General features: G+C 45.6%; 3 protein-coding genes across 6 annotated transcripts; 2 read left to right on the top strand and 1 right to left on the bottom strand.

The window, feature by feature from the left end:
• The first annotated feature begins 25,529 nt into the window (after positions 1 to 25,529).
• On the top strand, positions 25,530 to 38,084 carry LOC119178605 (zinc finger CCCH domain-containing protein 10). 3 transcript variants are annotated; one of them, XM_075887579.1, is made up of 5 exons: positions 25,530 to 25,824; positions 26,406 to 26,647; positions 27,318 to 27,470; positions 31,485 to 31,730; positions 35,080 to 38,084. In XM_075887579.1, the coding sequence occupies exons 2-5, from the start codon at positions 26,504 to 26,506 to the stop codon at positions 35,449 to 35,451; spliced, it is 915 nt and encodes a 304-aa protein (XP_075743694.1). In that variant the 5' UTR covers positions 25,530 to 25,824; positions 26,406 to 26,503; the 3' UTR covers positions 35,452 to 38,084. The 3 variants fall into 3 exon arrangements, with proteins under 3 accessions (XP_075743694.1, XP_037285714.2, XP_037285715.2); XM_037429817.2 differs by having other exon boundaries at positions 25,530 to 25,928; XM_037429818.2 differs by lacking the exon at positions 25,530 to 25,824 and adding an exon at positions 26,074 to 26,235.
• A 7,928-nt stretch (positions 38,085 to 46,012) lies between these two features.
• Positions 46,013 to 174,181, bottom strand: LOC119184975 (uncharacterized). Of its 2 annotated transcripts, none has more exons than XM_075887577.1 (22): positions 173,966 to 174,181; positions 169,465 to 169,556; positions 168,867 to 168,956; positions 164,774 to 164,892; positions 163,634 to 163,750; positions 162,566 to 162,650; positions 162,314 to 162,381; positions 157,743 to 157,799; positions 154,499 to 154,638; positions 152,241 to 152,370; positions 150,504 to 150,620; positions 147,846 to 147,962; positions 144,373 to 144,553; positions 142,919 to 143,007; positions 127,614 to 127,642; positions 113,133 to 113,223; positions 78,838 to 81,129; positions 76,768 to 76,835; positions 75,549 to 75,682; positions 56,471 to 56,777; positions 51,792 to 51,892; positions 46,013 to 46,837 (listed from the first exon to the last, which is right to left on the bottom strand). In XM_075887577.1, exons 1-22 carry the CDS (start codon positions 174,010 to 174,012, stop codon positions 46,758 to 46,760), a joined length of 4,551 nt encoding a protein of 1,516 aa, XP_075743692.1. In that variant the 5' UTR covers positions 174,013 to 174,181; the 3' UTR covers positions 46,013 to 46,757. The 2 variants fall into 2 exon arrangements, with proteins under 2 accessions (XP_075743692.1, XP_075743693.1); XM_075887578.1 differs by having other exon boundaries at positions 144,415 to 144,553.
• Positions 132,314 to 134,430, top strand: LOC142771070 (uncharacterized). The gene has a single exon (XM_075872707.1). The coding sequence runs from the start codon at positions 132,652 to 132,654 to the stop codon at positions 134,428 to 134,430; it is 1,779 nt and encodes a 592-aa protein (XP_075728822.1). The 5' UTR covers positions 132,314 to 132,651.
• Positions 174,182 to 204,635: the final 30,454 nt, after the last annotated feature.

Genomic DNA, 204,635 nt, shown 5'->3' with positions numbered 1-204,635 from the left:
CGTCAGATATCAAAACCATGGGGGGGGGGGGGGGTCGGAGCTTGTCAAACAGCTCGACAGCTTTTTCTCCCTGCCTACCCTTGGGGTTACGTCGTCAAAGATGCGAAACGGCACAAGTTGCACAACCTAATGGCCACAGAAGGGCACACGCTACTCACAGATATCCCACGCGGATCGGCAACATCGTATCGCGAGACACATGTTCAGACCTTACGGTGGCTCCAAAGTTCCGCAACCAAAATGGCTGAACTCTCAGGAAGCGCTGGGTAGCGACCATTATCTCATCCATACCACCATAACATAAGGCCGCCATAAAGCACGCGATACATCAGTCCAACTGGTAGATTGGCACGCTTTCCGCAACACGAAAAACTTTCCATTTCACCAGCCGCCCGATTCCTATGACGAATGCTCACGAACACTCACTCAGCTGAGGAAGGAAGTGACCAGAGAAATCGAAACCGACCGGGAAACACCAGCAGTAGATCAGCACCTTCTGCACCTCTGGTATGCAAGACGTCAGCTGACCAGACGATGGAAGCGCCAGAAACTCGACTGCAAGCTCAAACTTCGCATAGCGGAAGTTACAGCACAAGCAGAGAAACACCACCAAACTTGCAAAAGATAATTGGTTCGCGAAGTGTGACGCACTCATGGGTACATTACACAATATATCAGCTTAGCACTTACTCCGGTATCTTATAGACCCAGAACAACCACGTGGAGCCATCCATCGAAACCTTCGGCGGGCTATCCATGCTAGTGCAGGAGACACTGCTAAAATATTTCGAGATCTAGAGGACAAATACATGAATACCTCCGTGAGCGCTCACCACGTTCCCGATTACAGCAAAATCGCAAATCCTGAAAAGAATCGAGATTTCACGGCGTCCAAGATAGAGCGGCAACTGACATGATGCGTCGTGGAACGGCTCCAGGTCCTGACCAAATTACTACCCCTTTGATGGTCAACTTAAGTGACGACATGTTCAATATATTTACAAATCTGATTAATAAGAATTGGGTCGATGGTCTACTTCCTCAGGAATGGAAATCGGCCGAACTTACCTTTATTCTATATCACGGAAAGCCGATAAATAAGACAACCTTCGTCCCGTTTCCTTAGCCTTCTGTGCGCGCCAGCAAGGTAATGGAGAAAACACTGTACATTCGGCTCACTAAATACATGGAGGATAAAAACCTTTTCCCAAGTACCATGTTTGGTTTTAGAGCACAATCGTTGGCACATGATGTTCTATTTTACTTAAAGCACGACATAATCAATCATCCCAGTGGAGCCGCACGCAACAGAAGCGAGCCATTCTGGCGATAGACTTTGAAAAAGCCTTTGATAATGTCCGGCACTCGGCTATCCTGGCTAACTTGGCTAAAATAGGAAGTGGTCAACGCACCTACAATTACGTGTACAAGAACCATTAACTGACCATATCAAGTAGGCGACGCTAAATCAGCCCCCATCACAATGGGAGAATCCGGAACACCACAAGGGGCCGTAATCTCGCCAATGTTATTCAATATCGCATTGCTGGATCTCCCTAGGGCACTCAGCGAGATACCCGGAATCAAGCACGCAATATACACTGACGACGTTACCATTTAGACGAGCATCGGCAGCATGGGACAGATGGAAAAATCGCTTCAACGGGCTGCGGATACTGCGGAATGCACCGGTCGAACATGTGGACTTCACTGCTCCCCCACTAAATCAGAATTGCTGGTATTCAGGCGACGTGGCAATTACATTCCTTTGAATGTCCAACTTGATCCATCCTCAGTCAAGGAAGTGGAAACCATACGCGTCCTCGGAGGGCACATTAATAATCAGGGCAACAACAAGGTAGCGATCGAAAAGTTACATCATACCTGTACAAGTATCTCACGAATGAAATCTAGAATTGCCAATCGACACCGAAGCATGAAGGAAGCGGACATATTGCGTCTTGTACAAGCCTTTGTGATCAGTCGCGTCACTTACAGCATTCCGTACCTGCATCCTGAAAAAAGATCAAAACAAATTAGACCGTCTACTTCGACCTTCATATCGGAAAGCCCTCAATCTACCCCCGTGGGCCATGAATGACAGATTACTTGCGATGGGCATATATAATACAGCGTCAAAGCTCTTCGAAGCTCACCACACAAACCAAGTGATCCGGATCGCACGTACCAAGGCAGGTCGCGCCACGCTAGATGCTCTCGGCATAAATCCACCAATGCAGGTCGCTGGTAAACTATCACTGCTACAAGAATGGCAAAAGGAAGTCCACATTCAACCTTGGCCACGCAATATGCACACCGCCCATCACAAAAACAGACGAGCTGCCAGAGCTAAAATATTATATGACAAATATTCAGATTTTGAAGACGCCTTTTTTGTGGATGCCGCCTGACTCCTGCACAACCACGCCCCGGCAGCCGTGGCAAACAGGAGACAGGTAGTGGACTACATTTCAGCTAGCGGGGTAGACATCACATCTATGGAAGAAGCCTGTATAGCCTTGCGTAACCCAAAAGCCATCTTTGTCCTCATAGATTCCCAGGTGGCGTACCGCGATTTCGCCAGAGGTCAAGTCGGCCGGTTAGCACAATCAATTTCGCAACAGGCTGCGGCCCGTCGACAAGAGGGTCAGTGGATACAACTGCTATGGGTACCAGAGCACACAGGAGTTAGAGGCAATGAACACGCTCATGCCTCCGCCCACGATCTCTTACACGGGGCCTTCGTTGCTTCATCCAAGCGCACTTTCTTGCTGACCAGGATGATCCCCAGCCCCTCCTTTCGTATGCTGACATCCTGCAGCACATCAGGCTGAGTAGACGCACTCTACATCCACCGGACCCTAAATTAGATAACGCATCGCAAGTCGCGTGGGGACGACTACAATCATCAGCATTTCAAAAAAATTATGTATTGTCCAGGATAGACCCTTTGATGTACAGTCCGCGGTGCAAATTTTGTGCCGAAATAATCCCAGTATATCAGACAATCATATTCTTACATTAGTCAAGTGCGAGGCGACCCTGTTCAGCCCTGATTCAGCGCAGCAACAAGCCCTGGTCGACCGAGCCCGGATGGCGCCAAGAGCCGATGGTCTTTCGTACTAGGAGATCCAACCACTACAGCGGCTTATTACCAATAAATGTTTTATTCTCTCTCTCCCTGCCTCTCTCATTCTATGCTTGATGAAAATTAAAGAACATATTATTATTATTATTATTATTATTATTATTATTATTATTATTATTATTATTATTATTATTATTATTATTATTATTATTATTATTATTATTATTATTATGTTGACGTCGGTTGCGTTGCAACCAGCGTCAACGGGGCAACGACGCTGGTTGCAACGCAACCGACGCCGGCGTTCGGCGGCGCGTTCGCATCGGCGTTTCAGTCCCAGCAGCATTACTGTGCTTCGACGCTGGACTTGTGTACCGGAGTCTTCACGAGCTAGCGGGCATCCCATGCCAAGTTTGCTTTTGTAAGCAGCGCGAGAAAAAAGAATGTTGCAACGTTCTCTGTGCACGTTGTGCTCTTCGCAGTTGTGATATGTGCTGCTAAATTGTGTTTGTGCTCGTGTTTGTCGGTGAGTGACCAGACTGCGAGCAGCTGTGATGACAAGGAAGTGTTGTGCCCACATTTCTGTGGAAATCACGAAACTGGGCCGCTAATGTATGTAGTTAAATCTCCGACTAACCGAGGTTCGCGTAAGGCAAGGACGATGATCTCCGCAGAAAGAGGGAGCGCTAACTGCGGAAGGCGGGTCAGAACTCTGCCCAGAACTCTGTCCGAGATGGCCAACCACGCAACCGAAGCTCGCGTGAAAAGTTATCATGACGCATGGAAAATCCAGTCATGATACCTTTTGTGAACAGCTAGAGTGTTTCGCGGTGCTCAGCTCCGGGAAGCGGCGGTTGTGACCGAAGTGGCGGCGCACAGAAAACTACGCTAAATCGGTCGAAGCTGGTACAGTGTACCGTATTTGCTCGCATAATTTGCGCGAACCCTTTCGCGATTCTGGGAATCCGAACAGGGGGTGCGCATATTAAGCGGGAATTTCGCGAATGCATACGAAATAATGAGTACTTGTCCTAACGCACGTATATACATTAAAGAAAATAAAATAAATTGAAGCACCAACCAAGTGAGTACTTGTTTATTGAACAGAATTAGCACGTTGCTTAACGAGTCAGACACGGTCACGTGCGGTACGTCTAGTCGGAATCGCTGATCCAGAGGTCCGATTGTCGCGGCCCCTGCCGCCGCCCTCCCAAAGCGCATCGCCCTCGGTTCTGTCCAGCGCGTTCGAATGCCCCATTTTCTCAAAGCTCTTCTCGACAATGCGGGAGAAACTAGGTCCCCCAACACGGCGATACCGGAAGACTTAAGCATTCGCGCATAATTGAAAAGTCTTCTTCAAAGGCAAAAAACTTGTTTCAGCAAGCGCACTCTCTCTTCAATTCAGACCGATCACAGTGATCGTCACAAGTTGGAAAAATTCACGCTGAAGTGCTTCGCGGTGGTACGATTCCCGGTTTCTTCAGCAAACTTGACAGCAGCGAGCTTGAATTTTGCCTTATATAAAAATTCTGTTGCCGATCACAAAAGAACAGTGAAAACGCTAAGGACAGATGGCGAAACCTAAACTTCTTAAATCAACCAAATATGCGTTGCAGTGCGAACGCAGATAACGAGAGGAACAGTTGGCGCGACAGGCCGTCGCACGCCTGCAGTGCCGAAAGTTGTCTTTGTTGTGACGCGAGCTTGGATTCACACAGTGGTAGAAATGGGGAGATGTAGGGGGACCAATGATCGAGCAGTTCCTGTGACCCGTCAACAGGTTTGAGTGTTCGTGCATGGTATTCTAGGGACCCTATAAACAGAGACACACATCATGTGCATGAAACGTTGCAGAAGCTAGCCAGACTTCTTGCAGTCGATGTGTTAGCAATGAAAAGTAGTTCGATGTTCTTACCACCAATATTTTTTTTTCGTTATTGCGGCGAGAATTAACTGATTATGTGTCTTATAAACAAAAACGACCTTGAACGTCTGATATTATGCGGTTGTAAAGTTTAGCTTTCCCGTGACGTCACATGCAGGCTCTCTACTCTGGATACGTCACGATGGCGGCCACCTGGACTTTCAGTGTCGGTTCAGGATAGGACACCACAGGGTCGTTCGGTACCCGCGTTCTTTTGTGCTCACCCCGCTTTCTTCTTTTCGCCAGTCGCGTCAAATGGGAGCACAAATAAACGCGTGGCTGCACCGGCTCTAATCAGATGTCACGCGAGCGATCACGAAACGCGAGGAGTTATACGTTTTGCTGGCCGAACTTTTTGCATAGCTTCCATTGCATTTCACCTGATGTATCAAATGAAGTATAGTTCACAGGAAGTCTTCGGAAGAAGTGACTTCGCACTTGTAGTCCGGCTCACTGTGCTCGCCTGATCGGCAGGGCACACCCCCGGCGCGCCCATCTAAAGAATCCGAAAGTCCAGAATAGAAATAGAGTTACTCTATAGAGTAACTACAGTCCAAAGCATCTTCGTGCGCGCCCTAGCGAGCTGGGTTAGCTGGGTCAGGGAGCGCAAATTGTGCGAGTCAATATTTTTTTTTCATAACGCTGACAAAGTATTAGGGGTGCGCAAATTATGCGAGCCAGTACGGTATATACTAGAATATGCTTTCAGTACACTATAAAACTGGTAACAGCGTACCCCTTAGGTTTTGGCTGAGTCAGTGGCTGAGTTTCTTGAAAGCACTTTTTTAAGACATGTGTCACAAACGAGCACCCAAAAAAAGCGCGCCGCCGAATTCTGGCGACCAAGCGCCAGAGAGACGTCTCAAAGCGTAGTTTAACCAACCAACTTCCTCACATCGGCCGCCGAGCAAGCCCTGGAAAGATCTCGAAGGAAAAGGGCGTTGTGATGCAGAGTTGCATCACATGTCGCAGACGGCTCGCGAAACGTCTCGCTCTTTCCCCAGCCTTGGCTGCGCATCGCACCGACGAAACGATCAGAATTTTCTGGAATCTAGAGCAAAAAATATTTAAGCGAGCAGCGGAGAAAGGAAAGCAGAAGAAAAAGACAGTTTACGCCAGGGAGCGTAGGCCGGAGATGAAGACAGTTTACGCCCTTGTACGTAGGCAGGAGATGAAGAAAGTTTTGAGCAAGTGTGCGTAGGGTCATTTTGCCATGTCGGCGAAGGCTTCTGTCCTCAGTGACAAAGCAGGTGATGAAGACAGTTTCCACCTAAGAAGTGGAGACTTGTGCTACAAGAAGAAGAGTGGTCTACCACCAGCGAGCAAATACGCGTTGCAGCAGCTGCGCGTGGGAAGCCGACGTGTTACCGGCGAGGAAGTTTGGTGCTTGGAGAGTGGCCAATTGAAGACGCGAGGTTTCCTGGAAGAAAAATTTCGGGGGCAGCGGATCGACAACAGCGCTGGACTTTGAGTGAGTGATTCTTGGAAGAATATCATTCAGACATTGTTCCAAGGACTTTGGACTGAATAAGTTTTCGAACTCTAGTCTTTAAGTGCCTTGGTTGATCGATGCATGTGATTGCATTGTAGCGCAAAATGTTGTTTGTGTCCACTGTTTCGAGTGTAACTGATTGTAATCTGGCTTCCGCGACAGGACCTTTTTGGGTCACAGTGTGTCCAGAAATAGCCCCGAGTTATTGATAGTGCTATCGGAACGATTGCTGTGTGTTGCTCAATGTTCTGGTTAACGAGTGTGCATAGCGTGTTTCGATAGACTGAGTTAGGTAGATATCTTGTGCACGCGGCTAGAATTTTATTTGTGAGACACCATAGATCTCGAGAGTTAGTAGCTCTTGGTGAGAAGATGGGTCTTTCTGGCGCCGAACTACGATAGTGGCTGAGCCGGAAGGAGAAAGAGGCGGTGGAGAGAGAGAGGTTGGCAGCTGAGAGGGCCAAGAAAAAAAGCAGCTGAGTTGGAGAGAGAAAGGCTGGCAGCTGAGAGGGTGAAAGAAGAAAGAGAGGCAAAGGAGCGACAGCTGAAAGAAGAAAGAGAGGAGGAGATGGCTGAAAGGGAACGGCAGCGGCAGCACGAGATGGGACTCGAGCGGCTCCGGCTTGCAACAGCGAAGCGAAACTCCCGTCCAAGCTAGAGTCGAAAGTAGCGAACGGGAAGATCATGGCTTCCGCTTGAACCCAAGAAAGTTGCTCGTAGCGTTTGATAAAATGAAGGATGACCTTGACGCATACCTTCACAGATTTGAGATGATTGCAAGGAGCCAGAATTGGCCGGAACATCAATGGGCAACTGCTTTGAGTACTTGCTTGAGTGGCGAATTGCTTAGTGTGTACGGTAGGCTGACGCCAACCGATGCAGACAACTATACAAGGGTGAAGGCTGCTTTACTGAAGCGATTTATATTTACTGTGGAAGGTTTCTGGGAAAGATTTCGGACAGAAAAACCAGCTGATGGTGAGACAGCTACGCAGTACGCCACCCGATTAAGCCATTATTTTGACAGATGGATATAACTTTCAGGCAACGCACAGGAGTATGATGAGCTTAGAGAGCTCCTTATTAGAGAGCAATTTCTTACCAGTTGCCACCCAAGCCTGTCGCTGTACTTGAAAGAGAGTAGAGCTCAGTCACTTGAAGACATGCTTGAATTGGCCGACCAATGCTTTGAAGCGCAAGGTGGCACAAATCTGGCCAGGGTTAGGAAGGAGTGTACCAAAGAGTTGAAGAAATTGGCGCCCGAAGAAAAGAAGCATGCACCAGAGAGTGCTCCGCGATGTTTTATGTGTAACCGAGTTGGGCATAGCACCAACAAATGTCGAACTAACTCAACAAGCCATACGGTTGTAAAATATTTCAAATGTGGTCAGACCGGGCACAAGGCAGACGCATGTCGTAACGGAGCGAGTCAAACTCACCAAGTAGCCTGTGTGCAGGCGGCACCAAAAGCCGATGATGACGACGTCACCGATGGATTCGTAGAGTTGAAAAATGGTAAGAAACTTCCTATTGCGGGTGCTGTAATGAAAAAACGGCCAACCGGTGTTACGAAGGGAATGCCAACGCTGCCTGGAAAAGTCGCGGGCAAGAAGGTTACGGTGTTAAAAGATACCGGTAACTCCACTGTTATCGTGCGGAGAAATTCGGTACGGGAAAGCGAGTTAACAGGCAAAACAAAATCGGTTTGCCTAATTGACAGTATGGTTCGGATGGTTCCTGAAGCTGAGATTGAGGTTAAAACTCCTTACTTCAGTGGAAGGGTTACTGCCCTGTGCATGACGACCCCCCCTGTACGACCTCATCATCGGAAATATTGACGAAGCGCGAGGGCCGAACGATCCAGAACGTTTGGGGGAAGACCCCAAGATGGAGCCCTCGCCGACGCAGGGACCGTGGGATACAGTGGAGGAGCATCGCGCGACGGATTTCACCCGTGCTCAAGGTGAAGCCCGGGTACAAAGGACAGTGAATCGGGAGATGATTGTGTTGAACGAGAGAACGTGCCGTACAGCTAGACTTGTGGCGGAACGACCTCAACTGGCCAACAGTGAAAAGGTGACGGAGTCGGCCAGCCAGGCCCAATGTAGTGACGTGAACAAGCTGGTGAATAAGCTTACAAGATCGGCTGGACGTTATGACCCGTTAATGGTGTCAAAAGTGTCAGCGAGGGCTGAGACGATGCCTCAGATACCGTCGATTTGAAGCGCTCGCCGGAACAGAACGAGGAAAAGTAAGAAGAGATCGAGCAAGCACCGCAAGAAAGGGCGAAAGCGCAGCTCGAAGTACACAGGATAGGTGCTGAGGTTGAATCGGCATGTGCTTGGTAGTGTTGAGCCTAAATGTGTTGTGTTGTTGTTATCCTGTGTCACAAGTGTACGTCGAGCGAGACAAAATGTTTGTTGCGGAGAAGTGATGCGATCGACAAGATTGTACCTGTGTTGTAAAGGCAGAGACCCTTGTACGTTTGTATTGTTTGAAATGTGTGATGGAGTGTTGTACTCATGTACCTGTGGTTATATTTTGTGTATTGTGAGATTGAATTGTGATGTGCACTTGTATTGAGTCTTCTATTGTGAAGGTGACGCGCCACGAGTGACGGACTATGTTACAGTCTTTGTGTGTGGTGACTGTTCGCACTCGTTTGTGTGGTTTTGAATATTATGAGATAATATTCCTAAAGGGGGGGGGGGGCAGTGCCATAAACAAGCTCTCAAAAAAGACCAAGCGCCAGAAAGACGCCTCAAGGTCAACAATAAAGAAGAAAACAAGAATCCAAAGACTCCCCAGGCACGCCGTCTCTCCCCCTCGGAAGCGTAGTTTCACCAACCAACCTCCTCACGTCGGGCGCCAAGCAAGCCCTGGAAAGATCTCGAAGGAAATGGGCGTGGTGATGGAGAGTTGCGTCACGTGTTGCAGACGGGTCTCGAAACGTCTTGCTCTTTCCCCAACCTTGGCTGCGCATCGCACCGACGAAACGATTAGAATTTTCTGTAATCTAGCGCGAAAGGTATTTAAGCGAGCAGCGGAGAAGGGAAAGCGGAAGAAGACAGTTTACGCCAGGGAGCGTAGGCCAGAGATGAAGACAGTTTACGCCCGTGTGCGTATTCAGGAGATGAAGAAAGTTTTGCCAAAGTATGCTTAGGGTCATTTTGCCGTGTCGGCGAAGGCTTCTGTCCTCAGTGACAAGGGTGATGAAGAGAGTTTCCACTTGAGGGGTGAAGACTTGTGCTACAAGAAGAAGAGTGTGTCTACTGCCAGCGAGCGAAGACGCGTTGCAGCAGCTGCGCGTGGGAAGCCGACGTGTTACCGGCGAAGAAGTTTGGTGCTTGGAGAGCGGCCAATTGAAGACGCGAGGTTTTCTGGAAGAGAAAATTCGGGGGCAGCGGATCGACAACAGTGCTGGACTTTTACTGAGTGATTCTTGAAAGATTATCATTCAGACTTTGTTCCAAGGACATTGGACTGAATAAGTTTTCGAACTCTTTAGTCTTTAAGTGCCTTGGTTGTTCGATGCGTGTGATTGCATTGTACACTGTAAGCAAAAACTATCCGAGTTTGGGGTTTTTCCGGCTCATGACCTCTGAAAACTCTCTCGCGTTTAAAATTACTACCTCGCGTAGGAGTAAAAGATGGTACATGACATAGTTTTACCACCACCTCTCAGGCAAGTAGTAAAAGGATGTCAAAATCCAGTTTTACCACTTAGGGAGTTTTCTATCACGTGATTTTTAACCTGCGTTTCAGAGTTTATTGCCACGTGACTGCAAGGTGCAGCTGCTTCGGCGGCTTTTGCCCCATACCTCCCTTGTGACGCTCTCAGTGAATACTGAAGGTACGCGAAGCCCACAGATGTTTTGTTTTTGTTCTTGTTTTTTTTTGCATCGCCGTGCCTCTGGACTGACTTCGTGTCAGCGCACTTTTACTGGAACTGGGGGCAGCATAAGCACAACAAGCGAGAACAGCAATCTTTGAACGAAAAAAAAAGAAAAAGACGGAGGGGGGGGCTCTTAAAAGAGAAAAAAAAAGAAAGAAACCCTGCTGTGGAAAGTCGTCCTGCATATTTTCGCAAATTGTTGCTTTTGCTCGGCGGTGGCTTTGGAGACAGACAGTGAAAGAAGCTAGGTATCTGTGTGTCTGGTTGGGCTGATGGATCTCACGTGTTTCCTACATCATCGAGTGACCGTGCTTTTCCGAGTGCCTCCGAACCTGCACGTCGCGGATATCTCCAGTTCGCGGATATCTCCAGATCTGCCAGTGGTAACAAAATCAATCTGGTGTCATCGTCCGTGCTTACCTGCTGGAGAAGCAATAAGCAGAATGCTTCACTCTGTCGTCGGCACCGAGCCGCGGCCACCAGTGACCAGTGGGAGTGTGTCGCCGGGGCAGGTGAAAGAAGCATCGCATATATTTTGTTCCACAGTAGGCGATGTCTGCACGAGTAAAGTGCTGCCCGAATTGCCCACCTCATGCACCAACTGTTCTCAAACATGTAGCACGAAGCCGATAAGAGGCAGACGGAACCAACAAGCGGCACCCGGTGAGCACGAAGAAAACCCGGACCTGCCCGGATGGTGGTCTTTCGTTGGAAGTATGCATACACCGCCCTGTCTCCGCAAGATAGCGGTCACGTGTTCATTTGTGTCTGAAATGACGACGAAATTCGCACAGGATATGTGTTTTGTGATCGCCAGCTGTGTTTCATCGGATAGCCGTGCTCCTCGAAAAGGCCTAGAACACCATCGGTTAGAAGCTTGTGTGCAGGCGTGCACCACTCCTCTACGCCCGTTGTGATGAATACGTGCTGCTACTGTGTTTGTGCACCGTCGCTCAATTAAAATCATTGAGCTACCATGGTTTGTGTGTACTTAGGTATATTTTATGGACTTGTGCATCAGCAGTGCTAACACGCGTGGGGCAAAGAGCCCGGTGTGCCAAGCAATTATTGGATAATCAAAAAGGTGAGATCGTGTAGATTTATAATAAAAGGTCGGTGTGACATTTAGTGCTCTGCAGCCCACCTGAAGCTTAAACTTGCACCTTCAAGCGTTGTTGTTAATCGATGGAAAAAAAGAGCTCTCCTACCGGTACTACTTGGCCGGTCAAAAAGTCGTGCCTATATATATACCGGATTGTCGAAGTGTAGTCGAGCAACGCGTGCAGTCTGTTCTAGTGGTGTATTATTCTGCATTTGTTGTGTGTGCTTGGTTGTCTGTATGTGAATCTATGTGTCACCAATTCTGCCGTTCAATAAATTGAATCAGTTCTGCTATTCAATAAATTTGTCGTCTCTGGGCGAATGCACCCGTCAATGTTTATTTTTTACCGCCAGAAATAACTCCCAGTAATCACCTCAAAAACCTTGTGAAGGTAGTAAAAATTTACTCTCTCTATACTCGCTGATAACCTCACTGGGGTGAATATTTACTCCTCACCCTACGTTCAAAAACTCAGTTAGCACGAGAGTAAATTTTTACCTCGGTAGTAGGTGGTAAAAAAAAACCAGGAAAGGTAGTGCGCTAGAGCACAAATGGTTTACCCAGTTTTTTGAGGTTATTTCAGGTCATTTTCGTTTAGTGTGTAGCGCGTATTGTTGTTTGTGTCTGTTGTTTCCAGTGTAACTGATTGTACTGTGTAGTACGTTGTTTGATTGGTGACATATCATAGTCAACTATTGTCGAGTGTGCATTTTTGTGTATCGCTTGATTTGCCAGACTTGAGAATATAACTTTGTTTTGTTTATCAACTCTCGGCTCTGACTTGTTCTTTGGGCCACAGCCGGCGTCCGCTGGCGCGCCAAAAAGGACCACTTCTAAATTGTCCACGCTTTCGTGGTGCGGTTCGGGGGGCCGATACTTCGGCCCTTGGAATCAGCCCAGCGATCGCCTCCCTAATTAATGGAACCTGTGACAACATGTGCCCACCTTAAAATGAATATATCCTATTACATCTGTATATGGCCCCTGGGCAGTAACTCTGGATCTACCAAACAAAGAACTCTCCGTGAATGAGTACGTGCTCCTTGTAGGCAGCGCACACTGACCGAAGGAAGCACACAGACACACACACACACACACACACACACACACACACACACACACACACACACACACACACACACACACAAAAGAGACAGATATATGAATAAAGTACCAAAAAATACAAAAAACCAGGGATATATTCATTACTAATGATCGTAATGGCACTCATAGCGCTAAATAACTTCAGAGAATGCAAGGTGATAGAAAAAAAATCGGCAGATCCCCGTACAGCAGCAATTGATGATATGCGAAGAACGAATGCAAAATGTTGATATGCAACTTTAAAATCAGTGCAACGTTACGAGGTGGAGGTAAATGATGCCAGACATGACTTCCATGTCATGATTATTATGTTTGGATGTGTCATTTACTTTCGTCATCTATTCACGTCACGTAATACCAAATTTAGTATTTGTGGAGCTAGCAAAAGGGCCGCGAGCCCGCTATGAGCATGGTATGTTCTCATGTTCTTACATGTCACGCGTGTGAGGATTATCATGTTTGCACCAGTCATATACTTCGTCATCCATTGATGCAACGTAGCACCAAATTCGGTATATGTGCAGCTTGCAAAACGGCCTTGAGCGCATCGTGAAGGGCCCAATATACTCCAATGTAGCGTTGACGCGCGCGCACGCCGGGCACAGCTACGCTACGTTAGCAAAACGTGAGCACTCTATAGTCCGACGCTAGGTGCAACCGGCGCGGCCAGCGTACGTCGGCGCAGCCCGACGGCAACCGGCGCGAAATGCGACATGCTGCATTTCGCGCCGATGCGTTACCCAGACGACACTGCGTCTCCTTTTTTTGTGATGGAGGGACGCCGGACGTGCTGAAACGCGCATACGTCAAAGCAACGCAGCGCGTGCCTGCGAGTTTAGACGGGTTCTCTCTGGTGGGCTTGGTCTGTGTCATTTGTGGTTTATGCTTTCCGAAATAATCGAGACCCATTCATACGTACTGTTATGCAGCTTAAGCTTGGAAGACGGTTGCCAGAATTTGTGGTAGCATCTGGTCACATGAAAGCAAGCATTAGAGGTTTCCTAAAAGAAGTTGTTGATTCATGTCTCTTTTTATAAACGCGTTTTTCATTGGAATACCGCAGCACGGTTTCGCGTAAAAAGTTATACAAAAATCTATTAGAAACAGTTATTCCTGTTCCCCTATATAGAACATTATACCGTGTAGGCCCAGGTCAGAATGTCTTAAGCCGTGTAAAAAAATGGAGGTATCACCTGGAACGAAATACTTTTGCTTTAAATTGCACACTGGGACCTTGCCCGCAAAAACATTGATGCAAAAAAAAGGCTTATTCGTTCCTTGGGGTGTTGATTGCCTTCTCTGCGAAAAGCCGGAAACAATCGAACATGTTTTCCTGGACTGCTGGGATGCAGTCTTTGGGATGTTCTCCAAAGGACTTTAAAGAAGGATCTGCCTCTCGATGCCTATGGCATCAGATTTCTACCAATGTCAAATGAAGAAGGAATACCTTTCGACCTAGTTATGTTACTGGGCCTACACCGTATGTGGCAATCTAGAATGGCGGTGCGCCATGCTGATGTTAATGCGCGTCTGGTTAGGCAATACTTCTTTCAATCGGTCTGTTCATTCGTGGAATCACAAAAGGTTCAACAAGAGGTGCCCGAATGGCCGCATCAAGTAGAAAGCCTTCTACAGATGAAGTAATTTTTGAAAGCCTGTTAAGTTTGACGCTTTTTACCTCTTTTCTTTGTTTCATGTTTGTCCTTTGTTTGATGTACATTTGTTTGTGAATGTTATATGTACACAGGCAATAAAGAAAGAAAAAATGCCACGGAGTGAATGATGGATAGTGGGGCGAAGCATCCGTCCGTCCATTCGTTCTTGCTTCCGCCATCCATGCCTGCGTCTGTGTGGCCACCCGTGCGTCCATCTGCACGTCCGTGCGTACGTCTGTTCGTGCGTCCGCACGTTCATCTTTGCGTCCGTCCCTGCTTTCGTCCATGTATCCGCTCCTGCGTCCGTCCATGCATCCATCCATCCATCCGTGCAGCCATCCGTGCGTCCGTCCATGCATCTGTCTGTGTGTCCGTTCGTCCACATATTCAACACTCAGAGTACCACCATCTCGCATCTTTTCATCATATATTTCTCATATAGAAGCACCACCATCCAGCGAATATTCCAACAACTGAACGAGAGGAGGCACACGCGCATTTTCTTACGGCTTGCGCATCGTGTCTACTTCCCACCTTTAACCAACTTGAGTTCATGGTATATACTAGTTCACTATATGAATGGCACTGCGGCCCAACGCTCGTTAAACCTTTTTAAAACCTAGGAGGTTACGCCCAGCAAGTATAACGTAGCAACCCTTTCTTGTCATCTGTGCGTTGTTGAACAATAAAAAATTCGCAGCGTGCACGTTAACTAAAAGCCAAATTCTCCTGTCTCTCATTCCCCATTAGCATCCATTGGCATGTACATTGAGCACTATCTTTTATTGTTCAACAACGCACAGAAGAAATCTCTCACCGGCACCACCTTGTAGGTCAAAATGTTATACTTGTTACACACTACTACAAGGGCTACGAGGGACGAACGGGTGCCGCTATAAGGAGCTTCGGCGTTCCAGTCTTCAACGCGGTCAGCGTTCCGGCGGCGTTGCCACCTTTTTTTTATTTCTCTATGGCGTTGCTGCCGGGTGTCCACTCACGACTTTGCCAGCCAGTTTTTTTGAGGCCTGATCCCATCGTCGTCGGCCCCTGCCGGGACCAGCGAGGATGGCGTCAAGGCCTGCGGCGCTCCCCCTCAAGGAGCACTGCTTTAACTTCACCGTCCCGGAGTGAATGGCATCCGTCGAGGAGATCATCGATGGCCTCGAAGACGTCATGGGGAGGTAAGGGGGGCTGTTCCTGCAACACCTCGGAGCTTCGAAGTTCCTGCTTGCGGCTCGGTTGGCTGCACAAGCAACCAAGTTGATGGTAAACGAAGGATTCAAGGTACAAGGTCACAAGGTACAAGTTGAAACAGTCGGGGCACCAAGTGTACAAGTCAGTGTCTTCCGCTACCCGCCGTACGTGTCAGATGACGCAGTTCTTTCAGCTCATGAGCCATACAGAAAAGTGCAGGGTATCACATTTGTTACCTTGCAAAGGTATCAATCAACGTACACTGGTACCCGCATCATCCGAATTGAGATGGCGAAGCCCGCCCCCAACTTTCTATCAATTCAAGGTCACCACGTGATGCTCGAGTATCGTGGTATGCGCAGAGTATGCGCACGCTGCAGCAGAGAAGGTCATGTTGCGGCTACTCTCACAACACCCTTCTGTCAACGATGTGGTACCTTCGGCCATACATCTGAGGATTGTGTGTCCAAGTGTAAGCGCTGTAATGGGGACCACGCGACGGAAGATTGCTTCCGTCCCAAGTCATACGCAGACGCAGCGCAGAGCACCTCACAGTCACCGAAAGAATTGCCAGAACTTGGAGAGAGTGCTTCGAAGAGAACAACCCAAACCGGAACCTCCAGGCACATGGAGGTTTTGCAACGCAAAACCAAGCCACGGCCACAGAAGATTCCAGATTATTGAGATAAAGACACTGCAACCAACACAGAATTTTATGACGCCAAGACAGAAGACGCCAGCGGCGTTAATGCCCCGTCGCCATGCACAACGAGTGACAGTGACATTTCTGCACTGACTGGGGACACCGCAGCGTTGTCATCTCCCACAACGTCGTCACAGGATCCCAGCAACGCTGTGGAGACGCCGAGTGCGTCCGCTACGTCTTCATCAGAGGAACTCAAGGCCACAGAAAACGAACAATCCTCGAACGCATCACCGCTGGAGGAAGCGTCCCAAGCATCTCGGAGCGCTGGCCAACCGGGAAAATCGCTCCGACCTTCTGAGGCAACATGTGCAAGTGACGAGCTCCATGAACGGCCACCTGTGGGCCTGGAAGTTAGCATGAAGACGACGCCCACGAAAGAAGTAAACACCATGTCTTCAAGGAAACCTACCACGCCTTGCACACATACTGTACAGGCCCAAGAGGAAGTGTCCGACAAGACATCCAGACATCGTAGGAGCCGGTCACCAACACGAAAATTATGGAGTGACAGATTTTCGCAAGCCTCACGATCGGTATCTTTGTCTCCTGAAAATACGTGTTCTCCCGACAAGTTGTCTAGAGCCACAAACTCTCAGCGCCGCACGAAGCCTGGTAGTTCAAGCAGTGGAAGTGATGTCACCACCTCCGGAACATCCAAAAAGCCCCGAGTGGATTCGTCAAACCGAGATCCATCACCTGAAGCGGGTGAGGACTCAATGTTTTTTTTTTATTTGTGCTGCCCACATCCATTCTTTCCGCTTCCTGTTGTCTTTACCTTTGCAATGCTTGCTTCCCAGCCGTACAACCACTATGCATTTGGTTTCTCTGATGCATGCAAACTGTTTAGTATTCTATATGTTACTGTCATTCACGATGGAACCTTCATGTGCCAATTTGTGAGCTCTATGCTGTGGTGGCTATGCCCTGTTATAGTAATTGTATCATGTAAGTTACGGTGCATGCTGAGTGTACTATTTCTGTTATTGTTGGTGTTGCTTACTGGATCCGTTCTATCTGTGCGCGTGAGTAAATCTCAGCGCCAGTCCTTCGAGTATCACCACGTTGACTTCATCCACTGCCGCTTGACACAGGAGAGGCCGTGCTATCCCCTTACGCATCGCTGTTATAAAAAAGAGAAGAAAAAACGATTGTTTCGTTTTCCCCCAAATTTATTTTAAATGGATAGGCTATCTTTTATGACTTTCCATGTTCGTGGTTTCAGAGATCTTGTAAAACAACAGGAAGGTGATTCCACGAGAGATCGACACGGGTCCAAAAGTTGATATTTTATATTTCATTGAGTATATTATATTTCGTGCACCTCTCACCAGGTGGCCCGAAAGTCAACTTTGTTTTATGATTAACGGCATAGCTTACGAGAAAAAAAAATTATCAAACTTCACCAACACGGAGGCACCAATTTCGTCACCTGTCATTTTCGAAAATTGCAGATGCTATAAAAAGACAAATAGTTTTGTTTCAAGGAAGATATTTTTTACCTGAAATGTATGTCTCATGAAGAATGAATTCATACGGTTTCAAGTTTGCAGACCTTAAGAAAATAGCTTTTAAAAATGTCTAATTTTGCGATAGTTTAAAATAATTTATGTATTCCCCATTTTTTTCTCCAAAAGTAATGCAAGCAGCGTTTTCAAACTTGACACGTTTTAAGGATATAGTGTGTTCCTTAGGTACATAAATTATTGCTGCCGTAGGGCAAATGTAAATTTTTATATATTGCCTCAAAATTCTCATATTGGGAAAAGTGTACTGCACTGAAATTTGAATAATAAAAAAAAACCCATCTTCGATTTTTTTTAAAATCTCGTAGACAACCGCAGGCCATCATGCAGTAATATAGAAAAAAACATGTTGCAATATTTTGTTTTTAGCGGCAATATTCATGGTACAAATCGGAGCTTTTCGAGAATGTGCTAAGTTGAGAAATCTAGGAATCGGAACGGAAAAGCGGCAATGAGCTTCAAACGCGAGTAAACGTGACTGAGTTTGGGGAAGAAAGGCTGTTTTAGCCGATAGGAGTAACTATTTTGAACACGGTATTCTACAGTATCTGAATTCAGTCTTATACGTAGAGCACTGAGACTTCTAATATGTGGTGCCTCTCCATTACTAACACACAGATGGAGCTGCTGTGACGGCCATGTGTTTGCAACACGTTGGGTAAGAAAATTGAATGTTGAATGAGTTCATAAACGATTCATAACAAATTTTTATCATTTGGGGCACGAAGACTGCCGCATTAGACTGAAGAACATGCTTTAGGGCAAGTTGTCATCCGTCGTCTGCTCTACAAATGAATTGCTGCGCGCCGCATCTCGGAGGCAATGCTTTAGATCACATGGTTCAAAGTAGAAACAAAGATTACGCCTCCCGTAATTTTATCGACAAAAACATTGTGAAATTCACTTTAACGTACTATACTTCAGTTTTGTATTCGCACTGTGGATACTTGCGCACAGGTATTGTTGCGTGATGGCCATAAATATATTTTGTCCATGAAGATATTTTGTTGCGTGATGGCCATAAACCGCAGTCCTTCAGCGAAGAAAGGGTGATTATATTACTGAAAGAGAGTATGGAGCCATCAGATCCTAAATCGTGGAGGCCCATTACCCTTCTAAACACAGACTATAAGTTAGTAGCCACGTACGCTGCTATCACGGCGTCTGTGGCCTTTCTTGGAAAAGATTGCGTCCCCCTTGCAGTCATGTGCAGTACCAGGACGTTCCGTCTTCATACCTCTTACAATCATCAGAGACCTCTTCGCATATGCCAAAGAAAAACAAATCGCAGGAGTATATATTTCTCTTGATCAGGCCAAAGCATTTGATAGAGTGTAACACGGGTATCTTTTCGCTATTTTGCGCATATTTGGCCTCCCAGAGCAGTATGTGCGACTGGTATCGAAATACTTTTTCAGGACCTGTCAAGTTCTCTTTATTTCAACAAAGAAGTGACCAGAAGCTTTGCAATTCAAAAGGGGGTGAGGCAAGGCTGCCCGTTGTCTCCGGTATTATTCATTTTGTCTCTATAGCCTTTGATTAGAAATGTTGCAAACTGCGAGCGCACAGAGGGTTTCCCGATGCCAGGCAAGGAAACCTTCAAAATTGTCGCATACGCCGACGATATTTCGGTATTTTTTCGTAACTTGTCTAGCTATATAGTACATTCCTTGACATTTTTGCTGAGTATTCTTATCTGTCTGGTGCTCTTTTCATCATCATCAGCCTGTCTACGTCCACTGCAGGACAAAGGCCTCTCCCATGTTCCGCCAGTTAACCCGGTCCTGTGCTTGCTGTTGCCAATTTATACCCGCAAACTTCTTAATCTCATCTGCCCACCTAACCTACTGTCTCCCCCTACCCCGCTTCCCTTCTCTGGGAATCCAGTTGGTGACCCTTAATGACCAGCGGTTATCCTGTCTACGTGCTACACGCCCGGCCCATGTCCATTTCCTCTTCTTTATTGCAGCTATGATATCCTTAACTCCCGTTTGTCCCCTAATCCACTCTGCTCTTTTCTTGTCTCTTAAGGTTACACCTACCATTTTTCTTTCCATTGCTCGCTGCGTCGTCCTCAATTTAAGTTGAACCCTCTTTGTGAGTCTCCAGGTTTCTGCTCCGTAGATAAGTACCGGCAAGATACAGCTGTTATATACCTTCCTCTTGAGGGACAGTGGCAATCTACTTGTCATAATTTGAGAGTGCCTGCCGAATGTGCTCCACCCCATTCTTATTCTTCTAGTTACTTCAATCTCGTGGTTAGGCTCTGCGGTTATTACCTGCTCTAAATAGACATAGTCTTTTACAACTTCAAGTGCACTATTACCTATCGCAAAGCGCTGCTCCTTTCCGAGGTTGTTGTACATTACTTTCGTTTTCTGCAGATTAATTTTAAGACCCACCTTTCTGCTCTCCTTGTCTAACTCCGTAATCATGAGTTGCAATTCGTCCCCTGAGTTACTCAGCAATGCAATGTCATCGGCGAAGCGCAGGTTACTGAGGTACTCTCCATTAACTCTTATCTCTAACTGTTCCCATTCTAGGCTTCTAAAAACGTCCTGTAAGCACGCAGTGAATAGCATTGGGGAGATTGTGTCCCCCTGCCTTACACCCTTCTTTATTGGTATTCTGTTGCTTTTTTTATGAAGCACTATGGTAGCAGCTGATCCCCTGTAGATTTCTTCCAGAATGTTTATATATATTTCATCTACGCCCTGATTCCGCAGTGTCTGCATGACGGCTGATATTTCTACTGAATAACTCATCATCGGTGCGTACCGGCTTAAAGCCGGTACGCACCGATGATCTCACCAGAGAAGGATTGGCCACCCTGGTGCAGTATCTGGCCACCCCCTCCCGTAGGCATTCGTCCATTAACTCACGGCCCTCAGTCCCCACCAGCTGCGGAGCAACTGACCACGGCGGCGGTCAGATCTGCAAAGCAGCAGAGGGTGCTAGGAATCTCTGGATACGGACAGGCCACCACTGGAACTTGAACTTAGCAACGTTTAACATTAGAACGTTATCTAGTGAGGGAAGTCTAGCTGTATTATTCGAGGAGCTAGAAGGCATTAAATGGGATATAATAGGGCTGAGTGAGGTTAGGAGGACAGATGAGGCCTATACTGTGCTACAGAATGGGCACGTCATTTGCTATCGGGGCTTGGCAGACAGAAGAGAACTGGGAGTAGGGTTCCTAATTCACAGAAACATAGCTGGCAACATAGAGGATTACTATAGCATTAATGAAAGGTGGTAGGCATTGTAATCAAACTGAATAAAAGATACAAAATGAAGGTAGTACAGGCTTACGCGCCTACATCCAGCAATGATGACGCTTCAGTTGAAAGCTTCTATGAAGACGTGGAATCGGCAATGAGTAAGGTGAAAACACAGTATACTATAGTAATGGGCGACTTTAATGCAAAGGTAGGGAAGAAGCAGGCTGGAGACCAGGCAGTAGGAGATTATGGCATCGGCACTAGAAACGCCAGAGGAGAGCTACTAGTAGAATTCGCAGAACGCAATAATCTGCGTATTTTGAATACCTTCTACCGAAAACGAGAAAACCGCAAGTGGACATGGAAGAGCCCTAATGGCGTAAATAAGAACGAAATAGACTTTATAATGACTGCACACCCAGGAGTCGTGCAGGATGTGGAAGTGGTTGGCAAGGTAAGATGCAGTGACCATAGAATGGTACGGGCTCGAATCCGCCTAGACTTGAAGAAGGAACGACAGAAACTGATACGCAAGAAGCAAATCAATGAGCTAGCACTGAGAGGGAAAGTACAGGAATTCAGAGTGTCACTGCAGAACAGGTACTCTGCTCTTAGCGAGGAAACCAACCTTAGCGTAGATACAATGAATGATAATCTGACGAGTATCATCACGGAGTGTGCAGTGGAAGTTGGAGGCAGGGTAGCTAGACAGGACACCGGCAAGCTTTCCCAGGAAACGAAGAACCTAATTAAGAAGCGTCAAATCATGAAAGTGTCAAGTACAACAGACAAAATAGAACTGGCAGAGCTTTCGAAGCTGATTAATAGACGTAAAGTATGCGATGTAAGAAGGTATAACATGGAGAGAATTGAGCACGCTCTGAAAAACGGAGGAAGCGTCAAAGCAGTGAAGAGGAAACTTGGGATAGGCAAAAGGCGGATGTATGCACTAAGGGACAAAGAAGGCAAATTAACTACCAATATGGATAGGATAGTTAAAATAGCGGAGGAGTTTTACAGAGATCTGTACAGTAGCCGAGACAACCACGACCTTAATACTATAAGAACTAGCAGTAACCCAGACGACACCCCACCGGTAATGATAGAAGAAGTCAGAAAAGCTTTGGAGAGCATGCACAGAGGCAAAGCTGCTGGTGAGGATCAAGTAACATCAGATCTGCTGAAAGATGGAGGACAGATTGTGTTAGAAAAACTAGCCACTCTATTTACGAGGTGTCTCCTGACGGGAAAAGTACCAGAGTCTTGGAAAAACGCTAACATCATCTTAATACATAAGAAAGGAGATGACAAGGACTTGAAGAATTACAGGCCGATCAGCTTGCTCTCTGTAGTATACAAGCTATTTACAAAGGTAATTGCTAGCAGAGTAAAGAAAACATTAGAATTCAATCAACCAAAGGAACAAGCAGGATTTAGAACAGGCTACTCAACAATTGACCACATTCATACTATCAATCAGGGTGCTCTTTTAAACACCACCAAATGGAAGGCATTGCGCTTTGGAGGCTTCAGAGAACTATTGCCAGGAGACTTGGAATACGTTCAAGCTGTTAAGGTGTTAGGCGTTTACTTTTAGGAAGGTGATGTATCAAAAAAGACCTTGGATGACGTGCTTAGGAGATCTACCGATGCCATAGCAACAGCCACTCATTTTAACCTGTCACTAACGGCAAAAGCAACAGTCATCAAGACAGAGGCATGCGCTTTTGCGTTTTACGTAGCACACATCGCCCTGCTACCTCGCCGGGTTACATGAGGCCTCGCTTCTATGGCGGGGACCTTCCTCTGGGGAGGAAAAGCAGCAAAGGTACAGACGAAATTTTTGCAGCTTCCCACAAACCATGGAGGCTTGAGCTTCCCATATATACCAACGTTCACGAGAGCGCTGGCTGCAAAAACAACACAGAAGCTGTTCGATGACAGCAACTACCCCGGGTGCAGGCTCATGATGCACTGGAGCAGTACACTGAAAGGTACTTTCACGGCCAATCCGTACATCGGACCACGAGCAGAAATTCCACTTAAGTTTTACAGAGCTGCCAGTGGCTTATAACGGACAGTGGAATCAATAGGTTTCTGCAATCTGGAAGATGTTTCATCGCAAGAAATAAGCGAAATGGTGACAAGTAGCACACTGAGCAAAGAGGAAAAACCAGCATCCTGCACGAGAAAATGAAAACAATGGCGTTGCAATCGCGTACCTAATCAGGTGCGCGAATTTGATTGGTTGAGAAGATTAAGGGCATTGCTTACGCGTGACCGGTTAGAAGATTGGGGAGTCACTCCAAATGACCGCTGCCCAAATTGCGCAAAAGAGAGACGGCCCAACATGCTCTGTTTCAGTGCTCGGTGGCGAGGGGCGTCTGGCACATGGTACAACGCCTCTTTGGCTTTCGCACGGCGCACATGGGAACAGAACGTGGGCTGTTTGCAAGATTGGTCTTTACATTAACCTTGTACGTACTGTGGCGGCGACGCTGTTTAGCGGAAGTACGGCACAAGCCGCATAGAGGCGCCTATCCCGCACTACAGAAAATTCGGCTCATTGTGTGGAATTACCTAGATCAGCAGCTGGAAACGCACAGCGAAGAGGCCTTCCTTCGACGATGGCACACACGTTTCTTCAAAGTAAGAGAGGGACAGCTGAAGTTTCCAGTTGTCCCGTACTAGCCATGCGCCCACCCTAGTACGCACGCATAAGTATTATCCTGTAAAATGTGATTAACTTGATCCTTTTCATTTTCCTTTCACTTGCAACATTTGGATACCCAGTGATCAATTAGATTTTGGTGCTAATTTGTAAGATGTATATATACACTGTCTTTACTAGCTTTCGATGTTTCGTTTGTGTACGTACAGGTTAAGTGTACAATAAACTTCCCTTTTTGCCCCTAAAAGAGTATATGGGAGGACCGGCGCCTGGCATGGCAACGCCGGCGTGACGCGACGAAATGAACGCGGGCGAGCACGCGCACCTCGCCGAATGACTGTGGCATGTAGTCATGTTTTCACATGACACACATCTCACGATTATCATGTTTGCACTAGTCACATGCCTTCGCCATCCATTGATGCCACGTAATACTAAATTTGGCAAGAGTGAAGCTAGCGAAACGGCCGCGAGCGCATCATGAGCGTAGTATGTAGTGATGTTGTTACATGACACGTATGTCATTATTATCATGTTTGGATGTGTCATTTACCAATGTCGTCCATTCGCGTCACGTAATACCGAGTTTGGTACATGTAAAGCTAGCGAAACGGCAGCGAGCGCATCATGAGCGTAGCATGTAGTCATGTTGTTACATGACACGCATCTCATTTATTATCATGTTTTCACCAAAATCATACATTCGTCATCCATTCACGTCCTATAATACCAAATTTGGCATAAGTGAAGCGAGTGAAACTACCGCCAGCGCATCATGAGCATGTCATTGTCATGTTGTTACATGACACGCATCTCATGATAATCATGTTTGCACCAGTCACATACCTTCGTCATCCATTCACGTACTGTAATACCAAATTTGGTATATGCGACGCTAGCTAAACGACCGCGAGCGCATCAGCGTGGCATGTAGTCATGTTATTACATGACACGCGTGTTATGATTTTCATGTTAGGGTCTGTCGCTTGTGTTCGCCATGCAATCATGCCATACCATAGCAGTTTTGCAAAATGCCATGTGAACGAAACCACCACAAGAGCTGCAGGACCATGAAATGTAAATCATGACATTCATGACATGCATATTATGATTTTCGCATTATGACTAGTAGAATATGTTCTTTATACAGCAATGTTATGTCATACCAAGTTTGGTATCGATACCATTATCTAAACGGCCAGGAGAGCTCATAATAGACGGATAGATAGATAGATAGATAGATAGATAGATAGATAGATAGATAGATGGATGCGCTCAATGTCGCCGAAGTACGCCAAGAAATGCTTGGCATTTAAAAGGCTGTTGCTTATGTGCATTGTAACAATTCGTATCATAGTTATTACAATCGTACGTGGTTCACTCAAATGGGCATAATCGGCCGTTAACAAGAGGAACCAGTCTAATATATTTCGTTTCACTGTCGGGTTTGCAAAGTGACCTCCAAGTCTTGCTGACAATATAATTTTTCTCACACATAAATGGGAAGGAGCGCTAACGTTGGGTCTAGCATCTTGGAATGTTCGGAACACAATGGCGCCTGCAGAAAGCTAACGTGGAGTGAAATCAGATATGCCAAACTATTACTCGTGTTTTAAGAAGCATTTATGCTTTAGGCAGTAATGAAGAACCTCTAGTCAAGATATTAAACCTTGAAGCCAATTAGTTAACATTTTTTAAGAAAGGAACACGAACAGCAGAACCGAAACCAGAACTAGCGTTTCGTCACTTGAGATGCCCAAGTATCAATCTTTTAAATACTAGACATTCTAAAGTGAAATGCCCGTAGCGTGAGCGCAACGCTATTTATAGTACAGATTGCGGGACTCTGTGTATATTTGATTACTTATTTGCTGCACACGGCTATCAATGCACGGCGTAACGTGCGCAGCCCAGAGCCTCAGGCACGGAGGAAGCCTCAGGGCACCAGCGCGGCCTCCTCCTCCTTTACAAGGTGCCGGGTGCATGCGCAATAGAAAATAGTTCGACACTCAGTCCTCGCTGGTCATATACCGCAAAGCTTAACACATTTTGGGAGGCTATATTTACGTACAACTAGGATCATTTTGCGGGCTACGCACGTGTCAGTTTTCTTAATTCCTGTGTACACCTGGAGTCGGCTAAGAAAGCAGCGCCTGTACATGGCAAGTCAACAACCCGAGCACGCAGGCGTCGTGTTCCATTCGGGAGACGTTACGTGCGCCTGTGTGCGTGTTTTCGTGCGTTTTCTCGTGAGCGCAAGCGATCAAATCCGCGACTTTCGAGTGCGATTACTTTTGTAACCAGCGTTACACGACGCTGGCACTACGACAGATGCGGCCGGGCACATCGTAAGGTAGAATTTCTGTTCCCTGTATATATATATATATTTTTACTTTAGAGTGTTCTCCCAATGGCGATTCTGAAATGCGGTGTGACAATAAAAGCAACTTCGACTACTCTTCTAGCGTTAGATTCATCACTGCACCAATGCGGCGTTACTGCAGCTTGTGCATGCGCATTTTGCTTACTGATCATCATCAGATGGCGAAAGCTGCCTCGCACGCGCTCTTCGTGTCGAACGCCGCTCCTGTCTTCAGCACCTGCGCGTCGTTTGTGCGCCGACTGCCGTAAATCATCGCAGTTTAGGCTCGCCGTAGCACGTAAGCAGTCTAGCTGCTTTTGCAGAATTTGCGAGCGAGGGCAAAGCGCTGCGATCTGACGAGCATTCGTGCTTTGGTTTCTGTATTCAAGATAGCGGCTTTTTGGCGTAGTGTTCCATGGCTGTAGCGTGTAGTGACCGGCGGTCAAATGCTGCTGTTGTTTTGCACAGGCGCTGCCGCGGCGAAGTCTCATGCTTTTGCGGTCCGCTGCTGCTGCTACTGCTGCTGATAGCGTCGTTTGACGGTGCTCTTTGCCATCATCGGCTTGATGAGCGACAATCAGGATCTGAGCTTTGCCGTCGGCGCTGTGAACGCTGTGGGCGCCGTGAGACCAGCCGATTCCCTGATGGCGGTGTCGGGTACGAACGGTGGACTGGATGCGCCGAACGTGTGCCGAGACTTCCTACGCAAGGTGACTGCTTTATTTGTTCGTTAGGGGGAAGCAGCACGGCGTTTCGTGAGATGTGCACTTAATGAAACGGCGATCGTACCTGCGTGCGTCGCAGCATGTTAACGCGTAGCGATAACGCACGCGCACATGGGAATCGATCGATCGACGCCAGCCGAGATGCTAATTTAATGCTGTAGTTTTAGTTTCCCCCGTTTTTGTCTGCGATCGTACTGAGGAATTTTTAGGCGCCCTTCGTTAGTTTCGTCTTGTTACATTGCACAGGGAAACTTAAAGCAAAAAGGACTGTGCTCACATCCTTTCGAAACACGATGGGCCTGCCTACCATTAAACCAAACATACTCAGGACTTTGCAACGGTTCACTGTATCGGGTGCGAACCCTTCTCAATATCCAAAGATTTCTTTAGTGCCACCTGTTACTTTATCCTAGTACTTTTGTAGTCAGAGTTAACCCCTTGCTTCAACTAATTAGCAATCGTGGGCTAAGGGAGGAAGATTCTGTAAAGTGCTTAATCAAAACAAAGCTAAGGTCGTGTGCGTGTGAGACGCATATATTTTTTAGGAGACGATTCCTCGATATTTAGCAAGAAAAAAAGAAATGCTCTCCGCTGTAAGTGGCCTCTGTTATCCACGGCACTGCAATTGCTTGCGCGCATTCTCTTGAGCCTTCAGGTGTGTCACCGAGGCAGCCGCTGCAAGTTTGTGCATCCTGAGGGAATAGACAATGATGACATCCGTGGCACCATGGAGCCAGTGTTCTGCCACGATTTCCAGAACTCCGAGTGTCTGCGACCAAACTGCAAATTTCTTCACTGCACTCGTCAGGTGAGTTGGAAGTGCCCCATATTGGAAGGAAATGTACACACGTTGCTAGGGTTCAGGTTGAAGGAGGATGTACTAGCTGGCAAAGGTATACAGTGTAGTGCGCCATGCCTTTAGTGTGTATCCATGTCTTCTTCGTTCTGTTTTTTTGAGATTGCTTGATTTACAGTACTGTACAGTGAAAAAAAAAATGCAGACATTACACATGGTTGACAAGTATGCAAGGCAAAGCTGGCATGCAGTGCTCAAGTAAATGCTGCACAAGTGTTCACCTTCTGTGTGGAACTAAACAGCACAAAAAGTGTGTACCTGCCTGGCAGGATGACAACAAATTACAATACAACTACAATACAACTACTTTCTAGTTTCAGGCATTGCCCCAAATTACTGTAACAATTGATAGTATTGGGGCGCTGTGCTATGGCATGTCTACAGCATTGGCGAGCATGGTACCTTTGTCGCACTGTCAATTCAATGTTATTGACGCAAAATTATGTTCATTTGTAGTTTTATTCATTTGGTGCCAGCTCCGAGAAGTAATGAAAGCACGTTCAACCAAATGAACTTGTTCACATGTGAATTGTGACCGAATGTGTAGGCAGTAGTATTAGAGAGACTGAACATAATTACTGAACATTTTTGCATCTTGTAAATAAAAGTCCTTCAGCCCACTCCACTAATTTGCTGGTTTGTTGGCATAAAAGTGCACCAGAATTTTTTTGCCAGTAAATACTCTAAGTATCAGTGGTGATCGTGTTTTGTTTAAGCAGTGCTGTTGTGGTTGTTTTCTGCTGTGGTTCGGTCTATTTTCATATGCATAAGAGACATGGTATGCAAATCAAGTCAAATGGCCTAGCTTATGTACTTCAATCAAACTGTCGTTATTAATTCTTTGAGGGCTCAATATTTCTGTCAAATACTTGCCATAAGGGTTGATTGCTTTATTGCAGATTTAAAATGCTAAAACCATGTTATTTTGAAAAAAATTTCCCAAATTTTTCTGGCTACAGAAAGTGAGCAAAAAATATTTGACTTAAGTATAGAGGGGCTGCTTATTCATAAACAATATAAGTGAGAAAGAAGCCTATATTTATAACTGGCTACGTATGCTCATTGGAACAAACATGTCTCACGAAAAAAAATATATATATATATGGAAACCAGGTTACTGTCATTTTTACATCAATCAGTCTCATCATATATACATCCACTCCTTGGATAAGTACTCCTCTGTCAGATTCCAGTTTCGAATTAGCGATTGGTGTCTCAGTGGCTGAGATTTAATAAATTTGAGTCCTGTTTGGCTTTGGGGAAGTAGCCATAATAGAAAGAATCGTTGCATGACTCGCCTGCAGAAGGAAAACGTGCATGCATGCCCACGTCATTGTCTATGTGTATTTCAGTGCATGTATGAAAACAATATGGCACTGTGCCCTTCACAGAATCCTTGCGTTTAGGCATGGATTGTGCTTAAATCAATGCCTAAATATTAAATCCATCCTTAGGTTTTGCTGAAATTTCTGTATTAAAAAAAAAAAACTGTGAAATGTTAGGTTTTCAACAAGCATTTGGATTTGAAACTTGTTTATGTGCTATACTTGTGCAGAAATTGTATTCATTGTGCCTGGTGCTCAAAGGGTTGTACTGCAGTAGCAATGTTTGTTTCTCAAAGTCCAGTACGTGCAGTCATGGTTCACACACGTCCAGCCCTATGTGCAGTCTCATCAGCGCTAAAGACGAGTTGCGGTTGGCTGTGTCTTTAGTTTTTGTTCGCAGAAGGCAACAGGCATCTGGAAAAATGTAATTTTGCTCATTTGTTGCGTCAAAGCGTGACAACGGTGATATAAATAACAAAATTCTGTTTGCCCAAGTAGGAACCATTAAGGCTCACTAGGATTTAGTAGAGCTAGTGTTTGACTTAGGTTTTTCTCAAGTTTCTTGAGATGCTAAGTTTTTGTCAGGAGTACCAACTATTTTTAGGCTGCACTATGCTTCTCTGGTTTCGGTCAGTTCTCCGACACTTTGCACGTGTCACATGGTTTTGGTAAGAGCATGTCATGTGACTAGCTGTTTACAGTTCTTGGTCGGAATATGCCACATCACCAGTTTTGTGATTGTAGTCGTATAACTAAAGGTCAAGTGATGATAAGTAATTTTTGGTCCCGTGACTAGTTGCACGATATTAGTCGTGCCAATAGATGCCATGTGATGTTGCAGTATTTTAGTCACGTGACTAGCTGTTACATGGTTTTGGTGGGAAGATGTCGCGTGACTAAGTGTTTGTGTTCTTTAGTTGCGTGACCAGCTGCTATGTGGTTTATGGCAGGAACATTTCACGTGACTAGCTGTTACGTTAATAGCTATTATGTAATTTGATGTGATGTGACTATGGTTACTCGAATTTAGGACGAAATGTTACGGGATGTCTGGTCACGTGAGTAGTGGTTACGTGATGTTTCGTGATTTTAATCATGTGAATTTTAATTTAATGTTGTGTGACTAGTTAATATGTAATGCTATGTGATTTAGTTAAAGTGAATAGATGTGATTTTTGGTCACATTGCTAGTTCATAAGTGATGTTACACAATTTTAGTACTGTGACTTGTTACTTGATCTTTGGTCAACATATTTGCCCATCGCAGTTGCTGCATTCCGCAGCTGGAAAAATAAGCACACGTGTTGTGGGATTGAAGCAAAAGGTGACGACCAAGCGAGTGTGCACTGCTTCATTTCTGTTTTCGTTAGTCAGCGCAACAAAAAGCTTTAACAGTTCTACTGTTCAAGCTTTTCACAATTTTTCACAATGGTGTGGGCAAAGACATTTACAGAAGGGGAGCTGTTTGTGTAATTTCTATAGCAGCGCAGTGGAAGACTGTAAATGAGCTAAAGATTCCAAAGACGGTTAGGCTCATGTTATACCGATGGGATCACTTAGATATTTTTGATCATGTGATCAAGGCCGATTCATATTAGGGTCTAGCTGTGCTAGGTTCTACTGCATGGTCACATTTAATTGTGGTCAGTGGGATCAATACGATTCCAATCTGTGCATCATGACCTGACTCCGTGATTGCGATTTGGCTCAGGTCAGTGCCAAACTCAACCAGGATAAGGCTGTACCATGCAGCAATGATTACCTTGTTATCACGATCTTGAAGCCCAATTCAGATAGGCCCCAATTGTGATAGAGTGCCCATGAATCACTGGTTTTAAAGAACCCTAGTGTAATCTGTAGCCCCCCTCTGCAGTTTTTTTCATAATCACCACATCGTGTTTTGGGATGTAAAACCCCAACCATTGTTATCAGTGGACAGTTTCATACAGCGTCCAGTGTATTCTGGAGCCCCCCCCTCCCCTCTGCAGTTTCTCTCATAATCACATCGTTGTTTTGGGATGTAAAACACCAGCAGTTCTTATCACTCAGCAGTTTCATATAGCGTATCAGTCCAGTCAAGTGTACCACATTTTAGTACACTGTATTAGAGAATGCTCCATTTAGAAGCAGTTTTATGTACACTCAAACCTCGATATAAGGAACCCAGATATAACGAATTATTGGTTATAACAAAATAAATGGAACATAACTCTGTCATAGCTGCAGTGCTACAACTATATCTTTATAACGAATTTTCAGACATAATGTATTTTCGTGCAGGTAGGACTTCGTTGTAATGAGGTTTGAGTGTATTCATTTGTTAATTAGGACTGTGTTGGAACCTGTTTGAGAGACATGCACGGGGAGCTAGTCTTGTCCCTGACATGAGCCTTACGTGAGGTGTCTTTTATAAGCAGGGTGCTAGTTTCCCATTTCCTGATCAATTCCTATTTTAAATTCGTTTTTAGATCGGTGTCATCACAAAGTGGTTCAACTGTTATTAACCAAAGAAAATTATTTGCAGAAAGCCAATGATATAGAAATTATTGTGTCAGAAGCAAAATATTTGAAAAACATTGGAAACATAGAAAAATAATTCGGTGTTGAAGGGCTTGCGCCTGCTTGTGTATGCCCTGCACAGGAGGAAGAACTATTCCGCACAACAGGGCGCTTGCCACCATCGGCTGGGGGCGTGTCAGAGCCGCCACAGGTGGTCGGCTTGATCCCGCCCGTTTGCAAGGATTTCCTGAAAGGAGACTGCCGTCGTGCAGGCCGCTGCAAGTTCCGGCACCTAGGTGAGGAGGAGCCCGAAGCCAAGCGACGGGCCTTGGACGATGAGATGGGCTATCGGGTGCTGCAGCAAGAGAATGCCATCCTACGCCGCAAGGTCGGCCGTCCTACTCCCTATTCCCGATTTTTGCAGCATTAAAGGCCTTTTCACTGCCCGCCGGGCACTCACCGTCCCCCCACTCGTGGCTCTCTCTCTTACCTGGGCTGGGGGCGCGAGCGCGGGGTGCAGTGCGGCAAAGAGCGCAGTTAGGGCCTGAATGCGATGAAAAAAGCGGCATATGCATACGCTAAGAGCATATTGTGACGGGCAATGCATTAGAATGCAAGGCAGAAATGTACGCGAAATGGCGATGCGAAAGTGCACGCGAACGCTACTTTAGAAGCACGATGTAAGAGCGTGTAGCTATGGTAAACTGTTGATGCTAGGCGAAACCGCAGGCGGAGGTGCGGCAAAAGTGCATTGTCGTTTTGTGTGGAGTACGCACGAGCAAGGGCAGTGCACAAGTGCGCATACACGCATCTTTAGTAGCGCGTTGCAAGGGCGCGTGGCAATGGCAAACTGTGTCGCAAAGTTGCAAGCGGACGTATGGCGGAAGGGCAGCGCAGTGCTGCGTGGCGAATGCGTGGGCGAGAGCGTTGCAGCGTGGCGAAGTGTGCAAGTTTTAGGCAAAAGCGTGCTTGAAACTGCGAGCGGCACTGCAAAAAGCGCGGCGCAAAAGAGTGTGAAGGCTGCGAAATTTGACAGGTCCCGGATTCTGAATGGTGGACGAACAGCTGCAGCAACGTGTGTATTCGGGAAACCCGGAGAGCAGCATAAAGGCACATTTTAGTTGTCGTGAAGTGAGCTTGACGCACGGCAGATGACTTGGGAAGTTTCAGCATGTCGCCACGAAACATAACCTGTAAGTTGTGCTTATACTGCTGAACATTACTGAAGAAAGCTTAAGAGTGGGGGAGAGAGAGAGAGAATGCAATGGACGGTGCAGTTGTGCTAGTTGTTTGCCAACTTACCTCTGTAACATGTTTTATTACAAATTTCGTTATTTGGTCCTGTGTCAGATTACATTGGTATGACAATGCGATTGAGCTTTAGTCTCTATCATAAACATGCTTTTCTTACATGTCTCAATATTTAGGTGTTTTTTTCTCGCCAATAAAAGGTCAATCTCAAAATGAAAAAGTAGTGGCCATCTTTGGAACTTGCTCAATAGTTTAGCTTTTCTGAGTAGTATGTATACCCAGGAGTTGCACGTATAGTGATCATACAGATCATGTAACAGAAAAACATATTGACATCTTGGCAGCCTGTTAGGTTTTCAGTGCCTCCAGGGCTACAGCTCAATGCAGTGGCATTGCAGGTGACAAAGCGTGTTTAAGCAAGCACCAAAATGTTGGCAATGCTCTTTTTTGACATGATTGCCTTATCTGAAATGAACAGCTTGTTGGCAGAAAAGATGGCTTACAAATATGTCCGAGCTTTGGGGATGCTTCATATGGTGCCGAAAAATTTAAAATTAAGAATGGAAGTATGTCGGTACACCTTTCAGTATTATCATGAAGCAACGGCATTGGCAAGTCTGACTTTTGTCAAACATTTTGTTTTGCTTGAGACAATCCTGTTATGAGCCAGTACAAGCTTTAAAGTTTAGCTTTTCTTTTTTTTTATCCTCTTACATTGCTACAAATCTATTATCTAAATGAGAGACAAGATGTTTGTCATACAGCAGTTGTAGATACATGTGAAAGAAAATGGAGCAGTGGCAAGCTCGCATAAGCCTCTATATACTTAGATTGGTTTTACATGCGGAGCTTCATTTACCTTTCTTTTTTTAGTTGTACTCTGATTTTGTGAATGAATGCAAGCTGACAGAAAGCTTAGCATGCAGATTAAATTAGTTAATTGCGTCCTAAGAAATGTGAAGTTCAATGATGACCTATTCTGTACTATTCCCCATCCTGAAATAGGGTAGTAACAACCTATGGAAACTCCTTGGAACATTCCATATGTCTTTTTTTTTTTAATTTGCAAGTAGCAATCTTAATACTTAAGTACTAATAAGTAATGCCATCTTAATACTTTGGACATGTACGTCTGAAATTCTTGCACTTGTCTTCCCATCTTGTAACTAGCAGGGGTGAATCACACTTCGACAGCACTACTAGCCTATTTATCGAGATGACACGTGGTTGGATTTCACCGACTATTCCCTTGTGCAGTTTTGGTTTCACTCAAAACTGAGGCTTGGTGTGTGATACATTTCGATAATGCAAAAAGTCAGAGTTTTTACTCTGACTTTTTATTTAACATACTACCTCTATATAAAAATGCAGATTCCCTACTTCCTGAATGACTACATGTGAATAGGTATGTACTCAATATAAATGCCAGGTAGTGAACTACCAGGCCCTTGAGCAGTCTTGGTCAGTGTTACCAGTATAGGGAGAAGTCTCATTAAATAAAGCAATCAATAGAGCTGACTAGGTAAAAGCTTTTTTTTTTGCACTTCCTCATTGAAGCATTTGCACTGCCCTACCACATGCCCTTCAAAGAGTCGCTTTCTTATTTTGTGTCTAAATAGGTAAAAAGATAAGTAGGAAATAAACTAGTGAAATATGGGCTAACAATTTGAAAATCCTAATATGTAAGAGGCATGTAGGAAGCCATTGAAATGGAGAAATGAACTATGGACAAATAGACTAACAATCTGAATTTTAATATGTAAAAAATAATAAAATAATAAAATTCAGATTGTTAGTCGATTTGAACCTGTGCACAGCTCCTATTCCAACAACTTTGTGAAAGTTATTTGAACAGTGTTCCAACAGCTTTTGCAAAGCTGGTAGAACAGAAGGTGCGCACAGGTTTGGATGATTTGTTTCATAATTTTGCAGAGTTGTTTTGTCAGTGCGCTAGTTGACCACTCCTCAGACCGTTGAGTGTGAACAGGCATGTCTTGCTGTTGCCTTTAGGGCTTTTAGTTGTGCTCACACAGGCCTACAGCATAGTCACTACTAAGACATCCTGGTAGCTCCATGCGCACGAGTGATGCATTAAAGCATGAACACTTTCATGAACTGGCCTTTCGTGTACTCACTAAATCATGAACTCGCAAGGCTGGCTAGAAAAAAAAATTAGAACTGTGGCTTAGTTCCACAGAGCAGATCGATTACCTCGTATACTTGTTACCATGTTTCAAAACAAATATGTTTTAGCAGTCTAGCCTTTGCATGCAATGTTAAACACTGCTTTTAAAGCCGTTAACTCTAATCCACGGCACGGCCATGCTGTAGTCACAAGTTTATATTTCAATGGTCTGATAGCTTTTAACACAAAAAATGTTACTAATAGAAGTGTGTCATCTTTTTAATCCTACGTGCACAAAGCAAGCAAAATTCCTTCCTAGATAAGTAAAAAATTGTGTATGCCTATATCGCCCGTCTCACAGGTGGATGACTTGAAGAAGCAAGTGGCTGACCTGATGGCCACCAACGAGTTCCTGCTGGATCAGAACGCAGCATTGCGGCTGAGCAAGCAGTCGCCCGCTGGCACTCAGCCACTTGGCGTGATTCCCACGGCGGCTGCGTTAGGGCCCGTGACACCGTTGGGTGGCACAGCCGACCTGACTTCCACACCGCAGAGCATGACACCCATGATGCCTGTGGTGCCAGTGTCGATATCGTCCAGCCTGCCAGCTTCTCTTTCACAGAGCCTCGCGCAAACCATAATCACCATGAGCAGCCCGTCTGCACCCCTGGTTTCATACCCTGTCATGACTCAAAGCCTGCGCCCAGTCATTGCTCACCGCATGACTCATTAGGCCCGCCCCAAGTGAAGGCCCATGTTCCCGATCTCTTTTGCACAGTCTGGATTGTGTGACGGGCGCATCTCTTGGTCAAGGCAAGGGCCGAGTGTTCTTGCCAAACGCCTCTGCCTAATTCCGAGGCGTTGTCTTGTTGGTATGGACGTATTCTGCTGCCACATGGCAGGTGTATTTGATGCTAGTAGTCTTACTGCTGTGTTGGCCCCGACACAAAAATCCGGACGGGTGATACAGAGGTCATTTCTCTACTCCACCTACATTCAGTTTCCCCTCTCCGAGTTTCTGTGGATACAAGCCATTCCTTTCCAGATTTTGCGGTGCGAACTCGAATTTCGACTCACCAGCTCTCCTGCTGCCGTTGTTGTGTCTGATGCCAAGGGGGAAGCTGTATCATGAATAATTTGAGACCTGGTGCAAATGTTGTGAGCTGGTGGCTTGGAAGGAAACCAGATGCAGTCTTGTATTCCTGGCTGGGGAAAAAAAATGTTTGCCAGCATTCTTAATTTTTGGGCGATTGTCAGAGCCAAACTGTTTATTTTACAAATGGATTTTTTTTTTGTCGTTAGGCATAATGTATTCTTGGCTTTTGGTCTGGTACAACATATATTAAGTGGGCGTATTGAGTTTTGTCATGTCATGTTGGCTGTTGCGAATCGTGGTACAATCACTAACACGCATTAATTCAGCTGGTTTCATCATGCATGCTACTCTTCATTCTTTCATACTTTTTTTTTTGTCATGCTTCATACTGGCCACAACAAACTACTGGAGCAACCATCTCTACAGGGGTGCACCTTCATTAAGTTGTTTGATATATTATACCTTTTTGTACATTCACAAATGAAATAGAATTGTGCTTTCTTTGGTGCTGTAGTGTCCCATCGCATTTCTTTTGCTTTAATCTTTTTCCAGTCATGCATTATGTAGTCTCTTGAACCACCTTGCTTACGTGTTTTGGTATTCTTGCCCACGCAATGCCTTATCGCAGTCGTTACACAGTTTATTGATGTGAGGGGAGCACTGTTTGAAAAAGAAAAGTTTGCAGACCGCATATCGGTGGACCGAATTGCATTTAGCTTCTCAGTGGCTTCCTATTTTCAGGTGTGGTGCGGTGTGTTCAATTTGCACTTTGACATTTAGGCAGGGGTGCCCACCTGGCGACTTTTTTTCCCCCTGAAGATAACAGCAAAAGTGCGAATTTTGCCTGTTTTAATATGAAGCAAAATTGCAAATCTTGTTTATCAAGCAGTGGGCACTATAAAAGCTTACAAATGTTTTGGCCTTGTTGGTTTTTTATGTGCAGTGTGCATATTCACACAGCGTGCAACACAGGCTTCGTGTGAAGGCACAGAGTGGACACAATGCAGTAGGTAGTTTTCAAATCAGTGTACCGTGTGGCTACAGTTGGATCAACGCTCAAAATCATTCACTACTTCCATCGGTGGAAGCTGTGAACCTGTTACAATGCCGTAATTTCTTTTTTTTTTTCTTTACAAAAGTAGGGGTGTCGTAGTTAAAGTGCTGCGAAATGGTGCTTTGGCAAGCAGTACTTACCGTAGTGGATTGTGTTGGCAACCTGTAATTCAGGCAGCTGGTTGCCTTTGCTATCTCGGCGATTGCTTGCATGTTTAGCGAATCTTTCACGTTGTGTCCTGCGAATTTCTGTGCTTCTGTGCTTCCGGAGTCTGCTTCGCCACTATACGTAACAGGTTGTACTACGTACAGCATGCGTGAGCAAATTGTGATTGAAGCCTACTGTTTAGTATGGCTCACTTGCCCCTGAATTGTTTTGGAATTGGGTAATGCAGGTGCCAAACGTTGCTACATCTGACACCACTTTCAACAGTGATTACTTGTAGTTTTAGCTCTGTATAGATGCTAGATCACCGCTTGAAGATGATTGTGTTGACTGCTGGCTGGTAAGACTTTGACTCCTTGACTTGGTGGGCAGTGTCGTTGCTGTGCAGTGAAAGTACTGTAGAACAGTCATTATATTTTCAGGCTTTATTTTCCCCTTTCAGTCTCTCTGAATATTGAAAAATACCCCCTGTAGACTTGCACTATAGCTGCACCCTCACCTTAGAACAAAGAATTTTCGCCAGCAAGCATGTTTAGGTTTGATTAATTTCTGAGCTGCACTTGAAAATTTTAGACAAGGCTCGGTCTTTTTGTAAATAACATGCAGCATGTCTAACTTGGCTGCATCAAGCCATAGACGCAGCAGTGTGCGAGTATGTTTCACGTTTGCCCGTGTCGAAATTTCGTACAAACTCACCTGAAAGAATATGGTACTGTGATTTGTCTGGCATCCTTCAAAGTAGTAAATGCTACAGCCTTTGAATTGGAATTTGTTGGCTTGTGTATTGACTTGAGAATTGCTTTCTTCAGAATAATTGGTCCTGAATATAGTATATTGCTTTGCTCGCTGCATTGTTAAAAAAAAAGTGCTTTTTATAGGTTTCAATGTACATTTCTATGCACTTCGTCTTTCTGATGCAGCTGCAGTGTGAATGAGAGCAACTAGGCTTGTGCGAATATTCAAATGAATACTAATGGATTCAAATTATTTTCAATTCGAATTTAAATTATCGGATATTTCAAGGTGTTCAAAATAAACAAAAAAAATGCAATTTATTGCAACTTTCTGTAAAGGTGGTTTCGCTGCAATGGAGGGGTGCCATACTGTAAATACACTTTTCCAGGAAAAAATCTGCACTGCCACGAAGCCCTATTTTAAGGTTGAACGAACATATCCCTCTCATCAATTCTTTCCATTTTTAACTTTAAGGCTTGTTAATGCTGGCTCATACGCGTTAAGCATAACAAACCTTAAGATGTACCATTTTACTGGTTGTTGCTAGCATTAAGACAAATGCTGCTACTTAAAGTTCTACCACTTCCTCTGAATCAAAAATGACATTTATGCATGCGTTGTTTCAATTAAAAAAGTATTGTGCAGGTTAGTGTGGTCGCGACATATATGCTCGTTTTTGTTGCTAGTATGTGATATATACTTTCCAAATTCGATTTCAATTTATTAGAACTAAATCATAATTCGCTACGAACCTAAAGTTTACTCTACACTAGCATGGTAGCAACCCCTCGTTCTCGAGCCGACAAACATTTATTTCACAGCTTGAAAGTCCTGACCTGGCTGAGATTTATTATGTCTGCAAAAGTCATGGAAAATATAAATGCGGTTGAGCCTTAGTGCAGTTGATACTCTATTTAACAAAGTGATGCCACGGATTTAGTTAAATCGAGAAGTTTGTGAAGCCTGGAAATAATTTTTTGTGTCCTTGGAAATGTAAAATTGTAACATAGCGACACCTGAAAGCTACCGCAGAATTGTACTTGCCCCTGACCCACTCCTGCGTCTGAAAAAAGTCGGCAAAGGCGGCCAGCAAAAGCAAGCATTCACGCCCCATCGATGGAGGCCACATCATGTGAAGCTTGTCAAAGGCATTGACAATGGCATTCACAGCATTTCCTATTAGGCGAGGGGGGGGGGGGTGAGGGTCTCATGCGCACGCCTATGGGAATATGCAAAGATAGGCAGAACGAAAGCAGTGGTTGTGCACGAACGTGCCAAGCAAAAAAATTGAGGCGACAATCGGTGCGACCTGTCGCATAAGTAATGGAATAACAAAAGCGACTGCTCTGGTGTTCCTGCCGGAGCATTTAAACGGACAACAAACCACTGCTGCTCCGAGCGCTGCCTGGTACTTAGCGTTATTGGCTGCCGGGTCCAGTGTTCTTTGCATGGGGGCATGCAGCCACATCAAAATAAAAATTTAAATTGAAGTTGTGACTTGAGCAACTAACTATATGTGATACCGCGATAGTGTTGGAGTGCATGCTCGAAGAAAAACAAGTGGTTAAAATTAGGTAAAAATCCCCAATATTTACTAATTTGTTTCATGAAAAGTTTTATAAAGTCTGGTTTGGTGCCAGGTTAGCTTCGTGAACTTCGGTCGATGAGAACACTGAATGCTATCAGTACATGCCGGAGAATGGGAATCTGAAATTTCCTCGACTGGGAACCTCATAAAGTAGTTTAATTGTGTATTGAACTTTCATGACCACTCGGCTTTCCTGGTACATTGGGCACTGTGTGATTTGAACCATATGTGTAAGAAGATCAGATATGAATAAGTGCTGTTTCTCATGTTTAATTTTTGATATATGAAGGGAGCCTTGCAACACTTGTTCAGCAGGGTCGGGAAATGCTGCTGTTTGGTAATCAATGCTCCTGAGAACATGCGAGCCAAACGTTATAGCGCAGCACGCGGCTTGCAATTCACAAGTTCTCCAAGTCGACTGAAAATCGCTCGCGCATCTCTCTACGAATGATGCCATCTACTCAGATGACTGCGCCATATACCCATACTCGCGGCCATTGGGTGAATTGAAGGTTACTGCGGCCATTATGCGTCCGCGATTACCCAGGAAATAAGCCGCACATTCTTATAATAAACAAACGTGATGCAACTTATTAGTGTGCACGTTATGCAACTTATTTTCCTTTATGCTATCCCTTTCTACTTGTCTTTCTGTGTGTTCGTGAGGGAAAGAGGAAAGAAAGCAATTGCACTGTGCATCGAATTTCTGTTAGACTGAAAATTGTGGCAGTCAATTCGTGAGGCAATAAGCTCCTTTAATGATGCCATTTGACGATAACTTGGAAAAGTGTTGCAGGGTACCTTTAAGAAGAGATTCTTAATGTTGCTTATACAGAAGGATTTGAAGTTTGTGGGTTTGTTGTACGTATATTTGCGTTTTGCCGAGTATTCTGCCAGTTGAACAGTCAGAAAGGGGCAGCAGGTAAGTTGTCGAATTTGTATTGTGCTGCAAGCCATCAGCTGAACAGGCTTAGTTGATAGCCTGCATAATTTGACAAAGAGAACATGTTGTCCGAGTTTGCCATGCCTAGCCGTTGGCTGTTTTCAAGTGTCCCTGAAGTATGCGAGAAACTTAATAAGCTGAAGAATAGAAGAGCCCCCGTGCTCGCCCTGTAGTTGTACCAATACGGCTGCTGCACTTTGCAGTGCACGTAGACACCTCACACAGGCTTCCTTGGTTTAAGTAATTAAAGAAAAAGCGGTGACGGTGTCAAATCTTACATGCCAACCACATTCACTGACCATCTTCACTTTCACACATGCCACCAGAACAAAATGTCACCTTTGCAGTTCTATAGCTTTTTTTGGGGCTGCATGTAACATCTGTCCTCAATAATGAAAAAAATGTAGTCAAGATATGCTTTGAGTTAACTTCATGTGACGCGTGCACGGAAATGGAGAAAAATGACGCGCCTAGGATACCTTGTTGGATCTTTTAGAAGCATATTTGGTGAATTGATGCTATTTTTTGACAAAAAGTATTACAATTTATGATATTATGTCACATTAAAACTACTACGTAGCATAAATTAAATGAAACATAGTAAGCTGACATACATAAATCGATGTACAGTAAAACCCCGTCAATTCGAAGGCACTGGGGCCGCAAGAAAGCTTAGAATTAAGCGTATTCTCGAATTAACAGAACATAGAAAAAGTGGGATGCAAGGAACAACTATTCAAACTAATCAGCGCTCGTCGTTTGCTGTGCTGGCTAGCTTGCGGCTCCAAAGGTCATGTTTTTCAGCGATACCTTGGCTTTATTTTGCCGCGACATAGAGGAACGGTGGGCCTTGCTGCTGCCACCGGAAAAGAAAAAAAAAAAAAAAACGCTGTCGTGATCGACTGAAATGTGCACCTGCAGAAAACAAGACATCTTCACTGCAACACAGTAGTGACACGCGGGCAGCATGTCGCCGCCTCGCTGCATCAGCACGTCATGATGCGACCATCCGCACATTATTTCTATTATAATAATAAATTTAATAATGGCCAGTATGACAAAGCTCACAATGTGTTTTGGTTGGAAAGAAATGATCTTTGAAACTTTCAAATTTCGTTTTCGAAGCAAGTGTTGCTGGCAAGAACTCCGCCAGCAGGGCAAAGACGCGAATTGCTGTAGCAATCGGCAATCGGAAGTTCGCATACATCGCGATTTCCACTAAACTGTTATTCATTAATTTATTTACAATCGCAGAAAAAATAGGTAAACCATGACCCGCTGACGCTGCGAGAAACACGCAATAAGCTGCCCGCGTGTCACTGCTGTGTTGCAGTGAAGCACAACTCGTTTTCCGCACGTGCACGCTTTGGCTGATCACGAGACTCGTTTTTTTTTTCTTTTTTTTTGCGATAGAAGCAGCGAGACTGGGGTGCTTCAGCAGCCACTCATTGGTATCGATACGTTACATTGCCTTGTGGTAATTAATGGCCGTCGTTTTCGCGGCGAAATCGGGATATGGAAATGGCACATGGTATCCAAAGTTTACTGGTACCGGCCGCCGCTTCAAATTATCCATAACTTTCATTGGAAAATACGGGACCGCAGAAATCCTACGAATAAAGCGGGATTTCTAAATAACAGAGTTCGAATTAACGAAGTTTTACTGCAAATGAGTTGTTAGCAAAGCATATGACTACAATTCTATTTTACTGTGCCACTTTATCAGTCGGAAATGGAAGAAAACCACCATGCATGCCTGTGTGGAACACACAGCTCAGTCGCTGCGAAAGATGGAGTGCCCTTTCTCGAGCCTGTCGCAAACTCTTTAGCAGCGACTACTAAAAGAACAGGTACAAGGTATACCCACTATACGATTCCTTCCGGGAAAAAAAAATGAGAAAAAGCTACCTGCTTAACATTACAAGGCGTTTGTGGGCTTTGTTGATGCTGTTGCTGATAATGGAGAACGGCCGAGACTTGCAATGGGTGGAATGCTTTAAACCAATAACAGCTCGATCCAGAGTTCAGTTTGACCACGCTTACAACACATGCACGCCCCTCTCCCTCTCTCCTCGCAACACCGATGCAGGCAGAGTCTGCTGGCCCACGTTATCTCCCCCAGCTCTCCTACAGGCATCCCTCCCAGCCGCGTTTTCACACCCATCACGCATCCACGTCCCCTCCCCCCTCTCCTTTTCTGCGCTCCACCCTTTCTCGCCTCGCGATGCCAACGCAGGCAGCGTCTGCTAGAGAGTTTGGTTGAAAAAACGAACTGCTCGAGCACAACTGTTCACTGGTCACCCCTTATATATATAGGCACTTCATATTTACCTCCAAGGTAGTGCTGGTGGGATATTTCTCCTGTGCGTTGTAGAACAATAAAAATTTGCAGTGTGCGCGTCGACTAAAAGCGGACTACGGGCCTCTGTGTCCACTCTGAGTCTTCTGTCTCTCACGAGTCATTACCCATTAGCAGCGATTGGCATGTTTTAGTAAGAAACACCGGCCTATCACTGCGTGTTTTGCGCCTCCCCAGGTTTCTCTCCTGCGCAACGCTGCGATGAGCGCCAGCGTCAACGTCGCCGCCAGTGTAAGCATTAGCCCACGTTGCTTCGCATTTACACATGGTTCCTTTTAACGGGAGAAGGGCAATTTTTTGTAACGGAGTTTCAAGCACCAGCATCACTCTCCTGTAGAATACTCAGGTGCCAAGACAAATCCTGGGTTCCATCCTGTTTGATCCTGAATATTTTTTGGAGGGTAGCTCGTGCCTTAGTGCAATTGCTAAAAATTATACTTTAGTGTAATTGCCAAATGCTTTGGCATTGCTATTGGTGCTTCACCTTTCTGGCAGCAGCATGAATATTTTTGTGCAGCACTCTGAACTCGATAGCAATGACCAATCAAATGGGTACCAACAAAACTTCATGCCCAAGATAGCCTGCAAAATTGATTTCCGTGAACATGCATATATCATCTGCAAAATACCAGCAGTGAATATAACTTGGTATTTTACATTAATTTTGAAGTGTGAAGGTATTGACACCACGTGGTGATCTCCTTACTTTCCTCATGTCGCTACGCTGAAGTCAATAAAACAAGTTACGATGATGTCATAGGCCATTTTTTTTACCGCATTTTTTCCAGCAGTCTAGACTTCTCAGCGGATACTCCCGAGTCCACGGCCATGGTGCACACATCAGAAGTTTCGTGTTTCATGACACTGCTTGTTGAGTTTTCTATTCGAAAGGACATCCAAATGCAGACAATGCAAAAGTGCATCACAGTTTTGTGTGCTGACGTGGTTGAGCGCTGCATGCGCTAGGTGGTGATAGTTGCACCCGGTGGCTTGTTGTGCTTGGAGCTGTCTCTAATCAAAACTGGTCGGCAATGAAGAGCCTGTAATTAATTATCTATTGCATGCTGCAGCAAATGATGTGCCGAATTATGAGCAGTAGGTCCTCGGCAACACATGGCAGCATGTGAGGCCAGAATTTTTGTGCCAGTACTTTTTTATTAGCTAAGGCATAAACCAAATTTCCTCTCATTAAGCTGTAATACATTGTTTAAAACAAGTGTATTGCTCCACATGTTAATTAGATGAAGCTCAAGAAGCAGTTGGCTGGCACTGATCATAATCACCGATTCTCAAGCTCAGTTCGATCATCAACCAGCGTGCTGAATGAGCTCTCTTAATACATACATGCAAATGTTTTTCAATCTCGCATGTATTTTTTGTATGTACATACACATGCACAAACAAATGTTGGTTGAAGGCTTGCAAGAGGCTCTGATGATGAGGTCAGCACCACATTTTAGAGGAATCCTTGTCTGAAATCGTGCAACTGGATAGCACCTCAATGTTCTTGCAGTGTCTTTGTATATAAAATTGGGCAGCACTGCAAGCATTATTTCAACAGCAACGAGGGAACATGGGAATCCCAACACTGAAGCTATGACAGACCCTATATGCACCAGTCAGACTACATAAGGCACGAAGAACTGTCCCATTTCACTAGCGAGGCAAAAGATCAGACAGAGACGAAGTTTCATGAATCGCAGCTGCCTATACTCCAAACAAGTGTGGTTATCACAGTGGAAATATGAGGCCCTACGTAAAAAAAACCAGAGAGTACTGTTGACGGGAAGAGGTCTTGCGAAAATGGGAACAGGAAAACGGGAAGATGTCTTGTGTGAGTGTGTTAGCTAGTGTGCTGCTATTTGCAATAGTAAACAGGGTAAGTACTTTACAAGCTTATCTATAACTTTTGATAATCTTGACTCAGCTCCTACAGAGGAAAGCAATTAAAATTTGCTATTCTCTATTTCAGAAGTTCCTTTCAGCACTTTGGAACCTACAGGGCCCCTCAGCCAATAGAAAGGGCGATTAGCCCTTCCACATGTATTCATCCACGCCTTGTCGTCTGCTCTTCATCTTCACGGCATCTGCTCACCAAATTGTCTATACACACTCATTGCAGATATGGCTGTTTCATCAACTTAAAACTACAGTGAAACTGAAACAAGCAACCACACTAGGAACTAGGAAGCGTGGACGTGTTGCTCTGCTAAATATCGGTAGACGTTCATGCTGGCGGATCACTTCACTTTGTGGCCGTTTCTCTCAGACGCTGTTCATGGCTTTCGTATGACTGCTTCTCCGTCGACGCGTTCATTCGTGTCTCCTGCTGCAATGCTTTTTTTTTTGGTTTTTGTTTCCACTGAAAGAGGATCTGACACGCCCGAAACGCTGTGCCAGGTTGCATGTCAGTTGGAGATGCAGCTTTCCTAGTCTTGTGACAAAGCCCAAGCACTGCCTCAGCACGTTAGGCTTAGCGGATGCGACTAAGCAAGCAGCATATTTCACTTATGACAAAACGTACCTGATGCTTTATCATTAGAGTAAAATGAAACAAATTGATGGCTGCTTTCACCATTTATTGCTGTCAGCGCAGTGAGCAAGCAGCAAGAGCAAGATCGGACCAAAGCGATCGGTCGCTTCTGCATAGGTGCTGCTATGCTGATTTCTAAACCATGTTGATTACTGCCATGTTGATTTCTACTTGTGCCAGTTAGCAGCGGTAACCGACACAAATAATTTAATCTGTATGAAATAAATGCAAAGAATAAACATAGAACGGATTGAAGTGGCATAACACACACCAAACGAACGCCAATTTCAGTCAACCTTGTCAATTTTAAGGCACTTACTATATGTGGGACTAGGTTTTGCCGTGCAAGCGTGAGACTTTTTTGCACACCATAGCTTTGGTAGTGCTGAACCACAGTGGTGAAACAGTGCATAGAAAGGATACCCCTCTCAAACCAAGATAAGTATGTTAACTAATGGAAGTCTGTAGGTACAGGCTGGGTAGCATGCTAAGAGCCCTAGAAAGCTTTCTGGCACAAGACAGCCTGAAAACAGCTCTGCAAGAGTCGACTCCTTTGCAAGTGATTAAATAAAGATCGTCATATAGGACAAAATATTTATTAATTTCTCAATCTCCACTAGCAAACAGCACAAACTCTATCTCCTGTACAACCATCTTGAAGATATACACGAGACTATCCGGGTAAGAGCACGAACAGGTAGAAGCATGTTAGTGCAAAAACCCAATATAATGTAGATGCACAGTATAATGCACAATAAAGAAATCCTACCACATTAAACATAGTCCTCTAATTAAAAGAGAAAAAAAAGCCCTTCAAATGGTTCGTTTTCAAACAAGTTTATTAAGAAATTGAAACAGTTCCAACAAAGTGACTGAATTCTTTTTACCTTTGTGCAAGAAATGATGGCCTGGTTTCTTCTATAGTAACCATGCATCAGCGAGCCAAGTAATAAAAGACTTCATTATATCTACTCGCATTTCTTATTTACAAATGCACAAGGCAACAAGTGTTCCTTAAAATCCGACTTAGAATTCTTCTTGTCATCTTGAAACATTTGACTGTGGTTGTGGTACATGGAGATAAAACTGGTCAAGTTGCAGACTGTGGCATGCATCCACTTGGGTTGTCTTAGAGCGCACGTATAGGTTACGCCGCAAGGCCACTCTGGTGGTTGAAAACACCTTGCAATGGGCTTTGTGCTGCAGCATGGTTTTACCATAAAGATTAGAAAGCGAGGGGATCCCTCACACTACCACAACATGTTGGAAATAAATAAAAAAAGCCTTCACACGAATCTCCAGCACGCACTTCGTCAGCAACTTCGTGGCAGTTGACACAGCTTGCACCTTTCATGCTTCAAAAGGTTTGTCGCCAATCATGCCAGTGTTAACACCTTGAAGCCAGATGACTTGGTGGCAGCTGCAGGTGTGTGCAGTCGTCTAAAGCATTTGATAAAATGCTGAATTTAATTGAGGTTGTTGGAGTTTAAATGCTAAAACCAATTAAAATGATGCATGCTAAAGCAGGGTGAGCGATACTGCACCCTTTGTTAAGGACAACAAGAATTACAGTGGTGAGCCGAGGTTCTCCAGGTCATCGAGGATGAACTTCATCGGTGGAATGTACTCCATGTCATCCAGCGTATCTGTAGGTATGGGCAAAAAGAAGTGGCACCTTGTAACAACAAGAGTATATACAGTATAGACCACTTATAATGTAACCGCTTATAGTGCAGGGCCGGTTACAATGCAGTCTTTTTTTACTCTTGTTTACTTTGGCATGAAACCCCATGTATACACATACTGCTTATTGTACAGTCCTCCAAGATGAAAGACCGGCTATAATGCAATTGCCAGAAAATCTTGGTGAAACATGCGGTAGCAAGTGCACGTTTGAAAGGAGGTGCGGTGCGCCGGGTGCGTCGCTGGAGAGTGAGCGGAGATGTCATTACAAAGAAGGGGACGCAGAGTGAATGAACGAAGGGTGGAGTAAAAAAAGAAAACAAGAAATTACAGACCATCTCTCCCAAGAGAACCCTGATGGGATGCGAAGCAGCAGCGATGCCCACGTCGTTGACCCGGTTGAAACGGGTGTGGATGCAAGTGCTAGAAGAACGGTTTGAAGCGAAGCTCTGTGTAGCGTTTACTCAAAGAAATGTTTGTTTGAAACGCAAAGACATGGGAGGCGGGTTCGGTTTCATGTAACTTTCAATAAGTGTTTGACAAGACTTCGTAGTCGTTTGAGTCAAGACACGAGTGTATTACCGCAGCAGGCGTGCGTTTCGCCTTGACTACCACGGGTTTGTGATCGGAGAAGTGTACGCTGAAAGGTTCTTGCGGACACGCAACCTCAAAGTGGCGGCTGCGGGCGCTGCGGCGAGCGTGCTGCTGGTGAAGGAGAGAGTTACGTCAGCGCACACGTGCGAGGGAAGCGTGCAAGTATAGCATGACATCAACACGCAGCTGCAGTGTGACCTACTTAACACCACTCCACCTGTGGCAATGAGAACGTGTAGTGGCGCGTTCATACAGACGCATGTACGTAGGGCATCACGCACATAAGTAAAAGAGCAGCTTCGCATCTATAAAGAAAAGACCGTGGCACTCTGCGCGCTAGCTGAGTAGAAGGAGGGCGGTTGTTAGGCGACAGAAAAATCCTTAGCACCGGCACCGACGCGGGTACAGTGTACTAGCTTTGCTGGTGTGGCTCCGGCTGTGCGCGGCTTAACATGGCACATGCGATCTCGTCCTTATCAATCGGGGAAAAGCGTTGTAAATATTGAGCATGCTAAAGATATCGCATTAACTCACTTATTCGTAAATTGAAAAACCTTTACAGCTTTATGACAGGAGCTTTCACCTTTGCTACCAAATCACTATGGGCTTGGTGGGTTTTCGTCGATCTCCCATCCGCGAACGCAAACTCCATATCATGCATCCCGCAAGCTGTTCTTGGTTCAGTGCTAGAGCGCGATCTTTTTGACGCCCGATCTTCATGTCTTGGCCAAACTTGCCACCACAACATACTGAATAAAAGGCTAGACCTAATTAACATTGGTTGCTTTTCGATAGCGGTCGCGTGCTATATAAGTTACGGTTTGGTGCAGAATGAACGAAACTTTTCGAGGTGGCTGTACTTGAAGAGAAGGGAATATCATTAATGAAAACGAGGGCTACACGCCCAGCGCTCGAATGGTGGTTTGCAATTAGATTGAAATGTCTTGACATCGGGTGCGCGTCGTTGAAATCAAGCGATCAATGTCTTTCAGCACCAAAACGTTTGGACATGATTCCACAGTTACTGTGTAATGCGCATAATCGGGGCAGTTTGAGAAGTAGTCAAATTTTCACGGTAGTGCTTTCTTGTGTTAGACCCCTATCTCCCCTTTTTGTGTTCACTTCGTTGGCAAAGTGGTTGTTTGGACGTTAAATTTTTTTTTCAACATTCGGAAATTTAAATGGCTGTAAGCACCATGCATTGCATGCTTCGATTCTCGGACACATGCACTGCATGCTCCACACGGTTCACGCAAGTGCGGCTCTTGAAAGTGTTTTGATTATAGTGCGATACTGCTTATATTTCGGATATTCGGGACTCCATAGATGTTTGCAGACGCAGGAGAAATACATATAGTATATGTATAGACTTACACTAAGTGGTCTATACATATACTATAAGAGTTTCAAACAGAACAAGCGCAATCTACCACAGTAAACGCGAAAATGTTCAGCCTCTGCCACCTCAAAAGGATGCTCACATGTTTTCCTAAATAATATTTTTAAACATTAATTGTAGGTCCATCTGCTCAAAACAACTGAAAGGATACCCCACCCCCGGCACACTGTAAGTGACTCTATATAACAGCTTTGTTATAGCCAGCGTAAATTTCATTTCCGTAAATAATTCTGTGTTTTGCCTAGAGGCCTGATTCATAGGCACTAAACAACTGGGTTTTAGGCACTAAAGACAGGCAGGCAAAATGCTGCTCTAGGCCCACAAAATCGTAAATATATGCACAATAAACTTGAGCAAAATTCAAATTTTGGAAGAAATACGTGTGGTATCTGTGTCTACGACAAGAAAGCAAACAGAAATGTTTTAGCTTATAATGGTACAAAGGCGCCAATAATTTAGCATAGCCATGCAGTTTTTTTTCGGTGGCATTTGCAGAATACAGTGTCTCCTTTCTAGTCCAGCATGGCGAGTCAAGTGTCCGTTGTCGAATAAGCACACTCATGTGCCTCTTTTTGCCAATGCTGAGAAGGGCAACACTGGAGCGAATAGCCAGACCCCTAATAAGCCAGAAAGGTCTTTTTGCCTCTTTTTAACTTGGTATAACAGCACAGGGCCAATTTCTCCTGCGTCTGCAAACATCTTAAAGGGCCCTTCACCCGGTTTGAGAATTTCGAGGAGGCAAAAAGAAATGCATGCACTGGGCGGTTACGATCTCATCTGCCAAAATTTGCAATGGTACGCCCCACAAAAGAAGTGAAATAGCAGACTGAACCCCACTTGACCTTTATCTCATGGGCGTGCGTACTAGCATGGTGGAGGTGACGTATACAACAAGAAATGGTCCTGTGTATGTCGAAGTAGTACACGACACTGCGACAAATATTCGAGGCGATGTGTGTGATTTGTGCAATCTATTGCCTGAATAGAGTATGAAGGTTGACTGAAATATTAAAACATGCAAACAGAATCCATGCGCATTATTTTTTTAACTTTGTATAGAGCGACATGGGAGACTAGGCTGCCTCCTTTTTGTTTGTGTTGGTTTTCTCGTTGTTTCCGCATCATGTCGCAGGCAGCACTCACAACGCTTAGCTTGTTTTTAGTGCATAGTCCCTTCGAGCTGTTTCAGCAGCGCGACGTGATGCATCGTGGTAAAGATAGATGATCTATGCTAGCCTCTCCAAACATGCGCACATAGGAGGATCCATCCCACAGAAACGGGCAGTGCAAGACAGAGAACGGTGAAACGACACATAAGCTCTTGCATACACGACCTGGCATGGGCATGTCATGCGATCGCAACCTTGCCTTCACATGACTTGTTGATGCGTCTGCGTAGTGTGATTTTCTGGCTCCGGTTTGCTCGGATACCAAAGAGGGAAGGAAAAGAATTTGGCTAACGAAGTCTACACTGGGCAAGTGGCAAAGGTGTCAAGCTCACCTCTTTGCATCATGCTTTTACGACTTGTCATAGACCAATTAAAAGTTTAGTGGTACAAAGCTTTTCATTGGGCATGCGGCAACTTCCAGTGTCTAAGTATAATTTCTCATGTGACCTAGTGAAGCGCAGTTGAAGTAAATGACAAACAAAACAAAACCCACGTGGACATTTTTAAAAAAATCTTCACTCTACTTTCCCATGATGACACTCCACAGTGTCACATTCCTTTTTCATTATCCCACAGCTGCAAAGAAGCATCTCCTGTTGCCTATGCATGCGAGCAGTCGCTTGGGAGATGCTGAGCAGACAACGCAACGCAGATGAATACATGTGTAGACGCTAATTGGCCTTCCTATTGGCTAAAAGGCCTTATAGCCTTGCAATACTGAAAGGAACTTATGAGATGGAGTAAAGGTTGCACCCTGTAGAGTTCCTAAAGCTTAATTTTGTCCGGTGACATAAATACTAATCTCCAACTGTACTTGAAAGCAAAATTTGAGGTTAAGTAACGTTTACATAGGCACCGATTTTGAAATATGGCATTTATAGGCACTCATAAGAATTTAGGCACGAACGTCCAAATTAGGTATTTATAGGCACTATAAAAACACTAAAAGCTCTTTTTAACCTCTAATTTATGTGCGTATGTCAAAGTAGCACGATAGGAATGCACGGAACAAAATAGGCATTTGCCTATAATCCAGTCTAGTTATGATGCCGTGACCCGGACTGTAGGCACATGGGAGCAAAACAATGAGATGTATCGATGCTCAGTCATTTGCTGCATAGATACATTGGTCTCTACAAGCAGCGACATAGGTAGTGAGCGAGAAAGCTGAAGGAATTGCCAAAACACTGCAATGTCCTGAGCTGGCAAGTGTGTTTTATAATTTTTTTATGCCACCAGATATGTGCGAAGCCATCACAGGTTTACTATAAAACGCACAGCGGCATATAACTGCTGTTGTCACTGGCTGTTATGTATATACAGACAGCATTGAGCTATTGGCACAGCAAAAAGTCTTTTTAGTGAATACATCAATTATGTACCTTGTGAACGAAGGCTCCTTGGGTGCCGCTATGAACTCCACTCAGCTGTCAATACGTGCGACTCCCCGAAAATGCACTGCCGAGGCTGCGACTTCAGTTTTTGTACTCAATACAACCGTCCAGAAAGAGGGGGAACGCAATGACAAATACTGTTTTCGTACCATATCTTTACAGGCAATGGATGGGGAACCAAAAGTTTTTCATTATTGAAGAAATTTTGTTCCAGCAAGATGCTATTGCAATGCACGTTACATGCCAATTAGACATTCTTCAATGATCATTGCATTCTTTAACAGTCATAACTGAATATAAAGCTATTAGTGGCCATTAGAAGCAGGTTCCCGACCTGCCACACAAGCCAAAATATACGTACCATCTTTGGGAGTCTTTGGAGTCCTTGGGGACCTTGTCTGTGGAACCTCCTGGTTCGCTTCCCTTAGTGGACTGCGTGGTTCAACACCTGCTGGGTGTGAGCTAAAAAAAAAAAAAAAAGTGCACACAGTGCCTCACGCCACTATACTTTTGCCGTCAGACTTGACTTGAATGATGAAGACAGATCTAGCAGAGTTTAAAAATGAGAATGTAACGGAGAAGCATTCCATCAACGAATTGGACTAGTTGTTACAGAGTATTACTGAAGTGGTGAAAATTAAGGGTGTAAAAATATTCAAAAAATATTTGCAATATCGAATATTTTTTAATGTTTGCTATTCGATTCGATTCACACCATAATTTTACGATACGAACAACCCGAACTTCCCCATGACAAATACAATCAACATTCAATTGACAGTGGCCCATTCCGATTTTCAGTATGCTTCACCCCGTCCCACTCTCGTATTGCGGCACAGCTGCCTTTCAGGCTCTGCTACAGTGGCAAATGCATTGACTCAAGAAAATGCCGGTTCCAACATGAAGATGATAGACGTGGCAGAGGTGGAACTCAATTAATGCTGTTTTGGACCGGGAATTCGGGCAGAAAGTACGAAAAATCAGACGGCGAAGATTGTTTGAATCCGAACTTTCAGATATTCTTAATTCTGACATCTATGAAGCAGATTTGAAACTCCGGTCTAGAAGGAAGCACACCATTGACCGCCACGTCAGTCGGGCTTCCAGAGAAGTTGAAAGGGGAGGAGAGGTTGAGAAAATAGCATCTCTGCCTTTCACGTGTACGGTGTTGTTGGTGACACTTTGGATGCACCCAAATCACGTACATAAATACAATTTTACCTCTGCATTGCTACGTTCTTGATAAAACACTTATGAAACAGCACCCCACCAATGCTTCTTCAACCTAACCAAAAGAAAGACTTTCATGGTACTATCTTATAAGGACATGCTTAAATATCCTCGCCAACTTTTTCTCCTCAATTTCACTTCCAAAAATTAGAAAAATATTCAAGAAACATTAGAAAAATATTTGATTTGATTCGCACACTCACTTCAGTGTTTGAATTTGTTTCGCACCTTAAATTTCACAACACGCTATTAAAAATAGCATGAAATGTACAAGATGCCGACAAAGAAGGAAAGTGCTCTGCCTTGTGCACTTGGGCACTTGTGCTCTGCCAGTGCCTCCTCTATTTTTTTCAGTGCCCGGGAGAATGCTTCCTTCAGGCCGTCGAGTGCGCGCTCCGCCTCCGCTCGCCGCTGCCGCATGATGGCGCTGCGCAAATAGGCTACGAGATGCTGGCGCTGAACGGCAGCAGATTAAGAAGCTCGCGAATTCGTTTTTTCATAAAAGTTCATTTGCCGTCATGCTTCTTGAGGACTTTCACGGATGCAGGGAGGATGAAAAGTAACACGGACATTGCGGCACGCTGTTTTCAGCTGGCTCTGTCAGGCTGTGCTACCGGTTGGATATATGCGATCGAGTTTTAAAAGCATTCGCATTTTATTTTTTTTCTTTCAAGCTATCACAACCTCATTATTTGCATGTGTCAGTATATAATACTGCTGTGTATCACTCTGAATATGTGACAGAAAAAATCAGACGGTCTTTTTTTTTTCCTTTTCTCATTAGTTGCCATAAAAAAAAAAACACTCGGCGGTCACCTCACGGATTCACCTGAGACGACTGAAAGGCAAAAACTATGCCCATTTTCTTCCGATTTAATGCACGGAATGTTTTCTACTTCCTTCCGGGATATTTCTGCGCCCAACATGACTTTCTTACTGCCTCAAGAAGTGAAGACAAAGCTAGCTTTCTGCTCCTCAGCTGGTTATGCAGTGCCCTCGTGATCGGCCCATTTCAACTAATCGAAGATGTTATACGACGCTGTCAAGTTAAGTGACCTTCCAATACGTCACAAGCATTTATGATATGTGACGTCATATGATAACGTTTTCATGCAATGATGATTTCTTGCATCACTTGTGTCCACGCAGCTGAAGCAAGAAGATGCTGGATGCCGCCGGCCATCACTTTTTCGCTTTTTATGAGACATTTAAAGCTATCGCCTTTATGCACTGTACAGCTGTAGCTCCATGAAATTGCAGCTTCCGCTGGTGTTTGGGGGGAACGTGCTTGCAGTAAACAATCAGGACAATTGGTCTCCTAACAAATCTTCGTACCACATTCTAATATGTAGCCGTCATTTACAACCTGAATATTTTATAGATTTTAAGTAGTGGTGACTGAAGACTACTCGTCTCGTTTGGCAACAAGGCAATTGGTATCACTAAACCGGAGTGCGCTGCATCCGAACCGTCAACAAAGGAGTCTGTCAGTATTAACGCTGCCTTGCGATCACTGGCGTGCAATGCTAACATAACGCCTCGAATCTGAATGGGAGCCCATGGGCACCACACAGCCATTCGGCTCTACTCTGCTCGCTAGCGAATTAAGAGGCCAGAGCGAAGAAGAAAAAAACAGAGCTGAGCAGCCGGATATTATGGCTACGACAATCCATCCACGAATACACAGTAAGGCTCAAGCAACTGACCACAGGCCCCATTTTTTACGCCTGTCACCTTGGCTCAAGTTGAGAGTCGGCATTAGACTTCAGACTTTAACAGCGCCCGTTCATAGGCCATAATCGCCGAAATCGCACCGCATATGAAGCTGCTCTTGTTTTACTTCATGGTGATTTCATTGTTTAAGCTCTCAAATGGTGAATAACATGTCATAGTTAATCATTTTGTGACACTTGCTTTTTCTCGGTAGCAACACATGTAATGCTTTGCGAAGGGAACGGATCATGACCTATATCCCTGGAAGCAGTCTAGTGGCATTTTGCTCTATTTAGTGCATGAACTCTAGGCTTGCGCGTAATGTGCAACGCCACTAGGCACTCAAGCTTTTAATAGTAGCTCTCAAGCCCGACTTTCAGTTAGTCAAAAAAGCAACTCTCAGGCAAGCGAACGCCACGGTGACAAAACGATGTGCTGCTACACCATATGTTAAAATGACAAAACAATCTTCTGCGGATTACTGGCATCAGCTATCTGGTATCGGCCTAGCAGAAGACGCACGAGCGCCTCGATCAAGTAGTCGCAAACAACACATGCCTTTGAAATGAGCCGAGTGTCCAGAACTACAAATGCTTCACAATTCTCATTTTCAAGTTTTCATTACATTTTAAACAACGCGAACACAGCCGAAAACTGAGCCGTATAGCAGCTTCGCATGCAACCACGGCATTTGTTTGCACGAGAAACAAACGTGGCTGCATCTCTACTCCAGTTGCAGTGCCTGGCGGCGAAACGCCACACTAGCACCGACGGCCGCTTTCCATTGAAATCCGCTCCTTTGCCCGGGCACTGAAAAAATTGAGAAGGGGCTGGCTGTGCTTGAATTGTCTATGTCAACGTAAGCATCCTTCTTAGCCCCTTTCTTTTAGAAGCATAGATTGTTTAGGAAAAGGGCCACTAGGGGGATACAAAAGAGCACAACTGATAACCAAATAAACATATGAGCAAGTAAATTCAGCTGTATTAGTAAATTCGTACTTGTAGTAACAGGGGCAAAAACCATTGCTTCCACTGACAGGAGGCTTCATAATTAAATTGTCTGCACCAGCTTGCCACGAAGGCCGCTGAGCATTTAAAACAAAGCTTTCTTAGGCCACTTCCATCCGCCTCGACATCCATTACATAAAGTGAACGGCCTGGTGCAAGCACAGCATACAAGGACCATGTGAAGTAAAAATTCCAGGGACTGTTGCACACAGTTTTTGAAAAAGTGGGCTTTCTTGTGAAGAAACTACGCTGAAATTTCCATTGTCTCATTTGTACCGAAGAAAACAGGTGAAAGCAAAAAGCAATCATTAAATCTTGCCTCACACAACTAAGCTCGTTCTAATGCCTTCCAAGTTTTCCCTATTTCATCAGTCCAACTAGTCCTTTCACTTTCTTAAATGTGCCCTAGTTCTTTTGGCAACATGTCATGGCTAACAAATATCGCCTATCTGTTCGGCACATTGCATTGTTGGTACACCAAATTTTTAAGTGTACATTTATTTCTGCGCACATTCTAAGAAAATCAGAAAGAGCCTAAAGGCCGTTATGCCTTGCCATTAGAAAAAAAAATAAATGCATTGCTGTCGAAAAAAAAAGGGGGGGGGACATGGCAAAACAATTCGTCAAACAGAACAGTCCAGAGCTGAGCTAGTTGGTGCATATTCACGTTAAGAGACTGGATGTGCAAACACAGACACAAAAGGGAAGCCGAGGCACCACAAACAGTTGTTAGCGTTTGTGACGTTGAGCTCTCTTGTGTCCATGTTTGCATGCACTTTCAATAAACAAATCGGCAACTGTGTCGTGACATCTACAAGACCAATGAGAGATGCGGAAAATGTACGAACACATACGAAAAATTCCAATGTGAAGATGAGTAACGCAGGACACTTTTTGCAACATGCACCCACAAAACTAAATTGTCTTGAATATTCGATATGGTGAGGCCATATTCGATATCGGTGTATACATATAGATTTCATGCGACTGGACAAAAACTACTTGGCTACTCTTTTTTGCTCGCTAACGCATGCTGCTCTCTTTGCGCCTATGATGTATTCTTCATTCGCAAGCGATTGAAGCACCCACCTTAGCTCGGCCCACGCCTGTTGCCTCCTTTGTGCAGATGCCAGCTGCTGGGTCTTGAAGGAGAGGGAGGCCCTGCGTTGTGCAATCTGCACCTCCTCTTCAAGGGCCTGTTCCCTGCGGCTCTGGACAAAGTGGATGAGCCGGGCCCCCTCACGTGAAAGCGGGGTCATTGCCTTCAGTCGCTGAGCCAGGGATGCGGCAGACTCAGTGGTGCCCAGTGGTTTTGCGGCAGCGCACACAGGTGGCTGCTGAGCTTCGCGCACTGACGAGGTTGCCACTGCCGTTGAGCTTGCACAGGGAGTTGTAACTGCAGGTCAAAATATAAACACTGTATTTAGACGTTCAGTTATAAAATTAAGACAAAACCTTTTACTTAATACATGGGTGGATGTTATTTGTTTATTGTTGCATTGAAAGCTTGGAAACTTTCTAACAATACTCTATACACAGTTTTTCGCATAGTTTGAACATTGTTTTCTTTTATTTGCTATTATCCCATGAACTTATTTTTGCTAATTTTCATTTCCAATATCTATTCTGTATTCAATTTTCATTTTTGTCCGTTTGCACTCTTGATTATCTACCAGATTGCTTGCTTTGGGTACTGTATGACCTCATTGCATAATTTTGTACAGCAAACACTGGAATCCTTTTAAGAAATCTGAAGGCACCAAAGAAATAGACTATGTCTCATGCAACACCCAAAAAGTGGTCTATGTAACAACTTACTGTATCTCAGGACGACAACAGTGTCTTAAATGAATGACTGCTAGGAAGGTTTGTAAACTTTAGCTGTCGTATCGGTACTCCTGATTATACAGTGCACGCACATGTGAGTAATGAAGGGACAAAATATGCGTGACACGAGTGTACAGTGTCGAAAATGACTTGAGTGTTCTGCATGAAATTCACTCATTTTAGCACGGATGTCTGATAATTTTGTTTTGAGGATGGCTGCAGTGCCATTTTTAAAAAAAATTCATGGCCATACTCGTACAGTTGGGAGGAGAGCTCAAAATCTGGAAAAACTTCCTTGTCTTCACGGCTCTTCCACCCTGTTTATGTAATTATGACAACCAACTGGCCCGGTCACACACCTTGTTCCCGGGGAAAATCAGGATAGTTGGTAGGTGTGCTCACAGCTGTGCAGCTGTTTTTGACAGCTTGTGATAGCCAAAGTGAGTGACGTGATGTGAGCGATCACATCTACGCAGTTAGCTACAATGACTACTTACAATGAAATTCACACTGAAGGACACTTAAAATTTGTAGGTAGTGCGAAAAATCTTGCATACCGTTTGTTTTACTGCATTACCCAATCCCCCTCAAGTCAATCTTTAATTACACTTTTCCCTGCACTACAGTGAAACAAATTATAATAGAGTGTAGTAGCCATAAAGCAAGCAGCTGTAGCAACATTACATTAGCCCCCATGGTAGAAATTAAACGAAACTTAAACGAAATTGCTGCTTAAATGGAACAACTGCCCCTAATATGTTTGGTTTTGTACTTGTATATTATACTCCTATTTATCTCTCAGTAAATGAAACTTCTCTTAAAAGAAACTCATTTTCCTGGTCCTTTCAGGTTTCGTTTAAAAAGAGATGACTGTACGAGGCACTAGTAACAATTGCTAGGGTTTTGGTTTCTGGTGCCAAAAACAACAATACGATTACAAAATGTGTTGTACTGTATGGCTCTGGAAATTTGACCACCTGGGAGTCTCTAACGTGCACCTAAATGTAAATACATGGGCTTCTACATTTGACCTCCATCACAATGAAACCGCCAAAGCCTGGGATTGAATTCGTGTCTTTCAAGTCAGCAGCAAAGCACGGAATGCAGATCACTGTCACTCTAATTCACAAAATGTGTGCTTCCCAAGCAATGCGATAGATTTAATTAACAAAGCTTTCGGAGAATAAGACTTCATTGCATATTTATTCCAACATGACACAACAGAAAACCTAATGAAAAAAAAAAAAAGTCCACCACAGTGCCATAGCGGTTATGGTGCTCGGCTGCTGAGCCAAAGGTTGAGGGTTCAATAAGGCGAAATGCTAGAGGCCAGTGATGTGATGCCAGCGCACTGTAATGATCATCAAGTGATCAAAATTTTCAAAGCCCTCCATTACGGCACACCTCAAAGCCATACAGTGGTTTTGGTACATTAAGCCACGGACATTATTGCTGTTACTCTTACACAAGAGAGACACAAAGGCAAAGAGCCTAGTACGCCTTGTAACATATATTGTGGCTACAGCTTGTTTAAAAATTTTCTTGGGGACACTTAAGTAACACCATATTTATATCAGAGAGTATACTCTGCTTCATACATCAGATGCAACACTATGGAAGTGATGCAAGAAGTTGGGTAAGCAAAATGTGCGAGTCCGCACATTTCACGTTAGGCTTTACTGATCATAAATGCTTGTGAGGCATCGCAACAGGCTGCAAACATACACACAAAAACTAAAAAAACAAAGACACTAGGTGGTCCAGGACAATGTGGTATTAAGGACCGTGCAACAGGGCTTGTTCATTTCTGGGCCACAAAGCATCTTCATTTAGTACTCAGTCTTCCCCCTCCTACTTCCCTCCAGAAAAAAATCACACAATGGGTGGTAAAATCACTGAAATATTTCTTGGTGCGAGTGCACATACTGTAAGAAGTCTCACTATCCTCCACAGCGTTGTACCTGATGTATGAAAGAAAGTATAGTGTGAAGTTCAAAGCATGCTGTTATGACCGCCATCAGTAGGCGCCATGCTGTCGCTGAGAAGCGTAGCCAGGCAGCGTTCCCACGCCTGGAACCCCAGTTTTCTTGGAACCAGCGTCGAGAGCTGACGGGGGAGCGGCACTCTTTTAATCCTCAAACAAGTAGCCGACTGACCGGCTGCCTATGCCCGCCAGGTATTGTCCCTGCTAGCCGGAGGATGAGACGTCGTGTCGCCACGACACCGTAAGCCGTTTCAGAGAGGACAACAAAGACAGCGTCTTCCTTGGAAGAAACCGCGGCCGCGGCCACAAATCGCCCTGCTAATTGAGTGGACAAATCGGCGGACCGTTTGATGTCTGCTGTCAGGAGCGTGGGACCCCTCGACCAGAGGCAGACACACGACGAGGAAGAGCCCTGTTGGCGCCACCACAGTGCAGTGTTCCCGTGGACCTTGCACGCTCAACCCCCCCCTTGCCTGTGTGTGCTGTTGCGAAGCGGACCGATCCCGCCGCTTCCACCACTGTTGCGTAGCGTATGTTTATCAGCTCGCGACTGCTTCTGCGCAGAGCCGATAAGACGAGCGGACGAGACGACGGTGAGTTAAACAAGGTTTATGTACAGCATATATACAGAGACGTTACAATTTCGGCACTGGGGCCGACAGAGACTCGAAGAGCCGAACTCTCCTCTCTAACACATAGGTCAGCCTTTCGCCTAAGACCGCTGATCGCGACACGCCGCAGGGCTTCTTTTATTTGCACCGGGTCCAACCAAAAAGTCCAATCAGAAGCGCCGCTGGTCGTCCGGGCAGATTCCGCCAATGGGGGCCGCCGCGCCATGCGTCAGACCACCAGGCACGCGGCCGCCGGCTCGCTGTCACGTGCGCCGCTGACTCACTGCACCTGGGCCAGAAGGGCGCCGCGCGTGTTCACGCCGTTGAGATGTTCGCGTCGGGCGGGCTGCGGGCTGGCCTTGACCCAGATTGCCTTTTTCCGAGGCACGGACGTTTGACGAGGACTCGCTGGCATAACAGCACCCCCGCCGCCAGACAATGCACCGGAAAGACGAGCTGCTTCTACGGGGCTCGGATGTCAGGTGCGCTCGTCCGCCAAGTCCCTCCAGGTTCGCCTCCAGGGCCATGGGGAGAATACAGCTCCAGACTGTTCCGGGAACACATCCCATTTTTGACGACGGATCCCAGCTCCACTGGCTTGTCGCCACAACTTGCTGACCAGCTTCACTCGTCTCTTCTGACCATCTTCGGTTTCAGCACTTGTCGATGGTTCTGCAACTTGCTAAGAACGGTTCGACAACAGACAACACACGACACAAGCAAGTGCCCTCGGTCACCCGACAGAACACCAGACAAAGTATAGTACAACATATACCTATCTACGTGTTTATCGGAATTTTGTTCCCTCTACATCAAGAGGCACATGTGGGACACAAGACTCTTAAAATGACAACTCAATTTTTTTTTTCCGTACAACAACGTAACGAATTAGAATACCACAAAGTTGGCCCCTTGAGATCACTCTGAACAAGAGCGCTCAGCTAAGGTCGTGATGAGGTCAAAATTTTGCCCCGAATCGCCAACGAGAAACCGAAAGGTTGAGAAGTTACTAGCTGGAACGCACTGCTCAATGCACCTGCATTAGCGTTTACCTTTCCTTTATTTTTATTTTTTTTTGATAGCGAACGTCAAAGTTGCGCTGTGGAGCAACATGCTCCACTTCAGTAACCGGCCACTTTTAGGCGACGATACCTATGCGGCACCAAGAGCGGCTCACACTTCCGACGTTGCACAGGGGAACAACGATACGGCTTGCTACGGATTGACTCCTCACCGCTTAGCTCGATATCGTGTTCGATCACCCTCGTGTTTCCGGGGCGGTCCGAAAACACGTCTTCAAACTCGGAACCAATCTTTCTCAGGTCCTCTTTCTCAGGTCCTCCTTCACTTAAGCTAGGCTCTAGGTTTATCTGCTCCCGGATTACTTTCGATCCCTCTTCAGTTACCTCACTAGAACTCAAAATTTCTGCTTCCTCTTCCTCTGAAGCATTCAACAGCAGATTTACGACCGCTTGACGTTGAACGTATGGTTTCATCAAGTTACTGTGGTAAATTTTGTTCGGCCGCCTTCCTAATTTCACTTCATAATTGGTATCAGAAAGCTTCGATATTACTTTGGCAGGCCCTTCCCAATGAACCTCAAGCTTGTTCTTTTTGGACGGCCGCAGCAGCATTACTTGACTACCAACTTCAAATGTGCGCTTCTTTGCCGATTTCTCGCAGTGCTCCTTCGACAGCACTTGTGCCGCGTTTTTCTGGCTTTCCACGAGCGCTTCAATCGAGAGATCCTCACGCTGCCCTCGAATGAGCGTCTCTCGATCAACTCTCGGCAGCTCGCTCCAACTTTCCGCTACAGGCGAGAGCGTTGCAACCCTCTCGCTCTGACTCAATGGCGCCACGTCGTCTCCCCCAGCGCATACCGCTCCGGCCGCTCCCGCGACGGGCCGCTCGCGTGACTGCTCCCATGACTCATGCGGAAAATTTCCTTTCTGGGGTTCCGTCGACCCGCCGACAAGGTCACTTGAGAGTTCACCGCATGGAACCAAGTCAAGCTTCCGCGAAAGCTTTCGCGCTTGCGATCGCGTGAGAGCCATGCACGCTAAGTTGGGGAAGAACGATTTGCCCTGCTCTTTGAGAAGCTGCTCTGAGTTGTTGGAGAATAGATAAGGAAAACGATCATTTAGCGCGGCAGACACAGCTGCTTCGGTGCGAAGCTTACCGAACGGGCCTTCAATGACAACCGTGGCGATTGGTAAGTGAACACTCTGCACCTCGGCGACTTGCCTAATCCACGCGCATTCTCCTGTGAAGTCATCCGGAGACACCAATGAAGGATGGACAACGTCCATGGTTGCCGCTGAGTCTCTAAGTGCTCGGCACGTTTTCTCATTGACCCTAATTTCTTGGAGATACGGCTCCAACAACCGAATGTTTTTTTCTGATTCTCGGATCGTTGCGAAGGCAAACTTTTCCTGACAGTTTCTCGCGATGTGCCCTTCCTTTTTACAGTTGTAGCAGATTAGCGGCTTCCGTTTGTTTTCCGATTCAGATGCCTGTGTGGAAGAAACCTCCCTCGATTTCTCCGCTTCTGTTTGCCCTTCCCCTACACTGTCCTTCGTAAGAGACGGGTCCTTTTTGAAATTACGGTGCGGAACGGGTTTCCGTTGATCAGGTTTCCTCGAAAAGCCCTCTTTCTTTTCATCCTTTTCAACGCGCGCTGCCCTGCTATGCAACTTTCGGCGAGTATAATACTCCTCAGCTAACTCAGCTGCCTTGTTTAACTGTACGTCTCCAAGTCTGTCCTGCAGCCAAAGTTTGACATCCTCCTCGATGCAGCGGTAGAATTGCTCCAATGCAACGCATTCCACCACTTTATCGCGGTCGTCATAAACACCTTCGCCCTTGAGCCATTCAATCAAATCGGCTTTAAGACGAAACTCGAAGTCAACGTGCGACTCATTCCCCTTTTCAGCATACCGGAACCTTTGCCTGAAAGCCTCGGGTGACAACTTATAACGTCTCAAGAGCACTTCCTTAACCTCGTCATAGCTCTCGAACGCTTCCCTCGACAAGCAAGTTATCGCGTCGGACACTTCGCCGGGAAGAAGAGCTAGCAGGTTCCGCGCCCAAAGAGACTGCTCCAAAGCATTTCGCTCACAGACGTGTTCAAACTTGACGAGATACTTCGCCATGTCCTCGCCTACTACGAACGGTGGCAGTTGGTCCCGAATTCTGAAACCGCTGACCTGAATCGTCGGAGAAGCTACGCTAGGCGCCTGCGAACACTGTAGGATTGCCAATTCTAGTCGTTTCAACTCTAGGCGCTCTTGTCTCTCGGCCTCCTCGCGCTCGCGAGCTTCTCGCCTTTCTTCACGTTCGCGAGCTTCGCGCCTTTCTTCACGTTCGCGAGCTTCGCGCCTTTCAGCCTCCTCACGTTCGCGAGCTTCTACTTCTCGCCTTTCAGCCTCCTCACGGCGTGCTTTGATATCCACCCAGGCCTCATCGACTTCCTCAGCCGACACTCCCTCATCCTTCATGATCTCAAGGATCGCTTGCTTTCGTTTCGCACGGCCCAAAGTAATGCCGAGTTCCTCACAAATTTCGATGAGTTCCTTCACTTTAAGGTTCTCCATCGTTCACACTAGCCTCTTGCTGTTTCCCCTGTTAAGAATCTACTTGCCGTACCCACTATAAGCCTACTAGCAAGACGCGCAAGCAATTTTTCACACTCCCGTGTTTACCCCCTCCGCATTAACTTTGGTTTCAAAGCGCTTCGACTTGGCTTGAAACGATCAAAGCTCACTTCAATGCTTCACACAGCCCTTCTCTAAACTACTACAACCTGAGCTAGAGTAGTCTGGTGAACTGAGGGGAAAACATCAGGCACTCACCGCATCGATGTCGCTGACGCCGGCCGATCCCGCAGCTGCCAACCACTGTTGCGAAGCGGACCGATCCCGCCGCTTCCACCACTGTTGCGTAGCGTATGTTTATCAGCTCGCGACTGCTTCTGCGCAGAGCCGATAAGACGAGCGGACGAGACGACGGTGAGTTAAACAAGGTTTATGTACAGCATATATACAGAGACGTTACAATTTCGGCACTGGGGCCGACAGAGACTCGAAGAGCCGAACTCTCCTCTCTAACACATAGGTCAGCCTTTCGCCTAAGACCGCTGATCGCGACACGCCGCAGGGCTTCTTTTATTTGCACCGGGTCCAACCAAAAAGTCCAATCAGAAGCGCCGCTGGTCGTCCGGGCAGATTCCGCCAATGGGGGCCGCCGCGCCATGCGTCAGACCACCAGGCACGCGGCCGCCGGCTCGCTGTCACGTGCGCCGCTGACTCACTGCACCTGGGCCAGAAGGGCGCCGCGCGTGTTCACGCCGTTGAGATGTTCGCGTCGGGCGGGCTGCGGGCTGGCCTTGACCCAGATTGCCTTTTTCCGAGGCACGGACGTTTGACGAGGACTCGCTGGCATAACAGTGCGTGAATGGTGTTTGACTCGGAGAGGAGGAGCCCGACAGGGCATAAAACGACGCGGCAGAGTGCTGGACGTCGCTCTGAACCATGTAACGGTTTAACCACCACGCTCGTGGTTTGTGAACTCTTAACCTCATGCTGTAAATATTTGTAAATAGTGCCATAAACCTGTTTGTTTTTTCGTATCCCCATCTTGTAAGCGCTCGTTTCCTCAACCCGAAGCTACACCACGCTACCACAAGAGACCGGGTTTTGTTTTCGTATCCTCCAGCGACCTTCCTTCCGACCGCAACAACTGGTTGGCAGAGGTGGGATACGACTCAGCACCCCGAGCCGCAACAACTGGTGGCAGCGGTGGGATACGACACAGCACCCAGAGCCACAACAATGCCGAGTTTTACAGCAGTAACTGAACCAAATTTCTTGCCACTAGTGCAAGAGAAATTATACTTCAATGTTTTCTAAACACATTCTTGTAGAGTACACTTCAATGGGTTGGTTCGTGAGTGATGCTGAACAGACTGCTTACAATTCAATTGCAAACTGTCCGAAGTGCTTTTTCAAGGGTCGACCTATCTGAATAGCACAGCAAGTCTCCCAGCAAACTGCTTCAGTTGTGAATTTTACAAACACAAGCAGTGATGGAAGCGAGATTTTGCTTCTTGAAGCAGATCCGGGAGCAAAAAAAAATTGTGCTTTGGAGCAGCCGAGCAGCCTTAACTCTCTTCGGAGCAGAAAATATTGCTAGAGCTAAGGTTGCTATTGGTGTATTCGGAGCAGATTTGTGTTCCTAAAGACTCCTGAAATCTAAAACACCACTGAACAATCCAATAAATATTTATATTTATTATTACACATGCTGCATGCTAGTATGCAGCTAGTATACAAGCTGTATAGTAGCATCATTGGCGTAAATCACAGAGGGGGGGGGGGGGGGAGGTCAAGGGAATTTGGACATTTCTTGTGTTCAGGCTGGGGAGGACAGCCCTTGCAAGTGTCCCCCTTGAGATCTAGCTTTAGCACGTGATATAACTGAGTTAACAGTTAAGTATAGTGCAATCAACTTTTTAAAAGGCTTTTTATCTGTTACTGCGTAGCTGTGTTAAATGCCCTTAAGCTTGTGAACTACAGAAATAAAAAAAGGTAAATAAAAAGAAGCTGAATAGAACAATGCAAGTGCTCGAGCTCGATCATGACACTCTTTTTTTTTGAAGTTCTATTTGAAAGCATGATTTAATTCTTATATAAACAAAAATACAACCCATATTGAAAATACGAATTGGTCAGCACGGCCTGATATGCGTCACCCCTTATGATTTTACGATTTTTCTGGATTTACGCCACTGAGTAGCATACTAGGATGATAGCCTACAACTTTTTATTGGTTTTGCTTAGGCTCATGGGATGGTTCCCATGGTTTAACTTCATTCGTTCAACTACTTCTTTAGTTTGCCAACCCCATTTCGGAGCAGGTTTCAAGCAGTTACTAGCAAATATTGCACTTTGAAGCAGCATTTCTCTTTCCGATACAGTTTGGAGCAATTGGAGCAGCACTTGCATCAATGCACAAGATTACATTGTTATCATATCAACACACGATTCATTAGGCCTCTGGTATTATTAGTGTGAATAGTGAATTCTAGGTTCAAAGTGAATTTAAAGCAAATAGTGATTTTGGACACTTAATTTCTAATCAAGTTCGAATATAGTATATATGACATATAAAGAAAAATGGGCATACTATGATACATTGTGCACAATATTTCTTTTATTTTTAAATTGAAACAAGGCCTCTGTGCAAATGCCATTTTTTTTCAGTTCAAAGGAAGTTGAAAGAACTTTGAATAATAGCAGGATTTGAGTTATGGTAGATTGCGAGTGATAACCTGTAAAATATGTAACATTTTAAAATTTACTGCACTGAAAGCATATAAAGTGGCATAACAAGCTTTTAAAGTAAAAAAAAAAACTATGAATCGATTCGAGGGTGATATGTTCATTTAACTTTGAAGGGGGGCTTTGCAGCAGCGCACCTTTCCCCTGGATATGCATTTTCATGGCTTTGCATCCCTTCAACGCAGTGAAACCACTTTTACAAAGAATTACCTGCGGATTAACATACATCTATTCGTTCACTGCAAATACTTCGAAATTTTCAATAATTTAAATTCAAATTAAAGCAAACTTTAACACTGTACTATTCGTTTGAATATTTGCACAAGCCCAAGCATTACCACAAGCTATGAACTGTTGATTTTTAGCAATACAGTTTCATAACAATGATATTTTGACACACTGCAGTGTTGTTTAAAGGCAACACGTTCTGCCACATTGTCACCTTGTCGAGGTGTTTTCAAAAGCAGTGGTACATTCTTTCCTCCACCCCCATCTCCTCTCCAAGTGCATCTATAAAAGCCTGCCAAGATTTTACACAATGGTTTAAAAGTTAAATGCAGACTACAGTACCACTTGAGATTACAAGAAACACATTTTGTGCATTTCGAGATACTGCAAGATGGCATAGAAATCCAAGTAACCTGTGTTTAAAGGGGTATTGATAAAAAAAAAGAAAGATTGATATGACTATTTTTTTCCTTTCTGCAAATATTTTGCTGGGGACCCACTAGCCCTAACATGGCACATCACTGATGAAGCGTGCTACTGATAATTGCTGTAACTATCTGACCAGGCAGGGTTTCAATCTGGGGAAACTCCGAGACCTAATGATGTGTACATTCTTTAGTATAGTATTGGACCAAAAATCAAATAGTTGCTCCATGAATAGTACTTATTGTCTAGCCACTGCTCAGTAATTTGACTACTCCAACAACTTCACGGCACCACGACTTAATGATAATGGAACACAAATGATATTTATACTCAATTTGAACGACATTGTGCTATTTCGACAGCTTAAACAGCCACATTGTACAGAAATTTAGACGTCTGTACCCCTTCCTTTTTTCCCAACATCGCCCTTAAAGAAAAAATAAATAAAATAAAACCAAGCCGTCGACCACATTCCACAAAGATGATGTATTAACGTTTAGTAATCCGAACAACTAGTACTCGTCCTAACTAGAGCCACTGCCCTCTTCATGAACTTTGATGGCCAGGCCCTGTTGTTTAAATTGTGTCCTCGGTATTCCCTCTATAAAAGTGAAGACGCATGCTTCTTGCATGACTATGTCGCATGTCACCGACAGACCACTTCAGTCATGTACACCGTAAACTTCAAAAGTTGTCCTAACTTCTCGCAAAAACCTGAGTGCTTGACACGTGTGAAAGTTTGGTTGTTTGGTCATGCTGCATTCACCGCTGTTGCGACAACTAAACAAGAACTCCAAAAGATTTTGCCCTAACACGAGGTATGTTCTTGTGGCCCGGTGAATAGCAGTCCCCTAGAATAGTACCCTAAACGAGTGCTACAAGTTTTTTGAAGAGAAGTCGACTCCCGACAATTTGAAGCAAGTGCCCCATTTGGCACGAAAACTTGTGAAAATTGAGGTCTGTGAAAATAGAACGTTTGATATTTGATTTGATATTCAGTTTTCCTTCATCTGATTTGGTATTCGATATGAAAGGTACTATTTGGTATTCACACACCTTTAACCGTGCAAAAAATGGTTATCTTTCATAGGTCTCGGGAAGATAACTTCGCCAGTTTGAAAAGTACTCTAGCACGCATTGCAGCATACCAAATTTCGCACGATGAATTGCTCTTGCGTTGTGGACAAACAAAAATATTTTGGAATGAATAAAAATGCGTTAAGCGTGTAACTTCTGGCTGCCAGCTGGTAAACAGTGCAACAAAACACTGTATATGCAAAAATATTCAAGAGAAACATAACTTACAATATACATTTTGAAGACAAATGACCCAGGAACAATATAAAAAAATAATAAATGTTGTACAAAATATTTCCATTCACATAAACAAAAAAAATCGGGACCGAAGTGATGCTTCGTTGCTCGTGCCATGCTGCAAAGCATTGTTTGGTTTTTCGTAAGACACAAGGAAACCTGTTGATTCTTCTCACTGTTTTTTTTCCCCCTGACAAGAGCCTCTAGGTGTTCTAACATAGTTGGATGCCCATGATTTGAATAATCCCTCTATAAATCAGATGTCTAACCAACTTCACTATTTCGTCTAGCGTCACCTCTTTTCATGAGCCCCCTCACTCAGCATAGGTTGGCGTTTCTATATATGCTTTGAAACAGATTTCTTAGAATTTTACACATCGTATTAAAAAATCGATATCGCGAGCAGTTCTAAAACGTTTTGTGCTGCTCCGTAATCAGGGCCAAGCTGTGCTCCGGTGGCTTTCTTGCCATTAGGAACTCTGCAGCCGGCTCCAGCACAACGCACCCCAGTGGCATGTGCACCTCGCACGTAACCAGAGTAGCTATCACCCTGTGCACAAAGATCCGCAGCTACGCACTTGCGGCAGAGGAGACAACTCGACGCTGAAACAAACCAAAACAATGAATAGCTGCGGATGTCTCAGGCTGACGCAAAACATCGTCTCCTTAAAACTTGAGGCTGAGGTGCCGTCACCCTCGAACTCTACGCTTGTCCTTATTCATTTCAGGTGCGGTTCCAAGACAGTTTAGAGCGACACGTGTGTTTTGCAGCGCTGGTGCGCACTCATGCTCACGTGACAACGACGACATAAGTGCGAATAGTGACACTAGATGCGACCCTGTGTCTGATTTAACGATACAAGCAAAACCAAAGCTGCTGGAAACTGATTGAGAAGTCCACCTCAAGACTTTACACATGCTGCTGCGGACCTTCGCAAATAACTTCTTAGTGACTCCTAGCAACAGCTCGTTATTGAATAGCTGACATAAATTTCTGGCAATTATGAGGCTCAACGCTGTTAAATGATGAAGGTGGAACTTTTGTTTGATATTTGGCTTGTAAAAATTCTTTTCATTACAGAACTTCAATATTAGTGTAGGATTATCACGAGGGATACGAACTTCTGTCAAGCTCAACAGTCAAGTGCATTTTCCCGACAACACACGTACATTAGTCCGCATAAAGGTCTGTAAAATATCACTACGTAGCCAAAACGGCCAAATTCAAATTTATAATGAAAGTAGAGTGGTTGGATTAGCTACTAGAAAGGCTGGATGCACGAGAAACAAGTTTACTATGTAAAAACTGGCGGTTCAAAGTGTCGATCACCGATGATCGATTTGAATAGGCTTGGTAACAAAAGAGTTAAGAATGTAAAGGGGGTTTATTGAAGGACTGAGCAAGCGGGTGGTAGCTCTCAAGGAACGCAGGCGAACCCAGATGACGGTGCTTGATCGCCGATCTCGTGCCTTCTTCTTGTGCTGATGATACCTGACCTGATGGTATCAACGTCTTTCTTATTCACTACAATTACCCCCGGCGAAAAAGTTGAAGCCATCCTGGCGATCTAACACGTGGGGACAAGCGGGTCAAAGTACGGCTTCAGACGGTCTACGTGAACGATATCACGTCCACGCCGACGACGGTCGCCTGGTGGCGTGAGGGGTTCAATGGCGTAGTTCACGGGTGAAGTACGCTCGACCACGCGGTAGGGACCATGATAATTGGAGAGTAGCTTGGGTGATACACCAGGGGCGCAGGGCGGTACATGAAGCCATACAAGTGCTCCAGGAACGAACGTTGGTGCAGAACGATGGTCGTCGTCACGGATCTCCTTCTGGCGCTGTTGGTCGGATGTAGTAAGCCGCTTGGCTAGCTTGCGGCACTCTTCTGCGTAACGAGCGGCTTCCGAGACAGGCTTGTATTCGGAGGGATCTGGCGAGTATGGGAGTAAAGTGTCGATAGTGTGTGATGGTTCGCGACCGTACAGAAGAAAAAATGGGGAAAACCCGGTAGTGACTTGCGTAGCGGTGTTATACGCGTATGTCACAAATGGGAGAACGAGGTCCCAGTTTGTTTGATCAGAAGCGACATGCGTAGCGAGCATGTCCCCCAGAGTACGATTAAACCGCTCAGTCAAGCCGTTCGTCTGTGGGTGGTAGGCTGTACTCTTCCGGTGAACCATATGGCACTGTTGAAGAAGTGCTTGTATTACATCGGAGAGGAAAACACGCCCTCGGTCACTGAGGAGTTCTCGAGGAGGACCATGACGAAGCACAAAACGATGGAGTATGAAAGTTGCGACGTCTTGTGCTCCAGCTGTGGGGAGAGCAGCAGTTTCAGCGTACCGTGTTAGATGATCCACTGCCACGATAGCCCATCGGTTGCCTGCCGTTGTTAATGGTAGTGGTCCGTAAAGGTCAATTCCTACACGGTCGAATGGGCGGTCTGGGCATGGAAGTGGCTGCAATGAACCTGTTGCAGGATGTGGCGGGCTTTTCCGCCGCTGACATTCGTGGCAGCCGCGAATGAACTGGCGGACGAAGGTAAACATTCCGCGCCAGTAATACCTTTTTCGTAGGCGCTCGTAGGTCTTGAAAACACCGGCGTGAGCACATTGCGGGTCGGAATGAAACGACGCGCAGATGGTAGAGCGCAGCGTTCGGGGAATGACTAGTAGCCATTTCCTACCATCTGCTGAATAGTTGCGCCGGTACAAAAGGCCATCCCGAATACTGAAGTGCGGAGCCTGGCAGCGCAGGGTTCGAGTGGTTGGAAGTGTCGGTGCCTCGGATAACGCGTCAAGAAGCGAAGCGATCCATGGGTCATTGCGTTGTGCAGAAGAGATGGTGTCCTCGTCAAGCGCTGACAACGTGTTGTCCGAGGAAACAGATGCGATGTCCGGGGATAGGGGAGATCGTGACAGTGCATCAGCATCGGCATGCTTGTGGCCGGAACGATATACCACGCGAATGTCATATTCTTGAAGCCGAAGAGCCCAACGGGCAAGACGACTTGATGGGTCCTTAAGCGACGATAACCAGCATAATGCGTGGTGGTCCGTTACTACATCAAAAGCACGGCCATAAAGGTATGGGCGGAACTTGACAAGCGCCCAAACGATCGCCAAGCATTCCTTCTCGGTGACGCTGTAGTTTTATTCAGCCTTGGTAAGAGTTCTGCTGGCGTAGGCGACGACATACTCGGCGAATCCAGGCTTGCGTTGCGCGAGAACCGCACCGAGGCCGACGCCACTGGCGTCGGTGTGGACCTCAGTTGCTGGCGTAGGATCGTAGTGACGCAGTATTGGTGGCGAAGTGAGGAGACGACGAAGGGTGCAGAAGGCTTGGTCACACTCAGAAGACCATGACGAAATATCAGTGGTGCTGCCTATAAGTTCGGTCAAAGGCGCAATGATAGAGGTGAAGTTGCGCACGAACCGGCGAAAGTAGGAGCATAACCCCACGAAGCTCCGTAACTGCTTCATAGTCGTTGGTTTGGGGAAGTCGGCGACAGCACGTAACTTAGCCGGGTCTGGAAGTATACCGTCCTTTGATACCACGTGCCCGAGAATCGTAAGTTGCCGAGCAGCGAAGTGACACTTCTTGAGGTTGAGTTGGAGCTGAGCATTCTGCAGGCACGTGAGGACGTGTTTGAGGCGCTCGAGATGTGTTCCAAAGTCTGGCGAAAAGACGACTATATCGTCGAGATAGCAGAGACAGATTTGCCATTTCAAACCCCGAAGAACCGAGTCCATCATGCGCTCGAAGGTGGCAGGTGCATTGCAGAGGCCGAAGGGCATGACATTAAACTCATACAGACCGTCCGGTGTCACGAAGGTTGTTTTTGGTCGATCGGCATCGGCAAGGGGGACCTGCCAGTACCCTGAGCGCAAATCTAATGATGAAAAAAACTCGGCACCTTGTAAAGTATCAAGGGCATCGTCAATCCTGGGTAAAGGATACACGTCTCTTCGAGTGATCTTATTTAGGCGCCGGTAATCCACGCAGAAGCGAACGGAACCATCCTTTTTTTTAACGAGCACTACAGGTGAGGCCCATGGACTTTGTGAAGGTTGAATGACGCCACGTTGCAGCATATCGTTCACCTGTTCGGTAATAACTTGGCGTTCCGCCACAGAAACACGATATGGTCGCTGTCGTAGTGGCGCATGGGAGCCGGTATCGATGTAATGTAGAGTGGTAGAAGTGCGGCCAAGTGAAGGTTGAACAACATCGAAAGATTCGCGGTACTGGTACAGCAGTTGGAGGAGTTCAGATCGTTCAGATGGTGACAGTCCGTCTGCGATCGCCGAATCGAACACTTTTGAAGCCTGTAGATGAGAGTGGTTAAGAGCACTGACGGCGGCGAGGTCACTTTGGGATGATTCTTGCGGCACGGTAAAAATTTGTCCGTTATCAATGGGCTGTACGCATCCAAGAGACTCGCCTTTAAACAATTTGATGGTATGCGGAAAGGGATTGGTAAGGCAGAGAGCACTGGCTCCATTAGAAATTGAGAGGGCTGAATAAGGGAGCAGAAGTGGTTTCCGACTTAGAAAGAGGCGTGATGGCTCGAAAAATGCTACTTCATCACGCATGCCGTCGGAGACCACAGGGAGCAAAACAGCTGTTGTCGGTGGAATGTCAGTGTCTTCTTTGACAACTAGCTTGTGCGCGGCTCGATTAGTGTGGTCGTAGGGGTGCTCGAAGAACGGAAGCAGTTCAAGTTCGGAACGGGCACAATCTATAACGGCACGATTACGGGATAGGAAATCCCAGCCAAGTATGATGTCATGAGAGCACGAGGAAAGGACAATAAACTCAACAATGTAGTGGTCCTCCGCAATTTTGAGTCGGGCAGTGCAGTCGGGCTATAGGTCGAACAGGTTCTCCATTTGCTGCACGTAAGAACATATCAAGCGGCGTGGTCACCTTTCGGAGCTTGCGGCAAAGTTTGGCGTCTATAACAGACACAGCGGCACCGGTATCCACAAGAGCGTATGCATGGGCGCCGTCTACAAAAACTTCGACGATATTTGACGGCAAGGTGCGAGGACTTGAACATTTCGATAGCGCAGTTCTTGCCCCTTGAACTGCGACGGCTAGTTTCCCTCATTTTGAGGGGCTGGTCGTGGACGCATGGGTGACAAGGAGCGTCGATTGGGTGAAGGTGAGCGACGAGACGAAGTTGCCGGATAGTCACGGGAAGACGTGTTTGACTGACGATCCGAACTTTCATAACCAAAAGGTGGTCGGTCCATGTAATTGCTTCGTGGTCGGACGTCTGTGTAGGCGGGCACGCGACGACGGCAGTATCGGGAGATATGGCCAGGTCCGCCGCACGCAAAACAGATCGGCCGGTTATCGCGCGTTCGCCAGGCATTTGAAGCAAGGGGCGCCGCCCACGCGGCATACGGCTGAGTCGAGGCTGTGGTAGCGAGGGGAGGAGCCCATGCGACGGAAGACTGAGTAGGAGCGGTGACATGCGGCAGTCCACTGAACGGCGAGGGCTGGTGTGGCTGCTGCCTCTTTACTGCGTCAGCATAAGTAAGAGGCGCGGCGACAACTTGCTGCTGAAAGGGCACTGGCATAGCCTCGGCAATCTGGTCCTGAAGTGCATGTCGGAGCATGGGAGCTAACGGTGTCGGTGGTTGCTCTTGCTGCTGCTGCGGGAGCTCTTGGCGCTGACAAAACGGCAGGAGGGAAGGCTGACGTGCGACCTCCTCACGCACAAAGTCTTTCATTTGTGCTAGAAGGCGGGAGTGGTCAGGTACGACGTGCAGTGCAGCGAGTGGTTGGTTAGGCTGAAATAGACGACGGGTGAGAGCTCGTTGCCGTCGCAATTCGTCGTAGTTCTGGCACAGAGTTACCACTTCAGACACCGTGCCAGGAGACTTCGCCAGGAGCATTTGAAAGACGTCGTCATCAACACCTTTCATAATGTGCTGGATCTTGGCACTTTCGCTCATTGCGGCATCGACGCGCTTGCAGAGATCGAGTATATCTTCAATATAGGCGGTAAACGTTTCGCCAGGTTCTTGTGCCCGTGAGCGCAGGCGTTGTTCGGCGCGCAACTTCCGCACGGCAGGGCGACCGAAAACCGAGAATATTGCCTGCTTGAAAGTGGCCCAGTTCTCGAACTCGGATTCGTGGTTTGTATACCACAGTTTCGCCACATTAGCCAAGTAAAAGTTGACAGTGCTCAACTTAGCAGCGTCATCCCACCTGTTTGGTCCACTGACTTTTTCGTAGGACGACAGCCAGTCCTCGACGTCCTGGTCTTCGGTGCCCGAAAAGATCGGGGGGTCTCGCTGGTGAACCGGGCCGGGGCAAGTAGGAGCCGCGAGAGGTGCTGTCTGTTGGGCAGCGTCAACTTGCATGGTCGACGGCAGCGTGCGGGATCGAAGTTCCAGGGTGTAGGTGATGCAGTTACCCAGCACGATCCACCAAATGTAAAGGGGGTTTATTGAAGGACTGAGCAAGCGGGTGGTAGCTCTCAAGGAACGCAGGCGAACCCAGATGACGGTGCTTGATCGCCGATCTCGTGCCTTCTTCTTGTGCTGATGATACCTGACCTGATGGTATCAACGTCTTTCTTATTCACTACAAGAAGAAAGGCAAGCCGCCGGCCGGGTGCAGCTAATGCTATATAGTGTGTGAAATTGCGCGCAAAACTTTGAAGCACTTTCGCGCTGCCTGCACCGTGCTCTGGTGTTCCTTTGCCTGTTGCACATGCTGCGCCGTCATCCTCATCCAAAAATTAGCATTGAGACTTCTACACTTTCAGCACATTTGCCAAGCGCATGGACGTCTGAGCAGGCACCAAAAAGCAGCCAGCTGACGCAAGCATGGCAAAAGTGCAATGGTGACTATGACATCACAATAGCTGTGCCAGCTTAGAGCTCTGCTGCAGCAGTGATGTCTAGGAGGCTCAGGGCCACCTTCAGGTAGACTTTAGATGATGTCAGCATCACGAGGTGTGGCGTATAGCATTGAATCATGCACACAAACATCAAAATTCATATGGATTAACTCCCAAGCGATAATCCATTTTGGTATCAAATGATGTACGCAATTTCACGATAATCGATGCCACAAACTATCTTGGTGCAAAATTTTGTGTCAGTACTCCTAAAAGCAGGAGAAAATGCTTTGACATAGTACGTAGTATATGCAGCGGATGCCCAATCTTTCTCACGTAGATGCTTTTTGTTTGTTTCCTCATGTCTGTAACATAGAAGCCACTAATTTTACATCATGAGGTTTTACGTGCCAAAACCACCAAATATAATCACCAGGCATGCAGTGATGGGGAAATTAAAATTAATTTTGGCCACCTGAAGCTCTTTATCATGCATTGAAATCTAAGCAAACGGGTGATTTTCAATTTCGTGCCAGTAGAAATGCAGCCACCGTAGGTTAAAAATGTCTCATACCTATCAAGTCTTTATCCTTGTTCTTCAACTGTCTGATGACAGCGTTGAGCTGTATTTCTCGCTTTTTGGCTGCTTTCTCCTGAAGCTTGTACTCTGACTCCCGCTGCTGTAATTCTTTCTTGTACTGGTCCATCCTGCATAAAACCACACCCATTGGCAGCAGATTACTGTTATTACGCAGCAGTGTAATTGAACAAAGGGCAACTGGTTAGAAGGCCACGGTTAAAAAACAGAAAAGAAAGGTGTGCTTCTCATTATGCGATACAATATTGAAAACAAGATTCACCACTTATAGGAGCAGGAGACCCTGCAAAACAGAAAGGAAAAAAAAACCCACTAAAATTCAAGTTTAAATAAAGTTAAATGCTGAAGAAAAAGACTGATATCAATTAATCACAATCTTTCAGTTAGCAAGCTGGAGTACGAAACGATGTAATATCTGCTTTGAAAAGATTTTTTAAAGAACATGGGAATATAGGAATAGTGTTTTTTTTGTGTGACATACACTGCCACTCCGGCAATCAGGGGTGTGCTTATGTTTTAAACAGAATATTCGATTCTCAAGAAAGTTGTACGAATCAAAATATTCTTACACCACAAAACTTCACAATAAGTTTTGAAATAAGCACAAAGATTCAAACAGCTCAGCGAAATTTCATTTATTTGATGTAAAAATAGACAAATAAGTTTCATTCAACATTTGTTTCTATTAACACATTACTGATTAATTACACTTTGTTGGTTAGTTCATACGGTTTAATGTCCCAAAGAGACTCGGGTTGTGAGAGATGCGATAGTGGAGTCCGAACAGTTTAATCATCCGTGTTGTAAACGTGCATTGACATTTCGCAGTGGAACTTTTGTACGTCACATGCATCAAAATGTGACTGCCATGGCTGGGATCGTAATAAATATTGGAGTTTAAAACCTCAAAACAACTGTATGAGAGATGCTGTAGTGGAGGACTCTGGAAACTTCAGTCATCTGGGGTTCTTTAACGTGCACCTAAATGTAATTACACAGGCTTTAAGCCTTTTTCACCTTCATTGAAAATGTAGCTGCCGCAGCAGGGATCTGATTCGGTGACCTTCGGACCAGCACCATAGCCACTAGACCACCTTGTTAGGTGGTCTAGCTAATGAATACTCTGAGGACTGCAATTTTGCAATAATCTACAGGTCCGACTCGATAGGCTGAAAGGATAAGGAAATAAGTGTACCGATGCTCCATAAGGCTCATTTCCCGAGTGTTCCAGATGTCTGCTTGGACAGCAGCAGATTTCTTGAGCTGCAAGTAAAGTCATTGTATGGTCACAAAATGTAGCAAAACAGTCCAAGCGTGTGCAGGAGGCAGTACCAGGACCAAGAAAATTAGCAAAGTCACTGACATGAACACTTAGTAAAAATGCGTATGAGGAAAAAAATGATGAAAGAAGAATAAATTTGCTTCATTTTGCGAGGCTATTAAATGTATCCAACTATACTTGAAAAAACAAACAAACAGAAAAAGCGAACGTGAGAAAGACCATTAGATTTAAAAGACAACAAATTGCAAAATGAAACACATGAATGGCTAACAGCACAGCTACAGAAAAATATTGCACCAAGAACTTTCTGGTATAAATTATTGTCAGTGCAAATGGCATCGCAGCTACTCAATGATACTCCTTGAGAGCCATAGTAACGAGTTAAGTATTTCAACACAAATAGCCCAATTGTGACCAAACGACACTACCACAATATTGTAAAAAGTGATTAAGCATCTCAACATGCGAGCCTGTGTGGTGGACATTCCAGAGAAAAAACATCAATACTGTGTGAAGCGTCCCAGGCACGTAAACACAATGACTGGCATGCAAGATTAAGGCATTTCATCATGCATAATTAAGCACGTGCCTATGGCATAGTGGTCCAAACATGGGGCTCTGGCACGACTTACTCACTGCTGAAACCATGCCATCATAACACCTTCACGTTCTTCTGATGTGTCAATTTTACAAGGCTAATGTTACTGTGGGAGTGTGTGCATGTGCAATGTACGTGTGGGTGGGTGTCTGGTGGTTGACAACACACCAGAAAGGTCCACTATACATCCATCAAGAATCCATCACGCAAGCCAAATATGTCATATTCTCATTTTAAAGGAGGCAACGACAACGTAAAATAAAAATACTAACTGCCAATAGTGAAAGAATAGAAATTTACGTAAGCCTGCAGTCTATGCAAAAAAAAAAAAGTGCTGCCTCTCTAGTGCAGAATACAACATAAAAAATACAAAATACACATCTTTCTTTAAAAGTTGAAGCAGTTATCCCCACAGTTTTCATGTTGGGCATGACGCAGCAACTATCGCGCATAAAGCCAAACAATTGTTAAAATGAAGGTGTAATGGTTACACACTAAAAAAATAGGTGAAGTTATTGCACGCTGTACACTAGCAACAACTGCAACACGAATAAAGTTGAAGAATAAGGGTATTTGAATCAGAACTTACAATCAGATTGCATGCAAATACTGTAGACAAGGCCAACATTTGCGCATCAGATATACAATTGCCGAACAACACAAAATGTTATGCAAGTGACTAAAAAGGCCCACAATTTTGTCACATGTTTTAAAAGCCTTTTTTCTCCTTTCGAACCAGCGAGCGCACTGAAAGCTATGCAGAGGGGGATGACAAGGACGCAAGAAGCAACGTCTGTTGGTTAGCATGCCTCATGACCTTGAGCACTTTTATTTTTTTTTTAATCCAAATGCATGGCATATATTCAATGTGACCGTGAATAAACACACTGGCATATTGCGTCATCACGTGGTGGCAGCTCAAGATGCTCAAATCAGCCAATGGTCGTAGATTTTGTGTTTATGGCAACTTCATTTGGGAAGAGCAAGATATTTCTAGTTGACTGAAAATTAAGTCGCGAATTTCAGGCTGTACCCTGTGTTATATTGTTTGGCTCGCATGCTTGCAAAAGCCTCGAATACTGATCAGCAGCATTTTCTGATCATAGTGAAGAAATGTGGCCATGTGCCCTTAAGAAAGTAACAGATTGAGTGAAAAGACGTCCCACATGAGAAAGTGTGCAATACCAAGAGCGCAAGAGGTGCTATTTGGCATCTGGCATAAAAAGGATGAAGATCTGAGCTTTGGTATGCCTACTTTCCTTGAGCTTAGGCTGAACTCAACGATGATTTTGCTCTTTATAATAATAACCACTTACATTTGGTGTGAGAGTAAAAGCACCAATGCTTATTCTCTTTTCGCCATTACACTGGGCAAAGATTCTCACCGTTTCGCTTTGGCTACACCAGGTCTTTGTTCCAGAGGCTGTAGTTAGCAGGCCCGGAGGGGTATAGTCTGCTGCCTTTGGGTGACCAGCTGGCAAGGAAGCACGGCCTTCCTCCTCGTTGAATTTACGTTGACTGGCCCTGAGGGCAGCCAGGATATCCCTACCTGGTTGGCCAAACTGTTGACGCCTTGCACTTCCACTTGCTGTAATAGGTTTAGGAACATCTGGCGGCACTGAACTTCCAGGCCTACCGGCTAGAATGTTTCTGACTGAGAATGCGCTAAATTGGCTACTGCCATCTTTGGCAAAAGAACATTTCGATGATTTTGAGGCAGATTTGTCCTGAGACTTTGCAGGTACCTTTGCCTGTGACACGGAGCTTGTTGTCATTAGAACATCTTGAACCTCACATTGAACACTTGAAGCTAGAGGAACATGGCAGTCCGGCTGCGTGGAGCTATCACTGAAGGAGCGTGGCGTAGTCTGCACACTACACTCTGACATGTCGCCTATGAAACATTCATTTTGTGTTGTGCTGTCTTGCACAGATGGCATGACTTGCACACTGCTTTCTTTTAGATTGCTATGCAAGAGGCACTGTTGAGTTTGTGTTGTGCACTCTTGTACTAGTAGGGTGGCCTGCACCCCACAGTCTACAACATTGGAAGCTGGCGTGTCCTTTTCACTGTTCTGCGCTAGCAACTCACACTGAACAGCACAATCAGTGGCTTTTGGTCTGGTCAGCTGCAAATCTACTTGTGAAGCACAGCTAAGCACCTCCGCCATGACCTGCACTCCGAAATCGGTCCTGTAATCTTCAACCAAAGACTTGTTCACTTGAGAGGCATAGTCTTCAACATCTGGAATGGCTTGGACACCGCAGCAAGTGCTCCCTGGCATTGCTGTCTGGGTTTCAAAATCTTTTCTATATTCTTTAACCAAAGACTTGTTCACTTGAGAGGCACAGTCTTCAACAATTGGAATGGCTTGGACACCACAGCAGCTGCGCTCTGGCATCACCGTCTGGGTTTCAAAATCTTTCCTATATTCTTCAACCAAAGATGTGTTCACTTGTGAGGCATAGTCTACAACATCTAGAATGACTTGTACACTACTGCAAGTGCTCCCTGGCATCACCGTCTGAGTTTCAATATCGTTCTTATATTTCTCCACCAATGATGCGCTCACTTGTGATGCATAGTCCTTCATGTCTAGAATTGCTTCGACATTGCTGCAAGTGCCTCCTGGCACCACTGTCTTGATTTCCAAATCTGTTCTGTTTTCCTCGGCTAAAGATACATTCACTTGCGATTCACAGTCCTTTGCGACTATGCAGGTTTGAACACCACAAGCCTGCACGGAACAACTCTTCATAAGAGGCACCTGGTCGCTTAGAACAACAGGCTCGCACACTGCCTCCTGCTTGGTCGGCTCCGCGGCTCTGAATTCTGTGTGGCAGGGCTCTGTCTGAATGCCATACTCCACAAGTTGTTCAGAGTACATACAGCAAAGAATCGCTGCATCTGCGACCTGTGGTCTCTCAAGTACATTGCAACAGGAACCCGTTGTCTGAACTCCCGCAGGCTTCAGTAAAGTTTCTGCTTGGTAGCAGACATCCATCAATGTTGAGCCATCAACTACATGCTCAGCAATACTATTTTTAGGCAGCTTATTTGGTACTGGCCTTGGCCTTTCACATGCATCTTCATAGTCTGTCTGGCACATTGCATCTACTGTAGGTGCCTGGACTTGCTGTGACACATGACTGTCTTCTGTCTGAGTGGATTGCAGTGGTGCCTGCAGAAACGGCATGTCATTGGTTTGTGTTGCTCTGGCACAGCACGATGGCTCAGAGACTTTTTGATTGCTAACAAATTTTGGCTGGCTAACGGGAGTGCCATTCATGCAAACAGCTGGCGAATGTTTGGGTGTCCACAGCACAGCCCTTGGTGTCTGTAGTCTCGTTCCTTGTAAAGATTCTCCAGTCTTACCACAGTCTGGACTGGTGTAGCTGGCTTCCGAGCTTTCATCGTGCTGGGCCAGTGGAGGGCTGGTGACCAAAGGGCTAAAGAAAGTGCCAGTGATCCGGCTTTCCCGTTCAAGCAGTTGCCGAGATGCCATTAGTGTCTGGATGCAGCATTCATTCATACGAGAGAGTGGCGTGCTGGCTATTTGGCCTGCCTTCTCTGGAGTAATGTGCAGTGGGCACGTATGCATAGATTCAGACTGTGTATCCGATGCTGTAGTTTCCAGTTGATCTGGCTTCTCTGATGAAACAGGCCGCCGAGATGTCTGCACAGATTTAGAAAACAGTGTCACAATCATTAAAGTCTGCCAGTACTTTTCAGAACACCTTTCAAGAAAAGCACAATTAGCTAAAACACTAAAAAAGTTTTTTTTTCTGCGAGCTTAACAACCAGATATACTAATTAGTGAACACATCCCATTTTTTACAGTTCAAATGTAGTGTTGATTATTGTGCTAATTAGAGGCATATGTAAAGGACTTTGATGGCTTATCAGTATTACTGTATACACCAAAATTGAAGTATTCATTCTATCAAGCACTAGCAGTGTTACTCATGCTACATACACATTTTGGCAATAGTATTCATTTGATCTACCCGGTCTACTATGTTGCTGATTAACCAAGACTTTCTCCTCTATCACACTGCACCGTCCCTTTAAACAATGTGCTCAGCACATGCACGCACTGTAACAAAAAAAAAGTAATGACAATTGTCACAATCTTCAGTATTGTTCAGACTCTTCCAAGTAGAGAGTGAGGTGTTAATGATTTGCCTGTCTCAATGTAACAAGAGTACTGTCTCAAAAAGGCAGGAAGTCGCAAAACAAAAGGCTCTACTACTAACATATAGTTCCCGATTCACCAGAGCAGCTGCTGAATCAATACAGATACCTTTATGCTGCAAAAGAGCACAATCCTACTGTAAAATGAAAGTAGACCTAAGATAGCATGTCAGAAGTTATGACCACATGAAAGACCAACCTCGTTTTGAAACCTAATGACAGCATAATCATCAATGACTTTTTCACTAGAATGCAACTATTAGGCACAAAGTGTAGAATAAAGCGAATCTTTAACGTCAATAGAAAAAGACTGAAAACATTCGTCATAATTAAGCTTTATAAAATCGGCAACCTCTTCCGAATTTCTGACAAGGAAAGGGTCACAAATAAGTATAATATCAAGCGTTGCCTAAAGAAACAACGCAACTTGTTCTTGCCAGGTGTCATGGTCAGAAACTATAACTTTGAAGGGCACATCTATTTTGTGAGTTCTTGCTGTGAAAAACACTGTACAACAATCAAACTTTTTTTTTTTTTCAATACTTCTGACCAATTTTTCCAGCTTCAGCCGCTTACAATGCTTTTTAGCTTCAGCCCTTATTTTTGGAAGGCTCGCGTTACTGTGTTTGCCAAAACTAGAGTGATGGCTACACCAGCCTTTTCGCTGTACTGAACTAGGGAGAATGCGGCGAAACCACCCGCTTAGTCCAATAGCAAGACGCACAACGAATTATCAACCAAACAGGAACCCACCAACTTGATAGAAAGTTTTGAAAATGGCATCCTGCATCGAGAGGTGACGTCAACACCCGCTGAGACGATATGGGCTGTTGCCTCTTCTGGCACGTACTTCGAGATCTGTCTAACCAAAAATAACAATTCGTGGAGTGACTGATTAGTTTCGATCGCAAACTACAACCCCAAAGAGAGGGCCTTGTTGACCAGTTCTGGTAGGCACACGTCCTTAGATGCATGCAGAAGATTTGCGGGTGCTGGCGTCTTGGCAGGAATACGTGTCCGGAGGTGCGCCAACTCCTGCTGCCACAAGAATTTAGTTTCCCTGTTGGCGAGCTCGAGATACCCCCGAAGAACTTTCCTTGAAGCTCCAGCCTTCATTTCATCTTGAATTCCGAACTCAAGGTACTGGCGATAAAATCGCACCTGCCTTTGCCACCCAGACTTCAGTATTTTGCATATCCTCGTTGCATGTCCAGTTGATGGCAGAAACCCACATAAAAGTGTACCGAGCTCACATGGGATCACCTTTTTGTGAACACAGAACGAAAGGAACCAGCATTTGTACTTCATGGACAAAATTAATGCAACAGTAGCACTTAGATCAAGCCAGTGGCATGATGAGAGCTTCGCAATCGCGCCATCAGGTGTCGCCCTCGTTGAAACGACGGTAGTGCCGGCAGCGGCAACGAAAGTCAGGTGAGTCTTTATATATAATCTTTACATGAAAGGAATAGAGTTTTTTCAGTAAAATTAATAGCTTTCCCAATAAGGCAAAATGAAAAGTGAGGTTAGTTATTCAAAATGTGTACGAGTTCTCGTTTGTAAAATGGGAACACTGCCAGCGGCGGGGCCAGACGACAGCTGTGCCCGCAGCAGACGATCTCATAATGCGAAAGCAGTGAAAGCGGCAAAAGCAGGAAATCAGTGGTGGAAATGCCTTCCAGCATTTCGGAGCAGCCATTGGAGCAGCTACCTTTGCGTTTGGAGCAATGCAAGAGCTTTCCATGACACACACCGAGGAACAAAATATAGGTTTGTTTTAGTTTAATGTTACTTCAGTGTACATATTCGTTTATACAAAAGCAGCGAACCTGCAAGATTAGCACGAAATATAGACAAACGCAGTATGCCATACATTAGAAGAGACATAAAACAGTGAAGGATATACCACCAACAAGCTAGCTGCAGCATGAAGTTCTAGCAACGCGAGTGCGCATCCATCCCGTAGGCGTGCACACGGATAGGCGAGAGGGGCACGCAAAGCCAGCCTGATAAATTGACATGATAGGGAGGGGGCACTGTGACGAACCTTTGCCCCCCCCCCCTGTCCCTTTGAAAGGGAACCCAAGCACCCTTATGTCCCCCTCTCCCACGCGTTCAAAGCTTGTTTAAAGCTTGTTATTCAAAGCTTGTTACAGTAAAACATTCAAAGCTTGTTACAGTAAAACCTAGTTAATACGTACATATGCGCCGAAATGCGGCTAGCTGCATGCTAAACGTAGTGTGCGTTAATCACCAAGTACTAATTTTTCAAGCGCGCCATCGCCTCTAAAGATGGAATAAGCACAGGGTCACAGCAAACAATGCCTAAAGTGCCCACCACCAAGTCATCCCTTCCTGTTTGCCAATTTTCAGAAATGACTGGCACTCTCGCACGGCTTTCCAATGGCACGCGGTGGCGACATCAAGGAGCACGAGCATTTCGAAACTACTGTGGAGTCCGGGATACACAGCTGGCGTAGCGACTGGCATAGTGACGAAACAGATAAATGTGTACCGGGATCTGCTACTTAGCAAAAACAGACACAGATTTTTTCGAGACACTGCACGGTGGCAGGGAGCCAATCATCTACTGGCTAGTTGCATGGAGTGCTTTGCCTGCTTGACATACAAACCATGACGAGCTGCTTGTGCCCAGGTACTCCGCTTCAGACCGCGCACAGATGCGGAGAGACTATTGTGTTAACGCGGTTATGTGAGCTTTCTGCAAGTGATGCACTAGCGGTCCTAGCAGCAGACGAAGACACGCTTGGGTTGTCGCCTTATGAAAACGTGCAATATGGTTATGATAGCACAATGCTTGCTCTCTCGGTGCCCGCGATCCACAATGCTCAACTTGGCAACAGCGAGCTGCTTTCGTTTGTGCAAGTCTGTGCACGCTGAACACGGTACCGCACCACGATTGAGGCGGCAGCGATCAGCGTCCCTGCGCGCTAAGGTAGTCGCCTGTTTTTAAAAGCGTGAAGTAGGCTTAAAGTGGCGCTAGGCCACACAAGTAGGCTTTTTGCCAATTTTGTCGGCGATAAGTTATAGTGGCCCGCTTTTAGGTAGTTGCCACATCGCTTTCGTTCTTAGCCAATCATTACCAGAAGAGGCACCACCGCAATTGCTTAGAAGTCTGAATAACTGATCGGCTGATTCCATGCTTTTGCAGCAGTGCAAGTGTAGATGGCAACCATAGCATAATATTTGTGATGCTATTCTAGACTTCTGCTCACAATGCGTGTAGTCAACATTACTTTCAATTTCAAAACCACCTTGTGGCGCAGCAATGGTGCAAATTCGACAAAAAAGACCTTTTTGGAGCAGTATGGCGCAGTAATTTCCAGTTGGCGCAGGTTTCCGAGAAAAGCGGTTTCAGCAGTTTTAGAAGAATCAGCGGTTTGGCGGAATGCCTCGCAATTATCATGTCCACTGCTGCGCAAAGTGGTGTAGCAGTTCTGGAAGAAGCGGCACAGAGAATTTCTTTAAAGTGTTGACAGACCACAGGTTTGTGTTCGTCCCCCCCCCCCCTCCTTTCACATGATAATCTGGAAAGTTAAGCGAAGCAGTGGCAATTCGTCGTTATGTTTCAATACATTATTTGAAGAGCTTAGCGGCAGTACGCACATCGCATCATCAGCGCCTTGGCATCCTGAACTCGCTAGCAGAAAATTAACCTATACGTGTATACACTAGCAGTTTTAACGTGTCTCACATGAAATTCGTGATGCTGTGTGAATTGAAATACTGATCACTGCAGCAGCTTTTAGGACAGATTTGGGGCAAAATTTATACTTATGAAAGTACATTGCAGCGGTGTACAAGTCATGCGCGTCAATAAATGAATGTAGTAAATTGTGGAAATTACTCTGACAACTTACCGCGAAGACGACGCATATATCACCGAGACGCAGTAACCGACAAAACGCGGCTGTTCCTATAAGCCGTTGAATTAGATCGCGCGCGTGGATCTGCGATTGTGTAAGTACTGCTTCGATGTGTGCACTTAGGAAGGAAGCCAGTGTTGCAAAAACAGGCAGATCTGTTAGCACCACATCATGTACTTGCGTAAAACGAGCATTCTGAGGACAAAGTGGTAAACAGCGCAACTCACACAGGATTGGCATGATGATGATGATGATGATGATATATGGTGTTTTTTTGGCGCAAGGGCCATTTGATGGCCAAAGAGCGCCAGTTCTTGGGATAAGCAATGTGGACAATGATTGTGATTAGCGGCTGTATAAGGGCCATAAAATTCCTCGCGGTAAGGCGGGTAAAAAACATACATGTAATAAAATCATGACCATGCCGTGAAAGGTGTGTGTGGTGTGAACAGATGACAAAAGTTGGTGATAATAAAAAAGGATGGTGTATATGCATGGCATTAGCACAAGTGCCTCACTGGTTCATACCCTTGCGTCCAAGGGCCGTGAGGCAAGTGCTTTCTTGTGTAGCCACCGCAGCAAAAACCTCTCTGGAGAGGTTGTGCTACGGAATGCCCGGGTATATGATATGAAAACTACGAATTTCTTTTAAAAACGCTAACACTGATTTATAACTAAAGAGCGGTTCTCTACCGACGAACATTGCAGGGTGTAAAGGTATATGTTGTCGGTAGGGTAATGGAAAATGTTGTTTTCTTAGAGTTTCTAAGTGTTTGCATTGGATTAACATGTGAAGGACTGTCAATGCTTCACCACATCTGTCACACAATGGTGGATCGCCACCGGACAATAGATATGTGTGTGTCGAGTATGTATGTCCTATCCCGAGTCTCGTTAGTATTACCTCTGTATGACGCGATTTCGATACTGGCAGCCAATGACCAAGGTGTGGCTTAATAATGTGTAGTTTATTTTGTGTGTGTGTATCCCACTTGCTCTGCCAGTAGTCCCTGAGCTTTCGTTTGAGAGACAGCTTAAGATCAAGGGGCGGGATCGATATGGGTGTAGTGGCACTGATTTCGTGGACGGATGCAGCAAGCTGATCCGCCATCACGTTGCCTTGAATCTCTCGGTGCCCTGGCACCCAGCACACTACAACATGTTGGTTGAGTGTGTAGAGTGTGCATAAAATAGAGTAAAGTGAGACAAGGACTGGGTTTTTTTTTTTTAAGACTGTGCAGAGCCGTTACCACACTGAGGGAGTCTGTATAAATTACTGCTTTTTGTATTTGTAATTGTTTGATGTGCTTGACTGCCACAAGTATCGCGTAGGCTTCCGCTGTGAAAATACTTGTGCCTGGATGTAGAGGGCCAGCATCCGAAAAGGAAGGGCCAACAACAGCGTAGGACACAGAGGAGTTGGACTTAGAGGCATCTGTAAAGAACTCAGGACGTGTGTATTTGTGTTGAAGATCCAGGAAGTATGTTCGAATATGGGCAATAGGCGCATGTTTAGTAACTTCTAGGAAAGACACATCGCAGTCTATGGTCTGCCACTGCCACGGTGGCGGGTATGCTACAGGAGCCATTAAACTGTGTTCAAGTGACACTCCAGTGTCCTCAGCTAGACCCTTCAGGCGAACTGAGAAGGGCTGCCCCATCGAAGGCCTGTTTTGAAACAGAATGGAGCTCGACAAGTCAATAATAGTAGAGTATGAGGGGTGCTTCTTGTCTGATTTCACCTTAAGAAAATAAACAAAGGACATGTAAGTTCTCTGCAGATGAAGCGACCACTCATTTGACTCAACGTAAAGGCTTTCTACGGGGCTGGTGCGAAAAGCACCCGTAGAAAGGCAGATGGCCAAATGGTGCACGGGGTCCAACGCACTTTGAGTCGCAGAGTGATAAACAATGGCCCCATAATCTAAGCGGGTGCGAATGAGGCTTTTATACAGGTTCATGAGACATTGCCTGTCACTACCCCACGTAGTACGTGACAACACTTTTATAACATTCATGGCTTTTAAACATTTTGTTTTTAAATACTTGATGTGCGGTACGAAGGTCAACTTGTTGTCCAAGATTAAGCCTAAGAATTTATGCTCCGCATTGACAGACAGACGTTGACCGTTCAGTTCAATGTCAGGTTCTGAGTGCACGCCTCTCTTTCGGGAGAACAAGACACAGGTACTTTTTTCTGGGTTCAGCCGGAATCCGTTTTCCTCTGCCCATTTGGACACCTTGTTTAAACCTAACTGAACCTGCCGCTCACACATTGCTAGGTTGCATGACTTAAAGCCAAGCTGGACGTCATCGACATATGTGGAATAGAACATGTTGCGGGGGATGGACAGGTGCAAGGAATTCATTTTGATAATAAAAAGTGTACAACTAAGTACACCACCTTGTGGTACTCCCGTTTCTTGCACAAATGTTTGGGAGAGAATACTGCCCACACGGACACGGAATTTCCGATTGGACAAGTAACTCTCGATTATGGAATGCATTCTACCGCGCACACCCAGGTGAGACAAGTCTCTTAATATGCCGAAACGCCATGTTGTGTCGTAGGCCTTCTCAATATCGAGAAACACAGAGGAAGTATTGTTTGTGGGCGAAAGCGTCTCGGATCTGTGCCTCGATACGCACCAGATGGTCGGTGCTGGATCTACCCTCTCGAAACCCAGATTGGTATGGGTCGAGCAATTTGTTTGTTTCTAAGTAGTGGAGTAAGCGGCAATTAATCATTTTTTCAAATAGCTTGCAGAGGCAGCTTGTTAACGCTACAGGTCTGTAACTTGATACAGTAGAGGGATCTTTTCCCTGCTTCAAAATTGGAATTATAACAGCCTCCTTCCAGGAGGAGGGACCACACCCGAAAACCATATGCGATTATAAAGAGAGAGGAGGGTTTCTTTAGTTTCGGAGGGTAGTTCCTTCAGCATCGCGTACATTACGTTGTCAGAACCTGGGGTAGATGTATTACAGCAGCTGAGTGCTGTTCGCAGTTCTGCTAAGCAGAATGGTGCATTATATGCCTCATTTCTTGCGGATTTTCTTTCTAACTTTTGTTTTTTTGTTCGTGCCTTGTAATTCTGGAAGGATTCGGAGTAGTGTGAGGAGCTCGATATGTGTTCGAAATGTGTGCCAAGAAAGTTGGCTTGATCCTCCAAGCTTTCCCCGAGGCTATTAACTAGTGGAAGAGAATACGTTTGTTGGCCCTTAATTTTCTTTATCTTATTCCACACTTTTCCCTCGTCTGTGTATGAGTTGATACTCGATATAAACTTTGTCCAGCTCTCTCGTCTAGCTTGTCGACGCGTTCTCCTTGCCTGCGATTTGACCCGCTTGAAATTTTCCAGGTTTTCTGCTGTAGGGGAATCGCGAAGCAACGCCCATGCTTTGTTCTGAGTGGTCCGTGCTTTCCTGCATGCGTCGTTCCACCATGGGACTCGCCGTTTAGAACACATGCCACTCGTTTTGGCAATACATTTAGATGCGGCATCAAGTATAAAAGCTGTAAAATACGTGACAGCGTCATCTATGGTCAGGGCAGACAGCTCAGTCCATGTCATGTGTGTAAGAGTTCTATACCCTTCCCAATCAGCTGAGTCAATCTTCCATCGAGGAACCTGCGGGGGTAGTTGATCTTTGTTCGGCGCACTCAGGATGATTGGGAAGTGATCACTCCCATAAGGGTTTTTAAGAACGTTCCACTTAAAAACAGGTAAAAGGGACGGTGATGAAATGCTAAGATCTATGGAGGAGTATGTATTGTTTGCAAGGCTAAAATATGTAGGCTCCTTCATATTTAAAAGACATAAACTAGAAGAGAAAAGGAGCTGCTCAATGAGACGTCCTCGCGCATCACAGTGAGCATCGCCCCACAGGACATTGTGTGCATTAAAATCACCTAGAACCAGAAATGGCTCTGGGAGTTCATCTATTAATGATTCCAGATCACGTCTGTGTAGCTGTTGATGCGGTGGTATGTACACAGAACATATGGTAATGAGTTTGTTAAAAAGTAAAGCTCGAATGGCCACTGCTTCCAGGGCCGTTTGAAGCTTCAAATGCTGGCATGCTATACTACGATCGACTATAATGGCTACACCGCCAGATGGTACGACAGGATCCTCCCGGTCTTTTCGGAAAATAATATATTGTCGTAGAAAGTCCTTGTGCTTAGGAGTTAAGTGCGTTTCTTGCACACATAGCACTTTCGCGTTAAACTTACACAGAAGCTCTTGGACGTCATCTAAATTTCTAAGCATTCCCCTTACGTTCCACTGTATGATTTTGTCCATTGTGGAAATAAAAAAGGAAAAAGTGCTGTGTGCAAAGAAGACAGGGATTAACTCATTTTACAGGGCCTTTGTCAGGCCCTGTAATCGGCGTTCTGTCCTTTTTGGGGCGGTCGAGCGAAGCTCGCCGCTCCTTCGGCGCTTCCTGCGCCGTTTGGCTTGAACTGGTGTCCATAGCCTCTTGCGAGACACTGGACACCCGCTCTAAAGAGCGATCTGTGCGTCGCTTAGATTTCGCCTCGATCGACGATGTCTGTCCCCACCGAGCTGGGGGTTGATGAAGCCCCCTTGGCCTCGTGATTGCCCTGGCTGCTGCCAGAGCTTGTAGAGGCCACTGGTGTGGACAGGGTGAATGTGGGCAGGGCAGCGCTGGCTGCTCCCGCCGTAGGGGCTTGTGGCGTTGGCCTCGGCACGCTAGGCGCGGTCCGGGCAACTGCCAAGGGCCTTTGTGGTGCCGCCCCTTGTTGCATCACTTCGGCGAAAGGTGTTTTTAGTGCCAATGTTAACGACATCCGTTGTCTTGCTTCCCTGAATGTGATATTTTCCTTTACTTTTATAGCTATTATTTCTTTTTCTTTTTTCCAGGCTGGGCACGCTCTGGAGTATGCGGGGTGACTGCCTTTGCAATTAGCACAGAGGACCTCATCATGTCTACATTCATCAGCACTGTGGCCGGTTGTGCCACACTTAGCACAGATCAGCTGCCCTCGGCAGCTCTGGGATGCATGACCAAATCGCTGGCATTTGAAACAACGCCTCGGGTTTGGAATGAAAGGTCGGACATGGAGTTTTACATAGCCAGTTTCTAGAGTTTCAGGTAAAGTGGTTGAATTGAAGGTGAGTATCAAGTGCTTTGCTGCTATTTCATTGTTGTTACGTCTGATTTTGATGCGCTGAACATGTATCACACCTTGGTCCTTCCATCCATCAAGAAGCTCTTCTTCACTCAGCGTCATCAAATCTTCGTCCGATACCACGCCCTTCACTGTATTCATGGTACGATGTGCGTTCACCGAGACGGGGATGTTACCAAAGGCTACAAGGTGCGAGAGTTTATTGTACTGTTCTTTGTCTTAATTCAAGAAGCAGATCACCACTTGCCATTTTCGTGGCCTTATAACCGGTTCCAATGGTCTCTCTCAAGCACTTGGCTACAAGGAAGGGTGAGATTGCTCTAGCTTTTGTAGATGATTGTTTGCAGTGAAGGACATGGTATTTTGGGAAAGTTTCTCTGTTTTTAGGCCAAAGTAGTAAGGTTGCGTCGGTGCGTACCCTTTTCGAGGCACGATCAGTTAGAGAGGGGGTTGAGGATCCCATGGGAAAATGTGGATTTTTCAGTAACGGCGCCTACCACCCACCATGGAGTCCAACAAGGGGACGTGGCAGAGCATGTGGGCATGTCTGCGCAACGCCAGCAGTACGCAGTTACTATAACCCAATATGGTTTACCCTAGTTTGGATAGCCACACAAGGTTAACCCTTGCCGCCAGGAAAAATTGGAAGAAAAATGAAGTGAGGAGGAGACAGGAAAGATGTAAAGTGAGAACAAAAGACGAAGATATAGGGAGAGAGAGATAGGAAAAGGCGACTGCCGATTTCCCCTGGGTGGGTCAGCCAAGAGGTGCCGTCTACGTGAAGCCGGGGCCAAAGGGGTGTGTTGCCTCTGCCGGGGGGCCTTAAAGGTCCAATCACCCAGCGTTGGCTCAACCCCCAGGATCCCCTTTTCCGCGGACACGGCACAGCCACGCACGGCTAGGCGTGGGAGGGAGTAGAAACTCCCCCGTTATCTCGGGTCCGTGGTGTCGCTACACACCAAACGCCTACTTGCGCAGGCGCCCCTGCGGGACACAGGATTGGCATATTGACAACGGTCAGCCCTGGCCATCAGCCTTGTCATTAAGTTAATTAGCATATTTTCATAAATAACGTACAATTGATAACATATGCACTTGCAAACTTCCCGAGGATATTTGTGAAAGACTTGTTAGATTGTAGCACAAAGTTATTCTATAGAGCTTAAAGCAACAGAAAATGCGCCTTTTACTGATGAATGTATCACAAACTTATAAAACATAACATTGCATGAAATTTACTGCAAGCTACCCATACAAAGAAAAACAAAGGTTGGATTGATATTGGGATCTGGGTTCTCTTTCTTTTTTTTATTTGTATGAGAAGTACACCGAGTGTATGAGAACGAGTGTATGAGAAGTACAAAGAGTACAATCAACTCCCTTACAAATGATTTCAGATTTGAAGCTTGGCTCTATTATGCCAACCTGACTGACCTTCAGGACACGCCAAGAGCCCAAGTTGATGCAACACCAGTGCTGTGGTTCATGCACTTCACAAGGGACTGCTTCACCAGCAGTGACCGCAAAAAAGGCTCACGCGGGGAGCAGTCCCCTCTGTGAAGGTGCAGGAGCCGAGGCTCAGGTCCTTGGTGCATCCAGGTGAATACAAGTTAGCATAAGACAGATACTGTTGTAGCCCTTGACAAACGCCAATTTAAGAAAGATCACAGATTTTCTCAAGCATTTGTCTAGGACAACACGAAGGTCAAGGTCACATCGTTCTTCTCACTCAGTTGTAACGATTCCTTTCACTGCCACTCGAAGGCTTTCTGCACCTCACATAGTTTTTCAATGACTTTAATATTGCTGCATCTTGACCAAGAAACAATATGCGATGCCGTGACAGTTTAACAATCCGTTGCATCATGATAACGTTGACACACTTCTTGTTGACGACTACGGCAGCTTTTGGCGTATGATTCAGTATCTAAAGCTCTCTCCGTAAAATGTGTTTGGGGTAGTTGAGCGACTACCTGTTCCTAAATTTTTACAACGAGGTGTCTTAATGTACCCCTGTCATCGCCACAGTAGTAGCAGATGCTATCCAGGTCAAGATTCTGCAGGGGGATGTGAATAAATAAAAAAATGGAATGAAATAAAGGGACCCACAGCGTGCTAATCGAGTCTCTCGGGACAAGCAACAATGCTTGACCCACAAACCAACCACTGCAATAATGATGCTCGAACTGACATGATAATGCTGACAATTCAAAAAATGATTCAAATGAAAATAAGCTCTCTTAGTCTACATTTGCATGTGCTTGTCCACTTACGTTTACAGCTCACTGTCCAATGATTTTCATGGTGTACCAACTGAAATTTCTCTGTTCCTTTTTTTTTTTTTCAGACTTTGAAAGTTCTACGACGCAAGGTAAGGCACATACGTAACAAAGTGATGCTTATTCTAATCACAACGTGCCGGCCAAATATACACAACAGCAAAATATATAATGCATGAATAAATGATATGCATCATGAATACATTTGTATGCATTATTCATTAATATACTTGCCTACATGTTGGAGCAGTTAGCTGCAATTCATTTTTTTTTTCTCTTCACAGACATACTAGCACACCACTACCTCCTCTAACATGGTAAGCATCTACGATGTGTGCAATGTAAATATTGTATGCACTTATTGTTAATAATTGAATCCTCATTGCCTTGTCCAGTGATGTTGCAAGTACTTAACACTACATCATCATGTTGGAGACTATTGCCAAACAGCAGCAGTGGGAGCAGGACGGATGAATTCAGCAGGTATGTAGGATGGCTATATTTTTAATTTTATTTCTTCAGAATTGATTGCCGATCAACCTTGTTCATCAATGTCAGTAGTCCTTTTCGGTGATACAGTTACTGCCCACAGGTGCCACTACACGTTCACATGGTTATTTCTACATACATAGAGGCTAACGCAGCTAATGTGCAACAAGAAACAATGGGAAATGCATAAGAAACATCCAGAAGGGTCATTATCAAATGATTTGAAACCCAGTTTGGTATACTTAAGACAAGTAGATAAATGTGAGGACAGACCAAACATGAACACAGAACAGAATATGTGAAAACAGTCAGGGCAACATGTAAGCTTCAATTGAAATTGGCATATGTATAGTGCAAGAAAGCAGGTGCCAGGTCAAGACGAGCACTAACAAGTGCTACAGATGTTTTCTGATATCAAGGCGACAGCTTCGGTATTTGGCCATACCAAGCCTAAGGTAAACACCCATAAAACGCTGTACTATAATGTACCATAGCATAAAGAACCCAATTTTTTAAGACCGAACTTAGGTACGGTCCTTGACTTTAACATTTTAGAAAGGCTTCTCATTAAACAAGGTGCTGGTTACTCATTTACATATTCAAGATTGTCATGTGTTTTTGTAATGCTGCCGTATTCTCACTCTTACTGAACATGAAGCATTTTTCCTTTGAGTGTTATGCACAGCCATCCAGTTATCTGGAATGACTAGTTCTCATCTGGTAAGTTTTCCACTGCTCTTGTGATCCCGTTAGGCAGAATATCCCAACTATCAAGGTTTACGTGCCTGTGCTTTGCTTCAGCCCCCATTACCATGCTTAAATGTCCGACAGCATGACTACAAGTTGTGATGGGCAAAAAGCACATCAGCAGAAGTTGCATTAAACAGCTCATCATGAGAAACGGAAATGAGGAGCTGTTTTAAAAAGTTTATTTTTTGGATACACAACATTGTGGCCAACACCTCCTGCTTATGTAATACTGCTTTTTATTTTCAGAACTTTCAGAGGATAGCCTCTCCCTTGCAGTGACACCACCTGCCTCACCAGCCACACCGCTGATCACACCCCATGTGTCCACAGCTCTGGCGCAGACTTCAAAGCTACTCAGTGCTTCAGATACGTGTAAGCATATTGCCGCGAAGGGTATTGCGGATAGTGTTGCGCATGTCGATACCGCCGGCACGCGGCCTTATCCTGGTCCAGGATGCACCGCGATTCATCTGCGAAGATCGGGGTCCGCACGTTGACCATTCGTTGATAACGAGATAGCGCCAGATGCTACGGCGACTGTATCTCAGATGGTGAACGCGCCTTGCAATCCAGTGGGACATTCTGTTCCCCGACGGCCGTCGAACACGCTGTTCGCCACCCGCTAAGCCGATGTGTCTGCTTTCTTTTAGTGGGCGCAAGTCCGCCAAATAAACGGATCTCCTATTTCTACGAGCCTCCCGGTCTCCTGTCTTCGGGCTACCCTCAAGAGCAAACCTCATAAGCGCGAAAATGCACGCGACAGCGACGAGCGATGCTATGAGCGACGAAACAGGGCGTTCGCGCGACATGTCGCGTGCTCGTTTTCGCGCGATCGCTCAGTTCTCCAGATTTGGAAACCGTCGCTCATCGCCCGGAAGTGCTGAGCTCAAGCAGCCAATAGCGAAAAACCGGAAAAGACAAAGACTACATAGGTGCACGTGACCCTGCCCGAGTCACGTATGCGTAACAAGAAATAACGCAATGTTTACGCATGTGCATATAAAAAAAGTGCTGCAAGGCATTCATAAACACTTTCCATTCCATTGTACAACAATATATTTTATTTTTAAATTGCATACTGTTCACTACGCGGTTTTCTTGGTGTGAGTGGACGGCCTCATGGCAGTGACAGTGGAATTCGCTTGCCCAAGCCGTCACGTGAATGAGGTTTGCCTGCGCTAGCGACTGATCGTGCGAAGACGATCTACGTCGCGTCGCTCGTCGCTGTCGCGTGCATTTTCGCGTTTATGAGGTTTGGCCCTCACTCTTACGTGACATCTGGTGGAGGTGCGTGGTATGCACAAGAACAACCTTAAAACAACCACTGCAGAGAACGAGGACGCTGAAGACACAGATACTCGAAGCAGCCGCCGCCTCCGAAACCTGCCACTTGAGCTGGGACCGCTACCGGACCCCACGCGACCACGAAAGGACGCTTCCACAGCCACCATGAGCACCCCGCAATCACCTACCCGTCATGCTGCTGCAGCCGTGCGTGTCCCCAACTTTCCATGGTTATGCCCCTGAAGACCCAAAAGACTGGCTCGACCGATTCGAGCGCGTGCCTACCATAAACAGGTGGGATGAAGAAATGAAGCTGCAATACGTTTACTATTCCCTGGACGGGCCCGCCAAAACGTGGTATGAAAACCATGAGACCACACTGACCACCTGGGAATTTCTGAAGAATGAGTTGCTCAGGACCTTCACCAGCATCATGCGAAAAGAAAGCGCCCAGCTGCTGCTAGAATCGAGGACCCAACAGCCCAATGAGACCCTAAACGTGTACGTCGAAGAAATGAAACGTCTTTTTAGGCGAGCGGACCAAGACATGATCGAAGACAAAAAGGTCGGATACCTAATGCGAGGGGTGAAAGAGTTGCTTTTCGCCGGCCTCATAAGAAGCCCTCCTAAAACAGTCGCCGAATTTACTGAAAAAGCGCACACCATAGAAAGGACCCTGGACGCCCGGACTCGGCAATACAACTGCCCATTTCAGCTCAGCTCGCTCTACTCTGAACCGATTCGAGGTGGGCTAACCACCAACGATCTGCAGGAAGCTATTCGAGAAGTGGTTACAGAAGAACTACGTGGATTGCTACCTCCTACCCTCCAGCCCCCCCAAGCAGCATCTCTCTTGGACATAGTGCGTGATGAAGTCTAGCAGGCGCTTGGCTCTTCATCAGCGATGACTGGAACAGAGGCCGAAGCAATGACTTACGCCGCTGCAGGGAGCACTAGGCCACCCCGACGAAACGAGCCCGGTCCTCGACGGTACGCTGCAGCCCCAAGTAGCCGTCCGACCTTCCCCGCCCACCCTACATAGGAGAGATGCCCGAGCCAAAGAAAATGTGACACCTGGAGAACTCCCAACAACCGTCCCCTATGCTTTCACTGCGGGGAGGCCTGCCTGATTCTTCGACGCTGCCCCTACAGACGGATGGGACTGCATGGCTTCTCATCTTGGGCACTACGGCCATGCCCTGGACAACGACTTCCGGCAATCGAAGACTACTTACGCCATACAGAGTACTTGTCCAGCCGTTCATCACCGCCATCCCCACGCTTCACGTCACCGAACCGCAGCAACAACGAACGAAGAAGGTCTCCAAGCCCCCGTAGGGGAAACTAAAACCAGCAACCTTTGGAGGTGAGGTTGCTTCAAGAGGAAAAGCTGAAGACCCTCCACCGACGACCATATATGACGACAGCACATCATCTACGACGACGAGAACGCACAACAACCCAAGCCGCGAGATGAAGCAAAACGAAACAACAAGACGAAGCTGTGACCCAAACCCAAAACCAACGCGCAACTCCAGCCCACGTGCCACCGATTTTGAAGTATCTATCGACGGCCACCCGGTAACTTCCTTGATTGACACAGGGGCTGACTACTCGGTCATCAGCGGGCCATTGACAGCACAACTGAAGAAGGTTAAGACGGCTTGGGACGACCCGCAGATCCGCACAGCGGGAGGCCACCTTCTCCCCCCATCGGGGCGATGTACTGCAAGGGTGACATTCAATAGTCACACATACCTTGCGACTTTCTTGGTGCTCCCACAGTGCTCCCGTGACGTCATTCTCGGCATGGACTTCTTGACTCAACATCACGCGGTTAATGACCTGGCGTTCAGATCCATCAAACTTTCCTCGGATGAAGCCATAAATTCATACTCGGCACCACATAATTCACGTCATTCGGCACCACGTCATTCTCGAGCACAGCCCTCCGTGTGCTCGAGAATGACGTGAGCGTCCCACCCCGATCAACGACCCTAATCCCCGTAACCACTGGTACTGCCGAAAATGCCCATGGCGTCGTCGAAGGTAACATACAGCTTTTGCTTGGCCGTGATATCGCAATCGCAAGAGGCATTGCGGACTTCCGGAATAGACAGGGCCGAGTGCTGCTAACGAATTTCAGCCAAGAACACCTTCACCTGGCCAAAGGCACGACCATTGCCTTTCTCGATGAAATCTCGAAAGTCAGCGACATCCTCACCCTTTCGAATCCAGCGACCATCACCCCAAAGACCCACAACTCGCAGCTGTCATACGACATTAACCCTTCCTTGCCTCAATGCAAGCAGCAACTGCTCCAGAACCTTCTTCGACGTTATGACGACTGTTTCGCCACTTCTTCACAGGTCCAACCAACTTCTCTAGTAAAGCATCGAATCATAACACAAGAAGACATCCGCCCTCTTCATCAAAGCCCTTATCGTGGGTCGGCACGTGAATGCCAGGCCATCCGAGAGCAAGTTGAGGAAATGTTACACGACGATGTAATTCAGCCATCGAAAAGCCCATGAGCAGCACCAGTCGTCCTTGTCAAAAAGAAAGACGGCAGTCTTCGGTTTTGCGTCGATTACCGACGGTTGAATAGTGTAACCAAGAAGGACGTGTACCCTTTACCAAGAATCGACGATACCCTAGATCGTCTTAGTGATGCAAGGTACTTCTTGTCCATTGATCTGAAGACAGGGTATTGGCAAATTCAGGTTGATGAAAGAGACCAAGAAAAGACCGCCTTCATCACGCCGGATGGATTGTATGAGTTCAAAGTGATGCCATTTGGACTTTGTTCCGCTCCAGCAACCTTCCAGCGTCTAATGGACACAGTACTGGCAGGCCTCAAGTGGCAAATATGTCTCGTATACCTGGACGATGTGGTCATCTTCGCCTCCAACTTTAGCGACCACCTGAAAAAGTTCCGGACGGTACTGGACGCAATTAAGTCATCAGGGCTGACACTGAAGCAAGAAAAATGCCATTTTTTTTTTATGAAGAACTACAGTTCCTTGGCCATGTTATAAGCAAAGATGGCGTAAGATCAGATCCCGAGAAGACAGCCGCTATCGCACAGTTTCCTCAGCCGAAAGATAAGAGAGCAGTGCGCCGATTCTTAGGACTGTGCCCCTATTACCGGCGGTTCGTCAAGAACTTCTCACACATTGCTGACCCTTTGACGCAGCTCACCAAGTCGGACGCCCCTTTCAAATGGAAAGCTGCGCAACGTGAGGCATTCAAAGAACTTCAACAACGTTTACTGTCGCCGCCGGTGCTGGGTCACTTTGATGAAAATGCCGAAACTGAGATACATACAGACGCCAGCAGCATCGGCTTAGGTGCCATTCTCGTTCAGAAGCACAAGGACTGCGAGCGCGTCATCGGGTATGCAAGCCGCTCACTGTCGAAAGCGGAAGTGAAGTATTCCACATATGAGAAGGAGTGTCTTGCGATAGTATGGGCCACCTCTAAATTCCGCCCATACTTGTATGGCAGACCCCTCAAGGTCGTAACGGACCATCATGCGTTGTGCTGGCTGGCCAGTTTGAAAGACCCTTCTGTCCGCCTCGCTCGATGGAGCCTACGGCTTCAGGAGTTTGACGTGAAGGTAGTCTACACATCTGGTCGTAAGCACTCCGACGCAGACTGCCTCTCAAGAGCCCCTGTCGGCGCACCACCAAGCCATGAAGATGACGATGCCTTTCTTGGGCCTATCAGCAGCAGCACCTTTGCATTACAGCAGCGCTCAGACCCGATCCTACAACAGTTGATCAACTACATCGAAGAAAAGGCCTCCATACCGCCTGCACTGTTTAAGCGTGGGATATCCTCCTTCTGTGTGCAAAACCGGGTGGTCGTTAAAAAGAACTTTGCACCGAATAAGGCAGCTTACCTTCTTGTCGTCCCAAGCAGCCTCAGAGAAGAAATTTTACAAGCATTACATGACGAACCCACTGCAGGCCCCCTCGGTTTTACACGCACACTCCACAGAATTCAAAAGCGATACTATTGGCCCCGCCTCTCCTCAGATGTTGCGCTTGACATTCACGTCAAGAGTTGCCGTGAATGTGAGCGCCGGAAGAGACCTCCAACAAAACCAGCTGGATTTCTCAAGCCAATTGAACCCCAGTCGAGACCATTCCAACAGATTGGTATGGACCTGCTCGGACCTTTCCCCACGTCAACACCCGGTAACAAGTGGATCATAGTGGCCACTGATTACCTTACCTGATACGCTGAAGCTAAGGCCGTTCCAAACGGCACAGCCGTAGAAGTTGCCAAATTTTTTGTCGAATCAATTCTCCTCCGTCATGGCGCACCTGAGGTACTAATAACAGACAGGGGAACGGCGTTTACGGCTGATCTTACTCAGGCAATCTTACATTACAGTCATACAGATCACCGAAGAACAACTGCGTACCATCTGCAAACGATCTCACGGAACGCTTGAATAAGACCATTGCCGATATGCTCACTATGTACGTGGACACAGAACACAAGACCTGGGACTTAATTCTGCCTTACGTGGTCTTCGCCTACAACACCGCGGTGCAGGAGACCACTAAAATGACACCATTTAATCTCGTCCACGGGAGGGATGCCGTTACTACCCTGGACACCATGCTGCCTAATGTCACCGATGAAAACAACCTAGACGTGGCTGCCTACCTTCAGCGCGCAGAAGCAGCCCGGCAGCTTGCTCGTCTGTGCATAAAAGACCAACAGCGAAACGACACAAGACGCTACAACCTGCGGAGATGCGATTTAACATACAGGCCAGGTGACAGAGTCTGGGTTTGGACGCCCGTTCGCACCGCGGATTAAGCAAAGAACTTATGCACCGTTATTTCGGCCCATACAAAGTCATCCGTGAAGTGGGTGAAGTGGACTATGAAGTGGTCCCTGATGGGGCTAGCTCATCCCAACGATGCCGCGCACGACAAGAAGTGGTACACGTCGCCCGTTTGAAGCCTTATCATGCGCGCTAAAGGACGCTCCCTGTTTGCATCTCTTGTTTTGTTTATGTGTGCGTGATTCGTGCTTATATGACATTTACCTTCGCACAGGCTGTCCTTAAGTTTTGGTTTTATTTTAAACAAAACATTGGGTCGATGCTTACGTTGAGGAGGGGAGCAATGCCGCGAATGTTATTGCGGATAGTGTTGCGCATGCCGATACCGCCAGCACGCGGCCTTATCGTGGTCCAGGATGCACCGCGATTCATCTGCGAAGATCGGGGCCAGCACGTCGACCATTCGTTGATAACGAGATAGCGCCAGATGCTACGGCGACTGTATCTCGGATGGTGAACGCGCCTTGCAATCCAGTGGGACATTCTGTTCCCCAACGGCCGTCGAACACGCTGTTCGTCACCCGCTAAGCCGATGTGTCTGCTTTCCTTTAGTTGGCGCAAGTCCGCCAAATAAACAGATCTCCTTATATTTCTACGAGCCTCCCGGTCTCCTGTCTTCGGGCTACCCTCACTCTTACGTGACAATATTCCCTAAATGTCGCATTGTATCACCATAGCTATTAGTACCGCAGTTTGAAAGATGCCAGAACACAAATTACCGTAAATGTCAAAAACTATTCCACACAGTTGAGTCGGGCAGCCACAAAATGGTGGCATGCCTACTGCCATGCTTTCATGCTTGAAGCTTACTCTTAACAACACTTCAGGACTTCAATATAATGTGATTGTATGCAAAGATGTAAGCATTGAAAAAAAAAAAATTTTGCGAGCACCGGTGGTTTGTGCAAGCATTAATTTTTGTGAAGTGTAACTAAGCAATCATACAGGTCATATGTAACGGTTAAAGCAAAGCGTCATTAATCCATATCGTAAAACTTCACTTTAGGAAATGCTATGTAAGCTAAGAAAGCCACATAAGCAAAAAAAAAAGGCAACAGATGAAGCACAACTACTTACAAAAGGCTCTGTATGGTGCTTGCAAATAAAGAAAGTTAGCTTGCACGTAAATTTCTTTATTGCTGACCCACAAGTAATACAAGATGATTTTCATGGTTTGCATGTAACATGTATTCAATTGCACCAAGAAAACTAATCTTGCTTTTTTAGGTCCTGCTGGTCGTAGTGGTCCTTCCGCAGTGCCTTCAGCGCATAAAGAGGCCACTATAAGACAGTCGGAGGGGCCCACAGCAGGAACACAAACACCGAAGCCAGCCCGTAGAAAACAAGCCTCTGCATACACCCCAAGAAAAAAAAAAAAAACTATGAGTGCCCAATCTTGTCACCCTTCGCAACAAGTACCGAACAGCATTGGCACGAATTAGACGCAAACGTCAAGCAAAAAAATGTCACCTGTATTGAGGAACTGAACAGAATTTAGGCCCATGTACCAAGAGACCTTTTTGAATTGGTGAAAGTTCAAACTCGGCTCTGCTTTTTCCTAAAATTCAAAAAGCAGGGGTAAAAAAAAAATGAAACAATTTGGTCTGAACTTATTTTTATTTATTGCCATAGACACAATTCAGTCGATAACAAAAGATTGGTAAGTTCAAGACAGGGCATGCTGTGTGATGTTTGATGAAATAGCCTTGAAACAAAATTTGATGTAAGGTTAGTCCAAGGACATTGTGATTGGTTTACAGATGATGGAAATAGCAGAACTTCTCGTGTGGCAAACACAGCACTTGCTATAGCTGTGTCTGGCATATCGAAAGGTTAGATGCAGCCAGTGGCCTTTGCCGTGTCTCACAATGAAGCTACAGCTCTTGCAATGCGACGTCTTTTGCTCGACTTAATTCAACAGCTTGAAACAAAAGGTCACTTGGTAAAAGCTGTGATCTGTGACCAGGCCTCAAACAATGTGAGTCTGTCGAAAATGCTTCTCCATTCTTTACATGAATCCTTTTTTATGGTCAACAGAAAAGTATACTTCATGTTTGACACCACACACCTGATCAAATGCACACGAAAGATTTTAGGAGACTAAAATTTACAATTGGTTCACAGGTTGTAGACTGGAAACACATTGAAATCTGCTACAAAAAAACACGTCACACACATCTGGCACCTAACAAATATACGAAACATTTGAAGAGTACATTGGCAAAAAAAAACTCGGGGATCAACATATCTACAGGATGCCCTTCGCTGACATGAGAGTGAAGTTTACAACTTAGGTTTTCAGTGAATCTGTTTCTGTTTCATTACTCACTCTCATGGACATTGGAGAGCTTCCCATAGATGCAAAAGCTACAGAAGAATTCATAGAGAGAACGGACAAGCTTTTTGACAGCCTCAACAGTTCAGCAGTGAAAAAACTGGACAACAAATTGAGGCATGCCATGTCACATGGCTCTGAACACCACACCTTCCTTAAGCAGTGCATAACTTGGATGCTAGCTGGCACCTCTGTGAGCCTCAGGACAAACAGCCACACACGATCAAGAAATGGCGAATCACAATAAAAGTCCTGCTTCTGCTGTGGCAAGATCTAAAAAAAGAATTCGGCTTCTGCTTGCACGACACTTGCAACAGAACCCATTGGAAAACTTCTTTGCACCCGTTCGTCAAAAGCGTGGTTGCAACGAAGCAGCCAGTGTTTATCAATTCACAGCAGCCTTAAAACATATTTGGATTGGAAAGCTTTTCCGACTATCTCCGCAGCGATACTGCGAAGCGACAACAAATGCGTTCCTCATCAACATCGAGGTGGGTACGGCATTTGTGTCACTAAGCAGCACACCTACTGTCTGCCATAGCACACAGCATGACTTATTGTGACCATGCGCAGGCTCCTTCACAACAATACAATGACATGATATATGAGAATGTCATATATCGTGTCACTGGAACCCTTGCAAAGGACTTTCTTAACCTGAGGCACACTGACTGCACATGCCATGACACATTATTAGACAAAGATGGGGGACCTCTTTCAGGCAAAAATCAATTCTTTGCACTCCCCAAGGAAGCCAGTGTTTTGGAGCACCTCTTCAGTGCCATTTCAACAGCCACTGAGGAGTGCATATGCCACACAAAAGAATTAGACAGCTACTTCATGCAAGAAGTCCACTTCAGTATACGTTACACCAATGTATGCAGGCATCTCGCTGAGGTGATGCCAAGGAAGCCTGACCTTCTGCTCACCAGGCCGCAATAACACTTTTGTAAACATGTTTTGCAGCAAAAGGCTTATTTAGAACATACCATTTATCAACAAGAACACAGACAGAGGATCCAGAAAAAGTGCCAATGCAACAAGAGAATTGACAAATTAAATTAGAAATGTTAGGTCCTAAATCACCAGTACTGTATAGAGTCCCACTGTAGAAGCTTTGGCTCCCTTAAATTGTTCAATTACAGGCCACAATTTCACCTATTGACCCTAAAGTTCCCCTTTACACTTCACTATTGCTCCTTTGTCTTTCTTTCCTTCTTTTGCCCTTTGTATAATTAGCATGATGATAATAATTACTGTGCATTTCTCATGCTGATTTGATTAATTGATATGTGGGGTTTAACGTCCCAAAACCACCATACGATTACGAGAGACGCCGTAGCAGAGGGCTGCGGATATTTTGACAACCTGGGGTTCTGTAACGTGCACCCAAATCTGAGCACACGGGCCTACAGCATTTTCGCCTCCATCAAAAATGCAGCTGCCGCAGCCGGGATTCGATCCCGTGATTTGCGGGTCAGCAGCGGAGTACCTTAGCTACTAGACCACCGCGACGGGAAGAATTTCACATGGCAAAACTACAGTACGATTATGAGACTCGTCCTAGTAGGAGACTCCTGGTTATTTTCAACCACCTCTGGTTTTTCTAAAAAGCACATAAATGTAAGCACACAGGTGTCTTGTGTTTTCCCCAATAGAAATGCAACCACTGTGGCCGTCCTTGAACTTAGAAGTGCTGCAAAGCTTACATGACTGGTCAATATGTGTAGTTAGCAGTGGATACATTGAAATGCTTCAGCGATTGGCTCTTCAGTAGTTGCTTACATCAATTAGCAAACAAAAACAAAAGGGTTGTGTAGAAGATGTGCTGTTGACGACAAAGATATTTTTTAATGAACACTTCTTAGTTTATTTCGTTTAGTTTGCTTTTGTGTATGTTTTACTTACATTTACCTTTATTGCTGTGGCACCTCTACCTTTACCGTATTTAGTATTTCACAAAATGCAACTATACAGTCTGCAGTGTTGATTTTTTGTATGTATATCTGCGACATTACATGCATCAGTGCATTATCTCAGGCTAGCGAAAAAGTGCACCACGACATACGTTGTAAGCGCCTGCACTTGTGAACAAGGTGTTGCAAACACGTCATATGCGTTAATATTACTGTTTACTGTCTTCACAAAGAATCACATAATGCACAAGTCAACGTAAACGTATTTGTGTAGCGATATTGACACGCATACTTTTCTTTTACTATGACCCGAATTCGAGGTTCAATACTGTTAGTAGCACCAATCACACATCACAATCTGCACATGGCTGCATCACAATTCTCTGGATCATCTGAGATTCTTCTTATCACATTGCTTGCACGATGTGTGTGTGTGTGTCTCTCATAATCAAGTAGTTTTGGGACATTAAACCCTACATATCAATCAATCAACTACACAGGGAGGGAACCACATTGGACTTTAGCTTTTTGTGGCCAGTTCTCTCAGGAATGAGTGGCTCGAACTAATCGCCCGTGAAGTGTTCCTGAAAAATAGAGATATTCTCCATTGGACCATCTGTAATTTGTCTAACGAAATACTGGCAAAGTACGCTGCAAAACATTTTGCTTCCTGCATCAACAAAAATGCAAACGAAAACAGTATGGTGTTCTTGCTCTGGATAGCTTCATGTGTATTTACAAGGCAAATGTGCACCTAAAATGTGGAACAAAATAATAATGCGCATTGAAGAGCAACAATACAGCAACTGTTTTACAATAGTTTATATTCAAAACAAAAATCAATAGCAAAAAGACTGAGAAATGTGGGTAAACTTAGGAGTACAAAAATTGACAACACAATAGACCTTCACCCACCTGAAATGAACATATAGTTCATAATAAAAATAACCAGAGACAGAGAACAAACATGCGTTCCAAATTAGTTTGTATAGACCTTATGCAAAATTGCTGCCATCTGTTGGCCGTTGTGTGCATACCGCCATGTTAGAACCGTGAGCGTGGCACAGTTTGCACTGTCTGTGTGTGTTTACTAGGCTTGTGCGAATATTCGAATGCTTCGAATATTCGAACGAATAGTTGGGTATTCGAATTCGCTTCGGTTCGAATTTAAATTATTGATATTTTCGAAGTATTCGCAATGAACGAATAAATGTATAATAATTCGCAGGTTACCGCTGGTAAAGGTGGTTTTACTGCAATGTAGGAGTGCTAAACAGTGAAAACATCTACTTAAAGAACATTTGCTTTGCCGTGAAGCCTTCCTTCAAATTAAAGGGGCCTTGCAACAATAACTGAACATGGTCAGAAAATTCTGCCGATCGGTAGTCGAGGCTACCGAAAACATGCGAGGGAAATATTGTAGTGCAGTACATGGCCTGTAATTCACAATAAAATTTCAAAGCTAAAAACTGCTTTTTTTCCTCAGGAGGTGACACTGCAAGCTCAACAATCACTTGTCACAACCTAGAAGAAATATATGGCTCTGGTCACAGGCATTGGCTGATTTGAGCATGGTGCGCTTGTCCTCAAGTACGTGTGCGATCGCACTGAAAAGCCGCGTATTCGAAGAAAAAGAAGAGGTGCTCAAGGTCATGAGGTGCGTGTGGAGTATTTTAATTCTTTCGCCGTGCCATTCCTCCCTGCTCAGCTTCCAGCTATTTCGTCAAGACGAGAAGAGAGAATGCAATTGTAGAGTGTGCCAATTTTTGGAACTCTGCTCATACTGGACTGATTCTAGAAACTTCGCTGCAGTAAATTAAGGCAACAAGCATGTTTACTGGCTCCATGGCTACTTGAAGTGCTGCAGGGCCCCTTGAAAGGAACATGTTACCCTCAAATCAATTCTTCATTTTATTAAGTTTATTATGACAGCTTATATAATTCTAGTATAATAAATTTTAAAACATTAGGTATATCACAGGTTATCACTCGCATCCTACCGAAATTACTACTCAAGGTTGTTTTGACTTCCTTTGAACGAAAAAATAAATGGCATTTGCATAGAGACACTGTTTCAATTTAAAAGAAATATTGTGCAGGTTAGTTTTGTCATCATAAATATTTCCTTTTTTCTATGTCATACACAGCATTCGAATTCGATTCGAAATTATTCGATCGAAATCACTGTTCGCTTCGAACCAAAAATTCACTATTCGCACAAGCCTAGTGTTTACGTATATGTAAGGCATATCGACATGAGGCGTGTATTGGCTGATAATTGCAATGCTGACGTATTGCTGCGTCCCTTGCTGCACACAAAGAGGAACTCTGAGTGCTGAAGGAAGAAAAATAAGTCGTAAACTTTGCCCCTTGTGATCTTTTAAAGCTAATAACGCTTTCAGCCTCAGGCTACTGCTTTTGAAACACGTGTTTACGTTTTCATTTCTAAGCAAGTAAGACGTGCAATAGCATTTGTACTCATGTTCCCTCAAATTACTCCACGCCAAAACAAGAAAGTTTTTGCAACATTTTCATTAGCAGCCATTTAACAAGTGAAGGCAATTCGTTTCCTTCACGCAGGATCCACGTTCACCCAATAAGCTTCAGCACAACTAATTGTGCACACCTACATATTACCACCTGGTGTTCTGTGCCAGTGAACAGTGGGTCAGTTCTGTACCGGTGAACGAGGAAGAAGAAGACGAGCAACCCGTGCCAGCGGAGACGTCTTTCTTTGTCTGTGAGATTTTGGACAGTCGCGTCCCTTTGTACGTTCGTTCGAGCTCTTAGCGCGTGACAACTGGTGGAAGTGCTGGGTACCCTATGCACCGAACCCCTGCCAGTACAAGAAGCTCCAGCCCCATACCGGTGGTTACGCCTGTTCACCGTGCTAGCCTACGCCATAGCCTACGCAAGTCGCACACTGTCTCACGCAGAATCTAACTATTCCGCATCAGAGAAAGAATGTCTCGCGGTCATTTGGGCAATCACAATTTTTAGGCCATATCTCTATGGAAGACCATTTAAAGTGGTGACTGACCATCATGCTTTGTACTGGTTGACCAATCTGCGAGACCCTTCAGGAAGATTAGCACGATGGAGTCTGCGCCTTCAGGAATTTGATGTCACCATCGTGTACAAGTCAGGCAAAAAGCACGAAGACGCCGACACGCTATCACGAGTACCTCTTCAATCGGCCAGTACTAGCGCAGAAGAGGACGGCGCCTTCGCGGCAACTGTCAGCGGACCGGATCTGATGTCGCATGAACGAAATGACGCCAATCTAAGAATGATTATAGATCATTTAGAAGGTGGCACTGCGCCCATTCCTCGTCCAATGTCGCGAACGTTGCCATCATTTTGCCTACGAAATGGCGTCTCATACAAACGGAACACCGGTGCTGGTGACAGATCTCATCTTCTCGTCGTGCCTGAAGCCCTCCGCGATGACGTCTTATTAGCTTGCCACGACGAGGCCACATCTGGCCATCTGGGCTACTCGAGAACTATGGATCGGGTGCGACAACTCTACTACTGGCCTAAAATGTCTGCCTGTTTCAAACGCTACGTGAAGGGATGCCGTGAATGCCAGCGTCGCAAGACACCACATTTAAAGCCTGCAGGCCATCTACAACCAATCGATCCACCACGTACACCGTTTGAACAAGTGGGGATGGACCTCCTAGGCCCGTTTCCTTTGTCTTCTTCTGGCAACAAATGGATTATTGTTGCAACAGATTATTTGACGCGTTACGCTGAGACGAAGGCGTTGCCACGAGAGATCGCATCTGAAGTTGCCAGTTTTTTTATGCATCAAATTGTGCTACGGCATGGCGCCTCGTCACATGTCATCACTGATCGAGGGACATCATTCACAGCGAAACTGTTGGATGATATCTTCAGGTTGAGTTACACAACCTATCGAAAGACCACTGCATGTCACCCTCAGAGTAATGGTTTAACAGAAAGGCTAAACAAAACGCTAGCTGACATGATCTCTATGTACGTGGATGTGCAGCACAAAACGTGGGACGACATCCTGCCGTACGTAACATTTGCGTATAACACTGCAACGCAGGAAACTACACGCTTCACACCATTCCGGCTCGTTTATGGTCGAGATGTTAGAACTATGCTGGACGCCATGAATCCATATGAGGACATCGACAAGCTCGACCAATTAGTCCCCGACATCAATGAGTACATTCAGCGCGCTGAGGAAGCACGTCAACTGGCCCGTGTGCACATCCGAACTCAACAGTGCGCAGATGCACGGCGGTACAACACCCACCATCGAGAAGTTAATTATGAACCTGGTGACCAAGTTTGGGTTTGGACACCCATTAGGCGGCGAGGTCTCAGTGAGAAACTCTTGAGGAAATACTTTGGACCTTACAAAGTACACAGACGTGTGAGCGACGTGAACTACGAAGTGGTTTCAAACGGAGGCTTGCCATCATCCCAGCGCAGGTTACCACGCCCAGAGACTGTACACGTAGTCCGTCCAAAACCATACTTTACGCGGTGATGCAAATTTTCTTCTTGTGCCAGTGAACTCTTCATTAGACAGTGAATGCCGTTTATTTCCGATTGCCGGGCCCAGGACGCATTTTCTCTCGTGCACTAATTTGTTTAATGTTTCTTTATGTTACCTACTTCAACCCACTGCTGTGCACACTTTTGTTTGAGCATCCGGTCGATGCTCTCTTGGGAGGAAGAGTAATGCCAGCTGGTGTTCTGTGCCAGTGAACAGTGGGTCAGTTCTGTGCCGGTGAACGAGGAAGACGAAGACGAGCAACCCGTGCCAGTGGAGACGTCTTTCTTTGTCTGAGATTTTGGACAGTCGCGTCCCTTTGTACGTTCGTTCGAGCTCTTAGCGCGTGACAATATAGTTGAATGCATTTTGTTTATTAGGTTTCGGTTACAGTACATGCTGAATAAGAAGCAAGTGTGCGTCATCGGTTGTTCAGAGAAGAGCTCATAGTGTTAAAGCATGTTTGTTTCATGTCGTTTCATATTCTCTTCTGGAGTGTGACAAGCTGCCATTTAGTGAAATGACTTGCGCATGACTGCGAACGTTTTTGAAGAATTCGATGTGCTCGGCACACTCAACGAAATGTAGGCACGTGCAATTAGCTGCAATAAAGCCTGTTGCATGAATGTGACTTTTGCGTGAAGCGTACAAGTCGCCTTCACTTGTTAGACAGGTGCTAGTGAAAACGTTGCAAAAACTGTCTCACTTCTGCACGTAGCAATTTGAGGGAACATGGGTACAAATGCTATTGCACGTCTTACTTGCTTAGAAAGGAGAACCCAAACACATGTTTCGGGAGCAGCAGCCAGAGAACATTCTGGAAACATCATAAGCTTGAAACAATAACAAGGCGCAAAGTTTTCGGCTTATTTTTCTTCCTTCAGCATTCAGAGTTCCTTTTTGTTTGCAGCAAGAGATGCAGAAATATGTTGGAATTGAGATTATCAGCGAATACACGCTTCACGTCGATATGCCTTATGTATACGTAAACACACGCAGACTGTGTGTAATGCACCGGTCTCGAGCCTCTAACATGGCGGCATGCACACGACGCCGACAGATGGCAGAAATTTTACATAAAGTCTATACAGACCTTTTTGTGGCTTTGCTAATTGAAGTGCACCTATTTTACGATACTACTTATTTGCAATGTCTATCTTTATCGAGCACATCTTAACCCCACCCTCTATTTATGCAATTTGGCAAAATAACCGCTTAAAAGAGAGTTCTCGCTTTCTCAGAGTAAGTTTTAAAGACTTGCAATAATTCAATTTCGTAAAATCTACAAGCCGTGCCAGGTCTGAGCGAAGAAATAGAGCTCTTCCAAAGATTTTTTTTTTCTAAAACATTGCAGTGAATTTTCTCAGAACAACTGGTAAGTTGCCAACGATAAGTATTGCGATGTAGGTACTGTTTCCGAGAAACTGTGACCGATAATGTCATGCTGTTTTCTTTTCTTTAACTTTAAGACATCAGTATCGAGCTTTAGCTTAATCCAAAGGATTTCAACTGCAAAATACTCGTGATAGAATTTCGCATTGATCGACTTACCTCACAAGGCTTCCCTTCGCGGCAATTGAAGTTCTTTCTCCCGATGCGATGAAGCCATACTGCTCGCCGTTTGAGGTTTTCCTTTCCACGAGGAACAAAAAAAAGCTTGTCCTCACTGGCAATGCTGTTTGAGCAGCCAACGCGCAACATCTTGGCATCTCGCTGCAGTCGATGGCATGTTCGAAACTTTAAAAAGCTGTAAAAGGCCTCTGCTAAAGTACAGTGCGTACGTGTGTCGGTGCTTCTACACACGATAATGGCGTCTTTTTCGGCGAGACCGCAAGCGGTGAAGGAGAGCAGAGGCAACAGCAAAAAGGTCATCCGAGATAACTATTAACGTGTAGCGCCTGGCCCAATAGGAAAGCACAAAAGGACGAAGAAGAGGGGAGAGGCGTAGAGGTGGTGTAGGACCGCGATAAGACGTGGTTGTGCCGCAGTCTCTGATTTACTTTTATTTACATTGTGCCGTAAGGTTGCGGAGGCATGCCAGCCATTGTACTGCATTTGCTCCGGCTAGCAGGATTGCTTTGACAGCGCTCTGTAGCGTACAACCGGATTAGCACTGACTGTACGGACACTGCAGCCCCCGCATGACACCCCGCGAAGTGCTTCAGTGCCTGAGACTATCGAGCGTTTCGAGCTCCAGTTAACCAAGGGCAAAGGAAACAACCCCCACATTGGCGTTGAAGGGATAGGAATGGAAAAGTCATTGTGACGACATCGCCACTCCGATTGCCTCACGGCACATTCGGCTTACGTTTTCTGTTCGCGCACCTAAAGCTCGCTGTCGATTCAAGGCACGGGGAGTTTGCGTTGCGATACGGTGAGATCGCCGTCGACCTTTCACCACAATCCGGCTTACTTCTCGTGGCTCTCAGAAGCGGGCGGGCTTGCGACACATGAAAGCATGGCCAACGTTACGGTAATCGGGTGCCTGGTCGGCACCTTTGGTGCGTGATGTCGCATTGGCATATCTTTGGCTGCTTCTGCGTTATTCCTTGCAAATGAGCTCATTAAGAGAGCCAATGCAATCAGCGAGTGGTTCCTCTTACAGCACACACGGGACAGGTGGATAATTGCCCCGTCGTCAAGAAGTTGGCGTGTTACAGGGAAGCCGCTCTATGGCGGCAAAGCACAGTACATGTAGCGCCAAGTCTAGATAACTGTGCGCCGCTAAGCTTGCCTATACCTCTATGACCTTTTCTAGTACTCTTATTTACATTTTCGTTGCTGTGTTATTTGGGGAGAGGGCATGAGTCCTCACGTGCACGAAGTTGGTGTCCTTGTGGCTGGTTTGTGATTTAACAAGAGTACTGTCCTACCAGAGGACAAACAGGCGATGATTCCCTGACCGTTGTGTAAGGGCGAAGCACCAGGAGAATAAGAAGAGGCCCCAGAGTTCTGCCAGTCGTTCGGAACCGGCCTTGAAGTGTTAGGCACCGTGGACTCTGCCGAATCTCGTAAGGTCGCCCTACAGAAGACTGCTCATTTCCAAAAAGTTAGTTTTTTTTGTAACTTTGATATCTGTACTTATGTAAATTATGTACAGTATGTAAATACAAGTTTTTCTCAGCCTAACTAGAACTTCTCCAGCATTTTTGTTTGCTCTTCAAGCGACCAGCAAGTCAATTGCCGCTATTTGCCTAGTGGCAGTAACTTTATGCTCCCACTTTGCTATATCACCTCAGGTGGTGCGTCTCGGGCGCCGAGTGGTTAGAATGACTGATTGATTGATTGATATGTGGGGTTTAACGTCCCAAAACCACTATACGATTATGAAAGGCGCCGTAGTGGAGGGCTCCGGGAATTTCGACCTCCTGGGGTTCTTTAACGTGCACCCAAATCTGAGCACATGGGCCTACAACATTTCCGCCTCCGTCGGAAATGCAGCCGCCGCAGCCGGAATTCGAACCCACGACCTACGGGTCAGCAGCCAAGTACCTTAGCCACTAGACCATCGGGGCGGGGCGCCGAGTGGTTAGAGTTGGTTTCTTAACACAGAAAAAACCTGAATTTCGCACTACTTTTGAAAAATAGAGGGGTCTTAAGAAGTTTCTCCTGAATTCAACAGATAGTGTTCTGCAGAAAAAAGTGCGACTTATATTTTGATTGACATCGTCTGCGTTCGCGCTGCTCACAGCTGTTTAGCATAGTTGTGAAACTATGATTTGGCTTTTATTGCATTGTTATTTTGTGATATAATGGCTTCATTTAACATTGATGTGATCTTTAACATCACTGGCTATCACATCGAAATAAAATGAACAGATACATTTCTTTCTTTTTCCAAACCAAGGTGAGGGGGGGGTTCCCTATGCGTGTGTGTTTATCACGTGAGTAAATACGGTGAGCGAATATCCTAATGAAGGAATTATAAGCAATACTTTTGGTGCACTGGCAATTGGGTGCCGCAAATACGGGTTGGTTTGTACACTTACCTTGCACATTAATCGTTCCAGCGTAGTGAGCTCCTGCAGCTCCTTGTACTCTTTCCTCAGGTTCTTGAGTTCATTCTCCAAGAACGAAATTCTGCAAACAGAACATTAGTCAAACACAACACAGTGTTTGAAGCTCAAAAAACACAGCACCAGATAATAAAATGGTACAGTGATGGAGCTCATGACAGGAAATTGATGATGATGATGTTTGATGTTTTATGGCGCAAGGGCCATTTCACGGCCAAAGAGCGCCAGTTCATCTTACTAGAAAAAAATGGACAATGATTGTGATAAGCGGCTGTATAAGGGCCATAAAATTCCTCGCGGTAAGGCGGGTAAAAACATACAAGTAATAAAATCATGACCATGCCGTGAAAGGTGTGTGTGGTGTGAGTAGATGGCAAAAGTTGGTGATAATAAAAGACGATGGTGGATGTGTATGGCATTAGCACAAGTGCCTCACTCATTCATACCCTTGCGTCCAAGGGCCGTGAGGCAAGTGCTTTCTTGTGTAACCACCGAAGCAAAAACCTCTCTGGAGAGGTCATGCTACGGGATGCCAGGGTATATGATTCGAAAACTATGAATTTCTTTAAAAAACGCTAACAATGATTTGTGACTAAAAAGCGGTTCCCTACCGACGAAGATTGCAGGGTGTAAAGGTATATGTTGTCGGTAGGGTAATGGAAAGTGTTGTTTTCTTACAGTGTCATATTGTTTGCACTCAATTAAAATGTGAAGGACTGTCAATGCTTCACCACATCTGTCACACAATGGTGGATCGCCACCAGACAAAAGGTGTGTGTGTGTCGTGTATGTGTGTCCTATCCTGAGTCTCGTTAGTATTACCTCTGTATGACGCGATTTCGATATGGGCAGCCAATGACCAAGGTGTGGCTTAATAACGTGTAGTTTGTTTTGTGTGTGTGTATCCCACTTGCTCTGCCAGTAGTCCCTGAGGTTTCGTTTGAGAGACGGCTTAAGATCAAGGACCGGAAATGATATAGATGTAATGGCGGTGCTCTCATGGACGGATGCAGCGAGCTGATCCGCCCTCACGTTGCCTTGGATCTCACGGTGCCTTGGCACCCAGCACACTACAACATGTTGTTTGAGTGCGTAGAGTGTGCACAAAATGGAGTAAAGTGAGACAAGGACCGGGTTTTTTAGTTTTTTAAGACTGTGCAGAGCCGTTACCACACTGAAGGAGTCTGTATAAATTACTGCTTTTTGTATTTGTAATTGTTTGATGTGTTTAGCTGCCACAAGTATCGCGTAAGCTTCCGCTGTGAAGATACTTGTGCATGGGTGTAGAGGGCCAGCATCCGAAAAGGATGGGCCGACAACAGCGTAGGACACAGAGGAGTTAGTCTTGGAGGCATCTGTGAAGAACTCAGGACAGGTGTATTTGTGTTGAAGTTCCAAAAAGTATGTTCGGATGTGGGCAAGAGGTGCATGTTTTGTAACTTCTAGGAAAGACATATCGCAGTCTATAGTCTGCCACTGCCATGGTGGCGGGTATGCTACAGGAGCCATTAAATTGTGTTCAAGTGATACTGAAGTTTCTTCAGCTAGACACTAAGGCGAACTGAGAAGGGCTGCCTCATCGAAGGCCTGTTTTGAAACAGAGTTGAGCTCGACAAATCATTAATTGTAGAGTATGAGGGGTGCTCCTTGTCTGCTTTCACCTTAAGGAAATAAACAAAGGACATGTAAGTTCTTTGCAGATGAAGCGACCACTCATTTGACTCAACGTAAAGGCTTTCTACGGGGCTGGTGCGAAAAGCACCCGTAGAAAGGCGGATGCCCAAATGGTGTACGGGGTTCAGCATATTCAAGGCACTTTGAGTAGCAGACTGATAGACAACGGCCCCATAATCTAAGCGGGTGCGAATGAGGCTTTTATAGAGGTTCATGAAGCATTGCCTATCACTACCCCACGTAGTACGTGACAACACTTTTATAACATTCATGGCTTTTAAACATTTTGTTTTTAAATACTTGATGTACGGCACGAATGTCAACTTGTTGTCCAAGATTAGGCCTAAGAATTTATGCTCGGCTTTGACGGACAGACGTTGACCGTTCAGTCAAATGTCAGGTTCCGAGTGCATGCCTCTCTTTCGAGAGAACAAAACACACGTGCTTTTTTGTGGGTTAAGTCGAAATCCGTTTTCATCTGCCCATTTGGAGACCTTATTCAAACCCAGCTGAACCTGCCGCTCACACATTGCCAAGTTGCATGACTTGAAACCAAGCTGAACGTCGTCGACATATGTACAATAAAACATATTGCGAGGGATGGACAAGTGCAAGGAATTCATTTTGATAATAAAAAGTGTGCAGCTAAGTACACCACCTTGTGGCACGCCTGTTTCCTGGACAAATGTTTGTGAGAGAACACTGCCCAGACGGATACGGAATGTCCGGTTTGACAGGTAACTTTCGATTATATGAAACATTCTTCCGCGCACACCAAGGTGGGACAGGTCTCTTAGAATTCCGAACCGCCATGTTGTATCATACGCCTTTTCGATATCGAGGAACACAGAGAGAAAATATTGCCTATGGACGAAGGCGTCTCTGATCTGTGCCTCGATACGAACAAGGTGGTCTGTGGTGGATCTACTTTCTCGAAACCCGCACTGAAATGGGTCGAGCAAATTGTTTGTTTCAAGGATATGTATAGGTCGGCAGTTTATCATTTTTTCGAATACTTTGCACAAGCAGCTTGTAAGTGCAATAGGCCTATAACTTGAAGCTAAAGAAGGGTCCTTGCCCTCTTTCAAAATGGGAATAATAATAGCCTCTTTCCAGGAGGTAGGGATAGTGCCAGAAAACCAGATAGCATTGTACAAACAAAGTAGGGTTTGTCTTGTTTCGGCTGGTAGGTTTTTTAACATTTCATACACCACACGGTCAGAGCCTGGGGCAGAAGTACTGCAGGAGTTTAGGGATGTTCGGAGCTCTGCTAGACTGAAAGCTTGGTTATATGCCTCGTATCTAGTGGATTTGTGTTCGAGTGTCTGCTTTTCTATTCTTGTTCTGTATTTTTCGAAAGTGTCAGTATAGTGGGACGAGCTGGATACCCGTTCAAAATGTGCCCCGAGGAAGTTTGCCTGATCTTCCAAGGTATCACCTTGAATGTTTACGAGTGGAAGTGTGTGTACTTGTTTCCCTGCTATCCTACCGACCATGTTCCAGACTTTGGCCTCTTGTGTGTATGAATTGATCCCTGACAAAAACTTCTGCCAGCTTTCTCTTCTGGCCTGTCGACGCATTCTCCTAGCTTGAGACTTTATTTTCTTGAAGGTGTCAAGATTTTCGGCTGTCGGTGAGTTCCGAAGCAGCCTCCAAGCTCTGTTTTGCTGTTTGCGCGCGTTTCGGCATTCAGAGTTCCACCATGGCACACGCCGTTTTCCAGGGTGCCCATTTGTTTGTGGGATGCATTTTGTTGCAGCATCAATCAAAAACGCTGTGAAGAAGTTGACAGCAACATCAATGTGTAAAGTACATATGTCATTCCAACTTAGACGAGCGATGGTATAAAACTGTTCCCAGTCGGCTCTGTTTATGAGCCACTTGGGAACACGTGGTGGACACTCAGTTACTGTATTTGTGCTCAAAACTACGGGGAAGTGGTCACTTCCGTACAGATTACTGACGACTTTCCACTGGAGTATAGACACAAGGGATGGAGATACTATGCTTAGGTCTATGGAGGAGTAGGTGTTATTGGCGAGATTATAATAGATTGGTTCTTTTCGGTTTAGGAGACACGCGCTCGACGAGAGAAGGAACTGTTCGATCAGTCGACCTCGCGCGTCATACTGAGAGTCTCCCCATAGCCTGCTATGCGCATTAAAGTCTCCAAGGAGAACATAAGGTTCCGGAAGTTCATCAATTAAAGAGTGTAAATCACGTTTTTGTAGCTGATAACTAGGAGGAATGTAAATCGTGCAGATTGTGATCAGTTTATCAAAAAGAACCGCTCGAACAGCCACTGCCTCAAGGGATGTTTGGAGTTGTAAGTGTGTGCATGCAATTCCTTGATTCACTATGATGGCAACACCTCCGGATGATGTCACGGCATCATCACGGTCCTTTCGAAAAATAACGTATTTGCGAAGAAAATTTGTGTGTTTTGAATTAAGGTGTGTTTCTTGTACACACAGCACTTTTGGTGAGTGTTCGTGTAGGAGTTCTTGGATGTCGTCAAGGTTTCTGAGAAGGCCCCTGACGTTCCATTGTATAATTTGAGTGTTCATGGTGAATGTAAAATAATGCTGTGTGTACGAAAAACAAGTGGCTGTTTAGACGGGAAGTTTGAGTTCACTTAACAGGGCCATCACCAGGCCCTGTTATTTGCTTTTTTTTTCTTGGCGCGCTCCAAGGAGCCACGCCGCTCTTTCGGCACCAAGGGTGCCGACGTATCCATTGCCTCCTCGGAGGCACTGGATGCCCGCACGTGCGGGCTGTTAGTTTGGATTTTGGGCCTCGCCTGGTGAGGGGAGGCCTTGAGACCCGAAGACTCTGGAGTCTCCGGTGTCTGTTTGGGAGTAGGCGGTGTAGCCTGGGCTACAGCCGCCTTGGGGGCAGGTGCCACAGCCGACGGCTCGTTCTGCGCGGGCTGAAGGGGTGGCGAGGGCTGGTGCGGCGGTGCCCCCTGACGCGCCGCATCAGCGTATGTAGGTCCATAGAATGGAGCGACTCTTCGCCGTGCTTCTTTAAACGTAATGTTCTCCTTCACCTTCAATGTAATTATTTCTTTTTCTTTTTTCCAGTATGTGCAGGAGCGTGAATATGCGGCATGGTTTCCTTCGCAGTTCACACAGTGTTGCGGTTCTTTGCAGTTCTCGGACACGTGGCCTAGGACTCCACATTGTGCACAAGTCTGGCGACCACGACAGGTCTTAGAGCCATGGCCATACTTCTGGCATTGGAAGCAACGACGAGGATTTGGTATATACGGCCTGATAGATGTCTTTGTGTACCCTGTTTGAATGGAATCTGGTAGTTTACTGGATGCAAACGTGAGTATCAAGTGTTTCGTTGGAATTTCCTTATTATCTCTTCTGATGATAATTCTCTGTACATTATTGACATTTTGGCTCTTCCACCCTTCCAAAAGTTCAGTCTCGGTGAGCTCAAGTAAGTCTGCATCAGATACCACTCCGCGAGTGGTGTTCATGGATCGGTGTGGTGTTATGGTGATCGGTACGTGACCAAACGTTGAGAGGCTGTTTAGCTTTACAAATTGTGCTTTGTCCCGAATTTCTAGAAGAAGGTCTCCGCTCGCCATTTTGGTTACTTTGTATCCAGCCCCGAGAGTTTCCGTAAGACACCTGGCAACTACGAAAGGAGATACGGTCCTGGCTTGCTTTCCGGTTTTTTCACAGTGAATGACGTGGAAGTGGGGAAAAGTTTCTATTGGCTGGTTGAAGAGATTTATGTCGTCGGTGCATACCCGCTTTAGGCCGGTACGATCAGATAGTAGAGGAAATGCGCCTTGCATGCCGGTCTTATTTTTGTTCAGCAGCGTTGGCGGCCACCCACCACGGAGCCCAACAAGGGGACGCTGCAAGTTTACAGGTGCTGAAAGCTTGCAGACGTCAGCCGTACAACACTGCCATAACCCAATGCGCCTAGACCAAGGTAGGCTATTTGCACAGGGTTAACCCTTGCCGCCAGGAAAATTGGAAGTAAACAGAAGAGAGTAGAAGACAGGACAGATAGATAGTGAGAGATAAAGACGAAGATATAGGCAGAGAGAGATAGGAAAAGGCGACTGCCGATTTCCCCTGGGTGGGTCAGCCCAGGGGTTCCGTCTACGTGAAGCCGGGGCCAAAGAGGTGTGTTGCCTCTGCCAGGGGGCCTTAAAGGTCCAATCACCCAGCTTCGGCTCAACCCCCAGGATCCCCTTTTCCCCGGACACGGCGAAGCCACGCACGGCTAGGCGTGGGAGGGAGAAGAAACTCCCCCGTTAGCTCGGGTCCGTGGTGTCGCTACACACCAAACGCCTACTCGCGCAGGCGCCCCTGCGGGGTCATGACAGGGAATTGGGACAATATTATTTTGCACAGGATTAAAGAACAACCTTAATAACAATACACACATAAAGACCAAGACAACACTTCAGTTTCAATTTTAGATTGGGTGCAGTGACAAGCGAAACATTGTTAAAACGCAATGCCTAATGCAAATGAATAGTGATTTTGGTTGAATAATCTCTAATCAAATTTGAACAGTGTATCGCATATTATAAACGAAAATTGGCAGATTTGTCATGATCTAACCTGCACAACATTCTTTAATAGACCTTTTGAAGCACATTAGCTCTGCCAACGGGTATGCAAGCGCTCATGGAAAAAGCCGATACGCCGAAGCAGCCACCGCGACAAGCGCACAGGCCTCACGCATCAACTTTTCGTTTGCGCTGTGCCAGCGCTCCTCAGATTCAAGAGAACTCGGCAAGGTGCGATACATTACTGCGCGATTCACAAATTTCATTGGTTGCTACGGCCAGTCTACGATTTCCAGCTGTCCCCATGTTCAACCAGCTTTGCGGCTGAGAAGCACCATTTAATTAACCATTTAATCCTTCACCATTCAATCCTTCAGCACCATTTAATCCTTCAGTGTCAGTCAGTCTTCAGCATAAATAAAAACAAGTACAGCTTGGTAGACTAAAAGATGTAAGTACTGTCCATTAATACGCGGATGCATTAGTCAATGTCCTTTGACGCTGTTTAAGAGTGAAATGTTATGTTCTCGTATTTAAAAGAAGCCCTAGAAATAATTGCAATTTCGTAAAGTAAGTAACATTGACTACACGACTGTGTGGTGCTCGCAGCATATGCCCCTACCAAGCTCCCTTGGCAGAGTAACTGCCGGTTGGTATAAAGCTTGCTGGGCAAAAAGATAGAAGTAGGACCAGGAAAGTATTACGCACACCAGAAACCCCCACTCACCACTGAAAGGTTATCACACTGTTAAAAAACATATGTACGGAAATGGCGGTTATTGTGCACGTCATAAAGAGGCATAAAAAAGCGAACAACCATAGTCTGCGTTTACAATTGATTATTAAAGTCAGATTTCCTGTGTTATAACTAAAGCGAAGGTTGATTGGTTAATATGTGGGGTTTTATGTCCCAAAACCACGACATGATTATGAGAGACGCCGTAGTGGAGGGCTCCGGAAATTTCGACCACCTGGGGTTCTTTAGCGTGCACCCAAATCTGAGCACACGGGCCTACAACATTTCCCCCTCCATCGAAAATGCAGCCGCCGCAGCCAGGATTCGATCCCGCAACCTGCAGTTCAGCAGCTGAGTACCTTAGCCACTAGACCACCGCAGCGGGGCATGGCGAAGGTTGACTTGAACACGGTGCGGTGTCTCAAAGATTTCTCGCATGGTCTGGTCAGGGTGACGGAGACAGATTACTATGTCTTCAATGATGAAATTTCATTTGCATGAATGAACATGCGAAGTACAATGGTATGACTCTATTCAGTGAATCTGGATGCTCTCTGAGGCACGTGCTGATACACCAATCAGTCTAGCCTATGTATATGTGAAGACAAGAAAAAAATTCGGTGAGTAGCTCTTGCATTAAAATTCAGAGAACAGTTGACATGCCTCTCATAGTACTTCTCTCTGTCCACTGCAAAACTCTGCTACTTTTTGCGCTCTACAGTAGAAATGTTACTAAGCTTATGTTGCAGTAAACACAACCCTCACCTCGTATCGCTTCCAAACTTCCCTTCAGACTGTGCAGAACGTATGCATAAAATAACTGCAATATTCAGTGCCTTTGCGGGTGAAGGTCATCTAAATTATTCTTTGCTTGCAGAGTGAATGAGCTGTTCACAAACCGATGTGATATGATGGGCAGGATACCGCACCTCCTTGCAGCTGGAAACTGTTGTTCATGTAATGTGCCCTAGATTTTTTCTTTCTTTTTTTTTCTTTGCCATGCGTAAGTACATCATCATTATTCTTCATTGAACAATATTTGAATGCACCGCCGCAAAATTCAACAGTGATCTCACTCAATGTGGAATACACTGCCAGCAAACATGCTCCACAATGACACTCAAACACCTTATACGAAACCACAAATTATCAAAGCAAGGGATCTCGCAAGTAAATTTTAGTTCAATCCCTTCGTCTTTAAACATGTTTAGAATGCATTTACTTTTCCTTTTTTTCCAGTGTGGGATAATTATAAAAAAAATATATATATAGCTTAGCACTTTTCTGCAGTCTGGTGTTAACGGCCCAATCAAACTGCAATAGTATTAAATGCCATCGTGCTTTATAAGCAGTTCATCGTTGAATAGCTATGAATTCAGTGTTCCAGTTCACATTCCCCACAACAGCGCAAAAACTCGCATGCTGCTCATCAGCTAGGTTCAATGTACACCTGCCCAGCGATACCTACACTGACTGCGTTGTCCATTTCAAATTTCATACATAAATATACATGCAGGTGCATTCGGACGTATCTATTCAACAAGCGGCAGAATGTTCTTTTCGTTTTGGGCTCACATGGCACCAATGAGCAGCAAGCAGACGAAAAGCCGGTTCACTCGGCAAACACATTTCCCTAAATGTTTTGCGCGCCCGTGCGGCGTTGTGGGATCGCTTGAAAGAGGTCTATTGAAGCAAGGCCTGTACACATGCCTTTTTTTTTTTTTCATCTTTGTTGGTGCAAAAACAACTTTGAGTCGTAGCAGGATTTGACTTTTGGTAGAATGCAAATGATAACTTATAAAGTATATTACTTTTTAAAATTTGCTATACTCGAAGCACAAAAGTTGGTATTACAAGTTTTTAAACATAAAAATATGAACTGATGTGAGGGTAACATCCTTATTTGACCTTGAAGCGGGGCTTCGGGGGAGTGCGAATTTTCTCTAAATATACGTTTTTACGGCTTAGCATCACTTCACTGCAGTGAATCCACTTTTACTGAGGGTTACATGCGAAATAAAGTACACCTGTATAGGTGCTTCCGTGGCTTAGAACCACTCCAGTGCAGTCGAACCACCTTTACAAAGTGTCACATGTGGACTAATATGCACCTATTTGTTTATTTTGAATAATTCAAAATTCTCAAAAATATCAATTCGATTCAAATCATATTTAAAATCTGCGTTATTCGTCTGAATATTCAAACCTATAGCTAACGAATTTTATAGCAGCTGTGCTTTAACGTATGTGCGCGTTCTCGCATTTCACGCCCATGGCCAGGAGCCAAACCCATGTTTCTGAGCTTAGCAGTGCAACAAGTTAGCCACTAAGATACCATGACAGGCTCTGTTAAATACAAGGAGTGAATGCCTACGACGGCTTCTTAAAAGGACAAATGCTATGATGCGCTAATAATTGATGCCCATACATGGTACAACTGTAGTTAAACTAAATGCACAACAGACAAAGGCATGCAAGAGGAAAAAAGTGTTGCCTCTTTTAAAGGTCAGATTTGTGTGTCACATATGGCGGGAGTGATGTGTGTGAAGGCCCAGTACTATAAGTCTTAGTACACTAACACTTGCTTAGTGTTTCCGAATTTTCGAAAGTGTTTGGCAAACTATCAGTTCATGAAAAAGGTGTCAGTTAAAGTTATAAGCAATGCTCAGGGGTGGAACTGGGTACATGGTTTTGGGCGCAGTCCTGGGAGCAGGCAAAAGTGCCTTTTGTAGCAGGCTTGGAGCATCCGGAAAGACTTTTTTAGAGAAAGCTTGGAGCAGCCAGAAAGTCCTCTTTAAGCAAGTTCAGAGGGGCCAGAGATCGAGACATAACATTCAGAGAAGAACCCGTTATACAGCATTTGTAAAGCAACAATTGTCCAATGCTGCATTTTCCACATAACTGTGCAATGACCATATTGTGCAATCACCAAGTCCATATTGGTAACATACTCTCGCGCATCGTATGCTCTATCTGCGGATGTGTGCCCAAGCGGGGTTGAGGAATAAGGCTGAAGCGGAGATCGAACGAGCCGGCCTTTGTCACTCAGAGGGCACGTGCTATAACATCACCCCGCTCGGGTGGCCTGCCGTCGAAGCAGAGAAGAAACACCACCCGTTTGAACGAGATGCAGATGGGAGCAATAGAGGGAGAGAGGAGGGAGGGGGTGTTGCTCGAGTAGCAACTGTGAACTTTGCTTCTAATGGCGTGGTCGTGATAGCTGGCATGTGTGCCAGCTCGGCAGCCATGAGAGGACGGCACGCATACACTTCTACGTGCTGCGCTCTCATCGTGAAGAGACTGCGAAAACTGTTGCTCAAACTGTGGTGCGATTTTATACGTGTTCTAAGTTCGGATGGGGTTGTTCCGTTCATTACGTCAAAAAGTGGGCGGTCCGCATCGATCGCGAAAAAGGGGGGAAGCGAAAAGCAAATGTGAAAAATTGAGGCCTGCGTCACAATTTTGACGTCGTCTTGAGGACCAATTGAGCGCAATTGAAACGTGACGTGTCCAGTGTCTCTGTGAGATGCGCCCCGTGTGAAGAGAGACGTGTAAAGCATCTCTGTACGACACGCGCCGTGTCTCCGACCTGCAAAGGACGCGCCCAGTGTTCGTGACAGACGCACTCAGTGTTTCTGCAAGGGACGCAGCGTGCTCGTAACACCACAGAGTGAATGATGATTAGTAGGGCGAAGCTTCAAAGGGTTTCATCGGTAAACCGTGAATCCTCCATCCCTCCGTCCATCTGTGTGCCTGCCTGTCTGTCCGTCAGTCTGTTTATCTACCCATCCATCTGTGTGTGTATACGACTATGGACACAGACAGACGGGGTGGCTACCACAACGAAGGGGGGATTGAGCCACAGCGTATGTGCATGTGGCCCACTGCAACGCCACGTTCTCAATGTATCCAGATACCGAAAGGCGCGAAGCGCTTACATTTAAATCCAATCCATGCCATCTCGCAGACATTTCAATCTATCCATTTCGTTTCTGACGGTCTCTCCGACCGTTCCTTCGCCTCCGTGCGAAAAACGGACGAAAACAGACACGTGACACCTTGGCTCACGTGACATAGAATGTCTTGGCATTAGTGATGGCTCGAATGGGCCATTCGCCCATTTTCGCCCAAACGTTCGTGGCACTGGTCGAGGTGCTGGGAAAATGCGCCTCGGCTGCAGGTTTTCAGCCGACACAACGAGCTACTTGGAGACAGCTACAACTCCCACGGCAAGAAGCAGTCGCCGCCTGCAAGGACTATCTCCCGATCTCCTCTCTCAAGGCGAGATGGCAACTTCGTCTACCAACCAGGCGAGTCAAACCAACGACGCCTATTCTTTTCTCCCGCATGTTTTTCATGCGCCGCAAACACCACCCTCATTTTATGGGGACATTTATGAGGATGTTGATGACTGGCTTGACCACTTCGATCGAGTTGCCAACATCAACGAATAGGATGAAGCTCGCAAGCTGCGGAGAGTTCACTTTTCGTTAAAAGACTGTCGAAACGTGGTATGAGAATCACGAGGGTTCCTTTGCGATGTGGCAAAAGTTCAGCCAACAAAGTCGTGATGCGTACCACAGTACTGAAAGGAAAGAGAGCGGAGGAGGCCATCTCGTCTCGGAACCAACGATCTAACGAGAGAGTCAATGTTTGTCAAGGACATGCTTCGACTCTTCAAGCGTGCCGACCCTGCAATGTCCGAGGAAAAGAAGGTGCGGCATTTAATGTGTGGGGTAAAAGAGCAGCTCTTCGCCGGACTCGTGCACAATCAACCTACGACTATGGCCAAGTTCATAAATGAGGCAACCACAATGGAGCGTACTCTCCAGCATCAGTTGTCATAGTATGAACGCCACGACGTGACCACTGCTACATGCTCTATCGGGGCTGACAGCGAGAGGCATGCCCTCGCAGAGTTCATGAGAAGCGCCGTGCAGGACGAGCTGGGCCAACTCCTCCGCGGAACGAGTGGAACGCCTCCGTCAGAATTTGGCTCACGTGTCATAGAACATCACGACATTCATCACGGCTCAAATGGGCCAATCGCGTGCGACTATATGGAGCGGAACGCCTCCGTCCGAGTTTGGCTCACGTGACATAGAACGTCACCGCATTCCCTACGGCTCAAATGTGCCAATCACGAGCGACTCGATGGAACGAAACGCCGCCATCCGGATATGAAACGCGCATAAAATTGCACCACTGAAGTGACTGTGCCCTCTTACACTAGTATTTTCTAGAGTTACGCGAGATCAGAAGTTGGGACTTGTTTAGCGAGGCACAACTGCCCATTTGTTAAACCTGAACGCACAAGCGTCAATCGCTGAGTTGATAAGCACTTCATAACGGATAACAGCGGCAAAGTGAACGAGAATAGGTGCGAGCCCAGTGAGCAGTCTTGTGCCCCTGTCTTCGCTTGTTTTGAGAACCAGACACCACTCCCATTTTTTGGTGCACCTTTTATCTCTTTTCTGAGCACTGCCATTGGGCTATGAGAGAAAATAAAGAAAGAGTTGAACTGCAATGGTGAAGCAATTGATCTAATAACAAATTGTATGTAATACGAAGGCAGGCAACTAACCTTTTTGTTGGACATATCGCGTAACTCTACAAAATGTTGGTGTAAAAGAATACAACTACGCTAGGGAGAAGTGCTTTTTCGGCAGCAAGACCTCTTGCGTTACTAGCACAGTTCGTAGAAGAATCCAGGAGCCATTCGTGCCGATGCCTGCCGAGTTGGTGAGCACGCCAGTGATCTCGGCCATGCCATCAGAATCGAAGTTCACAGCTGCTGCTCGAGCAATCACAGACTTGACGAAATTGAAACTACCGTATTTTCTCACATATAACCTGCAACTTAACTTTGAACTCTTAGAAAAAATAAAAAGTTTTGGGAAGTCCAAACTGCACAGTCAAAATCTCGTTTACAAAAGAACTTCATTTCGAAGCGATTGTCCTAACGCTTGTCGCAACATTGAACATCCGTGCCTGGTCATGAATCGCTGGAGCCATCCACGCCTTGCACGAAACTCGCGTGACTTGTTCATTTCGCGGGCCAACTTCAGCGATTCCATTGGCACTATCTCTGTTAACACAGCGTGGCCGCGACTCCTCCGTTGCTCAATAAATTTGACAAGCTACGTCTCAAGAAGGGGGTATGCATCAGTCTTCGGGCCGCGAAATGCTGATTTCTCCTTGCGTGCATTTTTTAGAGAGGCCTTTTCTTTCACTAGTCGCGAATGAAGGACTCGTCGACTTCGTCACTCCTCGCAGCAGCTCTGTTGCCGATGTCTTCAGCAGCTATAATCTCGAGTTCTTCTTTCGCGATGAAATATTGCCGTTGAGACCCACTCATGGTGCCTCACCAGACAAGTGAATAAACACGCTACAGAGGGGATCTGTCTATGGCCTGTGTTGGCTTTCATTGGCTTTGCACCAGACGACGACGATGGGGATGCGGACTGCACAGCAGGCAATGCATTGCCGTGAATCTAACCTCTGCTTCCGGATTATTCCCAGATAACCCACACCCTCACTGATCAGGTAACTTTTTTTTTTCTTCAACTTTTGGTACGGGTTATATGTGAGCAAATATGGTATAATAGCTTCCAATAAACCAAAAACACCATGTTTCAGCCATGTTTTCAGACACGGGCTTGATGGCTGTCACACCTTGCGGTTAAGTTTAGATCATGCGGCACAGTACGGTGTTCATGAACGAATTTGGCACAAGAGCAGTTCGGCGCAAGATGGTGGAAATGGTGCAGCTGTTTCAACCTTGAATGCTACGACAAACTACTTAAGAACGAAAGAAAGAGACTACTGCCAATAATATCCCCTATATTTTCTTTGGCTTGATGGTCTGTTAGTTCTCATTAACACTAACGCCTGAATAATGAAACCGCCGAACAAAAAAAAATTGTCAATTTCCAGCTTTAAACATCAACTTTTCATTGATTCTAGAGTTAAATTATCTAAAATACGACTTTAATGCATACTTCTAGATACATCGCGAGTTTTTGACATGCCACAGACACTAGAATCTGGCAAAAAAAGTACTCCATAACTAGGTAATATGTCTTGTGCCACCTCTGCGTGCATACACACCAAGTAAAAAAAAAAAAGAAAACAAATTAAACTCGTGTCACTCAGGTGAAAAAAAAAACAAACAAGTGAGAACTGTTGCACGTGCTTCACACTCTCCGCCATCCCTCTACGACATTTCGTTCTAGCATAGAATGCCTTACACGAGACTGCGATAGGTCTTACGTGCTGAAAGCTACGCTCTTCGTCAGTACTGGACAGCAAGCATTAAATGTGGCCCGCGCTTCCTGACTTGCTTGCTCGGAGTTTTTCAGTATGTCGCGAATTCGCAACACTTGGCAGTAGAGGGTTAATGTTCTATATAGTACTAAGTCACATAAGCGTTTACAATCCTAGTATGTTTACCATTCCATTATTTTTCATTTTGCAATAAAGCATGGCCCGAACCGCTTACCTTTCAGCGCATGTGGTGCTGCAGCAAGTCTGTAAAACAAGAATGTAATTGAATTTGAGAAACATGCCGGGGCGAGTTCCTACAGAAGACATTCAAGAGACACAAAAAGATGTTTGCCCATGGTAATGCTAGCATGAGAAACAAGTTTCCTCCCTGGCTTATTTTTGAGAAGCATTGGTTCAAACAAACACCACAACGCTGTTACCGCCTGTTCATTAAGTGGTGCTGCACTGCCTATAAGAAATATGAGACGAACTATAAAACTGCAGCTGACCTGCCAGTCACAATGAGGATAGATCACAGTGTGCAAGCAGGGCTGTTTTTATTGCCACGCACCCGGTGGGTTTACACAATTTCCTGAAAAGCCTTTACGTCACACGTTATGACAGACTAATGGATTTGAATGCAGTACTAATCTTTTCGACAATCCCAGAAAATTTGCGATGTAAATTGACCGATGTTTTTTCGATCTAAAGAAAGCTTTTTTTAAAGGGGCCAGACATGGTCACCCAACAATGCATTGTTTTCAGCAAAAAAAAAAAAAAAAAAGAAATGCAAGGTCTATTATGCCTATATGGGTTTGAAGAGTTGGCTGTGGAAGAAAAATAATTCCGTGCAAAACAAGCCCTCGAAGCTGTAAGGTCGACCAACCGTAAGGTCATTGAAAACATGAAAGCACGTCAACTTTGTTCCTTTGTTCTTAGCATCTGCAGCAGTGCCTCTAGCTTGTCACGCAGGAAACGATCTTTTTTTACGCTGTAGTGAAAACAGCTTTCTGCAGTTGTACCAGAGTTAGCTATCATTGGCACAGTAAGCTGGCATACCGACGCATCTGGAACTACTGCACAGACAGACTAAAACGTGGTCGACTAAGTACTTTGCACCAATCAAGATGCGAACAAACAAGATGTTACTCGCATGATCCTCCAACCCCCGTGTTCAGAAATGCTCCTTGACTTGGAATTGACTGGAAACCGCCTTCAATGCAGCATGTTTGAAACACATCTGTGCGTTTGTGCTGCCTTGGCACAGCCTAAAGACGGCGCGTTCGTAACGCGTTTGTGTTGCAATGAAGTCAGTGACAAGACAAGCAGCATTTCTGAATACGGGGGTGAAAAGCCAGTGTACCACTTTTAAAGGTTAGCGATTTCTTAGCGCCGCTGAGTTTGCAGTAACGCTGCCATCAAAAACGAGCACTTCCACGCACTAAAAAGTGTGTACCATACATTTTCATGCTGTAGGACACTATTAAAACATGCCACTTGCATCTGTACACATAACAATGCCATATTTATCGCTATTTTTCATATTATTCATTTCCTGAACTTTTGCTACTATGTGACATATAACCGCAGCGCCCTTGGGTGCTTAGGCGGAAAAATTGCCCAAGCCTTTTTTCACCCAATAGCCATGTTCAAGTTTTGCAGCCCAACTAACTTCATTTGCATTCTACAAAGCACACGGGAGAGCAGGTGCCTGTGCACTGACATGAATGACGCTACTTTAGTTACTTGTAAGAACTTCAACCCACTGCTGGCGACAGCCATTTTGTTATGGCACATGTGACGCCATGCTGCTGGAACAAGTGTAGCCGTCATCCTTTCCCAAAGTTCCAGCCGATACGGTTAAACTTCAGTATCAATCTGAAGAAACCTAAAATATCTCAATTACATTATAACTCTGCAACATTTCCCAGAGCCGTCAAACAAATGTTCGATCTTAGAAATACAGTAAACCTCGTTAATTCGAAGTCGCTGGGGTTACGAGAAAGCTTCGAATTAAACGGGTTTTCAAATTAACAGAACATACCAAAAGTGAGATGCAAAAAACTTGGAACTATTCAAAGTAATCTGTGCTTGTCGTTTGCTTTGCCGGGTAGCTAGCAGCTTCAAAGGTTATGTTTTACAGCAATACATCGTGGAACGGCGAGTCTCGCTTCTGCCACCGAGGGAAAAAAAAAAAAATGAAAACGCTATCATGACTGAAATGTGCGCCTGCAGAAAACAAGACACCTTCACTGCAACACAGTAGTGACACGCGGGCAGCATATCTCCTGCTCCTCGCTGTGTCAGCACGTCATGATGCGACCATTCGCACATTATTTCTAATATAATTATGAATTTAATAATGACCAGTATGACAAAGCTCACAATGTGCTTGGCTGGAAAAAATCATCTTTGAAACTTTCTAACTTAATTTTCGAAGAAGGTGTTACTGACAAGAACTTCGCCAGCAGTGCAAGAGAGAGAGAGATTGACTTTATTTAAACATATCCTGAGGAGGCTGAGAAAGGGCCATTCCGATTCTTAATTCAACCTGGAGGCTCCGCCCAGGACGGCGCTGGCAGCCGAAGGCTTGTAGCGATGTCCCGGGCCCTCTGAACCGCCTGTAGTTGCAGCTTGTATTGATTGCTCTTGAGGGCTTCCTGCCAAGCCTCTTGGGTATTCAGTTGTGCTGCGCTATGGGTAGGGCACAGCCAGAGCATGTGTTCGAAATTGCAATAGGGATGGTTGCAAAGGGAGCATGTGGGTGGTGTGTCGGGGTTGACTGTGAAAGGTGGATGGTGCTATGTACGTACGTGTTTGCAATCTTCTGAGAGTTAGAGCTTGTGCTTTGTTAAGTTTTGGGTGCGGTGCTGGGAAGGCACGTCTTTGTCCCCAATAATGTGAAGTGATCTCGTGGTATGTGAGTGCTTTGTCCTGGCTGCAGAGATTCTCGTACCGCTCACTCATCGAGGGGTCGTTGTCCGCGGCGCGGCGTGTGAGCTCACGCGCCAGGCGGTTGACCTCTTCGTTCGGATTGCAGTGGTCGAGTCCCGGTAACTGTCCCATGTCGGCTGGGAACCAGGATACGTAGATTTGAGCTTTCTCTTCCTTAACAAGGGTTTCTTTGCTCTCGTACTCTCTTATCGCGTTGACGGTGAGTTTTCTAGTGCTTCTAGCTACTAGGCCAGCCGCGAACGTTCGTGCCGCCGTCTTAGAGTCTGTGTATATTGTGGAGTAGGCTTGGCAGCTTTGCAAGGCTAGCGCGATCGCCATTTCCTCTGCTTCGTGAACATGGCTTGTTTGGACGGTAGCCGCGTTTATGAGGTTTCTGTCTATATCAACGACCGCTATGGCAAACGCCTCCTTGCCATAGTAGCGGGCGGCATCTACGAATAGCGCGTGCATGTTGTGTTTTTTTGTCTTGTTTATGAGCGCCCTCGCTCTGTCTTTCCTTCGCCCTTTGTTGAACGTAGGGTGAACGTTGGTTGTGGGGGATTGGCTCAACCCTAATATGTTTCCTCACGTCATTACCAAGTTGTGTTCCAGAGAACACAACTTGGTAAAAGACGCAGGCATTGGGCAAATGCCTGCGTCTCGTAGGATGAGATGGCCTGCCTGCGTCAACGACAGGCGTGTGATCTGTGCCACTTTCTGAGCCTCAGAAATTTCTTCGGCTGTGTTGTGCAGACCAAGTTGCTCGAGTTTCTCGTTGCTCATGCTATTGGGCAAGCCGAGTGCCGTTTTCAGTCCCTTGCGGAGCATGAAGTCGACGTTTTTGATTTCAGCCTTCGTAAGTTTCAGAAACGGGAACGCATATGCTATGTGACTTACGAGAAAGGCGTGATACGCCTTCATGATGTTGTCTTCTAGGAGGCCTGCTCTCTTGTTGGCGATTCTAGCAATGCCTCTTGAAAAATTGTTCGTGCTTTTTTCAAGGCGCTTGATTGCTTCTTTCTTGTGGCCCTCCTTGGCGCTTAACGTTAGCCCTAGTACTTTGACCGTATATACTTGCGGTATCGTTTGGTTGTTCTCAGCTTTGAGCACTACTTGCTGCTCCTCTTCGCCCGAATTTCGTCGAGGGTGAAAGAGCATTAGAGTAGATTTAGTGGGGGACAGTGCGAGTCCAGTTGGCTTAAGAAATTCTTCAGTTGTAGTCAGTGCTTGTTGAAGAATTCCTTCCAAGGCACCATATGAGTGGCCACATGGGACCCATATGGTAATATCACGCGCGTATATGGCATGGTGCACGGATGGGATTTGAGCGAGCTTCTCTGACAACCTGTGCATCGCCACATTAAAGATCAATGGCGAGAGCACTGACCCTTGTGGTGTGCCGATATTTCAGAGTCGTTCGGGTTCGCCGCATTGCTCTCCTATTCCTATGGTGGCGGTTCGGTTCGCCAGAAAGCCTTTAATGTAGTTGTAGAATTTCTCCCCTAGGTTCATGTGCGATATTTCACCCAGTATGTGTTCATGTTTTACGGTGTCAAAGGCCTTGGCGAGGTCCAGGGCTAATACGGCTTTGGGCGTGTGAAGGAGGCCGTAGCATATGTGTTCTCTTAACATCAACATGGCGTCCTGTGTGGACAGTGCCCAGCGGAAGCCAATAATGTGTCGAAAGAGCCCATTGCTCTCAATGTGGTCCGTGATACGGTTGAGTATTGCATGCTCAGCTACTTTTCCAACGCAAGATGTGAGTGATATGGGCCTTAAGGGGGGACGCGGGGATCAAATCGCGAAATTCTCGCAAAAAAAACGAATTTTGGATAAGGGCAGATTTGGATTCTGCATCACCATTTCTATCATATCTAAAAATATTTTCGCCAAAAACGATCTCAAAGTAAGCTTAAAAAATGTTTTTCTGACCGCGGTACGCAAAAAGCTGGCTGAAATCTGCGCGAAAATGGCCCATTTCCGAGCGCGATACTTCCGCGCCTTCGCCGCCACTCGCGGAAAGCTTGGTGTCACTGGAAAGCTTGCTTCACCGCCGTACTTCTCCCGGTGAAACCACGACTCTACGAGCTAAGATAAACGCACAAACAGAAAAAATGCGAAGGCATCCGCGACGCCTTAGACGCGCACCCATTGGTCGCTCCTGTCACGTGGTACTGAGCGCGCTCTGTGAGTGGCTGCTGGGACGCGCTTGCTTGCGCTGGTCGTCTGCTCCGCGCACGCACGTCTGCTACGCACACGCTGGCGCACTATAGTTTGCGAATCCCCTGCCGATACGCCGATACGCCAACTCTTCTCTAGCGCGAGGCTTAGCGCCCGCAATGAATCGTCGCGTGGACCGGAAGCGCAGGACGAAGTACCGGACGAAGTACGCTTACGGGAAGCGTAAACGCAAGCCTCCTGTTGGGAAAACCAAGCAGTCAGCAGCGATTGAATCAGACGAACCGAGTACCGCGTCGCCACCAAGCTACGTGTCGTCGGAAGCCGACACCTGCTCGCTGCCGATGCTCGGCAGTGAGGCCTATGACGCGGGGCCGTCAACTAGCCGCGACGTTGCGGTGCGGCCCGAACGCGAAAGAAGTTTCGTTTTCGCTGCGGCGGGTGACGATGCGGTGCCGGCTGTTCAAAGTGACGGTGAATCGACGCCTGGCAGTGACACTGAAGACCCGGGGCCATCAACTAGCCGCGGCATCACGGTGCGGTGTGAACGCGAGAAAAGTTTCGTTTTCGCGGCGGCGGACGACGACGTGGTGCCAGCTGTCCAGGATGTCGGCGATCGTTTGCCTCAGCGGAAGCGCACCGTTCAAATACACCTGGAACCTCGTTTCGTGTCCTCGGAAGGCGCCGAGAAGCAAGCCAGCAGTGTCCGCGATGCACTTCGCGAGGTGTCGGCAACGGAGCGGAAGTTCGGGTTCGCGCAGCAAACGGAGCAAACATCGGCAACAAAAGAGGATGAGTTCACCCTAATTCAGGTTTCTGCCATGAATTCCCTAATAGGACCTGCACTATGCCCAAAATGTTGTAAGAAGACTTTGTCAGTGCAGCATGGGACAAAATTGGGCCTGGCAGTAAAACTGGTACTTTTGTGTGCTTCCTGTGGCCCTATTCATTCACCTTGGTCATCCAGTAGAAAATCCGAAGGAAGGGCTTTTGAAGTCAACCTAAGAGCCATGCAAGCAATCAAGTCCATTGGAAAAGGGCCCACTGCCCTGAATGACTTCTGGGCTACAATGAATGTCTCTCATCGGGGCATTCATCAAAAAACCTATCAGGAACACCTAAAAAAAACATTCAAACCAGGAGCAGAGGAAGCTGCACAAAACATCTTTGCAGATGCTGTGCTTGCGGTAAAAGACGTGCACAGTAAGATGCAGCCATCAAGCCCAAACAACATCACAGTTGTGTATGACGGCACGTGGCTTACAAGAGGCCACAGCTCACACATTGGGGTAGGATGTATTATTGAGTTTTACACGGGGCTTGTGCTGGATTGCACAGTCCTTTCCAACTTCTGTCTTGGGTGTTGTCAACAACCAGCAGAGAGCGACCCCAACTTCGTCACTTGGGCTGAGAAACATCAATGTCAGAAGAATACTGATGTTGGCTCCGGACAGATGGAAGTGGAGGCTGCTCTGACACTTTTCAGGCGCTCTGTCAGCAGGTATGGCCTCCGCTACACCAACATTATATGTGATGGTGACAGCCGAACCTATCTTGCTCTGTGCAAAGATGAGGTGTACGGCTTCATACCACTGACCAAAGAAGACTGCGTGAACCATGTGCAGAAGAGAATGGGCACCGCTCTCCGCACACTGGTGACAAGAGCTAAGAAAGGGGAGCCATTGGGTGGGAGAGGTGGACTGACGCAGGAGTTGATTAAAAAACTGACCAGCTACTACGGGTTAGCCTTGCGAAAACACACAAGTGTCCCTGACATGCAAAGGGCCGTGATGGCCACTTTTTATCACGCCACGTCCACCGACGACGAGCCTCACCATGAGCTCTGCCCACCTGGCCCTTATAGCTGGTGCAAACATCGTTCAGCACAGGCCAAAATGGAGCCAGCACCACCTCACAGGTTGTCACAGAACGAGCGCTAAAAAAGAGCGCGCCGCCAAATCCTTGCGACAACGGGCGGCAGAAACGCCGCGAGGTAAAAAGAAAAAAAAAAGGGAAAGCAAACATCTAAGGCTCCCGGGCGCGCGCTCTCCCCGCAGAAGCATGGCTTCGCAGACGAACCTCCTCACCCCACATCGGCGGCCCAGCAAGGCCGCGATTTTTCTAGAACGAAGGAGGCGTGGTCAGACCGAGTGAATCATCCTCCGGGGAGGGCAGTCGAACCGTCTCGTGCCTCTCCCCAGCCTTCGCTGCGCGTTGCGCCGACGAAATGAGGAGAACGTTCTGGAAGGTGGCGCGGAACGTATTTAATCGAGCAGCCGAGACGAGAAAGCAGGAGGAGACGGAAGTGAGCGCCAGAGTGCGTAGAGATTCCGCCGTGTAGTCGGCGAAGTTTTTGGTCCGTAGGGACGGCTCGAGCTACAGGCAAGAGCGTGGGTTTACCGCTATCGAGCGAAGACGCGGGCAACAGCTGCGTGTGTGAAGCCGACGGATTTTCGGCGAAGAAGTTTGAAGCTTGGAGAGTGGCCATTTGAGGACGCGAGGTTTCCTGGAAGAGAAACTTCGAGAGCTACGGAACGACAACAACGCTGGACTTTGAGTGAGTGATTCTCGGAAGAGTATCATTCAGACTTTTGTTCCAAGGACTTTGGACTGAATAGGTTTTCTATCTCTTTAGTCCTTAAGTGTCTTGGTTGTTCAATGCATGCGACTGCATTGTAGTGCGTATTGTTGTCTGTGTCCGTTGTTTTGAGTGTGGCTGATTGTATTGTGTAGTACGTTGATTGATTAGTGACATATTGTATGCAACTATTGTGGAGTGTGCATTTTTGCATATTGTTTTCGATCTGCCATTATTGAGAATATAATTTGTTTGTTTATCAACTCTCGGCTCTGACTTGTTCTTTGGGCCACAGCCGGCGTCCGCTGGCGCGCCAAAAAGGACCACTTCTAAATTGTCCACGCTTTCGTGGTGCGGTTCGGGGGGCCGATACTTTGGCTCTTGGAATTAGCCCGGCGATCGCCTCCCTAATAAACGGGACAGGTGTGACAATTAATCTGGCGTCCGCGAGACAGGACCTTTTGGTGCACAGTGTGTCCAAAGTAGTGAGAAAGAGCCTCGAGTTGTTGATAGTGCTATCGGAACGATTTTGTGTGTTGTTCAGTGTTCTCGTTAACGAGTGCAGTGGAGTGTTCCGATAGACTGATTTAGGCAGATACTTCTTGCACGCGGCAAGGTTTTATTTGTGAGTTGCGAGACACCATGGATCTCGAAAAGTTAGTTGCTCTTGGTGAGAAGATGGGTCTTTCTGGCGCCGAACTACGGAAGTGGGTCATCCAGAAGGAAAAAGAAGAAAAGGAGAGAGCCAAAGAAGAAAAAGCAGCTGAGTTGGAACAAGAGAGGTTGGCAGCTGAGAGAGCGAAAGAAGAAAGAGAGCAGCAATTGAAGTTGGAGTTGGAGAGAGAAAAGTTGGCAGCCGAAAGGGCGAGAGAAGAAAGAGAGCAGCAATTGAAGTTGGAGTTGGAGAGAGAAAAGTTGGCAGCCGAAAGGGCGAGAGAAGAAAGAGAAGCGGAGATGGCTGAAAGGGAACGGCAGCGGCAGCACGAGATGGAACTCGAGCGGCTCCGTTTGCAACAGCGAAGCGAAACTCCCGTCCAAGCTAGAGTTGAAAGCAGCGAACGGGAAGATCACGGCTTCCGCTTGAACCCAAGCAAGCTGCTCGTAGCGTTTGATGAAAGGAAGGACGACCTAGACGCGTACCTCCACAGATTTGAGACGATTGCGAGGAGCCAGAATTGGCCGGAACAGCAATGGGCAACTGCTTTGAGTACCTGCTTGAGTGGTGAAGCGCTCAGTGTGTACGGTAGGCTGACGCCGACCGATGCAGCCAACTATGCAAAGGTGAAAGCTGCTTTGCTGAAGCGATTTAGATTTACCGTGGAAGGATTCCGGGACAGATTTAGGACAGGAAAGCCAGCTGATGGGGAGACGGCTACGCAGTATGCCGCCCGACTTTGCCATTATTTCGACAGATGGATTGAACTTTCAGGGATAGCACAGGAGTACGATGAGCTTAGAGAGCTCCTAATTAGAGAACAGTTTCTTACTAGTTGCCACCCAAGTCTGTCACTGTACTTGAAAGAGAGGAAGGCTGACTCACTTGAAGACATGCTTGAATTGGCTGATCAATTCTTGGAAGCGCAAGGTGGCACTAATTTGGCCAAGGTCAAGAAGAATTGTCCCGATGATTCGAAGAAATTGGTTCCCGAAGAAAAGAAGCGTGCACCAGAGAGCATTCCGCGATGTTTTCTGTGCAACCGAGTGGGTCATCGCGCGAAAAACTGTCGAACAATCTTTACGAGCCCTACGGTAGTGAAATGTTTTAAGTGTGGTCAAACTGGGCACAAAGCAGATGCATGTCGAAACAGAGCGAGTCAAACTCACCAGGTATCCTGTGTGCAAGCGGCACCGAAATCTGATAATAATGCCGTCACCGATGGATTCGTAGAGTTGAAGAATGGGGAGAAAATTCCTATTGTGGGTGCTGTAATGTCAAAACAGCCAACCGGTGTTACGAAAGGAATGCCAGCGCTGCCTGGAAAAGCTGCGGGCAAAAAGGTTACGGTGTCAAGAGATACCGGCAGTTCCACTGTTATCGTGCGGAGAAATTTGGTACGGGAAGGTGAGTTAACAGGCAAAATGAAACCGGTTTGCCTAATTGACCGTACAGTTCGGATGCTTCCCGAAGCAGAGATTGAGGTGGAAACACCGTACTTCAGCGGGAAGGTTACAGCTCTATGCATGACGACCCCCCTGTATGACCTTGTCATCGTAAACATCGTCGGGGCGCGAGGGCCGAATGATCCAGAATGTTTGGGAGAAGACCCGAAGATAGAGCCCTCGCCAACACAGCGGCCGCGAGATACAGTGGAGGAGCATCCCGTGACGGATCTCACTAGAGCCCAAGGTGAAGCTGCGGTGCAAGAGACAGCGAAGGAGAAGACGATCGGGTCGAATAAGTTCACGGGCCGAGCAACCGGACTTACGTCGGCACAACCTCAACCGACCGACAGTGTAAAGGAGACGGAGTTGGCCAGCCGGGCAAAATGTAGAGGCATTATCAAGCGGGTAAATAAACAGACAGGACCCGTCGAATGTAATGACGCATTAACGGTGTCGGAAGCGACAACGATGGCTGAGACGCCGCCTCAGATACCGTCGTTGGAAAGGGCTCGCCGGAAAAGAACGAGGAAAAACAAGAGATCGAGCGAGCACCGCAAGAAAGGACGCAAGCGCAGCTCAAAGTACACAGGATAAGTGCTGAGGTCAGAGCAGAATGTGTTTGGCAGTGTTGAGTGCCATATGTTGTGTTAATGTTGGGGTATCCTGTGTCACAAGTGTCGAAGTGTTTGTGCTGTGATGTGATGTATAGTATTGTACAATTGTTGTAATGAGAGAACTTGGTATATTTGTATTATTGGGAATGTGTGGAGGAGTGTTGTACTCATCTGCTTGTGGTTGTGTTTTCACGTGTTGTGTAATTGAATTACAATGTCCAATCGTATTGAGTGATATATTGTGAATGTGAAGTGTCATGAGCGACGGATTGTGTTACAGTCTGTGAGAATGTGTGGTGACTGTTCGCGCTCGTTTGTGTGGTTTGAATATTATGAGATAATATTCTTAAAGTGGGGGGCAGTGTCACAGAACGAGCGCTAAAAAAGAGCGCGCCGCCAAATCCTTGCGACAACGGGCAGCAGAAATGCCGCGAGGTAAAAAGAAAAAAAAAGGAAAGCAAACATCCAAGGCTCCCGGGCGCGCGCTCTCCCCGCAGAAGCATGGCTTCGCAGACGAACCTCCTCACCCCACATCGGCGGCCCAGCAAGGCCGCGATTTTTCTAGAACGAAGGAGGCGTGGTCAGACCGAGTGAATCATCCTCCGGGGAGGGCAGTCGAACCGTCTCGTGCCTCTCCCCAGCCTTCGCTGCGCGTCGCGCCGACGAAATGAGGAGAACGTTCTGGAAGGTGGCGCGGAACGTATTTAATCGAGCAGCCGAGACGAGAAAGCAGGAGGAGACGGAAGTGAGCGCCAGAGTGCGTAGAGATTCCGCCGTGTAGTCGGTGAAGTTTTTGGTCCGTAGGGACGGCTCGAGCTACAGGCAAGAGCGTGGGTTTACCGCTATCGAGCGAAGACGCGGGCAACAGCTGCGTGTGTGAAGCCGACGGATTTCCGGCGAAGAAGTTTGAAGCTTGGAGAGTGGCCATTTGAGGACGCGAGGTTTCCTGGAAGAGAAACTTCGAGAGCTACGGAACGACAACAACGCTGGACTTTGAGTGAGTGATTCTCGGAAGAGTATCATTCAGACTTTTGTTCCAAGGACTTTGGACTGAATAGGTTTTCTATCTCTTTAGTCCTTAAGTGTCTTGGTTGTTCAATGCATGCGACTGCATTGTAGTGCGTATTGTTGTCTGTGTCCGTTGTTTTGAGTGTGGCTGATTGTATTGTGTAGTACGTTGATTGATTGGTTTGATTGGTGACATTGTATGCAACTATTGTGGAGTGTGCATTTTTGCGTATTGTTTTCGATCTGCCATTATTGAGAATATAATTTGTTTGTTTATCAACTCTCGGCTCTGACTTGTTCTTTGGGCCACAGCCGGCGTCCGCTGGCGCGCCAAAAAGGACCACTTCAAAATTGTCCACGCTTTCGTGGTGCGGTTCGGGGGGCCGATACTTCGGCTCTTGGAATTAGCCCGGCGATCGCCTCTCTAATAAACGGGACAGGTGTGACACAGGTATAACCTGTCGAAACGTGTAGCGGAGGCTCTGCTGCCTGTATACCAACGTCTCTCTGACCCGCAACTGTTGGAGCGATGCAAAGGCAACAAAACTCAGAATGCGGCGGAAAGCTTGCATTCAGTTATTTGGTCACTGACTTCAAAGGACCAACACGCTTCATTGTTCGCAGTGGAGACAACAGTACATGAAGCAGTTGCACGCTACAATTTTGGGAATTTGCGAGCCTACACTGAAATGTGCAAGTCCGTGGGCATCAAACCTGCTAGCCTCGCCCTTCAAAGAGCTGAAGAAAAAGACCAGCAAAGAAAACGAAAAGCACGCAGTGCAGAAAAAATGAAAGAGAAAGGACGTAAGAAGACCCTCGCAAGCAAAGACACAAAGTATTACAGTCCCGGGGCATTTTGATGGACCTTTACTTACTGTTCAACTTTAACGCCAGTTTTCTCAGAAACGTGTTTTGAACCGACTGTCCAGCTTGCCACGATGCTTGCATGACTATGGCTTGACGGATTTTCATGTGGTTTTTTGCATTGTGTTCCTCAGTGAATTTTCTATGTCGTGACGTTTTCATATTTGTTAATTACTACCTCAGTATTTTTACTCCTAAGCTAATTTCACATTATGATAACGACCACATTTACAAGCATGTATACAATGTTCTCTGTAAAATAAAAACAGTCATAAAAATATTTGCAGAATGTCACGACATCAACCATCCCAATGGCTAAAATATAAGAGCAACTATAGGCTTCTACCATGTTTTTTTGTCACACCAGGCTTTGGGCAAGTTTGGTAGTACACTGATGGATAAAAAAATTTATAATGCCAGAACTGCTGGAGACAGCTGAATGAAACTTTGTCATTTATCATTTAGCGCAGTTTCCAGTAAGCATGCCAAATTTCATTGCTCTACGACAAAAACTAAAGAATTTCACTTTCGATCCCCACCTCCCCCCTTAAGTTATCGATGCTCAGCGGTTTTCGAGGTTTCGGGATGAGCGAAACCTTGGCGCTACGCCATTCTTTGGGCAGGGTACCCGTTTCCCATGCCTCATTTATCTTCTTAGTAATGATTACAATTGCTTTATCGTCTAGATTCCGTAGCAGTTTATTGTCGATTCCATCTGGCCCTGGCGCCGATCTGCCATTGAGTTGTAGAGCGTACCGTATTTCAGCTTCGCTGAATGGTTCGTCTAGCTTTTCTTGCGGTCGACCTCCATATGAGGGATTTTTGTTTTCCCAGGCTACTGATTTGCTTTCCAGTGGGAGATATTTTTGGCCGAGCGTTTTGAGGAGAGCTTTCGATCCACCACTGCCCTGGGCGTGCTTGTGCACCAATCGTTCAATTTGCAGCTGGATGTCGCCTCTGGTGGGTTTGTCGCTGTCCGCCATAATGTGTTTGAGTAACCCCCATTTGCTTCCCTTCCTCATTTTGCCATCTGCTTCGTCACATGTGTTGTTCCACTGCTGGGCGGAGAGTGTTTTGGCGTGAGATTCGATTTCGCGGCCAAGGTCCGCGATTTTTGTGCGTAAGTGTCTGTTGAGCTTATTTTTACGCCATGCTTCTTTTAGGTCATGCTTTTTCTGCAGCAAACTGGCCAGGTGAGAGTCCATTGCCTGGATGGATTCATCAGTCTCGACTTCTTTGGTGGCTTCATTCGCTGCCATTTTTAATTCATCTAACAGGGCTTCATATGATAGTTCTGTATTGCCCTTCTGCTCCCGTATTTTACGGAACTGGTCCCAGTCTGTGATTTTGAATTTTCTTGGCGCTTTCACCATGTTCTCAACGGTAATTTCCAGGATGCAGTGGTCGCTACCTAGGTCTTCGGCGAGGTTATCCCAGGTAGCTCTGACGTTCTTGGTGAAGGTTAAGTCCGGCATTGTGTCCCGCTGTACCGAATTACCTCTTCTTGAAGGGAGGGCAAGGTTGTTTATCAGCTGCAGGTCCAGCGCATTGGCGCTTTCGGCTGACTTGGTGCCTTTGCCTTCGCTTTTTAAGTATCCCCATTCGGTACTCCTGGCGTTAAAGTCACCCGCTACTATGAGCGGATTGTCACCCGCCATTTTTACCGCCGAGGTAAACAGTCTGTTGAAATCTCTTTTCTTATCTGATGGAGGACTGTAAACATTGAGCACAAAGATACTTCTTTTAACAGCCCTGTGTGGTAAGATTTCCACCAGGACTGTTTCCAGGCCTTTTTTGTATACGGGGGCGTCCCTTTCGGCGAACATTATGTCCTTCCGGATGAAGGTAGCCACTCCTCGCGTCTTGTTCTGCTCGGGGTGCATGGTCGGCCTGGCTACCGTGTACCCCTGTATACCAATGCTTTTAGCAGTTTTGCTTTCTCCACATTCCTGTAGCAATATTATATGTGGCTTTTTTTTACAGGCTAGCAATAGTTGTGTTAGTGCTGCTTTGTGTTTCTGAAGTGAGTTACAGTTCCACTGCCAGATCTTAGGTGCTCCTCAGAAGCTAAGCGCGGACAAACCAGCGGTTACGGCAAGCGTGCCGAGCATAACTTCTAGAGCTGAAGTCCGACCAGTCAAAGCACGCAATCTCGCGGAAATAACGAGCCGCAACGCACACAAGCTACCAAGCCAAAATGGCTGCTGACCGTAACGCGATGAAGATCTGCCAGCAGTACAAAGATGCGAATTGCTGGAGCAATCGGCAATCGGAGCTTCGCATACATCGCGATTTCCGCTAAGCTGACCTTTACTATTTTTTTACAATCCCAGAAAGAATGGGTAAACCATGACCCGCTGACGTTGCGAGAAACATGCAATGAGCTGCCCGCGTGGCAGCACAGTGTTGCAGTGAAGCATTGTTCATATTCTACAGGTGCACTTTTTGGTTGACCACGAGACCGTTTTTTCTTTCTTTTTTTGTGCTGGAAGTAGCGAGACTGGGGTGCTTCAGCTGCCACTCATTAGTATCAATACGTTGCATTGCCCTGTGGCAATTAATGGCTGCCATTTCCGCGGATTCACGGCGAAATCGGGATGTGGAACTGCCACATGGCACCCAAAGTTTTCCAGTTAACCAGACTGGTGCCGGCCGCCACTTCAAATTATATACTCAAACTTACAATGCAAAATACGGCACCACGGAAATCCTTTGAATTAAGCGGGATTTTGAAATAACAGAGTTCAAATTAACAAAACTTTAGTGTATTAGCTACGCGGCGTCCTTGAAGCACACGAGACCTCATAATAGAATAATTTACTCACATGTGCCACACAGGCCATACTGAAACACCACACAGGCTACTAAACGCCGCACAGGCCAAGCACTGCACGAGCGTCTCTCAGTCAAGTCAATGTCTTCTTTGACTAGCTCACAAAAAGGCACATGCATTTCTAACAGAAAGAATTCTGATTGAGCGAAAAACGTTGGGCATGTTAAGCATGATGTGTAACAAAGTATCCAGGCTTCTCGATAATTATAAGCATATAATTTCAATATATAATGCATAAATTAACACCACTGGATCAAGGCATTTTATGATAACCAGATATAACTAGCCAAGAAAATTACAAGAAGTATTGTACAATTCTCACAAAGAATCTGCAGATAAATGTCCACTATGTGAACTGGCCAACGAATCTTGCTTCCTCACGATAAAAGGAAAGAAAGTTCACTGTTAGCTCAAACGAAAGCACTTACATTTGATAAGTCGCTTGTTTGAAGAGCAGCTGACCTCCGAATCCTCTCTTCCCTCTGAAGCTCCTTTTCAAAGTCGTCATGAGTAATAGCTACAAAACAGAACATTTAAAATTAGTTCTGCAGAGTGTCACAAGGCGATGGAAGGGTTATGAAAGGGATCACTGACAAACATTTATTTGTAGCCCGAGGCCAGACAGATCAGTACAGATTTAGTACTGGCATAATGCTACAAATGGATTATTGTCAGTTCTCTCTTTCAAAACAGAAGATGCCATACAATAATTATTTATACTGTAAAAGCTGTATAATTGAAATTTCATGGGACTGGAAACCCTGTCCGAATCAACCGAATGCAGAGTTTCCGAAAGTATCAAGAAAACACTTAGCAAATGTCTGTTTCATCAATGCACTTTCATTTTCTTGAGAAGTACGTAAATTCAGGAATTAAGAGTCGCAGTTTTTGCCATTTGCAATATCGTTGCCAATGTGAACGTGGCTCAAGAGCCACGTTCATGCTCCGTCTTAAGCCGAAACATGCTCCGATTCCATACCTTATTATGAACTAGCAATGCAATTGTGGATTAATCCAGGACATCTGTTATGTCTATTCCTGATATATTCAGTATAAGGGCAGGTTTGGACAATGTTTCCGAATGACGTTTTCGGTGTTCTATGTCGCAGCGCTTTGAGATTTGTATTTGATATGCGACTTATATTCATATATGGTTTACTTTTGTGACGCTCTGTGATTGGCATGCTCAGAGGATTGTCTGAATGAACCGGATGGTGGCCAAATGTTCCACGATTCCAATAAGAGTAATAAACTGGGCCAACTACACCCCATGTGGTAATAAGGTGGGCCAAAAATATCTCGTTTCTGTGAGTATAGTATAAACACAATGTATGAGAGCTTACATAGTGCAGAACACTGTAGAGCCAGACTTCATTAACTACACAAAGATCCCTCACACACATTACATTTTGTGTATGCAAACAGTCTGCCTATTTGTCCACAATGGTCGATATGTTGTTCACCTGCTAAAATTCTGAATACCATCTCGCAAGAAACACTTCTGATAAAATGTAAAAAGCAACTATTCAATATTAGAAAATCATTTGAAAAGTATTAGCATTTGCATTTATTTGTCAAAATAACTTTTGATTTCTTTGTTCATCACAGTACTCACAGCGCCCAAGGGGGAGGGGGGAACTCAAAATATCAATACATAACAAAAATGACAATACATTGTGTAAACATGAAAAATTACAGTGCACTCTATACTCAAACAAGCACGCAAAGATGCTACTTGTAGTGAAATAAAAAAACCCTCAGTTCGATTTGAATCAATATCATTCTGTGTGCTGCTGGCACTACCCAATTCACATTTAAAATTTTTATCCTTGTACGAGTCTCAAAACTAATTGAACAGAGCAGTGGTGAGAAAAAGCTGTACCATTGAATGACTCGCTTTCTTCGAGGACAGTGGAAAGTCTACCTCCTCGCCCCATGTCCGGACTTTCCTCCATTGCACATGGAGGCGAAGGTGTCCATTGGGGCAGTGGGATAACCAGCGGCCTAGGCAAGCTGCTGATGCTCCTTGGCGCTGCCCACGTCTCTCTGCGCTGTTTTCGCTTCTGCAAGAAGCAAATCACAGCGTGCATCCGGCACATGTGAAAAACAAGTAAGGACTGGTGCACAAGTCTTTTCTCATTTACCATGCCCTTTCCTGCCTGGCATGTTTTTATATTGTGTAATTTAAATGCACAATAAATACATAATGAGTAGAACAGGAAAGAATTGAGACAGACTAGGAGTTATGGAATGTTGGTGCGAACATTTCCCTGGCCGTGGCCATACAGCTTACATTACCGGTGTCAAACAGACGACCCGAAGACCTTTTACTATTGGAATTGTTCACTCATGACTGACCTCATCTCAGATTTTTCTAGAATTATCTACACAAGTACAATCACCAGCTACACATACGTCACTGATCTCAAGCAGTTTTTTTCCATGACGCACCCCACACAGTAATGTTGAAAGTGGAAAAAAGTAGGCTTGTGCGAATATTCGCATGCTTCAAATATTCGAACGAATAGTAGAGTATTTGAATTCATTTCGATTCGAACTTAAATTATCGAATATTTCAAAGTATTTGACATGAACAAAAGAATGTATACTAAACTGCATGTAACTGCCTATAAATATGGTTTCACTGCTGTATAGGAATGCTAAGCTGTGAAAACATATAACCAGAAAAAATTTGCTCGGCCGCGAAGCCCCACTTTATATCTAAAGGGACCCTGCTACACTTTTAGAGCATGATCGGCAAACGCTGCCGATCGGTCGTCGAGGCTACCTATAACGCGCGAGCTAAACATTATAGCACAGCACGTGACCTGAAATTCACAATACATTCTGAAATTCAGATAAAAACTGCCTTCTTCTCTCGGCAATTGACGCCACAATGTGCGAAATCGCTCGTCACAACCACTGTACCAGCCATTAGCCGATTCGAGCATGGGGCGCTCGGTCGTTACTGGGGCGGCTGCGGGTGGCCAAAACATGTCCATGCGTACATGCGTGATTGCACTGAAAAGCCGCGCATTCAAAGAAAAAAAAAAGAAAAAGAGTGCTCAAGGTAACGACACGCATGTGACGTATTTTCTTTCCCTATGCCATTTCTCCCGGCTTTGCTTTAGGCGCTTTCGTTGGAACGAGAAGAGAGAATGCAATTGCAGCATGTGAGAAATCTTTGCGACACCGCTCATACTGAACAAATTCTAAAACTTTTTGCGATGGTTAATTCATCAGGCAAAGAGCTTCTTTAGTTAATCCATTACATGGCTACTTGAAAGACTGTTGCAGGGCCTCTTTAAATGAACATAATATCTTCAAATCTATTGATAATTTTTAAGCTTAAAAGCTTGTTTTGCCAGCTTATACACTAACTGTAGAATAAAGTTACATATTTTACAGGTTATCACTTGCATCTTATTGAAAGTCAAATCCTGCTACTTTACAAAGTTCTTTAGACTGTCTTTTAATAAAAAAAAAAAAATGAAGAAAGCTCTTGCATAGAGGCCTTGTTTCAAAAAAAATATTGTACACGTTACTTAGGTCCTGATAAATATGCCCATTTTTCTTTACACGTCATATATTCTATCAGAGTTCGATTCAAAATTATTCTACAAAAATCACTACTCGCTTTGAACTTGAATACACTGTTTGCACAAGCCTAGAAATAAGATTCTATATTTTAGAATTGGCACATTTCAGTCATTCTGTCAATCAGTACAGATTAGGGTTGTGTGGACTGTAGGTTCGAAGCGATGAGCGATTTTGGACAAATAATTTCGAACCGAATTGAAAAACAATAGAATCTCGATGTTACAATTACAATTGTTGCAGTTTCACAGTGATGCAAACTTTAAGGACGTTTTCTACGGACATTATATAAGTTACGCCGTGAATCGATGTTATCGAACGGTTTCTCCAGCCACCGCAAATGATACGAATGTGTGATGGACCGCTGCACGCCAATAGCGCAACGCGGCTTGTCTGTGCGAGGAAGGCACGTTCACTCTTGGCCTCGAAGAGAGTGAATACGGCAAAACACGCTACAATTTTCCTTGCTTTAGTGACCGGAAGAACACACCGAGAAAAAATCGGCCCGAGACCAATTTTCCTGCCACGCGATAGCAGATTTTTTGCTTCATGGCTTTGGCTATACTGTCTGCTCTAGCTCTCAAAAAGGTGATGTAAACCATAGAAAACTATGATGTAACCAATCAGCCGCTAATTCAACATGGCAGCAAAGGCGTCGGCAGTGGAGCGCGTTGCCATCATCCCAAACTACCCGTGCAGCACATCAAAGCTCACGGCCTTGACAAGGATGCGTTCATCAAGAGCCTGGTTTGGATTACGATCGCGAAGAACACCAGAAGTAGAAGAAGGTGCTGCAGCAGCGAGTCTGCATGCCCTAACGCGTCTCTTTTTTTTTTTTTGCACTGCTGGTTGAATCTGCCACCGCCGCTGCATCCGCTCGCTTTCGTTTCTGCTGGTGCATCTTCCGAAACAACGTTCGTAAAGGTGTAAACTGTTTCCTATCAGTGCCTTGCCTGCATAACTATAACATGTATGAACATAAATGCTCAGAAAACAGGCAGAACGGAATGAATTCTCAAGCGGCGGTGGCATATGTACGAGGGGCAGAACTAGTGTGTTTCTACGGGCCCGGACGTGGTTTTCCGGCAGCTCTGGTGTTTTTCCCTTGAATTCTCCAGTGTAAATACTCCAGGACTGATATTTCTTTGTGGCACGGTTTTTCGGCCACTTAAACGACAAAGCGAGTGCATTTGCAATAAGTTTTGTCGCCTTTGCTCCCTTTGATGTCAAGTGTGAACGTGCTGCGCCAGCAGCATCAGTGAGCGAACCGTGACATTAACCGTGACACTTTATTGAGAGATTTTGAAGGCAGAAAAGTTCCAAAGAACACTATGGCTTCTTTCAGCAAGAAGGATTTGCCAATAAGGCTCTTGTTCATTTTCAATATCAGCTTTAAGTCGTTTCTGGTTCATTTTGGGATGACATGCACATGTTGCGTGGACCCTTAGAATTCATATCATCGAGATTCTACTGTAGCACAGTAGACTCTCAGTAAACGGATGTCTGTTAAACGGAACTACTGCTTAAACGGAACAGATGCCTCCAGCAGGATTGGTTTGATACTTGTATTCTGCACCCTTGTTCATGTCTCAGTAAATGGAACTATTGGTAAATCCAACACATTTTCCTGTTCCCTTCAGGTTCTGTTTAATGAGGGTCTACCGTATATTATCACATATCATAAAGAAAAATTGGCATAGTACTTGTCTTGACCCAACAAACCCTCACAGTAAGAAACAACAGAGTAAAAGAGCTTGCCTGTGGAAGGGTGGAGACAAGCAGTTTATTCTGCAGCGACAAAACCTTGCTCTTGAGCTCGTCGATCTGGGTGTTCTTTTCCTCAAGAGCCTTCGTCAGATGTGTCTCTTCCATGACCTGCACGTAAAATTAAGTAAAGCCCCATCCTCCTTGGAAGGAAAAAAACGGTTGCGCACAAGCCACACGAGGACACAGAATATAGGGACAAGCGCAACACGGTTGTGCTCGTCCTTGTACTCTGTGTCTAAGTGTAGTCCGTATGCAACCATCTTTTTCTTCGAAGTATGAAGTGACTCGCCCAGCCGCAAGGCTTATTGAATTCTTCTCTTTACTGTACAAAAGAAGAGAATATGTAGAGCACAGCGTGAAGTATTCAGGCATGCACTCGTGCCACTTGGAAAAGCCTTGCACGTCCCTTGCAACACGTAGAGCCTCATCACAATTAACTAAGATATGGAAGAAATTTTCCCTGGAAGCTTCAGTCTTGCTATACCAGCGAAACAGGATCTCAAATATTGCAGTTTTAAAGAAATGCTTCAACGACTTAGTTTCGGGGAAGATATATTTGCACACGTATACAGCTTTCTCCCGTTAACCTGTGTAACTGACATAAATATTGCAAGCATCTATGTGATAGTGTTTAAGCTGAGAAGAACTTGTTGCTGGCCGAGTTGGTGCATGTCAACACAAAAGAAATAACTGCACTACACATGTAGCGCAGTTATCCTTTTTGTGGTTCGCAGGTTCAGTCCCTGCCCACGGCAAGTTGTCTTTTCGTACACTTCTTTCTTCACATTTACATTATAATTACCTCATATAACATCCCCTACACTTTCTTTGACATAATTGTCTGTTAGATCTCATTAAAAGTGTATCTACCAAAGAAAACGAGCCCTTCAATGTACACTTTTCTATATGTATAAACTAGACACACACAAGTTCAGTGTATGTGCCTGCGTATGTGTGTCTGGTGTATACATGCGTAGCGGACTTATCCTTTCTGTGTTTAAGCTGAGCCTTGTTCGCACAAACATCAACTACAGAAATGTATACTCAGCTGCCGATAGAAAAAAGCAAAATTCATTTAGAAAACACAGTATATAAGCAGTGCTAGAGTACTGAATGGAGAGTTTTCTAATGACTACAGCTTGAAGAATTTAGGCGACAGATACACTTAAAGGTCTAATTGATATCTGGGGTTTTATGTCCCAAAACCACTACATATTATCAGAGACGCCGTAGTGTAAGGGCTCCGAATATTTCAACTACCTGATGCACCCAAATCTAAGAACACGGGCTTACAGCATTTTCACCTACATCTTATCGAATTATTCACGTCATTCCAGTGTCACATCCATGAAGAGCACCCTAGCCTTCCTGATCTTTCATTTCGCCACAAATTGTCTCGCCTTCACCTTTTTCACAAAATATATCATTATAACAGCCATTTGAAGGACACCCTCTTTCATCCAACTCGATTCATATCAGCAAGGACCCACCATTGCATTACGGTTGGCTTACCCTCCTGTCGCACGAGACTGTAAGATGATTCATTTGTGCCAAGGACATGCACCGCCTGGAACCACCTTCCCGCCTTCATCGCCTGTATAACGGACCTAAAGGACTTCAAGCTTGCCTTACATGATGCCCTGTAAATATTTTTCCTGTTTTTGTTTCTTTCTTTTTTTTTAAGTTTTTTAAAACTGCACTTCCGATTGTTTACACCACTCTTTTCTGTGCCTTCGAGCCTTGACAATACAATTAATAAATAAAATAAATGCCCCCCCCCCCCTTAACAGCTGCTACGACCCCTTCTAAGCAAAAACAGATATGTATTAATGCCTATATATATATATATATATATATATATATATATATATATATATATATATATATATATATATATATATATATATATATATATATATCCCTTCTTACAAACGTCGCCCCCACACTTCAGATATACTTCCGGATCCCTTGCGGACTATGGCAGATTTATACAGCCCAGAAATGCAAGGTGCAAAAATTCAGTTAAATAAGGGTGAGCTAACTCAAAATGCTCAAGCTTGCTTAAAGTACTCTCAAATTTGCAGGCATTTACCACTGACCGCCTTATAGACTGGTGGAGCATTGCATGGTGCATTGCAGCAAGAGAGTAACCCAGAAGCGAGTGTGGAGCCTATACTTACCGATATGGATATAGTATTAAGAGGCAATGTTGTCAATGTAGCTTGCACAAGGAAAATTCTTAAAGGCCTCCTACTTACCTCATCAAAATGCATCCGCAACACTGCAGTAGCAAGTTTCTGCGATGGAGGTCCTTGGTTCAGTTCTCGTGCAATGATCAGCACTTAATGTTTTTCGTTATTTGTTTTTACTTTTAATTTTTCAATTACGACTACTTCATTTTTCAGTTTTTCTTTATACAATGTACGCACTGATACAACAACCGATGCACACTATTCCTGTGCGTTTTGTTTATGATATCGCTTCCAAAGCCAAATCATTAATATGTTTTGGTTACTGATACGGTGAATTTAACATAGCATTCAAGACAGATAATATGATTATACGTAGACCACGGCAGCGTTTTAATTTGAGGCATGGCATTAATCATATTAACTGAACAACACAAGAAAACAAGTGATACAAACATACCTTCACTTGATCCTTGAGCTCTTGAATTTGCATATGATAGCGGCGGATCAGAGCCTCGTTTGTGAGAATCTCGTTCACCGTTGGAGTGTTTTGTATCTTCTTTGCAGAGCTTGCAAACTGAAAAACGCAGAAAGCTCAATATCAACCGAAGGCCGCAAAAAGGTCATGCGATCCCAGATAAATTATAGGGGCATACGTTACTCATACTAGGAGTAACCGAATGTTATCACTGTATTTACAACAAAGTATGGAAAACAATTAGCCATATTACAGTAAAACCTCGTTAACCCAGATGTCACGTGACCGGTGAAAATGTCAAGAGTTAACCAAAATTTGGATTATTGAATGGACCTTGAAGATGAAGACGAAGATTGAAGACAACCTTTATTTCATGAAAACCTTTATTTGTGTCTGCCTCGTCGCCAGAATTTGTGCTACAATGATCTTCGCCTCCACCAGGTGGTACAGCTCACCCTAGCTGTCACGAAAACCAAAGAAAGTGTGAGCTTCGGCGGCTTCCTGCACAGTGCAATGTCACGTAATGCAAACCGTCTCGTCATCCATGCTTTTTAGTAGACACAAGATGCACTGATGGCACAAGTGCTTCCGCCAGGTGGGGACTAGCGCTACCGAGCCACTTCCTCCTCATTCACTATTATCATGATCACACTCTGCCGCAGTTGTTCATCCAGTTCCAGTTTCTCGAAAACTGCGGTTCTGCCGTCGGTTGCGGCAAGCAGTGCTTGAGCCTCCAAACTGCTTAGATTGCGCGACTCTCACAGTTACGGAGTCTTGATGGTACCCTTTGGAGTTGCCCAAGTTGACCACTGTGCTGCTGAATACCTCTGAATTAACGAGCATTTGACACGATGGAAGTATACAAAGTTTTGCTCGAGCTATGCTGCGACAGGACAGGACAGGACAGTGAAATAAAATGCCTGATGCACTAACTCATCAAATCTGATGTTTGCATGTTCCTGTCATACAGCACATTTGTACAGAAAAGCAAAGGAGTTAAGGCCACACCACACATCAGGGACTATGAATAACAGTCATCTTACTACACACACAATGACTTGAGCTACCGTCATAACAACAAATATTAATTTCTGTGCTACATAACAGAAGTATCACTGATACACATATTATTTTCTATATAAAACACTCACTAAATCGTGTGCCAGCGTGCCGTCGCTCTCATCCAGAATTCAGACGCTTGGAAGCACTGCTCCACATTCACAGAACGAGCAATGCGCCAGCAAATGCAATATGTGTATGAAACCATGCTTGAGCAACTGCTGGAGTTGAAAGTGACTGCTGCTTGCCTCCTCAAAAAAAAAAAAAAAAAAAAAAAAAAAAAAAAAAAAAAAAAACAAAAACAAAAACAAAAAAAAATGAGTCCACTAGTCGAAACATCGGCTCCAGCACACACCCCGTTTTCAGTCGAATTACTCATTGCTTGCTGGTGTTACCGTGCTCCATCATCGATACGCTGGCTTGTTAGACAAAAATCCTTCAACTATAAATCTGATACTGGTGATACAGTATTAAAGGATGCCTTTACAGACCATGAATGTCAATGACAGAAATTGTACAACTTATCACCCAAGTCTGCTGAGCCTCAAGATAAAGCTCACGGCCATACAAAGAGCCAAGGAGGTGGCAGTCAGGCATGGCCTGACTGCCATCCCTCTGAACAAAGACTTGTTCATATAAACAAAGTTCATTCTCTCTCACCTTGAGTGTGCTGAGCGTCTGCTCCATGCTGCAGGGGTTGACTGTGCATACTATGGCAGTGTGCGAGTTGCCACCTAGGGAGTTTCTAAGAATGCGAGTCAGTTTGGAGTCCCTGAAGTTGATGTGACCTCTGAAATGAAAATTGGTTGAAGTGTTCAGTTAAATTACTCAATCAAAAGAACGTAACATCAAGAAAACCATGTAATTATCTGCAGAAAGATAAAAACCCACAATCTCATCCTTGGTAGTTCTGTACGCAGAACATGCCCCGTAATCCTATAAAATAAAAGAAAACTAGCTTTTCCTGGTACTTAGCTCCAACAATAAAAATGGAGTGACATTCTTATTCCAAGAATGAAAGTGGCAATGTAGCTAGGAAATTACAAGGCCACAGCTTGAAAGCAGTAAGCACAGAAGCAGTGACATAGCACCAAGTTACCTGTTCGTAGTTTGTCCACCACCCGCATTAACGCGAGTTAACACAGTTACCATCTCACCTCTCAGTCGAAATCGCAGCTTGTAAACAGAAGCTTAAATTTTTGTCATCCTCAGTCTCACAAAACACGCAGCAGGTAGAGGATGAACAAAAAGGCATATCGCACATGGGGCTCTTCATTGTTTTGCTAAAATGTGATATATTTATACTGATCATGCAGCATGAAAAGAATTCAACAGTGATGTCAGCACACCAAACTATGTGCCCCATGCTACTCATTAAAGGAGTGATAGAAGTCCCTTTTTACTTTTTGGAGCATACTTTGGAATAGGAAAAGCACTGCTTCGGAGCAGCCATAAGCGTTTTCGGAGCACAAAGAAATACTAATTTAGCACAGCTATTGGTGTTTTAGGAGCAGATATTCAATTTGCCAACATTAGCGTATTGGGAGTTCAGAGCATTGTCAAAGCATCTCAGATAAGATTTCTTAAGAAATACATTTACCAGACAACAATAAATGTCAATTCCAAGTACCAAACAATAGTAGGTTCTCAAAAATTGGCTGTGAAATGAGCTACAATTTAAAATGCTAGTATTTATGGCAGAAATCAAATCAAACTGTAAAAGCTGAGCACCACATTTTAGAAGTAACCACAGTCCCATATAAATGTTCTCAAATAAACAGTAGGTAATCAGTACAAGATAAAAGCAGTCCTGCTAATTTTCATATTTTACCTTTATTAGCCTGTAAACCTAATTGAAAAAATGGACAGCCAAATGAGCTACTAGTATATGCTTAATATGCTGACTGTTGCACAAATGAGATCAGAGCCGATAATGCTGCACTGGGATCATAGTACACAGATTCTTTTGTTTCGAGTACACAGATTCTTTTGTTTTTTTTGCAGTTTGACCGACTCTTACGAGTCGGTCAAACTGCAAAAGTTTGTCATTCTCATTCTCTCAGTGTCATTTTGGAGCCTGTCAGCAGCAATTAGTAAAAAAAAATTACACTTTGGAGCAGCAATTCTTTTTCAGAGCAGTTTGGAGCAGCACTTCCCTTATTGTTAAAGGAAATGTTCTCGCTCTTCCTCCTGCAACAGTGTTGCTGTTCCACCAGTTTCCTGGCATAATGGGTGCGGCAACAAAGCAAGCAAAAAACAATCACACTGAAACGGAAGGCAGTTTTCATAATGACTCTTATAACCGGTTCTAAGGTGCGCTATTCTGATGCACAATGTAATGCGAAGCTCACCTTTGCAGAGTGCAAAAACATATTTCAAGTCATCGAACTATTAAATGCCTATTTTGTCAAAACACTAAATTACTAGATGAGTCGACAAATCTCGTTTTTATTTTGCGTAAAAGCAATGTGCAAGCTGCAATCCTCATCACTGTGCCTTTCTGCAATAGTGTCTGTGGCGCAGGACAAATATTCTAATTCGAGATGTATATGCTTTCAAGTCCTTTTCAACACATGCCATCGCATCCAAATAACTTTTATGCTAGCCAGTTTGATGGCAAGCAATTTTCTACCCGTCAGCTATAGCTGGCGAGTCCGATGGGAGAGCATGCTGACCACAGTGAAACCAACATGGCCTTGTTGATCGAGAATAATGCTGTAACCGAAAACATATTTTTATCATAAATCATAAAAGTGCTTCCGAAAGCCTCAACAGTAACCCGGAACCTCTAAATTTTAAGGTTCTTTGCAGCAACTGAAGCTGGATTTCCCAAAACAACAATCCAATTGTGTGACATAACTTTACAGAGAAGACCCTAGTCACCAATACATTACAGGATAGTACTAATTATGTCGTACCTTTCTCCTCGGCTGAGTTTGGAAATGACTTGTGTGAGGAACGAGAGAGAGACATTGATGCGGGAGCTTTCTCGAAAACGTTCTCCCACACTGTCCCCACACTGCTCCGATCGTTCCGAGCCAGCCAGGTCCACCAGGTTCTGCGCAAAAAGAGCAAACGGATTCCGGGTTGTACGAGCCACTCAAGCAATGCAAATGGCTGCCTCGATCATCGCATCTGCCAAGACCAAAATTAATATAGCGTCTGTGGAGATGATGAAGAGAGAAAGGCAAGAATTCTATAAAGTTTCCATATAAATCACATCAAGTTTCCATTAGGTTTACTAAAGATAGACAAACAATAAATTTGAAGTTCAAGGTGAATAGAGATTTGGTTGAATAATTTCAAATCAAATTGTTTGAACAGTATAATTCTGTTTCTTGTTAAGAAGGGAGCATCTTTGTTATGACCCAACTAACTTCCACTTGAACCAGGCATGTGTGCACATCACTTTTCGTTTGAAGGGAAGTGGAAGCAACTTCGAACAATAGCAAGACTTGAATAGCAGTACGATGCAAGTCATAACTGGTACAATATGTTCTGTCTTAAAAATTAGTATACTTTATGCACATAAACGCTTACAACGCTCCTTCAGACTTTAGGCATAACTGAATTGAAGGTAATATGCCCATTTAACCTTCTTTAACCTTCAAATTTGTTTACCAGCAGTGAAATCTTTGCCTGGTAGGCTGGTTTATCGCTGCACTGCAGTGAAACCACCTTTACAAAAAGTTGAATGTGAGAATATAGTATATACACATATTCGTTTACTTCGAATACTGCAAATATTCGCAGCGGCCAAATATTTGCCCATCCCTAAAGTTTACCATAAGCTATGCATTTTGTGCCAATACATTACCCCCCCCCCCCCTGGTGTTCGTAACCGCTATTTGCGAAATAAGAAAAAACAGAATGACTAGAAAACACCCAAAATCAAATCGTATGCAACCCTGGACCATCTGTATGACAGACCGGTACAGTCGAATCTTGATAATTCGAACTCGAAGGGGCCCAAAAATTTGTTCGAATTAAAAGAAGTTCGAATTAATGAAAGCTAAATAAACCAAGGGCTCTCCATGCAGTGGGGCATGAGCATTGAGCTAACAAACGAGGGGGAAGTTTAGGAAAACACATTTGTTCACAAATCACAGGACATCCGTTATTCATTGAAGTAATTGGTGATGCGCATCTGCACACGTTTGCTTTGCAGCGAGTCAATTTCGCACACAGCTTGCAAAGCATTTCTTCTACGGCTTCAGCATTCTCCTGGCAAGAGAAGTTGCACGCGGAGTCCAAGCGCCGCGCGTAACTTCTAAACACTTTCTAAACAATTTAGACACTTTCTAAAGACGACGACAACGACTGCTGCGTGCTAGAGCCTCCCGCTCTCTGCTACCGAGCCGCAGCATCATGGCCAGCACGTAACAAGAAAAGAGGAGCGTCTCCACACGGAGAGAAGCAGATCGGTATTTGAGAGAAAACCAATGCTCTACGGCAGCTTTTTTTTTTTTTTGCTCTCTTCGTGCGCGTCGTTGAAAGAAGGGTTACGTGGCAGGAAAGGAAAAGGGGGAAGCGTGGCACCGGTGTGTGAGAGACCCCCCCTGAAGGCGCAGAGCCGTGCTCCCGCAAGGGGCAAGGGCTGCAGAAGATAGTGCCTTTTTCCTTTCTTCCAACCACACATTCATTAAACCCAGCGACGGCTTTTTTGCTCTCTCTCTCTTCGCGTGCGGCGTTGGAAGGAGGAGGGTCTTTACATGGCAGGGACGGAAAAGGGAGAAGCATGACTCGGCGCGCCGCAGATCGGTATTTGGAAGAGAGCAAACATTTCACCGCAGCTTTTTTTTTTTTGCTTTTCATTTCCTTCGCCGGCAGGGTTGAGGTGTCGCAGGTGCCGCTGCGGGATTGGGGGGGGGGGGGGACTGAGAGCCTTTTGGGAGTGCGGTATGTTCGAATGAACCGTCGGAAGTGCTTGGGCGTTCAAATTACCTGGCGTTTTCGCCCATTAAAATACACATAGCTTTGACGGGACTTCATCGTGAGATCGAATTAAACGGAAGTTCGAATTAAGCGTGTTTGAAATAATGAGATTCGACTGTATTTTATCACAGAGCCACCCTTGAGTTTGAAACACCGTTACAAACTGATCCTATGCAGGCTTCCTGTTCGTCAACAGGTTAAAATGTGTAATAAAGCATTCACAAAGAGTAAAATAACACGCTGGCAACACACAATGCGAATTTCGTAAGGAGTGGGTCGTTGAATGCTTCCAAACCATTTCAAAAGGTTCAGAGGTAATTCTTCATTGTCATCAGCCACAGTATCAACAAAGTGTGCACAATGTCTAGCAGATGTGTAGCAGGTACCTCACTTCTCCAAAAAATGACAAATGTTAATAGAACAGTGCACACTTCCCGACTCTACAATAATTGAGATGATTGGTAATGTAGGTACCATGCAAGTGTACTTGTAGTTTCTACAAGAGTAGGCCAGTGTGAATACTCTAATAGTTCAAAATATGTGAATGAATAATAAAGTATTTGAATTCGCTTTGAACCAAATTTAAGTTATTGAAAATTTTGAATAATTCGAATCGAACAAATGCATGCATATTGGTCCGCACGTGACAGCCAGTGGAGGTGGTTTCGCTGCAGTAGAGAGGTGCTAAGCCATGAAAGCACCCACTCAAAAGAAATCCACACTGCCATGAAGCCCCATTCAAGGTTAAATGAGGACATTAGCCTCACATCAATTCATTTTTGCAAGTTTGAAAGCTTGTTATACCGACTTATATGTTTAAAGTATAGGAAATTTTGTTTTACAGGCTATCACTTGTATTCTGCCAAAAATCTAATTCTGTTACTATTCAAAGTTGTTTGCGCTTTCTTTGATGCCAAAAATGGCATTTGCACAGGCCTTGTATCGATTTCTGAAAAAAATATTGTGCATGTCAGTTTGGTCATGACAAGTATGCCCATTTTTCTTTATAATATGCGATATATAAACTATTTGAATTCGATTCAAAATAATTTGAACAAAATGGCCATTCGTTTCGAACCTAAATTTCACTATTCCACAAGCCTATACAAGAGAGTTTTAAAAATGTTCAAGAAAAGCCAGTCTTCGAGCTTTCGCTGTGCCTGTGTAGCACGTACCGCACAGGCCTGCAAATTTGTTACTTTTTTTGGGAGGATGAAAAAGGCTCACCAATTGGCCCACTGAGACGGCACCATCTGTTCCATCCCTGAGACTGCTTTCGATCACCTGCATTCAAACAAGAGAAAACTGTACTTGGAAAAAAGTTTGAAACCAAGACTCAGGTACACACACATTGACACCCTTTTGATGCTTTTCTATTCGTTACATTCTCCCGACACTTCTGCCTTGAAACACAAGTCCCACTTACAACCTGCCTCAGGCAACCGTTACCACATGTTATTAATTCCTGGATCATATCTCACTTTCCAGTGGTCCCCGAGAAAATGGACTGGCATGTGTAGTTCTCATCCTGAAGATCGGCAATTCCCTGTCAAAGTCTTAGGGGTCTTATCATTGCTCAGTGGAGGTTATGTGCGGGTGTATGGAAACTTCCTCCAATGTTTGAGTGTTCTGTGCAGGTTACGAGAATGCGTATGGTTGAGTCCATTCTGCAATTTCGACTAGCTTTACTGATAGTGCTGGAATGAACAATGACAAATGTACAAAAAATCGATACTTGTCACAAGAAATTGGTACCAGCCAATGACCCTGGCAAGCGACATTTTTCTTGGCACCGATCCACTCATCAACGAGTTCAATCATTTGATTGACGGTGAAGAGAAAAATGTGCTCTTCACTGTCAGAATACACGACAGTACTGATACGGGTCTACTTTTTCAGTCGATTGATATGTGGGGTTCAAAGACCCAAAACCACCATGACATTATGAGAGACACCGTAGCGGAGAGCTCCAGAAGTTTCGACGATCTGGGGTTCTTTGACATGCATCCAAATCTGAGCTCCAGGCCTACAGCGTTTTCACCTCCATTGAAAATGCAGCCGCAGCAGCAGGGATTCGATCCCACGACCTGCGGGTCAGCACCCAAGAACCTTAGCCACTAGACCACCACGGCAGGGCTACTTCTTCAGTGGCTCACCTTTTTGAAAATGAGACTTTCTGGTAGAATGGCGAATTATTTGTTCTGTTCACCCTTGTGTGTCTTCTTGAAATTTCAGATCAGAGATTTTAGCAAGTTACTTGACAATTATTTCGGTCACATAAAGCAACAATTAACAACAACAACAATAACAACAACAACAACAACAAAAAAGGTTTGGTGGGGGTCACCTGTTGCAAAGCGAGGCTACAACGATGTCCGTGTGAATTTCTCAAAAACGAGTGCATCCTAGCTGGTGAAAAAAAAATTGACGAGTCTTCCCAAAGTTAATCATGATGAGTGGGTACAGCTCTGGGAACCTTAAGAGCGAGTAACAGCATGTTACTCGTGTATTGCCCCATATTGTCACTTGCAACACTGTTGCAAGTGACTTTGTCACTTGCAACAAGTGACAAAGTCGCATGATGAGTCGCCAGCAAAGCTAGGTGCTAAGGCTCATAATGTCTACTTTGAAGTCATTGACTAGTATAAAGAGTTTCTTCTTGTAGGTGCTTTAGGTTTTTGACATTTATGATTGTTCTTCATTTACTGTAAACATTTTTTGTTTTAAATTCCCATTAGCTGGTATGTGCCACAGGCAATTTACAGTTTATATCCATCCATAAACGGCAAGAATAGATATTGGGAATTTCTGCGCGAGTGCACGTTGAAGTTGCCAACTAGTATCGCATTTAATCGCGTAATCCTCGCGCTCGCAAAATTCTCGCACCCCCCTGCATTGCCCAACAAAAATACTATATATATATATTTTTTCGCGACTAATTATCGCACTCCTGAAAATTGCAGCCATAGAGTCGTTTGCTCCTTCCGACCACTAATAATGATAGTGCACGACAACCTGGCACCATTTCTTAAGCTTTAGAACAACAATCAATGCAGAAAGCCCCAAGCCAAGCTAAGCCAACATGGCCTGTGCACGTTGCAGTGTGTAAGTGTACGTTGTGTTCGTTCTGTGGTTACGCTGTTGTTAAGCTATGGGGTGATACAGAAGCTACATGGCTGCTTTCGAATCGAGAATGATTGATCCTGCACTAAACAACAACAGGGCCGTCGGCAGGCACTTCGGACTCGGTGGGTTTTGTGTTCCCTACTGGCGACAGCAGCATGAGCAGCTGAAAGCCACAAGATGCGCTTGGACTTCCGTGAACTTTTTTTTCATCCGAAGGTAACTGCAGACGATTACATGTTAGATGGTCATCAGCCCAAGGTTAACGCCGTACGCTAACCTTTTCTGGGCTCCCGTTGAGTGACTAAGGCTCACGCTACGCCTGCAAGCTCTGCGTACGATATTCTTAAACTACTAATTGCTTGCAGCTTTTGTGTCTCAAATAAACCTTGCCTTGAGTTGAACCTGTGTTGTTATTGTTAAAGGGACACTAAAGTCAAACAAGAATTCTTGTGACAGTGACAGCTCAATGTATGACAACATCCAAAACGAAAATATTATAAACGGCAGCCCCATACTGAGAAATTAAGGTAAATGCACAAGAATAGATTCGCCACAGTAGGACATTTTCAATATGTTCCCGATCACGTCAAACAAACTGCCTACAATTAATCACTTGTAATCGATCTAGCCGCACTAAATAGAAAACCTTCCGTGCATCAAGAGATGCAATAAAATGCTGCTTGTTCATTTCTGTTTGATTCATAGAAAAAAGAACCGCTGGACGTTACTATGGGGAATGGTGCGAGTGGTTTAAAAATTCAATTTTCGCGTGGTTAAGCTGGACAGGTCGTGCCATCCAGAGGCACCCAGTTGCACCAAAACACGTCTGCTATCTATGTGCCAATGGCAGGAAATTATTCAATGGCTGTTGTTGCTGCTGTGGTTTCCGTTGCTTGCGTTCTGCTGCTTTTCATCAGTGTTTTGTTAGCTTTTCATTAATGAAATCAGATCTCAGACTACTTGATTTGCAGCTTAGAAGAAAAACTTCTCGTCTATGCCTTTTCCAAAGAACTCTTAACTTGAACAATTCAATTAAACAGGAGCTCATATCACAACCGTCGTACATATCGTCACGTCTTGATCATGAGAATAAAGTTTTCACTCCTCTCTGTCGCACTAATGTTTTTTCCGACTCCTTTCTGCCAAGAACCAGCGCCGAGTAAAACCGCCTTCCTTCCTCAATCTCCTGCATTAAAGACACATCATTATTCAAAGCTGCACTGACAGATTATGCTATGTGCCTTAAATAACTTTTTTTTGTTAAACATGTATTCTCGCTGACTTGTATTTTTATGTTCTATTTTTACTGCATTTTTTTGTTGTATTGCCCAAACCCTTTGTAACGCTTTTATGTGACCTGAGGGTAATCGAAATGAAGAATCGAAATAAATCAAAATAAATAAATACTAGTGTCGATGGCCGCGTAGTAAAGCCGGGCAATCTTGTTCATGGCAACAAGGACGTGACATGGTCCACATCTTGAGGCGGGTAATTTGAAGTGCGCTTTCCCGATGCAGACCGTTAAAACGTGATTTTATTTCAAAATAAGACTTTTCTTGGCACAAAAGTGACACCATGCGATTTCTGGCCTGCTATTTCAACAATCAACGTCGACTTAATAGTTGCCTTTAGTGTCCCTTTAAGGTAAGTCTCGATAAGTACTTCTCAAATTTAGTTGCTAGCATGAGAATCGATTTACAGCCACTTCATTTTTTTATTTTTTTTTCCGCTTCCCAAATTTTCCTTGCATAATTCTTGCACTCCCCAACTTTTCATCGGTTTCCCGCAAAAAAAAAAAGAAGTGCGAGAATAATGCAAATAATTACGGTATATAAGAAGTTTGTGCTTCTAGGCATTTTACATTGTTCTGTCAAAATTATGATTAGTGTTAGTCTGCTCTTAAATTTTTTTTTTTTGTGACACACATCACGGCGAATCCCCAAAGACTGACGTGGATCAGACCTAAGGTGCCTCGCCCCTAAAATTCATCCTGGTTCGCGAGTTTAACATGAGTGAACGTATATCTGGGGCGGTCGCTCCTCCAATTGCTAACCGGGAGGCTAAGAACAGGCAACAGCAGGGCAAACTAGAGACAAATAAAGAACATGGACGCAGAATATGGCAAATCAAATCTGCATTATCTGAGGGTGGTGAGAGAATTTTTACTAGGAATCGGCATAGATTTCTTTGTAGCTTTGTGCTACAGCAGGTGAATGCCATTTCTCCTTTTCCTGTTGATCCTTTATCGAAATGAGAGGATTCTACAAATTGAATTGCCAAAACAAACAAGCTACCAGTTTACGTGCAATGGCATTAGTAGCTTAGAAGCATGGCGGTTCGGGCTAGTTGGTATAGTGGGAAAACAAAATGATGACAAATGGGCAAGAAGAAGAGCGCTCGTCGTCTTCTTGTCCCTGTGTCGTCGTTCTGTTCTTTCGCTATAACAATCTGCATTAGTAGATAAAGTATATGTAAATCTTTAAATAAATTGAAAGTGCGGTGGACTTGTGATAATTACCTACGAGCTGCCATAACAATGGTCTATTGCAGGTCTTTATTGAGACGACATGCACTGCTATTACAGCAGGAACCAACATGCAATTTAAAAATCCTTACTCATCACAGATTCAAAGTTGGTACACTGGTTACCATTTCAGGGGGGGTACACTCACCATCCTGAATATCGCGTGCGACCGGGAACTTCGCTGGTTTGCTTCGGTGCTGGCCACGTGGCGGAGACCTGTGAAAGTTCAATGGGAGAATTTGAGCCGAACGCTTCATCCTTTTCGTGCAAACTGGAAACTACACCAAAAAAGCTACCACAGGTACAGTACAAACATTATAGCAGTAGAACATATATTATCCTCAATGCCACTAGAGCCTCACGCGTACTGGGCATGCGAAATGCATGAGGAAAGACTTACTTTCGCCGCCACTCATCACGGACATGATCTCTTCTTTAGAGCTAACTGCAACCTCTGTCAAGTCGGATATAACAGCTTGGCCATCCTACGAACAGAGAAAGCACTAAAATGTAAAACAAGTTTGAATAAAGTTGCACACATGCGCTCGGGGCCATTGAATTTGTGCTTGTAGGTAAAACCATTACTGTTAGAGGAACCACAACACAGTCACCAACCAAACTGCGATATCAAGTGAAATATAGAAGTAGTTCTTTGGAGCCTGAAGATCAGTGAAAAATGAACAGTAAAAAAAATATTTCAGAGCCTGAGGAGTTACCGGCTTGGAACTCCGTCTACTGCCGGCATCTACCATTTGGCCATGACATGTGTGAAATTTTCTTCATGCAGTGTAGTATTCATCTACCCATGTTTGAGCTGCTACAAGTACCGTAGTTCAATTTTCGATGTCTGGCTGCAGAGCGCTGAAATAGCTCTGTTGTACGCTTAGCCGACCTCGAAACGAAATTGTGGGCCGTAATGCAGATGCTTCCACCGAAAGCAACATTTTACACCACTGCTCGTGAGTGTACCAGTGTTGTCAGACTCTTGAGCCACGTTCGTGTCTATATATTTTAAATTAGGCGCTTAACCAAATGCACTGAAATATCGCCAGCAAGTTTGTGAACACCCAAGGAACAAAGATTAACACGCATAACACAGTATATTCGAGAAAACTGGGTGTCATGGCCAATAGATTACCAGAGCTATCAGCAACAGTAGTAATGGCAATAGTACTTTATAGTGATTCTTTTACAAATATGCATTTCATATGCTTTTGTTCTCAGAGGCCTTGTCGAGGAAAATAAAAAAAGCCTACATTTTGTTGCAGTAGACATTATGCACCAGCAATATAGCAGAATGTAATAAGTCCTTGCTGTTATCATTACTCTGTGCACCTAGATTAAGTTGCTTTACAAAAAGTCACTACCAGCATTGTAGCTTCCATAGATATTGCTGGTTAAAACAGTGCCCCTATAAATGGCAAGACATTCTCTAATGCTCATTTCATCTTGAACTGCGACCACTCACCAAATTTTCCCTTATCTGGAGATGTTTTTTCCCGTAGTCTTTGTCCAGAAGATCCAGGACGTTTTCATTGTAGATTTCAATGTACGAGATTCGCACCAAGTACTCCCGTTCTGGCATCTGTGAACAGAAAATGCACATTCTGGTTACCAAACACTTTCAACAATAGCGTCATTGTATTAATATTCCCAAGACCATTTGCTCTATCAGAGCCATGGCAGTGTAATTGCTTGTACAGATGAGCTGGATCTAGCTAAACCTCCTAACATCACAAATGATATACAGAACAACGCCAGGCACTGGCTGCAAACTAAGCACATTTATAAAAAATTTCAGTACCCCTAAACAAGTTCTACTCGATTCATGCAACCTCCTTCCCATTTCTTAAGGACACTTCGGCCCTTGCTTGGTAAAAAACAGTGTGCATTTGTGCAACTCAATCGTACCGAAGTGTTTATGCAGATTATATAAAGGTTGTAGAATGATTGAAAACAAGCATGTGTACCAGAAGATCGACAAAGGTAACAATGATTGATATGTGGGGTTTAACGTCCCAAAACCACCATATGATTACGAAAGACGCCGTAGTGGAGGGCTCCGGAAATTTCGACCACCTGGGGTTCTTTAACGTGCACCCAAATCTGAGCACACGGGCCTACAACATTTCCGCCTCCATCGGAAATGCGGCCGCCGCAACCGGGATTTGATCCCGCGACTTGTGGGTCAGCAGCCGAGTACCTTAGCCACTAGAGACAAAGGTAACAAGAAAAACCGGCTTGACAGAGCAAACATACCACGATTCATTACCACAAATATTGACTGGCTAAATAGAAAGCAAATAACTGTCTGAATATGATGTATTAACAGTTAAATAAAAACAAAAAATGTATTGCTCATTATATTGGTAAAATATTTTAAAAATGGAAGCAATGAGAAGCCTATAGCCACTGAACATCATGACAGGCGAATGATTTTCACGACAGCCCTGCGCATATACCTCACTTAAAATTTTGCATGGAAGCTCTTTCATATTATTGGGATCTGAAATTAAGCTTTTGGCACAGTCTCAAAGTTTTGCTGTGAACTTGAGAGTCAGCGTTCATCGAATGGCCAAGCAACAAAAGCTCATTTTGAGAGACTCACATTTTGAATTATGTCGAAAATAGCATCAATGGTTAAGGGAATAAGTCCAGGCTGGCTGCTGCTTCCCATCATGGTGTGAGTCTTGCCAGAAGCCGTCTGACCAAACGCAAAGATGGTCCCTGAAAAAGCAATGAGCGAGTGCAAGTTCTAACACATGCATTCATATGCAGAAGCACATCTGCTGGTACATCAACAACTTCCCAATATTCCAGAGATATCCCAGAGACCGTATAAAAAGTATCGTGAGCAAACTTTTTTTCTCGGCGTGATTTTAGGTCACAGCATGCTCGCACTAAGCATGTGCTGTGGTGGAAGACGAGACTTCCAAGACGCGCCAAGCACCAGCCGGCTGCAAGCATTCATACAAGCTAGGGGGCGTTTTAACAGGGTTAAGCTAGCCATAATCTGCGCACCCTATCAAAATGCTATCATCATCAACAGGCATGTGCCATGAAAATAAGTGCCAGTGCTCAACACTGGTTCACTAAAAATGAGGAAGGCAGCGGTTAGCCCAACCATTGCCTTTAGGCTGTAAGTGAACAGTCATGATGAACAACATCACGATAACTTCCTAACACTCCTACAGTTGCCGCTTCGCACCAGCAGCCTACATATTTACTATTCCCAAAACTAATATCCTCTTTCAAAGGACACCACCATGAAACACAAGGTGCTGTCAAGGCAGCCCATACACATACCCTCAAAGGAGTACAGACACGAAACAAATATTTTCGGCTTGTTGCTCTACATAAAAACACTGGTGATGAGAACTCTCAATACAGTGTTGGGAATGCATTGCACATATTTTTAACACCGCGGCCTTGGAGGGGAACTCCAGTGCATTTTCTACCATACTGAGATAATGCTGTTTTCAAATACCGTAGTATTGAAAGTCCTGCAACAGCTGGGGTGGTTAATTTTGCCCAGGTAATATTCAATAATTTTATTTAAGCAACGAACAACGAGTCAAAACGGAAACCCAAACAGGGAGCTGCTCCGTCCTTCATGGTGGATATTGGATGACATCACGAAATTCGCTACACCCTGTCACAGCTGGCCAAGGTGTAAATATTGCTAACATGCCTTTTCTGATGCGTGAAAGGCAAGTTTGCAATGTCAGCCGATGCGGAATCAAGCTGTGCCAGCTCGTATGAACTTACCAGTGACAAGTTCAGCGATAATTGCAGCTACCATCTGAGTGTGGAAGCATCTGACATAAATATTATAAAACTTGATGTCAAAGATACCTAATACTCTGTATGCCACTGACAAAACTGAACTGTGCTCATGTCGTCGCCGCCTCATAGAAGAAAGCACGTGCTGCATCAGTCTGCCAGCAAAGGCAGGGTTTTTGAAAAAGAGTAGGCACTTACATCACATCCAAAGGGTGACCCGCATTTACACGTGAGAGTCCAGAATCTAATAATAAATTTAAAATTTGTTTTCTAAAAAACTGAATGACTTACGGTTGTATAATTTGGTACATATCACCACGGTACCGATGAGAACACATGTTCAAAGTTTTACTGAAGTTGGTGAATATAAAAAACACCCCAGAGTTCCTCTTGAGGCACTTTCGGTATCAAGAAGGTAGCTTGTAGTAATGTGTCAACACAAGTCTGGCACCATGGAAGGCTGCACTTTGTGAAAAAGCACTAGCACCAGCTCATTCATTTGTGGTCGGTTGTGCCTGGTTCACATTAAAAACCATAAGAAAAATGTGGTCCAGTGAGTTCGACGGTGATTTCTGCGATTTTGGCTGCATGCAGGGCTCAGACTTCAAAAACCCAGTGGACTGTGTTGGCTCAACGTGATAATGTCCATTGCTGTGGGAATGGCTTACAGATGCTGGGTGATAAACTTTAAAATGAGAGCAAAATATTTTACACATGTCAGGTTCTAGTGTGTTCTAGTGCGTGGAGCGTGAATATCACAAAACCGAAGAATGTCAATTTTGGGGCGCATCAAAATCATGTTGGTACTTATTTAGGAATGCAATTTGCCTCCAAGTCGTGAAAAATGTGCTGGCAGAGGTGTATCAACGCTCAGGGCATCCACTATGATGACTTTTGAGGCACTGTAAGGGGGTGGAAACTTCGTATATTTCCCATGTATTTGCTCTCGGCAGCGCCCCATTCACCACTGGCGGATGCCGGGCATCCAACTAGAGATAAATCACGAACAGAAAGTTTCTTTCATGACGTCACTGGAAGCCCTCCTTTCCCGCTTCGATGCAAGCAAAATACGCTCGTGCCTTCTTTCAGGTCCACTGACCGCTTGGGAGATGCAGCCATTCGAAAAATTTTGTTTACCTTCTTTTGCTCAACTTTTTCGTTCCTGTTTTCTGAACAGGTGAAAGTTAAGCTGACTGATTTTCCAGTAAGACGAAACTCGATCGGCTCAAATAAAACAAACTCTTTGTTGCACACTTTGTATAAAAAAAACATATGCATAGTGTGAAAGTGTCAATCTATAAAGACAGCTTTAACTTACAACTGATATATGGACATAATGAGCAAACGTTGAATCCAAAATATCTGAATTAATGCAAAAATTAACAATTGCGAATAGGACACTTCATATTTGGCTTAATCATGTTTGCTATGACGGCGCGCATAGTTTTCTTACAGAACTTGAGTACCAAACGAGATTGAAGTTCATAGTCGAGAAGAGGCTTGAAGCGATCAGAAGTTTTTCGAGAAAGAGTGCCGCTGTAAACAGTGTTTCGGCAAATTGACTTATCCTCGTCAGGGCAACAGTGTTGCCCTGACGAGGATAAGTACCTACTTAACTGGTGGGCCCAAATTCTAGTGCTCACCCGTTGCCTTTAGGAAACGCTGAAAGCCATTTGCGGAACTAGAAATCCCCAGGTCAGCACACCGCAGAGCAGCGGAAAACATGTGCTGCCCAATTAAGCCATCTTCGAAGTATGCATGGTTGACTTGTTCGGCGTAGCCCACTGCAGCTTTTGTTATCTGCCTTCCACAACTAGCTGTCTTTATCCGCTTTATCTTTGCCGTAGTTGTCACTTCAACCAAGCGTGATAACTGAGCGCGATCCAACTTCTAGTATCACTGAGTGAGGCGCGAGGAGGAGTGGAGGCAAGCGCTATGAGCGCCAGTGAATCACGTCTCGCTTCAATCACTTCCCGCGCTTCGTAGTGCGAGAAGTGATTGACTTGCGTTTGTAGTGCTCGCATTTTGTGAATTTTAAATCAGGCGATCGCCTGATTTTAAGTTCACAAAATAAGGAATAAGAAAACACCCATAACCAAAAGAGAAGTTTTTCACAAGGGTATCGAATTTTTCTTTTATTCGCAAAAACTTATGAAAGCCAATAAATGCGAACATTCACATCAACCTCACTCCGTTCAACTGGATGTAAGGATGACCGGCAACCACTACGAGCCTGCATGTTCCTTGAAACCGAAACTAGCGCCCAGTTTCTGGGGCCTGGCACTGTAGCAATTACTTCACGAAAGTATTTTTCCAAATATTTTCCCAATACCTCTTACACAAACCCTGTATACAGCAAGATGAGCCAGCAAGTCATGTTGGAAAACTGGAAATTCAGTTTCAAAAGTTATGCAAGGCGTAGTTTGTCAGTTGGAACCAAATTTTTACATCTCGATTGATTGATTGATTGATATGTGGGGTTTAACGTCCCAAAACCACTATATGATTATGAGAGACGCCGTAGTGGAGGGCTCCGGAAATTTAGACCACCTGGGGTTCTTTAACGTGCGCCCAAATCTGAGCACACGGGCCTACAACATTTCCGCCTCCATCGGAAATGCAGCCGCTGCAGCCGGGATTCGAACCCGCGCCCTGCGGGTCAGCAGCCGAGTACCTTAGCCACTAGACCACCGCGGCGGGGCCAATTTTTTTTTTTTTAACATCTCGATAGCACAAACTGAGACTGAACATTAAAAAAAAAAACTACTTTTCGCAGATGTAAGCGCAATGTAATTGATGCCGCCCATCTTCCACCCCTAATCCTTCCATGACTTCTCTTCAAAAAGCGCTGCCTATGAGAAAATAAACATGCCACAGGAAAGGCCCTCCTGGTTCACACTACGCATTATGGGTCTCACCATTGAAGCCAAGCATGACGGACTCCACAATTGGATGGCAGTACTGTTGATATACCTGAAGATTGGTGCTGCTGGAGTCAAAAATATGGTCTGTTGAATGGCAGGGGAGAAAAACATAAAAGTGACAAATTAACTCAAGCTATGACAAAATTTCTTCTCCAGGTATGAACACTGATGCACACTGACCAAAATTTCTAAATGCTCATTTCAATTTCATTCCAATAGACTTTGAGAGATGAGTAGACTTAAAGCAAACTTGCTCTCCCGGAAAGGACTTTGCTATGGCTTAAAGATTAGTCAACGCAAACTTTTGAACGAATCAAGCATACTATTACTCTGCTGTGACAAGCAGAGCCACCTCTGCACTGGTAAAGACAAGTATTTTTGCTCAAACATTGGCTCCAGCAAACATCTCGGCGCAAAGACTTTTTATCACATTAAGCTTTCATCTTGTTTTCACTTGAAACAAGTATGTGCAGAAACAAGTGCAACTTGTGAACAAAGAAATGCCCCTACACAAATAAAACATGCAGGCCTGCACAAGTTTCTGTACTAAAGATGTAACAAAAAAGAGAGAAAAAAAAAGAGAAAAACCAACCGAATGTGTGAAACGTGTTGATTTTTCCAGACTCCATATATATTGTATTGTCCCGTGTCTTCCAGATGGGCTTCTCGCCATTCTTGATCTCCCTGGAAGAGAAAAACTTTATGGGTAAGACGAGCAAGTGTATTATGAAAGTGTAAGACTTGAGAATAATGATCCCGCAGTTTTATTCAATGTATTCACATCTTGTCTGCCCGATTTGACCATATACAGTAGTTCAAATTTGCGAGATTGAACTCATTTACTACGCTTGCCTCTTTTTTGCTTGAGGCATTTATCACATGGTTCATGTATGATTGGCTATCAAACCTTTGAAGTTCTACGCTATTAGAGAAGAAACAGAGCAATTTTGTAATTTGTTTTCACTATACAGTCGAAGGTTAAAAACTATAACACTCCGCATTTGTTTTTTCTGTTGCATTATTTTTGCACAGAGACTATTTCTGCAAGTACACGTTCGCGCGAAGTTTCACATCTATTTCCTATGTTGAACTTCTTGCTCTGTTGCATCTCATTTTTACTCCTTTAACCATGAGCACCACGTGATACTACATACGAGGTCTGTTAGAAAAGTATCCGACCTTTGGTGAAAGAAAAAAAAAAAACTGCCATGATTGGAGCGTTGAAAACCTAATCTCCCTCAAAGCAGTCCCCTTGCGACTCCACACACTCCTCCCAGTGGTGCTGCCAATGTTGGAAGCATTCTGAGAAGGCCTCTTTTGGAATGGAGTTTAGCTCAGCTGTAATTGCAGCCATAATGTCCTCCCTTGTCTGAAATCGTTCTCCTTTAAATGTCCTCTTGAAATTGGCAAACAGTCAGAAGTCGCAGGGAGCCATATCAGGAGAGTAAGGAGCCTGTTGAACTACAGGAGTGGCTTTCTGCCAAAATAGTCTGAGCCAAGTGTAAGGAATGTGCAGGAGCATTGTCGTCATGGATGCACGAGTTTTTTGTTATCCAACACCTCAGGTCTCTTGTGCCACACAGCATCAAGTAAGCAATGAAGGACATCCCTGCAGTAAGTACTCTTTGGTGATTGTTTGACCTTGGGGTGCATACTCACGGTGTACCACCCCGCGGGAGTCAAAGGAAACACTCAACATCCCTTTAACATTGCTGAAGATTTGGCGGGCTTTCTTTGGTCTTGATGACGTGGAACGCTTCCATTGCGACGACTGGGATTTGGTTCCCAGGTCGTACCCGTACACCCAAGTGATAATGGTGTTTATGAAATTAGGATCACTGCTTGTGAAATTCAGCGTGCCCTGTGAGACAGACACGAAGTTGCTTTTGCTCCACCATGAGCAGTTCTGGCACAAATTTCATCCACCTTTTCTGCAATTTCCCGGATAGTCGCACGGCGGTCTCGCATCACCACACTTCGGCAATGACCTGGCCATTTTGCCATGTTGATGGTGGACTGAAGCATGACTCGCTTTCCACCGTCGTGCAGTCATCATTAACCCAGTAATAGCACTCCTTAATCTGCGTGCGGCTCATAGAGTCGTCACCAAAAGCAGTCTTGATCGTCCTAATGATTCCCAATTGGCTCTAACCCAGCTTCTGGCAAAACTTGATGCAGTAGCGCTGCTCCAGTCACTTCGTCATTTTTCTTGCAATTAAAAACCGACGAAAGCACTGCACACTACCTCACTCGAACGCTGCATCTCAGCGACTGACGCTATTGGCAGGTGGAAAAAAATTTCCCTCATGAGGCCGAAGGTTCAGAGTCAGTTGATGCAAGCTTCAAATCCATCAGGAGCTTGCAAAAAAATAAGGTCAGATACTTTTCTAACAGACCTCGTACGAAATACCGTGTGCATTTCATGAATTTTATAAACACAACCTCAGCCAGATGGTGTACGTGCACCATGCCCCAAGCACTCCTGTAGCAGAAAATAGTTCATCGCGGCAACGTCATGTTTTATGTTTGCACTGCAGCTGCATCCCTTCTCTCGTTGCATGCGGTGCACGTGCTGTATCACAACATGTGCACCAGATGTATGGAGATGGCCACACAAATGCGCTACTGTAGAAGGAGCACGTGTCACTGCACGTGCTTCTGTGCAAATACGAGCACGACGCTGAAGACGAGGGGATGTGAACCCTTAAATTGGCGTGATTACTTGTGTGGATTTCTTTTGTTTTGTTTTTTACAAACTCAGTGTGGTGCGGACACAGTTCTACGCAGTGTGGACTCATTTCTGTGTGGTGTGGACACTCAGTGTGAAAAAACGTGAACTCATTGTGTAAGTGTTGTGCTATGTACATATGTATAGTCTTGTGTTTGTTACTGAATGTGCGATGTTGACTTTTGTGCAAGAGGAGTAGCCGGCGCCACGCATTGGCACCAACCTCTCCTTACATACATTTAATAATAATAAAAAAAAAACGAGGGGATCTTGAACAACAATACCAATTGAACGAAAACTGGTGCAGCAAACTGAAGACGTAAATACGTGCACAACGTGTGAGTGACACAGAGACGAAGCATGTTGCTGAGAGTCTTAGTACCAACTAACTTTATTGTTCGTTCAACTTGGCAGACTTGGGGACCGGTTCCCCTTTCCTCTGCCTCTCCACACCTTTGTTGGTGGTGCAGACGGAGGGAAAGGAATGTCGGTCTGCCACATGCTGGCAGCGCCACCTGCTGTGCTGTGATGCACTTATAGAGTTTACCACACGTCTTGGATAGCTAGTTTAAGCAACCTAGTTTAATGAGAGGCATATGCACTGTTTATTTTGGCTGATATCTTACATTAGCGCAGCAAGACTATTGCCTTCTTTTTTTTTTACAAGAACACTAAACTGTATACAACTATTACTGCAAGTTCTTCAAATGGCTTAGGATAAACTACACAGTTAGCAATAACATGAACACAATCATCAGTTGGCGAACTGCTACGACAGTCCTTCTGTCATGAAGTGGCCTCATGGACTTGCACAGGTACAATTCCCAAAAAGCACTGATAAGATCAGGCAGCTTTAGCCATTGCAAAACGAGCTATCACAAGTATTCTTTAAGAACAATATTGCAATGTGCACACAAACACAACGGCTTTTGTTTTCATCTGGAGCTTCAACACGCATCTTCCTGAAAGTATCCAATCAATGTTTCCGTATGTACAAAGTCTTCAAACAGTGCCCGAAATGGTTCGGCAGTTTCACTGCAGCTAGAGTGAATCATTTGTAGCATAACTTATGCTCCAACAGTGACAATAGGTCAGCCTTTTTTCAAGCCATGCTTTTCTATTCAACTTCGTCTCTGGGCAGAACAAGTGCCACATTTCACACATGCGGAACAAGCTCCACAGTTCACAATAGTGTGGCGGCACATGGTATATCACACATGCCACACTTCACATTTGTCCGGCTGATCTCTGCCACGACACCCCCCCCCCCCCCCCCCTTTAGCCGAGAAGCCAGTTAGATCATTTGAATGAGTGACGTCTCAAAACCAAGCTGCTCCCGAAATGCAGGGACGGTTCCCTGATTTTGTGTGGGTGTTCTTTAGCGGCAAACTATGCTTTCAACGCAACACATGTTAGCAGTTCACAAGCAACGACAAAATCCAGTGGTCTTTCAGAGTCATAATAGGGCTTTTGTGACCTTATGCAAGCCACAACGCACGTGCTAAGGTTCCTGAATCTTGTGCTCCCAGAGTGGTCTCATCCAAGCGGCGCAGTCTAGCTTTCAGAGCACATGGCTGAATTTCGAATTACGGCCATTCTGTGGCTCAGATGCCAGCAACAGTTACGAAAGAGGGTGTGCATACGCCAGCAGCCCCAATTACTAAGTATTTACTATCATAAGCCAGGGTTTCAAGCAGAATTTTTCAAGAGGGAGGGCACTTTCCTCATCTAAAGTGGGGACCAGGCCGGCAAATGGTCATTTTTGCGCTAAGTATAAATGACTGAAAAAAAATTCGGGGGTCACGGGCCTGGAGTCCCACCCACTGGCTATGTATGACACTGTGACCTCAGCCGAACGTTGATTGATATGTGGAGTTTAACGTTCCAAAACCACCATATGATTATGAGAGATGCCGAAGTTGAGGGCTCTGGAAATTTTGACCACCTGGGGTTCTTTAACGTGCACATAAATCTAAACAAACAGGCCTTCAGCATTTCAGCCTCCATCGGAAATGCAGCCGACATTCGATACCGCGACCTAAGCCGAACATGACTGCTAAACGTCGACCACATCAATTAATTTCCTGTGCCTCCGTCACAGTCGTAGTTACCAAATTTTTACTAGCAGATGCGGCTATCGTGCCGACATGGCTAGGTTCGCTTACAACCCGGTGCCATGGTTGACAGTTATGCTGCGAAGTCGATGCAGTTCCAGCGTTCATTAATTACGTAGCACGACACGCAATTTTCAAGTAGCACAATGGGAGTGACAGACGCAACGACGGCTCGTACAGCAAGCAGTGAACAATTGGTCGAAACCTTATAGCGTGAGCACGGCGGCAATGTTTGCCAGGCACCAACTCACCTCTCAATCGGCGGCCTGACCCTCACTGCCACCTTGATGTTCGACATCGTATTGCCACTTCAGTTCCCGGCGGTGGAGTCAATAAAAGACCACGCACTAAGGAAAACAGGCTTTCCAGGTTAGGACATCCGAACGAAAAGGAGCGACGCCGTTCGGATGTGCACAGCCTCCGACCACAGCTACCAGCTCCGACCGTTTGAAAGAGGGGCCGCAAATGACGTCACAGCAGCTCCGAAGAAAGCAACACATTTTGGGTTTATTCATCTACATAATAAACAAATAAAACTATTAGGCTTATGACATTTTTAGTTTACCTAAAAACAATTTTTAGTGTCTTATATGTAATAACTTGAATGTTAACATTTTTTTTATATTTATGCAATGTCTCCTTTAGAAAGATGCCTGCGACTTGAGCCTAAGATCTGGTTCCCGACTACAGTGTACTATTCTAGTACACTGTATTCCCGACCCTTTCCTCTTCCAAAGAGGTTATATCACCTTCCTCCGTGGAAGTGTGGCAGCTTGGGCTAGTTGGTATGGCATGACGACAGTTATAGCGCGAGAACAAAACGACGACACAGAGACAAGAAGGATACGAAGCGCTCGTGTCTTTTGTCTCCTTCTTGCCTCTGTGTCATCGTTTTGTTCTCGCGCTATAACTATCGTCATTCCTCCGTGGGTTGTATCCTTGTCCTGTTCTCTTCTCCACCTTTCTCCACTTTTTCAGATTGGCTTCATTTTCATTTTAGTTTCATTTAAGTATCCTGCCGCCCGGTTCTCGGCCCATCCCCCTCTGTGCGTAGATAGATAGATAGATAACTTTATTGTACACCGAGGGAGGAGAGTCGGGTTTTACCCCGACGCCCCTGCGGGCCGCTCCCACGTTGGAACAGGCAGGGAGTACCTGCCTGCGGCATCGTGGGCCCCTTGGATTGCCCGAAGCTGACGGTGACGATCCGTACTTTTGATGGCGGAATAAAACCCTTGTCTTGGGATGATTTGCGCCTTGAGTTCCTTGGGTATGTGGGGGCAGTCCCACATCATGTGCTCAAATGTACACACACACCCACAGTCCGGGCAGTCAGGAGATATATCCATATAAATAGATACATTAGCTGGGCAGGGGTAAACCCCTGTCTGTAGTAGTCTGAGCGTGACTTCTTGTCCTCTGGTAAGATGCGAATGGGGTGGAGGAAAGACCCTACGACTCAAACGATAATGTGAAGTGACTTCGTTAAATGTCGCTAGAACGTCCCGCGACCCTCGATCAGCCGCACCCCCATCCAGAGGATCGGCCCCGGGCGGGGCGGAGCGGTCCAACGTGCCAGGGCCGTGAAGCCCCGCGCGGAAGGCAAGTCCTCGCGCCCGGGCGTGGGCCAATTCGTTGGAGTTGGTGATGCCGCTGATCGTGGAGCCCATATGGGCCGGGAACCAAATGATCTCGTGTGGAGTGATGGTCCTACCTCTGAGAATTCTAGCAGCAGGTGGGGAGACCCTGCCAGAGGCAAAGGCTCTAACCGCCGAACGGGAATCAGAGTAGATCTGAACACGGGATGAATCCAAAAGCCCTAGTGCGATGGATACCTGTTCAGCTATCCTCTGTGCGTAAGCGCCATCCATTAGAGGTCATCAGCATCACTTCCTCGAACAGGGTCGGCTATGAGCGCTTGGTGCGGCGACCGCTTTAAATCTTGCAGCCTCTAAGTTAAAAAAAAAAAAGTCTATTGCCGTCTCGGAGGCAACACAGTCGTGTTATTGCGATTACGCCTCTTCTGAATCTAGCAAAACTAGTAATGTTCGCTTCGAGCGTTCCTTGCGAAAAAAAATCACCACACTATGAGAAATTTTTCAAAAGCGTGTGATGCCACAGGCATCTTTTTAGAGGAGGCGTTGTTACGTTGATTTATGCCAAGTGACGAGGCTTTGAAAATGAAAATACACACCCGCGCCACATCTTAGTATGTCGACAGCATTGAAATAAATTATAAAGACGTTGTTTATGCAAGAAAACCGTTTAAGGTAAACAAAAAATTGTTCTACACTGACAATGAGTTGTAGAGCGTGCGCATATATGGTACCGAATGTCGCGAAATGGCTTAAAAACACAATTCATGTACTGTGACGCCACTCTGCTGCCAAGGCGAAAGTAAATGGCACCAATTGTTATGTTTATATGAGAAAAGGTCCTGTATGGCGTGCCCTTAGTGTGTGCGACGTTTAGTGAGAGCGCTGGAAGCAACGTTATGCTTGATTACTCCCGAGTCACAACAGTCGTGTTCGGAGAGGCTTGGGCGTACACTTCGTATGTGCGTATATATGTGCACTCATTCAAAAACGTTCAAGAACGACATGGTTGAAATAAAAGCCCTGAACGTAAAGAAAAAAAAAACGCCAGGCCTGTGGGGAAGGCGCAGCACAGTCACATTGAAAGGTAGAAGAGCGGCTTTGATAGCTTTTTCTAAACACTCATTGGGTAACTGCTGCAAGCACACTTGCTGGGTGCCCACTACGGAATTATCGGTAATAATTTCTGGATTGTATGCCGGCATTCACTATGCTATCCTTCGTCATTCTTCTGAGAAGCGTGGTATCGGCTAAACACTTGCAAAGCATTTTGTGCGAATTGTCCATGCAGTGGCTGACCACGATGAGGAATTATGCCTGAAGTGGATATGCGCCACAGTGTGATCACGAACAAGCTTTTGTAATGGGTTGGAGCATTGGACGACCCACTCGTTACGCCATTCGCATTGCGTGACGCCTGGTTTTTTTTTTGCTGTTCTAAACCACTTTATTACTCGTATTAACGCGATTCCTTTCCCGACATCAAGCCTGCCTAAGAGAAATTTGCGAACAAGTCCCACGCACCAGCGTGGCTCAGTGGTAGAATACTTGGCTGACACTCAGCGGACTCGAGTTCGAGTCTCACTGTGTCCTTGGTACTATGTTTCTATTTCGTGCGATAGTGGCTACGGACACCGGCGACGGCGGACAATTACAGTGCCGCGCGTGACCCGAGTTGTGATTTCATAATAGCTTTCGCTGTAAAAAAAGTTTTGCCGGAAGGGCAAGTGGCCCCTTTCATACCTGGCGTCCTTGAAACATCCGAAACGACACAAGATTTGCCATGCCTGCATAAATGAAGATGAAGTGATTACATGTTGCTCACAACGGCTCCCCCCTTATTACCGGTCTTGAAATGAAACATTGGTGGATATCTCGGCCGGAAGGGCAAGTGGCCCCTTTCATACCTGGCGTCCTTGAAACATCCGAAACGACACAAGATTTGCCATGCCTGCATAAATGAAGATGAAGTGATTACATGTTGCTCACAACGGCTCCCCCCTTATTACCGGTCTTGAAATGAAACATTGGTGGATATCTCGGCCGCCATTATTGGTGTTGTATAACCCTGCACTTTAATCAGTAAGGTACAAATCTGGCCCATAGCCAAGAGGGAAAGCCATAGCTCCCCCCCCCCCAAAAAAAAATCGAAGGAAGGGGGTGTTTTAGCGAGGACAAATATAACAGGTGTGTCTCAAGCAAGCCCGTAGCCATGGGGTGGGGTTATGATTGGGAAACAGCTTGAAAAACCACAGGACACACTGTGAAGCTAGGCAATGCACACAACACTCTGTGCGTACCCTTTTTATGTGTCCTGTAGCATTTCGCACTGTTTTCTAAGCATGTCCAACCAACAAGCCCAGCTATCCACACTTTTGGGACAGGGGAAGGGCCTATAAGCCACCCCAGATCCCGAACGTGGTAGTTTACCGAGAATAAATAATGAAAACAGGTGTTTCCAAAGCCTTCGACAAGTACCCCCCTCCCTCCCCGAAAAAAATTTCTAGCTACGGGCATGGGGCAGACTTGGTACCCCCTTTGATCTTTATTTTTTTATGGGGGGGGGGAGGAGAGAATTCTACCATATTTGAATGGGTCCTGCACACATACACATACTGAATTAGAAATTTTCAGGGGAGGTGGTGGTGTCTGCACACTTTCAGGTTTGGGTGATTGCCACGCCCGACGTAGGTGGACCTCAGATATTAAAGGAACACTAAGGAGAAAGAGTGACTTGGTTTAGATTGACAAAATGTACTGTGAGAACTCTAATGCCAAATGCTTCACTCACATAAGTTCATTATACGCAGAGAAAATCAAGGTGAATGATTCATCTTGAAATTCAAAATGAGATTCAATTCCAATTTGTTACTTGATAATATTATATGATTATAAACAGCGCGCTGTTATTTTATTTATTATTTATGCTTATGTTATAATTTCTTGTTTTATCGTAACTCTCGCTCAATATTAGTGCATAATCAGAAGCACAGATTCTATAGCTTCTAGGTGTTTTAGTCCTCTTTTTCAAGTTGTGGGAGCGGGATAGTTGCTATTCCATTCAACCCTTCTCTATTGTAAAGGTCTGCAAACCTTGAGGGACTGATAAATAAACAAATAAATAAATAAATAAATAAATAAACGAATAGATAAATAACTAACTAAATAAAGAAATAAATAGTAGCCACGTCCCTGCCAAAAAAAAAATAATCACAAATGGTGGTATCGAAGGCACGCCTGATGTACTTCTTACGTTTCTGGAGACTGAATGCATTGCTGTGAAGCTTGTCGACGCCATGTTCAAATCGCTGCAAAAGAGAAGCACACCGGCGTCTACGATTTTGGATAGAATTCTTTCATTGCGGGAACGCACAGCCTTTTCGTCACTAAATTTAGATATTTCTTTTTTTTGTCGAATACGCCTTCTCGGGTACACGCGCATATATATCTAAAGCCTGCACTGGACAATAATTTATCTTGAATAATTAAATCTTGAAGCAAGCCCTGCCGACCACCGTTAATTTGCTTGGAGCTCATCGATGTCCTCGTAGATGTGCTCCTCTTCGCTTGCGGGTATGGTAGAGCCGACCACTTCTTTGGGTTTGGCAGAGTCGGCCCCTTCCTTGGGTTTGGCACCGCGCGCCGCTGCAGCAGCTGCAGAGCCCTCAGCGCCGCGCGAGACGTCGTCTTTCTTGCCGTCCCGTGACGTAGTCATCTCGACGTCGTCCAGCTCAGGGACGGACTCGTAGGAGATTTCGGCCGGCCCGTCCTTGTCGCGCAGGTGAAGGTAAGACTTCCGGTAGCCAGGCACTTCGACGTCGTCGTACACGTTCTCGTTCCACGTGCTCGACGTGTCGGACGGCACTCGAGACGGAAGCGGGGGCCCTGTCGTCCCTGGTGGCAGCCGCTCGCAGAAGGGCTTGCGCTTGGGAGGCTTCCTGCACGGCTGCACGAATGTTGCACAATGCTATAGAGTCCCCGTAGAGGCTTGGAACATGCACAGAATTAATGTAGATGCTTAGAATAAGAGCGAGCAGAATAAAGGACACCACGGCGTTTGTGATGTCTCGACTTCTTCCGTGTGTGCACACCCAGTCTCCTAGAATGAACATTATATAAGGCCTTGAATACGCTTCCATTCCCTAACAAAAAACAGAGTATTTGGCGAGTATTTGGGTCCCACAAATATAATCGGCATTTATCAGACGTGCTTCCCTTTTATCCGCCATGATGGTCCAGTGATTATGATTCTCGACTGCTGACTCAAAAGTCGCGGGATCGAGTCCTCGAGACGGTGGCCGCATTCAATGGAGGCGAAGTGCCGAGAGCCCATTTTCCCATAGGTTTGTGTCCTTGAAAGGACACCAGATGGTAGTAATTTGCAGGGCCCTAAACTACGGCACCCCTCAGAATCGCATCCTGAATTTCGGACATTAAACGCCAACAATTACTATCAATATTACTGCGTGGTAGAAGTAGAAGATAAAGTTGAGATAGTTCTAGGTTCATGCTCGGAGTTTAAAAACAGAGCGAAATAAAGACGAGGACTAAACAAGACACGACACAGGTGCTGAACTCGCAACAGAAAATTTATTGGAAGGCACGCGCCCACTTATCAAGCGGCCGACCTGTAGCCACGTGGCATGGCGTCTGCACAGCAGAGCAAACAGAGTACAAACATTACCTTATAGTGACGAAATTCAGCACGTGTGAAACACCCGAGAAACAAGAAAAAACCTGAATCCAAGTATCGAACTTATAGCTCCTTTTCTCCAAGGGCCACAGACGCTTTTATCACGCACCTTTCCCCCTTCTCTTTCAATGTAAAATGCTTCCATCACTCCCACCGCCCCGCCCCTACTGCATTGGTCCCTAAGGCCAAACAAACAAGAAGCTTCCTTTTCCACCGGCTGGCAGCCACAGTCCATACAATGAGCTGGCAAGTGCAAACCGCCTGATGTCGTTAACAAGTTAATAATGGTATCCTATATAAATACAACACATCAGTTATATTAGACATGTCTATTCTTTTTCTTTTCAGGATAAAACGAGCAGGTCTTGCGTGAACCTCTATGCAAATTGGAGTAAATTGAGGACATTCTATCGGCAGCTAACCTTACAATGAACCCCAATAGCTACTGGCCGCATCCAAGCAAGTGCACCTTATGCATGTACCTGAAAACAAAACCAGTCTCTTTTGATTGCGCACGCGCTCTTTTATCGTACGCGTCCCATTAACGGCTTTGACCGACTTGATTAGTTTTTGACAGTTCCTCAAGATTGGGGAGTCTCAGTGTGGTAAACAGACACCACAATCACACTAATTTGGCAGTGTTACTTGCCACCATCTAACGGCTACTGTGGGCCTGTCCTTTGAAGAACACACATCACGATTTCGCCAAACGTATACCTGTGCCTATAAGATGCGTTGAAAGAGGAAATTGAAGGGGCGCATATGCCTTCATATATGCAATGAATGCGAAAGCATGGTACATAATATCTTGCTACCGTATTGACATAATCACGTGACGGCATCACTTGGTCACAAAAGTTTTCTTCCTCGTCGAGCTGTAACGCCAACGGATGCCTGATTTTACACTCTATTGGGCATATGCTTTGACGCTGAAAAACTGCGATATACCCGTCTTTATGGGCTGAACTAACATTGAACAGTACTTTTGGCGCCGAGATTCAAGCCCATTTAAATTGAAACTGGCTTCACGACAGAAACTAACTTCATCTCTTGGCAGAAACTATATATCAAATTAATGCATGCGTCTTGCGGCTGCGCTGTGACGTGCGCAATAAATAGCTTGCCGGAAAATGCGTGCCAATCCTGCTCCCTGCATAATTGCCTACCCAGTGACTTTGCCACTTATAGCCCGCTCATACAGCCGTAATTCACGCACTTGGACTGGCTGGTTCCTAATAACAAACAGGAAAACCTTTCAGCTTGCGGCAATGGACGCCGGACATGCTAATTTAAAATAGCGCTAGTACGAGCCACTTGTTACGTACAATGTTAAAAACAGTGTGAAGTAAACACGGACCAGAATTCACGCAGGACCAGCGTTGATTGCCAACTGCTTTGTTTATTGAATGCATATACATTGAAACAGGAAACTCGATGTGGCTCATGCCGCGGCTCGAAGCCTCACATGCCGTATCACGGAGAAGCCACACTATAGGAGAGGAATTCGCATGGTTGCCTAAGGAAATCACAAACCATTACCGATTGGAAAGGGCCCAGTATCCTCCCACGCACCACACATTCAGCAAGGAGCTAGCGGTTGCTGGCACCTCCTTCAAACAAACGCATACTCGAACCCGGTGGCATATAGCCGATATTGCCCAGGTCAATACAACGATAGGTGCAAATTATGTAAGGGAAAGGTGGATCTACTGGACCTGTCCAAATGTGGTCTGACCGGGTCACAGTTGATAATGATGAGCAGTGGGAGACCATGCTGCTCAGCTCAGACCCAGATGAACAGCTCTGGGCAATTCGATTGGCCAGGGACGCCGCCAGGGCTTGAGGGCTCCTGGCTGACTTCAAGGCGTGGGATCCGCACCACCAAGGCCGCCGTATCTTTATAATAAATTATTTCCTCCTCCTCCTCTTCCTCCTCCCCAGAGAAGCTTAACATATCGAATGTTCTGACTGCATTTGTGTCCAGCGGCAAACTTTTGTTTAGTCATAAGAGATTACTTTTGTAGATAGCTACATACTTCGTCTGTTAGGCTAATAAAGGTTGCGCCAACACACGCTTCATCTTCTCCTTTAATGGAGAAAGCAGCCAAAAGTTCACGTGCAGTTTGTTATTTTGTACGTGTGCAACATCCGAGTCCCCCGAAAACGTGGCAGGCAGCCACATTTAGCATAGTGAACTTCGCTGCCACTTCTTGCCTCGAGGCTCTTTGCCTTTTGGCGCAGATGGTCGTTTAGGCCCTCCCAATATAGGCCCTGCCCAATATAGGTTCTCCCACAGGTTGTCGGGTACGCCGCTTCGCACCGACAAGTCACGTAGGTCTTCGCGTGCTTTTTCACCCACTACTTGCCTGTTTTATCCGTTTAATTTACTTTCTTGCATAGGGAGCTCTGTTTGTTGTGGGCCGAGAATACCACATGGACTTGCGCTCGTCCATCAACCTTCTTGAAGCAGTGGGAAACACTGTGCAAATTAAGAATTACCCCAGTATTTGAAATTTGAAGGCTGCAGGGGGATGCGTATTTTCGTGGACCTTCGAGGGCTGCAGTCAACGAAGACCGGCTCTCCGTCCAGCCGGTCTTTCTTAGCCTCAGCGTTAGCGACGCACAGCAGCTTGCGATCGAGTGGAGCATGCAGCAGCGAACCATGACATTTCTCAGGGCCCCACTAGTGATGACCGGTTTCACAAGCTTATAGTGGTTAGAAGAAAATGATAAAGTGAACTTCTACAAGTGTGCATGGTGCGCAGGATCAGCAGGTATGGTTTTGGTCGAAGTGAATTACCATGTCTATATAGGAGACGGATCTTGCCTTCAACAGGTATCACCCGGGTAAAGCTCAGGCCTGTAAAAGAAGAGGGGAGCATGCTGAATATTCTTTACACTTGAGTTGAGGTCCCTCCAGGTTGGGCCTTGACTTTCACCAGCAAATAATCTGAATCGTCGGCGTCACTCACAGCATCCATTCGTACCATGACGCACGTTGCAGCATACGTGCCACCGTTGTGACTTTATCCCAAGTTCTGCTTTGAATCAGCGACGCTTTTCTGGCTGTCGCATCAATCTTTCGGATTACTCTCTCACTGTTCTGCTGCGAGGGTTTCCTTATTGATTGATTACGCACGTCAGTCGCCGAAATAAAGATGCCACCACCAAGAGTCCACGTTTATGCACCTATGTTAAACGGCGCAATATAGTGTATCACGGTGAAATCAGAGAATTAACCCTCGTCATAGAGGCAACAATGACAATAGAGCACAAGTAAACATAACCGGCGTCCAGCTGCTGTGGTGGAGTAGCCTTCTTTTGTCGACAGCTGCGAAACTTGCCGCTGTTCGCGCTGCACTTCGTTTGGTCAATCAACAACTACCTCAACAGCGGTCGATCTTCACCGACTCCAAGACAGCCCTTGAATCGGTGCTATAGTTGCCAAGCACCAATATATATTGTGAAACCTCTTTTCTATTGTTATGAGACAGTGTCCCACTAAAGTGGTTAGATAGGCGCCGAGGAAGACGATTTGATTTTGGTGTAGGGTACAGCTCTTGTTCTCCATCTTGGGTTGCGCGTTGGCGCTGTGTAAATATATCTTCAAACGCCTAGTTACCCGTGTGCCTTGACATAACAATTCGGTGAAAGGTGCTGGGTTACAACGCACGACGGAGTTACGCAGCGGACGCCTAGTCGCTGCTTCCAACATGTCCACCGGCAGCGACACTTCGTCAACTGCCGCGCCCAATGCATCAACGGTGCCGACCCCCCCCCCCCCCCCTGTTTTTCTTGTGGCCGCTCCCCCCGCGCAATCCCGGCAACTTTTCGCGAACGGATGGTGGGGACGTGGATGATTGGCTTAAACTCTACGAGCTCGTCAGCGAAAATCACAGGTGGGACCCAACATTAATGCTTGCATAAATCACCTTTTATTTGCAAGGAACGGCCAAGACAATGTTTAATGACAACGTGGACGCGATCACGAGCTGGGACGTATGCAAGACTAAGTTACGCGAGTTGTTTGGTCAATCTGCCGGCTGCAAGCAGGCCGCAAGGAAAGAACTTGGCGCACGTGTTCAGACATCTACGGAGTCTTACCTGGCATTTTTACAAGATGTGCTGACACTTTGCCGTAAAGTTGACCGAACAATGGCTGAGGCCGACAAGGAAGCGCACGTGCTCAAGGGCATCGCAGACGATGCATTTAACCTCCTTGTGTGCAAAGGCTGTTCCACTGTGCAAGATGTTATCTTGGAGTGCCAACGCTTTCAACAGGCTAAAATCCGTTTAATTTCCCACCACTTTACGTGCCTTCCCATCACTGCTGTGATGTCAACTTGCGAGGATCTCCGTATAGCGACCCAGGCCAATTCACACTCCGGTGACATTACGAAAATCGTACGCCACGAAATCGAGGCCACATCACCCGCATCCTTGAGAGCACTAGCACGCAGTGATCCTCAGCCGACCATATCACTAATACAGACCGTTGTTCACCAAGAACTAGCCAACGCGGGTATTCACACGGTATGTTTTGTGCACCGTCTCGACACTGTCAGCTCATCTACCTCCAGCCACCCACAGCATTATCACCGCCCTGCTCCACGTAACCATGACCCAAATGCGTGGAGGACGCCTGACGACAGGCCGATTTGCTTTTGATGTGAACAATTGGGACACATTTCCCGTCATTGCCGAAACACGTGGACCTCACCGTATCGGGAAAACTCAAGCTTCCCCAACCTTCACTCACCAGCCCATTTCTATGGCCAGGAACTACCACGGCGTGAAGGCTCAGCTAATTACGACCCGACCAATACGACCACTGCCCAGTACAGTCACTCACCTTCACCTCGATGTAGATTTCCCACGTCTCCGCCGCCCTCTCGTTCCCCGTCCCCATCCTCTGCCCGGTGATTCTCTTCAGAAAACTAACGGCTGCAGCTCCTGGAGGTGACGTTGATGATACGACTCTCTCTCCAATTCCTCTGTTGATGCTCCCGACTAATCAGAACCTGATCGACGTTGAAGTGGACGGTTTATCTGTTAAAGCCATGGTAGACACTGGCGCTCATATTTCTGTGATGAGCCTGCACATTCGTGACCACTTAAATACTCCAGCCCCTTCACACAGTGTTCGTTTTGCTGATGGTGGTACGGCTTCTGTTATTGGCGTCTGTACTGCACGCGTTACTATCGCCGGCCGTCAAACTTCAGTTTTCTTCACTGTTTTCTCCCTGCACCAATGATGTGATCCTTGGTCTTGTCTTTTGTCCACTCATTCTGCCCTCATCGACAGTTCAGCTGGTACTGTGCAACTTGACCTACCATGTCTGATTGATCCGCCCAGTCCACCCCAAGCTCGTATGTGCTCTGCTGAACATGTCCGTTTGTCACCGCAAACTGTGACCTGCATCACCGTAATGCCCTCACCACCTGTATCCGATGGCGACTATGTGCTCGCGCCCATCACATGCATTCTTTGGACTCACAGTGTTACCTTACCACACACTGTTAATCAGTTACGTGCAAACCACGCCTGCATTCCCGTGCTCAACTTTGATCTGTGTCCACAAGTGCTCCCGCGTGGAATTTCCCTCGCCATGCTGACTCCCTCTGACGAATGCGTGATCTCAGCTCTGTCTTCGAACGATGCTGGACACTGCAGCTGCACGCATGCTCGATCTTCGCAAGCAAGCCCGCCTGCTGACGTTAAAGAAGTGATCGCGTCAGACCTTTTGCCGCATCAAGCTGACGCACTCTTTCATGTTATTAAGTCATACTGGGACGTATTTGACTTTTGTGACCGTTCGCTAGGTCAAACGACTGCTGTAAAGCACCGCATTGACACCGGCAATGCCTCCCCTGTCCATCGACGGCCATACCGCGTATCTCCAACCGAGATTCACATAATTCAAGCAGAAGTTGACAAAATTCTCGCCAGAGGCATATAATTGAGCCATCATGTAGTCCATGGGCTTCCCCTGTAGTTCTTGTCAAAAAGAAAGACAACACTTGGCGATTCTGTGCTGACTACCGACATCTGAACAAGATCACTAAGGAGACGTCTACCCGCTACCGCGCATAGACGACGCCCTGAATTGTCTTCACGACGCTAAGTATTTTCTTCTGTTGATCTAAGATCAGGGTACTGGCAAATTGTTGTCGATAACATGGACCGCGAAAAGACCGTTTCTGTCACGACCAATGGTCTTTACCAGTTTAAGGTCATGCCCTTCTGGTTATGCAACACTCCGGCCACCTTCGAGCGGATGATGGACTCTCTTTTGCGCGGGTTCAAATGGACAATTTATCTGTGTTACCTTGATGACGTTATTGTCTTTTCTCCGACCTTTGAGACCCACCTCGATCGCCTATCCTCAATACTGGCTGTTTTTCGCAATGCCAGTCTCCAACTGAACTTGTCAAACTGTCACTTCGGACGCCAGCAACTAACCTTGTTGGGCCACCTTGTCGACTCCTCTGGTACGCCCTGATCCCGATAAAGTGCGAGCCGTGCGGAACTTGCCCATTCCGTCCGGCACTAAAGAAGTCCGCCGCTTTCTCGGTCTGTGCTCGTACTTTCGACGTTTTGCGAACAACTTTGCGAAAGTAGCCCGTCCTCTCACAAAATTACCGAGAAAAGATGTCTCAATCACATTGGGTGCGACGCTGGCTACGGCGTTCCCTACAATTATTACATTACTAACAGAACCAACTGTTCTGGCCCATTTTGCCCTACAGAAGTCCGCACCGATGCCAGTGGCCACGGAATTGTTGCTGTTTTTGTCCAGCATCAAAGTGGCTGCGCCTGCGTTATCGCCTATGCCAGCCGTCTCCTCTCGCAGGCGGAAAAGAACTACTCAACCACCGAAAGGGAATGCGTTGCTCTCGTTTGGGCAGTAGCAAAATTTTGGCCATATTTACATGGTCGACATTTCTCTGTCAGAACCGATTACCACGCAATTTGCTGGCTCGCATCCTTGATGGACCCGACTGGGCGCCTTGGCCGATGCACGGCACTATGACTCGAAGAGTATAACTACTCGGTGTCCTACAAATCTAGTCGCTTACACCACGACGCTAACTGCTTATCTCGGAATCCAGTGGACCCACCTGAGGCGTTCCATGAAGCGTCATGTGTCCTGTCTCTCTCCGCTTGAAGCAACATCCGGGAGGAACAGCGCCGAGATCTTTTCTTACGTAACATTGCCGAGAAGCTTCATTCTGCAGCACCGGATCCGTCTACTCAATTGTTCGTGCTCAAGAATGGCACATTGTACCGTTACAACGTCCGCCCTGATGGACAGAAACTGCTCCTTGTGGTACCTTCCCACTTACGTGCGAGCGTGATCGACCAGCTCCACGACGCTCCCACTGCCGGTCACCTCGGACTGTCTCAGACGTAAGACCGTGTACAGCACCGATTTTATTGGCCTAGTCTTCATCGCTCGGTTCGAAGCTACGTTGCCTCATGCGACCAGTGTCAACGCCGAAAAAAACCTTCTATATGAGTCCTGCCGGGTTCCTCCAACCACTTGACGTTCCCTTTGATCCCTTCTTTCGACTTGGTCTTGACCTCCTAGGCCCTTTCCCTGCGTCCACTTTTGGGAATAAGTGGATAGCTGTTGCAAAGGATCACGCAAGCCGGTACGCAATTGCACGGGCTCTGCCAACCAGCTGTGCCACGGACGTTGCCGATTTTATCGTGCACGACGTCATACTTCATCATAGCGCCCCACGCTAACTCCTCACAGATCGTGGGTGCTATTTCCTATCCCGAGTTATCAACGACCTGCTTCACTCCTGCGAGACAAAACATAAATTTACGACAGCCTACTACCTGCAAACTAACGGACTGACTGAACGATTTAACTGGACTTTAACTGATATGGTCGCGAAGTACATATCATCCGACCACCAGTACTGGGACGCTGCATTGCCCTTCGTTACGTTCGCCTATAATTCTTCACGCCACGATGCAGCTGGTTATTCTCCTTTCAATCTCGTGTTTGGCCGTGATCCAAATTTAACGTTTGACAACATCTTTCCGAGAGTCGACTCGACGACCGAATACGCCGGCGATGCTATCACCAGAGCTCGCAAAGCACGAGAAGTTGCCCGTCAGCGCCTTTTAACATCGCAAGATCAGCAGCGGCAGCGTTACAACTCCCATCATCGCCAAGTTTCCTTTACTCCGGGCCCTCTTGTGCTATTGTGGACTTCGACTAGACGCGTTGGACTTTCTGAAAAACTGCTTTCCCGCAACTCGGGACCCTTCCGCGTATTGAGCCAGGTGACAGATGTGACCTACGAGATAGCTCCGCTCAAGTCTTCCTCCTCCTCCCCTGCACTGTCTACAGACATTGTTCATGTATCTTGCCTTAAGCTTTACCACTCAGCAACATCATAGAAAGCATCAAGACGGTGCTTCAGCACCCGGGGGTTATGTTATGACGCAGTGTCTCACTAAATCGGTTAGATAGGCGCCGAGGAAGACGACGTGATTTTGGTGTAGGGCACAGCTCTTGTTATCCATCTTGGCTTACGCGTTGGCGCTGTGTAAATATATCTTCAAACGCCTAGTTCCTCGTGTGCCTTCACGTAACAATATCAATGTAAACATTGAACCTTTCATGGTTCAATGTTCAACCTGTCATAGCCCTTTAAAGGGGCCACGACAGGTTGAACACTCTACTTCCAGCCTGTCATAGCCTTTTAAAGGGGCCATGCCAGGCTAGAAGTAGAGCGTCATTATGCTTATAAGAATACGAAAAATGCGCCATTGAAGAAAATTTCAGTGCGAAGAAATCGCAGGCCGTATACTTCGCCCACCACCAGCGACTGCCATTTCGCCATGTGCGTGTGACGCCATGAGCTGGAAGGAGGGAGCCGTAGTCTTCTAACAAATATTAGACGCTGCGAGTAGTTCAGTTTCGGTGCCAAGCAGGAGAAAGCCAAGTTATTTCGATTGCACGCGGAGCAGAGCATGGACTAATATCGTTCGCTGATATTCAGACGCTCGCGCAGCTAGTCACTTGTTACGTCACGGCTCGCGAGTGCATCGTTAAGGCCGACTCTCCGGCAGCCCGCGCGTTCATAACGTTTATCCATAAATTAAACACTTGACACAATGCACTCAACTTTCGCCAGCTTGTTCACTTACGCACAATAATTAAAGCTCGTAACACTGATTATAATAGAAAACAGGATGGCATGACCCCTTTAAACAACACCTGATGGTCAAAATTTTAAGAACCCAACATTGCAGTGGTCTTTCTTTCTTTCTTTCTTTCTTTCTTTCTTTCTTTCTTTCTTTCTTTCTTTCTTTCTTTCTTTCTTTCTTTCTTTCTTTCTTTCTTTCTTTCTTTCTTTCTTTCTTTCTTTCTTTCTTTTTTTTCTTTCTACGAAGGCATGCAAAACGAAGGCCGATTAGTCTCGCACTGCGATTTGCGGTAAAATTAATAAAAAGACACACGCCATTCTATGATGCGCCTTTCCACTGGGAATGTAAAAAAAGACACGTAGTAAGTTAAACAGTTTCACGCTTTCACTGAACACAGTTGCATAATAGTTAATTTTTTTAGATTTTCGCTACCTAAAGTCGAGCTCACGTTACAATCGAGAAAGTACGGTAGCTCCACGGCTAAGTTTTATCAAAGAAAGCGCTTTTCAGTGACATGAGCATCGCGCGCTTCGGTGGAGGGCGCGATCGAGCTTACCCAGAAGCAGCAGTATGAGCATTTCGGGAAAATGCACCAGTCCCTGAAAGTCAAAGGAAAGAAAAAATAAATATGTCCGTTAAACAGTCAGGGTGCTCGGTAATGCCGGCTGTTCTACATGTCAAAACCTAAACGTGATAATGAGGCATGCCGCAGTGCGGGGCTCCAGAAATTTCGAGCATCTGGCGTTTAAGGAGGCACTCACACCACTTTTCAGAGGTGTGTTGATTCTGCCACGCAAATTTTCTGTATAGAAAGGCCCCTCTGAGCCAAAAAAAAAGGCAGATCCCACGTACAGTGGGAATCGATGATATGCGAAGCACGAATAAGAAAAGTTAATATATCACTCTAAAATCAGCACAATGTTACGAGGTGGAGGTAAGTGATGTTGTACATGACTTACGTGTCATGATTATCATGTATAGATGTCTAGTTTACCTTCGTCATCTATTCAAGTCACGTGATACCGAATTTAGTATACGGGGAGCAAGCGAAACGTCCGCGAGCGCATTATGAAGGGCCCAATATACTCCAATGTAGCGTTGACGCACACGTTCATTGTGACAGCTATGTGCACATTGTGACGGTTATGCAGTGATTTTGAATTTATTTCCGCTGCTTTGTAAATGATTTCTTTGACTATCAGACTAATGACGACACTGCAGGGAAATTATCTAAATATACAGAAGGGCTACGCACGGTGTCCCTCTCTTGTTGTAGCGACTGCTTCAATCTGCATTCACCACAGTTGAAACCATCTCAAACTTTTGTTATGAGGCACTAGCATTCACGGACACTTCTAGTGCATGCGTACCTTTTCTCAGTGCTCCTATAGGGACAGAATCGAACGTTGGGCTAGTTGGATATGCAGGTCCTCTCTTCCTTTGTTTTTCGTGCGCCTGAACGACAGTTATCCCATGGTGAAGCTGGTGATGTGACTGGCATTAAAAAGCGTGAATTTCATCCAAGGTTTATGGACGGTACCGTACTCCGTGAGGCTATACATAATTTGGAATTTTTATCACTAGGCACGCCACACATACACTGTACAGTAGCGACGTTTTTGGTGAAATTTGTAGAAAAATCACGACTATTGGCGACATTTGGTTCGTCATTTGGCGTATTTCACACGAACGTCAGTGGCAACCCTGCATTGAAGGGCCACTGCATAAAAAAATGTATCTGGAAGAAATTAGGCTCCAACAAAAATGAACATCGGAGGTGACTCAGAGAAGCGCTGATCGACTCACTTCACTTGTCTGCCAAAAGCTGCTAGAAATATGGCACTTCGAACGGTGCCATCGAAGACCCGATACAACAACAACAACAACAACAACAACAACAACAACAACAACAACAACAACAACAACAACAACAGCAGCAACAACAATAACAATAACAACAACAACGACGACGACGACGACGACGACGACAACAACAACAACAACAACAACAACGATGACGACGAGGACGATAACAACAACGACAACAACAGCAACAACAATACTGATAATAGTGCCTTTTATTTTCTTCAAATACAGCAGTACACGTTACTAGAGGTGCCGAAGACAATTGGCTTGAGTGAGTGGCGTAGCCAGTGCCATGGCCTGGCTACGCTAGAACACCAGACCCATGCCTACTCCCGCCCTCCCCCTGCATTTTTTCGTCATGACATACAGAGCAAAAAATGGCCACTTCAAAAAAGGGCCACCCCCCTTCTCCTGAAAGAAAAATGTCTGCCTACACTTCTGGTTTGAATGGTGGAGCATGGCAGATAGCAAAACAAACCAAACGCGTTACACGGCTAAGGCGCGTTCACACTTGGCCTCGAAGAGAGCGGTACCGGTGAAACTCACGGGAAACTGGCTCGTTTCGCCACCCAAGCGGCCGGAAAACCAAGCCGTGCGGCCGGCGCGCAAGAATAGCTCCGAGACCGATTATGTCGCCACGCGAAACCGGATACGGTTTCCGCTTCACAGCCTTGCCTGCGCTAGATTGAACCACGTGACCTAACCAGCTGGCCAGAGATTCAACATTGCGGCACAGGCGTCGGTGGTGACTGGCATCGGCTCAAATCGCAAACTACCCGTGCAGCGCGAGGAAGCTTGATGGCATCAACAAGGACGCGTTCATCGAGAGCCTGACTTGGATTACAATCGCCGACAACTCTGGAAGTAGACGGTGCAGCGGCAGCGAGTCAGCATGCCCTAACATGTCTCGCTTTTGTGTACAGCCGTTTAAAACCGCGCCGCCGGTGCCGATGCGGTGCGTTCGCTTGTGTCGTTTCTGCTGGCTTATCTCCCGAAACAACGTTTGAAAAGGTGCGAGCTGTTTCTTTTTACTACTTTGTGTCAATAACTATAATACGAACTTGATATCTCAGGAAGCAGGCCAAATCGAATTAATTGTCAAGGTAGCGATGGCAGCGGCGGTGGGATGGGGCAGAACGAATGTGAACATCTTCGACGCGTGTGGCTGTGGTTTTCCGGCCGCCCTGGCGTTTCCGTTTCTCTTCACTTATTAAGTGTGAATGCGCCATAAAACTTCTTTACTAATAACCGCAGCATGCGGTGCAAGAGTGTGTAGGAGAGCGTAGATTCAGTGCTTCGGTGCTCTTTCTCTCGTCATTCACTCTTTCTCCTCTCTGCGCCCCACTCTCCTGTCCACTCGCGCCTCACTCTCGACCGTTCGCTGGCTGGGCCTTTCTCAGATCTCGTGTCGCAGAAATTGCGCCGTCAGCGTCGGTACCGTTCGTTGTGAGCGCAAAATTGTGTGTGAGCGAAAAATTGAGAAAGAAGCAAATGAAATAAAGAACACAATTTTCGGTCCTAATGAGGATCGAACCCGGGCCATTCGCGTGGCACGCAGACGTCCTACCACAAAGCCACGATGTTATGGCTTCTACAAAAAAAAAAGAAACTGTACATGAATGTCATGTAGTGGAAGGAGTCTTTTTAACGCATTTTGTTCGAAAGGTGGTACGACGAAAACGAGACCATTCGGCCATTTGTAGGTGCATTTGGGAGACCATCAAACTACGTCAAAAAAGGCCGGGATAGTGCAGCCATCGCCGCTAAAAACACACAGAAACTTTCAAACAGCTCTAAAAATTGACAACTATATCTATCTAGCGGAAAACATATCATGCCCTTCCAGAGGCGTTGATGAAGCAGACAACAATGCTAGATAATGTGCTGCCATCTGTGAGACATTGTGAGACTCTTTATAGCCTCCGAGATTTATTTATTTATTTTATTTATACTGCCAACCCTCACTTGAGGGTCATTACAGAGAGGGAAGCATAGGATATGGAAAGTAAATACAGACATTGATATTTTCAGCAACTTTGAACAATAACACAATAGCATATTCATTGCTCGGCAAAGTAAATATCAAGAGCACATTCAAATTTTTTAGCGTCAGAATTTTCAACAATATGTCGCGGCAATTGGTTCCACGCTTCTATAACATCAGGGAAAAAGGATTTACGAAAGACGTCCGTGCGAGCACCGAAGTGGCCAACTGCCGTGTCATGATTGATCCGGCTGCTGAGCTTATGTGGGGGGTGTACGTAAATTGTTCTATCTATTTTTATTTGACCATGCAATATCTGAAAAAATATTTTTAGGCGCTGCTTTTGTTGTCTAATTTCTAGAGATTCCAAACCACTTAATTTTAACATCTCGGTAACCGAATCAGTCTTTTTATACTTCGAACATATAAATCACGCGGAAAGTCTCTGAATTCGTTCCAGTTTACCTATTAAATCCTTTTGGTGGGGGCTCCAGGCAGCACAAGCATATTCTAAAACAAGGCGCACAAATGTTTTATATGCAAGCAGCTTGACGTCTTTCGTAGCATTCGGTAATTTAGCACGCAAGAAACGCAGTTTTCTGTAAGAGGCACAGCATACATTCTCGACATGTACACGCCATTTCAAATCATTCGTAATATGCACTCCCAAATATTTAAATGCACACACATGCGGTAAATAATTAGGTCCAATGCTGTACGTAAATGGTAAAACGTGTTTCTTGGTAGCTATATGCGTATATGTTGTCTTAGAGTAATTTATTTTCATCTCCCATTTATCGCACCATGTTTGAAAATCAGCAAGACAATCAATAATTACAATTTGGTCATTCGCACACGTCACCGGGGCATAGATTAAACAATCATCAGCAAACAATTTAATTTTTACAGGAGGGTTAACAATGTCAACAACATCATTTATATACACCAAGAACAGCAATGGGCCCAACACGGAGCCTTGGGGCACACCGGAATAAACATCAAGTGATTCAGACTCAAACCCATCAATTCGTACCAACTGCTTGCGGTTCGTTAAGTATGCTTCAATCCACTTCAGGATATTTTCGTTTACGCCTGTTCGTTTGAGCTTGAAGAGCAATTTATGGAGGGAGACCTTATCGAAGGCTTTTTCAAAGTCTATGCATATCACGTCGACTTGTTTTCTATTATCTACGGCAGCGGCAAAATCGTGGAGAGTTTCAACCAGTTGGGATAACGTGGAAAGCCCTTGCCTAAACCCGTGCTGTTGCCTACATATCAGCCCATTTGTCTCCAAGAAAATAGCCGTCTGTTTGGCAATGACATGTTCAAAAACCTTACAGCAAACACACGTCAGAGATACTGGTCTGTAGTTGGTAAAAAGCATCCTGTCGCCACTTTTAAATACCGGTTTCACAATGGCACTCAGCCAGTCTTTTGGAAGCGAATGTGTCAAGAGTGATTTTTCGAAGATAATGACTAAGTAAAACGACATCCACTCCGCATACCGCCTCAAAAACACACTTGGTATTCCATCCGGTCCATTAGCTTTCTTTTCGTACAAATTAAGTAGCTGCTGAAACACGCCCGCTTGATCAAATGAAACTGGATCCATGGCGCATGTGAAAGTATCGGCCATTTCCTTATCTTCATCCGTGAATGCCATCTTTGTAAATACAGATTGGAAAAAGCGATTGAAACCATTAGCTATATCTTGTTTCTGGGTTACAACATCAGAGCCAACCTCGATATGTTCAATCGCTTCTTTCCGATCGCTCAAGTATAGCCAAAATTTTCTAGGCGAAGTGCGCAAGAACCCAGAAAGCGTTTCATTGAAGAACCTTTTTTTGGACTTGGAGATTTGGATTTTCAACGCTGCTCGTAGTTGAGAAATCTTCTCAGAGTGGCCTTGTCTTTTGCGTAATCTCTTTATTTTGCGTTTATTGTGGATAACATCTCTAGTGATCCAGGGGTTAGTCTTCCTTGTTTTTTTCAATCGAATGGGAACAAACCTTTCTATACAGCTGTTAATTATTGATTTCAATTTCTGCCACAAACAATCAACTGGCTCGCTATCAGAGGCTTGCTTGAAATCATCGAAAACAGTTTCCAAAAAGTCTAATATTGACGTGTCATCTGCCCGGCCGTAGTCACTAACAGGCACCCGAACGAAGGGTCGTTTTCCAGGTTTTGTACCGCATAGAATCTCAACTGAAATCAGTTTGTGGTCAGATATGCCGTCTTCGACCGTAACACTGAAGTCCTCCATATTGCCCGAAAGGAATACCAGGTCCAGCAGTGACTGAGAACCCGATGTTACTCTGGTGTCCTGTTGAACAATTTGGGTTAGGTTATGGCTGATCATTATTTCAAATAACTTTTCGCTGCTAGTAGCATCCTTATTACCGGCCGATAAAGAAATCCAATCTATATTTGGTAGGTTAAAGTCTCCGGCCAGGACTAATTTTGTTGTCTTGTTTACATTTGAGTTCAAAAACGTCTGAAGGTCTTCCAGGAACTCGGGCGAAGTGGCAGGTGGCCTGTATATGGCTCCGATAAGGTAATTGGTGTTCGCGTACGTAAATTTACACCATACAGATTCCGATAAATTGCAATTAATTGGAACTGCTGAGATACATTTTTTATGGCAATTGCAACGCCCCCACCACGGGAATTTCTGTCCCAGCGAAACACTCTGTACCCAGGAGGAAGTACCACATCATTCGGAATATCGTTGTTTAGCCAAGTCTCTGTTACGATCACCATAGGGGGAGATCTCGACAGCAATAAATGTTCGAGTTCAGTTACCTTATTAACAAGACTACGAGCATAGAACAGGAGAAGCACTAGCTACGCATGTGACGGTGCAGCCACTGCCCCTCCCACCGGGGCGCCGCCAACGCTGTCAGAGTTGCGCGTTGCTGCTGGCGATCCTTTAGCATACCGCTCCTTACGACATGGTTGGCGTTCATCTCGGTTGTAGTCCCAAGTAAATAAGCTCTCGCCTACCTTCAATTTGTCATAAACTAGCGATACCTTCTTTCCGCTGCCCCTGTCCGCAGCTGCGCTGTCCCACAACTTTTTCCGCACCGCGACCGTCTCCTTTGAATAATCATTGCTCACGCTAATAGAAGTTCCCTTTAGTGTGCTGCAGTTTCGGAGTATAATATCTTTTTCTTTGAAATCGTAGAACCTCATTAATATGCCCCGGCCGTTGCTTGCCCAAATCTATGAATTCTTTTTATTGTTTTAACATGGACGTTCAGTTTTTTGCCAAATATATTGTCGACTACAGAAACTTTCAGGTCTGACTTCGATTCCGGGCTTCCTTCCTTTACGCCAAAAACCAAGAGGTTATTGCGTCTACTTCTGTTTTCAAGTTCATTTAGCCTTTCTGCCTGTGTTTTTACAGTATGTTCCAGAACTTCAATTTTTGCGTTCAGTTCTTGGACTGAACGATGGCGAGCGCGCGGCTGTATCTTGGAGGCCATGCGATTCTTGCTTTAGATAAAAAAAACCTGTATGTACCGTTCGCACACGCGCGTGTGTGTGTCAGTGTGCCATCTGTGAAACATTGTGAAAAACGTGTCCCGACTATAGTAGAGTGCCGTTGTAGCAGAGGGAAGTGGCCACAGTGCACAGTCACTGCATTACAATAGGTAAGTCACGCTTGTGCACGCACGCGTTTGCGTGCGTGTGTGTGTAACAGAACATATTATAAGCATGTACTTAGCGGTTGAAGGGCGCACTAGGGGCTGGATTTTCTATCGCGTTCAACTCTTAAAGATGAGGCCTAAGAGTCCCCTAATTTTTTTTTCACTAGCGGGAAGGCTCAGAGTAAAGAACAAAGTATTCCGAAATGTTTACCATTTGTACTAAACTCAGTATTGAATTAGTGAGTTGATAGAACAAAAAGAACAACAACACAATGGGCACATAGAAGCACAGGGCATACACGTGAGAGTCCTTAACATTTATACAATAGTTACAAATGCGTAATTGAGCCGAAACAAAAAATGCAACCATGTTTCTGAAGTGAGATGTCACATCCAATGATTGTTTAGCAGCATGCTTGAAAATAAGTGCATATAAATAAACGCCAGACGTGCAATACATTTATAGACGAATACGCAGCTTCAGGCTTTCTGCAGTAAATCTAGCGCTTGTGGTTCATGACACTCGAACTAAACTACGTTTTAAGGATTTCTTGGAAGTTACGAGCGTATATGTATAAAGAACCCGTGCTGGAAATTAAGTTTCCCGAATTTGCCTGCTCGTTCCAATTCATTTATAAAGTGAATAGACCAAGCGACAAGAGTCGACCAGGGAACACACACAGTCTGCAGCTAAGCGCTTTGCACGTTCGATCGGGAAACACGGTCTTTGAAACGTAACCACCCGCCCAACAGTCACATCGACAATGAAAAAAAAAGAGACGGGAAAAGCGTCGAAATACTTACCACAGACCAAGATGAGTCACCAGAATGCTGACCCACATTTTCGTTGTTTGCTTGGTCCTTTAATATTGGCTTCTACCCACTATGGGCATAGGAGTGCGTCGTGAGCGTAATCACCAAAAGGGTAATTGCAGCTTAAGGCGCGAAAACGACACGGACGAAGAGAGACAGTACACACACACGGAGCGCCACTTCCAACAAAGATTTATTTCGAAAGAGCACAGAACATATATAGACACCGCGCGCGCCGTCACCGTGCCTTAATGCGCAGCCGCATTTAAGTAGCGTAACTCTTTTGGCGATAAAGAAATGGAGGCTACGCTAACGCACAGATCACCTAATTCGATTATTCTCTTGGCCTCAATGATTAGTCTTACTGATTTATCAGGGCTTCGGGCGACTACCGCGCAGGCGCTAAAGTTAGGAACGCAATGACAATCCCGGCAGTGAATTGCGAGGTGGCCCTCTCTGCCATTCCTGACGTTGTTATTATGCTGTCTTAGCCTATCATTCAGGCATTGCTCGGTATGGCCTACGTACCATCTACCACACGAACAGGGGAACTCGTAGACCACACCCTTCTGACAAATTACATACTTGTTCTGGTGGTTCACATTGCAGGCCGGAGCTTTCCTGAGAAAGGGGTTAGTCATCTTGCAGAGCCTGGAAAGTTTTAACGGCGCAGAGAAGACCACCTTTACATCAACCTGTTCGGCAATCTTTTTCAAATTATGGGATACGCGGTGTACATAAGGAATCACAGCAAGCTTGACATTATTCTGGGGCGACCCTTCGCTTGTGTGGCAGTTCCGCGACTTCTTCAAAATCTTCTCCGCCACTGACACCAGAATGTGCTGTGGATAGCCCGCCTGCTCAAGACGGTCAACCTGCTTGAGGAAACTGTCTGCTGCTCTGTGTGGGCAGGATTTCTTGAAAGCATTCAGCAGGCACATGTTGGCGATACTACGTTTGACAAGCTTAGAATGGGACGAGCTAAAAGGTAGTAGTGGTTTGTTAGCACGAGGCTCATACTGCCAACATGCATGATCAGTTGTTACAAACAATCTAAGATCTAAAAACCTTATAGTCGAATCGACCGAAAGTTCGTGTGTCACTATTAAGGGCGATAAAACATGCCTAAAAATTGTTAAGGTGTTAGTAACGACTTGGTCGGTGTCCATAAACTTTTTGTCTATGAGAACTAAAAAATCATCTACGAATCTAAAAACCCTGATGACACCGCTACCTTCGAGAAGGCTAGAAATGGTCCTGCCTGCGCGAGCTAAAAACAGGTCACTTAAAAATGGCGCTAAACAGGAACCTATACAAACGCCGCTCCTTTGCAGGTATAGGCTACCGTCCCACTCTACATAAGTCGACCTCAAATACAATTCTAGCAATGCCAGGAATTATCCCTCTGGTATACCTGCGTCATTTTGAAATGACAGGGGGCCGTATTGGTCAATGCTGTCCTGAACACACTGAAGCAACGCATTTTTCGGCATGGAATAATACAAGTCTTTCAGGTCAATGGAAAAGGCGTCGAGGGCTACCCCCGTTTGCCCGGCAAGAAAGTTTACAACATCGCTGGAATCTTTCACCCGATAGGGATCGTCAACCGTAAGAAGCCGGAACTTATCGAGCAGGAAGACGGCAAGGCATTTCTGCCAAGTATTACGTTCTGACACGATTACTCTGAGGGGGCAACCCTCCTTATGAGTCTTTGCACTGAAGAAGACCTCGAGTGTGCCTGATTTGCTGTTTGCGACGTCCCTAACCAACTTTGAAAGGTTCATACTCTCACAGAGTTTCTTAGCTTCACTTTTTAGTTTGTTGATCTGGACGTTCTCGCGACATTGAAATACAGAACTCAACGCTTGAAGCGCTTTCACCTTGTAAAGGTCCCGTGGGAAGACGGCGAATCCCCCTTCCTTGTCCGAAGGGAGAACGCAGTATAAGTTCGTTTTCAGGTAGGACGCCAAACGACGAACAATAGGACGCCTTGGTTCCCGTTGGTCACGTAAAAGTACATCTACACCACTAGAAACACATCTATCCATTTCACTCGCGGGAGCTAGGCTAGACACTTTGTGCACCAAGGATAGCAGCTCCGGACCGGAGGTCCGCGGCTGCACGGCGAACTTTGGCCCTAAGGCGAGACCCTTGCAGATATCCTCTGGTAACGTGACGTCTCCCTCGGTGTAGATCCTGTTCACTTGTACCGTTTTCACTTTTGGACGATGATGTGCTCGCAGTTGTGACAAAGTGCACTGCCAGAGGGATTCGGTTGTCTGATAGGCCAGATGACTGAAATGCCGAAACGCCCGCTGTGCTTGCTCCGCTCCCAATGAGCTGTGTAGTTGGCCTTCCAGGTGTATTCGGTAAAGGCGTGCCTGCCTTGACCACTCCGACTTGAGGATGCTGCAGATGCGCTTCCCATGACCCATTGAAGGGCTGAAGCCTCCGAACAGTAGCCTCACGTCCTCAGGCAAAATCCGGTGACGATTGCAGAAGGACAGCATGCGAGCTTTGCATGTGGCGACGGCGATCAACGCGACTGTGGTGCTTGGATTGGAAACACATAAAAGAGAGCCCGATGTACTAGAAATATACGATGTGAGAATAGCAGACTGGGCTTGTTGGTTTAACATAATTGCAGCTTAAGGCGCGAAAACGACACGGACGAAGAGAGACAGTACACACACACGGAGCGCCACTTCCAACAAAGATTTATTTCGAAAGAGCACAGAACATATATAGACACCGCGCGCGCCGTCACCGTGCCTTAATGCGCAGCCGCATTTAAGTAGCGTAACTCTTTTGGCGATAAAGAAATGGAGGCTACGCTAACGCACAGATCACCTAATTCGATTATTCTCTTGGCCTCAATGATTAGTCTTACTGATTTATCAGGGCTTCGGGCGACTACCGCGCAGGCGCTAAAGTTAGGAACGCAATGACAATCCCGGCAGTGAATTGCGAGGTGGCCCTCTCTGCCATTCCTGACGTTGTTATTATGCTGTCTTAGCCTATCATTCAGGCATTGCTCGGTATGGCCTACGTACCATCTACCACACGAACAGGGGAACTCGTAGACCACACCCTTCTGACAAATTACATACTTGTTCTGGTGGTTCACATTGCAGGCCGGAGCTTTCCTGAGAAAGGGGTTAGTCATCTTGCAGAGCCTGGAAAGTTTTAACGGCGCAGAGAAGACCACCTTTACATCAACCTGTTCGGCAATCTTTTTCAAATTATGGGATACGCGGTGTACATAAGGAATCACAGCAAGCTTGACATTATTCTGGGGCGACCCTTCGCTTGTGTGGCAGTTCCGCGACTTCTTCAAAATCTTCTCCGCCACTGACACCAGAATGTGCTGTGGATAGCCCGCCTGCTCAAGACGGTCAACCTGCTTGAGGAAACTGTCTGCTGCTCTGTGTGGGCAGGATTTCTTGAAAGCATTCAGCAGGCACATGTTGGCGATACTACGTTTGACAAGCTTAGAATGGGACGAGCTAAAAGGTAGTAGTGGTTTGTTAGCACGAGGCTCATACTGCCAACATGCATGATCAGTTGTTACAAACAATCTAAGATCTAAAAACCTTATAGTCGAATCGACCGAAAGTTCGTGTGTCACTATTAAGGGCGATAAAACATGCCTAAAAATTGTTAAGGTGTTAGTAACGACTTGGTCGGTGTCCATAAACTTTTTGTCTATGAGAACTAAAAAATCATCTACGAATCTAAAAACCCTGATGACACCGCTACCTTCGAGAAGGCTAGAAATGGTCCTGCCTGCGCGAGCTAAAAACAGGTCACTTAAAAATGGCGCTAAACAGGAACCTATACAAACGCCGCTCCTTTGCAGGTATAGGCTACCGTCCCACTCTACATAAGTCGACCTCAAATACAATTCTAGCAATGCCAGGAATTTTCCCTCTGGTATACCTGCGTCATTTTGAAATGACAGGGGGCCGTATTGGTCAATGCTGTCCTGAACACACTGAAGCAACGCATTTTTCGGCATGGAATAATACAAGTCTTTCAGGTCAATGGAAAAGGCGTCGAGGGCTACCCCCGTTTGCCCGGCAAGAAAGTTTACAACATCGCTGGAATCTTTCACCCGATAGGGATCGTCAACCGTAAGAAGCCGGAACTTATCGAGCAGGAAGACGGCAAGGCATTTCTGCCAAGTATTACGTTCTGACACGATTACTCTGAGGGGGCAACCCTCCTTATGAGTCTTTGCACTGAAGAAGACCTCGAGTGTGCCTGATTTGCTGTTTGCGACGTCCCTAACCAACTTTGAAAGGTTCATACTCTCACAGAGTTTCTTAGCTTCACTTTTTAGTTTGTTGATCTGGACGTTCTCGCGACATTGAAATACAGAACTCAACGCTTGAAGCGCTTTCACCTTGTAAAGGTCCCGTGGGAAGACGGCGAATCCCCCTTCCTTGTCCGAAGGGAGAACGCAGTATAAGTTCGTTTTCAGGTAGGACGCCAAACGACGAACAATAGGACGCCTTGGTTCCCGTTGGTCACGTAAAAGTACATCTACACCACTAGAAACACATCTATCCATTTCACTCGCGGGAGCTAGGCTAGACACTTTGTGCACCAAGGATAGCAGCTCCGGACCGGAGGTCCGCGGCTGCACGGCGAACTTTGGCCCTAAGGCGAGACCCTTGCAGATATCCTCTGGTAACGTGACGTCTCCCTCGGTGTAGATCCTGTTCACTTGTACCGTTTTCACTTTTGGACGATGATGTGCTCGCAGTTGTGACAAAGTGCACTGCCAGAGGGATTCGGTTGTCTGATAGGCCAGATGACTGAAATGCCGAAACGCCCGCTGTGCTTGCTCCGCTCCCAATGAGCTGTGTAGTTGGCCTTCCAGGTGTATTCGGTAAAGGCGTGCCTGCCTTGACCACTCCGACTTGAGGATGCTGCAGATGCGCTTCCCATGACCCATTGAAGGGCTGAAGCCTCCGAACAGTAGCCTCACGTCCTCAGGCAAAATCCGGTGACGATTGCAGAAGGACAGCATGCGAGCTTTGCATGTGGCGACGGCGATCAACGCGACTGTGGTGCTTGGATTGGAAACACATAAAAGAGAGCCCGATGTACTAGAAATATACGATGTGAGAATAGCAGACTGGGCTTGTTGGTTTAACATAATTGCAGCTTAAGGCGCGAAAACGACACGGACGAAGAGAGACAGTACACACACACGGAGCGCCACTTCCAACAAAGATTTATTTCGAAAGAGCACAGAACATATATAGACACCGCGCGCGCCGTCACCGTGCCTTAATGCGCAGCCGCATTTAAGTAGCGTAACTCTTTTGGCGATAAAGAAATGGAGGCTACGCTAACGCACAGATCACCTAATTCGATTATTCTCTTGGCCTCAATGATTAGTCTTACTGATTTATCAGGGCTTCGGGCGACTACCGCGCAGGCGCTAAAGTTAGGAACGCAATGACAATCCCGGCAGTGAATTGCGAGGTGGCCCTCTCTGCCATTCCTGACGTTGTTATTATGCTGTCTTAGCCTATCATTCAGGCATTGCTCGGTATGGCCTACGTACCATCTACCACACGAACAGGGGAACTCGTAGACCACACCCTTCTGACAAATTACATACTTGTTCTGGTGGTTCACATTGCAGGCCGGAGCTTTCCTGAGAAAGGGGTTAGTCATCTTGCAGAGCCTGGAAAGTTTTCAGGCTCTGCAATGTGAACCACCAGAACAAGTATGTAATTTGTCAGAAGGGTGTGGTCTACGAGTTCCCCTGTTCGTGTGGTAGATGGTACGTAGGCCATACCGAGCAATGCCTGAATGATAGGCTAAGACAGCATAATAACAACGTCAGGAATGGCAGAGAGGGCCACCTCGCAATTCACTGCCGGGATTGTCATTGCGTTCCTAACTTTAGCGCCTGCGCGGTAGTCGCCCGAAGCCCTGATAAATCAGTAAGACTAATCATTGAGGCCAAGAGAATAATCGAATTAGGTGATCTGTGCGTTAGCGTAGCCTCCATTTCTTTATCGCCAAAAGAGTTACGCTACTTAAATGCGGCTGCGCATTAAGGCACGGTGACGGCGCGCGCGGTGTCTATATATGTTCTGTGCTCTTTCGAAATAAATCTTTGTTGGAAGTGGCGCTCCGTGTGTGTGTACTGTCTCTCTTCGTCCGTGTCGTTTTCGCGCCTTAAGCTGCAATTATGTTAAACCAACAAGCCCAGTCTGCTATTCTCACATCGTATATTTCTAGTACATCGGGCTCTCTTTTATGTGTTTCCAATCCAAGCACCACAGTCGCGTTGATCGCCGTCGCCACATGCAAAGCTCGCATGCTGTCCTTCTGCAATCGTCACCGGATTTTGCCTGAGGACGTGAGGCTACTGTTCGGAGGCTTCAGCCCTTCAATGGGTCATGGGAAGCGCATCTGCAGCATCCTCAAGTCGGAGTGGTCAAGGCAGGCACGCCTTTACCGAATACACCTGGAAGGCCAACTACACAGCTCATTGGGAGCGGAGCAAGCACAGCGGGCGTTTCGGCATTTCAGTCATCTGGCCTATCAGACAACCGAATCCCTCTGGCAGTGCACTTTGTCACAACTGCGAGCACATCATCGTCCAAAAGTGAAAACGGTACAAGTGAACAGGATCTACACCGAGGGAGACGTCACGTTACCAGAGGATATCTGCAAGGGTCTCGCCTTAGGGCCAAAGTTCGCCGTGCAGCCGCGGACCTCCGGTCCGGAGCTGCTATCCTTGGTGCACAAAGTGTCTAGCCTAGCTCCCGCGAGTGAAATGGATAGATGTGTTTCTAGTGGTGTAGATGTACTTTTACGTGACCAACGGGAACCAAGGCGTCCTATTGTTCGTCGTTTGGCGTCCTACCTGAAAACGAACTTATACTGCGTTCTCCCTTCGGACAAGGAAGGGGGATTCGCCGTCTTCCCACGGGACCTTTACAAGGTGAAAGCGCTTCAAGCGTTGAGTTCTGTATTTCAATGTCGCGAGAACGTCCAGATCAACAAACTAAAAAGTGAAGCTAAGAAACTCTGTGAGAGTATGAACCTTTCAAAGTTGGTTAGGGACGTCGCAAACAGCAAATCAGGCACACTCGAGGTCTTCTTCAGTGCAAAGA

Source organism: Rhipicephalus microplus, chromosome 1 (assembly GCF_043290135.1).
Source record: "Rhipicephalus microplus isolate Deutch F79 chromosome 1, USDA_Rmic, whole genome shotgun sequence".
Taxonomy (NCBI): domain Eukaryota; kingdom Metazoa; phylum Arthropoda; class Arachnida; order Ixodida; family Ixodidae; genus Rhipicephalus; species Rhipicephalus microplus.
This window is presented reverse-complemented; position numbering and strand designations above follow the sequence as displayed.

Coding starts and splice junctions, on each gene's coding strand:
- LOC119184975 (XM_075887577.1), bottom strand. CDS start 174,012: ATGTCGAACATCAAGGTGGCAGTGAGGGTCAGGCCGCCGATTGAGAG. Junction 157,800..162,313: donor CGCACGCGATATTCAGGATG/GTGAGTGTACCC, acceptor GTTTGAATGCAG/GTGATCGAAAGCAGTCTCAG. Junction 150,621..152,240: donor AGACGCTCAGCACACTCAAG/GTGAGAGAGAAT, acceptor TGCGTTTTTCAG/TTTGCAAGCTCTGCAAAGAA.
- LOC119178605 (XM_075887579.1), top strand. CDS start 26,504: ATGAGCGACAATCAGGATCTGAGCTTTGCCGTCGGCGCTGTGAACGCT. Junction 26,648..27,317: donor GCCGAGACTTCCTACGCAAG/GTGACTGCTTTA, acceptor TTGAGCCTTCAG/GTGTGTCACCGAGGCAGCCG. Junction 31,731..35,079: donor ATGCCATCCTACGCCGCAAG/GTCGGCCGTCCT, acceptor CCCGTCTCACAG/GTGGATGACTTGAAGAAGCA.
- LOC142771070 (XM_075872707.1), top strand. CDS start 132,652: ATGAATCGTCGCGTGGACCGGAAGCGCAGGACGAAGTACCGGACGAAG.